At 35.9% G+C, this 287654-nt stretch overlaps 24 protein-coding genes, 4 long non-coding RNA genes and 7 pseudogenes across 55 annotated transcripts in view; 18 read left to right on the top strand and 17 right to left on the bottom strand.

Annotated features, from left to right (window-relative positions):
* Nucleotides 1–1083, bottom strand: part of LOC125217826 (transcription factor MYB30-like) — a 1090-nt gene extending 7 nt beyond the window's left edge. The window contains exons 1-2 of the mRNA XM_048119375.2: nt 825–1083; nt 1–738 (exon numbers count right to left, since the gene is read on the bottom strand). The exon at nt 1–738 is cut by the window's left edge and continues 7 nt beyond it. Coding sequence (XP_047975332.1) covers nt 65–738; nt 825–957 — 807 coding nt within the window. The 5' untranslated portion in view covers nt 958–1083 and the 3' untranslated portion in view covers nt 1–64. The remainder of the gene's footprint in view (nt 739–824) is intronic.
* A 57377-nt stretch (nt 1084–58460) lies between these two features.
* LOC125220052 (dof zinc finger protein DOF1.7-like) lies at nt 58461–59919 on the top strand. 3 transcript variants are annotated; one of them, XM_048122170.2, is made up of 3 exons: nt 58461–58600; nt 58666–59153; nt 59791–59919. In XM_048122170.2, the coding sequence occupies exons 1-3, from the start codon at nt 58565–58567 to the stop codon at nt 59798–59800; spliced, it is 534 nt and encodes a 177-aa protein (XP_047978127.1). In that variant the 5' UTR covers nt 58461–58564; the 3' UTR covers nt 59801–59919. The 3 variants fall into 3 exon arrangements, with proteins under 3 accessions (XP_047978127.1, XP_047978126.1, XP_047978128.1); XM_048122169.2 differs by lacking the exon at nt 59791–59919 and adding an exon at nt 59422–59660; XM_048122171.2 differs by lacking the exon at nt 59791–59919 and adding an exon at nt 59410–59660.
* A 2661-nt stretch (nt 59920–62580) lies between these two features.
* LOC125218391 (ORMDL family protein) lies at nt 62581–66582 on the bottom strand. The gene is made up of 3 exons (XM_048120048.2): nt 66243–66582; nt 64950–65098; nt 62581–63107 (listed from the first exon to the last, which is right to left on the bottom strand). Exons 1-3 carry the CDS (start codon nt 66426–66428, stop codon nt 62969–62971), a joined length of 474 nt encoding a protein of 157 aa, XP_047976005.1. The 5' UTR covers nt 66429–66582; the 3' UTR covers nt 62581–62968.
* A 713-nt stretch (nt 66583–67295) lies between these two features.
* LOC125217585 (uncharacterized) lies at nt 67296–69515 on the top strand. 3 transcript variants are annotated; one of them, XM_048119105.2, is made up of 3 exons: nt 67296–67504; nt 68081–68432; nt 68635–69273. In XM_048119105.2, the coding sequence occupies exons 2-3, from the start codon at nt 68163–68165 to the stop codon at nt 69139–69141; spliced, it is 777 nt and encodes a 258-aa protein (XP_047975062.2). In that variant the 5' UTR covers nt 67296–67504; nt 68081–68162; the 3' UTR covers nt 69142–69273. The 3 variants fall into 3 exon arrangements, with proteins under 3 accessions (XP_047975062.2, XP_088918494.1, XP_088918495.1); XM_089062368.1 differs by having other exon boundaries at nt 67504–67631; XM_089062369.1 differs by lacking the exon at nt 67296–67504 and having other exon boundaries at nt 68088–68432; nt 68635–68911; nt 68988–69515.
* A 950-nt stretch (nt 69516–70465) lies between these two features.
* Nucleotides 70466–71214, top strand: LOC148934392 (uncharacterized; annotated as a pseudogene).
* A 426-nt stretch (nt 71215–71640) lies between these two features.
* On the bottom strand, nt 71641–72604 carry LOC148934391 (uncharacterized). The gene is given in 3 exon segments (XM_089062288.1): nt 71641–72213; nt 72409–72565; nt 72567–72604. Coding segments are annotated over 3 exon segments (768 nt in total).
* A 7381-nt stretch (nt 72605–79985) lies between these two features.
* On the bottom strand, nt 79986–81279 carry LOC125224062 (uncharacterized). Its single transcript, XR_007176819.2, has 3 exons — nt 81140–81279; nt 80570–81064; nt 79986–80169 (listed from the first exon to the last, which is right to left on the bottom strand). It is a non-coding gene; the product is annotated as an uncharacterized LOC125224062 (long non-coding RNA).
* A 168-nt stretch (nt 81280–81447) lies between these two features.
* On the top strand, nt 81448–84860 carry LOC125224063 (uncharacterized). The gene is made up of 3 exons (XR_007176821.2): nt 81448–81586; nt 83046–83107; nt 84608–84860. It is a non-coding gene; the product is annotated as an uncharacterized LOC125224063 (long non-coding RNA).
* Nucleotides 84861–96745: 11885 nt separating this feature from the next.
* LOC125219651 (transcription factor bHLH157-like) lies at nt 96746–100661 on the top strand. Its single transcript, XM_048121682.2, has 10 exons — nt 96746–97304; nt 97784–97873; nt 97957–98065; nt 98154–98195; nt 98290–98349; nt 98431–99444; nt 99517–99618; nt 99723–99860; nt 99945–100079; nt 100166–100661. Exons 1-10 carry the CDS (start codon nt 97222–97224, stop codon nt 100352–100354), a joined length of 1962 nt encoding a protein of 653 aa, XP_047977639.1. The 5' UTR covers nt 96746–97221; the 3' UTR covers nt 100355–100661.
* A 6501-nt stretch (nt 100662–107162) lies between these two features.
* LOC125223821 (oligopeptide transporter 7-like) lies at nt 107163–111706 on the top strand. Its single transcript, XM_048127116.2, has 5 exons — nt 107163–107353; nt 107432–107916; nt 108010–108107; nt 109766–110591; nt 110804–111706. Exons 1-5 carry the CDS (start codon nt 107326–107328, stop codon nt 111593–111595), a joined length of 2229 nt encoding a protein of 742 aa, XP_047983073.1. The 5' UTR covers nt 107163–107325; the 3' UTR covers nt 111596–111706.
* Nucleotides 111707–116155: 4449 nt separating this feature from the next.
* Nucleotides 116156–117189, bottom strand: LOC125224514 (early nodulin-like protein 8). Its single transcript, XM_048127923.2, has 2 exons — nt 116751–117189; nt 116156–116682 (listed from the first exon to the last, which is right to left on the bottom strand). Exons 1-2 carry the CDS (start codon nt 116938–116940, stop codon nt 116327–116329), a joined length of 546 nt encoding a protein of 181 aa, XP_047983880.1. The 5' UTR covers nt 116941–117189; the 3' UTR covers nt 116156–116326.
* A 6814-nt stretch (nt 117190–124003) lies between these two features.
* Nucleotides 124004–126365, bottom strand: LOC125219339 (zinc finger matrin-type protein). Of its 2 annotated transcripts, none has more exons than XM_048121288.2 (6): nt 126094–126365; nt 125797–126003; nt 125634–125713; nt 124635–124710; nt 124449–124557; nt 124004–124369 (listed from the first exon to the last, which is right to left on the bottom strand). In XM_048121288.2, exons 1-6 carry the CDS (start codon nt 126208–126210, stop codon nt 124353–124355), a joined length of 606 nt encoding a protein of 201 aa, XP_047977245.1. In that variant the 5' UTR covers nt 126211–126365; the 3' UTR covers nt 124004–124352. The 2 variants fall into 2 exon arrangements, with proteins under 2 accessions (XP_047977245.1, XP_047977244.1); XM_048121287.2 differs by having other exon boundaries at nt 124453–124557; nt 126094–126362.
* A 1539-nt stretch (nt 126366–127904) lies between these two features.
* LOC125222807 (uncharacterized) lies at nt 127905–137654 on the bottom strand. 2 transcript variants are annotated; one of them, XR_016137620.1, is made up of 23 exons: nt 137285–137653; nt 134955–135209; nt 134718–134842; nt 134498–134542; nt 133892–133973; nt 133741–133809; nt 133468–133638; nt 133318–133383; nt 132448–132516; nt 132285–132356; nt 132093–132139; nt 131647–131931; nt 130703–130836; nt 130522–130616; nt 130394–130432; nt 130251–130310; nt 130051–130152; nt 129858–129909; nt 129728–129783; nt 128892–128956; nt 128597–128648; nt 128354–128477; nt 127905–128274 (listed from the first exon to the last, which is right to left on the bottom strand). XR_016137620.1 is itself a non-coding variant. In XM_089069739.1 (22 exons), the coding sequence occupies exons 1-22, from the start codon at nt 137438–137440 to the stop codon at nt 128409–128411; spliced, it is 2166 nt and encodes a 721-aa protein (XP_088925865.1). In that variant the 5' UTR covers nt 137441–137654; the 3' UTR covers nt 128353–128408. The 2 variants fall into 2 exon arrangements, 1 of the variants encoding a protein (XP_088925865.1); XM_089069739.1 differs by lacking the exon at nt 127905–128274 and having other exon boundaries at nt 128353–128477; nt 137285–137654.
* A 2839-nt stretch (nt 137655–140493) lies between these two features.
* On the bottom strand, nt 140494–141375 carry LOC148934390 (uncharacterized; annotated as a pseudogene).
* Nucleotides 141376–141783: 408 nt separating this feature from the next.
* LOC148934389 (secreted RxLR effector protein 161 pseudogene) lies at nt 141784–142500 on the bottom strand (annotated as a pseudogene).
* A 7832-nt stretch (nt 142501–150332) lies between these two features.
* LOC148934388 (putative late blight resistance protein homolog R1A-10) lies at nt 150333–153088 on the top strand (annotated as a pseudogene).
* Nucleotides 153089–154154: 1066 nt separating this feature from the next.
* LOC125220208 (Tetratricopeptide repeat (TPR)-like superfamily protein) lies at nt 154155–161516 on the bottom strand. Its single transcript, XM_089069732.1, has 14 exons — nt 160993–161516; nt 159931–160053; nt 159457–159526; nt 159047–159160; nt 158416–158499; nt 157588–157638; nt 157338–157367; nt 157127–157189; nt 156959–157024; nt 156686–156814; nt 155881–155916; nt 155193–155312; nt 154578–154763; nt 154155–154476 (listed from the first exon to the last, which is right to left on the bottom strand). The coding sequence occupies exons 1-14, from the start codon at nt 161379–161381 to the stop codon at nt 154366–154368; spliced, it is 1572 nt and encodes a 523-aa protein (XP_088925858.1). The 5' UTR covers nt 161382–161516; the 3' UTR covers nt 154155–154365.
* A 2432-nt stretch (nt 161517–163948) lies between these two features.
* On the bottom strand, nt 163949–168147 carry LOC125220210 (rab GTPase-activating protein 22-like). Its single transcript, XM_089063250.1, has 5 exons — nt 167648–168147; nt 166744–166879; nt 166572–166621; nt 165864–165917; nt 163949–165303 (listed from the first exon to the last, which is right to left on the bottom strand). The coding sequence occupies exons 1-5, from the start codon at nt 167842–167844 to the stop codon at nt 164112–164114; spliced, it is 1629 nt and encodes a 542-aa protein (XP_088919376.1). The 5' UTR covers nt 167845–168147; the 3' UTR covers nt 163949–164111.
* Nucleotides 168148–169950: 1803 nt separating this feature from the next.
* Nucleotides 169951–174326, top strand: LOC125218671 (esterase/lipase/thioesterase family protein). 3 transcript variants are annotated; one of them, XM_048120389.2, is made up of 9 exons: nt 169951–170404; nt 170759–170887; nt 171155–171286; nt 172216–172358; nt 172478–172575; nt 172651–172745; nt 173143–173196; nt 173473–173667; nt 174205–174326. In XM_048120389.2, exons 1-9 carry the CDS (start codon nt 170003–170005, stop codon nt 174313–174315), a joined length of 1359 nt encoding a protein of 452 aa, XP_047976346.2. In that variant the 5' UTR covers nt 169951–170002; the 3' UTR covers nt 174316–174326. The 3 variants fall into 3 exon arrangements, with proteins under 3 accessions (XP_047976346.2, XP_047976347.1, XP_088925854.1); XM_048120390.2 differs by having other exon boundaries at nt 174200–174326; XM_089069728.1 differs by lacking the exon at nt 174205–174326 and having other exon boundaries at nt 169952–170404; nt 173473–173914.
* A 3607-nt stretch (nt 174327–177933) lies between these two features.
* LOC125218158 (uncharacterized) lies at nt 177934–180660 on the top strand. Of its 12 annotated transcripts, none has more exons than XM_048119773.2 (8): nt 177934–178124; nt 178210–178271; nt 178780–178883; nt 179119–179240; nt 179665–179803; nt 179889–179965; nt 180044–180236; nt 180391–180660. In XM_048119773.2, exons 3-8 carry the CDS (start codon nt 178823–178825, stop codon nt 180498–180500), a joined length of 702 nt encoding a protein of 233 aa, XP_047975730.1. In that variant the 5' UTR covers nt 177934–178124; nt 178210–178271; nt 178780–178822; the 3' UTR covers nt 180501–180660. The 12 variants fall into 12 exon arrangements, with proteins under 12 accessions (XP_047975730.1, XP_047975727.1, XP_088925848.1 ...); XM_048119770.2 differs by having other exon boundaries at nt 178729–178883; XM_089069722.1 differs by having other exon boundaries at nt 177934–178132; nt 178786–178883.
* Nucleotides 180661–190159: 9499 nt separating this feature from the next.
* MGL (methionine gamma-lyase) lies at nt 190160–192217 on the top strand. The gene is made up of 2 exons (XM_048126291.2): nt 190160–190956; nt 191562–192217. Exons 1-2 carry the CDS (start codon nt 190224–190226, stop codon nt 192131–192133), a joined length of 1305 nt encoding a protein of 434 aa, XP_047982248.1. The 5' UTR covers nt 190160–190223; the 3' UTR covers nt 192134–192217.
* A 1241-nt stretch (nt 192218–193458) lies between these two features.
* Nucleotides 193459–198127, top strand: LOC125222385 (uncharacterized). 5 transcript variants are annotated; one of them, XR_016137600.1, is made up of 5 exons: nt 193459–193712; nt 193911–194338; nt 194800–194852; nt 196951–197320; nt 197674–198127. It is a non-coding gene; the product is annotated as an uncharacterized LOC125222385 (long non-coding RNA). The 5 variants fall into 5 exon arrangements; XR_016137599.1 differs by having other exon boundaries at nt 196945–197320; XR_016137598.1 differs by having other exon boundaries at nt 193911–194852; nt 196945–197086; nt 197260–197320.
* On the bottom strand, nt 196961–197928 carry LOC125222384 (homeobox-leucine zipper protein ATHB-12-like). The gene is made up of 2 exons (XM_048124951.2): nt 197626–197928; nt 196961–197482 (listed from the first exon to the last, which is right to left on the bottom strand). The coding sequence occupies exons 1-2, from the start codon at nt 197926–197928 to the stop codon at nt 197183–197185; spliced, it is 603 nt and encodes a 200-aa protein (XP_047980908.1). The 3' UTR covers nt 196961–197182.
* A 15252-nt stretch (nt 198128–213379) lies between the features above and the next one.
* LOC125219475 (uncharacterized) lies at nt 213380–214778 on the top strand. Its single transcript, XR_007176133.2, has 2 exons — nt 213380–213760; nt 213862–214778. It is a non-coding gene; the product is annotated as an uncharacterized LOC125219475 (long non-coding RNA).
* A 6938-nt stretch (nt 214779–221716) lies between these two features.
* Nucleotides 221717–224882, bottom strand: LOC125220212 (uncharacterized; annotated as a pseudogene).
* Nucleotides 224883–229253: 4371 nt separating this feature from the next.
* Nucleotides 229254–232784, bottom strand: LOC125224071 (putative lysophospholipase BODYGUARD 1). Its single transcript, XM_048127418.2, has 4 exons — nt 232041–232784; nt 231520–231848; nt 230252–230451; nt 229254–229788 (listed from the first exon to the last, which is right to left on the bottom strand). The coding sequence occupies exons 1-4, from the start codon at nt 232711–232713 to the stop codon at nt 229455–229457; spliced, it is 1536 nt and encodes a 511-aa protein (XP_047983375.1). The 5' UTR covers nt 232714–232784; the 3' UTR covers nt 229254–229454.
* Nucleotides 232785–235265: 2481 nt separating this feature from the next.
* On the top strand, nt 235266–237945 carry LOC148934387 (uncharacterized). Its single transcript, XM_089057841.1, has 2 exons — nt 235266–235445; nt 237580–237945. Exons 1-2 carry the CDS (start codon nt 235323–235325, stop codon nt 237679–237681), a joined length of 225 nt encoding a protein of 74 aa, XP_088913967.1. The 5' UTR covers nt 235266–235322; the 3' UTR covers nt 237682–237945.
* Nucleotides 237946–241028: 3083 nt separating this feature from the next.
* LOC125218538 (uncharacterized) lies at nt 241029–243183 on the top strand. Of its 3 annotated transcripts, none has more exons than XM_048120225.2 (3): nt 241029–241225; nt 242724–242834; nt 243048–243183. In XM_048120225.2, exons 1-2 carry the CDS (start codon nt 241103–241105, stop codon nt 242823–242825), a joined length of 225 nt encoding a protein of 74 aa, XP_047976182.2. In that variant the 5' UTR covers nt 241029–241102; the 3' UTR covers nt 242826–242834; nt 243048–243183. The 3 variants fall into 3 exon arrangements, with proteins under 3 accessions (XP_047976182.2, XP_088925811.1, XP_047976181.2); XM_089069685.1 differs by lacking the exon at nt 243048–243183 and adding an exon at nt 242960–243032; XM_048120224.2 differs by lacking the exon at nt 243048–243183 and having other exon boundaries at nt 241031–241225; nt 242724–242921.
* A 24-nt stretch (nt 243184–243207) lies between these two features.
* Nucleotides 243208–244931, top strand: LOC125218537 (beta-carotene isomerase D27). Of its 2 annotated transcripts, XM_048120223.2 has the most exons (6): nt 243208–243732; nt 243860–243952; nt 244041–244102; nt 244360–244466; nt 244549–244644; nt 244720–244931. In XM_048120223.2, the coding sequence occupies exons 1-6, from the start codon at nt 243208–243210 to the stop codon at nt 244767–244769; spliced, it is 933 nt and encodes a 310-aa protein (XP_047976180.2). In that variant the 3' UTR covers nt 244770–244931. The 2 variants fall into 2 exon arrangements, with proteins under 2 accessions (XP_047976180.2, XP_088925802.1); XM_089069676.1 differs by having other exon boundaries at nt 244549–244931.
* A 5525-nt stretch (nt 244932–250456) lies between these two features.
* LOC125223590 (protein CANDIDATE G PROTEIN-COUPLED RECEPTOR 7 pseudogene) lies at nt 250457–252114 on the top strand (annotated as a pseudogene).
* An 803-nt stretch (nt 252115–252917) lies between these two features.
* Nucleotides 252918–254261, top strand: LOC125220213 (phenylalanine ammonia-lyase-like; annotated as a pseudogene).
* A 6653-nt stretch (nt 254262–260914) lies between these two features.
* On the top strand, nt 260915–262228 carry LOC148934386 (protein BRANCHLESS TRICHOME-like). Its single transcript, XM_089062358.1, has one exon. It carries the CDS (start codon nt 261036–261038, stop codon nt 261891–261893), a length of 858 nt encoding a protein of 285 aa, XP_088918484.1. The 5' UTR covers nt 260915–261035; the 3' UTR covers nt 261894–262228.
* A 2645-nt stretch (nt 262229–264873) lies between these two features.
* On the bottom strand, nt 264874–267213 carry LOC148934385 (protein IQ-DOMAIN 18-like). Of its 2 annotated transcripts, none has more exons than XM_089069664.1 (5): nt 266876–267213; nt 266529–266783; nt 266196–266441; nt 265975–266124; nt 264874–265890 (listed from the first exon to the last, which is right to left on the bottom strand). In XM_089069664.1, exons 1-5 carry the CDS (start codon nt 267008–267010, stop codon nt 265141–265143), a joined length of 1536 nt encoding a protein of 511 aa, XP_088925790.1. In that variant the 5' UTR covers nt 267011–267213; the 3' UTR covers nt 264874–265140. The 2 variants fall into 2 exon arrangements, with proteins under 2 accessions (XP_088925790.1, XP_088925788.1); XM_089069662.1 differs by having other exon boundaries at nt 266529–266786; nt 266876–267207.
* Nucleotides 267214–272420: 5207 nt separating this feature from the next.
* Nucleotides 272421–277121, bottom strand: LOC148934384 (snurportin-1 protein). Its single transcript, XM_089069661.1, has 7 exons — nt 276621–277121; nt 275911–276097; nt 275580–275830; nt 274906–275020; nt 274462–274554; nt 272864–273007; nt 272421–272703 (listed from the first exon to the last, which is right to left on the bottom strand). Exons 1-7 carry the CDS (start codon nt 276959–276961, stop codon nt 272590–272592), a joined length of 1245 nt encoding a protein of 414 aa, XP_088925787.1. The 5' UTR covers nt 276962–277121; the 3' UTR covers nt 272421–272589.
* A 7826-nt stretch (nt 277122–284947) lies between these two features.
* Nucleotides 284948–286559, bottom strand: LOC148934383 (NAC domain-containing protein 43-like). The gene is made up of 3 exons (XM_089057793.1): nt 286292–286559; nt 285934–286208; nt 284948–285718 (listed from the first exon to the last, which is right to left on the bottom strand). The coding sequence occupies exons 1-3, from the start codon at nt 286461–286463 to the stop codon at nt 285194–285196; spliced, it is 972 nt and encodes a 323-aa protein (XP_088913919.1). The 5' UTR covers nt 286464–286559; the 3' UTR covers nt 284948–285193.
* Nucleotides 286560–287654: the final 1095 nt, after the last annotated feature.

The raw sequence follows: 287654 nt of genomic DNA, 5'->3' as shown, positions 1-287654 counted from the left end.
CAACAATATTGTTTTTTATTTATTTATTTATCATTTTGTTTTTTGAATTTTTAAAATAGAAGTTCTACAGAAGCTGGAGATATTCATCGTAGACTTTGTCCAACATGTTCACATCGCTAGAGATTGAATCGGAGTGATTAAGCACCGGCAGAATATACCCTCCGTTGAGGAAATAATCGTCGGCGCCGCACACCCCGTAGTCCCCCTCATCCAGCTCGAATATCGACGGCCACGCCACCGGCATGAATGCCGCCTTCTCCGGCGCGCAGTCGCTGTCGCTGTTGGATGCGCCGCTGGCCAGGCTGTCGTAGCTGCTGCTCCGCGAGAACGCCGGTGTCACCCTTATCGCCTTCGGCACACAAACTTTTATCTTAGGCGCAGAAGCAGCCTCGGCTTCCTTGGCCGGCGGCGGCGGCGGAGGAGGAGGGGGAGAGAGGGTGGCATTACTATTCTTGGTCTTCTTACTTCTCTTGGGGTTTGGGGCGAGGTTGGGGAGGTCCTTGTGGGGGGTAGCGGCGGCGTTGAGCTTCTTCTGAAGGTGCGTGTTCCAGTAGTTTTTGATCTCATTGTCGGTTCGACCCGGCAATCTACCGGCTATTAAGGACCAGCGGTTGCCAAGGAGCCCGTGCAGGCGTACTATCAAATCCTCCTCGTCCTCGCTTATGTTTCCCCGCTTTATCCCCGGCCTCAGGTAGTTCATCCACCTTAGCCTGCAGCTCTTTCCGCATCTCAATAATCCTGAATATAACCATAATCATATTAATATAACTGAAAAAGAAACTAGTGACAAGTAATGACAGATAATAAAGTAAAGTAATTATTACCAGCTTTCTTGGGGAGAGATCTCCATTGGCCTTCGCCGTTTTGCTGAATGAAATTGGCGAGAAGAGTGTCTTCTTTAGTGGACCAAGGGCCTCTTCGGAGGCCAACCTTGGAGCAGCAAGGAGATCTTCCCATTGCTATAATTATTTATTTATTTAATTAATAATATTACTATCTCTCTCAATGAGTAGCAGCCAAGAGAGAGAGATAGCTAGAGAGAGAAGGGAAGGGACCAAATAAGGTTTTGGCACAGCAGCATGATACCGTGGTGGGATTGCCTTTATAGGCTGCTAGAAATGAGGCACGTTGTCGTTTTCAGAAACGAAAAAAATATGGGGAAAAGTCTGTAGTTGTAGTGTGAGATTTTTATATTATTATAATGGAAAATAATTTGTAAATACGTGCGGGGTGATTTCCCAACGGCCCATATTGTTTCGCCACGCTGGCTCTTTCTCATTTGCTGGATCCGATCTACGCAATTCATCGCTCATTGGTCAACCTCATTATTTTTTCCATTTATTATTATATTATTACTTTTTACCTATAGCGTTTACATCATATCAATTATATAACTATACACCCTGCTTTCTCCATTTCATCATTTCATGATATTATAAATTTCAACGTGAAACCGAGTGTTTGCACACAAGATCACAATTATTGATTTTCTGCTATTTAATTAATTAAATTGTGGTATTCTTGGTCTTTACGTATGAAATGACTGTGTATGTTTGCATCCCTTGGAACAAATTCTAGTTTCAAACTACTGATGACGTTTCTCCAATTTCAAACTACTTTTTCCACTTTTTTTATTTTTTATATTTTCAATACTCAACTGCTCCTTTTCTTCTTCTTCTTCAATAATTAGCTACTAATAAAAAAAGGAAAAATGATTTTTCAACAAGATCGGAGTATAAGAGTTGGCCGTCTTCCCGTACCTATATTTAAATTAGTGATATATTCATAATTACTACTATTAGTCTATTAGACGTTGAGACTGTTTTCGCTTTTTGCACTGATAAAAGTATGAGTACACACACCGGAATAATTACAGAAGTTAAATAACTTATCCAAATAAGATAATTAAATTGTAAACGGTGAGTAAGGTTTATATTTTCAAGCTACATAATTAAATTTTAAAAATAAAGATGTTGTTTAACCATCTCTTTAGGTAATAAAGTTCAATGTAGAGTCGCGGCTTCTTTTACCGCATGCTATTCCACTTCTATCCACCACCTTTTTCAATTCTAAGTAATTCTCTTTTTCTTCGTTTCAATTATTTTGAAATTGTTGTTTTCATTGAGTTTTGGTTGTGCTTATGAGTGTAATGATTTAGTGGAATATCTAAATATGAGAAGTCCACTTATTCAAAATAAGAAAAGATAAATAAAGCTTTCAATAGTGGACGTCCCAAAATGACAATATGAACATTATTTAATGGACATAAAAAAAATACAAATTTTGCACTTGGTTTTTTAGTTTTGAATTTTAATTCGTACGTTTACAATATGAGCCTACGTACACACCTTATAAGGGTGCCCCCCCTACCAAGTTACTAGTTCTTTTGTTGTTTTTATTAATATATTATTGTCAATTTTTTGATATTTAGTGTGAATCATTTTACACAGTCTCTAATAAAAATGCGTTAACATTTTTTTTTTTTGCAATTTTAGAATTTTTAGCTCTTACTAAAACAAATTTCTATTTCGCATCTGCATGTCTTAATGTAGCTCTGTAACAATGGCAGATTCAATAATATATTGGGATTAGGTTTAAGATTTATGCTTCATTCAACTAGTTGCGACCCAAAGCTCAAACCTAGACCACAAAATTATAATCTTTTATCTCATTCTTTTCAGTTACTTTTCTTATTTTTCCTACTACTTTTCACATATAATAATTAATTTCAATTATTTTATTCCTGTATATATATGTATAGATAAGAGTTCCAAATATTTTTTCTTTTTATCTTTTGTGATGGTACTATAATAATTGTATTTATATTATTATATATATAACAAGGCAGTCACATTATATTTTAAAATTAACACAAACTTTTCTCAGATAATTTATGCTAATTTTTATTCCTATTTATATAAGACTTCCAAATTTTTTTGTCTTTTATATAGTTATTAGTACTATATTTTTATTTTCTAATTTAAAATAATTGAAACATATACTTAAATCATCTATGTTTTCTTCCAAAGAATATAATTTATTTTATGATTGCAACATTCATACTTGATATTTATACAAGACATTTACAACTAACAAACAACCCATATTTATATTCATAAATATTGCACCCCCATATCAAAAATTCTAGATCCACCACTATTTGGGAATTATATACACCAACCATTGCATCTCATTAATTTTTTCAGTTATACATTTAATATTAGAATATCATTTCGTATATTTGCTTCTTCTCTAGCTAACTTATTAATTATTATCGTCCGTCGTTTTAGTAGTCCTTTCCTTCCCTTTTGGGTTTATGTCATGTGAAACTTTTTCTGCAGGTAGTTCAAGAAATTAATGGACCATTGTTTTCTGCCTTGCAGGCCTGAAGGACAACAAAAATTAACTGGGTGTATATATGTGATTGTGATGGAGCATAATATTACATTTCAATAGTATTAAAGAATAAAAATTTCTACATATAGTTTGTAAGAATGATCGAATTCATTTGCATATATGTTGTCAGGTTTTAAGCACATTCGCCTCAGAACAAAAAACGAATCCCGTGTATCACGCTATTGAAAAGTTCCAATCTCGGAAGATATGCATTTGTTTTTCGATACCAAATTTTAATTAGTGTTAATTTTAATAATTAAGTTGAGAGAGAATAAAGTAGGAGAAATAAAATAAATAGAGATGATATTGTTTTTATTAAAGAAAATATTTCACCTTTAATAGAACATCCCAAAAAGAAAAATTTATAAAACTGAGTCAATTTTAATCTTGATATACAAGTATTCGCGGAAGGGTCTTGACAATACGAGGTTGTGACGAGATGCAGAGTGGGGCTAGCGTCGCCCTGTGAAGAGAAAGAAGAAGAGAAGGTCCACCACACAGCCTCCTCCTCTGTCGCGGGTTCAGTCACTTGGTGTGTGAGTGAACTTTGATTTACCATTTCTAAAAAAAAAAAGAGATAAATTTCACTTGGCGTGTGAGTGAACTTTGGAAGACACCCCTAATGTGATATCCTCACACGACATGCGATTGCAAAACACAACTGAGTAAACAAAACTAATTGCAAAATTCATATTTTTAAATAAATTGTACGAAATAAGTATAGGAAATACAAAATTAGATGCAAAACGTTGACGCTCATATATAGTGAAAGAGATTGGATAGACAAGTGATAAAGTTAGAAATGATAAGAGATAGAGCAAAATAAAATAAAAAGTGGTATGTAATTGAGCTAAGGGATAGGGAGTTTAAGACAATCTCACAATCAAAATGCCGATAAAATGAATTCAATTTAGACCCCAATTAGATGAACACTAAATTTGCAAGGAGCCCACTTTGTATAAATTCTATTCGAGCCTATATACTGCTAATTAAACCATTATTAAAACGCCTAATTCATAAATTTGCAGAACCCACATTTTCTTTGTTCCGGTATATACCCTTTTTATGTGGAAAATCAATTTACATTTTCATAAAAAAAGGAGCACAAAATTTTGGAATTGGAAAAGAATCCTAGATTCATGTTTTGAAATTCTTAAGAGACTTAAGTTTTACTGCATCGTCAAAGTTTCTCTAATTCAATCTCTGGTAGAGCCTTCGTCCGAATACTAGTGATAGTAAAAATTAAAAAAAATTAAAAAAAAAAAGAGAGAAAAGAGAAGGAAATATATGGTCTTCAAAAAAATCATATTTACAATTCAAAATAAAATGAAATAAAAGTACTAAATCACATGGGATTTGATGTGGCTGTAATTGAAAGACAAAGAATATCAGTCCTTCAAATTATTTTGGCTCCTAGTGTCAATTGAATTTAATAAACTCTCTACCTCTCAAATAGATATCATACTTTACAACATTTTAGAAAATGTTGTTTTTGATGTGTTAAATAATAAGAGCAAATATATTTTTAAATATTGATGTAAGAGAAAAAAAATTTAAGAAAAAGGAAATGTGATAGTATAATTTATAGGGTAAATTAAAAAGGAAAGTTTGACATCTATTATTGTACATAGAGAATACTATAATCTTGTCCAATGGAAAAATTGATGTTTTTATACTAATGTTTCTAAAATATTTACAAATTTGAGTTTGTAAAAATGGAAATTTTAAAAAATGCTACAGCAGTTTTAATGATACGGAAGATTTGAAAAAATGCGGATGCACAACTTTAATATTAGCGCGACTATCATTATTCACTTAATTGCTTTCTGATAAATTTTGTATTTGTGTATCGTTGTAAACACTAAACACCAACACATAAAGATCAGAAATTTAAGTGAGCCTAAACAAGCTCTCTACATCTAGAATTCAATTTAAATACGATATTTTTTGAAAGAAAAAAAAACGGTATACTCTTTGCAATCCATTATTTCTCAAAAGAAATTAAAGTTTGGATTAGAAACAAAATACATGTGAAAGTAAATGGAATAACAGAAACAAAAAAAGGAAAATGGGGGTTACGCTGTCTAGGACTTTTTTTGTATACCTCCAAAAATAAAATCTTAATATCAATTCGTAGACCCTAAATTATGTACGGAGAATATATGAGTCATCGCAAAAAATTAGCAATGGTTTACTTCACAATCGATTTTAGTAAATAAAATTAAAAACAAAAGTGAATTTGAAAAAAGATACGAATCCGCCGATAAAATGCTCGGTCACTTACATTCCAGCGAGTGTCGGCATTGCATGTGGCCACATGGGCGCGTAGCGAGTGATCCGCCAGTGGCTCGTGACAATCTCGTTCCAACGAAACATGACTACGAGCTTGTAATGTGGCTCGCAACAATCTTGATCACTATATGCTCGCATTGCTAATTAATATCCTAAATAATCCTTGACAAAATCTTTTTGTGACATAAGAGTATCAGTGTATCACAATTTCTCTCATGCACACGTACACAATTTTATTGTATTATTTTTATGAATAATAAAATTAAATTTTCCAATAAATAACTAAAGATTGATTGCATAAATATATAATTATATTTTATTATGCAAAAAATTGAAAAATAGTTTTACATATCACAAAATGGTATACATCCTCAAATATCTATAAATGTATGAATGAATAAATGTAATGGCACGTTGTTACTTTTGTTAGCCACATGACAATAAGTTGTAATTTTATGTACTATCATTTACAAATATCATATTTCAAAAGTTACGATACTAGTCGATTATTTTGTCGTAGTGGTTTGCCATGTTGGTAGCGGGTTTAATTTTTGCAATAATTGTTGAATTTATATTTTACTCGAACTTTGGTAATTTTAACTAGGTCTTGGATCAAATTAAAAAATGAAGGCTCCAATTTCTTTTATAAAAACACATATGATCATATATTTTTTTGATTTCATTAATAGGTGGCACAATTTAAAAAATTCGCATTCAATTTTTGGCTCACTTTGAAGAGGCCAAATAAATTTAGTTCAATCTCTCAAATTAGCCATTTTAGTTCGTCCTTCAAAGTTAGCCCCTCCCTTTTCATTTTTATATTTATTTTTAAAGTGAGATTCGTTTTTTATTAATAGTACTTCATTCAAATTTTCTTTCTATTATTTTTTTATTTTATAAATTTCACATTAAAACCCGATCTATTTCTAAATTCTTTAGTTTGTAAGACGTAGGAAGTAATTTTACAGTATGAAATCTTCAACAACTTAATCCTAACTCATAAGTTGGGTAAGAGAGACATCTAAGAGCATTGTCAAAATTTCGCCAAACATAATTAGGCATAGGTCCAAATTCTATACTAAAACCTAAAAAAGGAGAGACACAAGGAGAAAGAAACATAGATTAAAAATGGAACATCAGTCGGTCTTAAATGGTCCCCAAAATATAATACTGTTAGTGAATTTTAGGAATTTTAATTCGTACGACGTTTACAATATGAGCTTACGTACACACCTTAGGATTTTTTGTTGTTTTATTAGTAATGGAGTATATTATTGTCAATTTTACAGTGTCTCTACTAAAAATGTATTAATAGTATTTTTTTTTTTTTTTTCCAATTTTAGAATTTTTAGCTCTTACTAAAACAAATTCTACTATTTAATGTAGGTCTTGAACAATGGCACATTCAATATATGATGTGTCAGTTTAGTACTAATATATTGGGATAAATCTTGAGTGACGGAGTGGCAGAATGCTTCATTCAACTTGTGGCGACCCAAGCTCAAACCTAGACAACAACATTTTAATCTTTTATTATTTTCAGTTACTTCTTATTTTCCTATTTTCCTACTACTTTTCACATATAATAATTAATTCCAAATATTTTTTCTTTATATCTTTTGTGATGGTACTAGCGGACACAGCCCACAGGTAGAGCTGGGGAGGGGCTTCAGCACATGCCAACATTTTTTTTTCTTATTTTCTACAGTTAAACATTTTGAAAATTTCAATATGCAATCTTCAGCCCTTCCTATATCAGTGTTATTAAAGACTAAATTATTGGAGATTGAATGATTGAAGGGGTTGAAATGAATTTCTGCTTAAAAAATATGGAGGCAAATGAAGAAATAAAAATAGCTGTCATGGTTTTAGGAAAGAAGATGACCCAATTCCCAAGAAATAAATAGTACAAATATTTATGCAAAAATTTGTTTTTTAACAAATTTTAATATTTACTGTATGGTATATTAAGCATGAAAATATAAAAGAAATTATGGTGGATTGAATGTTAGAAGTTTGTGATATAAGTTTAATATGTTTGACTTAGAGTTCGTAATGCTAGGATTACAGTTTGACTGTGTCCAGGTTGGATAATTTCTTCCATAAAAGATGTCATACTTATGGGACGATACAAGATTTTAGGAAGTTTTGTTTTATGTGTTAAGAAGAGAAAGAAATTATATAATATTTATATTAATGGGAGAAATAATTTTTTTTATAAAATGAAAATGTAATATCTTTAGTGGGACAAACTAAAATGTAAAGTGAAACATTTTTTATGAGACGAGATAGTATCTTTTACAACGTTATTATAAAATAATTTTATTTAATTAATTGAAATTTTAATATTATGTCTACTATGTATGTTTCTAAAAAATCATTCCCCCCATTCATGATTTGTTATTTTACGTATCTTACTTTAACTCTTTGGGTTTGAAAAAACTGTTAGAAAAAAGTTAGTGAAAAAGTTTAATAAAATTTAAGTCATATTTTATATATTAATTTTAATAAATGTAATAAAGGTCTTTAGTGGAATATGGAGTCCAATTATTAAAATTAATAAAAGAAGGTAAATGATATAGTTTTCCTTAGATGAGTGGAAAAGGCTATACGGAGTACGAAACAATTATATGAAAATGGAAGAAGAATAAAATGCAGCCCTTATCATAATTTTTTTCTGCGTCCGCCATTGGAGACATCCAAAAATATTAAAACAAGTTTATTTTTTTAGGACGGAGAAAATATTATTAGTAGAGTATAATATTATGTACATAATTTTTATATAACATAAAAGACTCAATTTCTTTAAAGTTGTACTAACAAATTATAATTTAAAAATCATTTATAATATTATTTTCATGGACTAAAAATTAATTTATTTATTAGTTACTCCCTCTGTCCACGAATAAGAGTCACGGTCCATAATTACCATAAATAGTAAAGAGACCTCACATTCCACTAACTCATTTCACTCTCATATCATTTAAAACTAATATATACAAGTGAGACCTCTATTCCACTAACTTTCTTCCACCCACTTTTCTTAACATTTCTTAAAACCCGTGCCAGTTAAAAATGAGACTCTTAATATTGGACGGAGGGAGTAAAATATATAAAAAAAACTACATATAATACGGATTATTATGGAGTACTATTTTATGTATATGTTCAAATAATAATAACAAAAAAATTACATTTATATGTAGTAAAAATATTACATAATACGGCAGAACGAAGGAAGTAATACTAACAATACTAATAAAGATAATTTATAATTATTACTCCCTCCGTTTAAAAAAAAATGGGATGTTTGAAACGGTACGGGTTTTAATGCACAATTTGGTAAAGTAAGAGAGGGGGAGAAAAATTGGTAAAGTAAAAGAAAACGAGAGAAAAATTGGTAAAGTAAAAGAAAGGGAGAGAAAAAAGATAATGAAATTAATGTTAGTGGATCATGAGGTCCACTTTAAGTTGTTAATTGTAGTGGTATAAGTGGTAAATAAATTAATATATAGGAGTGTAAAGCTTTCTTAAAATAGAAAGTTTGAGAGTTGATATTTTTAAATAACGGACTAAAATGGAAAGGGTTGCTATTTTCAAAAAATGGAGGGAGTAATAGTTAATTTCTTGTGTATACATCTAAAACTATGTAATATTTATAGTAATAATTTCTAAAAATACAACGTGTATTTTTAATTATTATATATATCTATTATATTTTTGTATAAATTAAAAATACAAAAATATATGTAATTTGATACTAGAATTTTTAAAATATCAATAAATAGTTAGATTAAGAGGGAATTTTTTTTTCGTCCGTGAATTTTGTCAAGGTATCAATTTGGGTTTGTAACATTTGAAAACATTTTCTGAGGGCATCCACAGTGAGACGGACTAAGCGACGCCCTATGCACCGACATGTCAGCATTTTATCCTCCGCCACTTCCACCTGCAATGGGGCGGACTATAGCCTGCGCTAAGCCCCGCCCTAAGCATTTTACTTCTATTTTGTATTTATATAATTTATGCAAATATTTCAAGCAAAATAAATAAATAAAAACAACACAATTAAGACAAATCCTACATTTACTTAATTAAAAAAAATTTACAAAATAAGAAATTAATAAAAAAGTTACAAACTAAGAAATTTTAAAAAAAGTTACAAACTAAGAAATAAATAAAAAATGCACTACATATAAAAAAACCCCGGCTTGTCTAGAGTAGTCCCAACCTGCGGCTGAGGCCATCGATCATCCGTTGGATGCCTTCGATTTGAGTCAGGTTGGTCGCCTGCATCAGGGCGTTGTGCGCGTCCAACAACGTCCTGTAGTCGGAGGAGGCCACCAAATCCGTGTAGACATGTGATGCAACCGAAGTCTCGCTCGCGGTCACGTTCGCGGTCGGGCTTGGGGCATGGTCAGGCGGCGCCGCGGCGGATGAGGTCGCCTTGCCCTTGGCCTTGGCAGCCTTGATGCCAGGGGGACGCCGGGGCATCGGTGTGCCGGAACTCTCATCCTCGAACACCGGATTGTTGAGGTCCATTGGAGACGCGCCGCTCTCGCTGCTTGTATAATCAGCGAAGGTGCGCTTCGACGCCCTCTTCTTCGCCGCCGTCGATTGGGGAATCATACCACCAACGAACTTCTGCTTCTCCTTCAAGAGCACCCAGGACTGGTAGTGCTTGAAGTCGTCGTACAATGACATGTACGATTGAATCGCTTTGTCGCGCATATCTGACAGACTCTCGCCGCTGGCCTGCTCCCTCTCGCACTTGTCGTACTCCCCGCGAATAGATTGACCTGCTTCTTTATTTGATCCTAGTGCTTGTGGAGCTGCTCCCTATGGCCTCGTTGTATTTTTCGGCGATGAGCTCCCAATACGCAGTCACCTTCTGGTTGTTGGCGAACACCGGATCCTCTGAAACATCAATCCAACATCTCGTCAAGACGAAGGATTCTTCCGGGGCGTAGTTCGTCCTTCTCGGGACGAACTCTTCACACACCGCCATTTGCGGCAACTTCTGGGCTCGTGCCTTGGTCCGCTTCTTCTTGGTGGCGGAGCTCGACTCGGCGGCGGCGGATCGGCCGCGAGGTGCGATAGCGGTGGGTGTACGGTTGGGAGAAGGCTCCATGTCTGACAGCCCGTACGAGTCCGTGCTGAACTCGGGATCGTACTGGGTGTTGGTGTCGAATGGCTGGTATTCGTCGGATTCTGTACCCGGCCATCGTGCACCACAGAACATCGGACTATTCGGACTTGGGTAATATCCGGATTCATTTTGTTTGAAGTGTAGAAAATGTATTGTGAATTTGAGAGTGAGAGGAGTGGAAAATGAAGTGAAAAGTGAGAGGTATATATAGGTTTTGAAAATTAAATAAAATTAAATTAAAAAACAAAAATGTGTCGCATCGTCCGCGATGCCACAGTGGTGGACGATACGACGGACGATGAGCATCGTCCGCGCTTCGTCCGCGGATGATCGATCGGGCGCGGACGATGGTTTAACCATCGTCCGCGATGCCACAGCGGCGGACGATGCATCGTCCGTCCCACTATGGATGGCCTGAAGTCCATGAACTTTGATTTAATATCATGCTACTTTTTTCATAGTTTTAAATTTTTTTTTTGGCGAAAATACCATCTCTTTAGCCCGCAAATATCATATTTTACCAAAGTTCGCAGAAAAAAAAAATACTACACTATGTATTTCACTAGAATCTAATGAGATTCTACTCACTTACTTTTCGCTTGAATCTGAACAAAGTGGGATGTTCCACTTTTGATCACAAAATGACTTTACCAAGATGTTGTGAGATCATATGAGTCAAAATTTCTTTTGATATCGGCTTTTCAAAATTGACTTTCTTTTAAGACGTTAACAATATGAACTTTAATTCGTACATTTTCAAAATGAAAACCTCGATTTATCCAATTTTTAGAATTTACATCCTTCTCATGAACAAGTGTCTCGCTTTCAGACTTTCATATTAAATGTAGTAGCTTTTGTTTTTTGGCATGTAAGTTGATTTGCTCCTTAATTTTGTTCATTTGTTTTTCAATATGTATACTAATATATCAGTGATAATGCTACAACACTTTCTTGCTCACTTGTATGAACTCTCAACCCACCAAAATTGAATCTGGGCTGAAGAAATTCAAAAGTTGTATAAAAATTCATAAATATCATAAAATATTAGTATTCCTTGTAAATACTTCAATTTCATAAATATCTGAACAATTCAATTATTTTATTGCACCACTTACAATACAAGGTTCTTCGTTTGGCTACTCATCTATAAGGTTCTATTAGCACGTGAATAACGCTTTTGATAATTTTATTTCTACTTGCTTTGCGTTTAAAATGGAAAAAAGATGAAGAATTTGAAAACTCATATTTATAAATTTATTGCTTTAAAAAAATACACTCCATTTGACCATATTTTAAAATATCATCTTCATTTGCTATAAATTTGAGAAATTTGAAAGGAAGTTGATGAAAAAGTTAGTGGAATATAATTCATATTCACTTTTCTATTTTTATTTTTCCATCAAAATTAGTCTCATACTCCATTTAGTACTAAAAATGAAAAAATTACTTTAAATTTAGTACCCATATTTACTTTTCAATCTTCTACTTTATTTATATTTTCTCCATCTCTCTTACTAAACCTTTTTTATCTCTTTATATGTCAAAGTTTACCAATTTCAAATTTAAATTCATCAGAAGCAATTTATATAAGATTTTTACTCGTCAAGCAATTTATATAAGATTTTTACTCGTCAAGATCTCTGAAACGTGATTCTTCCTACTTCATAGACCTAAAAGGTGAAACCTCATTTTTCATAAACTAATTATGAAGTTCACTCTGAATTTTATAATGGGGTGTGAGGTTGCCTACCCAAAATAGGAAAAAAGAAATAATACTCTCTCATTCCCAAAAATATAGTCTTCTTCTATCATTTTATTCCTTCTCACAAAATTATTTCGCTTTATATTTTTGGAAACTTTTTGTCTACATCCTTCATTAGTATCTCCAAGGGAAAGGATAAATAGAGAGGTAAATGGACATAACTATCATATTTACCTTTTCTACATAAAAATTTATTCGCCAAGGAAAGGGATATTTGAGGAGGTATTATACCTTCTTTCATTTTGATAAGGTATCTTTATCTCTTCTTGAGAGAAAATGTTAAAAAAATAGTTATTTTTGTTTGTCTTTTCAATTTACCTTCTTCCCTTGAAGTTAGGGGCGGAGGGAGGGTGGGGCCAGGGGAGCCCATGGTCCCCCCACTAATTTTTAAAAAATCTAGGGTATTTTAGTAATTTCACATTAATTATAATTTATAATATATATATAATATTAAATATAGATTTCAGCAAAATTATACTCCATAAATCGTTTTCTCTTAATTAGTTTTCTCCTTCTGCCGCAGTTGTACCCCTTCTGCAGCGTAATCTGGAATTTGGTTATCTAAAACTAGGTACTTCCTCCGTCCCACTGAAGATGACTCACTTTCCTTTTTGGTTTGTCCCAATCATGATGACTCATTACTTAAAATGAAAACACATTTATCTCTATTTTATTCTCTCTCTCTCTCTTACTTTACTCTCTCCTCTTACCACACAAAATATAACTGCATAAAATCCCGTGCCGCCAAGGAAGGGGTCATCTTCCTTGGGACGGAGGGAGTACTATATTTTAAAACTCAAATAGAGTTCAATTGATTATATGTTGTTTTTTTGTTTGGCTGCAATAGTTATGTAAATCGAGACCTAAATAATCATATTCACGCTCTAAATTGGTACATATAAAATTCAAATAGAGAGAAAGAAGATAGCTTATGTAATTCAATGGCTACGGCGGTTCTGTGTTGGAATTCTTTAACCCCTATTCTTAATTTGATGTGTATATATTAATACTTTTACACTATTTGATTTGTGGCAGCAACATTTTAGGTTTGAGCATATTGTATATTTTGTTTACTCTTTATTCTTTTAGTTGTGAAGCATAAGATGAACTTTATCCTTTTTTGTATATGATTTATATTTTGCAAACTTAATCAGTGTTGACTATTTTTGTAGGTATATGAATCGTTATTTCAAGAAACTTTCTTCCATTGATTCTTCATCAGTTCAATGATTGCTTAGTTCCTTATATGGAAAATGATGTGTTTGTTAAAGTTACCAATGAAACTATTATGCAGCGATTTCAGAAGATGAAGAATAGAAGACAAATGTTATGATGTGATTGTATTTAACTTTTACATTTTGAACCTTATAATTTAATTTATGTACTCCCTCTGTCCCTGATTAAGAGTCACACTTTTCCATTTCGGTCCGTCCCCAATTAAGAGTCACACTTTATTTTTACCATAAAAGTAAGTAGGTCCCACATTTCACTAACTCAATTCACTCACATTTTATTATAAAACCAATATAAAAAATGGGTCCCACATTCCACTAACTTTTTCAACCAACTTTTCTTTACATTTTTTAAAACTCGTGCCCGGTCAAAGTGTGACTCTTAATGGACGGAGGGAGTAATTTTTTTTAAGTTTAAATTTGGATCTCCCATGATAAAATTTCTGGCTCCGCCACTGCTTGAAGTCCATTACTACTTTTTAAGAAGGTATAATAGTCTTTTAGAGAAAATAAATGAGAAATATACTTTCTCAATATACCTTTTTCCTCCAGAGGTGCTCTAATAAAGTAAGTCTCACTATCCAATAATGTTACTTCAACTAATTTTTCTCTCTTTTTTCATATTTTACCAATATCCCAATAAAATTTGAGCAGCTTCAAAAGTCTCTCTTTAAATAGGACAGAGTCACAGAGATACTTCAAAAAAAAAATTCCCCATAAACTATAATGCATGCGTTAACAATATGAGCTTACGGTGCATATTTCAGTGTAGCTCTGAAAATGGCATATACCACCAACCATTCCTTAAATAATACTATTAGAAAATCATTTCATTTATTTTTTCACATACATATTTAGTATTGAAATAATGAATCTGACTGCTTCTGCTCCTTTTTTGTATAACTAGTTTTGCTTCTTCTTGGTTATCTTGCTTATCGTCCGTTCATTTAGTGGTCCTTTTTTTTTGGATTTATGTCACGCGCACCCTTTTATGCGGTTTGTATAGTTATGTCAATTTAGTACCCATTTGTAGTCTTGAATTCCCACAAACGACAACAAAAATTTATGGGTGTGTTTAGTAAGTTCAAACAATACATTTCAATTAAGTTAAAGAATAAAGATTATTTTGTAAATAGCTTGTTTTTTGGGACGAAGCTAAAAATTCAACATGAGCTGGAAATTTGGAAGTGGAGGGGTCCAATTTTAGTAGTGGAGGAGTATATTCTTGAAGTTAAAATATCAAAGTCAGAATCTAATCAGCACCTGTATGTAATATGTTCATTGTTCTTTTTCTATGCTTATTATCATTGGAAAAGATCGAACGAAAGCAAAATTATCATTTCTCCCTCTCAATCAAATTCATTATAATGTCGTCATGTTTTAATCGCGCTATTGAATTGTTCCAATTTCCGAAAATAATTTGTAGTACTAAAATTTCATTAAAAGGAACATTTTTTATTAAGTTTGTCTCAAATAAAATGACACATTTCTATTTTTGAAAAATTTCTCACTCTAATTAATATATTCAACTACTTATTCTCTCTCCAATTAAAATATTCATCTCCAATTAAAATATACCCTCACCTACATTTTCTCTTTCCAATTAAACACATAAATCAACAATCGACGACTCTTAAAATCTCGTGTCCACTGAGAAATGTATCATCTTAGTCGGGACAGAAGGTGCAGTTGAAAACATCAAAAAATATTACTCCATCTGTCCCACAAAATTTGTCACATTTTACCATTTTCGCTCGTCCCACAAAATTTTTCCCAATTGGAATCTTTTCAAAAATAGATATGGACACTCCAAGGCCAAGCCACAATTTTTTGTCCATAGCCAAATAAAAAGTTTTCTACCCCAATAGTGGACAAGCCACATGCATAAATTATATTATTTTATCAATTGTTGGCACAAATCACATTATTTTATCACAAAAAAAACCGAAAAAGAAAAGTTTTCCGGCGCCGGAGCCCCACAATAGGGATCCGCGGGCAGAGCCGCAGTCCTACCCTCCCGCCGTGTCCACGCCCACACCCGTCCAAACACCAACCCCCCTCCCCCCCCCCCCCCCGCCCCCCGCGCGGCAATCGGTTTCCACCCATATAGGGACCCGTGACTCCCTATTGTTGACACTTTTATCCACTACACACCTCCATTTAATATAAAATGAAATAATTTCTTAAAATTTGCGTCTGGTTAAACTGGGACAAACATTGTAGGACGAAGGTAGTAGAATTCTTAAGAGATGATTTCAGAAGACCTAGTATCACATCAACATATCTCTCTCACACATTTTTGTTAGTTTTTTTTTATATTAATTAAAAATCTCCAATAACTATTTACAAATTGTTTGTCACAAAATAGTTATATATTTCTCATGCCAAAAATATAACACTTTTTATCACAAAATTAACTACACCCTCAAATATTGCAAAATATAATAACATGTTTTTATTTTTGTTATACACAAATAACTATTGTTTCATCTTAGGCAATGTGAAGTCTCACTTTCAATTGGCGCATGTTTTAAAAATATATGAAATAAATTCGGTAAACAAAATTGTAAACTGTGAGTCTAACTTTTATATGCTCTTTTATCGTGGACAGATAGTATATTACCTTCATGGGTCATATTCTAATGCTTATAGCACTTTAATCCAAAATCAAGATCAAATCTCCACCACTAGATTTTAAAATGAGTGGATGAGATTAAATCTTACGAATCTAAATAAATAATAGACAAATATCAACAAAAGGGTAATATCGTCATTAAGTTATCATATGATAATTTTCGTGAATGTTTTTTTATTTCAACATAGTGTATTACAAATATCAACAATATGACATAAGAATATCAACACTAGTACAAGAAAATATCACACCTATTTATTGAGATTTTTACATGGTTTTGTTGAGATTTTTTGATGTATTTGTTGATAAAAATATTATCAACATTTACGAAAATTGAAATAAAAAATATCAAATTTCATCATCCGAACGTCGTCGGAACGTATGCAATTGAGATCTCGTTGGAAACCTTCTAAATTATCTTTAATTTGATATGTTTTTTTTAAAAAATAATTTAAATTGAGAGAGTTACGTAAATTTAAAATTTTAAGATGATTTTAATGAGAGAGAATTGATATTAATACCCTTTAATTTTATTTATTAATTTTTTTAATTAAAAATATAATCCATGTGACATTATTTCAACCACTAGATCTAGTGGTTAAGATTTAGTCCTAATTTTAATGAGAGAGAATTGATATTAATACCCTTCATAGTTGAGTCATTTTTCCATTTCGGGAAGTTCCCTCATAGTTGAGTCATTTCCATTTATAGTAATTTTTTCCTCTTTCTTACTTTACTCTTTCTTACTTTATTCTCTCTACTTTATTCACTTTTTACTTTATTCTCTCTACCTTTTTCTCTTTCTTACTCTTTTATCTATTTATTTAACACACTCAACATTCATTTCTTAAATTCCATGCTGAAAAATTTCGCCTCAACTATGAAGAAATAGAGGGAATAGTTAATAATTGATCACTCCCTTGCCTTCATAATTATATGTAAATAAAATAACAGTATAATAGATATCTCAATGGCCAAAATAGAAATAGTGAAATGAACTTTAATTGCGAACGTTCGTTTGTGGTTGCATTGTTTTACCCATGTTAGTGGTTGCATTGTTTTTAGTTTACCCATGTTGGTTGCGGGTTTAATTTTTACACGTAGCACCTTTTGCAATATTTTGTAGATTTTAATTTTTGGCCAAACATTGGTAGCTTGAAGTCGATCTCGGTTCAAATTTATATTTATAAACTCAAGACTCCATTTAGAAAAACACCCATGATATTCTTTTTTGAAATAATTAATAGATTGCATAAGTATTAAGAATTAGCACTTTATTTTTATTCACATTCAAAAAGCCTAACAAAATTGAATTTACCATGATATACTTTTTTGAAATAATGACTAGATGAACACTAAATTTGCCACATTTATATATTTGTACAGAGCCCATATAGTGCTTAACTAAACCATTATTATAACGCATAATTTCATAAATTGAAGAACCCACATTTTCTTAGTTCAGCTATATACCCTCACGTAGAAAATCAATTTATATTTTTTTTAAAAGACCAAAAAAAATCAGAAATTAGAAATGAATCCTAGATTCATGTTTTGAAAATCTAAAACCGACTAATCCTTGATGCATCGTCAAAGTTTGTCCGAATCAATCTCTAATAATTAGAGTTTTAGTCCGAATTTTATTGGTCATGACCAAAAGTAGAAAGGCATATCTATATCAAAAACAAACAAACTATTAAGAAACAAAAACAAGAAGAAAGAGTAGGGAATATGTAGGATGTAGTTTGGGAAAATTCAGATTTGTGGCTCAAGATAAAAATGAAATGAAGAAAAGATAAATACTAAATAAATTTTCACATGGGAATCGATGTGGCTGTAATTGCAAGAATGAAACATCACTCTGGCCTCGATTACAGTAAAATGCCACCAAATGTCACAACTTAACGTTAGTTTCAATCTGTGCAATATATAAATTAAAAAATATTAAAATATTGATTTTAGATTGTGTAAATTATTGAATGAAATTAGAGTATAATATTTTAACTATATAAACATTATAAACAAAAAAAAATGTATATAAGAACTACAAATTATACAACTAAAACATACTCCTTCCGTTTCAAGAAAGATGATTCATTTTTTGGACAGCTAAGATTTTATACAGTTTTATTTTGTGTATTAGGTGGAGAGAATAAAGCATGAGAGAGTGAATAATATAGAGATAAATGGATTTCCATTTTAAGTGATGAGTCATCTTAGATGAGATAAACTAAAAAAAAAGTAAATCATATTCAATAGGACGGAGGGTGTATTAAACTTAAAATAATTAAAAGTAACAAATTATAAAAATTTAAAGCGCTTTGATTCACGATACATGAATAAGGATCATCTGAATCAACATCATCTCAAATCAGCCATGGAAACAACATCATTTTAAACAAAATTTTTGTTATATTTTTCTTTTATTTTTATTCTTTCTCCTTTTTAAATGTATGATTTTTTTAAAAAAATGAGTGCAAAGAGTGAAGGGAAAAGGGTAGAAGTAATAAAAGACAAAAAATGCCTCTCTCATTGGCTTAGCATATGCCACGTGCACCATTTCTGAGTGTAGCGAGTGGTTCCCCAAATCTCGCTACAATATCTTCATGTCATAATATTTTTGTGATGTATATGTAGCGGTTCCCCAAATCTCGCTACAATATCTTCATGTCATAATATTTTTGTGATGTATCGACTCAACTTATTTTAATATAAATAATATTCGCAAGTGTACGAGGCTAGTGCAGCAATTACTCTCTCCGTCCCGAATAATTCGGATCACTTTGACCCGATACGGGTTTTAAGAAATCTAATGGAAAGTGAGTTGAAAAAGTTGGTGGGATGTGGATCCTACTTTTAAAGTATTAGTTTTATAATAAAATATGAGTAGGAATGAGTTAGTGGAATATGAGGTCCACTACCAAAAATGGTAAAAGTGAAGTGGGACAAATTATATGGGACGGTCCAAAATGGAATACTGGGTCGAATTATCTGGGACGGAGGGAGTAGTAAGCAAGAGTATCGTATCCCACAGAGACAAGATTGTATCAACTCAAGTACCACGAACAAATTTCGATTACTATCTAGACAATCCAAGAGAAATGGTTTTGTTCTAACACTACTATAAGCATATAACAATGAAAAATGAATTAAAAGTAACAAGAGGAAATAAACACAAGTGAAAAGATACCACAAAGAGGAGAGTAGAGTTTTGGATCCAACTACAATGGAATTGTCGTGCAATTGATTCAACAACTTCGATTACCCATTTTATGTCTCTAGGATTACTAGGAAAGTCGCTAGTCTAGGTTGAGCCCCCTCGCGAGTGTACTCACCCCGTTGATTAACCCTTAATATTGAAGTCTCCTTCTAATATGTTTAGATTAACTCCATAGAACAAATGACCCAGCCCTCACTAAGGTTCCCCTCTCTCGAGTGTAGATTATCAAAGTGATGTTCACTCTTTTATCAAACCTAGATAGGTATCTCTCGATTACAACTATAAAGGTAAATAAACTCAATTGGTAGCTAAGCAATTGAATTGAAAAGGCACAAGAATGAACAAAGGAATCACAAAGAGCTAAGCAATCAAAGAAGTCCTTGAATTAATCACAAACATCCATTGTAGTCTTCACCAAAACTCCACAATAAAATTAGCTACTCATGTTCTTCATGAAAATCAAAACAATGGATTCAATCAAATACATCAAAGAAAGCAAATAAATACTCCTGTGGAACGATTCTATAGATTAGAAACTCCAATCTCTCGATTTGTAGTCTTCAATCTTCAAATCTCTCTTCAAAGTATTCTTGGGGAAGTGTGGAATGTGTGGTAGGCGGTGGAATGTTGAATCTCAAAAACCTAGATCCCCTCTTCTTTTTGTTTCTTTTTTAAAATATCGTAACTGCAGAAACACTTGTTGCGTTTACGGACCCGGCCGGGTGTAATTTCTGCAAAGGAAATACACCCGGCCGGGTGACTGGTTTTGGCAACTCTCTGATGCAAGGTCCTACCCGGCCGGGTGGAGTTTTTGAGCTATAAATCCACCCGGCCGGGTATCACTTTTTGGCACCTTACTGACGCTCCAACCGCTGCAGGGTTCTACCCGGCCGGGTGTAGTTTTTGAGCTATAAATCCACCCGGCCGGGTGGTGCTTTTAGAGGCTCCGCTGCCCTATCAACCTTCGAAACTGGATTTTCACCTTCTTTCCGCCTATTTTGCCTGAAACACTCAACAAACCATAAAACTCCAAGTAATGGAATAATTGGCTGGAAATAAACAATTCAAGCAATAAACTCGACATTAAGCACCTCAACAGACCAATTAAAACGATGAAAACATGAGTTTGTCACCGATTGGGTGGATGATGAAGCCATATCTAGCTCCAGGACGGCGACCTCGCCTGTTACTCGAGGATAACCGATGGGCTTCGGTGAGGTTCTACAGCGACATGCCTCAATACGCAACCAACAAGACCATACTCAGCTCATGACCGACATGATTGAAGAAGTTTGGAACCGCACCCGCCGCCGTTGAGAATTTGTAGTTTTTTTTATTTCGTATTGTAATGTTTTAATTTTAATGAAATGAAGTTTTTTTTTTCTCCAAATTTTGAAGTATATAAATATTCAAATGATAGATAAAATGCTTAGGGCGGGCTATAGTCCGCCCCACTGCAGGTGGAATGGGAGGAAGATAAAATGCTGACGCGGTGCATAGGGCGTCGCTTAGGGCGTCGCTTAAGGCATCCCACTGTGGATGCCCTTATAGATAGATTTTCATAAATATAATTATAGGTTTGTGTTAAGATGACAACACTTCTTAAAGTGACACCGTGACACCACATATACAACAATATCATAAACGCTACACAGCAATCTATAAATTGCTTGTATAGCGTGTTGGATATTGCTGGCCGAGAAAAATTGTTGTATAAAGTGTACCATATTGCTGGCCGTGTTTTTTAGGGTTTTTTTTATACCACGTGACAGCTTATTATTCGTCCACATGTATAAATAATTGGCTAGAATGGTAGTATGGTATTATTTTAAGAGGTGGTGGCACCCTAACACTCTCCTATAATTATATTTAATTTTGTTATGTCAAAAATATAAAAGGATTTTCACACATCAAATATTAGATACATCCTGAAATATCACTAAATGACACATCTTTATTTTCGTTAGCTACTAATTCACGAACATTTATAAATATCAGAATTCTTCAAAAAGTTACACAGTTATAAACATACGAATAGAACTTATTGCAATATTTGTTCAATTTTGAATTTTACTCAAACGTTGATTATTTTAAGTTTAACTTAATCTTGGCTCAAATTTAAAAATTCAAGGCTCCAATTTTATTTTATAAAAACGCATATGAGTATATATTTTTTTAAATCATTTATAGATAGCATAATTTTAAGAATTCGCACTCGATTTTGGTTCACATTCAAGAAGAAAAAAAGAAAAAGGATGAGTTCAGTCTAGGCTCCCAAACTAGAGGAACAAATATACGATATAATATTTTTCAATATACGTGGAAAATCAATTTACAGTATTTTTAAGAACACAATAATTTCGGAATTAGAAAGAATCCTAAATCTTGTGTTTAAGGTGATAGACATCGCCCAAATATCTCCAAACATATCTCTAAATAGAGCTTTAGTCCAAATTCATTACTAAAACATAAAAAAAGGAGAACCATATATATATATGAAAAAAAACAGAAATAAATTTGTGGCATGAGAAAGTAATATTTGGGCCCCAAAACAAAATAGCATCACAAAACTGAAAATCCGGCCTTAGTGGAAGTAAAATGGCCCCCCCCCCCCACTGAAAATTTGAACGATACAGTTCAATCAAATTTTATGCTCCATTAATTTTATGCTATTTTAAAAAAATAAAGTAAATGCTTAATCAGTAGAAATGTGGATGACATTTAACCAGAACATATCAAGTCAATTCAATTTACCTTGGGTTCGAGTTCATTATAATGCAGTTTTTAAATTTGTCATTTAGTAAGTATTTACCGATAAAAAATAATATGACACACAATCTATTTTTGTTTGACTTTGATACCGATCAATAATATCTTCTTTCTTGATTGATAATAAAATTTTTGAAATCATTGAGATGGCATAATTTTAAGAACTCGCACTCAATTTTGGCCCACATTCAAGAAACCAAAAAAACAAGAGTTCAGTCTGGGTCCAAATTAGATGATTTGATAATATTTTTCAATATAAATTTTAAAAAAAAGAACACAATAATTTCGAAACCAGAAAAGAATCCTAGATCCTTTTTTAGATAATCTTTAACGACTTAATCCTAACTCCTAATTTGGTTGATAGACATCCAACAAATGCTGCATCTTCGGAGTTCGGAGTTTCTCCATATACTACATATCTAGTTAGTGCTTTAGTCAATTTTCTTTTTTAATAAAACCTAAAAAAGGGAAGGCTATCGAAAAACAAATAGATAGAAACAAAGATAAAAAAAGAAAAGAAAAACGTGATTTTTGGAAATGATATTTACAGCTAATAAAACAGATCAGAAAATTGAAAGATGAAAACATTGCTTATCTTATCACTCCAGTGTCAATGGGCCCCAAATGGACCACTGAAAAGTTGAAAGATGCATGACACATAAAATAATCTATATTTCTAAATATCTTATATTCATAGAAATGAATATTTCATGCGATGTACAAAAAAATAAAAATAAAATAAAATGCTCCATCAGCCTTAAACATATGGAACTTATGGAATACTTAAATTAATGTGTATGACATTATCCCCAACTTTGACATTGGTCATATGGAAATATGGAATACTACTGTCTCGTTTCTTGATTATATATGTTGTTAGCTTCGATGAATTTCAAATCGTTATATTATACTTCATTCATTTCGTGTTAACAGAGACGTTTCTTTTTAGCATAGAAATTAAGAAAGAGATGTTTTGTGAGTTAGGTGAGCTTGTTAATAAAGTAGATAGAGTCTATTAACACAGATCATAGGGATTATTGGAAAATAAAGTTAAATACACAATAATAACTAAAATTAACCTAAGTCGCATGTTTTGGTACAATTTGGCAGCTTTTACATCATCAAACTTATAAATTGGTAAACAAAAATCCCAGTTGCACGAATTACTTAAACTTAATTTGCTTTTAAAAAGATTTTATATATGTGTCACCCAATCACTGCAACGAGGTGAACCAAATATATTCAAACTCGAGCTTAAATTCTATTTACCAACAATTTAATGTCATGAGTTTCTTTGAGCCTAAATAAGCTCTCTGTGTCTAGAATTCAATGAAAATACGACAATTCGTTTGCAATCCATTATTTTCATAGAAAAGTTTGACCAATGTTAACTAATGGATTTTGCTCTAGAAGGGCTTCACTAAGTTTGAATGAATATTGTTAGACTACGATTCAACTAATAATTAGTTGGTGAAAGTCCCAAATAGGCTTTGCTTTTGAGGGTCAAGCGAACCTACCATTATATTGGTATATTTCACCTAATTAATAAGTTAGAGGTTCGAATTACAATCAGTTTATAGTATTACATAAAACTTATCTTATCAGTACATAAAAATTGAGACGCGCGATATTACAAGCGTTTGAAATTTTTTAAAAATAATCATATTTAAGGATGCAAAAGAAAGCGTCCCTAAATTGAGGACAAATTATTACAATTTTTTACTTTTTTAAGGACGCTTCTATTTATGTCCTTTAATTTTAGTTGGAACACCAACAAAAATGATACTCCCTCCGTCACACAAAGATTGTCCGACTTTGATCAGGCACAAATTTTAAGAAATGTAATGAAAAAGGAGTTGAAAAAGTTAGTACAATGTGAGTTCTACTTTTATATATTAGTTTTATAATAAAATGTGAGTAGAATGAGTTAGTGGAATATGGGGCCACTATCAAAAATAGTAAAAAGTGAAATGAGACAAACTTTGTGGGATGGACCATAATAGAAAAATGAGACAATCTTTATGGGACAGAGGGAGTACTTTCTAAAGCGTTAGTGGTATATTTAGACATAAATTAGCACCCCTAGCCATTTTTTTGTTGTAGTATAGTATATGAGATTATATGTTAGATGTTCGAATTACATCATACGCAAATATATATAATTGTACGACAAATTAAGGTGTGATCCGTTGCTAACTTTCTTAAGTTGCTAACTCATCAATGCAATGTATTAATAATGTCAACACGATACATTGAAATGTCAGAATAAACTTAATATTTTAATACAATGTGTTGACATTGAAATTTAAAATATCAATATAAATCTGTACTAACATTTTAATGCGATCATGTTGAAATTTTTAATACAATATGTTAATGAGTTAGCAAGTTATCAAGTTAGACAAAGTTACATTATAAGGCATTATCAATTTAAAAAAAATTAGCATAATAACACACTCATGTATGACATCCCTAACTAAGTCACAAAGCCCACCCTTTATAATTAAATAAATTCGTAACCCAACTGACCAAGCCCACCCACAATAAAATAAAAGTCCCCACCCCTCACTCCAGTTTCAATTATACAAAGCCCAAATGTAGTACTATGTGAGATCAAATGTAGCAACCTCAAAGCCAGTTATCTTTTTTTACTCAACTTATTTTTAATATAAGTATACCTGTGATAAGGCTAATTTCATGAATCGGTAATGTGCAAAAAAATGTTATAAATTGCTGGGTCTAACACGTTTCCTAAGCCAGGTGTGTGAAGAAAATCGCTAGATCAAGGAAGTAATGAAGGAGATGGTCTAGCGAGAGAAAAGGACGAAATGAGCAGGATTTACAAGGAAAAATTGGCGTGACGGGGGAGTCTACAGCTGAGGGCAACAAAGTCATTATCAATACCTCGCTGGATCCACTAAAGCGCCTATAAATAGAGAGGAGCATGCAGCGTAATGGAGATAGTTTTTCACTCTTCTTAGCTCATACATTTTACACACACTTGAGAAACATTGTGAGGGGTAATCGTGATAGGGGGGGGGGGGGGTACTTTCTAAAGATCTCGAGTTTGGTAACAACGTCCCAGTGAGGGCGAAGATACATTTGTTTTAATTTCAGCTGTTTTTGCTAGTTTCCACCGTCGAACTTCACTTTTGGGAGTCGACTTTGATGTTGATGATGTTTAACTGCTTATCGCTCATGGATCTGAGTTTAGCTGTTTAATTTCAAGTTACTTTTGCTTAGATCTCTCTACTGTTAGCGTAATTCTTAAATTGCTATGTCGATCTCTGTTTATTTCGTTATTGAGGTGTTTGATGTGGAATTGAGTGACAGATCTGTGGTTGATTGAGTGTTCGGAGCTTAAATTTGTAAATCTGACGTGATGGAGAATTTCTTCTGTTTGGAGTCCGTGTCGGACGCTTGGATCCGGAGTGGATTTAGCGTCTGAAGTTGGTTTTGGCGTGTGAAAGAAACAGTAGTGGATAGACTTGTTTTATTTCTTTTGTTTTCTATTTCCCTTCGTCTAGGTATGCAGATCTGTAAGTTCTTCGTTATTTATGCATAGATTTGATTCCAAGTTAGTAGCTCTGTTTTTGATTTGCTTATGTGTTTTCTCAAGAAGTTTTATGCGAATTTGGTTGTAGAAGACGATGTCACTGTCAGTTAGTACTAGAGTTAGTTATTCTGCCACTTTCCAGTCGTACTCTGCTTTTTCTTAGATGTGGTCCCATCGTAGAATTATTTCCTAGGTCTAGCTGTTAGGTTAAGTTTCTTTCTAATATTCCCAAGTCAAGTTAATTTTAATTTTTCCTCAACCCAAGAAAATGCGTGGCAGCAGCCAACACCAAAAATACTCCCAAATCCTTGATTACGATTCTTACGCATCCTTCTCTGTGGGATCGATCCCTACTTCCCTATACTAGGTTTAGTAAAGTGGTTGAGGGTTTTTGAAGCGGGGAAGTACTTGTGTGTCCGACGACCGGGATTCCGCACAACCTACGAGTTTCTAGACCAAGTGATCTAGTGGACTTGCTGGATTTGGGGAACCTGCCTTATTTGAATATCGCAACACTGCACACACACCACACTTGTACTGTCACATCCACACCGTAGCTCCAAGTGGCGCCGTTGCCGGGGATGGATGGCGTTTGCTGTTATTAAGGATTTGTTGTAAATATTCTAATTTTTGTTATTTTCTTTCTCCCTGACAGTTTATGAAAGCGGGCTTTCAATCTGGAAGTTGGGCAAGTTCATCTGGAGCAGGGAGTGGCCAGTACGAGTGGCGAATCAAGCAATCTACATTTAACATCACTACTAGATCAGGATTGAGAACGGAAGATCCATTCCCGTTCGAGTCAGAAAGCGAAAAAGGAGCTGAAAACACTTCCACCAGGCCTTAAGTACGCTTACTTGGAGAAGGACGAGACATTTCTAGTAATAGTCAACAGCAACTTGACCAAGGAACAGGAGAAGGAGTTGCTAGAGGTCATTAAAAGGAACAAGAAGGCAATAGGATGGACTCTCTCAGATTTGGTGGGAATAAGTCCAGATCTTTGCATGCACCACATCCGTCTGGAAGAAAGTGCAAAGGCTCATCGAGATGCACAACGGAAGCTGAACCCAAACATGCGAGAGGAAGTCTTGAAGGAGGTATTGAAGTTGTTTGCTCTAGGAATCATTTATTCCATTCCTGACAGTGAGTGGGTCAGTCCTGTCCATATGGTGCCAAAGAAGTCTGGGATACAAGTCGTCAAAAATGAGAAGAATGAAATGGTACCCACTAGGTTAGTGATAGGGTGGAGGATGTGCATCGACTACAGGAAGTTGAATGAAGCCACAAAGAAGGATCATTTTCCTTTGCCTTTCATTGATCAGATGCTAAAAAGATTGGCAGGCAAACAGTATTTTTGTTTCCTTGATGGATACAGCGGATATTTCCAAATCTACGTTAATCCGGAGGATCAAGAGAAGACCACTTTTACGTGCCCTTTTGGTACATATGCATACCGAAGAATGCCGTTTGGATTGTGTAATGCACCGGGGACTTTTCAACGATGTATGATGAGCATTTTTTCGGATCTGTTGGAAGTATGCATTGAGATATTCATGGACGATTTCACTGTCTATGGGAACTCATTTGATGCTTGTTTAGCCAGCCTAGATCTAGTGTTGCAGAGATGTCAGGAAAAGCATTTAGTGTTGAACTTCGAGAAGTGCCACTTCATGGTGACTGAAGGCATTGTCCTAGGTCACGTGGTTTCTGAGAGGGGTATCCAGGTAGACAAGGCGAAGGTGGATGTGATATCAAAATTACCATACCCTACGAATCAAAAAGAGGTGAGAGGTTTCCTAGGCCATGCAGGGTTCTATAGAAGGTTCATAAGGGATTTTGCAAAAATCGCGCAACCACTCACTCGGTTGTTACAAAATGATGTTGAATTCGTCTTTGACGAAGGATGTGAGAGGGCATTCCAGCTGTTTAAGGACAGGTTAGTATCAGCACCAATAATCAGGGCACCAGACTGGAATCATCCTTTCGAGATAATGTGTGATGCGAGCGATTTCGCTGTGGGAGCTGTCTTAGGACAAAAAATTGATGGAAAAAGCTATGTGATCTTCTATGCTTCCAAAACACTAAATCAAGCTCAGAAGAATTATGACACCACGGAGAAGGAAATGTTAGCCATCGTGTATGCCTTTGAAAAATTCTGACCCTACCTTCTTGGGTCAAGGGTTATAGTCTTCACGGATCACGCAGCAATAAAATACTTACTGGCTAAGAAGGAGTCGAAGCCAAGGTTAATCCGTTGGGTGTTACTTCTACAAGAATTCGATTGGGAAGTACGAGATAAAAGAGGAACGGAGAATAGGGTAGCAGATCATTTGAGCAGAATCTTCCAAGGAGAGACAGAAGAGGCTATACTCGATGCCTTTCCCGAGGAACATTTGTACCTTTTGGAGAAATTTCCTAGACCACCTAACTGGGAAGCAGTTTTGGCTCTGACCGGTCTAGGGGAATCAGATAAAGGGAAGCGCACGCTGAATGCAGAACCATGGTTTGCTGATCTAGCAAATTACTTGGTCACAGGAGAGATGCCGGTTTCAGAAGAAGTTTCCCGGGCCCAGAGGATGAAGATCAGAAGCGAATCCAAATTTTATTTTTGGGATGATCCTTACCTGTGGAAGATGTGCTCAGATCAAGTGATTAGGCGCTGCATTCCCGAATGGGAACAAAGGGATGTATTAAATCATTGCCACGCGTTAGCATGTGGAGGCCACTTTGGGCCAAGGAAAACAGCGAGGAAGGTTCTAGACAGCGGATTTTATTGGCCAACATTGAATAAGGATGCTTTCGAATTCTGCCAGTGTTGTGAGAGATGCCAACAGACAGGGGGAATTTCAAGGAGAGATGAGATGCCTCTGATCCCAGTGATCGTGTGCGAAATTTTTGATGTATGGGGAATGGACTTTATGGGACCGTTTCCGTCATCATGTGGGAATACCTACATATTGGTTGCAGTGGATTATGTATCTAAGTGGATAGAAGCCAAGGCCACCACAACTTGCGAATCAAAGGAGGTGGCGAAATTTCTCAAGGACAACATTTTCAACAGATACGGGGTTCCTAGAGCAATCATCTCAGACCAAGGAACACATTTCTGTAATCGCACAATCGAGGCTTTGATGAAGAAATATGATGTACACCATCGAGTGTCAACTCTTTACCATCCTCAGTCTAATGGCCAGGCAGAGATTTCTAATCGCGAGATCAAGGCGATATTGGAGAAAACAGTTAATCCGTCAAGGAATGACTGGAGCAAAAGACTCGGGGACGCATTGTGGGCCTACAGAACTGCCTTTAAAACACCTATTGGAATGTCACCCTACAGACTTGTGTTTGGCAAGATGTGTCACTTGCCTGTAGGAATTGAACACAAGGCATACTGGGTAGTGAAGGAAATGAACATGAAGCCGATAGCATGCGAAGAAGAGAGGAAGTTGCAATTGCAAGAGTTGGAGGAACTTCGGCTGGAGTCGTTTGAATCTGCCATGTGGTACAAAGAAAGAACGAAATTATGGCACGATAAAAACCTTCGGGTCAAGGAACTTCATGTGGGACAGAAAGTGCTCCTTTTTCAGTCTCGGCTTAAGCTCATGCCAGGGAAACTGAAGTCTAAATGGATTGGCCCATACACCATCGTTGGCATCCGAGCAAATGGAGCAGTAGAGATCCAGGGAAGTGCTCCAAACTCTGTTCCTTTCCTTGTAAATGGTCATAGAGTGAAAGTCTATAGGGATAATTCCGAGTTGTGTGTTGTGGACGAGATTCCACTACACACACTCCCTATTATTGCCTAAAAAGGACGAGGGTAATTTCCGATGATATTCCTGGGTCAAGGGGTAAGTTAATAATTTTGGAAATTCACAACTGACCCAGGGAATCTCGGAAATACAACATGTAAATAGTTTAATCATTCTCTAAAAAAAAAAAAAAAAAAAAGTGAAAAAAAAAATGTGTATTTATGTGTACATAGACCCAGGGGTCTGAAATCTTCAAATTTTATTTTGTAGGGCATGGTCGAGGGGATTCGCCAGGAGAGACCCTGAAGGAAGGAGTCAAGGAGGGAAAGGATATTTTGAATTTCAAATTCTGGCCGATAATTATGGGAGATGTACGGTTGCTTAATCACGCCTGCAACCGCACCATCTTTTCACCAGAAAAGGCAACCGTCGTCCTTCTCTCTCCATCATTCCTCATTAGACAAAAAAATTGAGTTTGCTCTTCCTTCTCTCTTCATTCACTTCTCTCTCTAAAAGACGGACGAAACCCTAACAACAAAATTGCCCAGTTCTTTTCGTTTTCTTCTTCAGATCTAAACCGATGGATTCTACCAAGGGAACTGAGTATGACCCCACTTTGTTGGCCGAATTGACACAGAAGGTGGGAAGCATAGAGAAAGCGAAGGAGGTGTACGCCCTATTCGCCGCCAGTCTGATGTCGTCTGCGCCGACTGTACCGTCACTGCCAATTCCGGCGGATTCGGCCGCGACACCGGCAAGTCTCTCTGAAACAAAATCGCAAGTCGCGGAACCGCCGCATGCAAAGGCCGTTTCGCAAGTAGCGGAGAAAGAGGAGGTTTTACACAGGCAATCGGAGGACGGTGAATAGATGCATGACGAGACCTTGAAGGAGACAGAAGGTAAGGTACCGGAGAACCCTAATTTTGAGGGTGGGGAAATGTATGAGGGGGAAACCCCTGTTGCTGATGAAATTCTTGAGGGGGAAACCCCTATTGCTGTTGAAATATATGAGGGGGAAGCCCCTATTGTGTTTGAAGTTCGTGAGGGGGAAACCCCGGTTTCTGTTGATATTGCTGAGGGGGAGACCCCTGTGTTTGAGAAGGCTGCTGAGGGGGAGACCCCTATTTTGGAGAGAATCGCTGAGGGGGAAACCCCTATTCCAAGAGATGTCAGGGGGGAGAACCCCATCTATATCGAGGGGGCAACCCCAATGTTGATTGGAGAGGGGGAAACCCCAGAAAACCTGTTGGCGGAGTCGGATCTACATTCGACGGAGGTACTGGAGCCCTAGGAAGGGCTGAAATTGATCGTGGACCTGGTTGATGACCAGGAAACAAGTGAGCCCAAGATTGATGAAAGGGCCGAAAGGAGGCGCACCAGGAGAAGCCTCCTTGACGAAGTTGATGACTTCATACCTAAAGCGACAGAGACAGAGGCGCGCTTGGCCAAGGAGAGAGCAAGAAAAGGAAAGACGCCGGCGACTGCATCTACCCGGTCAAGGAAAGCTCCCTCCGTCCAGGAGGTCGAGGAGACCCTTTCCCCTGAGACCGAGGAAACCCTTGTCGACGAGCACGAGGAGCCCGTCCCTGAGCCAAGCTATAACTCTGAGGAGGTTGAGGAAGAGCCAATTCCCGGACGCCCCGTGATTTGGCTGACCAAGAGCTTGCTGGAGGAAATGAGACAGTTTGACGACCAGAAAAGAATCGCAGTGTACAAGGAACGATGCAGCGCAGGAAAAATGGCCAAGTCAGGAAAACAGTATAGCAAGAGGGAGCTCAAGATGATTGCATGTGACAAAGAATTTCGCGCCTATATCCAGGCAATATGGTTTGAGTGGCTGTTGCAGCACAGCCAAGAGAGGGTAACAGTGGATCTGGCAAGGGAGTTTTTCTCTTCTTTTCGTTTGAAGAATACCTCAGACCTGGACGCGGATTCCATCACATTCAGACTCTTCAATCAGGAACACGAGTTGAGCATTAGGGAGTGGTCCCTACGGATGGGGTTATTCACTAAGGAAGAAGATGAAGAGGGGGCTTGGAACGACAGGATGGTGGGGATGCCAAAGAACACACCTGGGTTCAAAGTCCAGACAGCATGGGAACTGGTCACGCACTCTAAATCAGGGGCGTTCAAATCCAGCTACTCCAAGGCCTCCCACATCGAAGATCGGATCCTCCGTTTTGTTCAAACATTTATCAGTTACAATTTGATGGGCAGTGCGAATTCAGACCTCACTACTACCGATCTCTACTTCACTTGGTGCATGGCAGAGGGTGTTAAGGTGCACCTCGGATATTGGATGGCTCAGGCGTGCCACCAGATGACGAGCAACCCAGGACGTCATATGTACACCTGCCACCTCATCGACGCTTACCTCCAGAGGAATATAGAAATGAGAATTGCCAAGGCTGCTCCACTTGTAGTCATGTGCGACCCCCCAGAGGTGTTCAGTGTTGATTATTTCTTCAACAAGGGGTTGCTGCAGACTCAAGGCACAAAAACTCTCTTCTATTCTTTAGGAGACAAGGTGAAGGCGGAGCCGGAGGAAGCAGAAGAGGCCATACCAAGTGAAGAGATCGAGGAGCTGCGGAAGGAAGTCCAGGACATGAAAAAGGAGATGCAGATAATGCGGAAGGATATGATGAAGGAACTCGGTGGGATAAGGAACGAATTGATGGGGAATCGGGAGGCAGTGCAGACCCTGAGGGGAAATATTGCTGATTTGGCAGTGAAATGTGCCAAACAGAATGATAGGATGACGGAAGCGGTGGAGCTTTCAATGAAAATGTTGAAGTGGATGCAGCAGACGCTCCCCTTGACCCAGTTGAGGACAACTCCTGGGTCCAGCAGTGAAGTCAGGCAGACCACCCATAGCAGTCCCTCCGTCAAGCGACCACAGCAGTCGCTTCAGATGATCTCCCCGACCATTCCCGTGCAAATTCCAGCCCCACCAAAATCAAAATCGATCGTGAGAAAGTCAGTACCGGAAATCCCAGAGCAGAAGGAAGAAGAGCTGGAGCAGCCAGCTAGGAAGAAGGTGAAAGTAACCCGCCCCGGAGTCCCACCCCAGTTTGACTCCCGAGGGAGCCAGCCCCACAAATGATCGAACATCTCTTGACCAAGTAACTTTTATTTTTCGTTCTTTTCGTTTTTTTTTATTGTCCACCTGTTATATATGTGTTTAACATTTATTATATCTTCTCCCACTTAGTCCACTGCGTGGTCTAAGTGTGAGAAGTTCGTGTTTTCTGTTGTTTTATTTGTTTTTTTTATGTTTTTCTGTGTCTTTCTCCCACTTAGCCCATTGCTTGGTCTAAGTGTGAGAAGTTTTATGATTTTAGTTTTGCATTGATCTCTCTGTTCCCCCCTTCACGACGATGGCTTAGGGACAGGCTTGAGTGAAGTGGGAGGGGGAGAGGAGTCAATGCATTACCCGTTTTACATGTTAAGAGTTTGTTAGTTTTAAGTTTTGTCACATGAGCCAGTGGATTTAATACGGCATGATTCCCTTAGTGAAAGTAATTGAAGATAGGAGGCATTTCAACTTAGAAGCTTTTTCCTTAAATGAGCCTAGTTAATTTGAATGAAGCAAGAATGACGGAGAATGCCTCTACTTACTTAGTTGTGAAGCCCTACTATATAGTGAGTTATAAACCTCAGATAACTTTGAGCTAACAAATGTTTAAGGGCCACCACTGAATGCTTAGGGAAGAAGAGCTATGAAGGAGAAAGAAAAAAAGGGGGAATTGGGTTATGAAGGCATAAGCTGGACGAAGTACAGGGTAAGGCGGTATAAGCTGGACGAAGTCCAGGAGAAAAAAATGGAGGAACAAGCTGGACAAAGTCCAGATAAAAAAAAAAAAAAAGAGAGAGAAGAAAAGAAAAAAAAAAAAGAGGAGGAATAAGCTGGACGAAGTCCAGAGGTGGGAATGGTCTAAAACGGGAATAATGATAGCCTGCGCCAGAAAGGAGATAACTCTCATAACCCAACGCTTCAGTGGTGTAGCATTAACTTAAGAGAGAATCGATCCTAACATCCCTGGTGAGGAATGAGTGATCGAGTGAACCTAACAATTGGCTAAGTAGAGAGCTATCTTGACAAACTGACAGATTGGCTAGGCAAAGGAAGGGAAAGGGCCTATTTGGAGGAGTGCAAACTATTGGAATGACCTTAATCTTGTGGGGACAGATGCCTAAAATTGAAACTAGCTCATGTATATATGTGTTTTGCGTGTTTGTGTGATTTTCTTATATTTCTTAGTTTTTCTTGAGTCTAGGTCTAGGAGTCGGTCAAGAGATAACCTCGCTTGAAATTTGCCTTATTCTTTTTCTTTTCTTGTCTTTATACTTGAGGACAAGTATGGTTTAAGTGTGAGCAGTTTGATAAGGCTAATTTCATGCATCGGTAATGTGCAAAAAAATGTTATAAATTGCTGGGTCTAACACGTTTCCTAAGCCAGGTGTGTGAAGAAAATCGCTAGATCAAGGAAGTAATGAAGGAGATGGTCTAGCGAGAGAAAAGGACGAAATGAGCAGGATTTACAAGGAAAAATTGGCGTGACGGGGGAGTCTACAGCTGAGGGCAACAAAGTCATTATCAATACCTCGCTGGACCCACTAAAGCGCCTATAAATAGAGAGGAGCATGCAGCGTAATGGAGATAGTTTTTCACTCTTCTTAGCTCATACATTTTACACACACTTGGGAAACATTCTGAGGGATAATCGTGATAGGGGGGGGGGTACTTTCTAAAGATCTCGAGTTTGGTAACAACGTCCCAGTGAGGGCGAAGATACATTTGTTTTAATTTCAGCTGTTTTTGCTAGTTTCCACCGTCGAACTTCACTTTTGGGAGTCGACTTTGATGTTGATGATGTTTAACTGCTTATCGCTCATGGATCTGAGTTTAGCTGTTTAATTTCAAGTTACTTTTGCTTAGATCTCTCTACTGTTAGCGTAATTCTTAAATTGCTATGTCGATCTCTATTTATTTCGTTATTGAGGTGTTTGATGTGGAATTGGGTGACAGATCTGTGGTTGATTGAGTGTTCGGAGCTTAAATTTGTAAATCTGACGTGATGGAGAATTTCTTCTGTTTGGAGTCCGTGTCGGACGCTTGGATCCGGAGTGGATTTAGCGTCTGAAGTTGGTTTTGGCGTGTGAAAGAAACAGTAGTGGATAGACTTGTTTTATTTCTTTTGTTTTCTATTTCCCTTCGTCTAGGTATGCAGATCTGTAAGTTCTTCGTTATTTATGCATAGATTTGATTCCAAGTTAGTAGCTCTGTTTTTGATTTGCTTATGTGTTTTCTCAAGAAGTTTTATGCGAATTTGGTTGTAGAAGACGATGTCACTGTCAGTTAGTACTAGAGTTAGTTATTCTGCCACTTTCCAGTCGTACTCTGCTTTTTCTTAGATGTGGTCCCATCGTAGAATTATTTCCTAGGTCTAGCTGTTAGGTTAAGTTTCTTTCTAATATTCCCAAGTCAAGTTAATTTTAATTTTTCCTCAACCCAAGAAAATGCGTGGCAGCAGCCAACACCAAAAATACTCCCAAATCCTTGATTACGATTCTTACGCATCCTTCTCTGTGGGATCGATCCCTACTTCCCTATACTAGGTTTAGTAAAGTGGTTGAGGGTTTTTGAAGCGGGGAAGTACTTGTGTGTCCGACGACCGGGATTCCGCACAACCTACGAGTTCCTAGACCAAGTGATCTAGTGGACTTGCTGGATCTGGGGAACCTGCCTTATTTGAATATCGCAACACTGCACACACACCACACTTGTACTGTCACATCCACACCGTAGCTTCAACCCGCAAGTGTATAGGGCTAATGTAGTAAATAGTAAGCAAAGAGTATCGTATCCACACAGACAATCAATGTCAACCTAATTACCATGAACCAACCTCAACTATTATCTAAATGAATCATAAAGTTTTGATTTTCTAAATCTACTTAAAAAAACAAGATAAAAGCAATTAAAAACAAATAGAGAACTAAAAGCAAATAAGAGAAAACGGATGTAGATCAAGGATGAGAAGGGTAGAATCCTACGGGATCGATAACAACTATCCTATGCTCAATTAACTTCCAAAGGCTCAAATCTCTCGATTATATTGGCAAAGACGTCAATTTCTTCTCTTTCAAATTAAACTACTCAGTTCTTAGTTCTTGTAGTAAAATCCACATGCATTTATAAGGTGATCAGTTAAACAAATGTATAAGCACAGAAGAAATCAAAATAACCACATGAGCCAAGGCATAGAAAAATGAAATCAATTAAACATAAGAATTGTTGTATCTCCCACGTAGAACTCTACAAAGGATTTAGCTACTCATGTTCAACACAAAAATCAAAGAAATATTCAAAGAAATATTCAAAAACATTGTTTGAGAAGGAATAAAACTAAAAGATGAACTCCTAGAATAGGATTGGGCGGATTGGAGGCCTCGTCTTCAATCTTGCGATGAATACTCGTCCTCTGCTCATTCTTCTCTTCTTTCTAGGTGAAAAAGTTGTATTTCTGGGGTAGGAGGCGTGTAAGTTGTGTTTGGAAGCATTTCCTAGGCATAGATATACTTAGGGTTGACTTTGGGCCCGAAATTAACTGTCGGACGAAGCTGGCGGATCGCCAGGTTGGGTGTGCGTCGAAGCTGGCGAGTCGCCCGCTGCCTACGGCGTTTTTCTCGAGTTTTTCTGGCGTGTCGCCGGGTTCGTTTGCATGCGAACCCGGCGGGTCGCCAGCTATGTCACTGCTTCGCGCAGTCTTGGTAAAACGGCCATAACTTCTTCTATTGAACTCTGATTGAAACGTTTAAGATATCCACGCGAAGCGCTTTCAAAGACGAAGAGAATGATATGCATTATGTGCAAATCAGACTTCAAAATCTCTAGTAAAACTGTCTCGAACTAAAGCTTCTACACATCCACATATTTTGTACATTTTTCTATACAATCTTCACAAAATGGTCAAAATACCAACATAATAGAGAAGTAGTTATAACCATGTCTCAAAGTACACAATATATGATCAAAACCTAGTAAAACTACCCTCTAAAATCATGTAAAATCCAAGTGAATCAACTCCCCCAAACTTAAACAATTGCTAGTCCTCGAGCAATGAAGAAAAAGAACTAGAAGAAACTTGGATTCAAAAGAGTTTTAGATATCATCATCGTCTCAAATAATACGGAATAAATGAACATATCACAATACAAATTCCATCAAGTTAAGCCGTTGAATGCACTTTTACTACTAACTCGTATATCACCTTGGATTCATGCTTCACTCGGTATGTATATGTGTGTATATTCACCTCACTCAAAGTGTATAGGATATCAAGTAACACTCAAATCAATAAAAAATGCTTGGTTTACCATATGCTTGCTCAATGTCTAACCTCTCCTCTACTTCGTGTGACAATAAATCTAGAGTCCGAAAGGTCTTTTATTTAGGTTATAATGTTGGCTCTTTGGTAAGGTGGGAAATATTTGGCTAAAGTGACTAAATTCCCATAAAATGTGAAATCCCAAGACATTACACAATCAACTTTTAACTTCAACCATTCTCAAAACACTTCTCGATAATAACTAGACTTTGTCCAATTTCTTCCCAACTTCCAAAGACCTCAACTTATTCTCCATATATCTTTTCTTTTCTTTTTTTTTTCGTCACGCTTTCTTTTCTTCTTTTTTTTTAAAGTACAACCAATTTCCAACTTGATAAGCTAAACACGACCAATTTCGTTCAATAACTAAAATCTCCTACATCTTCTTTTCATATCTCAACAATTCTAGAGTCTAGATTCCCATCGCACTTGATTAGCTTGACAAAAGAAAAGGCAATAGGCTCAAACTTGCTATCAAAGGTATTATATAATAAGGTTAGTGTTTAGGTAAAAAATGAGGCTAACAACGATGGCCTAACATCTTCCCTTATCTTTAAGGTCAGGTCACTACGTAGACTCAAGAAGACAAGGAGCAAGTTCTAGAAACATATATATAATTGATGATAAATCACACATGAAAGAATTAAAAGCTCAAGTCTCACTGGGCAAATAGCATGAATCAAGACAAACAAGCAATTCGTTACTTATGCATCCTATTACTCAAACTCTCAAGTCAATGATCAAGTGATAGCTCAAAGTGGAAGGTTCTTTTAACATAGACGACTAATCTTCACCCAAATTACTACCAAGATTTTCAATTCAATTTCATTTTTTTTTTCTTTTTCAATCAATCCCAACCAATCAAAGCAAGCATTCAAGGAGTTCTAACAAAATAATTCTATCCTAAAACAAAATAAAGCAACAAAAACAATAAGATACGTACCTCGTTAGTGTCCCTATCCATAATATCATCCCCCCAAACTTATTCAAAGCTAAGCAAATAATAAGTTTGAAAATTTGGTGGAGAAGGGAGACCTACATGGTAAGCAAACAACAAAAAACACACCAAAAACAAAATGAAACGATAAAATTAAAAGTTACCTACTAGGGGTTACCTCCCCTATAGTGCCTTTGGTTATCGTCGTTGGCTCGACGTCGTCCATGAGCTACATCATGTCACGCCATTGGTGTTGGATTTTCTATCAATCTTGGAAGCATATGATCTAGCCAATCTCTTCTGATATCTCATGGAAGCCGTGCGTCATGGATCTCAACTACAGCTGGATTCGACCGGCAACCGCCCTATCGATATGATATCCGAAAGCAATGAAACTGCCATCATCGTCTTCGTCTTGGAAACAGCTTCACGTGGGTATCTTGCACATATCAATCGGAGTCCGAATGAGGGAGTAATGAAGGTTTTACAGAATTCGCGCAAAACTGGCGTAGAGTTCTAGAAGGAACACCCGGCCGGGTGTTTTCACTCTGAAAATCACCCGACCGGGTGAAATGCCGAAATAACGAGGGAGTCCAGCGAGAACACCCGGGCGGGTGTTTTGCACCCTGCAATTCACCCCAGACTTTTTCCACATTTTGGACCCTTAGTATAAATGCCTTTTGATGTCATTTTTTTCATCCTAGATAAGATTGTGATTGAATTAAAGTTATCTCCCTAGTGAGTTTTCCTCTTTGAGGAATGTATCTAATTCCTTCCTGATAAGGCTCGTTTCATGCATTGGTTTTGGGTTAAAATTATATGCTTTTGGGGGAGATAATGCACAAATTTTGAGCTTAAGTGTGCAGAAATCTGTTGGATCCGGGAGTTTGTGTAAATTGACCAGGCAGATGCAAAATAGCTGATTTTGAAGTAAAATACCAGAAGTCGTCGCTCGAACCTAGGAGAATAAGGAAGTTGACGACAGGAGTAGAAATGGAGCAAAAGCGCAGAAAATGTCATCTACCTGGTCAAGGAGACATAATGGCGTAAAGGAGGTGAAGCGCAGAAAAAGTCATCTACCTGGTCAAGGAGATAGAATGGCGTGCTGACATGAAGATTCTCAATTATTGCAAGGGTAAAATGGTCAAATACCGACAAGAAGTTGCCTTAGGGTTGAAGTTAAAGCCACTCTGTTTTATTTCGTCAATGGTGTTGAAGCTCTGTTCTATGCTCTGTTTTTACTTGGTTGTTTGGAGAAGATGATGTAGGAGTTAGTTAGAGAATCAGATCTGCTTTTTGCTTTTGCTTTTTGGTTTTCCAGCTTTTCTGTCAGCCCAACTAGTTTGAGAAAAATGGTCCCCACTTTACTTTTACACTTTGTCTGCCTATTTTAGGAAAGCCTTTAGCTTGGTTAGTAAGTTTCAATTGTTTTCTTTAGTTGCTTTCATGATTTATTAAAATGATGAAAAATATTTTCGTGTTTTATTTTCCTTCCGTACTTCTCCCGTCTCCTAGGTCAGGTAAATAGAGTCCAGTTTAATTCCGCCAGGTCAAGTAGATTAGAGTTTTAACCCACTCAATGAATACGTGGCAGCAGCCGACCCCTTTTCCGCTTGTGTCGTAGAAACAATCTCGAGTAGGTCCATGGTCTCTGTGGTTCGACCCCGCTCTTGCCGCTATACTTCGTAATATTAGTTGCAAAAGTGGGAAAATTATAAATCTTGTTGAAAGGAGGGACACGTGCACACGACACACTTGCTAAAACCCGACCCTCTCAAATGGGAGGGAGTTAGTGCAAGTCAGTTGTGCGTCTGTTTTCTAGGTCTAGTAGTTAGTAGTGTGTCGCTTAGTAGATAATTCTGTGTTTATGCATAACTGGTGAATAGAAAGCAAAGCCCCTTAGTGAGAGTGATTGAAGAGAGAATGCATGTCAACTTTGATGCCTTTTTCCTTAATAAATCAAAGTCGGTTTGGATGAAGTAAGGACGATAGAATATGCCTCGACTAATCTAGCTGTGAAGCCCTTCATAAAAGTGAGTTATAAGCCTTCAACACTTCTTACTAACACAAAATGAGAGGGCTACCACTTGATGCTTAGGGAAAGAACTTAGAAGAAGAAAATTTTTGGTGATAGAAGTAACCTCTCGGGCCTAGGGGAAGGGTACTGGATATAAGCTGGACGAAGTCCAGGGTCAAAAAAAAATAATAAAAATAAAAATAATAATAATAATAATAATAATTTGGAGTTATAAGCTGGACGAAGTCCAGGGTGGAAGGAGAAAATTATAATAAGAGCTAAGGCAGGAGAACTATATGACCCGAGGCATCAGTGGTATAGCATATAAAGAGCGAACGATCCTAACATCCCTGGTAAGGAATGAGTGATCGAGCGAATCCAACAATTGGTGAAGTTAGGGGCTATCTTGACAAACTGACAAGCCGATTAGATAGAACAAGGGAAGGGGAAGATTCGGAGACTGTAGGTTCTTGAATTGACCTTAATCTTGTGGGGATGGCTGCTAGAAAGTAAACCAGTTTATGCATTTATGTGTTTATGTGTTTTAGAATGTGTGTTTGTGTCTGTTTTCTTTGTCTAAGTCCTTTAGAGTCTAGGTCTAGTGTTTGTTTCATTTCTTAAAGTCGGTCAAGTGAAAACCATGCATTGAAACTTGCCTTATTTCTTTTATCTTGTCTTTCATACTTGAGGACAAGTATGGTTTAAGTGTGAGCAGTTTGATAAGGCTCGTTTCATGCATTGGTTTTGGGTTAAAATTATATGCTTTTGGGGGAGATAATGCACAAATTTTGAGCATAAGTGTGTAGAAATCTGTTGGATCCGGGAGTTTGTGTAAATTGAACTGGCATATGCAAAATAGCTGATTTTGAAGTAAAATACCAGAAGTCGTCGCTCGAACCTAGGAGAATCAGGAAGTTGACGACAGGAGTAGAAATGGAGCAAAAGCGCAGAAAAAGTCATCTACCTGGTCAAGGAGACATAATGGCGTAATGGAGGTGAAGATCCTCAATTATTGCAAGGGTAAAATGGTCAAATACCGACAAGAAGTTGCCTTAGGGTTGAAGTTAAAGCCACTCTATAAATAGAAGCTTTCCACAATGAAGAGGGAGCGCTTAACGCTATCGTAGTTTAGGTAGGAAGCTCTCATAGGCGCTTAACGCCACCGCTCTCTTAGTTTAGTTAGTTAGTTTGTTGCTTTCTTGGCTTAAATATGTAGTTTCATCGGAGGAATTGACGACTTCACCTTTGGATCTCAACTTATTTTCAGTTTTATGAAGCTTTGGTGTTTATTTTCATGTTGATGATGCTATTTACTTATGTTTCTTGGATGCTTTTCGCAATTTGTGGCTTAGATGTTTAGATCCACACTGTTTACATGATTTCCAGTAGTTTTAGAGGTTTAAATCTAGTTGTTCACGTGCTCGATTTCTGAGATCCGATAGTTTAGGTGATGCATGCAAGGTAATCTGTGTTCATTTCGTTTTCTGCTTGACCCAGTAGCGTAGATCTGGTAGTTCTAGCTTGAATTTCGTGTTTACGTCTCGTTTTGAAGCATGCTCTGTTTTATTTCGTCAATGGTGTTGAAGCTCTGTTCTATGCTCTATTTTTACTTGGTTGTTTGGAGAAGATGAAGTAGGAGTTAGTTAGAGAATCAGATCTGCTTTTTGCTTTTGCTTTTTGGTTTTCCAGCTTTTCTGTCAGCCCAACTAGTTTGAGAAAAATGGTCCCCACTTTACTTTTACACTTTGTCTGCCTATTTTAGGAAAGCCTTTAGCTTGGTTAGTAAGTTTCAATTGTTTTCTTTAGTTGATTTCATGATTTATTAAAATGATGAAAAATATTTTCGTATTTTATTTTCCTTCCGTACTTCTCCCGTCTCCTAGGTCAGGTAAATAGAGTCCAGTTTAATTCCGCCAGGTCAAGTAGATTAGAGTTTTAACCCACTCAATAAATGCGTGGCAGCAGCCGACCCCTTTTCCGCTTGTGTCGTAGAAACAATCTCGAGTAGGTCCATGGTCTCTGTGGTTCGACCCCGCTCTTGCCGCTATACTTCGTAATATTAGTTGCAAAAATGGGAAAATTATAAATCTTGTTGAAAGGAGGGACACGTGCATACGACACACATGCTAAAACCCGACTCTCTCACTTCCTTAAAGGTTGCTTGTTTCAATTTCATAGATTGATTCAAGTAGAGGTATGCATCAATGGGTTGTATCCATTGAGTAGTGGAGCCAAGGGGTGATAGAGCTAATGAAAGTTGTCTAGGGTTGTTTCCATTGTTTTGGTCAAGGTCGTATGGTTTTAGCTCTTTTATCTCATCATTATACACATGCTTTTCATTCCTATTCTACCATCCTCTCTTGTTTAGATTCAATTTTTGTTGGTTGGATCTTTTATTATCTTTTGCTTTGTGTTGAGAAATTGAAAACCTACCTCACAAAAATATCTAGATCAAGCATCTTAAATGGGTAAATTCTTGGGAAATAGACCATAAAATACATGGATCCTTATCATTTGGTATCTAGAGCCTAGTACCCACTAGGTGTTTGATCTATTGTTGCTTTGAGTTGGGTTATTTTTCCTTTTGTTCTTTGTTTTCCTTTGTTTTGTTGGGATGATCGGATTGATTAATTGTGCATAGATTAATCTGAAATTTGGTGTGTATGATCTATGTTATGTATCCTAGAGACCTGCAAAACTTCATCGAAAAATTCCTTCGTTTGCCTAGTTAACTGTGGAGATTAACATCATTGCTCTGTTTTGGCATAGTTGGGGAAAACCATACAAAACCTATCCAATTATCAAATCTGACTATATATGGCTATTTTTCCCTTGATTTAGACTTGTTTGTGAATCTATCCACTAAAATTCATCCAAATTGGGCATGGGAAACAATACCAAAAAAATTCATAAAGATCAGCCAAATTTCAGCAAAAAGCTTCATCCCATGTCTTGTGTTCTTTAGTGTGTGTGTTTGCTCTAGGCCTAGTTTTCCTTGCTTTCATATGTTTAATCATTATTACTTTGGTATTTACTACTTGGTGTCCATATGTTCTTGAGGTGTATACCTTGATTGAATTGTTCGGGCGCCAACGAGTGGGAATTGGATCGAGAGTGTGTGATACTAGCCCAACTATATTCTAAACCTACCGAGTGACGTTGGTGAGTGACTGGGGGGGGGGGGGGGGAGGGGTTGGGATACTACATTGGGGTGAGTTAGCTTCTTAAATCTTTCTTTTTTATTTTTTTACTAATCTCTAACACTAGTCTCTAGTCTTTGTTTTTTCATGTTTGTAGGAAACTTTGGTGCTTCCTATTACTCGATCCAACAAGATGGGAGACATCCACGAGGAGGAGGAAAGGAAGGGAGCGGGCTCAAGTAGTCCCAAACCCGAAGGTGATCTAGTGAGCATGATATCCCGAATGATGAAGGAATTAGAACAAAAGGTGATGACCCAAATGGATGTTCGGGCAAGAGAGTCCGATGCTCGGGCAAAAGAATCCGAAGCTCGCATGTTTGCCGCTCAAAACACCTTGGTTGGAGATTTAAAGGAGGTTCGTGCATCAAGATCCGCCACTCCTAAAAGTGACCATATACATCTCAAAGCTTCCGGCATAGAACATGTAGTGTCGAGGGGTAATAGAGCCAATATGCAGGTTGGAGGAGGAAATGAAGGGTATGGTCGTTTTGGGGTAGGAAACCAACATGGAGGGGTGGAGTCTTGTGGGGAGGTTGAAGGAGGGAATACGAGAAATCAGGATGAGAATGAAGGCTATGGGAGATTCGGGATGGAGAATATTGGTCGAGGGCCTTTTGGAGGAGGATATGGAGGGAATGATAGATTTAAGATGGGCAATCAACGAGGAAGAGTTGGGCTTTATGGTGATGATAGAGGTGACTATGAATCAAGGTACCATGAAGATGGGCTTGGTAGGGGAAGTCGTGGGGAACGAGCTCCAAAGTCTCATGGAGAATGGAATTCTATGAGGGTGAGAAATCATGATAGCTATAAGGAGTGTGAAAGACTAATTGAAGAAGAAGTTTCATGTAGAGCTCAATTGAGGCCTACCTACCCACGTGGTGGTGTAGACACAAACCAAAGAGGTAACTACTCAAGTCATTTGACTATATCTTCTTCTTCCATTTCTCACATAAACCTCTTGGTGTATATGGAAATGTCTCCTCTTCGATGAGCTTAAACTAAATTAGTAGAGAAAAAGAACGAGAGAGAGAGAGAGAAAAAGCTTGAGAGTGAAAGTGAGTCTAAAAAGCCAAGAGAGCGTGAAAAAAGACAAGAGTGTGAGGTGCAAAAGTCAAGAGAAAGTGGTGTGGGTTAGAGAAAAGAAAAATATCAAATGAGAGAAAAACCACAAGCACAAGTGAGTAAATGGTGCTTGTTAGATGCCAAGGCCAACCTTGGGTGGGCACCAAATGACCCTTTACGTCTTGCTCTTGGTGAGGAAAATAAGCCCTTACCCACTAATACTTCTTCTATGTCTTTTTGTGTTGATGAGTTTGTAGGAAATTTAATTGAAGGTATGGAAGTGAAGCAGCAAATTGCACATGGCTTGGAAACTATGCACCCGAAGAAGGAACAAGCGGAACGAGGGCAAGTGGATGAACTCCTTGCCCAAGGTTCAAGTGCACTATCCTTGTCACCTTGTGATGCTCCCTTGCATATAATTACACTAGAGAAGTCCCTTTGTGTTAATAGATTTGTTATTGATGACTTGTGTAGAAAGTGGTCTCATGAGTTTGAATATTTGAATGTTAAATCTATCTTTGCATCATATGTTGATCCTATCTTGATAAATCCAAGCATTGATAGATGCCTAAGCTTTCATTTGTTGGTAATTTTGAGCTTCATGAGTCTGCGGATGAGAATAGTAGGACCAAGAGGAGTGACATGGATAGTGACTTTAGAACTTGGTGTTTGCTATGTTTTCATTGCAAGGTGGTTAAACCCTTCAATGGGATTGGAGTGTTCTATAACCGTTTTGTGAAGGATTTTTCCACTCATATGTCTCTTGCGGATGATGTTGTGAATATGAGCATAAAATTGCATTGTTCCCATAATTGTGGTCTTATTTTTATATTGTTGGAGGAATTGTGTAAGACCTATTTTGATAAAAATCTTATGATGCTTACTATGACTTTACACAAGTTATAATGTTGTTCTTATTATACATGTGGAGCATAAAGATTTATGGATACATTGTGCATATGCTTTTGACCACTTTTTGAAATTGTTGAAGCAAGTGAGTAAAATCCATTGTGATGAACTTTGCTTGTTGAATGATAATCCTTCTTGCAAACTTGATGTGTGTTGTGATGAACCTCCTCTATATTTTGACCAAGAGTTTGTCAATTTTTGGAAGAGAACTTCTTATTTGAGCAAGAGTGGTGTGTTAATGATTGAAAATGATTGTTCGTTGTATGAGCGTGAGAATAAAATTTTTGTGCTTAGACCTCTCTTGATAACTTTCCATTTTGCACCATATGAGGACCCTTTCTTGTATATGCCTAGTCTTGATGAGAATGCCAAATCTTTTGTCAAGATGTTCAATAATTTGGGCATCATTTGTATAGGAATGATCGAGCCAAATAGAAACAAGGTGCTTGGGGCATGTGTGTTTTGGTATGTTGCTTGATTTTATTGCATGTCCATCAAACCATTCAATGGAGTTGGGATATTTTATGGTCTATTTGTGAAGAACTTTATATCTAATGGCTTTGTTTGGGACTACATTGTGAAGGAATGCCTATGTTTATTTGCACCCACATCTTGTACCAATATTGTGAAGTTGTTTGAGTTTTGGTATGAAGGGTATCTTGATGAGTTTGTCTTGATTCCTTATAGGTGGGATTTGGATATGAAAGGATTTTAATTTGTATTCTCATCTTTATTGTGACTTGGCCTTGAGCTTAAGGGAACATGAATTTGGAGGTCCATAAAACATCTTTGGTTTAGTATTGTCTCTTAGAGCCGTTAGTGGTCTTAATCCTTTTCATCATACTTTGATATTTGATCGACTCTTTTTCCATTTCATAGGTGTGCAGAATCTGTATTTGAGGGCAAATCCTTTCCAAGAAGGGGAGAATGATATGACCATGAGTGCTAGACGTCAAGTGTCTTCACCTCGACGTGAGCCATGGATTGATTGGGGTCCAAGGAAGAGAGTGAAGACGTGCCAAGGATTCAATAAAGCTAGAGGGTTTCCCGAAGATGCGAGGAATAGAGAAGATTTGGATTCGAGGAGAAATCCTTTCCAGGAAGGGGACGATGATACGATCATGGAAGCCGTGCGTCAAGGATCTCAACTATAGCTGGATTGAACCGGAAACCGCCCTATCGAGATAATATCCGAAAGCTATGAAACTTCCACCATCATCTTCGTCTTGGAAACAGCTTCGCATGGGTATCTTGTACATCTCAATCGGAGTCCGAATGAGGGAGTTATGGTGGTTTTACTTTGAAAATCACCCGACCGGGTGAAATGGCGAAATGACGAGGGAGTCCAGAGAGAACACCCGGGCGGGTGTTTTGCACCCTGCAATTTACCCAACCGGGTGAATCACCTGAGACTTAGATTTTGTGGGCCTTTTTCCATATTTTGGACCCTTAGTATAAATACCTTTTGATGTCATTTTTTTATCCTAGATAAGATTGTGATTGAAAGTTATCTCCTTAGTGAGTTTTACTCTTTAAGGAATGTATCCAATTCGTTACTTGAAGGTTGCTTGTCTCAATTTCATAGATTGATTCAAGTAGAGGTATGCATCAATGGGGTGTATCCATTTAGTAGTGGAGCCAAGGGGTGATAGAGCTAATGAAAGTTGCCTAGGGTTGTCTCCATCATTTTGGTTAAGGTCCTATGGTTGTAGCTCTTTTACCTCATCATTATACACATGCTTTTCATTCCTAATCTACCATCCTTTCTTGGTTAGATTCAATTTTTGTTGGTTGGATCATCTATTATCTTTTGCCTTGTATTGATATATTGAAAATAGCCTCACAAAAATACTTTAGATCAAACATCAAAGGGTAAATTATTGGGAAATGATTCATAAAATACATGGATCCTTATCATCTTCTTCCACCAAGTAGTTTTCAAATCTCCATCACAAATTTTGGTTTCCACTTTGGGTGAATTTGTAGCTTTTGTTTTCTTCTCCTTCACTTTAAAATTTGATGCAGTCTCTTCTTTAGAAAGTGATCCACCACATGAACCAAACATTTACCGTGGCAATGAAAAATCCCCCAATGTGGACTCAATTGCTTGTGTCTTTTGGATCTCTACAACATGCATAGCTATGCATTCCATGTTCATAACCAGTTCATCGTCTTCACGACTCTTCATAGCATTGTAAATAGATAAGATGTGTCGTCTGTTGCCCATACGAAGGGTGAGCTCTCCCTTTGCTATATCTATCAATGCTTTTCCTGTTGCTAGGAATGGGCGCCCCAGGATAAGCGGTACATTCATGTCTTCATCCATATCCAACACTACAAAATCGACGGGAAATATAAAGTCATGTACATTCACCAGAACATCCTCAACAATTCCTTTAGGATAGGTAACTGATCTATCTGCGATCTGCAGTGTGATTGTAGTCGGCTTGAGAGTGCCGATCTTCATTTTTCTGAAAAACGATAATGGCATCAAATTTATGCTCGCCCCCAAATCACACAGTGCCTTTGTCTGTCTGTCATTTCCAATGACGCATGAGGTATTTGAAACTCCCAGGATCTTTAAGCTTAGCAGATAGCTTCTTTTGAATTATCGCACTACAGTTTCAAATATGTTCACCGTCTCATAATCAATCCACTTCTTCTTCTTGGAGAGCATATCTTTTAGGAACTTTGCATATGTAGGCATCTCTTGCAGAGTTTCCACCAATAGTATATTAATGCACCTTCCTAAAAATATTGAGAAATTTGGAGAATTGTTCATCTAACTTATTCTTCTTTACCGCAAATGGAAAGGTCACTCTAACTGTCGTAGGAATGGATGGAGGGGGAAACTTTTCTGGCACTGCGTCGTTCTTGATATGAATGTCCACCTTATTCTTTCCCTTGGAATTCTCTTTTGCTCTGACGTCTTCCTTTTGAGTACTTTTCTTTTCCTCTACATGCATGTGAGGTCCTTCATACCACCTCTCAAGTGTATGGCCTTACAGTCTTTGGGATTGTTTAGGGTTTGTGCTGGGAATTGGCCCGGTTGATGTTGGACTCCCACAGCTTGAGGGATCTGACTTATCTAGTTGTCAATGCTCTTCATGTGCACGTTCAAGCTTTGCACATCATTCTTAACTTTTCATAGCCTTTGATTAGTAATCTCCATGTACTTGTCAGTTTTCTCCATGTACTTGGTAGTCTGAATCATGAATGCTGCCAAGATATCTTCTGTAGTAGGCTTCTTCTGCTCATCGACCATTCCATTAGCTACTGTGAATCCTGGTGGTGGTTGCAAAGCATTGTTAGGATTCCCATAGGAGAGATTGAGATACACCTTGTTACATAGTTGTTATAGTTACCACCCCCTTGGTTGGAGCGATAGTTGTTGAAGTTCATGTTATTCCCTCCTTGGTGCACATAGTTGACACCTTCAACTCCCCCTTGAATCTTTGGCCCTGACTGTCTCATCTCCATAATTTCCAATTGTGTGGTCAAGAGATCAAGCTGCTTTGACATTCTGTCTATTCTATCATCTTCTGATGCAGAGGCCACCCTATAAGACTTATTTCTATCATTATTTCATCCTTCATCAGTGGAAGCTACTCGCTCAATCACTTGCATGGCATCATTCTCTCCTAATTGAAGGAGTGCTCCTCCTGCTCAAATTCAGCTCATGCATTGCATCTGGAATGCACCCCATGTAAAAAGCTATGACTTGATGTCCCGGACTTAGACCATGCTTAGGGCATCTCTTCAACAGTGTCTTAAATCTGGCCCATGCTTCTCGGATTGTCTCATGAGGCTTCATCTGGAACTGAATTATCTCTGCTTGCCTCTTTAGAACTTTGTTGGGTGGGAAGTACTTCTCCAAAAATAAGTCTACCATGGCATCCCACGTTTTAACAGATCCATGTTGTTGTACCAATCTCTAGCATCATCTCTCAAGGAAAATGGGAATAGCCTTAGTCTGATCTGTTCATTTGTCACCCCATTAAGCTTCACCGTGTTGCTGATCTGAATTAACTTGAGATGCTTGTTGGGATCTTCATTGACCTTTCCCCCAAAAGCATTAGCCTCAGCCAATTAAGCAATCCTGGCTTGAGCTCAAATTGATTGGCATCGATCTCATCGTTGCCAATTGGTGGGTTCTCTACCTCTCTGTAAGCGTACATGTTTTGAACTGACACTATGACTTGTTGTTCATCTTTTTCCTTTAGTTGTTTCACCAGATCTGCAAGTTCTATTTGAAGTTGTTGGACTACCGGATCTGAATGTTGTGCATTGTTCTCTTCGTTGTCCGCCATTGTTATTGCAACAGGAGTAGGCGGTTCTCTCTTAAGTGGCGAAAGTGATCGCCCTTGGTTGAGCCTTCTCTGAGCGTTCCTCCTTCGGTTGGATGCTTCGATCTCAGGATTGAATAACTCTAATGGTTGCCCCTTAGAGCGAGTGAACATACAACCTGAAAAGAAAAACACAAAAGTGAGAATAACTCAAAAAGAAAGAAAAAAAATAAAAAAAATAAAGCAAGTAAAATCTAGATTAGTAATCTTAATTTTTATCACGATATTAGGCTATAGTAACACAAAATTGTGACTCAACTTATTTTTATCACAAGTATACCTACAAGTGTACGGGGCTAATGTAGCAAATAGTAAGCAAAGAGTATCGTATCCACAGAGACAATCAGTGTCAACCTAATTACCACGAACCAACCCCAACTACTATCTAGATGAATAAGAAAGTTTTGGTTTTTTATATCTACTTAAAGCAAGGTAAAAACAATTAAAAACAAATAGAGCACTAAAAGCAAATAAGAGAAAACAGATGTAGATCAAGGATGAGAAGGGTAGAATCCTACGGGATCAATAACAACTATCATATACTCAATTAACTTCCAAACTATGCCAACCAAGGGTCTCAAGGGTTATTAAGCTATCACTAAAGTAAAACTATATCTTCTCTCGAAGCATATAATTTGTAGATTGCTACCTAGAACCGAAGTCTCCTTCCTAGAACTAAGGCAACAACTCCTAATAGCTCCTAAGATACTTAGCTTCATTCAAAGGCTCAAATCTCTCAATTATATTGGCAAAGACGTCAATTTCTTCTCTTTCAAATTAAACTATTCACTTCTCAGTTCTTGTAGTAAAATCCACATGCATTTATAAGGTGATCAGTCAAATAAATGTATAAGCACAGAAGAAATCAAAATAACCACATGAGCTAAGGCATAGAAAAAGGAAATCAATTGAACATAAGAATCACTGTATCTCCCCCGTAGAACTCTACGAAGGATTTAGCTACTCATGTTCAACATAAAAGTCAAAGAAATATTCAAAGAAAATATTCAAAAACATTGTTTGAGCAAGAATAAAACTAAAAGATGAACTCCTAGAATAGGATTGGGCGGATTGGAGGCCTCGTCTTCAATCATGCGATGAATACTCGTCCTCTGCTCGTTCTTCTCTTCTTTCTAGGTGAAAAAGTTGTATTTCTGGGGTAGGAGGCGTTTAAGTTGTGTTTGGAGGCATTTCCTAGGCATATATATACCTAGGGTGACTTTGGGCCCAAAATAAACTGTCGGACGAAGCTGGCGGATCGCCAGGTTGGGTGTGCGTCGAAGCTGGCAGTCGCCCGATGCGTACGACGTTTTTCTCGAGTTTTTCTGGCGGGTCGCCGGGTTCGTTTGCATGCGAACCCGGCGGGTCGCCAGCTATGTCACTGCTTCGCGCAGTCTTGGTAAAATGGCCATAACTTCTTCTATCGAACTCTGATTGAGACGTTTAAGATATCCACGCGAAGCGCTTTCAAAGACTAAGAGAATGGTATGCATTATGTGCAAATCGGACTTCAAAATCTCTAGAAAAACTGTCTCGGACTAAAGCTTCTGCACATCCACATATTTTATACATTTTTCTATACAATCTTCACAAAATGGTCAAAATACCAACATAATAGAGAAGTAGCTATAATCATGTCTCAAAGTACACAATATATGATCAAAATCAAGTAAAACTACCCTCTAAAACCATATAAAATAAAAGTGAATCACTTTTTCACATTTAACTTTGTCTTCCCCCAAGAATGGTTTACAGTTTACATGTTTATTCATGAAAAATTCTAAATCTTCCATGAAACCTTCTACTTATAAATCTAAATGGTTGATCAATTTCACGGTCTGATTTTCTATTTCTTTTGTGAGATCATATATTGCATAAGTAGTCTAAAAGCATATTAGCACATCGATAAATAGACAAGTAATAATTGTACTCTCAATAAATAAACGGCCTAACCAGACTGGTTACTATAACGTGAAACAAAAATATGAGAAATAAAATTCAATTACATTGAGAAATTAATGGTATTTGACAATGATTATAGAATAGTACCTAATTCGTTTAGGCGTTGGATTTTATGAGTGGTCCAACCACCTATCTTAGATGACTTGAAAATGATGTAACGTTAGCTTTATTTATTTACTTACCCATATCTGAATACAGCAGAGCTTTCTTTTACATAATTCTTCTGCAGCATGGAAAGATGATTAATAGCACATGTACCTAAGATAGGCTTCAATATAGATTGAAAATAAAATGCCGCTATTATAAGTTTGGTCTATCAGGGCATCCACGTCGTCGTGCTCTTGGGTGCGGGCACAACATTGTTAGAAGGAGAGCACACGGGCATTGCATGCACAAGTTCCGTCGTCCAAGTTGTTGGTGACACGTGCCATGTTTTTAAAATTAATATTTTTATTATAAATTTGTACATTGAATTTTTCAAATACTATAGTGCTCAAATGCACGTAAATAGTGTGGTGCTCGATGGTTGTGGATAGCCTTACAATCTCGTTTTTAAAGCATTGCTTAATGCTTATTTCTTCTGGGTTGTTTGCAGTAAATTGCACTACAACTAAGATTTATCTACACAGTAGTTCTGTGCTTTCAAGGGCATAATATATTTTCGACATTTTTCCATCACCATTTGCATTCTAAATTAACTAATTCTTTTATTCCCTAGATCTTGGAAAATAGCCAAATGGGGCCTTTTTTTTTATGGACCAAGTCATGTCCAGTCCATATATTGAACTTGATTAAATAAGAGGTCCAACACAATTGAAGTAACACAAAGGTTAAAGATGTTGAAAATTTGAAAAAACGTATAATTACGATACGGAGTAATTTAATATGTACGAACTATGATAGAGTTCGAAATTGAAACATTTATTTATGAAAAGAATGCATGGTTCTTCCGAATTATCATTATTTTTCCCTTATACATTAAGGTGGTGTTGTTTTAATGCTAACTCATTTCTCGTTATTTTTGTGTTAATCTTTCCTGCCAATAAATGTGGGATATGTTGGTGGACCTATCTCTATTTTGATCTGGGCTAAGCTTAATTGTATTAAGCACCTGGTCCTAATGTGTGTGATGACCCAACTGCTTTTCAACCCGTTACTTACCCTAGGCACACCGGTGGCCGCCACATAGCACTCTACGAGGATCCTGATTGTGAGCTGTTCGATTAGAGGTGTGTTTCTTATGCGAGACATTTAGTCTCATTGACTCTTGGGCTCTATTCATTTGGTCTGCTAAGTCGGAGGATATTCAATGGTTTCTAAAGAGTTTCTAAGTGTTCCAGTGTTATGAGAGTGAATCCTGTGAGTCTGGTGTGTTCTTCGTGTTGAGTAAGCTGTGGTGCGTGGTAATCGGTGAAACCCTAGGATTTTTGGTTCAGGCCGTCCTATAGTGTTCATCTTGTGATTGTTGATTGAGAAAGAGGAGATCCTTGGCCGGTGTAGTTGTTGTAATCTTCTCGTTTTTTGTTACTTACTGTTCGTTCTAAGATCCGTAAGGATCTATTGTCCGGTGTTACAAATGGTGCTATTGAGCGTGCAGGTGATATTCAGTGAACGGCTAAGGCTTGAATAAGTGGAGAATCAAGTAGTGCCAGGGTTCTTTAGATATCTTGTATTATATTATACTTGTGATTAGCTTGTGTAACTGGTGTGTGCTTGAAAGATTGACAATCTATCGAACTTAAATGCAGAAAGAGGATTCGGTAATTAACCAATCACCATTGGTCTGACCCTACAATAAAAAATTAAATTTAAGGACATTTTTATATAAATATGTTGAAACCAGTGTTTTAAAAAACGGACCGGACCGACCGGTTCGACCGGTTGGACCGCGAACCAGCAGCTGATCCAGTCCGGTTCGGCCCCTAAAACCGTTGGCATGTTGAGCCGCCCTGAACCGTCGGAACCGGCCGGTCGGACCGGTTGAACCGAAAATCGGAAACCAGTTTTATTTAAAAGCTTGTTTAAAATATGAGACTAGAAGGAATTGAACCCTAAACCTCTAGGTAAGAAACTAACACCTCTACCACTTCACCACATGGTCTTGAATGAAATATTGTGAACATTAATTATTGTTATACATTAACTCCATTATTGTGAACATTAATTATTGTTATACATTAACACCCTAGGGTTTTGTCCACACAAATTAATAATTTGTGTTTAGTTTTATACTTTAAAATAATTTTTAGTTATGATATGTTTAATTTTAATTATAAGCCACTAAATGTTATTTTTATTGATGTAATATGGAGTATATATTATTAATATAGTTTATTACTCCATATTTACTAATAATTCAAGTTTAATTTTATGTAATAACTAATAATACTATTATAGTATATATTTATTCAAATTAACTAAAAATTGATATTTAGTTTTATATATTGTCTATAATATTATTTCACCATATAAATGTTTGAGATAATATGAATTTTATCTATTTATTATATGTAAAATATGTACTTTTTTTGGCTACATTATGTAAAAATTTATATATTTAATAAATATATAAATTTTACCATTCACTTACTTTAAATACTCTTAATATTTAATTTACTTAAAATATTTAATATATGTTTTTGTTATATGTTAATATTAATTGTAATATATTACTCATTAAATTTAATATATTTTGTAAGAGCATATTTAATTTTATATTTGCAGGTAAAACGGTTCGACCAGTGATTGAACCGGTCGGACCGGTTGAACCGTGAACCAGTAGCCTCACCGGTTCACCGGTCGATCCGATTTTTAAAACATTGGTTGAAACCTTAAACTGTATACAAACGATACTCTATCTATTACTCCTTCTGTTTTTTAAAAATAGCAAATATTTCCATTTTTGGTCATTTCTTAAAAATAGAATCTTTAAAATCTTTCTATTTTAGGACATGGATCCTACAATCCACTAACTCTACTTTCACTATTTTTTTCTATTCATCTCTCTTGCTTTATTCATTTTTCTCTCTCTCTCTCTTACTTTACCTATTTTTCTCACTTACTTTACCAATTGTGCATTAAAACATGTGTCGTTTCAAATGTTTCTATTTTTTGAATACGGAGGAAGTATTTGAAGAAATGAACAAAACAGAATGGAACTGAAAAAAATTACACCAAAAATAATAAAACAACTAATTACATATTGAGGTGTCGAAAACACTCTTTCTGCAAAATAAATTACGTTCACACTAATAATCTCATATTAATGTATTGTCCCTAAAAATAAAACGATTCAATCCTAGCATATAAAAGCAGGGGCGTAGCCACCTTATGGGATATGGGGCATTTGCCCCTCCTCATCCAATCATTTCTTTGTATATTTATACATAATTTTTTGATTTCATACTTCAACCACACTAAATGCCCTTCTCAAATACTCTCTCTGTCCCACTAGAAATGAAACGTTTTCCTTTTTGGGTTGTCCCATTAAAAATAAAACGTTTCTTAAAATAGAAATAATTTTATCTCTACTTTTTCCTCTCTCTTACTTTACTCTCTCTTCTTTAACTCACAAAACAACACTAAATAAAATCTTGTGCCGAAAAGCAAACGTTTCATATTTATTGGGACGGAGGGAGTACATAAATTTTTCCTATGTATTATATTTTGAGTAAAGGCCATAACTGGTCCTGAACATATGATCATTTTATTATTTTGGTCCTAAACTTTATCTTTTGGACTTTTGGTCCTGCACATTTCAAATCGGATCACAATTGGTCCTCCGTCAATAGTTCCGTTACTTTTATAACTGTCAATGGGTTTGACAAATTTTGACCAAATTAGACTTTAAGTTTTAATTTTTAACACACTAATTAATTCCCTAATTCTGATTCCTCGTCGCCCTCTCCTTCTCCTTCACAAATCAGCGAACCACTCCAATTCGTCGCCCTCTCCTTCTCCTTTCCTTCACTCTCGGAGACAAAGTCGCCGCTGACTACAAATACTCCATCAGCATCGTCGACATTGGCCTTCCTGGTCAGATAACCCCTTACCCAACTTTTTCTCGGCGATTTGGTCGCCATCGCTCCAGCACCCGTCGTCTCCTGCTCGAAATCGGGCTGCTGGTGCCTCGCGATTCGCTGCTGCTGGTGCATCGAGACCAGCCCCAGCCCCGAATGAAAGCAGAGAGTCCTGTGAGTCGAAAATCAGCAATGAGGATTCTCAATTCGGGGCTGGACGGCGATGGCTCCTACTTCGATCAGCAGCCTCGCAACTGGCGGACAGCAGTGGCGGCGATGCCTGTAGTGGCGACGATATGTCGGCAACAGCAGCGAGAGAGAGTGATAGAGGTGTGACAGAGAAGGGGAGAATCGGAGGGGGAAGAGTGAAAGATGGGCTGAAGGTGGCCGACCGCAACTGCTCTAACTGGACTCGCGGCGACAAAGAAGCAGCGGCGGGCCGGCGGCGGCAATTGCAGACGGTGGCGGCGAACATGATGTGAGAGAGAAGAGAGGGAGGAGATGAAATTAGGGAGTAATTTGTCATATTTAACAATTTAATTTGGTCAAAATTGGATTTAATACCCCATTTTATACTGGCGATTGTTAGCGATGAAGTTGATGGCCGGCGCTTTACCATTCAGAACTTCAGCGAAGAGGTCGGAGTTGTTGAGCACGTTGACGTCGTTGTTCGAGCCGGGGACCCGAAATACGCATGCCAAATCCATAGCCGATAGTCGGCGACGGCCTCGAGTATAACGGTGGGGTGGGTGCCTTTGTGGCCGCTCGTGTATGACCCTTTCAACGCCACAGGGCAATTCTTCCATTGCCAATGCATGCAATCGACACTCCCGAGCATCCCAGGGAATCCGTGCACTTGTTCGTGAAGTCGGAGCAGAAACTGACAATCTGCGGTGGTTGGCTTCTTCAGAAATTCGTTGGTGAAGGCTGCCCGGACGCCTTTGCATAAGTTCAACAAACAAAGTCTCCCAGTGGATTCTTCGACGTGCAGGTATTCGTCGAACGAATCCGCCGTTTGTCCAGTAGCAAGCTGACGGATCGCCGCAGTACATTTCTGGAGCGTCGTGTGGCTAGGACGGCCAACAACGTCGAACCCTTCTCTGAAGTACTCTTCCCGTCCCGCCAACGTATTCGCGATATGCAAAAATAGCGCGCGTGACATACGGAAACGACGACGGAAGTAGATATCTCTCCATACCGGGTTCAGATTGAAGTAATCACGTTCCAACCTTGCGGCGGCTTCCTCCTCCCTACGTCGATCTTCTTTTAGCGATTCTTCCATTATTCGACGCATTTGCTCAAATGGATCCATAATGGATTAAATTTGGGAGAAGAAAAAAAATAAAAGAATGATTTTATAGAAGTGATTGGAGAGGAAAGAAAGACAGATGAGTGAATAGATGTGTGTTTGTGTGTAAAATGGAGATTTGAGAAGAGTATTTATAGAATAAAAAAAAAATTTAAAATATGACCGTTGAACGATTATATTACCGTTTTTTTTTTTTCAAAAAATTGATTTAAAGAAAAAATGAATTATGACGTCATAATTCCGACGCCCACTCGCGGGTCAGCGAGTGGGCGTCACGCCAGCCGCCCGCGCGCGCCACGTGGCGCCGGGCGCGTGTCTCGCGAGCTCGAGGTCGACCTCGCCGGGACGTGTCACGCGTCGAGACAGCCCATCTCGTCGGGACGAGACAGAACCTGCATCGCTGTCTCGATGCCGTCTCGTCTCGTCTCGACGAGATCGAAACTGAATGCCCTGTTTTATGTTATCTCAGAGTCATTAAAAACGAAATAACTCTCAAATTAATATAAAGAGGTAAAATCACTTATAATAGAAAGAAGTATTACCGAACCAATTGAAACATAAAGTGATTGAATTGAGCATTAGCAAATGAAAACGCATAATTTCAAACAGGACAACCTGACAATCATAAAGAAAAATACACAGAGATGACTCATGTTGTTGATCAGTGTTTGAATTTACAAGGTCGTGGGATTAATGGAAATTTTTTCAATAAAGCTTTGCAACCAAATTTTGTACAATAAAAAATTAGTTTATTTAAAAAAAATATAATTTATTTATGTATTTAATTAAAAAGTGTAGATACATATATATAGTATAGGGAACGTGCATAATATTATGGTATTTGTGTATATTTTTTTAAAAAATTTGAATCATAAAATATAATTAATGCATACTTTAATTCAAATTTAAAAAATAATAGAGAAATAATTCAAATATACAAATAAAAAATTGAAAATGATGCCAAAAACTAATAAAGTGTTTTTAATTTATTAACTAACTATATTTATTAGTTTAATATTTAATTAACACATCAAAATGACCAATATAATCTTATTTTTGATTGTACAAAATTTGATCATTTATCATTACTCTTTTGAGGTCTTATTAGAAAAGGCCCAAATCTTGGAATACGTACCATGGATATATAGATTAGTCAATGAACTGGAAAGCATATATAATAATGTCTGTCAACTATTAATACTTTACAAAATTGTTACCTTAATTATGGCATAGTGAACAAAGCACTACCTTTATACTTATAATAATATAACGAGTCGAATCTTTTCCATCACACAACTTTTTTTCATAAAAAAAGAAGCCCAAAGTATGAAAATATGCAACATTAGTAAATACATTCCGACATAATGAACGAACATACGTCATAAGAAACTGTTCTTTTTACAAGATGATCAATTATGAGTTTCAATTAGTATAATTACTTAATTATGAAGCTACGCAAAAGACCACTAAACAAAGCTAAGGATGACATAGTAGAGAGAGAAAGAGGAATGAATGCATACATTATAGATACACAATTGGGAGGTGGGCCCTTCTCAAACCATTTCAAAACATTCCTTTTCCTGCTTTTAAACACACTTTCAAGAAAGCAACTGCTTTATTACTTCTTCAAACACCTCTCTCTCTCTCTCTCCATGGATTCAACCGCTGCTCAATGGCCTCCTCCACAGGTATAATAATAAACACAAACTTATTTTTTGAAAATTCATGTTTTGATAAAAGATTAATATGATAGGTGAATGAGAAGGTGAGGTGGTCAGGATCAAATGAGAGGAAAATGAGGCCTCAGAAAGAGAGAGCTCTCAACTGCCCTCGCTGCAACTCCACCAACACCAAATTCTGCTACTACAACAACTACAGCCTCTCTCAGCCCAGATACTTCTGCAAAACATGCCGCCGCTACTGGACTGAAGGCGGCTCCCTCCGCAACATCCCTGTCGGCGGTGGCTCCCGCAAGAACAAGCCTTCTTCCATTTCCACTAATTTGGTGCCTTCGCCACAAAACCCTAAATCCCACCATTTCAAAGCCCTAAGCGAGATCATCTCATCTTCACTGCCGCAGCAGCAGCAGCATCTCTCCTTGCTGGCGGATCCGTACTCGTCGTCGCTGGAAGGGCTTGTGAGCGGCTATGGAAGCTTCCAGGGGCTTCCGGAAACGAGCGGGAAGCTTCTGTTTCCCAACAATGGAGGAGATCATGGATATTGGAATGGTGGTGGATCATGGTAAATTTATCCATTAATTTTCTATATTTTTTAATTACTGATGGGAGATAGCTTGGGAAAAAAACTGACCTAAATATTGTGTTCCAGCGTTAGGTAATTATATCTATGTGGAGTAGTATCTTTGGTTGTTATATAATAATAATAATAATAATAATAATAATAATAATAATAATAATAATAATAATAATAATAATAATAATAATAATAATAATAATTACTATTATTAAGGATGTTGGTGTTAGAAGCTTGTTTTTAGATATGGCTTCAGGTTGCAGTAGCAAGTGAATAGAAGAAGAGATTGCAATTGGCCTTGATTTTTGAATGGAATTAACCAGCTGCACTACTAGTTTATTCTTCTATCAACACAAGGAGAGAGAGCTACTATGGAAGTAGAATTAAGTCTCATTTTCTTTGTCTCTATAATTGTGTAATAGGAGTAACTTAATTATAACTCAACTTTTTAATTATTCAGCTTAGTAATGGAATTGCTATATCTTTGTTTGGAAACACTTACTTTTTTGTTAATGTCTTCAATTCTCTGATTTTGGTATATCATGCATGCTATTGATTTGGAATCAGAAATATTTACAAATATGTGGGCACTTTTTTCATGAAGATATTTGATTATTGTGGTTAGGTCTAGCTAGTTAGAGGAGATAGTTTGTACACACCTGCTGCATCTTCAGAAAAAAGAGGAAAGGAGATTTACCTAATAATGGTATTGATATCCAAACAGGCATCAACTGTGATACAGACTCATTCAATTCATTCACACATATAAATAGATATATGTAGTGGCAATAAATAGATAAATTTCCCAAGTTGCTTTTAAAGAGTTCCCCATGCCATGTTCACCTTTCCTATCACTTGTTGAAAGATCTGAAAAACCCTACTCACTTTTGTCATTCAATGGGACCCACAAACATTCCCCTAGACAATTGTGCTGCTGAGGAATAATCTCCTCTCCCACACTTATATCTATTCCACAGTACACCCTAATATATTTAATATAATATATTGTTAGGAACGTAACCCAACGCAAACTTCAAACTAGATTTAGACAGTTAGATTTCAAGATTTGACAACGTCATTATTGTGACATTGTCAATCGATTGACATTGGATTGATATGTTCTATTGACGTTATTTGTCATCAGTTAAGATCAAATTTTGAAATTTAACAGTCCAAATCACAGTTTAAAACTTTTGAGTTTGCATAAGAGATGCAATTTATATTTTATCACTATCCTATTATATACTATTATATACCATTGGGTGTATGGATTTTCATATATTGTTATTTGCTGTAATCCACTGTGTGGTGTGGGCATAATCACGACCCAAAAATGTGTAGCACCACAACCCATGAAGAAGTTTATTTTGGCATCGTTTCCATATTTATTTTCCCATTCAAAAATTTACTTTTCATTTTCTTTTTCTTTTAAAAGGAGATCAATATTGATTCTGCTTTAACATCAACATCCATGATTACTTCAACCCCATTTTATTAGATGGAAGACTCAACTCAAGTCAATTATAAATTATTCATTTATTTTCGGGTAAAACACATTTAAAGATCCTTTTACTAATAGTACTTCCTCCGTTCCACTGAAAATGACTCACTTTCCTTTTTAGTTTGTCTCAACCAAGATGACTCATTACTAAAAATGAAAACACCTTTCTCTCTACTTTATTCTCTTTCACTTACTTTACTCTCTCCACTTCACCACAAAATAAAGTTATACAAATTTCCATACCGCCCAAGAAAGCGGTCATCTTTCTTAGGACGGAGGGAGTACATTTTATTTCATTAGATCCTTCTATAAATGTTTTGGTTCATTAGGTTCATGTACCAATGCATTTTTTGATTTAAGAGGGTTTTTGGTTAAATGTTTATTTAACGGACTTCATAATTAATTAAATCTTTCTTGTGATAATTACATTGAATTTTTTCTCTTATTTATTTTGAAATTAATCCAATTGCAACGACATGAAATATTAATAAATTTTTGTTTCCCAATGCTTCTTGAATCAATATTGCAGCTGAATTCGTTCCAAAATAAATAATTTGAAAAAAATCAACTAACATAAGAAAAGTTAATTAAATTTTGAAGTATGTTAAATAAATATAACCAAATTAAGTACAAAATCTCTTAAAACATCTTGCATTAGTAATAGTATAAGGATCTAAGGGGAAAAAAATGTAGAAAGACCTAATGAAACAATATGTATTTATTGGTACAAGTATCTAATGAATCAAAGAATTTGTAGAAGAACCTAATGAAATAGTAATATACTCCCTCCGTCCCTGATTAAGAGTCACACTTTTCCATTTCAATCCGTTCCCAATTAAAAGTCACACTTCATTTTTACCATAAATAATAAGTAGGTCTCACATTCCACTAACTCAATTCACTCACATTTTATTATAAAATCAATATAAAAAATGGATCCCACATTCTACAACTTTTTCAATCAACTTTTCTTTACATTTCTTAAAACCCATGCCCGGTCAAAGTGTGACTCCTAATCGGGGACGGAGGGAGTACTTAGTACAAAAGCCTCTAGTTATGTTTTGCCTTTATTTTCGTATGTATTAATTACAAAAATACATAACCATATAAACAATTTTAGCATTTTCACGCTTAATTTTCGTGAATAAAAAGTGTATTTATAATGCCAACAGTAGAATTTAGTAATCAGATTCACATATATAGAGAGAGAAGGAGAGAGAGTAGCGTCCGTACTATTTTATCGTTTCGCGAGTTGGAATGCATGTTCCTTGTTTCTGCTATATAACGGCCACTACTAGACATATCACATTCACAACAATGCAACTACCCTCCATGTGCACTATCATCGCTGTCACTAACACAGCATATGCCTCCTTCCATAAAATTCCTCAATCAAAACATAACATCCTATTTTCAATACGAATCAAATTTCTTGTCTTCACTTTCAACTTACTCTCTCTTCTCCAGACTCCAACAAATTGTCTCTTTTGGCTCCAACCACATTATCAAATGAAATCACAATATTCTACTCAACAAGCACATCACATAATAACGTGCATTGGAAAAGTTTCAACCCCATTTTCAGTACAACATGGTAGACACGGAATCGATGGAAAACGCATATGAAACGTATCTCAGTCACAAGACCAGTCACTATTGGCAGGACTATTATGTCAAAAAAGAAAGGAAAAACGGAGAGAAGCTACTGGTTGAGGGACGTACCTACACGTCCACAATCAACCAGTAGCGTCCACAAATCCTGAATCACCAAAAAAGCACATAATTATGTGCAAAGTATTGTCTTTCCCTAATCAATAATCCATGATTATTCTAAAAATATATATGTATATCATGCCTCCAATACAGAGCCCAATTTCAAAACGACTAATGTTGTATGAGACAAGTAGGACCCCATAAAACTCAAGTGGAAACCAAAGTCTCCACAACCACAATTACTAAATACTATTTGTCCCCTACGACTAAATACCAACCCATAAATTAATGGAAACATCAATCAACTCAACAACGCACTAGTCATCCTTTTGTCTCCACAGAACATAGTACTCAAGCATCTGCATCTATGATATAAAAGTTAAAAAAAAATGTGTGACAAAATGCAAACAGTACTTAATAAAAGAGTTCCATAGAGAGAGTATCCAGCTTCTGAGGGGTTTACCAATAGCTAAACAACCGACATCTTTTCAGTTCCCAAGCTGCACAACTTCAGCAATCTCTAAACCCGAATCATAAAGATGTAGGACTTGAAGCTGAACCTTCACATGGATGCTTAATAGACACAAGTTCATTGATCAGCGTTTATTCCAAAGATGCGAACTTTATGCATGTTTGGGAACTTGGCAACAACCAGAACAAAAACAGCTAGAGTGTTGAAGAAGAGCATAGGATGTTGATAGTCAGTTGTATGGGAGGCTATCAAGTACCTGATAAAAGAAAGGATGCATCCATCAAATACACGAAAAAAAAACTTCCATATGTAGACATATGTTTGGACTTCGAGTCAACCCAAAAATGCACCATAATATACTACATGATGATTCTTTGTCTAGCTAAAAAGGAAATCATTCATGTAATAAGTTTTCCCATTTTAAGTCCCATCATGCGCACAAGCATAGAATCCCCTGAAGAAAGTATATATAGAGCACGGTAGCATTCTTGTAAATGAGGATAAGTAAAGACGATAACAGAAAAAGAAAATGCACTCTTCCGAGTCAAACAAATCCTAAAACATAAAGTACCGCCAGAAAGATAAGACGAAAATGTCGCGCAAAGGGGTCGGATCCAATGTAGGAGCTAAAAGGCCGAATGCAAGACGCCAAAAAGAAAATGAAAATCATATAAATACATAAGAATGTAGTATCTCCTGACTTCAGCAGAAATTGCATGCTTTCAATATTCCTATTACGGAATTGGAAATGTACCAGGTATGCTGCCAGGTTAAATTGTGATTTGTGATACTTTTCCAACAATCACAAGCCAATCTTTCAACAGAATGATAGATAAAACTGTCTTTTACCATATCATGGGACATTGCTTACAGCTCAATTTAAAGTATAACTCACTTTTACAGCTTTAACTTCAGAAACTTTCCAGGCATTGGAGGCTAAGTTCAGTGGTTAGTTATCTGATTGTGAATATTGATTTGAAAGTACTAAACTGCTGTGAGGACTTCTATTACCAAACGTGCTTTAAAATAATGCAAAGAAAACGAATAAAAAGCCAAGATAACGCAGCTGCATACTATTAATGTTCCATGTTAATCTTAGAAAAAAGGATGGAAAACAATCTTTCCACATGTTGTGTAGGGTAGATAATTTTCCATAGCTAGGATGGGGAAAAATAATTTGGGCAACCCCATTTCCCTCCTTTTCACTCCAATTCATTATAATAATATCATGGGCACTGCTGTCTGCTTATATATATTCAGCTTGAAAAGGAGAAATTTGTTATGCAAACAGCAATGAAAAATATGATATTTGAATAATAGATTTACTATGAGATTAATTAATGACTGGCCAGCCACTCTATTCATACAATAATTCTCATAAACAAATATCTTATAATGTATACTTTAATTCTCAGTGACTCAGCCTCTTTTAACCTTAAAGGCCACTGCAAAGAAAATCTTAAAATTAACATCACATGGCTAATGAAAGCACTTTGACTGCATGACATACAATACATTTGGAAACTCTCAAGGAATGCTTTACATGTACATTAGCTTCACAAATGAAGAGGGCAGGAGGATGGATTTAATCTTTCCCAAGGGAAACATACAACTGAACATCTCTTTTATGGCTAATGTAGAGAAGAGGAGAATCGAACAACCTTTCTAAGAATGAGGTGTTATCAAAATGTTATTTAGAAAAAGGAAAATATAGCAATCGTATCTTCAGAAAAAAAGTTATCATTGTTAATTACTCTTATCTAATCATAACCCTTCTTACACTGTATCAGAAGATAAAGGATATTGTGCTTTAGCAGGGTTCAGATCCCCTGCCAATTCTTAACCTAGTAACCTCAAACTTCAATTCTATCCCTCAGGTGACAGAAATGGTTTAGCTTAAAGGACACCAACATACAGTAAAGTACCAGTATTGTTGCTTGAGAGAAGATGTGCTTAGAGGATTCACATATTCACATTAATCGAAACAAAGCAAAAAGTATAAATAAAGCCTATATAACTAAAAATGCAGTATGAACTATAGCAAGTAACAAAAGACCAAAATGTAAGGGGAAGAATAGAAAGTGATATGAAAACTTACAAAACTACAGGAACGACTGTTAAGAACTTCCTATTACGAGTAAGTTGTTTGCCACTGTCTATTTGCTCCCACCAAGTCAACCTATTGTAGATACCCTGATCTTCTGCAAATGGAGTCCCCTTCTTCCAGTGAAAAAAGTGATATGTGACCTGAAAAAGATCTCAGAAGATAAGAATATGAAAATTTGTGACATCAAATAAATGCAAATATCCTTTCCATGGTAAAGTTGTAGCAGCTAAACAAACAGCATCAACAAGGCTCAATCGTGGAATGATGGAATACTCAACCAATTAATGGTACATTTCCCATCAGAAACTGATACAATAAGCTATCCAGATACTTCATGCATACAATTAGCACATCTGCCTTTAACAGAAAATGGACATCACTACAAAGCTCTTTAACAGTCAGAAACAACATTGGATTGACTTTATTTCAACTTTTAGCCGACAAACAATAAAAAATATCCCTGGAAGTTATAACATTACAAATTAAAGAATGAAATGCGTGAACGCCTCAGTACCTAGAAGAATTTAGATAGGTATATGTTGATTATTGAACTCTTATATTAATGCAAATGAGATTTCAGTACCAAATGTAAAGTTTTGATTTGGTTTCCACGCAAAAATGAAGGGGTTGGGGGAGTTTTTGTAAGCAAAGAGAAGTTGAGCATGTATATAAGAAGTATTACTCAAGTTGGAAAACTTTAGTGGAGAATCACTAAACGTGGCATTATTGTTGACACTGAGAGAGCTACCAAGAGTTGGTGATCGATTCAACATAGTATCTTCTATTAAAACGACATGTAACTATAATTAAATAGGCATATGAACAATCAGAATATCAATTCCCCCATACTCAAGATAAGGAATTCCTCATAATGCACTCTTCCAATGGCTTTCCAAAGACTATCAAATCCTCCTTGTTTTAACATGACAAAGATTAACAACAAGTCAATCAAAAACAGAACTCCACATCATCCTGTGTGAAGATAATTATTGGATCCGCAGCATAAATCAAATCACTGCAATGCTTTCAGGATCTTAGAATTCTCCAATTTATCATAAAAGAGAGAAAATCTAATTGCGTAGCTTAATCCGCGTAATAAATCAAAATTCGGAATCAGTATCTAAGCTTATTCAACAGAAATTTCCTAGAAAATATTAAACAGAAACAAAATTCAAATTCCATGAGGAAGCGGTAACACTCAGAATCGATGATCAGAAAATCCTAGCAATAAATCTAGTAAAAAAACGGAATCACGACATATGCATGAGGAGGAAGGAGGCATACGAGGAAATGAGAGAGATGAACGACGGTCCACGCCATGCCGGGAGAGCAAGCGAAGACAGAGAGGACCATGAGCCATGAGAAGAAGAGTATAAGGATGTAGGTGCTCCAGACGCCGGGGTAGGTAAACCATTCCGTGTTCCGGTTCAGATCCGTCGTCGGCGCAGCCCGAACGTACAAATTCGCCATATCCCCTTCCCAATTTCTTCCAATTCAGCTCAACTCAACACTTTTCTTTTTCTAATAATAAAAATTGATGTTTGGATTTACAAATTACGGTGAGACTTGTATTCCCCTCAATTTCTTTTTCTTTTGATTTTTCTTTTTGGGGAAGTGTTTAGGCTTTTCCGAGAAGCCGATTGCAAATTTGAATACGCATAAGTGGGCCCCGATCAAGGAGCTGGACACTCTAATTTAAATACTATTTAATTATTTTACTCGTATCAAAATACGCTCAACTATAAATTTATCGTTCATTCATTAGTCATTTTGAGTTTTTTATAATCATAAAATTGGTGTCTAAATAAATAAATTTTTATTTATTCAAAATTTTCTCATAAATTCCAAAATTGAGGCGCATATAGTAAGGAATGAGTTTTGACTTATGGCTTGTGAGAGAATCTGAGTATTTCCTAATTATATTGAAAAGTAGGATGGAAATAGATTGATTTTCTTTTTGTAATTTTGTTGTTTAATAATAACCAATAAAATCTATGCATCATGTATGCATAAGTGTGCTGCCTTTTGCATAACTGAAAGTAGAAATTGTAGTTCTAACAATCGAAATCAAAATGTTAGAGAGAAATATGACATTGATTAAACTGGAAGGAAGTACACAAATTATGTTTCTACAAAAGTTGGAATGGAAACTCGAAATTATGTAATTAGGCCCCTTTTGATTGCCTTGATGCTAACTGTGATAAGGTTGTTGTATATGGATTTCCTTGATATTGTGGATATAGACATATATCACATTGAGCTTTGGCTACCATAATAACGTTGTTAATTTGAGTTATATGATTTTTGTTTGGCTCACATAAACTACAGATAGCAAGGTGCAATGTTAGTTTTGTCCTCATCAATTTTTTGTACTGCCAACTTTATCCCTGGAAACCCCAAGTTATTTTGGGGCGAAATTTAGAGTGTGGCGCCCAAACATAAAACGCGCGCCTAAACTAATTCTTTTCGTTGGTGATGCCCATGGAATTTAAATAGTGTGATTGAAGACTTTATCACGAATTCGCGTTGACATATCGCGACAGGAGGTAAGTTTTCTGAAATTGTTATTGTGTTTTTGGTGATTGGAAGATGTATTTGTTCAGAACGGATGTTGGGTTAGTTTTCGAAGATTTATTCACATGGTTCCGAAGTATCCTTGCCCGATTTATTGAGGTTAGAAGTTCAGCCGTTGTGCGTCGCATCTGTGATATGTTTTGCTCCATAAATTATGTTTATTCCGATGGGTGCTTGTAATTATGCTTTTTGTTTATTTGAAAAAAAGGATTTACGGTATTGTTTGTTATATTTTGCATACGCACATTTCATAGCATACTTTAACATCAACGGACATTTTCCACATCTTTTAGGGCTGTCAGAACTTGAATATGTGGTGATAAGTGTCTAATTAACATGTTTATGTGGTGTGATTAATGATTCAAATGTGTATTCTGAGTTGTAAAATTGTTTGGTACCATTGCAGTAGACATATCTCACATATCTTGCTTGTTATGGCATCCCCACATATGGATATCACATGTGTATCGATTCCCAAATTTTGAAGCTGCAGCTACTTACTTTCAATCTCATTTGATATTGCAATGTTTGGATTGTCCCCTTGATAGGTAGTAGCGACTTGGCATCGAAAAAAATGTGAAATGGGATAGGTCAAGGCGCGTCTGGTCCGTTCGTGAGGAAGAGATCCTTATGGCCACGTTGAAGAATTTGACGGCGAATGGGTGGAAAGCCGACAATGGTTTCCGTACTGATTACCTAATGCGGGCGAGGGAGGCGATCAAGCGTGAATTTCCTAATACGGACATCATGCCACACCTGCACATATATTCGAAGATAACAACTTGGAAGAGGCAATACAATTCCCTCAAGATGATGCTGAATCTTAGCGGTATTGGATTCAATTCGGATGACACTTATAAAATAGAGTGTGATGATGAGCAGTGGCATCAGTTTGTGAAGGTTCGTTATTGCACACATATCATTACGCTTTAGTAGATGTATACATTCATCCTACTGATTAAAATAGTCCCTATATCGTCATTACTACACTATATTCTTTGAAATTAATCACTGCCTCATTGAAGTATACATAATTACAACATGCACAGTGCTTCTTCCTACATACATTATAACAAACATACTTGAGGATTTTGTTGTGCAGAAATACAGGCATGCGAAATATATGCGTAACAAATCTTGGCCTCAATTTGAAGACTGGATGGAGGTTTTTGGAAAGGATAGGGCTGATGGAGAAAGGAGAGTTGATGTTGGGGCTGCTGTCGGACAAATATATAGACATAGAGAGGAGGTACCTGCCGACGATAGTCAATCACACCCCATGACTTGGAGGAGCTGTTTTGATGAAGTTTTCCCAGAAGGAGTTTTACCCGAGATGATCGATGAGAGTCAGTCTGTTACCGATGGGGGGTTTAGCGGGCGCAGGTATTGGTGCAGGAGTCGGGCCAGAGGGGAGCATAGGAGGTACAACAGGTACTGGATCCGGTACTGGTTCAGGTGCTGCTACGAAATTGCCCAAAAAGGATGCGAAGAAGCGCAAAATAGAAGACAAGATGGACGGAGTCATATCTCTAATGGGTCAGATACACACCGACACAAACGAGCGCCTAAAAGAGATATCTTCAAGGATTGGGTACGAGTTCGATCTTAGTACCAAAAGAACAGAGGTGTTTGAGCAGCTAAAAGGAATTCCAGGCCTATCTTTGAAGCTACAGTTTTATGTATCGAAGAAGCTTGTGAAGGAACCTGAACTCTTGGACCTCTTCCGTGGATTGCCGGAGACTGCTCGGGCGGCTTTTGTGTTTGATCTCCTTGAGACTGATGGGAAGCTTTAAATTATCTAAGGCATAATAGTACTACTATATGAATGTTTGTTAGACTTTTAATGGCATAGCTCTGTATTTGTTGGTGAATTGGGACACCTTAATTCTCATGTTGAAACTCCCCAAGTTGTGGTTGTTAGTACATCCGACTATAGTATATGATTCGCCGCAAATTGTGTTTTTTGTAGATTCCATGAACAATTGTATGCTCATCAGATCCGAGTATGAATTTCTTCCAAAAAATGTTGCTGGATTTGACCCGTCGATAACATATAGATAATACTTACGTCGTAGGCTCAATTGACACCCCAAATTATACAACATTTTTACTAAATGAGACCACAGAACCCCATTACATTAACTGATGCTTACATCAACAACACACGACTTAAAAATTTAAGGATACACTAGTCCACAAACAAATTATCTCAGTACCAACATACCACCATGCACATAAGAAACCATAATAAAACGACTACAAGTGTCCATAAAGGTCAACTCTCCGAGAATCTTTATTGCGCGTTTGGAACGGGACTCCAAGAAGCACAAGAGGAGCCTTTAGGCGATGATAAAATCACCGTCCCCCAACCGTTAGCCTGAGAGGCAGAACTCGGCTTGGATATGTCGGGAAAGCATGTAAGGTCAACATCAAAAAGCTTCCGACGAACCCTAGCTGATGGGCCGAGCATCGGCGACGTTACTTCCTCAGAGTCAGCCGGTGACTCATACTCCCTCCGTCCCATAAAAGTTGAGTCACTTTCCTCTTTGAGTTGTCCCAAGAAAGTTGATACATTTCCATTTTGGGTAAAAATTAGGGATTTTAAACACCTTAATTAATGATGCCCTTATTACAATTAAAATCTAATTAGTCTTAAAATTTTCAGATAAAAATAAAAATAAAAATTCACCCACCCCGGGTCCCCAACTAGCAAATTCATTCCATCCGTCCCTCTCTCTCTCATCTCAACAACTCTCTCTCTATTTTGAAAAACCCTAGATTCACAATTAACTTCTTCTCTTCGCCGACCCTTCCTTCTCTTCCCCTAAATCTTTCTCTTCATCCCCTTAATTGCTTCGTCGTCATTGTGGGAACGTTGGCGGCGTTAGCCCATCATCTCTAGCCGCCCTATCTCTCTCGATTTCAATTGTACCATGGACGATTGTAACCCAAATGCAGAGGGTTGGGTGAATCCTCGCCGCCCCCTCACGGTGCAACACCCTCGTCGCGGTGAGCTCGCTGGCAATGTTGGCCCATCATCCCCAACCTCAGTTTCTCTCCACCCTCTCTGCGCCACGGACGATTGCAACCCAAATGCAGAGGGTTGGGTGAATCCTCGCCGCCCCCTCACGGTGCAACGCCCTCGTCTCGGTGAGCTCGTTGGAAACATTGGCCCATCGTCTCCAGCCTCAATTTCTCGAAATTCCCCCTGTACCGCAAGCGATTGTAACCCAAATGCAGAGGGTTGGGTGAATCCTCGCCGCCCCCTCACGGTGCAACGCCCATCGTCTCCAGCTGCCTTAGTTTCTCTCGATCATCTCTGTATTGTGACAGAGAACAATCGAAATGATGATAGCTGGGTTCAACCTCGCTGCCCCCCCCCCCCCCCCACCCCACCGCGACACCACCCCCACCTGAATTTGAGCTTTTCGGTGGCTGGATCGACAAATGTCACATGGATTTGGGCACTTACGATGATTCAGCCAACAAAAAGAGAGAGCGCAGATCAGAGAGCATAAGCATGGATGATTCTTACTTCGATGAACTCCCTCCTCACCCATGGCCTATGGAAGGTGAAAGTTGGGATAGGGCAGTAGCAGAGGCTGAGGAACATTGTGCAGCTTTGTTTGGTAGTGACTATACAAGATACCATCCAGGAAATCCACCATCTAACGAGCCTTGACAATCTTCCTTGGTGAGGTAGATTTTTCATTAATTTGTTCTTGTGGTGTGTTGAAGAATTAATACGCTGTTGGAGTTGAATAGATTAGTTTGTTGCTGTTGTTGTGGTGTGTTGGATGAATTATTATGTTGTGGTTGTTGGGGCTGCACAGATTAATGTGTTCTTGTTTGTTGTGGTTATTTGGCTTGTGTGTGCATTGGTTTATATGGTGTGTGTGCAACAATGAATTCATTTACAAAAACACATCATGCATCAACTTCTGCCCTACAAAATCATTGACAAAAACTGATTATGCATTATCCTATTCATTAGAAAATCCATTTACAAAAACACATTCTACTTAAGCTTTAGCACTACCAAACCATTGACAAAAAACTGTTAATGCAGTATCTTATGCATTATAAAATCCATTGACAAAAACAACATTTATACCAAAACATAGATGCACCAATCTTCACAGTCAGCAACCTTTGTCTTCACATACCTATAGCCCTGATACTCCAATCCTTCAATGCTATCCTCTGCTCGGAGATAAGAAATGCATTCATTGAACAACTCTAGTGGAACTTGTAAGTTCTCAGGAAGTTGTCCACTTCTCCTTAATGATGCTTTCCCCATGTGTGGAATTTTGTAGCAATTCTGGCCCTTCAGCCTCATTATCTCTAGCATACAACTTTGCAATGATAGGAATACATTGTCTAGAGTCACAGGGCATAAGTCATGGAAAGACTTCTCCACTGCCTTAACTAAATCATCTATGGTGTTGCATGCAGTCTGCAATTGCAATGATTGTATTGCTCTAAACCAACCCAAATCATTAACGTCAGTATCGGGCGAGTTTGGGGGTTGCTGCACTAGTTGTATATTGAAACCATTTTGAGTGGCAGCAGCCCTAAAATCTGGGTCATGATTTGCTATGTGTGGTTTTGCATTGTCTTGTTGAATAGTGATAAACTTACTTTTGCCTTCAGGCCATTTCTCCATTATAGTTGGGATGACCTGAATCCATAAACAATGAACGCATGCATCAAAACATTTATTCCACAATTATATGAAATGCATATATGTATGTCTTTATTGCACAAATATGCAAAGATTTTCATTGTATCATCAAATAATTGATGCACTGAAATGCAACAGATTGTGCATGTATAAAATGCGTATATAGAAAGAGATATAGAATTCATACATTACCTTATTTATTATGCATTGCTTAGTGACCTCTTTGGTGATGCTTGCAATAGGCTTAGTCTCTAAAGTACCTGCACATCTGTTTTTGTTGTTTCTTTTTGCTGGAACTTGTTCCGTGAATGGGAAAATGCCTATTTTTCCATCAAATAGAACCTCTCCATTGTCTGAACAGTGATCAGGTAACAGCGCACATAAACATGATCTTCGAGATGTAATTTTTGTTTCTACAAGTGCGATGTGGTTCATCCTCTTCCGGTGCCAAATAGTATCGTTGGGATCCTTTAGTGATGTAGAACCACTTCTCGTCTATGTGGACAGTATTGTGCATGTTCCTAAACAAGATCTTGTTTAACATTCTGTCAAGTTCTATGGCTTCTAGTGTAAATGTCAATCTTAAAAGCTTGTTTGGGGCTGTTAAGTCAGGACATATTGCTGAAGTATGTGACCTAATCAGCCCAGCGCCCACTCACCTCCATACTGTCGATTTACTGCATCCTAATCCAATCGCTAAACTTCTAATGTTGGATTTTTTCGAATAATGCAGACTTTTCATCAAGGTTATATCAAAGTGAATTCTTTTTGCATGTGTGGTCTTCTTCCTATTCACTAATTGTATTGCTTTACCTTTGTCTTGTTGTTGTTTTGCAGCATTCCAATATCTTGAGATAGTTTGTCTTGACATACCGAACTTTTGCTGAGCTTCCTTGATGGTGCCACGAGGGGGTTTTCCGTTCACGCACTTTCCGAGGATGAATTGGACGACCAAGTTCTTCGTTTATGTGGAATACTCCGTGTGACCCATTCTGCAAATTCTGTAATGAAGTGACGAATGTTGAAATGAAATTGCAGAAATGAAGTTGTGAAGATATATATTGAAGTCTGTGAAAAACTTATTGAAGTCTGTGAAAAACTTGTAGGCGCCATATTTCTGAATTTTTGTTTTCTCCGTTGGCGGCAGTTTAAATTTTTGAAATGCTATGTTAAATGTATTCGCAGGTTACATACAGTAATGAATGAAATGTTTGTTTATTCTATTCAAGGAAATGTTTGTTTATTCTGTTCAATAAAATGTTTGTTTATTTGGGAATTTTGTTTTGAATTCCAGGACACGTATATAAACTGGACTAAATTAGGAGTATAAAATTAAATTAAAATATTTTTGAAATTATAAAGTGAAATTCAATTCATAAACTAATTAAAATAAAAACAAATTTAGATTTGAATTTCATATAGAAATAAAAAGTAATCCTACTACTCCACTTCAGAATAATATTACAATATTACTACTAGTCAAATCACTTCATCCACTATCCACTTAATTAGCAACCCACTTAAAACACTAATCTCTTCTTTCTTAACCTCTGTGCCCAAAAGTTGTGACTCAACTTTTATGGGACGGAGGGAGTACGATTTTCCAGGTAAGGGCGCGGCTGAGATTACGGAGTCGGATATGACGATGACCTCTGTGTCGTCAGAGATAGTAATCACTTCATTAGGGCTCTCAACCTTAACGTCATTTAAGCCAAAGTAGCACGCAAGAAGGTTGAATTTCGGCTCGTCACTATAGAAATATGCGGCGGCAGATGCGTCCCTCTTAGATTTTGCATACATAGAACATCATTATGTGAGTACTTCCATATTTAAATGAGTTTTGCCATAAAAATAGAACAATGGAAAGGTACACACCTTGAAAATAAGCTTCCAAGTCGACGGTTCGGCAGTCACCACCCGGGCTTCCATATTCCACTGCACTCATTTAGTTTGAATAAGTTTCTTAAACCGTTTGTGTCGGGCCCGCAGTAGTTGAACACAGATCGAAATTTCTTCGGAAGTGAGGTCGGCACCAAAAGGTGGTTTCATGATCGAACATAAGCTGCGCAGCACATCATCGGGAACATTTCCATTCTCCCGTGTACGATCCCTCCTCAGAGATATCAACGTTGAAAGAAGCATGACATCCATTTCTCGCGTCCACTTACCTCGGTAGAAGAACATATCTTGTTGAGGAACTTCAAAATCCATCTCCACAACAGGTTAATTGTTTTGCATAATGCCTTTGTTGGGGGTTGTGTGCACTTATACAATGCGTTTGGACTACACCGGTACATCTAGTTTCATTTATGGGGTATGGTTGTGCAATTAATATGTTTTAGCTCTATCTCTAGTCTACTTCCTAAACGGCGCCTACCTCGTTCTGTACTATGAATTATCAACGAGGTAGGGAGGATTTACTCAGCAATTAATTATCAGAAAAACAAAACACACACAAAGTACTCCTTTAGTTTTGTTAGATATGAATGTGTCCATCTTCTAAAAATCACACATTTCTAATATGAGAGGCACGTGTTGCATACTAACTTTGGTGCTTCATCGGTGGCATTTTTCCAGTCAATCATACACCGACATGCATATAGGCAAAGCATATTGCCGTAAAATAATACATGCTATATAAGTTAGCAGAATCTTGAAAATAAATGCAGACAATTTACAATTGTGATCATCATAATTCCTCCCTCTGTGGAAAATTAATTATTTGTATATATGACATGTTAACTTGCCTCCAATAATCAGCGATAGTTTTGTAGAAAGAGTCGGTTTTTAATAAATATATGATACTCCTTGACGTATACTTATTTGTTATTAGTTTAGTTTTAGGTGTGATTTTTAATAATGTAACTAATTACCCACATGAGCAATTTTTATTACTTTATATGAAAGCATCCATCTATTTTATGAATCTATGTGACTTTATGTTAATCTACCTGATATTTAAATTAATTCTTTGCAAACCCTCATAACATTAATTCAGTAGCCAATCCATATTGTTCTAAGTTTTAAAAAAAGGAATCCTATGTGCATAGTGTTTGACTATAATCAATGAACCAATCCATATTGATTCTTTGATTCAGTGAATACCACAGACTCATTTTTTACTCTGCTAAAGTAGCTGACAATCTTTTAATTCATGGGCCATTTGATTCTGCGGAAATGCAGGCGGTAGGCGTATGAATTTACAATTCCACAGCCTCATTCACACGCATAAACCAACCCTCTGTTCTCTTTATGAAATTGCAGTGAATTGGTACTTCAAATCTAATCGTTGATACAGAGCTTATTCGTGCGTTGTTTATGTTAAATACCCAATTCTCCCAACTCATCAGCCCACCACAAATCAACTATCAAAACACGAAGCATTTGTAGGATTGGCTACAACAGAGCTATGGACTGTTTTAGACTCCCTTCTTTCATGAAGAAGTTCAACGTGGATGAGAGTTCGAACTAGTTGGTAAGGATTAGATTAAAGTTCAGATTGGTTTGGGATGTATATATAACACATATTCAATCTTGCAGAGACTACCACCGAAGTTTGTTGCGCTACATGGGGCGGATCTCCCCTTCGACTGCCGACTCGTGAGAGAACGGAGAAGGAGTTGGCCTGTGCGCCTACTCAAGATTGTGAGTGGCTGCCATTTCCATGCCGGTTGGCCCGAATTCCGAATCATTAACAACATCGTCCACGATGATATTCTAACATTCACTTTGGTCGACGTTGGTACGTTCCATGTGAAGCGGTATAACCCCCGGCTGAGTGATGTACAATGTATGCATATCGGTTCAACGTCGAAGGGGTATGTTGTAATTCAAATTCATCGCAGGCGTGTAGCCTTTTTGATTAATAAAGACTTTATTTTCATATGTAACAAATGAGCAGATGTCCTAGAGTGTGACTCCGACCACAGCAGCGTGCCGGATGTTGATACGTCAGACGATTACGAGCCTTCAGAGGCCGAAGTGGAGTCCTCGGATGAAGATGGCTATGCTCCCGAACACGGTGGTGTGGGTGACGATGGCTGCCCAACTTTCGTGGTCACCCTTGACCGCTCGAATATAAATCGTTCATTGGGGATACCACTTGCTTTTTGGCGTCGCCACCGGATGAATGCACTACAGGACCCCGTGTACTTCAATGTGAACGGAGACACATGGTACATCGTCCTCGATTACAACGATCACAAGATTTGGGTGAAGAGAGGATGGTATCTGTTCAAGTATGGCAACAATCTGGTGGCCGGTGTTCGATGCCATTTCAAGCTCATAGACCGTAACGAAGTCCAATTCTTTGTATGGTTTGATCGTCCGTAGGAGGTACAAGGGTCAGCGACACGTAGGCAGCAGCTAGTAGTAGTAATTTGCGTTTCTTTTTCGGAGCTCGGTAATAGGTGACATTAATTCACCCAATTTTCCCTTTCATCTTGGTTTTAGATGTTTGATAGTAGTACTCGATCGGTTGTATGGCTAGTGATCGTTTTGCTCCATGTATCACCGGCCTTTAATGGAAATCAGTATCGCTGTGTTTGCCAATATTGTTGCCATTAGTATATTGGATCAGTAGTAATTATGTTTGTTGCATATCGTGACGAATTTGGTGCTAATGCGAAAATCCACTATTGGAAAACTAGAATAAAGCAGTCATCTTTTATATCCAAACATGTCAATTTCATGAAAATTAGTCTACAATCAACTGAATAATGTCTGATTTTACTGAAAATTAGAATAGGTTCGAAAGGAAACGTCTGCACAATCTAAGTTACTTATGGTGTCGTTCTGCCCACATTGCCCTGGCCAAATCATCGCGTTTCTTCGTCCACGATGCAGATGGTTCGACGCTGCTAATATGCCCCCCCGGCTGCTGGCTCAATGTCGCTTTCATCGTCATGTCAGCCTCATTATCCAACTCCGCCTTGACCGAATCATTAGCCATTTGACTCCTTATGTAGTTATGTAGCATGAAACAAGTGATAATTAGTCCAGTTTGCACATCTATTGGATAGAAACTTGCCGATCTGAGTATTCCCCATCGCATCTTCAACTCAGCAAATGATCGTTCGATCACATTCCTTGCTTTCGTGTGTCTTAAGTTAAACAACTCTTCTGGATTTTGTGGGGCCCGTCTCCCGACGCCCCATTCTTTTAGATGGTAGCGCACGCCTTTGTATGGTGTCAAACGGCCCCTTAGAGTTACAACTGAAAAACATGCACACGTCACTCATACCATATTTAATTTGAAGGTAAAAATTAGATAAGTAAAATCCTTTGCAAAGAGAGTTTACAAATTGCAAATTGCAGTCACCAAATAATTTCACTAGGAAATTAGTTACTTAAGTTAAATTGAGTGTCACAATTTTATGCAGTGGATTTTTGTTGTACTTATGGGAAATTGTTTTTACTATGTCGAAACCAATTTTAGGTTTTTGGGTCAACTTTCTCTGTTGTCTCTCTTGTCAAATATGGATTACAATTCACCTCAAAATTCTCCTTAAAATCATGGTTTGATCTAAATTCATGATTTTTTTACTGTAAGATGATTGTCATGACAATCACTACAATACTAGGGTAGTTTTGATAATTTGAGTAGTTTTGAAATTTGACGTGTGTGGGAATTATAATGTCTTACCCATACGAAAATAGAATGTAGGTTGTAAATAAAGTATATGTTGTGCTGTAAAAAATCACTAAAATAAATGGTAGAAAAATAATGATAAATGAGATAATTTAGCTATTGGGTCATAGAGCGTTTTTGTTGTGCTAAAATTAAATTTGTGGTCTTATTTGGGCTTATATTTCATGGACTTTTTTCTCTTTAATATAGCTATTGGGTCATACCTCAATCGCTCATAAAATCTTAGGTTGATAAAACATATGCCATCCATCCCATCAAAATATGCGTTATATTCATTTTAGTCTGTCCTAGCAAAATATGAACTTTCCTTAATCACCGGGACAAGTGATTAAAAATTTTAAAAACACCAACTATTGAACATACATGTGGGCTCCACATTAATAATATTTAAATGTTTAAAATTATTCATATTTAGAAATTGGTCTTATTTTGGTGGAGTGCCCAAAATAGTAAACTTGTCTGTTTTTTTTGACGGAGGGAGTAAGTTTTTTAAAAATTAAATGACTCCAAACAAAATGACCCGTGATCTTACAATTTGCAAAAAAATTAATTTTTTTTAAGTAACTTAGTTGTTTATTTAATTTTGTGGGATGTACTAGTAGGGATATCAATTAGGCTAACTTGATCGAGTTCAGGCCAACCCACTCGATTTGCCGGGCTATTTGGATGGTGGCTATTCACGTTATGAAGTTTTCGTGTCATAAATTTTCAATCCTAACCCTAACCCATTGGGCCACTCAGGCCTAAAAACTTTCGAAAATAATTTCATGTATCAAAATTTTTCTCTAATTGATTTTAAATTTCAAATATTTTTCTTCTTCTTAGTTTTAGAATCATATAAAATCTTCAAATTTTCATAATTTTCTTTAATAATAGTTGGGAGAAGACTTTCATCTCGATTAACATAAACAAAGATAATTCAAAATTAAATCAATCAATTTGAATTAAAGCTTGTGTCCGTGAATTATTTTGGATTGTTCATAATTAATTCTCCGTGGAAATTAAAAATCATATCTTACATGAATCATTATTAAAATGATAAATATATTGAGATTTTTAATGGATTAATTCTTAACTTTATCTTGATTGGCGTTGGTGGTGGTAGGACAGATAATGAGACGATGGAATAATGAGTCGAGGTGGAACTTGAAAGTTAATAGTGTGGGGTCAAGTGGAAAAGTGTAGAATGTAATAATTGTGAGTATGTGACACTTGAAATTCAAAAATACAAAAAACCCCTAAAACTTACTCCTCCGTCCCTGAAAATTTGCCACTTATTTCCATTTCCCATGTCCCTAAAAATTTGCCACATTTCACTTTTACCATTTTTTATAGTAGATCTCACATTCCACTAACTCATTCTCACTCACATTTTATTATTAAACTAATACTCCCTCCGTCCCAAGGTATTAGACCAACTTTCCTTTTTGGACCCAACATATTAGACTCATTTCCTTTTTTAGCAAAAAGCATCTATCTTATTCTATTCTCCACCTACTTTTTTCTCTCTTCTCTCCCCTACTTTTTCCCTCTCTCATACTTTACTCTCTCCACTCTAACTATTTAAATATCAATTCCTTAAATCATGTGCCCAAAAGAAGTGAGTCTAATACTCCGGGACGGAGGGAGTATATAAATGTAGGACCCACGTGCCATCAACTTCTTAAACTCACTTTCTATTAGTACATTTTTTAAAAACCGTGTCAGATCAAATGGTGACAAATTATAAGGGACAGATGGAGTAATATTTTTTAATTTAAAAGTTGCAATCTGTTTGGACCAACCCGTTTAACCCGTTTTGTATTCGGGTTACAAAATTACAGCCCTAATGTGACACCCCGAATTTTTGTTCGCTTTTATCGAGATAAATCAGATTTAGTAGCATAATTAATTTCTTTTAGAAGCCGCGTGGATTGGTAATTTTTGGAATATCGTGTGATCTCAACCTTTAAATACTAAGTATTTTATTTTGGGAATGAAGTGCAAGAATAAATTACAAGTGGTGCTCTTATTAAGTTAGCATTAAAGTACTTGTGAAGAGCAAGAATATTGGATGCAAAAGAAAAATATTAGAGAATGGCTTGCTTGGAGAAAATAGGATTCAAGGAGTATTATTTCAAGAATGATGGAGATACAAATAGAACATGCTATACAAGTTGTAATATGTGAATGGAAGGGACAACACATCCCAAGCTACTCTACCCTTCCTAACTACACAAAAGATTACATCCTTCTTTTCCTCTCTCCGCCTCGTTTCCACCCCCACAAAGCTCCAAAGGGACAACCAGGTTACACCAAGGATCCTGCAAAGGTGATACACCAAAAGGGTATTAGAAATGGATCAACAAAAAGTAGAGCCTTGGAGCTTCATCAAAATGGTAAAATGCCAAGTTGTATTAGATTATGCATTGCATCATCATCCTGCCAGAGTGGAGGAGAAAAACAAAGTAACAAGGGCCATGATCTCATCAAAGATACCTTGACTTTCACAAATTAAGTAAAGAAACATTATACCAAGGCCGAAAAAGAGATAGAGCTGGCAGCCCCAAAATAGGAGTCTCTTTGCCCCCAAGACGTGCACAATTAAGTAAAGAAGCATGATGCCAAGAAAGAGATGGAGCTGGCAGCCAAAAATAGGAGGCTTTGCCCCAAAGTTTCCAACACAAGAGACCAAGTTGAGGCCTATATAAACTGCCTTCTCACCTCCCTTTTCCTCTACCACTTTGACACTCCAAATTTCACAAACATAAGCATTTCAGCGAGGAGTAGAGAGGAGGGCGAGGAGAGGCAGCGGCAACGCGGAGGAACAGCCGCATAAACCGAGGATTCACCAAGTGAGGATAAATTGCTCAAGGCAAGTGATGTCAAAGCGAATAATTGATGTAACACCCCGACTTTTGGACATCTTTTAAGCTCTTCTAAAAGGAACGCCGAATGGCTAGACAAAATTTTTTTTAACAAGATGATCGTTAAGACGATCAAAGGAGAATTTGGACATTTAAGATCGATCAAGAGAAATTTTCGAATTTCGTTTAAGTACAAAAGAATTGAAGTCCAAATAAACAATCAAGTCCACAATGATATAAAATACAAGTATTGGGCTATGTCTATTTTTTCTCTTGAGCCCAAATTCTTTTATGCTTGGCCCAATAGCTAGAGAATCAGCCACTTGATGCCCACCTATCCCCTTCCCACTTCCTGCAGTGAACAAACAAAGACATTTAATACCAAGGAGGACCAGCAAAAATAAAACAAATATGACAAACCTCCTACCTGTGAAATATTTTTAGCTCCAACCTCAGCCCCTCTTGCACCGACAGCTTCAGTGTGTCCTACACATCAAACAAAATCAGTTAGGGGACAGCCCCTTAATGTTATGCAGTACTTACCCAAAATGAGCTTGATATGCCTAAAGAAGGCTTGAAAAGGGGAGTCAACTCCTAGCTCAAAATAGTTGATCCCCACCTGCACAAAATCTGCTCCCAACAGACTTAGCAAGAAGCCAATAGAGCAGATTTGCTCTCTGCACACACCCCTTGACCAAATCCCAACCAACTCCAGAATTTAGTATATATATATAGGTGCACAGCTCTAATCGTTTCCTTAGTGATACAAAATCCTTTTCACCACCATAACCAAGAGAGAGTGTTAGGTAAAATGAGCTGCCTTGCAACTCCAGCTTCAACCAAATCCAACAGCCACCCCAAGAAAGGAAATCAGGTATCCACACTCTCGTCCTTCTATCTTCATGCATCTCAAAGTTAGAATAGGAAAGCATGAATCATCTTAGAGAAAACATTTCAGTATGCTAAGATTTAGTTGAACAGTAATAGACTAGCACCCTCTCTGCATTATTACGGACATCATAGTCGGCTCAAGAACATAGAAGCATGGCTATAGGAACCTCATAACAGTAGCAACTATGGGACATATACCATATAGATTAAAACACCTTTGAAACCAAGCTTGATCAAAACATAGGTGTGCATAACAAGTAGATGCTTTAAAAATCACATAGCCACTGCCCAAGTCCCAACAAAATGCTTAGTAATGAAGGGGGTTAAAAGAACTTAGCTTTAGAGAGAGAAGCTGTCCGGCGGTGGTCGAGCAACGACGGAGGCAGCCGACGCGGGTCGCCGGCATCGGTGTGACTGCCTCGCGAAGAGGGCAGCGGCGAGCGGCGAATGACGGCGATGGAGAACTCGTCGGAGGGAGCCGAGAGAGGGCTGGAGCCCCGACGGGCGTGAGTCACCAGAGAACGCCGGAGGAAGAGAGAAAGGCGACGCCTTTCCCCTGTCGGCGATTTCGCCGGCAAAGAACGAAACGAGAGGAGGGAGTAAGCGGTGCTCGCTTCTTCAATTTAGGGATTTTTGAAACTGGACGAATTTGGGGAATGTGTACGAATTGGAGAAGGGAGGCGAAGCGGGCGACACTCCGGTGACGCAGAGAGACGGCGATTTCGCCGGAGAAGAGTGGGGCGTGAGGGAGAGACGCCGCTGTGTTGCCTCCAAATTGGGGATTTTCTAATTTTGAGTTGTTGTAGAAGAGAGAAAGAGACCGATAGATGAAGGAGTATAATTTGGGCCTTCTATTAAATTAATTAGATTTGGGCCTAGAGGCTATAATGTTGGGCCCAAGTATTATTTAAGGAGTGGGTTATGGTTCTGGGCCAGTTAAATAACAAGGAATGGGTTGCCTAATTTAATTAGTTGGGTTTATAGATGAATTAATTAAGAGGGCCGATTAATTGTGAAGAAAAATACACCAATTATATGTCTAAATAGTTTGAGTCGAGAATTATTTATGAGAAGTTGGAATTTATTTAAGGATTGAGTTGGAGCTTAATTAATTAAATTCCGAATAATTTATTTAGATTCCGGGAAAATAAAGTAGTAAAGTGGGAGACGCGAAAGTCGACCGGCGTCGCCCCGCGACGCCTTGGGCGGCCACTAAGGAAATGGGAGGAAAGAGAGACGACGTTCTCGAGCCACGTAAATAATTAAGTTTAATAAAGAAGTGCCATTAATTAAATTTCCAAATTTAATTAATATGCAAGTTCTAAAATTTTCCAAGTAGTAAGCAAAGAATAAAAGAAATTAATTAGGGCATGCATTCCTATAAATATGAGATTTTGTCTCGAGTCTAATTAGTATGTTGTTATGTTATGTTTTTCACAAAGGACTATCTCCGCAAGTTAAGATCAGAGCAAGAAATTCAAGTAAAGGAAATTAAGCGAACAAGGTGGGCTTTTCTAACCTACACTATGATTGTGGGCTTTCTATTTAAGATACGAATGATGCCTTTAAGTTTAAAGTACAACTTTTATGAAAAGTGTTATTGTGAAATGATACTACGTGAGCTTTGTATGATATGCTTTGAGTTGTTTACGTTCCCAGTATGTTTTGCAGTTCAGTTATTTACATTCTCATTATGAATGCGCTTTCTGTTATTCAAGTTATCAGCGTGTTTTGTCTTGCCAAGTTTTGTTTTGAACTTTGTCTATCTGTTTGTCTAGCAAGGGCCCTAATAGACCAGTTCAGTTTAAGCGAATCTGGGTCTGTAAGTGGGGTAAGCTCATACATACCCAGTTCACACAGTTTCAGATATGGCCTTAGTTCCAGGAAAAATAGACTGCAGTCACAGATTTTACTTAGAAAATGCTTATAGTGTCCTCGGGCCTTTAAGATAAAAACCCCGAGCAGTAGTGGCTTGACAAAACTAGTTCCTTTTCAGTAAAAAAATATTTCGGCACGTGTCCACTGAGTACACCAAGTACTCAGCCCTGCATATGTTTTAAAAATGTGCAGGTTGGGCAGCGATGACGGCGGGCGGTGTTGAGCATAGACAAATGAAGATCCTTCGATAGAATAGTACTTGGATGCGTCGTGTCTCCATACACGATGTCATCTGCTCTTTACTCTTCCGCTGCAATGTAAAAGTCGAGTTTACACTCCTTGTATTATGCACTCTGATTTATACATATATTCCAAGTTATTTCAGTTCATGTTCAGTCGTGCCACAGTTTCCCCCTTTCTTCCCCGCTTCTTTCATCCTCCCCTAGTCGCGATCAACCGGGCTTTCTATCCTTAGAAAGTGCGGTCGTGACAATTGAATTGAAGAATAAGCATATCAGGTGGGCTTTCTTTTAATATCCAGCACATTAGTGTGGGTATAAATCAAATACTTGCGAAATTATGAAAAATCATCTTTTCTCAAAATGGAGCTATGATTCTTTTCAAATTGTTGTCATGACATAAATGTTTGTTTTGATGAATTGAATTGAATAGAATGGAATGGAATGGACGGAATGATGGGTGACTGTGGGAGACTACCATCTCCCGAGCACTTGACTGCAATGGAATGATGGGTGACTGTGGGAGACTACCATCTCCCCGGCACTTGACTGGAATGGAATGATGGGTGACTGTGGGAGACTATCATCTCCCCGGCACTTGACTCGAATGGAATGATGGGTGACTGTGGGAGACTACCATCTCCCCGGCACTTGACTAGAATGGAATGGAATGGAATGCTGAATGAATGGGATGATAAATGATGAATGAACTTAGTCTGCAGTCGAACTTTAGCTCACAAAAGAACTTAGTAAGCTCGGGCCTTTTAAGAAAAACCCCCGTGTGTTACTGTGATGGCTTGACAATTATATATTGTATGTTTTGCTTTTCGGCCCGTGTCCACTGAGTACTCCTGTACTCAGCCCTGCATGTATTTATAAATGTGCAGGTTGAACGTCAAGAGGATGGAATGATGATCGGAGTCGATGCAATTAAATAATCAAGTGGATCTTCCAACGATTCGTGTCTTCGTACACGAAGTCGTTTAGTAAGGACTTATTCCGCTGTGCTTTTGTGAAGTGAGAATTGTAGAATCTCACCATCAACTCGGATTTATTTGAGAATATGTTTATTCTATTTTCAAGACCATGTAATGAAATACTTGACTTCTATGATATCAATTGACTTGGCCTTTGTGCAAATTCTCAAGTTCTAGCCCTTTTCTTTCCCCGCTTCTTAAATCCCTCTCATTAGTCGCGGTTTACCCGCTTTCGCTATCCTTAGCAAAATACGGTCGTGACACCTAACCCGCTAATTTACCGGATTATTCGGGCCAACCAACGAATTTCGGAATCCCTATATACTAGTCTCCATCAGCAGATTTCACACGCGTCTACGGAGTCGATCGCTTTACTATACATGAAAAAAATATTTTTAAAATTATATGGTCAAATATGGGCCACCAGATCCTAAAATTAGGTTATTCATATTTTAAGTTATCAATTGATTATATCTTATTTATAATGTTGTTTTTTAGTATCCTTGCCTATAGGAAACTAATTTTCGATGGATATTATGTTTTGAAAGTAATTGAGTTATTTGTTATTTTATGTTGAGTATTTGTTTGTTCTAAGTTTTATTTCAGTTATTGCGATCCTTGTTTCTGGTGGACTGAGGCTTTGGATTATTTAATAATTGCTTCATCCATAAATCTCTTTCAAGCAATTTTTTCAACCGAACTTTTTATTTTCATTCAATCCTTCTTTTATTAGAGCATCTCCAATCATTTACACTAAACTCAAACTCATTTTAATGTAAATGGCACACCAAATATGATTTTATTCTAACCATTTACACTAAACTCAAACTTAAAAGAATATTCTCTATATTATGCCTTTTTTACTCACAAAATTTGAAAAACTTTTAAGTTTTGGTTTAGTCTAAACCAAAAGATAGGTATTTTTTTCTCAAAAATAAAAAATGTGATTGTTTTTGAGTACTATTGGGACTAAATATCTATCTCATTTTAGGCTTTAGAGTATCCTTGGAGATGGTCTTACAATGTATATATATGTATATGGGTGTGATCAATTGCTAGCTTTCTTAAATTGCTAACTATGTTAACTCATCAACGCAGTGTATAAAAATATAAACACAATAATATTAAAATGTCAAAATATAATTTTGATGACATTTTTAATATAATGCGTTAATGAGTTAGCAAAGTAAGCAATTTAAAAAGGTAGCAATATAATATACCCTAAGTTGTATGCATATACGTGTGTTTTATATAAATTTGAGGACTACATGCACTTCAACTGAAAAAAAGAACATTGTCGAGAGCAAGAATTGCCAACTACTAAAACAATTAGGAGTACATTTTATATGCTGTTCAAGATTGAATATGAAATAAACATATACTGGTACTAATCATATGATTTGTACTCCCTCCCTTCCGTCCCTGAAAATTTATCATTTATTTCCTTTTTTGCCCTTCTCTAAAAATTTATCACCTTTTACTTTTATTATTTTTTATAGTGGATCTCATATTCCACTAACTCATTCTCACTCACATTTTATTATAAAATTAATATATAAAAGTAGGACTCACATGCCACCAACCTTTTCAACTCATTTTCTATTACATTTTTTAAAACTCGTGCCGGATCAAATGGTGACAAATCATGGGGGACGGAGGGAGTACTATATTTTTAAGATAAAAGAAAGTTTAGCCGATAAATTCAAAAAGAGAAATTAAAGCAAAAGTGATTTAATTGGCATTGCAAATTACAAATGTACCTTTGTCTTCAACCCCAACAACCACAGGACTGAATAATTTGCTTATGTCAGTATCTTAATTGTTTGTTTTATTTTGTTGGTGGGTAGGTGCGTGTCTAGATTACAATGGTGATATTGAGATTTTGATATGTTCATATTTGTGAAGGCATTGATTGGACTCGTAATTATTTTTGCCGTTATAAAAGAAGCATATCACGTTAAGATAAAGAAAATTATATTACAAAAGAAAGTGTGGAATCCAAGAATATTAATGGGACAAAACATAATACAGTAGAAAGAACCTTAAGAAATTAAGATTCACAAGAATTAATTGGTAAAACGCATAGGTGAATGATTTTTGGTGGTCCTTGGACCCAATATGAATACAACAAAAATGTTGTTGGACAAGGGTTTAAAACCGTTATTGTAACCTGCAAATTGAATTAATATCATGTAAACAGTACTGACCATGATAAATCGCGTAAATATATAGGAGAAAATAAAAATATCCATGATTTGAAGTAAAAAGCGGGACAGGGAATAAGTAACGAGATTTGGGTTGTGAAAAAGAGTAGCTAAGCTAGTTAGTGGATGCTAACTAATTAGCAAAGAATTATTAAAGATGGATCAAAAACGCAAAAAGTTTCCTTTTTAGATTCAATTTGAAGAAGTAAAATCAAAGTAGATAATGTTGATGTGTAGTAGTATGAGGTTGACTTGGTTAATGATGAAGCGTGTGGTACTTAAAGGCGACAGAATTATCAACTATGTTATGTGTGGGCATACCACCTCAACCTCTATATGTGGATATCTAACTAGCTTTGCGTCTCCACTCTCTATCTCTATCTCTATCTCTATCTCCATCTGTATTTCTCATAGTATAGTATAGTATAGTATAGTAAAGTATAGTAGTGTAGTGTAGTGTAGTGTAGCGTAGTGTAGTCATGGACCAAAAATGGTGCTCACAAGGGGCTAAAGTTATTACTAAAACTAATTTTTAGTGTTTTTCTTCTATAAGATCTTACATTTTGTCCAAATTTTTATATAAATTATCAATAATATGAATAATCCAGAAATACTTTTAAACAAAATTAAAATCATATCTTCCATCAATATTATTTTCTTCGTCCAACCCTAATTGTAGTGTAGTATAGTACTATAGTATAGTACTAGTATACTCCCACCGTCCTACAAGAATATACACATGCGTTTTAATGCACAATTAATAAAGAGAGAAATAAAGAGGAAAAGTAATTAAAGTATTGTTAGTGGGGAATGAGACTCACCTTATTAGAGAGAAAAGAGTTTTCAGATTTAAAAAGTGAATTTTTTTGCGGGATGAGCTAAAAAGGAAAGAGTGTATATTATTGTGAGACGAATGGAGTATTATAGTATAGTACAATATAGTTTCTCATGTAGAGAACTACCATTATTTAATGAAGTGAAGACCTAAAAAATCAAACCCTAGAAAAGTTCAAGTTATTGATCGAGATGGGAATTGATTTACAAATATTGAGTTTCTAATCATTCGTACATTAGGGTATACTATACCTATTCCAATTATTAAATTAAAGAATTGAACATTTAATCTCGGATGCCATGCATAATCAAGCACAAGTTTGTTTAGACAAATCTTGATTTTCACTTATCATCATCTAGCATATAAAGATATCAAAATGATTAAGCAACCAATTAAATTGCTACACCACATTATGTAGCTACACAAGGAGTGGGCCTTGCTTAATTAAGCATGCATCATTTGACAAAAGTGATGTGCTGAATGATTACGAAGGAGAGAAAGGTAAAAGGAAAAATTGAAACAAAAGTCAATCAATGGTGTTGCGTTTATGATGTTGGGTTGGAAAGGGGAAACACAATATTGGTGTATATTAACTAATTAAATTAATTATTAATTAATGTGGTAAGTAAAAAGAGTAGATTTTGAGGCAGGCAAGAACCTTAATAGAGTGGGAGAGTCAATATTGTCATGCTAGATTTAGGTGCATCCCATCTCCATAAAAATATGTATATGTAAATATCATGACAAATAATTGATGTTCCTCACCAATCTAGACAATGGACCTCGGATTCCCTACACCATCAAATTTGCACAAAATTGGCAGCTTTTAAATTTCACTTTTACTATGTATGTTGCTTGGCGACTTATTCTATTTCATTTTTCTATAATTATATGTAAATATAAGTGAGGTATAGCTAGGCACAATTTTTCCCAAAAAATAATTCTCAGTGTAAAAACCTTTGGTGATTAATAAGTAAATTCTCTATGGTATCCTTAATCCTGACTTTAGCAGACAAAAATAGTCACTCTTATAAGATGATTAATTAAGTACTAGTAATCTTTTGATTAACCAAAACCCATCAATTTTATAATTGTAATTAGATCTTAAATTTTGCAATGAATCCATTATTTGTGCTTTTTTTCTTGAAATTTAATTATATATAATTATATATTTCATTTCTAACTTCTCTATTTACAATGAAAGTTCCGGTGCTAAGTTCTCCAATTATAACAAAATGTCGCGAATAGTTGTTGTTGCTTTTGGTGTTTTCTTTTGTCTGGATATTGATTCTGAATTCTGATGTCGTAAAATGTGTAATAAAGTTACCATTATATTTGTAGACACTAGATACAATAGCATTTCCTGATCCCAAGTTTATCAATACTAGGAATTTTATTGTACTAATTTAAAAAATACTCCACAATAGTGAGTATGTTATTGTCTATTATGTATAGTGGGAGAGGTTTTTCATATGTGAAAAACTGAAAATTAATAACGCTCGCTTGTATCCCACAAATTAAGAGTCGTTATATGAATCTATTATTTAAATTGGGACAATGTAACAACACGAATAAAGGATGTTTCAATTATGTGCCGATTTAAAATTTATCATAAATCAAATCATTGGTCATTTAGTCCAATGTTCCCATGACAAAAAAACATAACCTGATTTGTGTTAATAACTTTCGGATCTACACTAAAGGTTGCAAGAAAATTTATTGACTATTGAAGCTTGATCTCCATTGAAAAACGGGCCAATAAAATTGCCCTATGATTTGAAATAGCTAAAATTCTGAAGATATAACTAGATGCTCTTGATGATTAGGTCAAAAAGTAATTTGCATATATAGATAGTAGTATCATTAGACACTAGGAATCTTTATGATAGTAATATATATTCTAAAATTTAATTAATTTTTTGGTGGGAAAACCGTTATGATTAATATATATATATATATATATAGGGGAGCACTAGGGTGCCCCCTTAATTAGAGTCACAACGTACATCCAATCTGGTGCTGCCATGTGGCACAAAACATGCAATATTTTAAACACAAAAATGCAATCTAGTTGTACATGCATTTTCGCAGATTGCATTTTTGTTGTATGTAAATTGCATTTTATAGTGTTGAGTTTTGCATTTTCACATAAATTGCATTTTTTATTGTTAAGTTTTGCATTTTCACATATAAAAATGCAATCCGTCTATATATAAAATGCAATTTAAACAGTCAATATCTAAAATGCAAAACTTAACAATAAAAAATGCAATCTGCATATAACAAAAATGCAATCTGCCGAAATTCATTTATAGCTTCTACAAATGCGTATTGCATTTTTCTGTGTACAATATTGCATTTTTCGTGCCATGTGGCAGCACGTGGTTGGATGTACGTTGTAACTTTAAAATTAGTTGTTATACTAGTACACCCCTATATATATATATATATATATATATATATATATATATATATATATATATATAGGGGTGCGTTAGAATGATAATCATATTTATGGTGATAACCTAATAACCTATTATTTTATGGGTCAAAAATATCATTTTTACTAAAAATGATTTTATACTATAAAATGATACTTTTAATCCATAAAATGATATTCTGTTCTATAAAATGATATATTTCGTCGATAGAATAATAGGTTATCACCATAAATATGAGTTATCATATGATCACATTATCATATGATCACATCCTATATATAGCAATATTGCTTGATAATTGTTGTCCATTACACACAGCCAGTGATGTAGTTCAAACTAATAACGCCGAAAAAAGTCACAGTTTCGTTCTTTCGACATCCAAGCTCGAGAAACATGTTTTACATGTGACTTTAATTAGCTAGTGAGATATATTGCCAAACTTTTGGACGCATGACAAAACGAACAAATTTATAAAGTTCAGTATTTTCAAAATATATTAAAAATTAAGATCATAAATTAGAAGAATGAGGTTGTATTTATTCCCCATAATGTTATCTTCTTGCATGTAATTAATTTGCTTTTTCGCGCTTAATTTCTTCATGTACAAGTAGTGTTCCTTTCTCGAAAAAAAATGCAACGAAAGTGCATGAGTGATTTACTCGTTTAAAATCAGTTAATGATATTGGGAGTATTATAGTATTAGTAACTAAAAAAAGAAAAGAATAATGAAAATGGGTAGAATGATCCATTAAAACCCCACCAAATTCAGAGACGACAGTAATAACAGTAAGCATTGCTGTCAAAAGTATTCTCACCACCCAAGGCCAAGGGGGGCCACTGCCCAATGTGCATCGTGCTCCACCGCCGCCGGAATATTCCCCCATTTCTTCACTTGCTTTTTCAAAACAAATTTGTATCCTATGGGGCTCATTTTATCTTTTCAGCCTAGTTTAATTCATGTCGTCTTTCTATAATGTTCGTGTTGACAAGGTTATGTTTTTCTTCGGATACAAATAGGTGTTTTTGTTGTCCAATCAGTGGTGGATCTAGAATATTATTTTGGTCAAGAAATAATCAATATAGAATGGTACTCCCTCCGTCCCACAAAAAATGTCACACTTGTGGGACGACACGGGATTTTAGAAGGTTTTGTTTTGTGTGTTAAATGAAGAGGAAAAATATAATTATAATATTTATGTGAGAGAATATTTTTTCCAAAAAAGGAAATGTGACATATTTTGTAAGACAAACTAAAAAGGAAAGTGTGACATCTTTTGTGGGACAGAGGATATGAGTTAACGAACTAGGAGAATGAGATTTCTCTTTTATATCAATTTGGGGTAAATTTGTACTTTTATAAATCAAACTTTAAAAATCTCAAAAATGACTTCATGTGACGTTTTGTTTATTATTCGAAACAAATTTCTGCAGACCAAGCGGTGATTATATCGTTTCCTGCAACTAGACCCTAAGAGCATCCATAATACAGATAGGCCAGCCACTCTCTCTCCCTACCACATCAGCAGTATTAAAATTACACTTGCCACATCAGATTTAGGCCAGCCATAGGCCAGCCGCAATAAAAATAATTCCAAAAAATGCCACATTTACAGAATTAAAATTACGATTAAATTACGGAATTAATTGCACGAGACATATACGGGAAAATTAATTCATTTCATTAAAAAAAAAGTACAAAGATTAAAAAAAAATACATGATTTGGATTTTAAAAAAAAGGGCTTCCACACGAGCCCGGCCACTCCCTACTCCTCGTCGCCGCCGCCGTCCTCGCCGTTGCCGCCGCCGCTGCCACCCGGGGTATCTGAGCCCACGTCGGAACCCCCCACCAATGCCTTCGATGCATTCAAATCCACTTGCATGTTCTCGAGCATCGTGTGGAGAAACATCTTCTCTTTGGTGTCAGTCGCGGTCTTCCAGTCTTGGAAGACCTGGTACATCCGTTCCTCCGTTTTTGCGCGCGATAATAACATGTACGCGCGTGGGGGTGCGTATACATAGGTTTTCAAAAAAAAACGAAAATAGGCGCTGGCCGATCGGAACGCCACAATTGCGGCCAGCGCATCGGCCAGCGCCACTGAATCGGCTAGCCCAGGCTGATTTTCTAGCCGATTCGCCGCTGGCCGATCGCAATGGTTCGGCTAGCCGATCGGCCAGTGCCGCGAATCGGCTAGCCGGTCGGCTGGCCGGCACTGTGGATGCTGTAAGAAAAAAATTAGGTCTATCATTGTGATTTAGAGCGACTACATCTATAGATTATACTTACGTTTCATAAAAATTGCATGAATTTAAGAATTTTTAGGCTCCAAATTAAGGTTGGTTTTACTCAAGAACATGCGCACCAAAATTTCTCTGTCATTATCTAATAAAAACAGAATTTAACTATTATTCGTATATGAGTATTTTACTATTATTTTCTAAGATATTGTTACCACATAAACATATTATACTATATGCACTATTAAGATATCATTAAAAATTTTAAATATATAATCTTACAAATATATTTATTAATGTAAATAATTACATATTTTATGATAAATGTAAAATATAAACTATTAAAAATATAATATTATCAAAAAAATAAAATTACAAAAATAGTAAAACTGACGTAGTAAAACTTTAATTCTAATAAAATAAATTAAAAAATTATGATATGTATGAAATAAGATGTATTATGAATATAAAATGTAAACAAAATAAAAAAGTCTTAATTGAGAATTGAATAAAAAATCTCAAATTTTAAGGATTAACAAAATTTACATTAGCCATTAGGAATTTAGGATACTCCCCTTAATAACATGGATTGAATAACAATATATTTCTACAAATGAAAGGGTAATTAAGCTTTTCGGGCGGGCGGGTCAACCACCCCCTTAGAGCCATTATGCTTTGATTATAAAAAATAAAACGAAACCCTGTACTCCTTTTGTCCGATCGAAGATGACGCACTTTCCTTTTTGGAGTGCCCACACCCAAAATGATTTATTATTAAGAGTAAAAATTTCTTTATCTCTATTTTATTACATCTCTCTTAAACTCTTATTTTATTCTTTCCACCTGACACTCAAAATAAAATTTCATATCGTCCAAGGAAGGATCATCTTCTTTAGGACGGAGGGCACGTAATCTTTAATAATGGATATCCATCAAATTAAATTCCTGAAATAGAAAGAAGATATCTCTTTTAATGATAGTTATTGAAGATAATAATTTTTAATAATCCGAAGAATCGAAAGATCACAAAAACATTTATTTAGCAATTGTATTATATTTTATTATAAATAAAAGATTGTCATAATTTATCTGGTCTATCAGCGGTCAATAATACTCCACTTAGTTTGTATATTTCCTTTTCTAGTTGTCATAATTGATGAAATGGACATTTGCCATAATATTTTGGCCTCAACTAAAAATTAAAAGATCGTTTGCTATAACTGTTGAAAGGGACATAATAGCGTTGGTGCACAGATGTTGTGAATTTGCTGTAAAATTTACCAAAAACATTTATAAATTTCATCATTCACCCCTTCTTTTCATAACCATTCAAATTCTTGAAGTCAACCTTAAATTCACAACTATGAATATGAGAACTTTAACACAATATTAAAAGAATACAAAAAAAGTTATTTTATAATAAAAATTACTCCTGTATATATTAAATCACTAAACTATTCTTAAAACAACATTAGAATATTATAGGCCGGGTTAATCAAAATCTGTATGAATACAACACTTTCATCATAATGATAATATCAAATTACATATATTTATTTAAATTAAATATAAATAATAATAATATAATAAGGAAATCAACTTTTGAAAATAAAATTCCATTTATATGGTATAGATTTAGAAACTTTAGGGGTTTTTTCATATATGCTTAAAATATTTAACATAATGTAGTGTCAATGTAATCTATCAACTAGGTATCTATCACAATAAATGATAATGCTAAATCACTTGGTTCAAAATAAAATACTTTTATAACTAAAAATTAAAGCTAAAATAACGACATCTTTCACTATCGTGTGGAATCGCAACGAATTATAAGTAAAGTTTTTCGTAACAAGGGTATTATTGTCTAAAATATATTCGGTCATTTGAGTAACCAAATTTTATGAATGACACTATACATATAACATATTAACATCTATATTACTGTTAACATTGTGATAAAAAATCGTATTGACTTTATGAAGAAAAAAAACATATCATATGTAGTCATTTTCAATTCATATAATTTATGAATGATCGAAATCACAGAATGGAAGACATTATACATGCATGATGCATGCGAAGAAAAAAATATTAGCATTTTGATGAGAAATTATCTTAATTGTAATTTATTTACACTTGGTAAATTTATACTATCCATTAGATCTTCAATAGTACAGTATTAATTTAACTACATCCGTTCTACCTCAAAGTGATTAGTTATTTTCTAGTACAATATTTAAGAAATGATATTTTTGTTGAGTTATGTATTTAAAAATTAAGTAAAATTATTTAATACTATGCACTAAAATTTAATTAGTACTAGTTATTATTACAATGGTATTGGTAGCCATCCATAATTGTAAAACTAATGTATATTATAGTAGTACACTATATTATAGTTCCTTTTTTAAAAATATAAATTTTAGAAACGACACAGGTAATTTTAATGCAACATTAGTAAAGTAAGAGAGAGAAAGAGAAATAATGGGTAAAGTAAGAAAGGAAAAGAGAAAAAAAAAATAGTGGAATTAGTGTTAATTAGTGGATTGTGAGATTTTTTTTTAAAAATAAAAGGTTTCTATTTTTAAGAATTAAATTAAAAAGAAAAGAATTTTCATATTTAGAAAACAGATGGATGGAGCAGTTTTTTTTTTTTTTTTTTTAAATTTATCATATACCCCATTAAACTGCAGTGAACTACTACTATTGTAGTAAGATTAATATCTCGTGCCATTTTCTTGTGCTGAAGACTTGCAATTTCCATGATGTTATAAGAGACTACTGGCATGCTTTATATATTTATCCACCACCCCATATTTTAATTGGCACTTTAACTTTTTTATATTTTAGCTCTAACACGCACTTGTAATATATTCAGCCCATTTCGGCTTAGTATAATTTACCATTTAAAAGTAAGAAAAACTACTTCTTATTAATAAAAAATGGAGTAGAATATTACAACAATTTAAATCTAAAAATTACAATTTAAAATGCTTCATAATTTAAACTTACAATTATAAAGAGAAAGTAAAATGTGAAAATAGATTCTCTCTCCGCCCACCAAGTGTTATTCTCATTTGACATGGTGCGAGTCTAAGAAATGTGAAGAAATTAGTGTCAAAAAATTAATGGAATCTAATATTACTTTTATATATTAATTTTATAATAGAATATGGGTATAATAATTAGTAGAAAGTGGAGTCTATGTATCAAAAATGAAAAAAAAAAAAAAAAAAGACAAAGTGGTATATATTTTACAGACGGACCAAAAAATAACAAATAAAGACAACATTTGATGAAAAGAGGGATTATATAATATGTATATTTATAGAAAAAATTTGGCTATTACAATAAATAAAAAAAATTATAAAGGCAACTTTCGGTGGCTGGTGTGACTGTTGAAAATTTGCAATGTGCAATGCAGCCACGCCAAGGGCAAACCGTCTGGGACTGCTACATTGCGTCGCAGATACTCTAAAACATATTGTGAATCATTTATTTTAATTTCTTTACTATACTATGATATTACTACTCCAAATATTCTCCCACCTACCTCAAGTACTAGGAGCCTGGGATATCTCTCATCATTATATCTTATCTCAGCTCCCCGTAAAAAACAGATACTACATTCGTCCATCAAAATTTATCTCACTTTGATCCGATATGAATTTTAAAAAATGTAATAGAAAGTGAGTTGAAAAAGTTAGTGGATTATGAGTCCTACTTTTATATATTAATTTTATAATAAAATGTGAATAGGAATGAGTTGGTGGAATATGGAGTCCACTACTAAAAATGGTAAAAAGTGAAATGAGACAAACTTTATGGGACGGATCAAATTGAAAAATGGGACAATCTTTGTGGGAGTAGTATAAAAAATGAAAATTACATCAAAAATAAAATTCTCTTCTTTTCTAAAAATAAAAACTTTTTAAACTACACATATTTTAATATAAATTTGATAAAATAAGAAAGATAAAAAGAAAAGTGCAAATTTTTAAAATAATTGGAAAGTTTTGAATTCTTGCAGAAGGTAGTTTCTATTCTTAGGGGATACATCACACAAAATTTGCAAAATGGATCCATTCCCATCTAAAGATCTTCCAAAAACATATTCTCCGCATTAAAGACAGATATAAAGAATCCATAAATGCATTTACATAAATGAGGAAATCTTTGTTCCCTTGAAAAATAATATTTTATCTGATTTTGCTTTTTTCTTGATATTTTCTCATCCTCCCAAGTCCCTACCCAACCCAACCCAACACACACACATATATATATGAATATATATCTATAGGCCTTTGTATTAAAAGTTTTTAGCAAATCTGCAATTGCTGTTTTTATGTTTTTTTTTGCTCTAATTATGATGGCCTCTTTTTAAGCTTTAGACATTTGGTTCAGAGCTTGTGACAGACATCCAGCCTTCATCTTCCTACTACTATTCCACTTGCTGTTTCTCTACTCTTCAAAAACCACCACTTTCACTCACAACCATTCATTCTTTGCTCTAAAACTCAGTGTTTGTGTTTGCTTTTTCTACCCTAATCTGAACCCCCAGCCAAAACCACTTTCACTTCCACCAAAGCCTGCTTTATCATTTTCACCTGTGCAGGCTGTGCTTTTATCAATCATCCCTTGAAAAAGACTGCATTTTGTTTATGTTTCTTGATTGTGCTGTGATCTCAGCTGCTGGGTTTTCGACACCATATATAAAAGAGAGATCTTTGGAGGTCCGCAACTGATTGACAGCGATTTACTTGGAGTTCTTGCATCTCCTTTCTTCGACAAAGTTTGATTCAATCATGAAGGAAACCCTCAAGAATCTTTGCTATAGTTTTGGATGGAGTTATGGAATTTTCTGGGGTTTTGATCAGACAAATTCATTGTAATCCCTCTATCTCTCTCTTTGCATGTGTTTCAGATGTTATAACATGATTTCCATTGGAATCAAAGTTGTGTTCAAAAAGATATTTTGGCTTCTCTAATTCAACTTTAAACTAAGTGTTTTCCGACTTTCAAGTTTATAACTTTATTTTACCATGAATTCTTTAAATGAAGCAAGTCTTTTCCTTTTTCTGTTTCTTGTCTAGAAAAGTAACTACCTTTACTGAATACTTACCTTTCTCCGCAAACAAAAAAATTGTCGAAATGGATACTGCTACTAGATTGATGATTAGCTGTATTCCACTATAATGTTTTTGGCTATACTTTCAATCACTACATAACATTGGTTGCATACTTGCTAAAGACATCCTAATTCTATCTTGATTTCAAGTTTTGAACTTCTAATTTTGTTCTCATTTCTTTTCATAAATTTTTTTGACTAATTTAGCAATTATTGGAACTTTTTTGTTCGTGATTTAGACTATTGACATTGAAAGATTGCTACTATGAAGAACAAGTGGAAACGCTGATTGATTCTATGCTTCTGCAAGCACATGTTGTGGGAGGAGGGTAAGCTATTTATGGATATTAATTATTTTAATCGCTCCATATATGTTTCTTGAATAGGAAAATAATGAAAAATCACTGTGCAGGATAATTGGCCAAACTGCAATTGGAAAAAACCATCTATGGTTGGATTCAGATGCTTTTCATGAAAGAAGAAATAGTGTAGTATCGTTTGATAGTCATGACAATTCCCAGGTATCTATTAATACTTTGAAAAGTTCTTATTTTATATTAGGTGTGAGTGTGACATCTCTTCTAACTTGAAGAATGCCTTTTTTGGCAGGATGATTCTGAGTTCTTTTGCCAATTCTCTACTGGGATAAAGGTGTGAGCTTTGGACAAATTAAAATGTTTTCAGTTTTTAAAGTTGGATATCATCATCTGCTCCAAATAGAAATTGATCCAATTTTGTGTTACAGACTATTGCTGTTATCTCAGTAGAACCGTGGGGAGTTGTGGAGCTTGGATCCACTCACAAGGTTAGTAGTGTCTCTATATGTGAAACGAAGTCTATTTCTGGATACTCTTTTAACCAATCTTTAATTTTTTTTTTGTTTCAGAATCCTGAGATGAAAAGTTTTGTAGAACAAGTGCAGCAAGTTTTCAGAGAAATGGATGGGATTGAGGGTGTAGGAAATGAGACTCAGTTAGATAGCCATTTCTTTGATTCTAGTAATATGCTGTTTGATTCATCGCTGTCGAGTGGCATTTTCCATTCTGAGAATTTGATGGGAGCAGATCTGCTCTTAGAGTCTGCCAATTTCCTTGATTTCTCTGATTATGGTGATTGTTCAACTCTGACCTCTTCTTGGCCTCATCCCACATCCTTGCCCGAGCCAATAGACGAAGAATCTTGCAAAGATTCAATCTCCAATGATCCTCTTATCCTCTCAAGAGATATGTCTAACACCCAAGATTCATCTATCATAACTCCAACTGAGAAACTCTCTGGCTTACTAACTCTGGAGGAGTACTTCGGCTTGTATTCTCCACATTCTAATGCATTAATGAAGGGGTCACGTTTGAGTGGAAAAACTTCAACTTCTGTACCTACCAATTCATTACAAAGTTCAGTGACTAATGCATTGAGATCAAGTGATGATGCTAAGTGTTCAATGGGAGTCGAAGGTGTTAGCAAAAACCCGGTGGTTTGGAGTGGATCTGATTGCATCTCCCAGAAAAATGTTGGGAGCAACTCCAACAGTTTGTTCTCCAAGTTAGGCCTTGACCAGCTTTTGGATACTAGCAGCCCTTGTTCGTTTGAGGATCAGTCTTCGTCTGCTGCTAAGAGAAGGAGAATTGGCAACTTCTCATGGAGCCAAAGCCAAGTTAAACATGTTGGGGAAATGAAATCATACAACCCTGAGGCAACGAATAGTCTAGTTAGTAAGGAGCTGCGTTCATGTGTAGATGATAGTTGTTCATTGGATGCTAGTACGTCTCGGAGGCATGAGGAACAGGTGAAAACCAAGAAAAAGAAAGCTAAACCGGGGAGCAAACCAAGGCCAAAAGATCGACAGATGATCCAAGACCGGCTTGGAGAGTTGAGGGAGCTCATTCCCAATGGAGAGAAGGTGAGGATTTATCTATCTATCTATCAATCTATCTGATAAACTTCTTGACATAGTTTGTTGTTGATATGACAGATGAGCATTGATCGTTTGTTGGAACGAACCATTAGACACTTGAACTTCATGCAGAGTCTCAGTGGATATGCTGAAAGTCTAAAACAAATTGCCAAGCCAAAGGTAAAAAAATATTCTTTAGTTATATGTGACACTGAACCTTGCATCATTGCTTTTTGACAAGCCCTTAGCATACTCATAGATATAAATTTCTATTGACATTACAGTGTAGGGAGGTCTGTCAAAATGAATCCATCAATGGTGGTGATAGTGGAGTGACATGGGCATATGAAGTTGGCAACGATGCTATGGTTTGTCCACTGAAAATAGAGGACCTTAGCACTCCCGGCCAGATGCTTATAGAGGTAATAAATTGATCTATAGCTGAAGATTGAAAAACTTAGTAAATCTTCATTAGAAGCTTAAGTAACTTTCAACTTTGTATGCAGATCCTCTGCGAAGAACAGGGCTTCTTCTTGGAGATTGTACAGATTATTCGAGGTTTTGGCTTGACCATCTTGAAGGGGGAGATGGAGGCTCTTGAGCAGAAGAAGATATGGGCTCATTTCATGGTGAAGGCTGAGGTAAAAACCTAAACAGTAGTGAAAAAGACAAGGCTTTTGCCATTTTCTTGATCTTTCTTGTTGCTGACACGAGTAGTTGTTTGCAGGGTGCACGTTTTGTTACACGTCATGAGATCTTTTCGTCGCTCATTCATCTCTTTCAGATGACGGGACAGGGTGCAGCCTACATGGACGAGGGGTATGGCAATGTTGGCATCTCGGCCTTCAACAGTTTTCAACCTTATGCTTCATTTCCCCTCAGCTTTGGTGATGCCCTTCAATGTGCTAACTTGTGACATGTCTCATTGAGAGATTAGTTTAGAGTTTGACGAGTAAAATTAATAGAAAGGTTTGTAGTCTTAGATGAAGTGAGAAATTGACTGTTGGAGTATATACAAATTGATACTATAGTGAATTTGTTTTCTTTCTAGGAGAGGTGTGTGTATGAAGGGGAATTTGTTAACAGAGAACAATGCTTAAGTTCTCCATATAAAGTTTCTGTTTTAGATCTTTCTTTGAGAGTAGGCTCATTCAATGAAGCTGACAAATTTAGTTCTTGTAATTTGTAGCCTAACTTCTCTGTTGTGAAGTTGCATTTCTGTATTTGTGTATAAATTAATCAATTAGCTGTGTGGCTTCATCTGATCAAGAGAAAATACCAGTGATGTTATCAATATTGCTTGGTAATTTGGGATCATGTATTTTGATTAATCTATCTTACCTTTTTGGTGTATTTTGAGTCTAAATGTTTAGAGTCTTAATGTTTTAAATGGGCGTGAATGAGTTGTGAATGAGCCCAAAGGCTCAAATTAAATCACATTGGGCTCAACAACAATTTTTTTGTTACAGTATTTAATTCCTTGAGCCCAAATTAATTCTCATTAAGATTCATGAAATCAAATGCATATTGCATACAAATGAAGAAACAAATGTAAGAATTTTATAATATAGGTGTTTGAGAAAAAATATAATCTTATATATTGATGCGAGAGTGATTTTTTTAAAAATAAATTTTTTTGTGAGACAAAAAAAAAGTGTAATATTTATTTGGGACAGTTTCCTGTTAAGTTTGGAACGCACTAACGCTTTATAAATTGAGTCTGTAGGTGATTAAATTTTACTACCAATATGTAATGCATTTAATGTTTGAGCCCATATATTATACTATCAATTATATTTTCTACTACCCAAAGAATGAGTCAATCTAAATTTGAAAGCAAAATCAATTTGATAATTGTTGTATTTGTATGTACGTAATTACTAAAAGCTTGGACATTTATGAAACAATAGATTATATATAGTAGTATATGGTATCAATGTATATCACATTGACGGAAGTCAGGTATCCCGTAACTCGTGAGCTGGCCCGAATAGCGCCAAATTTATATTAGGGCTGGAAATTTCTAACCCGATAAAATCAAAACCCAATTAGCCTTCATCCGATTAACCCGCAAACCGTTAGGGACAGGCCCGAAAACCCGATAAAATTTCTATCATTCTATTTTTTTTACTCCTAATTCGACACTTTATTGATGCACTATTTATTAGTGCTAAAAATACCTGCAAGTTTACATGGTAGATCTAGTATAACTAAAGATCAGTACCGGATATCGAACACAGAGAATAAGAGAGACACAAAGTATTTTTGGATTTGAATTTATAAACTAGACAAAAATATAAACAAATAAAAGAAAACAAAATAATACAAAATAGGCTAAAGAAGTAGAGTTTTAGGATCCAACTACTACGACCTAGTGATGATTAATCTCATAGAACCTTTACCTTTATGTGTCTCCAGGATTATTAGGAAAATCACGATTATCAAATAAGCCCTCTCTCGAGTGTACCTATCCAGTAGATTAGACTCTAACTATCAAAGTCTCATTCCAATGGAATAGATTCTAACTCTAAGTTCCTAAGACTCAAGCCCTCACAAAGGATCCCCTCTCTCGAGTGCAGATAAACCTATGTGTTGTACTCGTTCCTTTCACCACGTAAAACTAGCTATCTCTCGATTAATCTAGTTAAACGGACGTAGTTCTAAAGTTGGCCAAACAAAAGAACAATAAAAGCACAAGAACAAGCAAAACAATCTCAAGAACTAGGAAAAAGTTCAATTCAATAAATCAAAACATGTTCATAATAGTCTTCACCAAAAAATCTAAAAAGTATGTTTAACTACTCATAGACAAGTAGTAAAAACAATAATAAAAGCAATGGCGGATCCAGAAAATGAAATTCGTGGGGTCGAATATAGTAAAAAATATTTTTATTATTTTTCGACTCTGATGGTATCTACTTTTCTCGACTTTGATCCTTTTTGTTGCTTCCTCCTCCGTCGTCATCTTCATAAATCTTACCCCACTAAAGTAATCCTATCTACAAATACATGGATTAGAAATAGCACCTCGCTTTACGTAACATTTGTATTCTTTTTTTACTTCATTGTTAATGTGAAATCATAAACTTTATAAGAAGACTTTTGAATAAAGAGTAGTCTGTTGTCTTTCGTAACTAATTAAAATTTTATGAAATTATTAAACATAACCTTTAAATATAATGAAATCTAGTATTTTATTGTTTTTAATAAATGAGATACATATGTATAAATAATTATTAATCAATTATATGAAAAATAGTAGCAGTAATTAAATTTCGTGGTATTAGTTTGATTCTAGAGGCCATCACAGTTAATTAATTAGTAATAAAACGTTAATTAGAGTGAATTATTTGAATTATTAAAACTATTTTGTTAATTTTGAATACGTTAATTCACATTTAACAAAAGAGATAAAAGTGCCTTATTAACAAGTCTGGTCCCACAATGAGTATTTTCCTTTTCATCGTCTTCTTTCCCAATTCTCACCATTTCCCTCTTCTCACTCTGCAACTCAATTTTTAAAAATTCTTCTTCTCAAATTATTCAAATAACTCCTCAATGTCTATGAGTATCTCGTCTCACACACATATGACCACCAAGAATCGTGACTGCTCTATTTCCCGTTCCGGCGCACCGCGGGGTTGGCGGAGACTTCAAATGCCGGAACTAATGGAGTTCCCCATGCCTTCGTTGGCCGGCGGTGGGGTCGGCCGACCCCGCCCGACCCCACCTGGATCCGCCGCTGAATAAAAGTACGACATGAAAGAAATTGATAAAACCCAAGTTGAATCTTCAATCTTCAATTGCTTGGATAAGTAGAGCTTGTGTAGAAGGGGAAGGATTGGAGGCTCTAAGATGAGAATATGAATTAGGTTAAAATGTATTTATAGAATGGGAAAAAGTTTAGCTTTGATAATTTTCGTGCCCTACAATAAATGGGAGAGATTGAGCTTCACAATATAATGTGTCATCTTAGTTGGGACAAACTAAAAAGGAAAACGTGTCATCTTAAGCGGGACGGAGGGAGTAATTTATTTTCTTCCGTGAATTTCCGCCTAAATTTCCGTCAGCTTTGACTGTACTGCGCAACGTTCGTAGAATAAACATAACTTTCTCCACAAAACTCCGATTGAGACGTGCAAGATATCCACGCGAAGCTCTTTCTAAGACGAAGATAATGGTATGAATTATGCACTGATTGAACTTCAAACTCGTTGGCAGAATGGGTTCGAACAGAGGCTGCTGCACCTTGGCCTTTTTGCACCTTTTTTCTATCTTTTTCTAACATTTATCAACAAACACATCAAAAATACCAAGTGTATAACATATACTCCCTCCATTCCATAGTAACAGGGGCGTTTTTCCATTTCCGTTCGTTCCATAGTAATAGAGTCATTTCCCTTTTTAGTAAAAGTCAACACATTTTCCACACCTACTTTACTCTCTCTTACTTTTTTCTCTCTTCATCTCTCTATCTTTTTCATTTTCCACTTGATTCTCTGTTTACTTAACTCACCTAACACAATTTTTCTTAATCTCCGTGCCAAAAAGTTTTGTCTCCGTTACTATGGAATGGAGGGAGTACAATTTAAGAACATAATTTGCATGATAGACATTTAAAACGAGTCAAATCTAACCTTAAAAACATGCAAAATCCGTGTTTGTCATTTATTGATTAATTTTATAATATAGATAACTAAAAAAGTAACTTTCAATTTTATATTAAATATACAAACTATATATTAAATTTTTATTAATATAATAATTGATAAATAAATTAAAAACTTCAAATTCACTAAAAAAAATATTTAAATTTCTAAAAGATGCACTAAAATTCCTTGAAATATCTCAAATATTTGTATTTGATCATGTTTATGATTGAGTTTAAGCATATAACTCAAATTTATCATAGTTAAATATTTTACATTGCATGAATATAAATAATTTTAATCATTATTTATTGGATTGATCGCATGTTAATATTATCGGTAGCAACCCGATTAACCCGCTGGGCTAGCCCGAAACCTGAGTTATTAGGGTTAGGATTGAACTTTTATAACGCGAAAGACATCACAACCCGATTAGCCCCCACCCGATTGACCCGCAACCTGAATAGGGTTTGCCCGAAACCCGATGGGCCGGCCTGATTGACATCCCTAATCGCATTCGTACTTATACTAAACTTTGATAGTCGGTTGAGATTTATCATTAGTTAACAAATAAGATAAATATTTAGTTTTATATGGATAAATAAACATGAGTTAGTTTTGGTAAATTAGATAAATAAAATATTTATTTAAATTTTATGTTTGATATATTGGTTTGGGGGAGTGATCAATTGCTAACTCATCGTTTAGTTGCTAATTACAACTAATTTAAGACCATAGGATTTTAGAAATCTTGTGGTCTACTCATATGTAATTATGTTTTTTATTTTTTAATATTAAAAAGATAATAGCAACTATCAAATTTAGGGTTTAGATACACAATGTCAATACAGTATATGAAATACATCAACACAAAGATTGTACAAGCATCATATTGACATATTATATGTCGTGTATTGATATAAAGTTGTTAACGAAATTTATGTAATTTTTTTTTTAATTTTGACATCGGAACATATGCAAGTGAGATCTCATTAGAATCCTTATCAAATTATCTTTAAAGTTATGAGATATTTTTCAAAAAGTTAGTTACGACTAATTTGTTTTAAATTGACATTAATACCCCTATTGACATTTTTTTATCGTATTGGCATTTCGGGGCTGATAATCTAGGCCCTTGATTTGAATATCTAATGACTATTATTTAATTGTAGTTAGCAATTAAGTATTGAGTTAGCAATATAACACTCCTCTATTGGGTTGTATATATTTAGTTTGAAGTGTAACGGAGTGTGATCAATTGCTAACTCTATCTTTAATTGTTAACTACAACTAATTTAAGACCATAAGATTTTTAGAGATCTAGTGATCTATAAATTGTCATGTTTAATTTTGTTTTGTTATTATTTAACTTTAAAAAGATAAGAAAACTATTAAAATTAGAGTTTTGAATCAAATTGTCAATTTAGTATACTAAACATATCAATACCCTTAAATATGTCAACATAATTTAACATTGACATTGTATATGCATCTAATTGACATATTATGGTAGTTATGTTGACATTCAACTCTTATTTGAAAAATATGAAAATTCAAAAAAAAAATTCAAATTTTGACATTGGAACATATGCAAGTGAGATATCGTTAGAATCCTTATAAAATTATCTTTAATCTATATATGTTGTGTAAAAAATAATTTAAATTGAGATAGTTATAATCATTTGAAATTTTGAGATATTTTAAAAAAGTTAGTTGTAACTAACTTTTTGTCAATTAATATTAATACCATTAATTGACATTTTTTGTACACGGTATTGATATTCGTGGCTTAATGGTCTTGTACCTTGATTTTTTAATCCGATGCATATCATTTAGTTATAGTTAGCAATTTAGTGATTAGTTAGCAATATAACGCACCCCGAAGTATAATCGTAAAAAAATACTTTTTAATATTTCAATAAAAAAAGATAGGTGAAAAATTTAAGGGTAAAAAGAAAAATTTAAGTTAATTATCATCGTTGAATTTTAATGTAGATTAATTAACCCACATGATTGTTTTTTCTTGTACATTAATTAACGCACCGACTTATTGGGTTAATTTAACACATTAAAACATAAAAATATGAGGCGGGCGGAAAACTAATTAAATTTACACACTACCTCCGTCGATGATTAAACGTCTAATTAATATATGATGGTTATAAAGAAAAGTGAGTACATAAAGCTAGTATATGTTAGGATTTTATTTTTATATATTAATTTTATAATAAAATATAAGTGAAATGTAAGATTCATTTATTAAATATAATCTAAATGAAATAAGATATTTACTGAAGGACGACGAAAATGAAAAAATGAAACATGTAATAGTGGAAGGATAGTACTAATTAAATAAAGCTAAAATAAATATTGTTATCATAGTGAAACATAGCTACCAAATGGACATGAAACAAGATATTACTTCCTCAGTTCCATAAGAGCATGTGCTCTTTTTCCTTAGTCCGTTCTACAGGATTATGCACTTTCTAAATTAAATTTTTTTTTCTATAATGAGATGTAATCCATTTTCCACTAATAATACTTTGATTATTTTTTCTTTCTATTTCTATTTTACTTTATTAAAATTTATTTCCAACCAAAAGTGCATAGGAGGATTACTAGCAATGGTAGTACTCCTATATGTTATCATCACATTCGTACCTATACCAAAGTTATACTCCCTCCGTTTGGCATTTGGCGACAATGGAGATATTTTTTTTTGGCATACAATTTAAAAATAATTATATTAAGTAAAAGAAGAATAAAATAATAAATGAAAAAGATTGACAAAAGAAGAAAGAATAAAGTAAGAATAAAATAAAAGGAGTAAAATAAACTAGTGGAAATGTGATGAACTAAAAAAAATGACTAAAATACTGTGAAACCTACAATGAATTTCTACTATGGAACACTTGTTTGTGCGAAGGAAAAAAAAGAACAGTGTCACAAATTGACAACTCATACATCGAAGTTAGTAAAAACAAGGAGTAATTATTAAGGCATGTAGCACATGAACATTTATTTATACAATAAACAACCACGTACAATAAGTCAATAGTACAAATTTCTCATTCTAATATCTACCCCCACACCAAACCAAATCAACTCAAACCAAACCTTCAACATCAATTTTTAATGGAGAGTAAGTAAGATAGGACAACAGCCAGCTGCTCATTGATTCCTTCCATATTCTCCAAGATTCTTCCTACACTTTTTTTCACTATTCTAGGCAACAACCATGGAAGCGGAAATCACATCCCCTCTCTGTAAGTCCACCTCCCCACCAAACTCAATCTGAATCTGCATAATCTTGTCATTGTGTAATTGCTACTATGTGTTATCAGTGCCGCCATCGACACAGAGTGATGAATCAAGCAGTAGTAGCAACGAGGTCGAGGTGGAGAACTCTCCGATCAAGCAGGTGGCCCTCACGGTGTCCACCTCCGACGACCCGACCCTACCCGTCCTCACCTTCAGAATGTGGTTCCTGGGGACTCTCTCGTGCGTCCTCCTCTCCTTCCTGAACCAGTTCTTCTGGTACAGGACGGAGCCCCTCTCCATCACCGCCATCTCCGCCCAGATCGCGGTGGTGCCGCTCGGCCAGCTCATGGCCGCCAAGATCACCGACCGCGTCTTCTTCACAGGGACCCGCTGGGAGTTCACTCTCAACCCGGGCCCCTTCAACGTCAAGGAGCATGTCCTCATCACCATCTTCGCCAACTCCGGCGCCGGCACCGTTTACGCCATCCACATCGTCACCGCTGTTAAGGTCTTTTACCAGAAACACATCAGTTTCTCCGTCTCCCTCATCGTCGTCATCACCACTCAGGTACGTATAAGTAAAGTTGCAAGCAATATATGATTTTACCCTAAAGCGGACAGTATCATACTAACGTGAATTTGACTGTGGTTTGAATGGTAGGTGTTGGGGTTTGGATGGGCTGGAATATACAGAAGGTATCTGGTGGAGCCAGCGGCTATGTGGTGGCCCGCTAACTTGGTGCAAGTCTCATTGTTCAGGCAAGTTTTTCTCTTTCCAATTCTGTTTTTTTTTTTTTTTTCTTTTTTCTAATTTTAGGTCGGACATACAACGTGACAATATGTGTATACAACTGAATTTTTACTTCTAGTGGTATTATGTTTTGGATTTAGAGGAAAATTATAGATAATTTAGTCAATTTTTGGGGGTTGCTAATTTTTAGAAGCAACATCCATTTGCATAACCAATTCTTTTCGTTCATTGCCAAAACGTCTTGTTTGGATATTTTGATGGTTTTTATTTATCGTCATTTTAAGTGTGACGGAATAGATAGATAGCTACTAGACGCAAGTTGCGTTCAAATTATTGAATGCTCATATTTAGACCACATAAATATAAATGCGGATAGTTGGGCAGGGATTCTTATCTAGCAGTACGTGACATGTCCTCTTCCACACATACATATAGAAATATCAAATATCCCCAGATTAGCTTTTGTTGCCAAGCTATAAAGACCTTACTTTTTGTTTTTGAGTGTTTTTTTTCCAATAAATATAAGGGTTTTTGGCTTTTTAAACCAAAACCTTTTCCCGAATTCCGGTTTTTCCCATAAACTATGAGATTTGTTTTTAAAACCATGAACTTTCATTTCGTTAGGATTTTTCCAACCCAACCCAAATAGCACATTTCTGACCCAAATAGCATAATTCAAAATGTTAAAGTTGTGTTTTGTTTATTCAAAAGTTGTCATTTGTTATGTAATAATTGTGACTGTACGTATTATTGTGCCAAATAGTATCCAAGTAATCAATTTAGTGACAAATATGATTAAAATTGACATGTAGACAACCCGGGTTACGTCGTTGACCCGCCAGGGGAAAATCCTAACCAAATGAAAGTTCGTGGTTTTAGAAACAAATCTCATAGTTCATGGGAAAAACCGAAATTCGAGGAAAGGTTTTAGTTTAAAAAGCCAAAAACCCTAAATATAACAATAAGCATTCTAGAATAGTTAGCCCAAAATAATTTTAAATCAGTTAAATTTTTGTTTACTAGTACAATTTAGTTTAAAACAAATATATATGCCGGTCTGTATAGCCCAGGAAAAAACTGAAGTTTAGGGAGAAAATGTTGCAAATTAAACGATTCCAATTAGACCAATCCCAAAATAGTCGTAGGCGCTGGCTCAAAATAGTGTACATTGCTATTTTGGAATATTTCATAAAATAGTATGCACCTCTATCTTTCTCTTTTAAATGGAGTAGTTCTTTTTTTATATATTTTAACCTCATTCTGCATACCTATTTACAAAAAGAATAAAACATGACTCGTTATGATCTCACCAATACCTACCTTAACTAACATAGAGAAATAACAAAGTGAGATCATTTTTCAGTAACACAAAGCACAGTACCTAACTTGTTTGAAAACTATGCCACACCATTACGTGCACTATTTTATGGGAAACAACCAATATCCCTTATTCTATGGTAAAAATTACACTATAATAAAATTGTCATGCACTGATATGATTTTGGTAGTACTATCAAGAATGAAGTCATATATAAACTTTATACATTCGTAGTGTAAGAATTAGTTACGTTCTCATATACATGTATATGTATATTGTGATTAATTGCTAACTACAACTAATTTAACTACCATAGCATTTCATTAATGTATCATGAATGTACAACAGGGCACTGCATGAGAAAGACGAACGTGAAAAAGGCGGCGTGAGCCGCACCCAGTTCTTCGTGATCGCCTTCATCTGCAGCTTCGCTTACTACATATTCCCAGGCTACCTCTTCCAAATGCTCACCTCCATCTCCTGGATCTGCTGGCTCTTCCCTCAAAATGTCCTCGTCCAGCAGCTTGGCTCCGGCCTCCACGGCCTCGGCATTGCCGCCGTCGGCCTCGACTGGTCCAGCATCTCCTCCTACCTCGGCAGCCCCCTCGCCAGCCCCTGGTTCGCCACCGCCAACGTTGCCGTCGGCTTCTTCATCGTCATGTACGTCGTCACCCCCATCAGCTACTGGTTCAACATCTACGACGCAAAGGTCTTCCCCATCTTCTCCGAAGACCTCTTCACCTCCTCCGGCCAGATCTACAACATCTCCTCCATCATCGACGACTCCTTCCACTTCGACGACGCCGCCTACCAGCAGCAAGGCCACCTCCACCTCAGCACCTTCTTCGTCATGACTTACGGCGTTGGCTTCGCCGCCCTCACTGCCACCGTCGTCCACGTCGTCCTCTTCCACGGAAGGGAAATTTGGGAGCAGAGCAAATCGAGCTTCAACGAGAAGGAAAAGGACATCCACACCAAGCTCATGAGCAAATACAGGCAGGTTCCGGAGTGGTGGTTTTGGTGCATTCTCGTCGGAAATGTCACGCTTACTATCTTCGCCTGCGAGTACTACAACGAGCAGCTTCAGCTCCCGTGGTGGGGCGTTGTACTCGCTTGTGTCATCGCCATCTTCTTCACTCTCCCCATCGGCATCATCACCGCCATCACTAACCAGGTTCTGTTAAAAATCTCTTAAATCTGGTCTCACATCGTTTCGTTAATGATTTTGTCTCATCTATATAAATATGAATAACCCTCCTTTATAAGGCCTTTGACCTGTTAGTGATTTTGTCACTCTAACAGGTTCTGTTAAAAATGTCTTAAATCTTATCCTACATTGTCTTGTTTATGATTTTGTCTCATTCATATAAATATGAATAATTACAGACGCCGGGGTTGAACATCATCACGGAGTACATAATCGGGTACATCTACCCGGGGTATCCGGTGGCGAACATGTGCTTCAAGGTGTACGGCTACATCAGCATGACGCAGGCCATCACTTTCCTCCAAGACTTCAAGCTCGGACACTACATGAAGATCCCACCAAGAACAATGTTCATGGCGCAGGTGGTGGGGACGCTCATCGCCGCCGTCGTCTACCTCTCAACCGCCTGGTGGTTAATGGAGACCATCCCAGACATCTGCGACCAATCCTCGGACAGCCTGTGGACGTGCCCGGGCGACCACGTCTTCTACGACGCATCAGTCGTGTGGGGCTTGATCGGGCCGAGGAAGATGTTCGGGGATCAAGGGCTGTACGGGGCGGTGAACTGGTTCTTCCTGGGCGGGGCCATAGCGCCGGTGCTGGTGTGGGCGGCGGCCAAGGCATTTCCGGAGCAGGAGTGGATTAGGCTGGTGAACATGCCGATATTGATCGGGGCGTGCGGGCAGATGCCGCCAGCGACGGCCGTGAACTACACGTCGTGGATCATACTAGGATTTCTGTCGGGTTTCGTGGTGTTCAGGTACAGGCCGGTGTTGTGGCAGAGGTACAACTACGTGCTGTCGGGGGCGCTGGATGCGGGGCTGGCGTTCATGGGGGTGTTGCTCTACATGTGTTTGGGGTTGGAGGATATTGGGATAGATTGGTGGGGGAATAATCTCGACGGCTGCCCCTATGCCTCCTGCCCTTCGGCTTCCGGTGTTGTGGTGCAAGGTTGTCCGGTTGTGTCCTAGCTCTCTATAGCCTTGCTCGGTTGTCTATGTTCTTTTCAATTTGTAGATTTGGTTGTGGTTGCTCATATTGCTTGATTCGTTCAGCTATATTATTACTACTTCCAAGGTCAATTATGGTAGTACTATTACCCCTTATATCCTATTTTTTTCATTAAGACCATCTCAAACTGTACTGCAAAACCTAAAATGCAGTAGAATAATATCTCCAATAGTATTGCAAAACCAATCCTATTATAGATTTTTAAAGAAAAAATACCTATCTTTAGGTTTACACTAAAAGTATACCAAAAACATTTTTCATAGTTTGAGTTATTGCATTCAAGTCTAAATATTTCATATTTATTAAAATAGAAAAAGAGAATGAAGAGAGATTAAAATACAGTGAAATAAAAAACTTACGGGAGAAGAAGGAAACGACTTACAGGGGAAGAAGGAAACGGCGGAGAAGAAGATATGAATTAACCTGGGTCCTATTCTAATGCTTATAGCACCCTAATCCAAAATCAAGACTAAATCTCCACCCTTGGATTTTAAAATGAGTGGATGAGATTAAAGCTCACAAATCTCAATAAATAGTAGACAAAATATCGACAAAAGGGTAATATCGTCATTATGTTATCATATGATAATTTTCGTGGGTGTTTTTTTATATCAACATTGTGTATTACAAATATCAACAATATGACATTAGAATATCAATACAAGGACAAGAAAATATCAACACATTTTTATTGAGATTGGACATGCATAATATTGAGATTTTGCCTACAATATATTGAGATTTTTTGTTGCATTTGTTGAAAAAAGCTACTTATCAACATGTACGAAAATTGAAATATAATTTATCAAATTTCATCACCCGAACATCGTCGGAACATATGCAATTGAGATCTCGTTGGAATCCTTATTAAATTATCTTTAATTTGATATATTTTTTGCGAAAAAATAATTTAAATTGAGAGAGTTACGTAAATTTAAAGATTTGAGATGATTTTGAGGAGAGAGAAAATAGTTAGTTATAATTACTACATTTAACATTAATACCCTTTTAATTTAATTAATAATTATTTAAATTTAAAATATATTACACTTGACATTATATTAACCACAAGATCTTCTAATCTAATAGTTGAAAATCGGTCTCAATTTGGGATTGGTAATTAGTTAGCAATTGATTACGTCCCGAATTAACCTAATCTAATTTTTTTATATTTAATTTAGCTATTAAATAATGGGCTGGCCCATATTAATATTATACTCCATTATTCAATATAATTGAATCTATTATTTACTAAGAATGAGCCGTTAATTTATTCCACCACAAACCCAATTTTATTATATAGATCAATAACGGTACAAATAAAATCTATAGAAACAATTATTTTATTAGTTAGTAATTAAACACTATACCGTACATTAATATTTTCAATCAAATATGCTATCATAAACAAAATAGTATTTTTATTATATTTAAATTTTCTAAATTTTATAATTTATTATTCAATGAATAATAGATTTCATATTTAGTTATATTAATTAATAAATCTTATATTATATTATTTTATTTTATTTAAGATCTTTACGAAGTGTGATGGGGTTAGTGTGTAATTTAGATAAAATATATAGGTATGATTGAAAAGTATAAAAAGTTAGTGAGCGAAGAATATTCTTTTGGGTTTGAGTTTAGTGTAAATGGTTGGAATAAAATCAATATTTAGTGTGAGATTTACACTAAACTGAGTTTGAGTTTAGTGGAATGATTGGAGATGCTCTAATGAACCGATTATACTGTAGGTGCCAATTGGTTGCTCACGAACTTAAGACAGAAGTCAGATTTATTTTTTCTAGAAATAAAATTAGTTTTTAAAATCATGAACATTAACAGATTTTGTCAATTTTCTAACTCGGTCAGCCCCTTCTTTCTACGGTAAACACATTTTGCAGCTCATCGTTCTTGATTTCAGCTTCTGCAATTCTGCTATTTAACTCAAATTTTTGAGCTATTGAAGAAGGAAAAGCGTTTTACCAATTAATTTGTGCTTCATTATCAACTTAACTATTAATGGAATATCCGAAGAAGCTTCCATAAGCCGATTCAAGTGTTGAAGGTATTCCATCTCTAGAAAATCATCCATTATTCCTTATATACCGTAGGTATGCAGCTAGCCATGCATAAAAGTTCTACTCCAAATAGATGAGTATACCATCACCTAGGTTTGAATCATGGTCGAAAACACTGAATTTAGAAATTGCACAATTCATTATAGTTCACTATTTTCATGATTAATTTTATAATTTATAAACCATAAGTTCATGGTTTAGGGAGCAATAGACCCTGATTAAATTAGTGAAACCTTGCGATTTGTAACATTACATGCACCAAATCTCAAAATATCGTAATAGCAACCACAATAGCGGCTAGCCCACCGGCTAGCCGATTCGCGTCGCTAGCCGGTCGGTTAGCCGAACTATTGGAATCGGCCAGCCGTGAATCGGCGAAAAAATCGGCGTGGGCTAGCCGATTTGAGGGCGCTGGCCGCCATTGTGGCGTGCCGATCGGCCAGCGCCCAATTTTCATTTTTTTTTAAATTTTTTTTTGAAAACCTATATATACGCGATTTTAGTTTCATTTTCATTTGCACCACTTGTTTTAACGAGTTTTCTCTCTCTCTAAATTTCTGTACAAGAGCAATATCGAGCAATGGACAACAACAACGAGTCCAGTCCGGCGACCAGCAGATCTCAGACTCCCATGGTACCCGTGGGATCTGGATGGGGCCAGATGCGCCCAGGGTTTAACGTCCCTTGGCAACAGTTGATGGGGATGATGGCGGGAGCGCAGGGGGGGGGGAACCAGGGGGATGCCGGGCGAGGTGCAGGCCAGCGGCGGGCAGGCAACGCCGGAGTGGGGAGGTATGCCCTAGATGCAGCAGCAGATGATGCAACAGATGATGAGGATGATGCCGGTATGGCAGGGAGGGGTGCAGCCCGGTATGCAGGGGTCACCGGGGGGGGGGGGGGGGACACGGTCTATCGTCCCTCTCTTGATTTTTTGACGGCTTCGTCTCACACGTCGACCCAAGTGGAGACGCAGTTCACTGGCGATGACCTTTTGTCATTGCATGAGATGGGGATCGATCCCGGGGAGCCGAACACTCCCGTTCCTTAGGGTCGGGCCGCGCCGAAGAAGAAGAAGACCAAGGGGAAGGGAAAGGTGGTCGGCGAGTCGTCGCAGCCCATTGTTCACGACACCCCCACGCGGAGGAAGTGGACGGAGGATGAGTACGCCGACGTGGCCAAGGCGTGGTTGTCAGTTTGCGACGATCCGCTAGTTGCGAACAACCTACGGGTGCCGGAAGGGGTGGGAATGCATCAGGTCCGCGGTCGGCCGATTTTTGGGGTTGTACGCCAATGCCCTCGGCATGCTGACTAGTGGGCAGAATGAGGAGGACGCACGGAGAATAGCGGAGAGTCAGTTCCCCTTGCCGGGGAAGTATAAGGAGTTCACCTTCTGGGAATGCTATGTGTTGCTGAAGGACTGTGAGAAGTTCCGGGCGGGGTGCGACGTTGGGTGGCCGAAGAAGCAGAGGCTGAATTATTCCGGCGACTACAGCGGCAGCAGCGGCGGATCCCACGACCTCCCCCGGATGCTGAGGAGTTTTCGTCCCCTCCATCCTTTACTCGTCGCCCTCGCCCGGTTGGCCAAAAGCGGGCGCAACGGGCAGCGAGGGGAGGATCCCCCCTATCGCCCCAGGAGGTCATCTCGGCAACCCCCCCCCCCCCCACCCACACGCAGTACACCTTATTCTCGCGTGCAAAAATGGAGGAACGGATGTACAAGGTCTTCCAAGAGTGGAAGGCCGCAACTGACCAACGGAGAAGAGGTTTCTCCACTCGATGCTCGAGAACATGCAGGTGGATTTGGATGCCACGAGGGCACTGGTGGGGGGTTCAGACGTGGGCTCAGATAACCCGGGTGGCGGCGGCGAGGACGGCGACGAGTAGAGAGTGGCGGGGCTCGTGTGTGGAAGCCCGTTTTTTTTAAAAAGAATCATGTATTTTTTTTTTATCTATGTACCCTTTTTTTAATGAAATGAATGAATTTTCTCGTATATGTCTTGTAAATTTAATTCCGTAATTTAATCGTAAATTTAATTTCGTAAATGTAGTTGTTTTTGAATTATTTTATTGCGGCTGGCCTAAGGCTAGCCTATTTGAGTAAAATGCTGATGTGGCAGGTGGATTTTTATTGCTGATGACGTGACAGAGAGAGAGTGGCTGACCTATGACTGGCCTATTCTTATTGTGGATGGTCTAATAGAAAAAAATGATAGGAAATGATATATACTCCATAATGGAACAAAAATGAAACGTTGAAGATGGGATAGTACAAATTTTGGCAGAAAACAATCTTAATTCAAATTTATTGGCATACATTTTCATATGGAGTAGTAATAAGAGAGTAGTAAATTGAGGAAAAAAAATTAAAATATCAGGTCCTCCAAATCCTAGTCCTATTCCAATGGTAAAAGTTTTTTTTCATAAAAAGAGCACAACAAATTAAACCGACACATCTTTTTCATTGAGAATTATAAGCTTCCTTTACATTTAACCAATAAAGAATTTCTCTTTACACAAAAATGTGTGCCGACAGATCTCTCAACTCTTTTCAAAGATTTGGTCCGTTTTCCGAAGAGTAAAATTGAATTATCAACAAACAAAATGGATGAATCAATACATAACAAGCGCAAGGGCAGCCAACAAAACTGAAGCCATGAAAGCCGGGATCTGAAGCGACGGCGATGCAGAGGCGGCCTGGACCGGAATGGCGCCGAAAACCGTGGGATAGGAGGGCGCAGAAGCCGGGTCGTCGTCTTCAACGAAGGATCCATTCCCAGAAACGAAAATGTGAAGCTTCTGAGATTTGGCACATCGGCCGCTGGTGAAGTAGAAATTGCCCACTTCTGTGATGTTGAAAAGGGAGTTGCCATTGTTCATGTACAAGATCGGATCTTTGAGGTTGCACCTCTCGTAGGATTCCTTTGTCACCTGGATCACTGAATCTTGGCTTGGAGGGTACAAGAAAACTGCACATTCACATTTAATTTAGGATTGAGACTGAGAGGGAGAGAGAGTTATATGATTGTGTACTTACATAGAGAATCTCCTATGTTGAGGCCATCGTATTTGGTGGCCCAATTTGTGTAGACTTTTGGGTTGGAAGAGGATGGAATGCCCCAAGCAGCTAAGCCTCCAACTTGGTAAGTGCTGCACAATACTTTGAATTGGATTGAGAGGAAGAATACAATTACGGTGTGAAAAAGATTTGATTTTGGAAAGGCCATGGTGTGAGTTGAGCTTTTTCCTCTATCAAATCTTGAGTTTGACAATCTAAGGAGGGAGGCGATATTAATGCAAGTGGGCAGATGGAATTTGGATTGAAGTGATTGGGATATGAAGTTAGGTAACCTTAAAGGCTCAATGTGGACTTGTTCAGTTGAGCCCAAATCGGATTTGGATCCCCCGCTTGTTCATTCAGTTACTAGTTATTGCTCCCTCCGTCTCGTAAAATTATGTGCATTTTTTATTTTCGTCCGTCCCACAAAATATATGCATTCCACTTTTGGAAAATTATATCAATTTAATAATATAGTTCCACTATCCACTAACACCACTTTAACTATTATCTCCTTCTGTCTCTTACTTTACCATTTTTAACTTAATTCTCGTGTCACATCCATTATTTATATTTTTATGGGACAAAGGAGTACTCCCTCTGTCCCACTTAAAATGAAACATTTGGAAATTGGCACGAAATTTTATGTAGTGTTGTTTTGTGAGTTGATGAGGAGAGAGTAAAGTCAGAAAGATGAAAAAGTAGAGATAGAGTTGTTTCCATTTTAGGAAACGTTTCATTTTTAATGGGACAAACAAAAAAAGGAAAACGTTTCAATTTTAATAGGACAGAGGGAGTATAATTTATGAATATATATATATTGTGCTAATAGCATCCTTGCTATAGCTGAATACAGAGCAGCAGGGTATCCAAATCCACCCAATATAGTTCATCGCCGGTGTAAGAAGCTTTTTTTATTGTTATTGATCAAAATGAATGGATCAAATTTTAATAATATGCTTCGCTTAGAGCATCCACATCGATGTGGACTAGCAATAGCCTAAACCCAGTCTAAAACTCCTTCTGCCACATCATCATGGACTAGCAACAGCCTAGCTAATGCCCGAGCCTAGCAACCGCCGAGCCAATGTCCTAGCCTAGCAAATATAAAAATGACAAATACGAAATAAAACATTCAAAAAAAACATAGAGTTGAAATAATAAATAAAATTTAAAAAAAAACAATTATATCGGCTAGCGACCGGTTAGCCGATGTCGTCCATGTCCTAGCTCTAGGGATTTTTTTTCGTCCTTGCTGTTAGCCGCACGCAATGGTGGACTAGGCGAACGCCTAGCTGCTCGCCAGTGGCTAGGGGGTTGGCTAGTCCACCGTTGGGGATGCTCTTAAAGTTTGTATAGTTTGATATGTGGTTTGAATGTTCTCAAAATAAAACGTGAAATTTAGTGGTAATTTAAGGCATAATGTGAACTTGTACAATTGTGCACTCGGGTCAATGTGTTAAATTCTTTTACGAGAAACAAATTTACTGAAAGTGCATCTCCCTTGTCAATTTCCTTTGTAATTGTAGGGCATTTCCGAAAAACAAAAGGATTTTTTTCCATGAGGTTTTTCATTAGTTTTTATTTTGTTTTGGAGGAGAATATTTATGTTCCAAATGGAGGAGGGTAAATAATTCAATAGATAGCACATGTTGGAGACACTGGATGCATCTCAACATCCCCAGCCACATTCTAAACAAGAATTGATCATTATATGCTATATAACATGGATTCATAAATTTGTGTGATAAGCTGAACATCAATCTATAACTACATGTGACAATCTAATCTCTGCTTGTGATGTAGTAGTAAACTTTCCTGATCAATGCAAGTAAATTTTAGTGATCAATGTATGTAAATTTTTAACTTGGGTTATCTTAGCAACGCTACTAGCCAACAATGTAACCAACAAGAATTTGTGTCATCGCATAGAAATGTTAAGCATTACCATCATCAGCCCTTAATCTCTATAGCAAGTTCCATTGAAGAGCATTACAAAATCAAATCAAGCATCTGACGAGATGAAGAAATCAAACACACAGTGATTGATCATTTACCATTCACTCACTCCAGTACTTTTCCTCAGCAACTACAACACTCTCCTTGCCAGCATCATCATCATCCACCAAGCTGGCCTTAAACCTCCTCACATCCTCCACCGCCGCACTCCTGAACAGCCCCACGTCCGCCGCCCCCGACACCATATGGTACCCCCTCCGCCGCAGCTCCGTCGCCGGATCGTGCGGCATCACGAACCCGGACAGATACGCCGCTTTCCCCTTGAGCACCGCCTTCTCCGCCCCTCGCAGCGCCTCCTTCACCTTCTTGTGCCCCGGGTCCCACAGGTACCCCATGCTGGCGCTCAAGTCCAGCGGCCCCATCTGCACGCAGTCCACTCCCTCCACCGCCGCGATCTCGTCGATCTTCTTCACCCCCTCCTCCGACTCCACCTGGCACATCACCAGCAGCTCCTCCTCGAAATTACTCAAATACCCCTCGTCGATCCCGTAGTCCGACGCCCGCACGATCGTGTGCGCCGACCCGCGCACGCCGTTGGGCGGGAACCGGCAGTACGACACGGCCTTCCGGGCCGATTTCGGGCTGTCGATCATCGGGAACATGATGCCCTGCGGGCCTAGATCTAGGGCTTTTTTCGCCCACGCGGCGGTGGATTCCGGGATGCGGAGCACGGCGGCGGTGTTGGTGGCGGCGAGGGCGTGGAGGCAGGGGAGGGCGTCGGAGATTCCGCCGTGGCCGTGCTCCATGTCCACCACGGCGAAGTCGTAGCCGGCGAGACCTGCGATTTCGGCGAGAGTAGGGGAGAAGGTGAGGAGGAAGATGCCATACAGAGTCTCGCCGTTCTTGAGGCGGGATTTGAGGGATCGCGGGGGAGATACGGCGGGGACGGCGGTGGAGTTGGTGGAGGAGTGCGTCAGGTGTTGGTGTTTGCGATTAGTGGTTAGGGTTTGTGGTAGGGTTTTTTGCTGAGAATTTGGGAGTGAAATTGAAGGAAAGTTGGAATTGGGGGTGGAATTAGCGAGGGATTTTCGGAGAGTGGAGAGTGAGGATGAGGAGAGAGAGGAAGACGCCATTACTGGAAAGTGGAAACAGTGACGAACTGAAATGAAAAGGGAATAAGTTTTAGCTCAACAGATACGCACTGGGAATACGGGTATCGGGTATTGGTTTACCCGTACCCAACCCGATACCCGACGGGTATTGAATACCCAATATCCAATTCTATAAAATTGGATATGAGATTGAATATTGAAATTTAAGATAAATCGGATATTGGGTATTACCCGAATATCCAATTTATTATTTAAATTTTTTTTTTAATTAAGTTTAGTCATTTTGGGCTTCAAGAGCTAGGCTAATTTATTTACTAATTACAACTTACTTGGTTAACTTTCTCTAAACTTATATAAATAAGTCAATCTCTCTTACTCTAGGCCACAGCTTCTCCAAACTCTCACCTCGTATTCATCCTTTGAAATAATTATTTTGACTTTTGAATTATATTATCGGTTGTTTCTACAATTTAATTAAATGCGTAACTTTTATTACTTTATTTACATATTGCATTACCAATTCTCATAAATGTAATCTTATACTTTAAAATAAAAGTGATCAATTTTTTTTAATTTTATACTACCAAATAAATGCAACATTAAACATATTAGTCAATTTAGATATTCTATATTTATATTAATATATAAAATTTGAATTTTTTTTTATTAGTTATTAACGCACGTAAAGAGTCGGGTATTTGGGTACCCGATAGGTCGGGTATGAATACCCGGGGCGGGTATTGGAGTACCCAAAAATATATCAGGTCGGGTTTTGGATAGACATTTAGATGATTTTCGGGTTTGGGTACCCGATTTTTTCAGGTCGGGTATCCACGGATACCCAAATTCCCACCCCTAGGCACAAATCCTCACTTTTTTTGTTTTTTTTTTTCCGAGTAAAGGCCAAAATTGGTATTTTTTGGATTTTGTAGTCTTGAACATATGGAAATTTGATCATTTTGGTCCTCCGTCAATATTTCCGTTAAAAACTAACGGTCAACAGGATTTAATACTGATTTGATGCTTAATATCAACAGGATTTACGTATTCTTAATTTGCTTAATATCAAGTATCAACAGTTCGAGATGTATATCCTTGTTCCCAGAGAGACTTTGATGCTTGCTCGATATGTTTCAGATAAAGCATAGCAGTGATAATCCTTCCTTTTTAAGCATAAGCAAAGACTTTTCCTACCTGTTGAAGCCCTTCATGATTTAGCACAAATTGAGTATTTTTCCAATCACTGTGAGGTGCAACTGGGTTCTCAACAGGCGGTGCTGTCAGATATCCAACCTTTAGATATGGCAACGGAAGGTGAGAAAATACAAATTTGTTCAGATGTAGTATTAATTGGACAAAGGATCTCCCAAATATAACTAGCTCCAAGAAGAAAAAATGAAGTGCAAAGGTAGACTAGCCAGCGCCCTAGCCGCCGGATGCTCTTAAAATTTGTATAGTTTGATATGTGGTTTGAATGTTCTGAAAATATAACGGGAAATTCAGGTGGTAATTTAAGGCACAATGTGGACTTGTACAGTTGTGCACTCGGGTCAATGTGTTAAATTCTTTTACGAGAAACAAATTTACTGAAAGTGCAACTTTCTCTTGTCAATTTCCTCTGAAATTGGTAGGGCATTTCCGAAAAACAAAAGGATTTTTTTCCATGAGATTTTTCATTAGTTTTTATTTTGTTTTGGAGGAGAATATTAATGTTCCAAATAGAGGAGGGTAAATAATTCAATTATTTAAATAAAAGATAGCACGTGGTACAGATGGACATGAATCTATAACTATAAGTGACAACCTGATCTCTGCTTGTGATGTAGTAGTAAATTTTACTGATGAATGTATGTAATTTCTTAACTTGGGTTATCTTATGATGTAGTAGTAAATTTTACTGATGAATGTATGTAATTTCTTAACTTGGGTTATCTTAGCAATATCTTAGCAACACTACTAGCCAACAAGTGTGTGTTTGTGTCATCGCATAAAATGTCAAGCATTACCATCAGCCTTAATCTCTATAACCAGTTTCATTGAAGAGCATTACAAAATCGAGCAAAACTAAATCAGATTGATGAAGAAACCAAACAAACAGTAATATCATTTACCATTTCACTCACTCACTCTAGTACTTCTCCTCAGCAACTACAACACTCTCCTTGCCAGCATCATCATCATCCACCAAGCTGGCCTTGAACCTCCTCACATCCTTCACCGCCGCACTCCTGAAAAGCCCCACGTCCGCCCCCGCCAACACCATATGGTACCCCCTCCGCCGCAGCTCCGTCGCCGGATCGTGCGGGGCCACGACCCCCGACAGATACGCCGCTTTCCCCTTGAGCACCGCCTTCTCCTCCCCTCGCAGCGCCTCCTTCACCTTCTTGTGCCCGGGGTCCGACAAATACCCCATGCTCGCGCTCAAATCCCGCGGCCCCATCTGCACGCAGTCCATTCCCTCCACCGCCGCGATCTCGTCAATATTCTTCACCCCCTCCTCCGACTCCACCTGGCACATCAACAGCAGCTCCTCCTCGACATTACTCAAATACCCCTCGTCGATCCCGTAGCCCGACGCCCGCACGATCGTGTGCGCCGACCCGCGCACGCCGTTGGGCGGGAACCGGCAGTACGACACGGCCTTCCGGGCTGATTTCGGGTTGTCGATCATCGGGAACATGATACCCTGCGGGCCTAGATCTAGGGCTTTTTTCGCCCACGCGGCGGTGGATTCCGGGATGCGGAGCACGGCGGCGGTGTTGGCGGCGGCGAGGGCGTGGAGGCAGGGGAGGGCGTCGGAGATTCCGCCGTGGCCGTGCTCCATGTCCACCACGGCGAAGTCGTAGCCGGCGAGGCCTGCGATTTCGGCCAGCGTAGGGGAGAAGGTGAGGAGGAAGATGCCGTATAGAGTCTCGCCGTTCTTGAGGCGGGATTTGAGGGATCGCGGTGGAGATACGGCGGGGACGGCGGTGGAGTTGGTGGAGGAGTGCGTCAGGTGTTGGTGTTTGCTATTAGCAATGGGGAGGGATTTTCGGAGAGTGGAGAGTAAGGATGAGGGGATAGAGGAAGGCGCCATTAGAACAACTCCAAGGGTAGAAGCTCCAAGGGGAGAAGGTAAATGGAAAAGGTATATTAGATTTATAGAAAGGTATATAGAAATGCAATATACCTTTTTAAAAATCAATCAACTCTAAAGATAAAAAGTATATAAAAAGGTATATCATTTAAAAAAAATGAAATAATAGTATAAAAGCATTAAAATAACATAAATGTAATATCTTCTCAAATATTTTCCCCTTAGAGAATAATTTTTTATGAAAAGAAGTAAATATGGTGGTTATATGATTTATCTCTCCATTGATGGAGAGGTAAAGATACCTCTTCAAAATGGAAAAAGGTATAATACCTTCTCAAATACCTCTTCCCTTGGAGAATGATTTTTCATAAAGAACATGTAAATATGGTAGTTATATTAGTTTGCCTCTCTATTTACCTCTCCCCTTGGAGATGCTCTTACTGGAAAGTGGAAACAGTGACGAAGTGAAATGAAAAGGGGATAAGTTTTTGCTCGACGGATAATTATACCCCTCTGTCTCCGATTAATTGTCATTCTTTGACCGACACGAGTTTTAAGAAATGTAAAGAAAAGTTGGTTGAAAAAGTTAATGTGAGGCTCACTTTTTTATATTGGTTTTATAATAAAATGTGAGGAAAATGTAGAATATATTTATCATTTATAGTAAAAACGAAAGGTGGCAATTATCGAGGGACTGATCGACGTGTAAAAGAGTTGTCTATCAAACCATTTCATGTGCAGTTTTGACTTAACGTTGGCTCAATTCGGATTCATTTACTTGTTTTTTTTTCGGGTTTTTTTTCTTCTTCTTTTACTTGTTTTGGTAATACTGTATCATTTCGATCATAAGAAATTTCATTGAAAGAGAGTCATGTATAAAAAAATCTTAAATCAAATGTTACTATGATAGTATGCCCTAAACTTAAATTTGCATATGCTACATGGTCGAAAAAAATTTAATGGAGAGCAATTCTTTGAAATGGCTTGATTATGAAATACAGTAATTTTGGTTAATTAACAATTCGACATGAATGACTAATATGATCTTGGCAGCATATGATAAAATTGTTATATAGACCCAAAACTAAAACCGAATTCCATAACCCGAACTAGATAGTGCAACTTGTCTGAAACCAGAACCCAAGCTCACTAATCGCCATTAGTTATTTTTCATACGAGAACAATTTCATGTATATTCAAATTCACAAATCAATGCAAAACACTGTTAGATACCCTGCTTGTAATCCATAACATTGATGTAAATGCACATATCGAGATTTAAAACAAAGGCAACCACGGATTGCAGTTAACCATCAAGCATTGCCCTCTTCATCTTCACTCAATAATTCATGATCGCTGTGGTGTTTCTGGGGATTGGACCAATCACCTAATTCATTTCTATAGTGTTCACGTGCAGAGGGAAGATTGTGGAAATCATTTCTCTCCTCCCTCTGTCAAGCAACATTGATCAAACTAAATGAAAACTCGTAAGCATTATACATATTCCAATCTTTGTTTTGGATAGCATACCTACCTCTTTGGATTTTTTGCCTTTCTTCCTTATTGATGAAAGATGGTTTGCAGCCTCATTAAATATTTTGAAGCCCTGAATATCTCCATTTTTAATGCTTGCTTCTAGCTGCCAACAACAAAAGGTTGATTTAATCTAGAGTTAAGAGCTCATATACCACCTTGAAGAATCTGAGATTCTCCCACCTGAATGTGAAATATGCAAAGGAGAATGCTAGCAATTGGCAGCCAGCTCTCCTCGGGAGATATTGATAGATTCGACCTGAAAAACAAGACTACTCAGTCTAAATGATATTTTGCAATTTGCATTACAGGAGGCAGATGCTGGCAAATTGAAGTAAGAGTACATGATTTTAGAGTTTACACCTGAAAAAATCCACTGACAATAACCACCTATCTGCAAAAACATGCAGCAAGTGCAAATTTACCAACTACTATTATTGAACACATATTCCAAACATTTAGAAGATTGTGCCAATAGAGTGAAGTTTTTTAACTTTCTATCAAAGCAGTCTCCATTGTGCAATATGATATAAGAATAGGATAATAAGACCAGTGTTACTTATGCATCAGGAGTCTATTGAAGATAAGTTCGTCTGTATAAGCTTAGAAACGTATTGGATAGGCAATACAAAGCTACTTAAACAACTTCAAAACATTTTGATAATCTTCAACTCATATGAGAGAGGCCAGCTGATGGCATTTCTCCCTTTGAATACCATCAAATAATAACTTGTGAGTTGATTCACTCTTTTATGAATTTCAAATCTCCTCCATCTGCCAAAATGTGGTACATTTTTGCTATGCCATGGAATATTGTTTTACTAACTTCACCTGCTAAGACTATATTCATGAATTTGAGCATCCAAAATGCAATTAAAAGCTTAGGATGGAAAAGGACTGAAATGTTTATGTTTCAGCAACAATGTGCCATTACCCCTTAAACCAATGAGAGACTCAGTTGGCAAGACATTGTTCCCCTCCAATCAACAGGTTAGGGTTCAAGTCATCCAGTGTGCTTGAGTGTGGAGTATGTGAGTTGGTGCTAAAAAGAAAATGAGAAACCTTCTTCTCTGACTAAGTTTTATTATGTAAATTCCATTCTAAACTTAAACGTTAGCTACCTAAGGAAGCAAAACTAATCACATTTACTAAAACAAAGAAAAATGAAAGAGTGATTCAAACCTCAAGTAAGGGGCTAAATAGACGATAGCATAAACAGCGTAACGCCGCTTTCCGGTATCCATCCAAGCGAACACCCAGCTCTACACCAATAAAGCACCATATCTCAAATCATTGACTAAAAATCAAATTATCAAACCAGATCCCCAAAATGGAGACGAATTACCATCCAATTGAAATAAGGAATGAAGCTAATGATCCCCATAACGGCGAATCTCGCGTCGGCGGAGTCAATCAATGATTCAGCCTCCATATCCTCCGGCGAGGGAGCCGCCGGAAAAATCAGCGAGTTGAGAATGCACGCGCCGATAGCCATAGCGACCGGCGCGTCGGTAGAGAGCTCCGCCCTGACCTTTCCATTACCCGACCTCCTCTAAATCAAACCAATACTAACTTCAAAAAAATCACATCGGCAAAAGAAAATCAAACCAACAACGCTAAGTATAGATGTTAATATGAATACCTGTTTGAGTTTTTTGAGTTGGTTGTATCGTGTGTATATAGGCCTGGTGGAGGAAAAGTAAGAGGGCTTAAGCGAGAGAGAAGCTGACGGCGACGAAGTGAGGCAGAGAGAGATCATTGAAAGAGGTTGGACGGCGGTCGCAGCTAACGTGCGCCTTGTGCGATATGATCGGAAATGTATTAGCTAAACTTTAATTATTTGTGTTTCTATTAGTACTAATTTTATTTTATAATTACTACAATTAGTCTTAATTAATTTTAATCCTCGGGCAATGGAAATTTGAAATCTGTGCCATTTTAGAGGTTTGGCATCTTTTATTGGGTATGTGCGCCTGCATAAGGTTTTGTTTGGTTTGGGGAGAGAGGAAAATTTTAGAAATTTTAGAAAATGTTGTCATATGAAATAAAGTAATTTTAGAAAATGTTGTCGTATGAAATAAAGTAGAGAGAAAAAAGATAGTTAAATATTTTAATGATTAGAGATAAAGTTATTTTTTAAATTGAAAAGTTATTATCTTGATTGGAAAAAAAAAAAAAAGAAAGATGGTCTTCATTTAATCCTCAATAATTTCAAGTTTTGTTGCTAAGGCTTTTTTTCGCTATTCAATAAATTTAGTATTCGAATTATTACAATTATGGGATAAATAGGAAATTATAATTTAATTGCTAAAATTAATAAATAAATTTGATTTTCAAATTATTACAAATAGAAATTTATACTCAATTTTTTTGCTCTCTTATTAAATAATCTCTCTTGAATGATTCAACAAAAATCATAACAAAAAAAATCGCAATCATGCTTATTAGGTTAGTTTTAAAAAAGAAGACATCCATTGTGACGTATGCCCAAGTTTGTCATTAACAATTACGTTAAAAACATTAAGCAGTAGTCATACATTTTTAATGGTTAATACTACAATATATAGAGCCCAAGTTTGTCCCTATTTAACAAACGCAGAAAGGCAAATTGCAAAATAGAAGAGTGAAAATGTGCCTATTTTACATTTTATTTAGGCCTAAAGTTTCATCCCATCAAATATAATCAACCCATTTTCTCTTAATTTAATTACTACTATTATTATAAAGAAAATATAATACTTCATTTGTCTCAAGTTAGTACTTTTATACAAAAACTTTATTCTATTTTATTTACTTTTTATATCTCTTTTCTATTTTGTTTTCTCTCTTATTTTAAGGAGTAATATAATATTAAATAAAAAAAAGGAGTAATATAATATTTATTTACAATTTTTGGAAGGAGTAATATAATGCTCCATCCGTTCCTCCCTTATAATTTGTCACCATTTGATCCGGTATAATTTGTCGCCATTTGATCCGGCATAGATTTTAAGAAATGTAATGAAAAGTGAGTTAAAAAAGTTATAGGCATTTAGATCCTACTTTTATATATTAATTTTATAATAAAATATGAGTGAGAATAAGTTAGTGGAATATAAAGTCTACTATAAAAATGAAAGATGATAAATTTTTAGGAACATACAAAAATAGAAATAAGTGACAAATTTTCAGGGACAGAAGAAATATTTATTTACAATTTTCTTTATTTTGATTTAAAATTAAAAATCCTTAAGAATCATGTTAAATATATATATAATATATAGAATAAATTTTACTCCGTATCAATGTTATCATTTAGCTGGTACAATAAAGAAGACAGAAAAATAACCACCCGAGAGATAGAATTTGAACATAAAACCAGCACATAATATTACAGATTATTTACACTCAGTAACTTGAAACCAAAATACACTGAAAAGTGATTATTTTTTTGTTAAAAAGTACTATTAGTGGTGCATGAAAAACAAAGTATTTATATTCATCTATATCAAGAAATGGCTCTGTATATACCAGCACATAATATTACAGATTATATATTCACAGAATTACAGTTACCATTCGGCATTACATTGAATGCGACTCTGGTTTTTTCATCTAATCTCAAATAATACACATTGGCTTGAGGGGTTACCAACACAACACAACACCACCTACTTTCCATTCCCACCAACCAAATGAATCAACTCAACTCATTACCTTTTCATTATTCTCTTTTAATCCTCAAACAAGGTGCTGGAATGTTTTTTAACCCTCTTATTCAACATACAACCCATCATTCCAGCTATAACCAACAACATCTTGCATTTGTTTCTACATTTTCACCCTGAGAATCAAACCAATGCTAATTAATATTAGAGCAGCAGTTATGCGGCCCAATACATCATTATAATCTCGAGTTTTACCTGAACTCTCAAGGTGTGATGGATGAACAAAAACATTTGACATATATACCCGAAATCATGAATCTCCTCCCCTTCTATCTTCATCCTCTTCAGGTGTTGGCACTGCATTTAGTCTTTGTTGTAACTGCCAGGAGTGAAAAAGAGTGGGTCATCAAACTAAATGCCGTGGTGAGTACTTTGAACCCCTAAACTCGCAAGTGTTGCAACACATAAACACTATCTATATGTGCAAGAAGAACTCACTTGCATGTATTTGAGCTTTTCCGAAGTTAATTCATCCGTCAAGCTATTCATCCTGCAGGCGACCAGATAGAGAGTTTGAGTGTCTTGAAATGTAAGGGGTGATTGGATAGGAAATTTGATGACAAAGACGATAGAAAGATATGAAAGTTGTGCTTGATAGGAGGAACGATTCAGTTTCTTTAGGGTGACAGTGATTCCCCCATTCCAATTCACAAGCCAGGTAACCCCCCACCCGAAAGATGGATATTAGAGCTCTTAGAGAATTTGTTTCTCTTTCAGTCAAATTACAACACACCTAGCTTGGAGTTCAGATATCGTCATAAGCAGCATCCTTTCCCTTTCAGAAACAATAGATTCAACCTGCAAAAATTGCAACAAGCATCAGCATATGCACCAGTGCAAACTCATATCACCATGCTGTAGAGATTTATCTATCATAATATTCTGCGCCACAACAAGCAAAGATATTATTTCATCACAAGCCACAGTTGATATGGAAAAAATATCTCAGGTTGGAGTCTTAGATGAAATAATTGAAAACAAAGAATAGGATGGCGCCTTTTTAAACTTTGAAACTTTAGATTGAGATACATAAGACGTTATGGGTGTTTTTTTTCTTACTGTGATTTTGGACTTATAAGTAAGGTAAGGAATGCTAGGCTATGTTGCGGTGGAAGACAAATGATGGTAAATATTAAATCAATTCCTTTTTGCAGTTTAACGGTTGAATGTACTATGATTAATCTACAATATTCACATTAATCACACACAAAGAATGCTAATTAAAATCAAATAAATTGGTTTGGTAATATTGAGAAAACAGAGCAAGAAAGTCTTCTAGATGTCAAACCTATGCACTGTATGCGTAAATACTGAATAGATTAGCAAGAATTTTTATAATGCAATTTTCTACTAATTGTTATAGAGGTTAAAAAACATGACATATTGGCATATAGTTCTATCGTACAGATGTAGGTAGTTCCCTAGACAATAATTTCACACGTGTTCACTCTAGAAAAGTTAAAATTTTATGTTGAACCATAAAAACCTGATGTTTTTCCACACAAAATCCCTTTGATTTAAACAAAAAAAAAATACCAAAATGAACAAATTATCAGCAAGTGTACTTACACTGCCATTAGTGTCTGAACCACGAGGTAAAGGAGGCAGTTTCCCATTTTGAGGAGCTGGAAAGGGGAACAGGTTCAGCCAAATAAACACGTGATCATTCAGTCATATGCTAACTATAGAAAAAACGCACCATTTTCAACCTCAGCTATTTGCAAGCTACTTAATAAATTCACGATAAGATCCTGGAATTAAGACGGAGAAATGAGATCCAAGGTTTAATAGAATTTGAGACATAAAGGAAATTGCGATTTGGCCGAAGCCATGCATACTGAGAGAAAAGCTGTAAACCTGACAAGACAAATGAATTTTGAAAACTATCTTACCTGCTGAATTGATGTTTGTTGGAAGAGATTTTGAAGGTGAGGCATCAGAACTGAGGCAAATCCATTACTATTGCCGATTTCTTTGGGTGGCTGGCTTTGGGGCTGAATAGCAAGAGCATCAGAAAGACCGGTAATTTGGAATCAAATATCCAGTTAGCGGCAGTAATTTAAATATCAATAGATACAAGAAGCATACACACCATTTGTTTGGAATCAAATATCCAGTTGCCTACGCTAGCAGACTTCCTCAGTGGTGACCCCTGAGAACCACATGAACATCCAGTTATATGATAAAAAAATCTGTCACCATCTTTTAAAAGAATAAAGGTGGCTCCTTTCTTACCTGAGAACTTCGCCGAGAGACTGTGGATAGTGGAATATCCTAGTCATTGTGTTAGGTTAGGAACAATCATGAGAAACAATCAAGTAAAAGTCATAAAAAAAGAATCTAGTACTTAAAATGAGCTATACCTTTACAAGATCTACATTTTCGGACGTCACGGAGAACCGCCCTTTTATTTGTACCAAATTCGTTTTTGATTTGTCCTCCAATGTGTCTTTGAAACCTGGAAACAAAAAAGATGATATAATATGCTTCCAAGAATTTATCCAAAAATAGCTATACGCAAGTATGCATGCTAATTAAATTTACCTCCTGAAGATTTGATTGGAGCTGATAAACTGTTTGCTGAAGCTCGGTTCGGAAGGTTTAGAGGACCGCTAAAACTGGGTGCTCTTCGCACTTGCTGGGACTTATCAGCCACTAAGTGGTTATCAATTTCATACCTAATGAACAAATTTTGTACACCAGTGAAATTAGATTAGGGGAATTATCCTGTTGAATTGAAAAAGCCAAGAAATGACCCTATAGATCTAACAAAGATTTCATAATTTGCGCAGGGAAAATATAGCAAGTTAAATTTGCTCAGTTTTAAAATTCATGAGAAAACAACCGATGCATTCCACATCTCCACAATATAGAATCAGTTTAAAAATTGATGACTAAATAAACCCATGCACTCCACGAAGGTGAGCCTCCCTTCTTCATGCTCTTCACAGCATGAAACATAGCATCACACTAGAAAATGCATGTATATCAGAGCATATACTGAACTGCGTGCAATGAATACCCTACCTAATAATGTATTTTATCCCAAGATCAGGAAGTAAGAAGTCTTTTGTCAAGTTAAAGTAGTTGAAACTAACTCTTCAGATAAGAAATTCAAATAGAAAATGGTCCAATAAAGTTCTCCAGAGACAGCACACAAACAAGTTTACTTGAAGAGCATTTCCAATTAGCATGAAAGGAGATATTCTGGATGTAAGACAAATTAAGCGTTCATTTTAGAGTCATAGTAAAACTGATGGAAGAAACATCAAGACAGTAGATTCCAGGTGTATAAAGATCAAACTATCAAGTTCACAGCGACAACTAGAATGGTAAGCCACATTAAAGAATGAGAATAGCGATAAAATTCATGTTATTAGCAGTTAAGTAGTTCCCCTATCATGCTACCCATTATCTCGAGAGATTTAGATAACCCACCATTGCTGCAGAGTGCAGAAACATAACAAGAGTAAGATGAGGCAGAAAACCTTTCAAATTTTCGAGCTCTTTCTGACTGTGAATTACTTAGCACCATACCAGGCACAAGTGGTCCACTTTGAGTTTGACGGGCTCTGCCTGTCTGATTTTTATTCTTGGCTTGAGCTCCTTCATTCTCTACGAGTGATGCTGGCAGCTCAGATTTTGAATTGCTCTTCTTCATATCAATTTTTGCCTTATTGTTATTGTCAAACTCTTTGATGCCACTTTCATATGTCTGTCCCTTATTTGTAAGGTTCTCAACTACAAGCAGCTCATCACCATTTATCTTTTCACTGGAGATGAAAGGAGACACAGCAGAAAAATTATTTAGGTATTAATAGGGACAAAACAGAAACAAAAACTAAAACTAAATTAAGAACTGTAGACAAAAAACCTTTACAAAGCAACAATATAATAACGTAGCATAAAGATGGAATGAATATTTTCAAGTTACCTGTCAATATTGTGGACTGCTGGTTTTGGTACAGAATCAGATGCACTCTACAAACAAGAAAAAGGTACTTTGTTATCGACTTTCTTAACTTTTTATAAGCATCAAGTATAGCAAGATGTATACAACAAAAAAAAACAAAAGAAATGACAAAAAACTGACAGTTCTTAAGAAGTAAATAATTGTGAAAACAACCTTTTGGCTCAAATTAGATCTTATATTGTCTGCTTCTTCTTGGATTTCTTGTATTTCATCCTCGTCTAGCAACTGCAGAATAAAACAGCCCATAGTATCACTTCCAATGTTCACAATTATTCCATACTGATGATGGGCATAAATAAGACTTCTCTCAACATACCAATGATGCTTGAAACTTCAAATCCTCAACATCAAAATTCCAAGCACTTACTCCTCGCTGGTACTCACTCTGAAATAGAACAGAAGCTATGCAATCAAGAAAGATAATTACAACAAATGCACAAACCACAAATTACAATGTAGTATTATTTTTTCTAAATCCTGAGCAAAGTGTTTAAATGGCAGATTCTACATTTCCTCACATCATTACTTCTTCAAAATAGTAATAAAATAAATAAATAGAGACAGGCCCCATAATTATCAACTTTTAATGAGATAAGACAATTCCAGCTGTTGTTTGATCATACACCAGCAGTTTAGCTCAACTGTCTACTCAATAGAAAATAAGGTCTGTTGGTAGCGGTTGGCTAATGAGCAAGAAAGGAATAAGGAGAAAACGAGGGTTTACAAACTTCCTTCGCTCCAATCAAATATAAAAACACTCATAAACGGATACAAACTCTTTTTCATTCTACTTTTTGTGAACACCAGGGGTGGAGAAGTTATCTACTCCCTCCGTCCCATTGAAGATGACCCACTTTCCTTTTTAGTTTGTCCCAACTAAGATGACCCATTACTTAAAATGGAAACACCTTTATCTCTACTTTATTCCCTCTCTCTTACTTTACTCTCTCCTCTCAACACACAAAATAAATTTGCATAAAATCCCGTGCCGCCCAAGAAAGGGGTCATCTTCCTTGGGACGGAGGGAGTATAATCTTTCACATGTAGGTCATGTAAAATGAAAATAGCATTAGAAGCATTAGACCAACAGGAGAAGAGGGATATGTGTCCCATTGCAGTAAATCTTTGCTTAGCATAAAATAGGAAACAAAACAGAAGAAATACTGGGATCTGAGGCATTTCAAACCTGAGATATAGCCTCCTCTTCAGCTGAAGGCAATTTTTTCAAAGCAAGTTGTGCAGCATCTTTGATCTGCGTGCAATTCACTACAATATCAGCATAAATTCTAGAAAAAATTACTTCTGAACCCTGCTTGTTTCCATGAACGGGATATACCTGTAGATCTTTCACGCGCTTCCATAGTGGTGGCAGGTCAACAAACAACTTTTTAACAATGAGTTCAGGAGGCTTTGCATTCTTGAAAAATGAGTGCTTCAACAACTTTTCTGCAGTTGGTCTCTTTGTTTGATCTTTTACCAAGCACATAGCAACCATTTCTTTAAAGGACTGTCAAAAACCAAACGCGACTAATCATGGACACTGGTAATAATAATTAGAGGCCATAAAAGTGTTCAGTGAACATGGTGCACCTGGAAATATCATGAATACCTTAGAGAACCTCTTATCACGGTCATAATCAAGTCCAGGGGGAGCATTTTGTATGGTCATTAACAAAACCTATTGGAGAGTAGAGGCATATATAAGAAAGTGTTTAGGAAAGTATCATCCACAAAAAGATCTCTTATGTAGAGATGTATACCTTCATTGGAGGATATTTGGAAAATGGTGCGTGTCCATGGGCTAACTCCAGTGCAGTTATTCCAAATGACCAAATGTCAGCCCTGTACATTTAACAAAAAGAACTATAAATAATGCACAAAAGGAATAGGTATCTATAACTGCTTACAATCATGATGGGAGACCAACAAATAGGAGTACAAGGAGAGCATGGGTCCAATATGATAAAGTTACTTGGTGTGATAATTTAAAGAGAGAAATGTTCTTTCCAGAATAGATCAGCTAGAGTTTGAATTTGACTTTAGTCTTTCAAATAGACATGTTCAGACTTCAGATGTCATATCAAAGTCACACAGTTAGGATCGTGCCAAAGTAGCTTATGGAATGGAAACAAATTTCTAGGTAAACATTGCACCACTCATCTTACACATACCTCAGATTTGAAATTAATTTTCCAGTACAGATTCTAGGAGATATCATTAATAATATCCAAATCGCAATCTACGAGAGTAGATTACACTTAAATGATACATACACAAACACTTTTTTTGTGCTCGTCAAATTGTGCATGCATAAAACACAGTTTATGTAGAACCACAAGACAATACAAGAATATGGAGTAACCCACTTGAAATCATATCCAGTTCCTGGCTGCAACACTTCTGGAGCCATCCTGCATAATGAATTAAAAAGGACAGATTATAGCAGCAGGTATCAAAAGAGTGAGTGAGACTGGGAGATATGTATAGTAGAAAGTAAATGGGTATTGGATAACTACTGGTGTTAGTGTGGTATTTTTGCCTCAATGTGTGTGTATGGGTGTGCATGTAAGAGAGAGAGACACACACCAGCATGGTGTGCCTACAAAGGTATTCCTCGAACGCTGTCTATCACCTCTGTCAAACATGCAGGCTGAAACACCAAAATCAGCAAGCTTCACCTCACCATTACTATCCATCAATATATTTCCAGCCTGTAAAGAGATGTTAAACAAAATATAAAGTAATTTACTTAATGCATACTGTCCACTGAACAAGTCCAGTGTCTGTGATCTGCCTAGATGCAAGCTTGCACAATTAATTAACCTTAACGTCACGATGAATATGGCCATGATGATGAAGGTAGTCCAAAGCCTTCAAAGTTTCTTTCAGGATAGATCCAATGGCAGATTCTTCGAACCCTTCTTGATATGCTATCTTCATGAGATGTAGGCAAGACCCCTCAGCCATAAAAGGCATTACCACCCAAAGGTTGCGGTCAACAACAAATGAACAAAAAGATTTTATGACATTAGGATGGTCTATTAAACTCATCGTTTGAGCTTCCCGGCGAATATCATCCTGCAGAAAAGACAATATCATAAACTCCAGCCTAACCACATCTACTCATCCTAACAGAATAAACAAGCTACATTAACTTGTGAAAATATTCTTATATTTTGAAATTAGTATCCAAGGGAGAACAAGAACTTTCCATCAAAGAGATCTAAACTTAACAGGAATACTACAATATACCTACATTAAGAATTCCGAGCCAACTGAGATAGTTAGATTACATTTCTCTGCATACAATTCATTACTGGTAGTAAACGCCCATAAGGAAACATATCTCAAAAGCAGCAAGTCATTGGCAAAAGCTAATTATACAGATTCCCTTCATACGATTCGAGAAACAGCCATTAATAATTCTTACATTGTGCCATAAGGTAGTCAAAGCCTAACTGCATGTTCACCGGTAGCAGATGACAAGCAGTAGATACAGAAATTTTAAAAGTTTGGTTGTGATATTTTCTCAAGTTCTATCACATTCAGAGGGGGGGGGGGGGAGGGGGGTTAAGATAACTAAGCTATTCCATAGTGGGTAATTACTAGTCAGAGATGGTGAGAAAATGTCAGGATTAATTTGATATTGTATAGTGAAAATCCATATTTTGATTACATGAACCTCAAAATTTTGTGAAAATTAATATCAAGAAATACAGTTTGATATACACCCACTTATATAGATGTCAGAGCTTCAGGATAGATCCGATGTCAGACTTCACACCATATGATCGCATATGTGGAACTCATAACATGCAATATTGCTCTTGGCATCTTAAAAGTGTTAATTTATATGCTCACATTTATCTCATAATTTATGTGTTAACATGATTAAAAAAACTGGCTATTGTCAGCATATTTGACTTTTTACGACTTCATTAGCCCATTCTACGTCTAACTTAATCTGGAGTAACTCCAGTTCAAATTTCATTGACCTTCATTTAGATTCTAATTAGCACAAACTGCCAGTAAATAATAGGAGTACTCCATAAATAACATCGAAAGAATTTACATTTTTGACCAAAAAAGACATAATGGAATAACTAATACGTAGGATATAAGATGTACTCCCTCCATCCCTCGCTAAGTGAGGCACTTCTTTTTTACATGTGTTTTGGTAAAATAATACTCCTAATAAACAGTTAAAGTGGAGAGAGAGTAAAGTAAGAGAGAGAATAGTGTAGATGAGACCCTCCTCTACATTATTCTCTTTCTTACTTTACTCTATCTCCACTTTAATTATTTATTATCATTTTCCTAAAACACATTAAAAGCGCCTCACTTGGCGAAGGACTGAGGGAGTATGTTATAACTAACAGGGACGCAATCAACAGCTGTAGCATTTATGTCAACCTTATATCACAGTGACACGAGAAAAATGAGGCTTAATTCTGAACAAGGTAGCTTTAACAGAAAAGGCAAAAGATTTGCATTGATGCTAATAAACCAATACTGAACATTAGCTTTATGGTCGTATATTAATGAAATAGGACAACATTCTTGGGGAAATGAAAATCGATTGATAATTCTTTTGGTTGTACGGAAACAATTCCATTAAATATAGCCGATAACCAACAGAGAGCCAGGTTAGATGAAATCTTTCTCAATCAGCCCTTCCTCGAGATTTTCAATGGCATTCTTCTAACTTCTAAGTTAGCTCAACAACAGTATTTCTCAAATGAAAGAGTGATCTTAGCTGATAATGGCTGGACTTCATTACACAAAATTTCCTTAAGAATAAATAAATGTGGTTCAAGCCTTGAAATCACATATTGATGATAAGCCGTTAGGCCCGCTACCTCACTTAACCTATAATCATATAGAAACCAAATTCCACAACAGATTTCAAATTGAACCATTTCAAAGCTTCATCCAGGATTCGCCCTCAACACCCTATCTAGCTAATTGAGCACATCAATGCACTGAGATCTCAAACTGCGGATGCATTGAAATTCTCCAAGCAACAACAAAAATGCACCCCCAACTAGATCAAAAGTCACCTCAAATGAAATTAAATCCCCAAAACACGCGGAATCAAAGCAAATTAACAGAAGCTAAACACAAATAGAGGGAAAGGAATAGATTGAACGAACCAGATTGCTATGGCATCGATCGAGATCCAAGCACTTAACCGCCACCACTTCATTGTAAGGCAAATAGATCGCTCTGTAAACAGTTGCGCTGGCGCCGTATCCCACCTCTTCTAGAAGCTTGTAATCATTCGGATTCGCCGAGTAAGTCTTCCCCATTTCTATCTCACGCAGCCATGAAATATTCCGCTTCGATTCCACCAAAAGTTTTGCTTTAAATTACTATGAATTTTCTTCTTGTTTTAGCTATCTTTGTTACTGAATCATGAGAGAATCCAGAAATGGACAGTGAGAGTCTATAGATATGGACTGTGTTGAAGTCTGCGGAAAATTTCTTACTTTTCCTATTTTTCTCTCTCTTTTTGTTACGATACTCCTAATTCTATCGATATTTTTTCGATTTTAGGATTGTTTTTCTGACCAAGTGTCTTAATTTTATTATTGGCCTTTTAATTTTACTGATTAATATTTTTAATGTTTGGTAATAATACTAATTATAAATCCTATCCTATGTTAGAAGTATAATTATGCAGCCGTTGACTGCAAATGGCCATACATTTGCCAGCAAACAATAAATTTCCAGCGTTGTTCAAAAGCATTAACATGGTTTTAGAGTTATTCATAAACTTATCCAATTAATTTATTTATGTAAATAAAGTATCACTTCTTCACGTAAAGCTCATGCGGACTCACCTAATTGGAGATTGATAAATTTTAATCAGATGTAGTCTTTCGACATTCTTGTAGCATAAAGGTGATGCGGTCACCCTGGCCGCCCCCACACCCCACCCCGACAGTTTGTGAGGGGGTTCAATCAGGGTACACAGCGGCCCGTTAGAGAGGAGGCCTTCAACCCACTGTCCTGACAGGAGCCCATCTTCCAAGGCCTCACACTTGTGCCTGAGAGATGGAAGCTCTCACATGCCAGTAGTGGAATTCGAACACAGCTCCTTGTAGTCTTTCGACATTCTTATGTATGAAGGTTCTCACAAAATCTCACTTCATTTATATTTATCAAAATCTGCGTTGTCGCATCTCCAATTCCGGTGTTTGGTACCATAAAAATATTTGAATTTGAAATTAAATTGCAATTCCAAATCTTTCAATTCTACGATTTATATTCTATATCAGAAGTAGAAAATTAGAATTTCAAATAGTCATAAAATTAGATAGCTTCATTATATATCCACATCACACACTATACACATTTCACACATACTTCACACACTTGTATATAGTGTGTAGTGTGTGTATTTGTGAACAGTATATGTATTTTGTGTAAAGTGTGTTAGTGTATTTTGTGTATAGTGTGCGTACATTGCATGCACAGATTCTTCAAATTCAATTTCATATCAATTACTTCATTTTACCAAACATAGGATATGGTATGTAATTAGAATTTCAATTCAATTCCATAGAACTGCAATTCCAATTCCATGTAACAAATGGAGCCTTATTACTTTTGATATGCAATTCAAATTATAAAACTGCGAGAAATTAAAATTGTAATTCAATTCATAATCCAAATATTTTGTAATACCAAATATTGGATTTGGGATTAAAAAGTCAACTTCCCGTTCCGCAAGCCTAATTTTCTATAATACAGAACGGAAATAGATGGTACAAATATGGACCAACAGGTATTGTTTATCTAATGGTTGATGTAAATTTTTAATGCTTTTTAGGTAAGAATGACACAATTATAATATCGCGTACCAATTTCAAAATATACGAGAAAAATTAGATTAGACACAAAATTGATGATATTCTCGATCAAAAATTTAGCCGTCTATCAACATAGTTTGGATCACCTGATCCTTACTCTACTCTATCCCCTACTCCATCCCTCACAAACATAAAATATGATGGTGGGCCTCTCACTTATGCTTGTGAGGGATGGAGTAGGGGATGAAGTAGGATAAGGATTAGGTGATCCCAGCTGCAATCTACAAAACAACTGTCATTCAGGAAAAAAAAAAAAAAAAAAACAAACAACACAATAATTTTGAAACCCTTCCAAATGGAATTAGAGAATTAGTAATCGCGCTATCCGTGGAGAGTCGGCCATTAACTATTCATAGGTCTCACACCACTCTTAATTAACCATTTTTTATTCTATCCATTAACTAAGGACAACACTTGCAACAATTCATTTCATCCCTTAACTATTCATGGTTCATAATTCTTTAAAAATACAATTAATATAAAAATATTTCATTACTTAAACTTCATTAAAATTTCAGAAAATAATATCACAAAATCCAATAAATTAAAACTTACATAATTTAAACCCTAAAAATTAAAAATTGACATAATTTAAATACTAAAAATCAAAAATTAAAACTACTCATGTGGCGGCGGCATGATCGTTAGGTCCAATTGACGTTGGAGGGATTCAATCATCTTGCCATGCGCCCATTCTTGTTGCGGATTCATCCAGCTAATGTCAGCCGCAATTGTCTGGGTAAAATATCTTAATAAAATAGTCAGATTAGAAGGCGGTTGAGGGGGTGGAGCTTGGGGGATGCTTGGCTTGGGTTTGTCCTCACCTGTGGCTAGCTTTTGCCTTCTTTGTCCTAATTGGACCATGTTGAGAACCGGCTCCGGACCCACTCGCACTGGAGTCAGAACCACCCAAATTAGGTCCAATGAGCTGGCTTGCGGCCTTGTCCTTGTCGGGGTCGGCTCGCGACCTTGACCGTTTGGAAGTGGAACCTGAGGAGGATTTCTTGTCATCTGCCCACTGATCCAGATTTCGAACCTTCTTCCAAGAAGTGATATGCTTGAAAGCTTTGTGGTTGTCTTTTTGGAAGATAAGCATGGCCGAAGCCATAACATCGACTTCGCTCGATTCACTGTCGTTCCGCCTCATTTCATTGACGTAGATGTCGCTGAACTTTTTCATATCTTCGTTTGCTCGTCTAAAATGATTGTGAAGCATGTTTGGATGCGGACATATTTGCACAATTGTTAAAGAACATTGTGGAGAGAAATTTAGAGAGAGTGAAAATATTGAGAGTTTGGTGTGATTTTTTAATGAATAGGGTATTCATAGATGATTTGTGGATGAAATGACTCGAGGATAAAAAAAATTAAAAATGAAAAAAGGGTAACAATCGGTAATATTTGGGGGCGACGCCGTTCTTTTTTCAAGGATTGAAAATAAATTGGAAAAAAAAATAATTCGCTGATATTTAAAAAAGGAAAAAATATCAAATTTGAACGGTTATAACAACGCCCATTTGCAGGGGCGAGTTGGTGTCACGCCCAGGTTGCGCCACATTCGACGAACCACATGCAACGGTGACCCATCCCGTCGGACAGGCCAGCCCTCCCAATCGGGCACCATTACAGATGCTCTTAGCGTAGCTGAAATTTGAAAAGAAATGAAACTTAGGTAAAACTAGCTTTAGCAAATTAATTACATCAAAATGATTCACATTTATAATATCCAAACATCCAAAAGACCACAATACTGAGCAAACTAAAGAAATCTGTTTTTTCTAAAGAAGAAGCTGAAAGCATGCAACCAAGTCCAACCCCCAAACAGATCACCCAATGACCCAAAATTCACCGCCTCCACATCTACCTTAACCCCCATTCCATCTCCCCATCTCCGCCGCCGCATTCGCTACAGCAGCAGCCACCCAATCCCGCCTCCCCTCCATCACCTCCAGCTCGCAACACCTCCTCTTATTCCTCCTCTGCACCACCGCCGCCATCTCCACCTTCTGAGTCATGACCCCGGACAGCCCCTCCCCCTCCACGGCCACCTCCATGACGCCAGCCGACAACAGGCAGTTGCATTCCATTCTATCTTCCAGTCATCGCCCTCATCCAATTTCCTTAAAACGCCCTTCAACACCTTCGCATATCTAGCGTACGTAGATCTCGAATCTGGCGCCCTCGCAAACCGTCACCCTCTCTCTGCTCCTATAGTTGAGCGCCCTCTCGGAAACGACGCGGTGGAGCGTGACGATGGCGGGCGAGTCAGGTCGGATGGTCGACCCGTTGATCTCGAGGCGGCCGCCGCTGATGCGTGGGAGGAAATGCAATGTCAGGAAAGGATATATTCTATTTCTAGACAATGTAATTGTGTATCAATCACTCCACTAATTACATATTTTCTCCCTTTTATCTCATTCTTGTTTTGGTAAGTCTTCGTGACACTCCTCCTCAAGTTGAGCAACGGCATCTCCGATGCTTAACTTGCTTAAGACCTCCTTGAACACCTTTGGTTTTACAGCCTTTGTAAGTATGTCTGCTAGTTGATCCTCTGATCTAATGAATGGTAATTCTATAACTCCTCCTTCGATCTTCTCTTTTATAAAGTGACGATCTACTTCAACGTGTTTCGTTCTGTCATGTTGGACCGGATTTTCAGAGATGATGATAGTTGCCTTGTTGTCACAGAATAACTGACTCTTCTATTTAGGTGGAACACCGATCTCAGTGAGTAACCGCCTCAACCACATGATCTCCGTTAGGCCACTCTTGATTCCTCAGAATTCAGCCTCAGCACTTGATAATGCTACCACCTTCTGTTTTTTGCTTTTCCAAGTGACCAAATTTCCTCCAACGAAGGTAAAGTATCCGCCAGTAGACTTCTGGTCTATCGGGTTGCTTGCCCAGTCAGCGTCGGTGTATCCATCCACTTCGAGGTCATCATTCTTTCTTAGCAGCACTCCATAACCTGCAGTCCCCTTCAAATAGCGAACTATCCTCAATGTTGCATCCATGTGATTTTCTTGTGGTTTGTGCACGAATTGGCTTATGACTCCTACTACATAGGCTATGTTTGGCCTTGTGTGTGCGAGGTATATTAGCTTGCCTACAAGACGTTGATACTCATCTCTGTTGGCTAGCTTTTCTCCATCTTCAAACTTTAGTCCATGATTCACCATAAGTGGTATGTCTACTGGTTTGCAGTCTAGGAGCCCGGTTTCTGCTAGGAGATCCAACACATACTTTTTCTGTCGCAAGAATATTCCTTCTTTGGATCAAAGTACTTCAATTCCCAAGAAATATTTGAGAGTTCCCAAATCTTTCATCTCGAACTCCTGGAACAAGTTTCTCTTTAGGTTCTCTATTTCATCTTCATCATCCCCTGTTATGATCATATCATCCACATAGATGATTAAACAGGCCATCTGGTCACCTCTTCTTTTTATGAATAAAGTGTGGTCTGACTGACTTTGAGTGTATCCATACTTGGCCATGGCTTGCGAGAACCTCCCGAACCATACTCTCAGGGACTGTTTTAGTCCATAGAGACCTCTTCATTCTTCTTCAGTTCTCCATGTAGAAAGGCATTTGTTACGTCAAATTGGTGCAGTTTCCAATCTTTGTAAGCAGCTACTGAAAGCAGGGTTCTGATTGTGCTCATCTTTGCAACTGGGGAGAAGGTTTCCTCATAGTCAATCACATAGGTTTGAGTGTACCCTTTTGCCACCAACCGTGCTTTGTATCTCTCGATAGACCCGTCTGCCCGTCGGTTGATGGTGAACACCCATCGACACCCTACTGGTTTCTTTCCATCTGGTAAGCTGCATTTTTCCCAGGTATTGTTCCTGAGAAGTGCATCCATCTCTTTTTTCATCGCCTTTCGCCAGTGTTTATGTTTCATTGCCTCTTCTACCGATCGTGGAAGATCCTCTTCATACAAGGCTACTTCAAAAGCTCGAGCCATCTTAGTGAGGTGTCCGACTGAGAGGTTTGCTATAGAGTACCTTTCTTTGTGCCCCTTCCAATCAGGTGAGTATCTCTTTGGTGGTACACCCCTTGTGCTCCATGATGGTAGCTCAAAATTCCTACCACTCACACTTGGCTCCTCAGTGGGCTCAGTTGTCTTATTTTCCTGTCTCACATGGTCAGTATTAAGCTAAGTGGTGCAACTATTCTTAGGATTACTAACGTCCGGAATCGTAGGCGGGTCTGACGGTGAGGCCATGTCACTGGATTCACAAGGTTGATCATGGGACGATGACGGCCCGGTAGTGCTGCAGCTCGCATCGTCTGTTGGACCATCTTCTGTCACAGAACTTGGTGGCAGTGGCAAAAGGCTAGGAAGTGGATGGTCTAGAGTTGGGCTAGGGGACCAACTTAGCAGGTCACTAACTGGTTCAGATCCCTTTTCCTCCCCCTGACTACTTAATTGGCTATAAAATATTCATTTTCAACGAAATCACAATTCATAGTAATGTAAAGTCGTTTGGTTTTTGGATCGTAGCACCGATATCCTTTTTGATCCCTCCCATATCCTACGAATACACATTTTACTGCAAAAGGAGATAATTTAGTTCGGTCTTGTTTTGTTATGTGTACAAAAACAGAGCATCCAAAAACTTTTGGGTCGAGTGTAAGTGGTGGTGGAATTTGGTTTTGTGTAGAGAATATATCGAAGGGAGTTTTAAAGTTTAGGATATGGGTAGGCAGACGATTAAGTAGGTAGACTGAGGTAGCTACGGCTTCTGGCCAAAAGGTTTTCGGTACTTGTGAATCGATCAGAAGAGCTCGAGTCATCTCTAGGATTTTTCTATTTTTCCGTTCTGCAACTCCATTTTGCCAGGAGTATGTGGTCATGTAGTTTGATGTACTAAACCCTTTTCAGAAAAAAATTTGTTGCATTTTTGAGTTAACAAACTCTCCCCCGTTGTCTGACCTAAGGATTTTGATTTTCTTGTTATACTGTGTGTGCACAAGATTGTAGAACAGAGTAAACTTCTCAAAAACATCCGATTTAGATTTTAAAAAGTATACCCATGTTAAACGCGTGCAATCATCGATAAATAACAAAAAATACTTAAATCCAAGGCTACCCAAAACTGGTGCTGGACCCCAAACATCAGAATGAATCAAAGAGAAAGTAGCTTCCATACAAGAATTATTGAGCTTATACGAGTGTCTATGGCTCTTAGCAAAAAAACAAGTATCACAATTGAAAGAAAACTGAGTACTGGCTAATTTAGGGAAAACATACGTAGATATCCTATGGAGGGATGTCCTAACCGGCGATGCCAAAGCCAACCCTGTGATTTTGTTGGTCCGTGAGTCAGCATCACAACACCGGGTTGGGCCATCTTGTCCACATAATACAATCCTCGTTGTTTAATGCCATGCCCAACTGTCGTCCCCGTCTTGATATCCTATAGAACACAAAAATTTGGTTCCATTAGAAGTTTGCACTTTAATTCGCTAGTTACATGACTAACTGAGAGTAATTTGTGTGCAATAAAGGCACATATAGGCAATTCGAGATCTGCAGTGTTGGAGAGATCTTGATCGTGCCTGCCCCCTGGACTGGAATTATATTTCCATTTGCTGTCTGAACATACTTCTTATGTGGAGCAGAAATATTAGTAAAATCAGAGGATTCATAAGACATAGTATCAGTAGCACCACAGTCAAATATCCATTCATAGTCTTTGGGTCGATTTTTGGATATTGATGAGTGTGCAAGGGCTTGGAATTTATTGTGGCAAGGGATATTGGGGTCAATTTCCAATTCTGGGGTATTTGGGGCTATTTTCGCAAAAGCACAAAAACTGGTGGACTCATCTAAGCATTTTTCGGAAGTGTGGGGTTGGTTTTTAGAGAGGACGGTTTTTCCGAGGTCAAATTGAGAATACTGAGAGCTATGGGGTTCATCTTGTAGGTGGACCCTTTTCCGGGGTTCATTATGGATTTTACTGAAACTTTGGGGTCGTTTTTTAATTCCAGTAAAGTCAGGGTATAAAAGAGGGAAATTGATACCTCCTTCCCACACCCTAGCCGCCGATGCCCTGGCTATGTCTGTTGGGGTTTGTATACTAAAAGATGCTTCGAGCGTACATGCCTTTGTACAGTCAGCTTGTGCATGTATACGAGAAACGCCATGTCCACTTGTTTACCTAATTATGAGAATAAATAATATAATATAATGGTTTATTATTGAAATATGATAAACAAGTCTAAGGCTTTTTACTAAGAAGGTCAAGTAGGGAAATTCGATGAATCTCCTCATGAGTTTTCCAGTAGGGGACTTGGCCAGATCTAGTAAGAAGAAAAACGTATTCACAACCTAGATAGGCTTTGGCTACCTATTGGTACGGTTGCGGTGTTTGTGATAATTCTCTTTTACCTAAGACAAGATTAGTAACACCGGTGTGGTAAAGCACTGAAAGGATCTAATATGAAATGTATTCTTTATTGCTATCTACTGTAAGAAATATATTTCAGAAATTTTAGTATTTTCTAGTCTATGGAATTAATATCAATATTGTTTATTCAGTCATACGCCACTTTGACTTATCAATATGTGAGAGTTTGTTTGTAACTCAAGTTCATGATATCTTGAGTGGTAGTAATTGAATAACATGAAGGTATTGGAATATTATTTCATAGAATTCGCGTGCCTAGTGTGGTATGATTAAATCCCTAAGGGATGATCCCCAAGAGGTGTTTGAAAAAGGAATTTATTAATCCAAAAACTGCGCAGTTGGAATTTATTCCACGAATAATAAATAAAGTTTCAAACTAGAAAAACTCTTTGGAGAATTAATTTAATTCTAGTCACATAGCAGACAAAAGAATTAAATTGATGGATCCAGATAATCTTAAACGCGGGAAATATTATAAAATAAAATGGACCCAAGTTACTTGTAATTTGGTGATTTAGGTGGGAGTGCAATATTATTCTTTAGTGGAACAAAATAATATTTCATTGATAATATATTGTCATTTGATTTAATTAGTTAATTATCTAATGGGTGAGCCCAACACCTAAATCATTCCATGGATCCCCTTACTAGCCCATTAAGTCTATTTTATAAATAGTGAGGAGTATGGGAAACCCTAGCACACCACACAATACACAACACACACTAAACCCTAACCCTAGCCGCCATTCTTGGCGTCTCTCTCTCTCTCTCCCTCTTGGCTCGATTTTCATGCCTAGCACGTGGGAGATTTAGGGTTCTTGTTTTGTTCTTGACCTATCCTAATTCATAGGATTAGATCGAGGCAATCTCGTGTTTTGTGTTTGGTTTTCCTAGATCTCTTCAAAGCTATTTGTTGATTATCCAAGATCCGCCCACACGGATGGATGATCAAGGACAAGGGAATAGTACGGAAGATACATGGTCGGTAAACCAGGGATCGCCCGGAGGTGCAGCAAACAACGTCAATCCGATGTCGGATTATGAGGTAACATTTAATTCACGTCGAATATGCATGTTTAGGTGAATATTTGATGTGTGATCTATAGATCTATGGTTATTGCATGAAATTGGAATCGAATGCATAATTACCTAAATAGATTTGTTAAGGACCTGTTTGTTTTCTGTGTCTTCCGCTGCGGTAGTCCAACAATGTCTTCTCCGGCGTGCGTTGTTCCTCCGTTGGCTACCTCCCGCCGTGCCGTGCCGGTGCTACCCGCCGGAGTTCCGATGTCGGCAGCCGGTCAGTTATCGCAAGTGTTGCTCTTCCTCCGCCGTTTCTGTTCAGTGCACGCGTCGCCCTTGCCTTCTTCATATCATCCCACCAATCGGGAAATCCAATGAGGTGAAAGCACCCATCCTTGGTGTGTTTCTTCCCGCCGCAGTGGGAACACGTTATTCGACTTTTATCATCGTCGGAGCGTCGATCCACGGTCGATTAGCGGTGTTGGGCGGCTGATTGGAGCGTCCACGGTCGACAACAGCAAGGCCGGAGCCGATTCCATCCTTCACGGTTCCTCCAGTTCCAACACCAAGGATGGCGTCGTTGTTCGATGACGAACAATTCCGTAAGCCTCGCGCACCGTTGGTAAAGGGTCGCGCCTAACTATCTCATTCTTTACTGCATCATATTTGTCATCCAATGCGGTGAGAAACTGGTACAACCGTAGTGTCTGTTTGGTCATTGGCTTCACAATTGATATTCACAGCCCTTGGAACTTATTCCATAGGGCTTCAAGTGACATCCCTTCTTGTCTGACTATGTTGGTTTGCCGATGTAGATCGTAGACCTGGAGCGGGTCAGCCCCACTGCCGTATATAACAGCGAGACCTTCCCATAGGTCGTATGCTGTTTCATATTGCGATACCTCATTGATCAGATCCGTCTCGATGTTGTTGATGATCCAGTTAAATACGCAGTGGTCGCGCTGTTGCCATTTTGGGAACGAAGGATCAGATCGGGCGGGGGGCTTGAAACTCCATCTATGTGAGACGTCAGCCCCTTTCCCCCGATTCCTCGATCCATCAGATTGGAGCAGAGAGGATAGTTCTCCCTGTTCAGTTTCGGGTTGACGGTGATTTCGCCCAATGATTCTGGGTGATGAGGGTGATGATTTGTTGGTGGTGTTTTTGGTTTTGGTGAGGCAGAGGCAGAGTTGCTCTGTCTTAAGAATTCTGCGAATTGTGTGGCTAATTCGGGTGGAAACTCTATCAGATTTGGGTGTGATGTTCTGGTGGTTTAGATTTTGGTGTCGTCGGAGGTGAATTCCTCCGTGTCTGACATGATTTCTGGCTGGTTTTGCAGGTACAATATAGAGGGTAGGGAAAGGTTATGGACGATGATGATAATTCTATGAGTCCTCACCCGCTCGTGATACCATATTGAAAATTGATATGATTGTAATATGTTTCTGTGTATTGATTCATCACTAAGACTCCCTTAATATAGGGCATATTACAATGTGTTTATGGTAGGATATATTCTATTTCTAGACAATGTAATTGTGTATCAATCACTCCACTAATTACATATGTTCTTCCTTTTGTTTCATGTTTGTTTTGGTAAGTCTTCGTGACAAGGAAATCCGGCAGGATGGAGATGTTTTTGGGGTGAGAGGCTAATAGGTAGAGCGACGTCAGGATTTTCATATTGGGGGGTCAAATTACGTAAACAATAATGGCATTTTTGGTAGGGGTGATAACTCATCTAGAGATGGAATTTTATGAACAAAAATGTTTTGTTCATAAAATTCCATCCCTAGATGAGTTTTAGGATTTTTAGTATCATCATCGTTAAAAGCATTTGCAGCATAAGCAACAAGGACTATAAGAAAAATGGATGATGAGGAAGACAACATTTAGAAAACGAATAATAAAATATAGAGATATGTGGGAAAAATCCAACTTTTTGAAAGTTCTATGATATTAAAGGCTAATATTCCTTTTTTTTATATTAAGTTCTCCTCGTATAATCTATACAATATATAAAAGGGAAGTTTAGGAAAAATTTACAAGATTACCATTTAATTTAAAAATTATATTAAATTGAAAATGTATAATTAAATGCCATTTAAATGTTTGATTAAAAGCTAAAAATGTGTGATTAAGTGGAGTGAGTGGGAGCTTATGTGTGATTAAGTGGAGTGAGTGAGAGGTTTTACTATGCCATTTAAATTTGGAGAAATTTACAAGATTAATTATATAGATATTTTTGTTTGTCGACGTGCACTGTGACCCGAATGCAATGCTTGAGATACTAGTAGTATATTACAGAGCACGGGTCAAAGAGATACGAAAACACGAAGAATCTATCATGAAAGATACTCCCTCTGTCCGGCATTAGGAGTCTTAGTCACTTTTTTTGCACTCGTTTTGCAAAAATCTCACTTTCTATTATATTTCTTAAAACCCGTGCCGGATCAAATGGTGACAAATTATGGGGGACGGAGGGAGTAATAAATAGTTAAAGTGGAGAAATGACAAAATAAGAGAGAGAATAATATTGAGAAGAGTCTTGTCAATATTATTCTCTCTCTTACTTTTTCATTTCTCCACTTTATCTATTTATTATCATTTTTATAAAACGAGTGCGCAAAAGTGACCGGGACTCCTAATGGAGGATGAAGGGAGTACAAAGTTTTATTTTTATTTTTTAACTTTTGGCAACATTGTGTCGTCAATATTTATGTACTAATTCTAAGAATGTATTTTTATAATTTTTACTTTTAATGCATAATAATTTGTTATTATACACATTTTTAAAGGAAATATAATATGATGTGCATAGTATAGGTGTGATACTAGTTTAATTAAAGTTAACATTGAGAAGAAAAGACCCTCCAACACGACAACGTATTAAAAAGAAAATAAAATAAAATAAAATAATTTTTTTTAAAAAAAAAATCAATACATTAAAAGCATCTAATGTCTAACGTGAGACCACCTATAAATGCCCTTTTCCCATATTAAAAATTAAAGTCGTTGGGCATTTTCTCTCTTTTTGGAGGAGGAAGTTGTTGAGAGTGCAAAATATAAAAGGAAACCTTCGAACTACACATCTCCTTTAAATACGTCTTCAGAAATATAATGGTGTATTCATAAAAAAAAATCTCGTAGATTGAGTAACTGTTAAGCAAGAGGTTGAACGTTCCATGCATGACCTAAATAATTAATTATTATTGCTGTAATTTTATAATTATAAGACTATTAATATCTAATATGTTTTTATTGGTCAAAATATTTAAATAATTAGTTTTATGCTAATTGGATAAATTTAATTAGCATTAAACTTCGTCTTATAGCCTACAAACTTTGAATTCAAATTTGTCAGAGTTGATTTGACAAAACCTACAAATTGTCTTGAATCTACTCTGAAATTTCCATACCGACTGATAAATTCTCTGAATTCTATCCCACATCGACTTGGTGATGATCTTAGCTTCTCTATATAAGTGTGGATAACCCTCCTCTTTATGAGGCTTTTTAAGGGGTGAGTGCTCATTTCTAATATGGTATTAGAGCCAAGTCGACGATGGATTATATCTCTTTATCTCTTCTCTTGCCTACCCACGTGATGGAAGTCCGATGTGTCATTCCGGCCCACACGTGAGGAGGCGTGTTAAACTCTCTAAATTCTAGCCCACATCGACTTGGTGATGATCCTAGCTTCTCTATATAAGTGTGGATAACCCTCCCCCTTATGAGGTCTTTTAAGGGATGAGTGGCCCATTTCCAATACCAACTAACTTTATCATCATTAATCAGCACCATTCACCTATGCTATAATTCATCAGCTATATAAATTTTTTATCAAATTCTCAACATAATCAGAAAACACTGGGTTTTTTGGTTAGATCATGGCAGCCTATGCAGCCTTGGTTTCTCTAATGAATATCATAGATGCCATAGAACACCATCATTCCCCACCCATCTCTCTCAAAAAACTCCAAATTCAATCTCTCACTAAAAGTGTGACCTTCCTGCTAGAATTTCTCAAAAGTTACAAATCCCCTTATTCTGACAGCGATGAAGCAGATCCACTGGAGATGCGTATCGTGGATGCAGCTTATGCGGCTGAAGATGTTATCGAGTCTCGTATTGCAGACAAGATTCAGCTCCGAAGATACGAAGCAACCAAAATCAGACGCTTCTTCAATTTCTTTCGATGTCACAAGGATCCAATCAAGTTGTATCAAGATCTACAAAATGTAATAAAAGAAATGGATCGGATCAAGATAGTGGCGATGGAAACCAACACTGAGAAGGTGGTGGTGCTCCGTGATGAACAACGTACATTTAATGTCTCTTCTACCACGGGGAAGAACAGTTGTGGCAAGATTGTGATATCTAATCATGTCTTATATGGGATCATGGAAAAGCTCGTTGCAGATGAACCCAGTCGCCAAGTCATCCCCATAGTAGAAATGGGAGGGATAGGTAAGACCGCTCTCGCTCAAACTATTTATTCAGAACAAGTTATTATTTATTAAGGAGCGCTTTGATATTTGTGCTTGGGTTACTATTTCTGAACATTACAACACAAGAGAAATTCTATATGAAATTGTTTGTCAAGCCACTAACAAAGACAAGGAAACAATAAGTGAAAGGAGCGAAGAAGAATTAGGCTTAGAACTCTACCAATATTTGTCGGGTAGAAGGTTTCTAATTGTAATGGATGATATGTGGGATATTGAGTCTTGGAATGAAATACAACATTTCTTTCCTAACAATGGAAATTGTAGTCGAATAATGGTGACGACAAGACAATCACGATTGAGTTTCCAATTAAACAATCGTTATAGTCATTCAATGGAATTTCTTGACGAGGCTAATAGTTGGATCCTATTCTCCAAAACTGTGTTTGGAGAGGAACCTTTTCCACTTGAACTGGAGAAGGTTGGAAAAGAAATTTTAAATAATTGTAGAGGACTTCCTCTATCAATTGTTGTAGTAGGAGGTATTTTGAAAAATATGAAACACACAAAAAAATGTTGGGGATCAATAAGGAATAACTTAACTTCAATAGTAAATTTAGACAATAATAAGCATTGTCTAAGATTGTTGAAAATAAGTTACAATCATTTGCCCGTCTACTTAAAGCCCTCTTATATATGGGTGTGTTTGAGGAAGATGATGCAACTAGAGTCTCAACGCTCATCAAGCTATGGGTTTCTGAAGGATTTCTTAACCAATAGATGACAAAAGTGTGGAAACAATTGGGAAAGAGTTCATAAAGGACTTAGACGATAGAAATCTTGTTCTAGTTGATGAATTGGGGTCTACAGAAACATAAAACAAGTCAAAGTTCATGATTTGTTAAGAGACTTATGCCTTAACCAAGGCAAGAAAGAAGGGTTTTATCACGTGATAGGAGAATCTAGTCCTCAAGGAATAAACAGCCGACGACGCGTTATTATACGCAAGAACACATCAAAGAAGAAAGTCGTTGATGACTTGCGATCCATGTCACACGCTCGTTCCATTATTTTTGAGGATGGGAAAGTTCCATGGTGCCGGAATTTTGGATTCTTGAGGACAATACACGCTTACAAATTTCGTACTTTTGAATATGAAAGATATGTGAACTCTGTTGTGTATCGGAATGTTAACTTGCGACACCTCGCTGTAAATGTTGATAGTATGTCCTCAATTTTTTCTTCTTTCAATCACCTTTGGAATTTGCATACATTGATCATTTATTGTCCAAATAAGACTACTGCGCCTATTGAAATTTGGAAAATGCCTCAACTGAGGCATATTGAGATGACTCCGAGAAGATTGCTTATCCCAAATCCTTCGAGTAATGCTTTTGTCATGAGAAATTTAGGAGTACTTGATGGAGCACATAATTTCAAGTGTCATGAAAAGGTGGTTAAGAGAATTCCCAATATCAAGAAATTGGGGATGACTTATTCAGGGAGCAAGAGAATGGGTCGTGATGATTATTATTATCCGAGCAATATTAAATGTCTAAGTAAATTAGAATCCCTCCATATCTCATGTTTGTATGATTTTAGAGGGAATTTGTCTTTATATAAGCTCACATTTCCCCAAATAGGTTCGTTGCCCCTTCTTGAGAAGTTCAACTTATCACTTGGTTGCTTTGGAACAGGCAAGTGGGAAATATTTGAATGCCAATTCCGTTGTCTCAAATACTTGGGAATTAATTCGTGTCCTAGCTTGAAACACTGGACTACAGAAGCGAGTTCCATCTTTCCACGTCTTGAGAAGCTTATCTTTTTGTAGAAGGGTTGGAGAATATCCTGTCAGAAATTGGATACATACCGACACTACAAAAAATATTGATGGTTCATTGCTGCGAATCAGTGGTGATAAGTGCAAAACAGATAGTAGAGGAACAAATGGATTTACAAGGGGACGATCTTCCCTTTCAAGTTCAGGTTCGACTTTCACTTGATAAGAATGAAGCAATGCAGAGCTTGGCAGACCCCAACTTTGAAGTTGTATAATATATAGAGGGGAGACAATGAAAAAGTCCTTAATCAGGGTTATTTTTCTAAATCATGTGGTTCCAAGGTTTGTCCCTCTTGTCGTCAATGGCTTTGTTGCAATGCGATTGCAGAAGTTTCAAACCGAGTTCACAGCTTCTCAAGACAAGAGGTTGAGATCACTTGTGCCATCTTTTTAGTACTTTTCCAAATAACTGAAATTATTTTTTTATCTATATATGTTTTATGATAGTTATTTAGGCCCTATTATTTTGTTGCAGGTCTTGTAGCAAATAACAGACCTCCATTAGGCCTTTACTCTAATGTTGAGAAATGGAAGGTAAATTCTATCATTAATTTCAATGCATGCACCTCATGCTTTTGTTTAATCTGATTGATCATTGGTTTATAGGAATTTGGAAAATGCCAACTTAAATCAGCCATCAAGGAATTGCCAAACTTGCTTGAATTCTTTCCCCATTATATTCCGCTTCGGAAGAGTTTACTAACAGTAGAAATAATGAGAACTATGGCGCGTTGTCTTGTGTATTTGGTGCTTGAGTCTAATAAAATTCTTTTCTTGGGTATTGTTTGTTGATTCTAGAGTATACAATAATGACCACGTAGACAAGTGGTACTTATAGCCTAGAGAAAGCAAGTCCCTTCAACGAGTCTTAAAAAGGCAATAAATTTAAGATCTCATCCATTTGTTCATTTGGCCTAAACACAAATTTCGAACATCTTCATTGGTACTATATACCAAGACTATCCAAATGTATAAATTCATGTCCTAGCTAATTCATTCCTGCGCAAGTATTAGTATTACATATTATTGAGATACATAAGCTTGTTGGGGAATCTCATTTACATGTGAAATTATTAAAATATTAATTAAGCCGTATTCCTTTCTAAATTGTCCCATCTAGATTTTACTGTAACAAAAAACAAATCATCAAATCATTCGTAATTTATTTGCTCTCCTACTAAACTCTTTTATCTCTCCTATTTTATTTAATCTCAATTTAACCCATGTAACGTAGTAAGTTTAAATCTCCATATCCAAAACAAATGAATCAACTTAATTAGGCCAGAAAGAGTACTGCTTTCTGGTCAAATTCAATTGGATATTTAGAATAACTTGTCTCAATGACTAGAATTGTAACGCTGCAAAACCCTATATATCCTCTTGTATTTCTTGCAAACGAGCAATACTTTTGAAGAAGTAAAATGTGACAATCCAATTTGCAGTATCTTTATAAGTTTCGGTAATAATCTTTGTAAAAAGTCCCTATAATATAGTAAACTCTACCTCATTTTTATAGGAATAATTGGCTAATATACAAAAGCCTACACGAACAAACAACCTTTAGTGTTCTTAAACTAACAGTAGGCATCCTCAAGAAAATACTTTGCAATATCATCACAATATACAGGTTCAAAATTAGGCAATTATTATACCAGCCAAAACATCGCTCTTACCCCGCGCAAAAATGGTATAAACTAATCGAATGGCATCGAGCCACCCATCCAAAGATTCCCAAGATTCAGCAACCTGCAGCAGCCAACAAAATGACGTCAAAAAGCAGAAGAAGGGAGCAGCAGGTTAATTTGTAAATAAAATGAAGAAATGCTTGGTTAGCATAAGTATCTTACCAGGTAAACAGGTCCGTGGGTTGTGTCAATGCACAGGCCAGCGCCAGGTGGTAGCGTAAGATCAGCACACGCCGACACAGAAACAATATCTGCAACATAGATTCTGATGACTGGTTTACTGGTGGGTGAATCCACTGATCTTGATGAAAGGCTTAGAGATGAATATCTATCTTCAGGTTTGCTAAGCTGCAAGAAAATGCTTTTTAGGTTTCATTTGAAAAAGTAGAATTGTGATGCTGACAAGGATAGCATTAAGAGAAAGATAGATAGTGTGACTGAAGAACCTCATGGCAATTTTTAGCAGACAAGTAACACTGGTAAGAGGTCGATAAGTAAATTTTCAAATTTTGGGACATTTTTTAAGTAAATGGTCATGAAAGTTGAAGAGACCACCAGAAAAAGAAGGTTATCTGAAATTTGAACATAGTAAGCTATCAGATGATTCGATTACTGCTTCATAAGGGCACTTTGTATTCCTAATTTGCTTAATATCAATGGTTCGAGATGAATATTCTTGTTCCTAAAGAGAGAATTTGATGCTTGCTGGATATGTTTCAGACAAAGCATAACAGTGATAATCCTTCTTTTTTAAGCATAAGCAAAGACTTTTCCTACCTGTTGAAGCCCTTCATGATTTAGCACAAATTGAGTATTTTTCCAATCACTGTGAGGTGCAACTGGGTTCCCAACAGGCGGTGCTGTCAGATATCCAACCTTTAGATATGGCAACGGAAGCTGAGAAAATACAAATTTGTTCAGATGTATTAATTGGACAAAGGATGTCTCAAAGTACAACTAGCTCCAGCTCCAAGAAGATAAACTGAAGTGCAAAGTATCTCCTGCTGCCAGAACAAGGAGAAGGTTCGGCAAATATGCACAGATGAATAGGACATTACAAAGAAAAAATGGGGAAGATAAAATGCTATCCAAACTAGAATTCCTTTAAACTTTGCAGATTGACTCTTTCTACAATATGCGAGAAGTTCAATAGCTTCACTGGTAACTTGTAAATATTATTGCTCTTTAATGCCTTGCATTCATGATAAGTGGAATGGGTGAGGGGTTTCTAGTCTAGAGAATGTTCTCCAATCTCTGAACAAACATAAGTGTGATTTATCATACAACAATCAATTCGGCCAAATTAAATACATAAATTACGTTAGAGATCAGTCATCTTCATGAGTATGGGGGTGCAAGATAAACAAACTGTTGGTATAGCATTTTTAGAGAACCTTCATGTAAGTTCACATTCTCTAGATAAGGCATGAAGGACAAGTATAATGTCAAAGAAATGAATACTCACCATAGACCGCACAAGCTTTAAAGCACTAGTGTAAACCTGAAGCACAACAATAAAACAAATGAGGTTGCCTCTCAACATTTTGATTTCAGATAACACTAGAAGAATTTTTAGCTAAAACAGAGAATGGAAGATTTAACAAGTCGGGGAAGGAAAATATCCAAAAACCAAATATTGAACTGATCCAAATTCCAAACCAAAATTTGAAAATTGGTTCATTTTTCAGGGTTCGGATTTTTAAAACCCGAACAAAACCGAATCACATATATATAATTGATTTTTTTGGTTCAAATGACCTAACAGAAAACCGAATACTAACCCCCTATTATAAGAATGTAATATATGATAACATGACACAAAATAAGAGCAGAGAGCAACCTAATTGCAAAATCAGGATTTTACTTCAAGTGATAATAAGTTATACAATCGCAGATGTCGAAGTGGCCTATGATCTACCCATTCATTCCACAAAGGCAGAGACCATATTTACCTCACCCATATAACAGAAGACTTTGCCTATAAAAAACATTAATTATCATTTACTGAAATAACCTCGTTAATGAATGTTGGCTTCAATTGTTATAGAGTTTCTGTCATTTATTGCAAGGGAAATAATAGGAAGAATGGGAATTTTATTAACAATACCAGGTGAAAAAAAAAATTAAGCAGTGCAAAACTTTCAGGTTGTCTGTCTCAGTGATGTAGGAGAAGTCACTCTAGAGTAATTCATAAAATATGAAAAACAAGAGTATGATGTAAGAGGATGATATAAAGAATAATAGATAATGATCAAACACAGTGTGCTTACTGAGTAATTAGGCTTCAGTGCATGTGCAGCTGCAATATATATTGCAGCTTGGCTGTATAATTCTTCAGGTGAAACCTCCTTTGCAGTCGCATGTCCCCCAGTTCTCGATATGTCCTCTGCTAAGCCATACTGCAAATTTTGGCTCATTAAGACTAATGCATGGCATCCTTTTTTTCAAATTCCCAGTTCTTATTTATGATAGAGTGCCAAAATTCATCTTCTACAGTTACATAACAATAAATTATCAAAGAGCAAGACAAGTGTCAAACTAACCAGTACAGTTCCAAGATTGTAAATTGCCCTATGGAAATCAAACTGCAACTGTATTGCCGCACGGAACTGCAGACACATAAGGTGTTAGATGATCAGAGTATAAATAATTTATAAACATGGGCTCAGTTAAATGTCCAGGGCCTTTAATGAGAACTATGACTCTCATACCTTGCCTATAGCAGTTTTGACTATTGTCTGTTTCTCACGAGCAGGAACAATTGCACTGAGCTCCTGAAACATAAAATTTGAGCACAAGAACAAAGAACGTAAGTCTCTACATGGTACAAGGATAAAGGGAAGTGCTAAACTTATCATCTTATTACAAGATTAATTCGAAAGGAAACAATGGCTTCTATAGATGAGATACTATTTAACACACCTGTAGAGCAAGTCCCCAATTGTTAAGCGCCTGCAAATTCATGTTAACATTAGTAAATATCAAGAAAAGAACAAGATAGCAGTAGGGATCTTAAGACAAGGAAGAAATTGAAAACTATTTGCAAGAAAACATCGATGACCATTGCTCTGATCAGCAGCTGATGCACAATTGTGATACAGAATCAGCAGCTGATGCACAATTGGGATACAAAGGGGGCTATTCACTTTTTTCAGAGATAGCAAATATCTACCTGAGGACTGTTCCAGTTGAGTTGGACAGCCTTTTCATAATTCTTTGTAGCCTGCAAATAACAGAACAGTAAGGAACAAAGTTATTATACAATACATTAACAATATCATGGAAGTCATGGCATGTGCTTAAGGTTACAGGAATTACACAGGAAATCTAAATATTACTAAAGTCATGTGCCAAAGCCAAACATATTAAATCCGGGAACATTTGACTAGATAGGATTAGTCATCTTTCAGAAAAAGAGTAAGCTACATAAAGATGAACAAATACCACATCAACAAATAAGAAATCAGAATTTTCTTCAAAAAAGTTCAATTCGATTATTCGATATTTAACTTCACACCTTCCACTGGGCAACATACAGTAACATACACTGTAAAGTGTGCTACCTGTATCTGTCATTCTAGATTAAGAATGAGAGTGACTGCTGATGTTGACATAGTTAATACACTTGTGGATCAACAGAGCACCACCACTTATAAATTTGAATGTCCATGTGCAATACTATGAGAAAGCTGTTAAAAGATCAATAGCTCCTTACCAAACTAATATAAACAGAGTCTAAAATGGGACAAAATAATGTTTCTTCCTCTTCCTCTTTCACTTCTACATTTTTTCTTAAGTTTGCCAACTGGATTCAATTAAATTAATGCTTCAACTGATAGATTTATAGGTCCAAAGGGGTTTGATGTCACCAGCTCTAGTTCACAAAAAATAAAAGGTTGCTAGAAGTGAACCAAAAGAATGGACAAAGCAATTGACCAAGATACTACAGTAAACACAAGGATTCATCTCATAAAATAGAAGGAATGCCAATAGAACAAACCTGTTTCCAGAACTCCTCAGCTTCCTTTGTCCGACCACGCATTTTAGCCCGGTCAGATATTGCTATAGCCCAATTATAGTAAGCCTGGCAAAGGAAGAAAAATCTCACATATCTCCATTTAAATAATACTAGAAACTATTCAATTGTTAAAAAGTGGAAAAATGTAAAAGCAATAATTTGTGTCACTATTTACAATCTAGTAAAGAAACTATTAATCAGTCTTCATTGAATTAATATATCTTCAAGAGCATCATGCATTAATGAGTTTTTTCTAACTACTTGTAATCTCAATCTCATAAAGAAACTATAAATCAGTTTTCATTGAACTAATATATCTTCAAGAGCCAAGAGGATAATTGCATTAATGAATTTTTCTAATTAAATACACATATTATTCATGTAAAAGTGAAAAACAAGCAAGCATTCATATATTACTGCAAGATACTCGGACACTCACTCACGATGAAACATATACATGCATGCATAATAAGGGATTTGGGCAGTAATAAGGCAATTTTTTTCTTGAACATCAAAAGCATCAGGGTACTGTTTCCCAATTCCCATTATATTTAGATATTACAAATTAGAGTATACTTATACCAAAAAATAACAGTGTAGCAGTGACACATACATCGTTAAGTGTGGGACAAAGGCGTGTAGCCTCTTCATACTTTCTACACGCTTCTTCAAGCAAAGCATCCTTGGAAGGAGAACTGGATTCTGGACTTACATTATCTGCACTTTCCTGCATCCACAGTGCAAATTTCAGAGAACTTTACAGCGTTAAAAAATGCAACTTCAAGGCAGTAATTTCTACATAAACCCGTTGAAATACATCCATTACTGATAACAGTAACTTGAGTATTCAGAATCCATGTAAAGCACAACAAGTTCACCCTTAACTTTTAAAATCATCCAAAACTTTCACAGCTCACTAACTAGCTTCAGGAGAAAACCTCAAGTTACCAAAGTAAAGTTCAAAATGTAAGGAAAATAGTGAAATACATTTATAAAATCTAATTCACATTCTACCACACAGACCTGAAGAACCAGGGCCCAATTGTACAATGCATCATAATCATCCGGATTCCTTTCTAAAGCAGTGGCATATCTGCAAATCAATGCAAGAAGATGTGATTAACCTACGCAATGTTCATATAGGAAGCTTCGGAAAGGTAGAAAGCATATGAAAACAGCAGTTAAAACTATTATGAGTTCAGTCTGATTAATGTTTTAATGCATAAGAATGAGTCTAAACTGCTTTTAGTCATTACCACTCAAAAAGTTTCCACCAGGATTTAATATTCATATGCATGTCAGTGAAGTAACACAACCAGAGGAAAGAAGAGGCACAATAAAGCCCTTTGTTGGATAGCAAAAATGGCACTTAAACTAGAAAACGCACATGGTGAACTGTGGCATGATAAATTACTATAACCCTAACAAAAACAGAAATAAAATGTACAAATATATGTTGCAGTTTCATCATATATACGCTGAAGATAAGATTTCTACCTCTTGGCAGCAAATGTAAGAATCCTTTGTCGAGATCTACCTTCCTCATCAAGACCTGTGACGCTATTAATCAACTCCATAGCAGCATTGTTCTGCTCGATATGCAGTTCTGAGTTTTGTTGGCTGTAATAACATCAACAATTCAACCAAAAGTTTTAATCTATCAGAATAGAGTTGAAATAATAAAAAAATGTCAGAGTAATTACGTTCCTTCGCCTTAAACATAACTGGATACTTAACAAAGCCTAATGAGCCGCACTGTCAATGCTTTAACAAATTAAATTATTCATAACTTGAAAAGCTTGCACAGTTGTAGCCAACTCTAGTATGATTGGATTTTATTTGTAATGAAGATTTAGATATTTAAAAAAAGAGATTGTATTCCAAATCGTGTTACTTAACACTGCTTCCAATGATTATTCTTGCACAAGTGTCAGTATTACACTATCCATACCATTGAACATCAGTTGCCCACATATTATTTGGGTTTCGGAACTTAATCATGTCCGTGTTGCTCAACGTTGACCTGTCTATGAACAGATATAAGCATTTCACTAGTTGTGAGGGATTCTAACTTTTATGTCTGGACACTTGAGCACTACGCTTGTGCGAGTTTCCACTAATTTCAAATTCAAATCATCACTTAAAAATACACCAAAAGATTTCAGAACTTAATCGTGTCCGTGGTGCTCAACTTTGACCTCTCTAAGAAAACAAATACTAAGTATTGCACTAGTTGTGAAGGATTCTAACTTTTATGTTCGGACACTTGTGCACTAATACATGGTTCGAGTTTCCACATATTTAAATCACTTCAAAATACACCACAAGATTTCAGAATATGACTGCCTACAACATCAGTTCAAAGAGATCTAAGCCACAGACAAATGCACACTTATCAGATTCCCACTAAACAAGCATCAACTATCATTGCATCATAAATTTATGAAACTGGCCTAGATCCAATATCTGACCACATTACAATCAGTTGCACATAATTAAGATTTAAAAAAACAAGAAAAATATATCATTCCTAGAGCATTAACAGTGCAATTGACTAACCTGTGAGGAGTACCAGACTCTCTGCCATCGCTGCCACTCGCATCTCCATTTTTCAATTCATTGAGCAGCTCTCTCATAGTAAATGTCCGATTCCCTTCCGCCTTGGAATCGGTCTCCACGTCTTGGTTTGAGTGCACTACGCGTGAATCCGCATCACTTAATTCGCTGGAGATTTCTCCTTCCGGCGCAGAATTCGAAACCTCGGGATTCTCCGGCTGCAATTCTCTCGATCTCTCAGCATCAGGTGGCTGTCCATCAGTGTCGCTGGGATCAGGCTTCTGGAGATCTGGAGCGTCGGTCGGCGGCGCGGCAGCTGTTGCAGCTGGAGGTTCGGGTTCGGGTTCGGGTGATCCGTTTTGTAATTCGGAGTGGTCGGGATTGGTAGACATAGTGATGGCAGTAAAGATTGGGATTTGATAGTGAACGGAGATCTCTCTCCGTCTCTGTCTCTCTCTATCTCTAAATACTGCAATGCTACTATGCAAATGCAACGACTAATTTTAGTGAAATTCACTTCTTCACTCTAAGATTGCAAAGTTAATCATTTCTTTCTTTTAAAGTTAAATTACCAAATATTATGGGCCCAGTCCTTAGACATGGCCTGTTAACGGCCCATTTCTTGTATTTTACCCCTCGCCAACGTTTTTTTTAACGTAACTCATTAACGGTTTTTTACATCATAAAAATTTCTCAATCTGAAGATAATTACTATAGTAGTACTATAATATTTACTCATTTTCTAAATATCTTGTTTGTGCCCCAAAAATTATTCAAATTCTTTATGTCTGATTCCCATGTTATTTTGTGTATCTACATTTTTTTGGATACAAATTTTGAAAAGTACATTTCTGTGATTATATTACTCATTACCTATTTTTTTTGACTAAAGCAGAAAAAATTGGAGAAAAACTGGTATTCACTTTCCTATATGAAACATGAAAATGCATGTTGTTTACAAAGTTAATTTTACTTATTTATTACCTCCGTCCGTCAATAGGAATTCCGGTCACTTTTACACACTCAGTTTTGTAAAAATGGTAAGTAATAAATAGTTAAAGTGAAGAAATAGTAAAGTAAGATGTTTTTATCATTTTTACAAAACGAGTGTGCAAAAGTGACCGGGACTTCTAATGGCTTACGGAGGGAGTATGACTTTTTTATGTATGAATTTATAATTATGGAATAGTTAAACAATACATTATCTCCACACATCATTTTATTTATAACTTATATTATTACACTACACGATGTGGAGCTCACTCTCCATTAACACTGCTTACACTAAAACTCGTGTAGAATCAAATGTTCATACTTTTCAGGGATTACCGTGAATATAATTTATGTACTATTACACGAAACATCTGATCATCACAAAAAATAGTGACTGCAATCTGAACTCAAACAAAATGCATTACGTGTCGGGCAACCAAATTCTCCCGCCCTATGATCTCATTTGTTATGTTTTTTAAGATGTGGACATAACAGGACAATCGACTCTACACCAAAAAAAGAGTAATGATAAACAACCAAATTTTGTACGACCAAAACAAGATTATATTAGCTATTTTGATGTGTTAATTAAATATTAAAATAATAAATATAGTTAGTTAACAAATTAAAAACAATTTATTAGTCTTTGGCCTCATTTTCAATTTTTTATTTTTATATTTGAATTATTTTTCTATTATTTTTCAAATTTGAATTAAAGTATGCATTAATTACATTTTATGGTTAAAAAAAATTTAAAAATTATACACAAATACCGTAATATTATGCACGTTCCCTATACTATATGTATGTTTATACTTTTTAATTAAATGTATATATAAATTACTTTTTCTCTCAAATAAACCAATTTTTGATTGTACAAAATTTGGTTGCATAGACTTATTGCCAAAGGATAGCATAACCTCCAAATTAGGTAGATCTTAATCGATGCAAAAAAAATGGTCTCAAGAAAATAATACATCGACTCTAGTAATCTGATGCGAAATTAAAAATAATTGCTTACTTTGATTCCCCCAAATAATAATATCAAAATAATTGCATGTCGATTCCAGTAATCAAAGTAAGCAATTGTTTTTAATTGCGCATCCGATTACTAGAATCGATGTACGATTTCCCGAGACCATCCCCAAATAATAATACTTCCATTGTCCGCCACTAAGAGTCCAATTTGAGTTAAGCACGGATTTTAAGAAAAATAAAGAAAAGTTGGTAAAAAAATAGTGGAACGTGAGACACATTTTTTTACTCCGTATATTAGTTTTATACTCCTTCGTCCCATAAGAATATGCAATTTGAGTTGGGCACGAGTTTTATTGCACAATTAGTAATTAAAGTAAGGGTTTAGGGTTTAGTGGAAAAGTAGGTAAAGTATTGTTAGTGGAAAATGGGTCTCATCTCATTAGAGAGAAAAGAATTTCCAAAATTAGAAAGTGCATATTTTTATGGGACGGACTAAAAGGAAATAGTGCATATTCTTATGGGACGGAAGGAGTAATAAAATATGAGTAAAATGAGTGTGGAATGTGAGGTCTACCTAGAACCTACTACCATTTATAGTAAAAGTGAACCGGGACTCCTAATGGCGGACGAACTAAAATGGTAAACTGAGATTCTTAATGGCAGACGGAGGGAGTACCAAGTAAGTCACAACTCCATAAATTGTGTTAACCTAAATCATACTACCTCCGTCCGCGATTAGGAGTCCCAGTCAATTTTGCGCACCCATTTTATAAAAATTATAAAAAATAGTCAAAGTGGAGAAATGGTAATGTAATAGAGAGAATAATGTTGACAAGAGTCTTCTCAACATTATTCTATTTTTTACTTTACTATTTCTCCACTTTAACTATTTTTTATCATTTTTATGAAATAGGTGCGCAAAAGTGACCGGGACTCCTAATCGCGGACGGAGGGAGTACTACATTATAGTTGAATAGTTAGGGCTACTATGAATATTCTTAAATAATAATGTTACATCTTAAAAACTTCGCTGCCACTTCACTAGGGGGTCCTCAGCACGGGCAGGTGAAATTGACATATACAAGCTGTGGTTTTTTCTGTGTGGATGAAAAAAAATTTGAGGAAAAATAGGAAAACAAAAGGTTTTGTGGCTAAATCTTGTTGTGGAAGGTGGCTACCAAATCATGAGCGTCGTCCAAGAGTTTCCAGACGTCGAGATGACCAGCCATGCTATTGCACTCCTTCATGATTTCTTCCATGCTGCTATAGTTGTCGATTATCAACCTCCTCTTTTGCAGTACACAAGCAGCTATTGCATACAACAGCAGATCCTCCGTTGGTGGAGCCCTTAGCCTGAGCCATCGCCATGTGCGCTTGATGATTCCTGCTCGAATTGCTACTTGATCTGCCCACATCACTTCCCACAGGCAAAGCGTCTGCTCAAATGTCAGCTCCTTTCTAAACAACACTACCACCATTCGATACACAAAAAAACAGTCTTCCGCTTGAAGATCCTCCAAGTGCCTGTACAGGTGTGAGTCTTTGCATTTTATGATTTTCGATACAATGTTCAGTTGTCTCCTGATTCCAATCTCGTCAAGACGGAAGTTATGCCTAGCTTTCCGCATGAAACCAACAAAACACCAAAAGGCCACGTGGTCTTCCTCTATCACGGATATGATTGGAGACAGCAAGTCGCTCATACCCTGACAATAACCAATCTCGGAATCGTACACAGAATAAGCTTCAAGGATAGCAACGAGATGAGCTGCGTGATAAATTCTAGATGGCTCAAGATGTTCATAGTCCTTCAATCCAATACTCTTTGCCAGTTGGTGTGCTTTCTCTTCTGATACCGAAACTTTACAAGGGGAATAAATGACCCATTCAGAATTCGCACGTATAGCATCAAGGCGTATGATCCTCTGCCAAGTCACAAAATCTTCAACTTTCCTTGTGGTCATATTTCCAAGAGCTGAATATACAGGTTTATAAACTTTATCATCTTCGATATCCCTTGATGCGAGAAGAGGTTTGATGTCCTCTAGATCGCCAAAGGAATCAAGATCCAACGTGTCTGTTTCAGTAGTAATTTCTCCATCGTTTTCTTTTTGCTCCACTAACTCCTTACGTCCATGCAACTCAATAGATGAACTAGCACCATCTGATGATAGAGAAGGTCTAACGCTAGTGGCTTCATCCAAGCTTGAAGAATCAGAAACTTGACTAATGTCTTCCCCATCCTTGTTGCTATTATTTCCAGATGCCAAATTTAATTTAAAACTCTTTTCACCACGTTTTGAAATTTGTCTACACTGTTTTCGTAGCTCTGCATATTCTCTCCTGTGGTAACACAAAATAAGAATACAAATAAGTTACAAGCGAAAATAACAATACCTTGTACGAAACAAATCAAGATAATATAGACTGTCAACACTTATATGAAGTTTTAAATGCTCTATAATGGAAGGTTTTTGAGTGAATGTACATGTGTTTGACATAGTGAGGAAAAGACATAAGTTTCCAGGCAACTTCACCATTTAATTATTTATGCAGATGTTTTAAATCAATGATTTCTACAGAATGCAGATCTTAAGAAGACGTGTAAAAATTATGAAAAAAATAAAAGAAGGCCATGTATTAATCAATATTGTGTCTCAAATGCTTAGATAATATTATTATAAGATAATATTATTATAGCTTTAGCTATCTTATTTTAAATATACCTAGTCTTGGTGATAGAGTTGCTGCAGAAAGACGTGTACTTATAAAAGAGGAATAGCGTCCCAGAAAATGATACAGCAATATTGGTTCCCTTGGATTTAGTTGGGGTGGTTTGCATAGGTTTTCCTCGTTCCAGGTCCAACCAACACTAATTAAGGCCATGCGAGAGTGAAAAATACCTCTTTTTAGCTTTAATGCCATCTCTCTCACTCTTTGAGCTGTTCACATCATACCTATAATAATGACAAACAGCCTAGTTAAACAATAACATTATCTTGCAAAAGGATGATGAGAAAAACAGAAAAAATACAAGAATATACCACCATAAGATGCAACCATAATATACGTTTTCTTTGGGAATGTATGGTTCTTTCATAATAAGGTATGTAAAAGTTCGTTACTTATAAGTTAGACAGTTCATTCTTAGAAATAAGCATGCTCACCACCTTCTTCAGTATCGCCAAGTATAGACCTACAAGGTATTCTTCTTTTTTGCGTTGTGGTGGGATTTCTTAATAAGTTACGCTTTCAAAATGATATAGAAATTGAGGTGTTAGCTAGGGAAGACTTATCTTTTCATTACAAAGGAAGTGTGGACTCCAAACCAAATAGACTCGTAAGCTTTAAGAGTGGAAACTGTAGACTGAATATTAAAATAATGTCATGGCCAAAGAAGATCCAAAACCTTTTAATAGAAAATTGTGTTATTATGGCATCGAACAATTATAGCCATAAGCTATTTATACTAAAATTTATCACATCAATCATGTTGAGAGCGAGATTAAAAGCCTATATAACTACTAGTGCAAGGAGTTCAGAGCAATTCAGATTTCTCAAATTGAATGACAATTTCACTAGAATTAAAAACAACTAACTAGAAATATTACATTCCAAGAAGGAAGGGCCAAACCTCCATCCGTATGCTAGGCTCAACACCCTGCAACAAATAAAAAAAAAATAGGTGAAGTTAGTACATAATGATATGTAGAAATTGGACTAATCTAAGAAAATTGCATTGAGGTTGTAACACAATTTTGGTCTAAACTGAGTAATACATACCCCAGTACGGATTTTCTTCAGAAATTTGACTCCTCCATCAGAAAGTCTCCCATCAGCATCAAACAAACCCTTCCACTGTTTAGCCAAGAGAGCATGTTTCCTTCTCCTTCTAGACCCAGGAGATGTATGGCTTCTACTGTAATGAGTTGATCGAAAAATATAATATTCCATCGCCAGAAATATACGACAGTAATTAGAATGCAGACGAATAAAAGGTGAAGATGAACTACATATTCTTCACACTAAAAATGTATTCTCCCGACTTTTCCCTAGAAGATAAATTTGATGACTTCTTAACTCAGTATAAGAAATTATACCCCTAAAAATCGAAGGGTATAGTAAAAGCTACGTTGTTTGATTCTTAACTAAATTCTAAATACTCCCTCCGTTCTATAGAAAACTAGCATATTCATTTATGGAAATCTTTTTTCATTCCCTCTTACTTCATCTTTTACGGCCCCACCATCCACTACATTAATTCAAATAATTTTTCGTTCTTCTATCTTATTTTATCAATTGTGCATGAAAGGAGTACTTATTTTTCCTCTTAACCCTAGAATTTGATCAGCTTCTAGGTATAGATATTAATAAGAAAGTCTCAAATCTCACAACTTTCTGATCACCACACTAGTACCTTTTCACCGAATATCTTTTAATTCCCTATATCAGTACATGTAACATACAAATACCTAAATGTTAGAAGAATTGTTGGGATTTGATTATTCTATAATACTGGAGTAATAATCAAGAGCCTTCGAAATTGAGAAATAGGGAATGGAATGCTAGGAGAGAGAATGGAATGGGAATGGGAAAAAAATCTTTAGACGACGAATTAAAAAACAAAGGATCAAAATCCTAAGTTTGAAGAAGAAATGTGTAAAATGAGAAAAAAAAAAAAACTAACCGATTGGAAGAAACAAGTGAAGAAGGCGAAGAGGATGATGATGAAGCATCGATTAACAAAACCGATCTCAAATGAATCCACAAACAAGAAGATGGCGACGATGGCTTGGAAGCGGACGACGTTGTATTAATCGACCCCAGAAACATGTGGCTCTTCCGCCTCAGCGTTCTCATCAATGGTTGTTTTTGTACCAACATTATGTTTACCTAATTATTTATGTCTACTTTGTCTAATTCAAATCTATACACAAAAGAGAAAAACTCTCCGAAATCCGTCTGTGAGAAAGATCAATTTGGTGTTTGTCTTTACCTACGGGAGGAGTAGACGAGGGTGGCAGCGAGCGCGATTCCGGCCAAGGTCGTGACAACAGCGGCTATTCCGACATTGGATGAGGAGGGAATGAGGGCGTTTCCCCATCCGTCGGAGCCTCCGTAGGCCTCAGAAGATCCGGCTCCGACCATCATTGCCGAGAAAGATCTCAGCCTTAGGCATCAATAAGAAGGCGGCGGCAGCAGACGTCACCACTACGAGCACTTGCGTAATATCCGTATGCTGTGGCGTCTTCTCATTACCGAGCTCCTCAACACCATCACCAAACTAAGAAACGTGCCCCTTTTCTCTCATCACCGCATCTTGCTTTTTGAGGGGCGCTAGCATGGAATTTAATACTCCATCCACTTGTTTATTATTTTGAGATAGTTATTCCACTTTTTATTTTTTATGAACTCTACTATTTTCCCTCCAACTATATATAGTATTAAAAAATAAATATGCACACTAAAACCATGATCGTGTTTAATAACTCAAACATATAAATATATAATATATTCAAACCTATAAACTAAAATCAAATGTAATACTCCTTCCATGTTCTAAAAATAATTTTTTTTAAATGACACAAAGTTTTAATGTAAAATTAGTAAAATAAAATAGAGATAAAAAGAAAAAGTGTGTTAGTGAAAAATGAGTCATAGCTCATAGAAAAAAATAACTTTCCTAAAATGGAGTACTTCTATTTTTAGGAAACTACCCCCAAAAAATATATAATTTTAGAAAATAGATACAGTATATTCAAATATAAATATTATTCTCTTCATTTTCACTGCAAGTGATCAACTTCTTTTTGATATTGGACTTAAGTAAATGATGTACTACATTAGTAATTAGTTCATCCGTATATATGTTTCTTATCCTATATTTTGGTATAAAACTATGTGCTGATATGTGTTAATGGACATGCATATATATGTAGAGGGGGATAGAGGAGAAATGAGTGCGAGGAAAAGATAATTTGAGATGGATGCTCTTGGAGTATAAAATAAATATAAAATTTATTAGTGATTAATATCACACAACTTTTTATAAAATTTAGCTACTGTAATAAATAATTAAATAAAAGAGTTATAGTCTCATAATTTAGGTTTAAGGGAATGTAAAAGCGTAAAGCAATTAAGATTTTCAGTCCATTAGATTTTGATTTAGTTGAGAATGAATTACAAAATAATTTTGAATTCTTATTTAAATTGTGTTCTTGTTTCTTGTTTGTTCCTTATATTGGTCGTTGAACAACTATGTTGAAACAACGCATCATTTTTCAAGCTTCGTTTTTTTTGTTGTAACAAAAACATAAAAGAGTAAATAGTTTTTGCATATTTCAGATCAATTTTCATGATTGACATAAAAGAGAAAATATTTTCTGCATATTTCTAATCAATTTACTTGGTGTCTTCTCTTGATGATGGAAGTTTTCAAACGCAATATCTACTTGATTAAAACTTTAAAATAACTGAATAAAAAAGTTTCCGGCCAAACCTATATGTACCTCAGTTATTTATTTATTTTTCTATGAGGTGATTGTATTTTACTATCCGTATTTTGCTAACGTTGCAATGTTAAAAAGCTTTATTTCATCTCTAAATTCTAGCCATGGAACGTTGTTTCATACTAATTACATCATCACTCATATGTTACTTATGCAAGTCTGCATCTATAAGTAATCATTACTATTCCTAAACTGATTTAATACTCCCGTTTTCCTTAAATTTCACACTTTGATCCGCACAAGTTTTAAAAAATATGCTAATACAAAGTGAATTGAAAAAATTAGTAAAATACGAGTTCTATTTTTATAAATTAATTTTATAATAAAATTAAGTATAAATAAGTTAGTGGAATATATGATTCACTATAAAAAAAAATTACTATAAAAAATGAAATATGATAAATTTTGTGCGATCAAAATAATAAATGTGACAGGAAAAAAAATTTAATGAGCAGGAACAAAAAGCATTTAAAATTTGGAAATTGTATAACCCCCAATTGGAAGGCAGCCACACATTCCTCTGCTGCCGACCAATGGCCAGGGCCACCTTCGGCTTCGCCGTCCCTCTCCGCCACCTCACTCATCTCCCCTTCGCCAAACCATCTCATTTCTCTACTCTCCGCGCTGCCACCACCGCCGCCGCCGGAATGCCCGACAGCTCCAGCAAGCTCCACCCCTCTCTCGTAGTCGTAGGCGGAGGCGTCGACACATTCACCCCCGCATTCAAAGCCCCTCATCTGCCCTACCTCCCATACCCCTTGATTACTTCCAATCGACACGTCGAGACTATATTCGCCGCCTTTTTCCGCTCACTTCCCAGCGTCAGGTTCCGCCGCGAGTGCCTTCGCACTAGCGACGACGGCTCTGTTGCTCTCGATTGGGTCTCCGGCGATGACCGTAGCTTGCCTTCGGACTCTCCCGTTCTCATTTTACTGGTATACAAACACTTATTGACTCCGAATTACTCAAAATTGCCGTAATACTACTTTCATTTGGATATGGCTTTTCATGTTGATTTACTGTTTGTTACCAAATTATTATGTATGGTGGTTGTGGCGATCTCCAGCTATCAATATTTTTTGAATAAATCATGAGGAGGAGTCCATTTCAGTTGTTATTTTCGTAAATGTGTGAAAACTTGGCTCGGTAGATAAGAACTACATGGAATATGATAACTTGAGCTGAACTTAAAAAGTGTCGAACAAAAAGGTTAAGAAGCACACAAAATTACTATGTTTGGAAGTCAAGGAAGTAAGGTATTATTGATCATTGCCAATGGATGATTTCAGCCAGGTCTCACTGGTGGTAGCCAGGACACATATGTGAGGCATATGCTATTGCGAGCTAGGAGTGAAGGATGGCGAGTGGTGGTATTTAATAGCAGAGGTTGTGGTAGCAGCCCTGTCACCACAGCTCAGGTACTGCATTTCTTTGATCTTTTCAACTTTTGTGTGAAACTCTTTCTTCTGTTACGAATAAAGTTGCCATCTTTATCCTTGATCTACCTCTGTTGTGTCCTTGTCATGCATCATAGACCATCAAAACCTTAAGTACTGCTCTTTGAAAGTTCGTAAATGTCAATGATGTGAAAACAAACCAATAATATCACCAGAGTTTGGCAGCTGAATATGTGAATAAGAATACTCTTCATTTGATAGCCTTTCATTTATGCTAAATTGCTGCAGTTCTATTCAGCTTCATTTCTAGGAGATATATCCGAGGTAGTGGAGCATGTTGGCAGCCGCTATCCAAGAGCTAATTTATATGCTGTTGGCTGGTCTCTTGGAGCTAATATTCTGGTTCGCTATGTGGGCCAGGTAATTGAACTATGTTCAAGCTTTTCCATTATTGTACATATATAATCAAACTCATGCTTCGTTCTTTTTAGGAACCTTTCACGAAAAATGTTCTAGTTTGTATAGCAGAGCCATCAATGAGAGCACATACCCAATGCATCACATTGTTTTGGGGGTTTCTTATAAGTGAGCAAAAGCTTTTATATGTTTTTTGCAATGAAAACGTTAATGCAAAGTACGACGAGAGATTCAGGTTTTAGGCTAAGGGGTACACACTGATAGGATAGGGTTCAAGGTTAGGTTACATGATCTAAAATTTTCTAGTGTGAGCCATTTTTCTGAATGGGATGTTGAGATGCACTTTGGATAGGGTGCTGAGTACTTGACATCACTCTTTTCCATATCTTGACAAGCTAATGTTCTAGACATGTAATTTCTCACATGCAATATGTGTCTCTGATCAGGGTGTCAGAGTTTGTGTTTAGTTAGGTTTCTTAGAGCATCCACTATAGGGCGGCCTATTGCGGTGGACGCGTCCGCCCCGGAGGCGGACGGATTTGCTGGGGCGGAAGGGAAATCGCCCCGAATGCGGCGAGGACGAGCCGGAGGAGAGAGAAGCGCGGCGGCCGCCGCGCCTATCTATTGCATGGCGAAACCGCCGCGGCGGTCGCCGGTTTCACCTTTTTTTTTTTTTTTTTTTTAATTTCGAATTTGGCTAAAAAAAGTGTCCACTATTGCTGCGGACACTTTTTTTTTTGGCCGTGGACAAATAAAAAGTGGTTATGGACAAAAAACGTGAAAGTGTCCGGCCAAAGTGTCCACTCTATAGTGGATGCTCTTATATCTACAAAACAATCTGTCTCTGTGCTTGCTAATCTGGAGATTCTGTACCTCACGTTTTAATCTACACTATTCGAGCTCCTATTCTTATGCATATTCTCTTATTGCAGGAATCTTTCTCTTGCCCTCTTGCTGGTGCCGTGTCCTTATGCAATCCATTTAATTTAGTAATTGCAGATGAAGATTTCCGTAAAGGATTTAACATCATTTATGACAAAGCTCTAGCAAATTCACTCTGCAAAATTTTCAGCAGGTACAATGGAGTTATATCTTTTCAATGTTTCTACACATATATGAAGTCCTACAATTAAATTTTTTTCTTTCTCATTCATTTTCTTATATAAGATCTAAATGGAATGACTTACTTTTCAGGCATGCACTCTTATTTGAGGATATCGGAGGTGAATTTAATATCCCATTGGCTGCTAATGCTAAATCTGTTAGAGAATTTGATGAGGGACTGACTCGAGGTTTGTATATGTTTATAGACGCTTGAATCCCTGGGACCACCTACCACTAACTGTTGCTCTTCTTGACCCCCTCAGTATCATTTGGATTTAAATCTGTGGATGACTACTACTCCAACTCAAGCAGTTCAGATTCTATAAAGAATGTGACAATACCTCTATTATGCATCCAGGCAAGTATTGTTTTGCAGTTTGTGGGTTTTATGGAAAATTGGAAATAGTAAAACTTATGCTCTATTGAAACTAAACCAGGAATTGGTTGGTCCAATTCTAGATTTCCTTATTCCTGTACTTGAAGTTGAAATGATGTGAACTTGTGCAGAATCACACAACTTCTTTATTTTATCCGTCCATATTTTCATCTCTCAATTGTTCTTGCAATCTGTTCTGTTTCCGCCTCCTTTGTTGGTGCATCTGTTCACCACTTATGGTTTTCTCCCTGTTTTGCTAGTATTTTTTAAATTGATCTATCCAAATAGAGATAGTTTTGGCACGAAAAATCACCTTTTGTGGATATAATTATCTGTTAGATCATCCAGCCCTGATGCTAAACCTACGAATGACTTTCAGGCTGAGAATGATCCAATTGCACCATCTCGAGGAATTCCTCGTGAGGATATACAGGTTCAACTTCTTGTTTGCTACGGATTTCTATTTCACTATCCCCATTTCTGTAGTATTTCTGTACTCATGATTTGAAAACATTTACTTTACTGTGATTAAGTGTGTATTGTTAAAATCATTTTAAGAAAATATTGCCTTTCAGTTCATGTTGTGACAATAAGTTTCCAATTTATGTATAAGGTGCTTTTCTCCTTGGAGTACCTCATCCAGAAGTGTCCAATCATCTGACTCTTTTCCTTTTTCCGTGTCTTCCTTCTTTGGAACTTTGTACCCCAGAATAATCCCAACTGTATGCTGATAGTTACTCCGAAAGGTGGCCATTTGGGTTGGGTGGCAGGTGCAGGAGCTCCAAGGGGAGCTCCGTGGACTGACGCCGTTGTTATGGATTTTCTTCAACACTTGGATCAGGCAACTGCTGTATCTTCGGCAAGTGTCAATGATTTCAAGCCAGAGAGACTTCAGCAGCTTGAGGTATAAATTCACTACTTATTTACCCCCTTTAGTGTGATTGCGTTTGAAATATACATACCTCATCCCCACGGAATTATAGCCCAGATAGAATCATAGGATAATGGTGAAGCCATATGATTTTTTTGGGGATACCATGATAAAATCAAACGTTTCTCTTGGCCAATATTTATGTGTTGTGAAGGGTTTAGGCAGCTAGAATAAAATCTTACTCATCTGATTCTATATATATCCTTTGTTTTTTTGTTCATTTTTTTGGTCATGCGATCGAATAATGTGAGTATATTACTACCTCGTCAGTGATCTGAAATGAAAAGCCATTCAATACTTTCATCCAAGTAAATGGTCTCAAACTCTGTAAAAAAAATTGGCCAATTGTTTATTCACTATGAGTAAGATGTGGCTTGATTATTTTTTTCTGTGTGAGAAAGAAAGTGACACTATCATTCTCAAATCTTATTTCCTTTTGCTTTATTGTTGATAAAAAGATTCTTCTTTTGTATTGCAATTAAACTTTTCTTTTTTCTATTTCAAGAGCAGCAACAGCCAACACTAGTACAAAGAAAGATTGGGTGTAAGTCGTCATGCATATGTAGGTTATCATATGTCACCGAGATCTTAAATGAGATATCTATGTCATTTTTTAATTAGGGAGTGATCAATTGCTGACTAATTAATAATCTCAAATTAAGATAAAATCTTAGTCATTAGATTAGGTGATCTGGTTGAAATAATGCTATGTGGATTATATTTTTAATTAAGAAAATTATTAAATAAAAATAAGGGGTATTAATGTCAATTCTCTCTCGTTAAAATTCATCTTAAAACTTTAAATTTACGTAACTCTTTCGATTTAAATTATTTTTTCGCAAAAATTATATCAAATTAAAGATAATTTTATAAGGATTACAACGAGATCTCAATTGCATATGTTCCGACGACGTTCGGATGATGAAATTTGATATTTTTTATTTTAGTTTTCGGAAATGTTGATAACCAGATTTTTATTATGAAATACATCAAAAAATTTCAATATAATTCATATAAAATCCCAATAAAACCATGTAAAAATCTCAATAAATATGTGTTAGTGTTGATATTCTTATGTCATATTGTTGATATTTGTAATACACTATGTTGATATAAAAAAATACTCACGAAAATTATCATATGATAACATAATGACGATATTACCTTTTTGTTGATATTTTGTCTATTATTATTGAAATTAGTAAGGTTCAATCTCATCCACTCGTTTTAAAATTTAAGGATGTAGATTTGACCTTAATTTTGGATCATGATGCTATAAGCAATGGAAGATGACACATTTAATCAATAATGGTATCTTAAGCTAAAAGATCGAGTCACATGTTTTATGGAGTACCAACTTAATAATAAAGGTGTCACCACCAAGTTTGAATATATATAAAATATTAAAGTTTAATCGAAAATCATATTGCCATTAATTTTATAAAAAAATAAAATCGAATTGTATATTATTTTTTAAATTCAATTAAGTTAGATTTAGTAGTATATTATTTTATAAAAAAATAAAATTGAATTATAATTCGGTTCTCAGTTAGAAAACGGTCGTTTCGGTCAGAATTGGAACCAGTTTTATTTAAAAAGTTGGAACCGGTATCTGAATCGGAACCGGTTCTCTTGTTCCCGGTTCTTCAATTAATAGACTAGTTCCGGTTCTAGTTCTGGTTAACCGAAAACTGGAGAACCATTTAAGCACCCCTAAAACAAATTAAATATTAACATTGTTTTGAATCTTACAAAATTCTGGTTTTCTTTTGAGAAATACTGTTGAGGGAAAATATATTATAGTGACCATCAAAACAGAAAAAATAACATCTGGTAAATTGCACAAATTTGTTGTATCCAATCAAGCATTACTTTCATAGAAGGGATCACCTAAAACAAATCCTAAAACACACTCATAAAGATGTGTAATGGACTCCATCATCACTTATTAAAATTGCTCATATTTATAAAATTATTTTATTTTGTCGTGAGTGTGTTTTAGGATTTTGTTTTAGGTGATCCCTTCCGTTTCTTTTGACATACCTCCCGATATATCCAATGCATATATAGAAGGGAGTTAGAGAATGCGTTTATTCTCATTTCTCCGGTTCAATTCCATCTTATAAAATATTGCCTCCTCCGTCTATAAAAAATAGTTTCATTGTAAACAACACAAGTTTTAATGAGAAATTGGTAAAGTAAGAAAGATGAGAAAAATTGGTTAAATATGAGAAAGAAACTTTCTTATTTTAGAAATGAGACTATTTTTTGTGAAAATCTCAAAATGGTAAAATGAGACTATTTTTCGTGGATGAAGGGAGTACTACTTTGTTTCTAAGCCTCTAGATAAATCATGAGATCATATAAAATAAATAACTCCATTTTCAAGCCAAATTTCACTAATTTTTAGCCTAATTAGCATATCGGACTAGTCCAAAACTCAAATATTTAGGATTATAATTAAAATTTTCCACTCCAATGAATTATAATCACTCAATCCCACAAGAATACCCACTAGTTCGTCCCACAAGCACTTTCTAATTTTGAAAATTCTTTTCTCTTCAATGAGGTGAACCCATTCTCCACTAATACTTTAATTGCTTTTTCTTTTTATCTCTCTTATTTTACTAAACGGAGCATTTTATTATACAAATAATATCATTACAACGGTAGGGATATATGAAAACAAAAAATATCACCAATATAGTTACAAATGCGATTAATAGTTTTATTGTACAAATAATTATATCAATACATATGCATTACAACAATTTAATTTTACCACAATAGATTTGATTTACAAACCAATAAAATGAAAAACAAAAACATGAATATAAATAAATAGAAACATAACTTAAAATGATAACAACCCAGTATTTCATAAGTTTCTTAAAAATAATTTATAACCAACATTAAAAATGGAATCACTATCAACATTATCTTTACGTACTAAAATCTTCAAAAGTGGCCATAAGAGTGAAGTTGCTACACCGAATTTATGCATAATTATAGATAAAATTATTAAAACAATTATAACAAATATCCACCAAGCAATCTTTTGTGGCAACTGCCTTATAAAAAGATATTCCCTCATGTCCTCATTCATAGTCTTTCATTCATAGTCTTATTGAATGATGTGTATTTTAAAATATTATTTGACTTTTGTTGAAAATAATTAGTACTAAAGTTCCTTTTATACTTCCTTCATCCTTAAATAAGTGAATTTTGAATGAATGTATAATTGATAAAATAAGAGAGAAATTAAAAAAAAATGATTGAGATTTTAGTATTTTAAAATATTTTTATTTTTTTATAAGGTGAGAATGGAGTGAAGGGAGTGTAATTTAATTAGTTAGTGCGTATTAAGATTTTAGTGTTTTAAAATATTTTTATTTTAAATTAGTTATACATAAAGAACTTTTGTATTATTCTATTTTTTTATCATGCTTTTATCAATCTTCTTAATATATTGGGAGTGTAATTTACTATTTTATAAGTATTGTTGTAGCTAATTTTTTTTTCTTTAAACATAATAAAACATTAAAAAATAAATTAATTTCATTAAATTATACACTAATCAACAATTTTTTAAAATATTTTATTCAAATAAACAATTAAGTGAATGTAATTTAAACATAAGAATAAATTAGATCGTAGAAATTTAAAACTTATTTGAGAAGCCAAATATAAAATTTGAATCATCTAATAATCATATTTTAGTGAATTATTTTTTTTTTAAGTTTAATTTGAGATCACATCATATACATTGCAAAAACTAAATGAATATAATATTTATTTAATAGAAAAAAGATAGATTTTTATTTCTGGTCGTATGTATATATATAAAAGGTAAATTATACACTTAAAATAATGATAAAATTTTATGCATTTAGTTTATTTTGAATAATACAATAAGGGTTGTGATCAATTGAGATTTTATAGCCTAATTGAGAATTGAGATATATTATCACCCACTCATTTTTATTATAAAAATGAGCAGTCTAGAATTTGCCAAATGGAAAAAATATTTTTAGATTAATTAATTATGAAAGGGCATAATGGTAATTTTATGGTATATTTTATTTAATAAATACTTTTTAAAAAAAAAATTATATTTTTTAAAATTTTATTTTTAATTTTTTTTTTTTTTTTTTTTTTTAAGTTTCATTTTTTTGAAAAGTTTATTTTTTTTTTCAACTACGTATTAAAATACTGTTAAATATTTTGATCAAGTAAATACACGTTGAAAATTGAAAAGATTAAAACTCTTTCAATCGGCGGGATCCTCGTCACCACGCCGCCACGCCCACCTGCCTGCCTCGCCGCCGTTACTTCCGTCCTGCCGCGTCACTCCTCCACGGCTCCTTCATCGTCGCTCCTTCCTCGCCGCTGCAGGCTCGTTGCTCCACGGCTCCTTCCATTGATTTTTGGTATTCTTGTAAGGTGTATATGGTTATAGAAATTCAATAGATATTCTTGAGCTTCTCCAATTCACAAATGAATGTCGATTTCTAGAGTTTTGATTCTCCATATTTTCTTCTCAAATCAATCGGAGCATCTCCTAAGATTTTGAACAGGTAATTTTTAAGGTTTTTATGCCTAGGAAAATTACATATCATCACTTGCACTGGAATTTGTGGATATATTCTTTTCTAGCTTCGCGCTGAATATTTCGTGTATTGATTAATTTTAAGAAATCGAAATAAAATATCAATTTATTCTACATATTTAAAAACTGGAAACGTTCAAACTGATGAAAATTCTAGAGTTTATGTATCAATTCAGTTTATTTTTCAATTTTTGAATCATAAATACCTGGTTATTGTTGTTTGCAATTGAGAATGCAATGAGCTGGTAGGGTTAGTGTTGAGGAACTGTTGAGTATAATCAACTGATCATGGCAACTACAAAATGTTTTTTTTTTCTACATTATTGTGTTCAAAATATTAGCTACTCGTATTACTCCACATTTTTAACTGATATTTTGCGGAAGCTGGTTGAAAATTTGCTGCTCATGTAATATTTTATAAACAGATTGTTGTAAAATGGTGCTATGGAACTGCTCATAACTGAGTTTCGATACAGTAATAGATTTTTGTCTCGCTGGTGAGTTACTCACGGGATAAAGATGCTTGGCATTTCATACGGGGAGTTGTTCCTCATTGTTGGAGCTGCAGCCGCCCTTATCGGTACTCTCTCGTTATCTCTCTACATGTACGTAATTCTGTATGAATATGTCCGATCAGCATCACTTCACATGTCGTTCCCTGATTCTTTCCATGGTTGCATTTTGAGGCTGGAATTTCTAATGCATGATTTTACTTTTAGGCTCAGTTTCCTGCATTTTAGAATCCTTATAAACTTTGTGGTTGTTTAAATATAGGGAAAAACAAATAACATTGGTTGAGTTTGTGATTGAATTAGGTCCAAAGGATCTTCCAGTGATAGCTAGAACGGCTGGGAGGTTAGCTGGGCGCGCAATTGGATATGTTCAAGTGGCACGGGGACAATTTGAAAGCGTTATGCATCAATCTCAAGCTCGTCAGGTAGTGGTTCTCGCATGGGGATTCAGTGTCTTCTGATGCAATTCGTGTAAATATGTTGCAACTTGTTAGAAAATTGCTCTGCTTAGCAATGGTGTTATCAATGTTATCTTCTGTTTAGTGCTAGAGGGATTAGCCACAGATACTTTGAAATGGAAAAGCCATTCTTGGTTTGTTAGTTGTTTGCTATGCCATTGAGTGGTATTGCACCAGTGCCATCTCTTAATTCAGATATTAAGGTGATGGTTATATTCCTGGCAGAGCTGTGTATGTGATGACCTTCTCAGTGGGAATAGTATGATAGTCTCCATTTCCATTTCGATGGTCATATATGCCTGCAAGATTACCCTCATTGTCTGAAAGTAATTTCTGTTTCGTTCTACAGTTTGATTGTTTTAACATGAGAAAATCTGTTAAATTCTGTCAGGTGCATAAAGAACTACAAGATACAATGGCACAGCTAGAAGCAATACGCCATGAAGTTCGGTCCATTTCTTTCATGAACCCTGGTCCCTTGACAACAAGACTTGTTGATAATATTGCTAGTCAACCACCTGTTACAAACGGTAGCAATTTAGTTACAACTTTTTGTTGTTGTATGCACATAGCTTTCTATTGTCATTCTCATTTAGTTTTGTTACTCGATTACAGTGGAAAAGGAATCTTCAAAACCTCCTCAAGAGAGCAATGTGAGAGTTGAGACCCCAGTTGCCAGTAGAAAGACCAAGGTAACTTCGGAACTGTAACACTAGTTCTAGGCTTCTAGTCTAAATTCAAGTCCTTATTGAACTTTCAACTTTCTTAAGGATCACAGTCCGTCGACCTTTTCGCTGTCTGATGTGCATAGCCAAGCAAGCGCATATGCAAGATTGGCTGAATCTGCACCCTTGACTGCAAATTCCATGGACGATGTTCTTAATGAGTTAAAGGATGATTCTGGTCAGTTCGTTGTTCTACCTATATCAGCTGAAACTGCTAAACTGTTGCCCTGTCAAAAAGGTGACCATATCAGCAGAAAGCTCATTTTCCGTTTGGGGCTCTTTCATCACCAAGCTCCTACGTTATCAGCAGATAGCTCAATTTCCTATTTTTCTGCACAAATTGTGTCACGTATTTCATGGACTAAGAAACTCACTAGTAAATTTGGGTTCAGGTGATTTGAGTGGCTCCGACTTATTGTTAGAGGCAGTACTCGAGGAAGAGGTGGCCCGCAATGCAAAGAGTTTCTTCTCTCAAGCCCAAATCCAAACAAAGAGTGAATGAGTAAGTAATATTGTACCTAAAGTATGTTAGATTGTCTTGAGATTTTGCCTTCCCCACCCCCCCAAAAAAAGTCTCGAAACCCGTAATATCAATTGAATACTACTCTTGATAACCTTTATGCTGCATATTACATTGCATTAGTCTATTTAGTTGTGGCTGAGTTTTGATAGTATCACGCAACAAAGCCCGTAATATCAATTGAATACTACTCTTGATAACCTTTATGCTGCATATTACATTGCATTAGTCTATTTAGTTGTGGCTGAGTTTTGATAGTATCACGCAACAAAGCGCAATCAGGGACGCATCAAGCTCGCTGTTTTACTTAAAATGACCCGAGCACTGCCCAGCTCAAAAACATGAAAAGATTTATTTAACTTCGAGGATCATCTTCACTCTTCTGTAATTTGCTTCTGCCCCTACTTTTCTTCGTTTCCCTTAATCGCCTTGTATCAATCTTATTGCAGTAACATATGGTGGCTCTTGATTGATTTATCTATAACATTAATGATTGATTTATAAATTTGTCTAATGATCTAATCTTTAGTATGCATATTACGTATGTTGGAGGAAAAAAGTAAAAATAAATTTGGCCAATGGTTATTCTCTATGACCAGGACGTGGCTTGATTTTTCTCTTTTCTTTGAGAAAAATCTTTTTATTTTTGTTTTATTGTTGATTGTTGATTAAAAAAATCTTTTTATTGCAATTTTCGTTTTCTATTTTCGATTACAAGATCAGCAGCAGCCAACACTTGTATGAGAAAAGATTGGGTGTGAATCGTCATGCATATGTAGGTTATCATATGTCACTGGAGTTGATGTTAAAATGAGATATCTATGTCATTATTTAATCAATAATGGTATCTTATGCTAAAAAACCGAGCCACATGTTTTATACTGACTCAATAATAAAGGTGTCACTACCGAATTTGATTACGTTAAACATTATAGGTTAATCGAAAATCATATCGTCTTTAATTTTTTTACCATTTTTTTCCCTTTTAGATTTGGGAAACATAATTTATAGGATTAGTAGTTTTTGTCTCTGACTTTGTGATATTTGAAAAAATACTCAATTATTTTTTTTTTCAAAAACAAATTATGGAAAAAAAAGATCATCGCAAAATTAAGAATCTGACGAAGATAGATACTCCCTCCGTCTATGAATAGGAGTCCCATTTCTATTCGGCACGGGTTTTAAGAAATGTTAAGAAAAGTGAGCGGAAGAAAGTTAGTGGAATAGGGGTCCCACTTGTATATATTAGTTTTAAATGATATGTGGGTGGAATGAGTTAGTAGAATGTTGGGTCTCTTTACCATTTATACTCCCTCCGTCTCATTTTAGGAGTCCCGGTTGAGTTCGGCACGGGTATTAAGAAATGTAAAGGAAAGTTGGTGAAAAAATATAGTGGAATGTGGGTCCTACCTTTTTATATTAGTTTTATAATAAAATGTGAGTGAAAAAAGGTTAGTGGAATGTGGGGCCTATTACCAATTATGGAATATTCCAACCGGGACTCCTAAAGTGGGACATCCAAAAGTAGTAAACCGGGACTCCTAAAGTGGGACGGAGGGAGTAGTAATTATGAACCGGGACTCATATTCGTGGACGGACCAAAATGGAAAAACAGGACTCCTATTCGTGGACGGAGGGAATATATAATACTAGTATTACTATTACTGCTACTCTTTTATGCCTATTGACATGAAATGAAGACAAATTTACATTCAACAACTACTTTCAAATAAATCCACAACAGATATAGATTGTTAACTCTTTTTATCCTTATTATTTGAAAATTTCGAATCTCATTCTCTCAATGATATGTGAATCAAATAAGTAGGCCTGTCAAATTGGGTACCCGCGGATACCTGATCCGAAATTTTCGGGTACCCGATCCCGAAATTCCCAAAATTCAATACCCGATACCCGACCCGAATTTGATTTCGGGTACCCAAATACCCGACTCGGGTATCCAGTACCGAAAAATCGGGTATCCAGTCTCAATTGTGATTTTGATTTTTTTTTTTTTTTTGAAAATTAACTACAAACTTTTAGAATTTATTTAATATTATTTAATTCAAATTTAATACGAAGTTGAAGTACTAATATCCAAGTAAAAATAACTACAAACTTTTAGAAGTACAAAATTCTTATAGTAGCTCGAATTAAAGAGAAAATAACTACAAACTTTTAGGAATACAAAATTCTTGTAGTAGTTCGAATTTAAAAGAAAATAACTACAAACTTTGAAAAATACAAAATTCATAAGTTATAGTACATATTAAATTTTTTTTATCCATACACAATAAGTCAATAACCATCAAAATTCATAAGTTCAAACATTCATCCTTTATAAATATCACAATTCAATAACTCATAAGAATCAAGATCTAACAATAATATCATCAAAAAAATCAAAATTATAAATATCACAAGTCAATGAAATTAAAATTTAATTAAAAAATTAAATTACATATCTTATATGCTAACTATTAAGTACTCCCTCCGTCCCATAGAAGTTGGCATACTTTGAAAATGGCACAAGATTTTAGGAGGTTTTGTTTTGTGTGTTAAATGGAGAGAGAAAATATAATTTTTATATTCATGTGAGAGAGAACTTTTTCCAAAAATGGAAATGTGACATCTTTTGTGGGACAAACTAAAAAGGAAAGTGTGTCAACTTCTCTGGGACGGAGGGAGTATTAATTAAATTATAGTTAAGAAGTTAAATTACATTTAGTTATAATAAAAATATAATTTATTAATTTTAGAAAATAAATCGGATAAATCGGATAATTCGGGTATACCCGATCGGATATCGGATAACCCGATACCCGATAATCCAAAATTCTCACTACCCGATCCCGATCCAATACCCGAAAAATCGGGTTTCGGATATCCAATTATCCGACTTTTTCGGGTTTGGATATCGGGTATTGGATACCCGATATCCATTTTGACAGGCCTACAAATAAGATTAGTTTGTACTATCAAGATCTTGGATATTCCAAAATTCCGGTCTAAGTGCTTAGACACACATATTAATGCATAAATGTTTACCCAAATGAATCTTAATCCAGTGATACTTTGGTAATCAATAAAGGATCGAACATGTAAGGACAATTTTAGTTTGATAAGCCAAAACGACGATTAAAATGAAACTAATTAATTGAAAATCCAAAATTCAAAACTCAATTGTAGAATTCACATAATGGAAAGTAATAACAATACTGTCATCCTATACGAATCTTATTTAGTTAGAATATATTCTAATTGATCCGACTCACAAAAACAATTTAAATTCTAGCATTTTTTTTAATATTATAAATTCTGTATTACTTTTGACAAATAATGTCAAGTGAAAAAATATTATTGTGACCATCAAAGCAGAAAAAAAACATCTGGTAAATTGCACTAATTTGTTTCTCCAATCAAAATTAAATCAAAAATTACTTTGGACACACATGTATTAATTATTTATGCTCTATTCACCTCACTTAGGAAAGTGGAGGTTCTCTTGTGTGGCTTCACGAACACAATTAATTTAAATACAAATAGCCATAGCTAATATCTAGAAAATTGTAATGAATTTATTTTTATTTGCCATTACTTATTGCCATATATATGGAGCTAAATAAAATAAGCATACGACAATAGTTCACCTCTCTTATGCCTCGCAATATTCCCTATGCGCATTTTTCTGTTCAATAAAAAAAAAAAATCATCTGTGACCAAATTACATAAACAGGCCTGGTTCTCATGCGGTTTTGGTTACTTTTGCAATGGTTTTGTTGGCTTTTCCCAAAGTGATTCTTTGAATGTTGCAGTTAAGTTTACAATGTTTTTGGTGACTTTTGACCAAAAGTCGTAACTATGAATTCCAAAGACCATATTATGCAATCCGCATAGATAATTAAATCATTTAATGCAATAAAATATTAGGGAAAGTAAATATTCATATATCTATCAAGTGACCTGAGCCGATACAACTTAGTTGATCCCATGCCTGACCCACCAGAGGAACGAAGCAGGGCTCAAACCGCTCTAATGCCGATGGACATAGGAAACAACGTTCAAAAAAAAAAGTCAAACAAGGATAAAGAAACAAAGCATCTTAAGCCAAAATAAACAAACTAATCAAGAGACGATAGAAAGACGATAGAAAGAAGATCAAGATGTGCTCCCTCCAAACAAAACAAGAAAACAAAAGTAAAACACTCGTCAACAAAAACCACCATGCAATAACTCACCAAGAAGTAAGGCGAGCTACATGCACCTTTGTGTTCACCAATAGGAAGATAATCGCTTCTTCGATTATGTTCCGCCCATCTCCTAACTTTAAGCAAGCCTTCAAACATTTGTCCCGGTGAAAAGGAAAATTTTGCACACCATCCTTTAGTTCATAATCCTAACCTTCAGCAAAAGAGTTTCTTCTCAATTTTCTAATTTAATTCCATCTTTTAAAAACTTACTTTGTTTCTGAACTACTAGTAACTAGATATAGGACCATGGGATCACATATAATTAAAAACTTCAAATTTCAAACCAAATCTCGTTAATTTTTAACCTAATTAGCATGTTGGACTAATCCAAAACTCAAACATTTAAAATTATAATTTAAAATTTCTAATCCAATAAAGTATACTAGTAGCAAATAAAACTGCTCAATGAACCTATCCGATTAAACATGCCTAATTTTTTCTACAACTACTCGTTTCGCCATTATGATAAGGACGTGACTTGATCATTCTTAATTCTTGTTTATATAGCAAAATTTGTTTTGTCTACTTAAAAAATATCGTTGCCTCAACATAAGGTCAGAAATAATTGAGCATAGAAAGATGGGTTTTTGCGCGTCATTCATACATATGGATAGCGGATCTCATTTAAGTTATAAACCTCTCATCCTCCACGTCTAAATTAGTCGACGAAATACTTTGTTATAATCTTATCATGTTACAATTTCTTTTCTTTATTATTTCAAATTGAAACGCATTTTGTTAGGTAGTAAGCGTGAGCTAATACAATAATCGCTTCGTACTCCGTAAATATAAAAATTGGTTGCTAAAAAAGTAGAAAAAGTCACTGATCATTGTATGATTTTACTTTTACTATTTCAAGTGTGAATTAAGTTTAATTAACGAATTTGAGGCTATTTACTCATGCATTCGAGGCTATTTAATCTAAATCAATAAATAATTTTGTAATACTATTTTTTGCATATTTATAATTTATTTTTGAATTAATTCAAAAGAAACGAATAAATGAAATTTAAATAACATAAAATTACTTTGTGCTCGATAATGTGTGTTCGGTAAAGTCTATTTTTCGTAGTGTCTTAAGCAGTTACTTTCATACTTTATTTAAACTATATTGCATCTGATCAAACAAATTTGGAATTATATATGTATGTGGAAAAATGGATAAAACGTGAGACATCTGGTCCTATGGTGTAGGAACTAAGAACTAAGAACTCATCTCAACCACTGAACCATGATATTTTGATTTTTGATGATTTAATTTAAATAATTTTATCCAAAAAAGTGGTGGTAGTATTTTTATTATATTATCTCCAATCTATCTATGCCGAGTGTTTTTGTCGTTATGAGATTTTAAGTTTTTGGAAAATGAACGATATTAATTGATTTTATATTTCCAATTGATATGTTTGCCGACAAGTAATTAATATTTAAAAGTTTCTAGCTAATAATGCATACTGAAGTTTTATGATAAATTACTTTTATTTTCTACGAACTTATGGTCGATTTATTTTGATATCTACCTAGGAGCTTATAGTTAAGCTAATAGCACTATGTTATTTTTTTACTCCTTCCTTCCGTATATAAAAATAGTATTTTTTTCATTTTAGTCTATTCCATTATAATATTCAATTTCTATTTTTGCCAAGTATTTTCTCTCTTATAAAGTGGATTATATTTCTAATTAACAATATTTCAATCACTTTTCATTTTTAGATCTCTCATACTTTACCAATTTCGCATTATAACATGTGTCATTCCCAAAGTCTCTATTTTATAGACGGAGGGAGTATTATATATCACTAAATATGTTAATCCCTTTTTCATCTGTGGTCTTATAAGGGATACTTGATGTGCCCCTATGGCTGAAAAATTATTTACTGATCGGCATATAGTAATATTTTGCATATGAAAAACATCACATATGAATTATTGATCACAGTCAGTTTAACTTTCGAAATTATAAATGGGGGCGATGAAAACTCTATTTTGATTTTCAGGGCCATATGCCTTTGAGAAATTATTAATGAGACCGATGAAATATACTCCTTATAAGGATCTGAGAAAGTTTAAGGAGTAATACGGAAAAATACATTCTTAGGTCCTTATACTTTAGTCAAAATGTTCATTAGGTCCATGTATAATTTTTTCGTTTTAATAGGTCCTTATACTTTTCACAGTATTTTTATCAGGTCCTCATACAATTTTTCGTTTTAATAGGTCCTTATACTTTTATCATAACTTACATTAGGTTCTTGTTCAATCTTTTATTTTAGAGACTTTTTTACATTTATCTTGGATAATAATCTAAATTTAATTAAATTTAATGAACTTTTTAATATTCCATTATTTAACTTAGCATAGTCTATAAAGATAATATCATCTTGTTATCCAATAATCTCAATAAGTTGTAGAGAATAATAAAAAGATTAACCGTGATGATTGAAGATTAAAATCGAAGTTTTTTTTTAGAATAACTATCCGAATTTTCAATTGATTATTTATAGTTATATTGAAAGATGTGTTTCCCTGAATATTTATAATCATAAGATAAGTTATATAATAAAATTAAAAGGTTCATTAAATTTAATTAAATATAAATTATTATTTAAGATAAAAGTAGAAGATTATTTAAAATAAAAAATTGTATAAGGACCTAATAAAAGTTATAATTAAAGTATAAGTACCTACCAAAACGAAAAAATTGTACAAGGATGTGATGAAATTTATGAGAAAGGTATAAGGACCTATTAAAATGAAAAAATTGTACGAAGATCTAATGAACATTTTGATTAAAGTATAAGGACCTAAGAATGTGTTTTGCCCATATAATACTATAACGAACAATTTTTTACTCAACGTGTAAAGGGAAATTGTAATATAGAATTACGATGAATTCCGCTTGATAAAGTTTCCGTTTAATATATGAGATAATGTGATTGAATTGAAAATTTGAAAATTATAAATAATTTATAAAATTAAATTAATTGTGCATCTCGCATTGGGCATTGATTAAATATACTACCCCTACTTTTTTTTACAAGACACCTGATTTTTCTCGTTGCTATTAAAACTAGTTTGGATAAGCAAATTTTTGCACTTAATAATAACAGAGGGATCGACGTGGAACATGATCCAATATGCACAAATATTAATACTATTTTATTGTTTCATCGAAAGTTCCTGACAATATTTTTTTAGAAGATAATAGTGAACATGCAAATTTGTTTCCTATACGTCATTTTGTTGAAGAAAACGTTTGCAAGGACGACAAGTCCAAACCTATATATTACCCTGCTTTGAAAAATGCTATACTAACAAACTACATATCTCAACACTATTCATTTTGTCAGCTTCCATCAAATTTTTTGAATTGATCATTTGTGGATGTGGATATATGTGCGTGTGTACTGAATATAAGCTATACTAGCTAATTTTAAGTTTGTTTGATTCCGAACGCTGTAATATAAATGGGCATTAACTGTATTAGTTTCCTTTCTTAATCGCACTATAATGCCCACTAAATCCTCCATCCTAATCTAATTTCAAACCAATGAGAAAGGCAAATTTTGGCCAACCTAGTATATGTAATTTGGTTTAGAGTAGTTTGACAAATATACTCCATAAAAGATGGATTGCACGTAATAATCTTTGAACATTTAAGAGTTCGATCAACAATTATTAATTTCTCGTCAAATTGAAATTCATGAGCTTTAGTCATGAACTCAGAAGTAGAAAAATCATCCATTCTTAGTTAAATGGTAAAATGTTTGATTTCTATTTTATGTATAAAAGAACCTTAAATTTTTGCATCAGTTATTCTATTTTTTGAGGTGTTTATGAATCAGCAGAATGAAAAGCCTCGAATCCGTATCTAGATATACTTTATTATAACCATAAAAAAAAAAATTAAAAGGCCTTTTTTCCTTTGTCCGCCCATAACCTACATCTCACCCATTGGCCATTACAATTTACACACTACCTAAATCTCTGAATTTATGTTTGTGGATATAAGGATATTCGATAAGAGGGTGTTGAACTGTTAGTTTGGCAAACGGATAGAGATGACAATCTTTATTCACGTCTGCTTATCCTTAGTGGGCCCAGAGATGTAAGCAGCCGTACAAATAGTGTAGCACATTTTTATTTTGATTGCAAGTGTGATGTGTCCTACTAAATCATGCATTCCTTTCAATTCATTCATTCTATTAACACATTTTTTGGGTTGCATTTCAATTCTTACAATCATTTGATGCCAAGTTCGAAATTGCCAACTAATATCAAACAAAACTTGGGTATTTTCGTTATAAATACATCACGTGTTACAATATTGATTTTCTTAAATTAAGAAACTGTTTATCTATTTATAAAGAAAAAGAAGTCACGTAACATCAATTGGATTTAAATCTGGTGTCCTTCTCATCTGGAATTTTCCATGTTATGAACGTTCAACGCATCCTAAATCTCCAACTTCACAATTTTACAACTTTTCCATAAAACGAGCCGATTATTCTTTTATATCAAAATCAAATATAAAATCAATCTTTGACGGTGTGATGATATTTTCTAATGATTTAATTTTATTATTTGTTGACATTTTGTAACAGTTTAGATTATAATTTGAAGTTTCTATAAAATTTAGAGTTTGCATTTATTACATCCCAATAAATTATTAAGTAATAAAATTTTAAAAAGTGTAGGAGAATATAAATTTCTTTATAAAATCAAGTAATGGATAATAATTTTAAAACCTAACTCCAAATGTTCGAGTCAGCCCGACGGATCAATCGACTAAAAGTTGATGATGAAAACAAACATGTGTAGGATCATATATATAAGCATTTAAAAATTTAAAAATATATAAATTCTACTGCATAAAATTCAAATTTTAAAATACTACAAAATTTTTAGTACTATCATAGTATAAATTTAATGCAAATATAGATATACAATTACGGCCTTTTTTTTTTTAATATTTATTTATTTTACTTTAAATTTTAATGAAGTGTCAAATTAATTGCTAAACAAGTGAAAAGAATAGTCAATATTCCCTTCATCCACCAAACGTTATCCATTTTTGTCATTTTGATCCGTCAACAAAATATTGTCTATTTTTTTTTTTTTTTTTTTTTGGGATGTGAACCCTACTTTACATTAACTCATTATACTCACATTCCATTATAAAACTAATACTCTATATATAAAAATGGAACAAACGATTCCACTAATTTTTTTCAGAATTTTGAGCTGAATTTGCTTCCCTTATTAAGTAGTTATACTATTCTATACAATCTGAATAAATAAAATCTTAAGAAATAGGAGTGCTACAAAATTTATCGAAAATGAATGAATCTGGACGCTCCTCCCTCTCGATAAATAGAGACACCATTCCACAACTCTCTCACCAAACCCCAAAGCCTTCACATTCCAATCTCTCCCCAAAATCAATATTCCCAAAATGGCCACCCTCATGCCTACCAAGAAACGCCCCATCTCCTCCTCCTCCTCCGCCTCCAAGAAGCACCACCCCCACGCCGAGGACCCCGCCGCGGCCCTGGCCAACGCCCGCCACGAGTTCGGCGAGCACGGAGGCGTGAACATGTCGATCGAGGCCTCCGCCACCTTCACCGTGATGGAGCCCGAGACCATGCGCCGCATGTTCTCCGGCGAGCTCGGCCCCGACCGCGACTTCTTCATCTACAGCCGCCACTTCAACCCCACGGTCCTCGGCCTCGGCCGCCTCATGGCCGCCATGGAGGGCACCGAGGCCGCCTACTGCACCGCCTCCGGCATGTCCGCCGTCTCCTCCGTCCTCCTCCAGCTCTGCAGCGCCGGCGGCCACGTCGTCGCCTCCCGCACCCTCTACGGCGGCACCCACACCCTCCTCGCCCACTTCCTCCCCCGCACCTCCAACATTACCACCTCCTTCGTCGACATCCGCGACCACCACGCCGTCGACCGGGCCATGCTCCGCGGCACCACTAATGTCCTCTACTTCGAGACCATGTCTAATCCTACGCTCACTGTCGCTAACGTGCCCGAGCTCTGCAGGATGGCGCACGATAAGGGCATCACCGTCGTCGTCGACAACACCTTCTCGCCCATGGTCGTCTCCCCGGCCCGCCTCGGCGCCGACGTCGTTTTGCATAGTATGTCCAAGTTCATTAGCGGTGGCGCCGATTTAATCGCGGGTACATTTCTTCCCCTTAATTAATTGCGTATATTATTTCGTTTTCTCCTCATTAATTAATATAAGTATGTCAATTCAAATACTTAATTGTCGATATACTATTACATTTTCTGGTATGTGCGAACCAAGGCTAAATTAGGCGAGGCATGTTAGGTGTTTGTAACACTCACTCCACCCTAATTAGATCGTATTTGATGTGACAGCTAACGTTTTATATATATGGATACGATATAATATGATTCTTTATAACTTGCTTCCATCATCACTCGTGATCCTTGTATTTTTTTGGCTTTGTGGGGCTCATCTCTGCTTTCTTGATAAGCTTACATGCTATGTGTGGAATTTTTATTTGATTTTGGGAAAGCGTTTGTCCTAAAGTTGATGGCACTGATTCATGGGCACCTTGTGACATGATGATGAATAAACGACAAAATAAAATAAGCAACTTAAAAGAAGAAAAAAAGAAGGCACTGCACCACTTTTGTCCATGAATTGTGTGTTTGTGTCGAATCATAATGCTATCCATCCATTTAGCTAGTGATATTGAATTATTGAGGGCCGTGGCATAATTTGAGCTAATAAAAATAAAACACTGGATTGGAACAGGGGCAGTGTGTGGGCCAGCCAGCTTAGTGAACTCAATGATGGACACTCTCCAAGGGAGCCTGATGCTGCTGGGGCCCACGATGAACCCGAAAGTGGCGTCCGAGCTGGCGGGGAGGCTCCCTCACCTAGGGCTAAGGATGAAGGAGCACTCCAACCGCGCCCTCGTGTATGCCACGAGGATGCGGAAGGCGGGACTAAAGGTCATCTACCCGGGGCTGGAGGACCACCCGGACCATGCCACGCTTAAGTCCATGGCAATTAAGGAGTATGGGTACGGAGGGCTCCTATGCGTGGACATGGAGACGGAGGAGAGGGCAAACCGGTTAATGAACCTGCTACAAAATTGCAGCCAGTTCGGGCTAATGGCGGTGAGCTTGGGATACTACGAGACTCTCATGTCCTGCTCGGGGAGCAGCACGAGCAGCGAGCTGAGCCAGGAGGAGAAGGAGTTGGCCGGGATCTCGCCCGGGCTTGTTAGGATGTCGATTGGGTTCAATGGCACGTTGGAACAGAAGTGGAGCCAATTCGAGAAGGCTTTGTCTAGAATGCAGGATCCAAAATTTGTTCAATAAGGTGTAGGCCATGGGGGTGTGGGTATTATGTAATGTAATCTAATGGGAGTAATATCTTTTCTATTGTTTATTGTTTTTCTTTAATCATTGTGCCTATTTTTAGTTTGTTTGCACTTCACATGTAATTACTAACAAATAAAGCAAAATGGTTGGCCTAATTAATCCGATCTCACTGGAGAAATAGTAACAAAGCACAAGAATCAGATGGTAATATAGGCTTGACAGCTTATGAAAGTACTCCATATCTGTATAAAACACTTTGTTAAACTAATTAAATGTGTAGCGGTAGTAAATCTGTACCTCTATTAATATACATATCTCAAGATAAAAATAAAACAGTTGGCCATTATTTCTGAATTGAGGTTACTCTATCTTTCTTATGAACAGTTAAAACAATTATAATTGACCTCCTACTTGCCCTTATCAGATTCTATTCTAAAATTAAATGTTTGAAAGTGTTAAAACTATTTTCTCCTCCATTCATTTTTTTGTTTTCAGGAAAAGTTTGCATCAGCCATCATGTATTTAGGCCATGTAGTGAAGCCCAAATTAGAACAGTGGACCTGTTTTGTAAGAAACAAACAAATTAGAAATTATGTACTACAAAAATAGATTACCTTACTCCACCATCAATAGTCATATTTTTATCATTCAGAAGTTTACTAAAATTAGGTATCTTCTATTTTTAGTACAGTAAATTATTGCAATCTCTTTCATAATTTTATGACCTTTCAATACTTCAATTGGAACATTGCTTTTCAATTGTATGCAATTCTAACACCCTATATTTTTTCCAACAAAATTTATTTGCTAGATGATGTAGTAGTAGAGAAAATTCGAAAAAAGATTAATTTTGCCGACCTTTCAAAATTAGGGATTAATTTCGTTGATCTTTCAAAATATGGGTCCGAGGCATGCGAATTTTTCGGAATAAGGGATTTTTGATTTTTTATGCATTTTCTCTTTTTTTAATGATTATTTGGTTCCTAACATTTATTAATTAACCAAATTACCCTCCATATTTTAACACAATTTATAAAAAACAATCCAACAGCCCAAAAATCGAGGGATAATTTGGTTAATTAATAAATGTTAGGAACCAAATAATCATTAAAAAGAAGAGAAAATGCATAAAAAATCGAAAATCCCTTATTCCGAAAAATTCGCATACCTCGGACCCATATTTTGAAAGGTTAGCGAAATTAATCCCTCATTTCGAAAGGTTAGCGAAATTAATCATTTTTTTCCGAATTTTCTCGTAGTAGTAGTACTAGTTTTTTTTTTAAGATAATAGTAATTCTATAGATAACTTGAATTTGCAATTTTGGAATAAAAGTACTCCACCATCTAAGCTGAATTTCAATTTTCAGTTGTATGATTAAATGTGCCGAGAATCCTTTTATGATAGGTAGTCACCAGATCGGACTGAAATTCATACTATTAAGGCCGTCGTCAAACCAGCGACGCCTCGCCGGAGGAACTCCTCACCCATCAGCGCCGACAATACCGTCGATCCTAACCACCACTTAGCTCAAGCGATTATCTCGATCAATAGAACCCTAGGACTTATGCAGTACATGTACCTCACCGTTTCATCTTTCTTATTCATAATTGTCAATTTTCACTTTCTGGTTTATGTTCCTGTTTCTAGAATTGAAGCCTCATATATTCAACTTATAGGTCCTTTATGGATGTCTCATGGATTCTGATTTTACAAATTTGCTGTTTAGTTTGTTTCGCTAGTGATTATACTTAATTGAATAGTAATTTGGTATAGGAGCTGGACAATATAAGGAAACTGGTGACCTAGGCAAGGTTCAGGTGTCAATGGACTGATGGAGCTCCTAGAGTAAGTTTAGAAAAAAAGGCTTATGTCTTGAATGGATTCATTGTGAACTGCCACTAATGTATTTAAGCCCATTTATTTTGACTACTGAGATTTCACTAATGCCATACAAACTTGGTACTTATGTTTGATTTATCAAACTGTTACCACATCAATTCAGAATTTGTTCCAGAAAGGGAACACCTAGTTTGATCAGAGTTGATGAATGCAGGTGAATATACATTTCCAGTAGTAGTCACCAGCTGATGCAAATAGCTTACTATCAGAGCTTTCAAGTTTATCTGCCAATAACCAAAGTGACTTTGGTCCATATTTTTGTTTATGAATCCATTAGCACAACTGCCTCGCCTTTCCTTTTGGTTGGTTGGTTAACTTTACGTCTCTGACTTTGGAGCATATAATGGATTTCAGATTGTTGCCTTTCCACTTTCCAGTATATGTGAATCTAAGGTTTTAGATTATGCTAGCCCCTTTAATTCTAAACTTTTCTTATAGACTTGGACTGATGATGAAAAGTAGAACTGGATGTTTTTGAAATTTTTTAAAGTAACAATGATAGAAGTTGTTTTCTACTACTCCATTTCTTACTTTCTTCTGAATAACAAGGATAAAGTTGATATTTCATTATTTCTGTTTTATAATATTTCAGCATTTCTCTCCTCTGCATCTTTAACTTTCTTAGATTACCAATATATTCCGCATTAAATGGAGAAGGTTTTTCCATCTTGCTGTCTTATATCTGAACTAATTAGTTCCATCACTTTTGTTCTCTTTTTTCAATCGGAGTTTATAAATGGACCTGACTGAGGAACTGGATTAGGTATTTCATGATGAGGATGAAGCTTACAGGGTGATACTTCTGCATCTGCAGCAGTGAGTTATTTAGTCATATTTCTTGATTTCTTCTCATGTCTCCTCATTATTTGTTCAGTAGTTTAATGTTCTAAGAACATCTCTTTCTTTTATTAGTGGAGTAATATGTTAAATAATACGTACTAGCTTTTAGAATTTCTGAATGTTGAAGATCTTGCAATATTTGCATTGAAACTTTTGAAAAAGTTAGGCAGAACTATGATACATAGATAGAACAACTATTTAAATGATGTTTTAGTAAGAATGCTATTGGCAGCTCATCACTGATGGGATTTTGATATTCAAGATTGCCAAGTAAAATGCCAAAGCTTCTACACATAAATATATTTTCTGTGTTCTACATGTAAATATAAAAGTCTTCTATGCTTTCATTTCTATTGAAACAAGTTTGAATCCTTTGGATACCTTATTTCCATAAAAGTCTTGTCTGTTGAGTGCTATATATGAATAGTAATCTTTTTATGATAAGAAAATGATAATTTTTTGTCTAAAGTTGGTAAGCTTCAGGCTAGATCCAATCCACTGTAAGATACCGAACACAAGGTGGATAAAATTTATGAAACAATTTAGAGTTTCTGGATTCTTTCAAATTTTGGAAAGCTTTCAGTCATTTATGTTTTATAAGTTCTGTATAGTTTGAAATACAGAAGCCAAAACTTGTAACTAGACGTTGCTTCCTAGTACTCGTGCAAGCTCATTTTATTTTCCCCAAACCTCTGACAAAAATATGTAGTTTTAGTACTTTAGAAAATCTTTTCAATAAACAAATTGCACCCTGTTATATAAATTTTAGTAGATGTTTGGTGTTTCATGTTTGAGTTCTCACCACGCTATGTTCGATATCCTACAAGGTAAATGGTTTGATAATGTTTCAGTCCATTTTCTGTTTTATTTTTTATTTATTGCTACAATATTGGTATAAAAACCATGTGATGAAGTACATGGACAATACTTTGAGCGAATATGAATCTAAAACCAATAAACCCTATGAGGATTAGATAGCATATAGTAATACTTTTGCTGGAGTTTTCACTCCACAGATAAATGACTATGTAGTATGTCACACAATTTTATTTTGGGGACTAAACATGTTAAGTTAAAGGTATAGCCCTATTTTACCATATTGCGACCTTATAAACGTTTAATATCCATTTTTTTTCTTCCGAGCAAAATGAAGTAATGAGCTAGTATAAAGTTTAAAGTTTAATATCCATTTTTTTTTTCTTCTGAGCAAAATGAAGTAATGAGCTAGCTTCATCACCAACTTCTAGACATGCCTGGATCCCTGACTCCATATTTCTCTAAGTAGAATTTAAGTCAAATTAATGATCTCTGCATGGGGTTGGGGGACTGTAGGAGATGTGGTGCAAAGACATTCACAATTATTTTACCGAGCATATCATTGAGGTTCCTTATGTTTACCTCTTCCAACTAAAGAGCTATGGTCATCTTGGCAGCACTTCAATGTTACCAGAACCTCTCTTTACCATATACAGCAAAAGGTGGTTTGCAATATTTTGCGTTAAAAATGTGTGCGCTATATAATTTTGTATATGACATGCTTAAGTAATGCATGCTGGTAGAAATTATACAGAGTTCTGAGTGGACTTGTGAATTCTATAGTATACCAAAGACGTAAGCATACTTATTTCGATGGAGGACTTGCCTTTGCCATTTTCTGAGGAATGATCTCTTATCAATGTATTAGGTTGATTCTCTAGTTTGTTAGACCAGATTCACCATCCCTGGCGGCTTACTTATATAGAGGAGGTCCTGATAGATGGTTAATTCTATCTAACATTAAAAACATCTTTATCATGACCCACACGAAGGCAAACTATTTAGTATATGTTGTAATAACTATATTCAGACGTGCGTCTATTGCAGTGAATGATATAGATTAGTGAAACGAATCACATGTTTTAATGCAAACAATCGTTTTGCTGCCTTTGTTTCACTAGATTTTGTTTCTGTGTGTAATTAAGCCCCATTTATGGTTGTCCTATACTTTCCAATGTTATATAGCAGCTTGTATTTCTACCTGCTGCATATGTTTCTTTTTCTGTTGGACTTACTGCTTTTTTTACTTAAGGAACAGAATGTCATGCTTTAAAAGCAACACGTGGCTAAGTCTGGATTCTGCCTTATGATCACGAACATCCATCTCAAGAATTTGAGATGGCTTTCACAGGGTTCATACAGCAAACATAAATCAAAATTGGAAGAAGTATACAGTATGGTTTATGTAACCTAGTTCTAAATACTCTGCTCTCTAATCTATCACACGTATCTTCACTCTATATCGTAATCACTCTATATCGTAAATCACTCTAGAAGTCCCACCACTGTGCATTACCGCCAGTATTATCAAGAAAATTACAAGACTCAAAGCTACATCCATTTTCAGGTGATGCTAAGGAACTTTCAGCAATCTGAGCTATATTCAGAACGTCTGCCTCCTCCTCCAGGTAATCTACTCTCCCGTTCAGTTCCTCGCAGGATGGCATGCATAGCTCATTTCCTTTAATGTCTAGTAGCAATCTCGGGATCTCAGTAGCTCCTAATTTGATTTGATTCTTTTCATTCTCCTCGCAATCTTTGTTATCCGCCATCTTTCTGAGTTTCTGCACCTGTGAATTGAGAAAAGCTTAGTGCTTGCTTAAACTAATATTTGAAGGACTAGACGATCGGAAACGCCTGAAACTGATCAATCTATCTAAGCTATCACTAATGTCTAACAGTAAACTGACTAGTAACTAGAACACCGTCAGACCTGGGTAAGCAATGCTTGATTCTCTTTCCTCAATGCGTCAAACTGTAGAGCTAAGTCGTCGTAGTTGGACTTGAGCACGCTGTATTCCTGCTCGATTTGCTTGGACTTTGATCTAGCCCTCTTGTTCTGGAACCATATGGCAATTTGTCGCGGCTGCAGGCCAAGCTGGCTAGCTAGGTGTTGCTTGAGGTGTAGCTCCGGTCTAGCCTCGGTCTCGAAGGTGGTCTCCAGTGACTTGATTTGGTCATCGCTAAATCTTTTTCTCCTGGAGTTTTTGGAGGTCTTCTTAATATTGATAGACATTCTTTTTAAGACGTTGGGAAAGCTTTGATTGTTGTCGCTTATTTATTTGGCTCGTAGAGCCACTGTGGATGCATCTTTAACGTCAAATAAAACTAAACGTGTATGTCTTGATATATAGTGGGCCTGGAGTCACTAGCACTTATTCTTTTAGGATACCAGGTGTCGGCTTTCTCTATTTTAAACTTATTTTTTTGCTATACTTATTCATATTGTCACACCCCATTCAATTATTTTTCCTCTTACAAAGAAAATTACTTGAACTAGAGGATTTACACTTAAAAAAATTAGAATAGAGTTGTGGCTGAAATAATAAATGTTAAAGCCGAAATTTGGGAGTAAAGTTGAGTTGATAATTGAAAGGGCGATGATGAAAATAGGATTTGCAGCATAAACATTAGGAGATAGAGTAGGATATGTGAAATGAGAGTGGGGGAATTTGTGGGGTGAAAGCGATGGGGATTTAGTTTGAAGATAAGGGTCATCTTTGGTAGAGATGGAAAAAAAATAGGAGTCGAGGAAAATAAAGAAAAGTAGTTTTCACACTCTGCGGTTGACACGTCGTATTGCGTCATTAGCGATAAGACAAAATTAGCCCTTTGCTGTCTTTAATAATCCAATTGGATTGTGCCACTGTGGCTCCCAGGTTTTTAAAAATGTGGCTACTTACGTGCCCCCTTTTCCTTTTCATATTCCAAGCTTCACTTGCCATTTGGCAATTGCTTCCTCCTGATTATTGGGATATCCAAGATATAATCCACACAATTAGAGAATTCAATTAATTTAATTTACTCGAGCCCCAAATATGTGACCATGCAATTTTTTTAAATGCTATATTTATTATTTACTGTTCAGGATTGAAGATATGTATGCCAAATAGTATTTAATCTTTATTACAAGATTTAGGTGTCTCCGGTGGCGCCCCTCCCACTAGGACCTCCACTAGCCCTTCCCACAAAAACTGCTTGCCACGTCAGCACTCGCCCTTCCCATTCCACTGCCACATCACTAGCCCTTCCCACTGCACTAGGACTTCCACTAGCCCTTCCCACAATTAAATTAATTCACAATTAAAATTAAAATTTATGGAATTAAAATTCGACACGAATACGAATGGGAAATACGAATATTTCATTAAAGAAAACATACATCATTCGAAAAAAAAAATTTAAAATATAGTAGTAGAAAAAATTTTATAGAGTTTTTTTTTTTTTTTTTTTTTTTTTTTTTTAAAATAAAAATTGCGGACATCCGACCTTCGCCACAGTGGCGGACGTCCAGTCGGACGTCGATGCGAGGGGCGAGGCCATCCGACGGGCACTCGGGACGGGCGTGGGCGTCCTTCCCACCCACTACGGCGGACGTCCGGTCGTACGTCGGCGACATCCTACCGGGACGTCCGCCGTTGGAGACACCCTTATGCAATCCTCATTCCACTCTTAAAATATTATTGAATTGTGGCCAAGTATTAAGACAATTATTGAACCATACTTTAAAAATACTCATGAAATATCAAATGAATTTTTTTTATAAGAAAAAGGAAGTTCGAATACGGAAATATAGTCGAACCCAAATTTATAACCTCTCCAATTCATACGTAATGTAAGAGTCTAAGGCTAAGTGTTGGGGACGATAAGTATAGAAGAGAATACTAGTACTAATATTTTAGAGCGTGTGGGGACTGGGTATATATAAGAAAGTCTAGATGTTCACACACTTGGAGTCCGATAGATAACAATATTAGGAGAAGCAATTGTAGTACGTGGGTGATGAGTAAGCCATATGTACGATAATTATGGAAGTCTTCTTCCAAGGTCGACTTGACCCTAACGACAAACTAGCAATAATTTTCAAGACAGATAGAGACTTTGAATAATCAATGGAATATGACTTCATATTTCTAAATAATATTTCTTCTGAAAGAATATATATAATAGTATAAGTTTATATATTAAAGTATTGCATTTTCAAAATCTTCTTCTAGTATTTTGTAGTTTGGAGGAATAAGATTTTTTTTTGATAAAATGAAACACTCTTGAACAAAACGGCGAGTAAGAGTTTATGATGTATGATAAAAGTCTAGACAACAAAGTAAGGAGAAAACTCTATTCAATAGCGTAAAACAAGAGAACAACGATATAAGAAATCAAAATTGTGGGAACACAGTAAACCTAAAACAACATCAAAACAACTACTACAAAAAAGCTAAGATGCAAGGTCAAAGGAAACTCAAGAGCAAAGAGGATTTAGTGAATTTTCCAAAGCAATGCATGAGACCGATCGATATCTCTGTCATATTTGAGGAGGACGCGGACTGACTTAATGATTTAATATTACGACTATTGTTGGGGTCAAACACTAGTAGCATAGAAAAAAAAACAAGCATGAAAGGTTAATTAATCACAACTAGAAAGAGAGAGAAATCCTAAGACGAACTAAGTCGTTAATATAAGGTGACGAGGCCCACATCGTCCATGCTTGACCTCCTTGGTTGGAACTGTGATAATCGGCTTGCAGAATCAACTCCTGCAGCACTGGCACACTAACCATAGACGCCATAATCTCGTCGTTAGGTCTTGCAAAATCAACTTGTTAGGGTAGATACGATAAGTATATTGTTTGTATGTATGTAATTTTATTTCATAATTGTATGAGAAATTATATTTTAGATATATTATTTAGTAATTTTATTTAAGTTGAACAAAAAAGTTCAAACATTCTGCGTTGTATGATGATCACATCACCACTAAAAGTTCTCTTACTTAGTGTTGCAAAAATAAGTATTTCACTACCTATATAGAATGGGAAGTATCTATCGCAAATGGTTGCGTTTTCAAGCCAAAAGTTTCCTAACCTTGGGATGATGAATTACACTGGTGTGGTATATAGCAGTATAACACTAAAAAGATCACAGTAAAATAATCATTCCTATTGATTATTTCTTAATCGTTATGTTTAACCTCGATCATATATCATTAACTTTTTGTTACTTTGAGTTGTCAATATGTGATATTTTTCCTCTCCTTCAACTGCAAGGTGGTTTTGATAAACTAAACAATGTACTCCCTCTAGTTGAGTCATTTTCTTTTTGGCAAAAAGTCTCGTACTTTACTCTCTCTTCATATCTCTTACTTTACACTCTCTACTTTAACTTTTATCATATCAATTTCTTAAATCTCGTGTCCAAAAGAAATGCATCAACTACCTTAGGACGGATGAAGTAGGATGAAGTATGTGATTTTTGTTTGGACTTTCTAGTATAATCTCGTTCCCACTTCTCAAAATACTAGTATTAGTTAGTATGCGGTAGGTAAAGTTGATTCAATTAGAAACTTTGTAACTTCCCAAATAACCTATAATTTCAGTATTTGATTTAGCCACCATACCGTGACTCTTGGTGTTTCTAGAAAAACTATTTGATTTAAAACTTTAATGAAAGATGTGAGTGAAAAAACTTTCTACTTGGACATCGAACTACTAAGTAAATGAGATTTGCAATTTTAAACGAAGAATGACCCAAGGTAGATCTGAATTGTGAGTACATCAAACCAAAACACGTGGAAATTTAGATCTAAGTCTATTGGAAATTTAAAAGTAAATTACCATATACACTCAATTCGGGAACATTTTGGAATTTAAACCGAAGGAATTGGTAATCATATGTGAGACAGAAATTAGAGATACAAGAGACATAGAAAGTACCAACTAAATTTCGGAACATTGTTTAATGAATGTAGGTTCCGAGTATTGAATTATATATAATTCACATTGACAAAAATTCCGATGTTACTAATTCATCTTGTTTCACGTTTCGTATAATTCTTTCCAATATATTAATTGGTTTACCCAAAATCCAAACCTTCTAGATAATACTCTACAGAACAAGGTTTCGAATTCCATAAGTGGAAAAAATTACTCCCTCCGTTCCGCTTTAGCAGTTTCATTGACTTTTCTGCCATCTTTTTGTAAAAATGATAAAAAATAGTTAAAGGGGAGAAATGGTAAATTAATAGAGAGAATAATATAGAGAATCTGCTAAAGCGGGACGGAGGGAGTAATAAGTACTCCCTCCGTTATTTAAATTTTGTCACATCACATGTAAGACTTCGATTTCATCGAATTCTCATTAATACACCTATGATCACAACATTTGGTCTAGTCCCTCTTTAACACTTGTATTTTTGGTCCAGTTCATTCCATCTCCCATTTCTAATGTTATGGGTTAGTGGTTACTTGGTGATCATCTCCTTGACATTAGTGTTTGAGAAGCAAGATAAAGCGATTGTGTTGCTTTTGGGAAAGAAATAATTATATAGTCGTACGATTAGTCAATTTCTTTTTGACAAACGAGACACAATAATTCATCATCTTTTTGACTCTTTGAGTTTTAGAATATTGAATTCGATCAATTGATAAATCGACCAGACTAAGCTTAGTTCTGTAGCATTGATCAAGTTTGTATCTTGAGGTTTCAAATCAGTCTTAACATAAATGACAACACCACTTTTAATTCCTTGTAATCTAAATAGAATTTTATGGAATATTGGATTTTGAGATTTATTAGGCAAATTAGTTATAATTAGATTAATATGGATTAAATAATTATAGTTGGGCTATAATTATATTAATTCATGAGCTCAACAATCATAGAGCCCAAGTAAATTTACAATTGCTTGACTCTTCATCTACTTAATAGGAGTAGTAGTTATTAATTTTTCATTGTGGAGAATGGATATAAGCGTAGCGTAGTAACATGGAGAGAACAGAAGAGACACAAGATAGAAAATGCGTAAAGCTTTGTAGAGAGATTTCCTAGCTTTCTTTTATAGAGCAATTGTACCGGGATAGTTCATGCATCAGATTAGATTGCACGTGGATCCGATAGTAGTGGATTCAACAAGCAGGATTCAATCAATCGAAGAAAACAACACAACAAGTAAGATTTTATTCCATTGTGTTTTATATGCTCAAGTTGCAATATGATTATGAAACTAGATCTATTATTTTTATATGCTATTTTGGTTCGATTTTTTGCCCAAACTGAACCAAAACTGAAAAATCGAATTTAGTTCAAAATCCAAACCGAACCGAACCTGAAAACCGAAAACCGAACTAAATCGAAAAAACCGAAATAATATGAAAAAAACCAAAAAATAGGAAAAAAAAAAAAAAACTTATACTCCCTCCGTCCCACTTTAGGAGTCCCGGTTGAGTTCGGCACGAGTTTTAAGAAATGTAAAGGAAAGTTGGTGAAAAAAGATAGTGGAATGTAGGTCCTACTTCTTTATATTACTCCCTCCGTCCCGGCTAAGATGACACATTGCTTAGCCGGCACGGGATTTTAGGAGTTATTAGTTAAAGTGTTTAATTGGAGAGAGAGAAGGTGGGTGGAAGTATTAAAGTAGAGAGATAAAGAAAGATGAATATTTTAATAGGAGTGAGAAAAAGTGGTTGAGTGTATTAATTGGAGAGAGAAAGTTACCAAAAAAAGAAATGTGTCATCTTAATTGGGACAGACTAAAAAGGAAAACGTGTCATCTTAAGCGGGACGGGGGGAGTAGTTTTATAATAAAATATGAGTGGAAAAAGGTTAGCGGATGTGGGGCCTCATACCATTTATGGAATATTCCAACCGGGACTCCTAAAGTGGGACGGAGGGAGTATAAAATGTAAATATGGAGTACTATAATATATTTTATAATAGAATATATATCTATAAAATGTAAAATATAAAATTAATAGAATATAGGGAATGTTCGGTTTGCAAGATTGTATCCGGGATTAAATTTATAGTGTGTTTGGTTCATTATATTCAACCTCACAACTCAATGCTAGATAAATAATCATAAGATAATTAATCATAGCTAACCCCCTATGACTAAAATAATATCACAACTCATTCCTAGATTGTATCTTGTTATTATTTTATCTTGAAAACCGAACACTACATATTATATAAAACATATTAAAAGAATATATATACTCCCTCCCTCCCATATAAATATGGCAATGGGTATGGCACGAGAAATAAAACAAAATTGGTAAAGTAAGAGAGAGAGGGAAAATGGTATGGCAAAGTAAGAGATAGGAGGAAAATGGTAGTTAAAGTAGTGTGAGTAGATAGTGAGACATACATTATTAAATTGATATAACTTTCCAAAAATGGAATGCACAAAAAACATATTTTTGTGGGACGAAAAGAAAATGGAAAGTGCAAATATTTTTATGGGATGGATGAAGTATTATATAATACTATAATATATAATATAATACTCCCTCCGTCCCTTATTAGATGTCACAATTGGGGACTGACACGGGATTTTAGGAGGTGTTGTTTGTGTGTTAAGTGAAAAGAGAAAATAATATATTTATATTAATGTGATAGAGAATTTTTTTCTAAAAAGCAAATGTTACATCTTTTGTGGGACAAACTAAAAAGGAAAGTGTGACATCTATTATGGGCCGGAGGGAGTATTATATTTAAAATATAATTCGGTTATTTGGTTTTTCGATTTTTTCGCCCGAACCGAACTGAAAAACCGAAAAAACCAAATCGAATTTTAAGATTTCGGTTTGATTCGATTTTCGGTTTTTTTGCTCACTCCAGATGAATACAAGAAGTACTAACAATTTTTCGATATGAGAAAAAAAAATTTGCGATATGAGAAATTTTTTTTTGCGATATGAGAAAAAAAATTTTGCCCTCGCCATTGAATTGTTATACAATATTATACAAGGATTGGTTTGTCATAATTTTTTTCAAAATTGCAAGTCAATTTTTTTTGAGAGATCAAATAACGGTTGTATGTGAATACTATACCTTACAGACTCATGATCTCACAGTTTGGTATTCCCAAAGGCCCAATTGCATAAGCTAGTTTGGAATTATGAGGCTATACAAGAAAAAGTTAAATGTTCACATTTTTGGCAACACTTGGGAGTTATGTATTAGGACTTTAATTGGGGGTACAAGGATACAATAGTACTCGTTCCATATTAATTAATGAGCGAGATATTTCTTTTCGGCAAGTAGATTAAGAAATACTTCCTCTTTCTGCTATTTATAGTCTCATTTTAACTCAGGCACAAGACAAGACCATAACTATTACTGTAACTAATTAAAAGTGGTGCACAATTTAAATGAAATTAATGCATAATGGGTACAATTAAAATTTTCAAGTTGTGTTTTACATTTAAATTCGAGTATATAAGTTAATACTAAAACTATTATCTAAATCGATTTTCACATCATCGAATTAACAGTACGCACAAATAAAAGCATCTAAGATAAGTTCATCCGTTCATATGGAAAAAAGAAAAAATCTTAAGTTGGTTTTGAAAAAACTTTAGGTTAGAGCTGTCAGTTTCTCGATCTATCTATTTGTTTATTTGTATTTATAATATAGTTATGTTTTCACACGTAAAAAATTAAAGCTAACAAAATACGTGTCTTGATATGTTGATAATGAGTGAAGAGCGAAGGGGGAGCTTAGTGTGTGTATTGCTGTGTAAATTGGAATTTCCCAGATCCAGAGAATCCACTAGACACTGAGATCCTAGGAACTCGGAGAATCCTCGGGTTACCTGTCGTTGGGCACACAATCACTTCCTTCTCTTTTCAAAACCCTCAATCCGCTATGCTAAAAAGATTAGTATAGGGAAGCAGAGATCGAATCCACAGAGACAGATGCGTAAGTAAACATGCTAAAAGATCTGGAAACTATTTTTGGCTGCTGCTACGCAATTTTCTCGGGGTTAAGATTTAATTCTTAGACTCGAGGAAATGAAATGCTCTATCTTAACAGCTAGATCTAGGCAGAGATAACAGAACATGCATAGTAATGACCAAACGCGCTTGAAATTACTGCTAGACCGGTTAAACGGCTTCCTAAACTAACCTAGACACAGGAACGAACAACATGTGGGGACCATTTCCCTAAACAGCATAGTACGACGGAAAAGCTGCAAATTAACCTACTAAAGGACTAACTAACAGCGACATCATATTCTCTAACTTTTATCACGAAATTTCAGAAGAAAATCAGAGCAAAGCAAGGATCGAAACAGAGCAAACGAAATTAAACCGATTAACGCAATTAACTCCCGAAACCAAAGCAGATCTACGATCACTAGACGAGGTAAACAAGTAAACAGAATTTAAATATCACAAACATGCAAACATGAACAGATCTAAACGCTGGATGCTTCATCCACTCCGGATCCAAGCCATCCACAACAAACCAACACAATTTCCATCTCCGATCTTCACAGATTCAACCAGATTCAACCGATCAACTACAAATCTCCATGCAATTTAAACTCCACCTCAGATCAATCAACAACATCCACCAAAAGCAAATAGAAAATGCAACAATAACATAACCGAAACCAAAGTAGCAAATTCCATAGTTAAATAGTGCAATATCCAACGAGAATGTAACAGAATACGACCGAGCTTCGAACAGCGAAGACTCGAGAAATCCAAAACGTAAACAGAAAGCAAATAAAAGGATTGTATCTTCGCCTCCCGTGGAGACGGTGTTACACAGCGATGGATTTGAAACGTAAACCCCTAAAATGATTCCCCTAAAGCGTGTGTAGAGAATGAGAAAAGCCGAGCTAAGAGCTGATGATGCAAAAGGAGAACTCTCTTCATGTTGGATGCGTGCTCTTATTTATAAGGGGCGGAGCTTTTAGACTCTTCCTAGTGTTTTCCATTTTGTCCTCCTTGTGGATGCTCATTCGTCTAGTAAACTCTTCCTTTTTTCTGCTCACTTTTCCCGCCAGCTTCTTCCTTCAGGCAATCCTCTCTTTCTTCCTGGGGCTCGCAGTTTCTCTACACACCTGACTTATAAAACTTTGTTGGACCCAGGAAGTCACATAATTTATCCTATAACTAATGCATGAAATTAGCCTTATCAATGAGCTAATATTTAAGCAAATAAACTGAAACATATAATTAGGATATTCTAAGTTGGATTTGCACACGTTAATCATACCCTCCTTTTTCTCTCATTAAACATTAATCGACATGTATTTGTGGTTGATATTTTTTTAGTTGAGATCGAAAAGTGTATTCTAATGTTTGTTTGGTGTGCATAGTTTCAAAACTTATTTTATTATATGAATTTTTGTTAGTATAATAAATTGTTATGTTATACATTTGTGAGTTTAAAAATTAATACTCCATCCGTCCCAATAAATATGAAATCGTTTGCTTTTCGACATAAGATTTTATACAGTGTTGTTTTGTGAGTTAAAGAAGAGATAGTAAAGTAAGAGAGAGGGAAAAGTAGAGATAAAGTTATTTCTATTTTAAGAAACGTTTCATTTTTAATGGGACAACCTAAAATGAAAAACGTTTCATTTCTAGTGGGACGGAGAGAGTATAATACTATTATTTCTCATTTCGTAAATGTGAATTAACAATTTCGAATTAATGCAAATATTGGGTCATGTATTGCGGATATATATTGACCTAAGTTGTAAACTGAGATTAGGGCCTTCGATTATGATTTATAGGCTAAAAATTGAAGCTGTAAGCCTTCAATAATGATATTCCTAATACTCACAATATTTGGGCCTTAAAGGCTGGGCCTTCACCAAAATTAGGTTGAAAATTGTCATTTGCGGCTTACGAAATAACGAGACTTTTTAATATTGTTCATTCAAATCAAAGATATTTATGATTTTACTCACAAAAACCACCTTAGTAAATTAAAGAGTTTATAGCTTGTAAGTTGTAAACTATAGTACTTCAGCCAATTTTTTGTTGTCTCCGTCACAAATCAAATTTGCATGTAATGTCTTTTCTTAATCTATTCTTATATTGCTACAAAGATGTGTTTAAAACTTTAAGCCAAATTTTAGTCATCTCAAATTTTCAAATTTTTGTTGTCTACGTCACAAACCAAATTTGCGTGTAATGTATTTTCTTAATGTAATATATTGCTACAAATATGTGTTTATAACTTTATACTACCAAATTTTAGTCATGTCAGATATTCAGGCGTACCTAACCCCCACCTTTTATTAAATTAAAACAATACATAATTAATGTTGTATGTTTAATGTAATACATAAAGATTAAGAAATAGGAGTAATAATCATTGAGATCTCATCTTTCAGTCAATAGTCTCCTATGGCAAGGAAACTTTTAGGCGGACACTGCAACTTTACTGATTGGTAGCCAAAGTCGATCTAGATGGTGAAATTATGTTTTAGTACTTCTGTAAAGTACTGACCGAGTCACTTACGTACTGTGATGACTTGTTCCACTACCCAGTCTATAATAAAAAAGACTCGACTCGTTTGCTTTTTGACATTATAAATACTTAAAAGCTTATATTAAATGAATAAGTAACACGATATAATAAAATTGCTTTTTTCATAACGGGTACAAGTGAGCTTGAAGTTTAACGTATACATAAAACCGTTAGATTTGAAACATTACAACTCAAATAAGAAAGGCATCTATAAAATATTAATACTCCGTGTATAACAAAAGGCAATGTTATTATCAATGCAAATGAATAAACAAAACTATTCACGAATTTTAAAGTATAGCTCAAGGGAGATTGTGCGCATGCTTGATTCAATTAGAATGCAACAAATTGCAAAACGTTTTGCATAATGCAACAAATAAAACGAAAATTGAGGTGGGTTTGTTAGGCTTTATATGTTGTTCGTTTGCACATATTTTACAGCAACAAGTGAGAAGTGTATGACATTTCATATTTCTTAGTTTTGTGATTTGGTTTATTGTGTGCAAAGAATCTTACTTTACTCGAGAAAAAAATTAGTCTTAGTGTACATGCGACTTTGGGTTGTGAAAAAGCTTCCACAAAAAAGACATTCCAGCTTTTCTACTTTTCAACTACTCCATCCAACTTTTCCAAATTATATAGAAGTAATCCAAGATCGAATTAAATTAGTTTATTAACCTTTCGTGTTAATAATTTAAGGAAAAGCAAAATGCGTCATGTTAATTAATGCCGATAGAGATATGCAAAGGTCAGACAATAGTGATAAGATCATTTTATTAGGTATTGTTACATAGATAAGTCTTTTTTTTATATACGGACAAACTTAATTATATCTCAATAACGATTTATTAAAATAAGGATTAGCCAGTTGTCGACAACCCAGAATTCACAAATTGTAAATATTGTAGGATGAATAAAAGAAATACTCTAGATATTATGATTGTATATTTGTACTGATTAGATGAATATGCAACTAAAGCTGGCGAGGTTTACTAAAGTTTTAATGACTTGAATATTCATGAATAAATTCCGAATATACCAACAATTAACCATCCATCACATACTTTTATGGAATCTAGAGTTTACACTTTAGTCAATAATATAGCCTAATATTACTATACAACCAAATTAATGTGTTTCATTCAATCTATATATGAATAATGAATGCCATGTTTGTCATTTTACTAGACATTAAAAATATGCAATAACAATGCAACTGATGGTTAAAGAAAGAGAGTACTTAAATATTGATAAATAATAATATTAAAAATTTTATTTAACATTCAATTATATATCTTTATATAGTACTCCTCTTTCTACTTATTCTAGATAAAAATTGTGATTTAATTTCAACGAAAAATATATTACCATCAGAACTTAACAATTAACGTTATGACCACTAGCGTTGATTTCAACTAAAAAGAGTAGACTTTATGGCGAAATGAGTGTGTTTTGCATTGATCAAATAGAGCACACAGAGAGTACAGCCTTAATAATTGAGAGCTTTTAGCAATATATATTAAAATATTTAGTACTACTACGCATCTTTAAATAATGGGACAATTTAATTAACAATCAGGACCAAAATTCAAGGTTAATTATAAGGTCAAAAAGTTTTTGTAAGAGCTACTGTTTTCGATGCATTAGGTCAAAAACTTTTCATGATAGGGAAGTGAAATATTCCTATTCATTAATTATTGATTTTGTTTCCTTCCATTGAAATCTTCAATTCCAAATTAACATTTAGTATAATAATATGATGTCGAAGATTGATGTTTTCGTTTACAATGTTCGTTACAAAAATCAGTTGTAAGATAACTCAGCGTATTAATCAATAATCATATAGTAATATGTACTCCCTCCGTCCCAAGGAAGATGACCCCTTCCTTGGGCGGCACGGGATTTTATGCAGTTAATTTTTGTGTGTTAAGAGGAGAGAGTAAAGTAAGAGAGAGAGAATAAAATAGAGATAAATGTGTTTCCATTTTGAGTAATGAGTCATCTTGGTTGGGATAAACCAAAAAGAAAAGTGGGTCATTTTCAATGGGACGGAGAGAGTAATATGTAATAGTAGTAATACAGTATATAATTAATGTAAAGAAAGAAAAGGCTAAGATTGAAAAGAGAAATCTTCAATAATTTACAACCACCTAAACTAAATTTTGATTGGTTTTTCTTCTCACTGTTATTTGTTAATAGCTTAACTTTTGCATAGAAAGTCAAACTATCTTTGTCAAAATCTCAAGTGATCAATTCTTGTTGGGAAAATTGTTCCCTTCTTTTGGAAAAAAGACATTGCAAAAATGAAGATAATTAATGTTGATCACGGATTGTTATAGTAATGTGAATTAAGAAAGTAATTCATCACAATATATCTTTTTATAATTCAACAAGATATACATGGCCCCATATAGTTACTGCAGTCGACCCCTCTGTGTAGCCTTTTGTTTTGCATGAAACAAGCTTTTATCAAAAAGCTTCAACCCACCCCTAAATTATTTGTTTTCTTTTTTAAAAGTTGATTGATATAAAATTGTTTAGATTGAGAAAAAGGGGCAAAAAGGAATTCATACTAATAAGTTGCCTTCATGTATTATGCTCGTGGTTGGTTGGTAAAACTCTTTATATCTTGCTCAGAAATTTAATCTAACATTTATACCGAAAGTAAGATAGTATACATAGTAGTAGGAATGTGATCAAATGCAAACTCTAAACTATGATCTGAACTGTTAAAAAATGTTAATAGATGACAAAATAACATCAACAGAAAATATCAACATAGTGTTAACGGCTGACACCGTGTTGACATTATGTTAACCTTGTATTGACACCAAAATATTGAAATTTTACACTGTGTTGACATTGTGTTAGCACTAGGGGTGGCTAATCGTGTGTGTTCTGTCGTTATCGTATCGACACGATAACGCCATGACACGATAACAACAAACACGAACACGGCCCATTAAGAAAACTCCAAACACGAACACGAACACGACCCGCTACCCTCAGACACGAACACGACACGAACCCATTAACGACACGAACCACTTCGGGTCAACACGACACGATAACAACACATATATGACACGACACGATAACAACATATATATGATACGACACGACACTATAATAATATTATAATATATACATATTATTTCTAATATTAAATATTAAATTTTAATTTTAAAATTTTAAAATAAATGAAATAATAATATTATAATATATTAATATTATTTCTTAACGTGTAATACGAACGCTTTGACACATACCCATTAATTTCGTGCAGGTTCGTGCCGTGTTATCGTGTCGCGCCAAAAATTGCCAGCCTTAGTTGACACTATGTTGAAAGTTTGGAGTTTGTACATTATATGAGTTTGCATTTTTTGCACTACCATAAAGTACTCCCTCCGTTCCATAGTAATGGAGGCAAAACTTTTCGGCACATAGATTAAGAAATATTGTGTTAGGTGAGTTAAGTAAAGAGAGAATAAAGTGGAAAATGAAAAAGGTAGAGAGATGAAGATAGAAAAAAGTAAGAGAGAGTAAAGTAGGTGTGGAAAAATGTGTTGACTTTTACTAAAAAGTGAAATGACTCTATTACTATGGAACAGACGGAAATGGAAAAACGCCCCTATTACTTTGGAACGAAGGGAGTAGTATTTACGATGTGCGTTATAAACTACTCCGCCTAAGTGTTAATTTGTTATTCAACATATATAAACTTCATGATATACTATAACTTTACAAATCCAATTCGAGCATAATAGATTAGTTGATATTTTTCTTTATTTTTAATTAAAGGAGAGTTGATTAATTAGGAACGACAGAAACCACTAATCATGCACATTAATTCTATGGACATTAGTTGACTGAAGGTGAATTTTTAATGAGTCACATAAATATACAAGAAAAGTAAGGATATATATGTATATCATTCATACAATAACACTACATTTGATGATCAATAGTTTCTAAAAGTTGGTTGATTGGGCGATTGCATGTTGTCATGGATGATGCATCATTAGTTTTGTATGATATATGAGCTTTACGTTTTATGAGCAAGACCTCGAACATTAATACTACAGTAATATATATACGCTTTTGAGTGTGGAGTAATAATGCCTCAAAATAGATTAATTGAGTTTATTTAAATGGTTAATTTCAAATTTAAGAAAGAGTTTATTTTTAACAGATTACCTAAATAATACTAGTAATCAATTGTATAAGAATTTTCAAATATTCGTTTCTGTTAAATGCCTAGTATGTCTAGACAAGAATTAGGTCGAGTCCCACATCTACATTATCATTAGCTATAGTAGTAAATCACTACCTTATTTTGTATGAATATATGAATCTACCCGTATCACTCTTATATTAATGTTCTCACTTGAAATGTTTAAATTTTGAAAATATTCCAGAATCATCATTTATATTAATTATATATTCACTTTTTCTATAGATTAGGTGAAGATTCTTCAAAATAAAGTCAAGATATAGTTATGTTAATTTGCATTTCCATTCCGTTATAATTCAATATTTAATTTAATAACTTTCTACATACGGAGTATAAGATTTTTCAGTAAAAAACAAAATTAAACTAGCAGACTGGGTCTAGCTTTTTTGAAGGGCTATATTTTGTAAGTGCTTGATTATATAATTGCTTGCATTAATAAATTGTTGATTTTAGATAAAATTTTTGTTTTAAACTTGTTAGTTGTGAGGCACTACTAAAGCATACTCCACAGCAGTTACCGAAATTTAGATAATAAAAAAATAATACACTATCTATATATGTAATAAAATACATGTTCAAATAATTTATTTTAAAAAAATTGAAACAGACAGTACATCTAATAGAATCTGCATACAGAATATAAAATCTTGTTTATTTTTGCATTGCCCTCAACACAAATATGAACACAAAATTTTTGATACGTATATGGAGTATTTATCAAGTTAATTAATACATATACGACACCAAATATTTTTCCAGGAAAAAAAAAAAAAGAATTACACCCTAAATTTTTATCGAAGCCAGTAAAAAAAGAAAGGAAAAAAGGTATTCGGAACTGTATTTCATATCCCAACCCATGCTCTATTTGTTACAGTATTTGAATACTATAAGATTTACGGATTGAAGTGCAAATTGGTGTAAATTATGTTTGTGTAAGTTGTAAGTGTATGGTGAAGGGTCAAGCTGTCCACTGCTTAGCTTTTATGACTTTGTTTGTCCTTTTTTACTCACCTCTCTCTCTCTCTCCTTCTCCATCCCTTTATTTATCACTCCATTCTTTCTCCTCAAACACCATCCTCTCTCTCTCTCTCTCATTCACACATCTCCCTCTGCAAAGTGAAAACCCTAATTCTCATCCATGGAAGTTGAGTTTCAACCAAAGATGGGAAGCTAACTTTTTGAGGGGAATGTTGTTTGGCTCGAGGCCCATAACAAGATAAATTTGTATCGATGTAATAATATATCGGTATGATGGATCATATGTTAGGCGTCGGACCAGGCTTCATTCCCCCCAATTTCTTGCTTCCTTCCAATTCTAATCCACCCCTTTATACTGGTATTGTTTTATTTAATTTTAATTTAAATTTGTGTGTGTATGTGTGTGTGTGTGTTTATTTAATTTTTTGGTGATTTTGATAATTGGTTTGAGGTTGTTAGGCATGCAATGCAAGAGCAGATTGGTGCAATGATTATGAAAGTTGACTTGTGGTTTTAAAGAAGAAAGGTGCATATTAGTACCCTGCACCCCTAGTCCTAGTAATGGATCATTTCTTCATCATTACTTCCTTCTTCATTTCTAACTCTTGTAAAATGGGTTTTTTGTTTTGTTTCTTAACTTTTTCTTTGTCCCTTTACCACTTTGTCTCAACTCCATCATCATATTCATGATTATCAAATCTGCTCTGTCTATTTATGCTTTCCTCAGATCTCCATTTTCCCCATGTTTTTCTCCCCCTCCCTTTCTGTTACCTCATTCTCTCTCAATATAATATTGGCAACTCCCAAATATTTCTAGATCTATTTAATTAGGTCATGTCTACATGAATCTTTTTTTTTCTTTATTGAGGATAATTTTACACAATAATTGTTTGGGTTTTGGCTAATACTCAAATCTTGTCACATCTTTCCATAAATTAAAACAATTACAATAGTCTTATTTCTGGTCCATCATGTGAGTGTGTGTGTGTGTGTGAAGGTGATGAAATGATTTATGAAAAACATGTAGCTGATTGAGAAGCAAACAGTTTTGGTGCATGATTCTTAGCGTGTTGATATGATATAGTAATTTCTTATATTGATGTGATGACCTCTCCATCTCAAATCACTGTCAGTCAAGTGTAGGATGAATTTTTTCTCATCTTTTTCAAATTAGGAACAAAAAAATTGTTATGATTTGAATGATAAGAATTGATGGGATTTTTCAATAAAGTTGGTCTGGTCTGGAGGGCATAGTTTACTTGAATAATTGTCCAGTGGGAGATAGAAATCAAGAACAATAATGTGATTGTACATATGTGTAAATTTCCATGATATGTACTGTATATTTATACTGTGTCAGTAAATTGCTTTTTACATGAGCCATTATTAATTATTTTAACTCAGAAGAATGACAATGAGTTAATGTCTAGCACGTGCTTTCCAAACTGAATATAAGTTCAAGGACAGTTGCAAATCTGAAATCATATTTACTCAAAATATATTATGGATTTACAAATACACAAACTAAGCACTGGTTTATATGGAGTAATTAATTAGAGGACAAAGGAGAATAAAGGTATTAAGCGCATGCTGCTGTTGTGTCAATGACAAACAGACTAACGGTAGGGTGATAATGCATGAGGCTAAAGGTCTGGGTTTGAGTCCAACAATGTGCGATCTTTAAATTTATACAGTATTCATTGCCTGTAAAAAATGAAATACAGACAAAATGGTTGAAATGTATGTGGTGATGTTTTTTAGAATTTGTATCTTTAAGCACATCATATCATAATTTAGAACAATATAATGAATAGAACAATAGATTTGATGCACTAATCCAAGTTACATTTAAATTTAATAAATTCTCATGAATTTACAAATAAATATTTTATGATAAGCAGATGACCTTACTATGGTACATATGAGATGGCCAAACAACATCAAGCCAAAAATGGCTGAAGTCATTCTTATAATGAAATATGAAATCATAGTGAAAGACACATCAAATATAACGTAGATGCAAAAGGTTGCGCATGAAATTTAATACGAGAAGATGATGAAAAAAATAGAAGACCAAGGAAAATAGCCATTGTATTTGTAGATATGTTAAAAATAGAGTTATAAAACATGAAATCCGTATTTGGGGTTTTATTAATTATAATGGATGTAAGTTGAGGGTTTTTCAAAATTGTGTTTTTCGCAAATATATGACACATAGGTGACAAATCCTTTTTTGTTGGTATGCCATTATATAACCTACTCATATAATTTTGATTCAAATAAAGTACGATTCATTAACTATATATTAATGGTTTAATTAAAGAAATTAAATATGTAATTCAATTAAAACCATATTTCTCTTATTATTTTTAATATACTCTCATTATAGTCGAGTCAATATTTCTTTCTAGAATAAGAGAGAAGTAATAATGTAAAAAAAAAAGTTGAGAATAGGCTATTAATTAATTTTGATTAAATTTCTCATAACTACCCTTTTGTGACAAGCTATATGGGTGTGTATAGCTTTATTTTTAAAAAAATTGAGTGGATGCCCGAAAGAGGTAGAAGAGCAGAAAATGATAAGAAAGAAATGATGTGGAAAGGTGAAATAGAAGGCATCCGAGTTTGATTCAGACAACAAAGGCTGACATATAAAACTGGCCTTCTCATTTGTCATCAATTGCTGAAGCTGATGCTTCACCCCTATCATTTAATGCATTTCATTCTTTACTCCTCATTTTTATTTCTTATTCAACTATGTAGTAAAATATTGAAGCCTCGGATTTTGTCTTTATTAGTGAAAACAGTGTGTTACACAGTTGAATTTCCTAGAGCTGTGTCGGCGTAACTTATGTAGAACTTCCTTTCTTTCTACTCCCACAATTTCAGCGTCGCCACAGACTATTTTTCTGATTACATTAAACTGAATTTCACCACCAAATTAATTCCTTTTTCAAACTGCCACGTTAATTTTGAGATCGAATTGCCACACCAAAACATGCCTTATTTGTTCACCAAATATATTTGTGATTAAGACTTTATATTGGAATACAACATTATAGTAGGATATTTTCCCCTTACTATTCTTATTTTACGGGTCATGGTCATGTTATGAACAAACTATACTAACCTTTTGAAAGCGTCTTTATTATTAAGGTCACAACTAAAATTAGGCGATGCAAATAAAAACATTATTTAAAAGAAAAATATTATGATAATTATTTATTCTTTAACTTAGGGATGCTTTTTTTATTATCTTAAATTTTATGTCATTTTTGAATATTTTCTAACACAATTAATTGTATCTCTATTTTTGTTCCCTTGAAAGATAAGTTTTTTTTTTGTATATTCAAATTTATAAGATCTCTAGATTAAGTATATTTGTAATAATAGTTCGATAACAGACAATTGCAATTTGAATTCAAAAACTTTAGATCATGCTGAAAATATACCTTTTAGAAATAAAGTGGTGGACATGTTGTATGAGCTTTGAAGCCCAAAATCTATAATTTGCAATTGCCTTTTCACATGTTGAATGGGCTTCGTAGCCCAAATTATATTATTTCATTTGAAGTGGTACAACTCATTTTAGCTCTACAAATACCTTAAATTTTGTTCCTTTGGAGCCATTTCATTGATATTATTTTTTAAATTTGAATAATTTTGTTATTATTGAAAAATATTCATCTTTTAGATGTAATATTTTCTGTGTTACGTGGGTTATCTTGCGAATGTTGTGTCCCATATTTTATTTGTTTGCTTTTTTTTTTTTTTAATTTATTTTTCTCTCGAAGAAAACTAGGAAATATGCAGCAGTAAGATACCACATTATGGTTTGAAATAGACTAGATTAACGTTTGTTAACATGTACTCCCTCTGTCCCACTAAATATGCAATGTTTGTTTTTGGGCACAGGATTTTATGTAGTGTTGTTTTGTGAGTTAATGAAGAGAGAGTAAAGTAAGAGAGAAGAAAAAGTAGAAAGAGTATTATTTCCATTTTTAGAAACGTTTCATTTTTAATGGGACAAACCAAAAAGGAAAACGTTTCATTTCTAATGGGGTAGATGGAGTATTAGATACCAAATAACAACGTAGTTGCAGAATAAATATAATGTGATTATTAGGTATTCACTTTGAAGGATTAGTGCAAATTGTTGAAAATTCAAGTGCATACAGTGGCTCCGCCACTCTTGGCCCAGGGAAGCCCTTGGGCCCCTCATCCATTTCGAATATTCATATATATAGTATATTTATACACCATATTGTAAATGTATTTCAACTCACCTGGTTTTATACTCAGCCTTTCTCATTAAAGATCCTGAGTTTGAATACCCTTGAGCACAGGATTCATTACTTTCATTTTCTGTAAAGGTTTTTATATTCCTCTTTTGTGTTTAATACCCTATTATGTTATAATAATATTATGGAATATTTATATTTATTCTTTATCATTACAAAATTTAAAATAATACATATATCTAAGAATAAAAAATTATTCCTTAACCTCAAAAAATATGTGGTTATCAAAAAAATATGTGAATTAACATAACGTATCATTATTTTCTTCATTTTGTAATTTTAATCTATGAATAAAAAATATTTTAGCATCTCATATGTAAATACATACTACTAGCATCTTTAATTTTTATTTAAAGATTTTGTTGATTTTCTCACTAACTAGTAATCACTCTTATCTATATTATTCTCTTTTTTATTTATTATTTCTCCACTTTAACTATTTATTATCATTTTTACAAAACGAGTGCAGAAAAGTCAATGGGACTGCTAAAGCGGGACGGAGGGAGTAATTTTATGTAATGAATTTCATTCACTAATATATTCATAATTTAAGAAAATAATTTATATTGACTTTGTCTTCAAATATGTTTATACTAGTTTTTAATGTCCATGTTTTAATTATTTTCACTATCTATATGTTCCTCTCAAAGATCCTCTACTGCTTATGCGGCTATTCTTTATCGGCGGTGGACATTTATCAATTAGAAATTTGGACCCCTCCATCAAAAAATTTCTGGCTTCGCCACTGAGTGCATAGTAAACTTTTGAAAGACCTTATGTGGGCTCTACTAATTAATTGCTTTGTAATAACTAAAGGCCCACTGGATCATTCTTAACAACCACATTGTTTCGCCTCCAAAGTTGATAGGATGATTTGGATCTATACATATTAATTTGGTAAGACGATAAAAATCATGTATGAAGCAAGCTAAGTCAACTCAACAATAGAATCATTTCGGTTAATATTTGTCTCAAACACTTCAATATTTGGTGAAAATTCTACACTGTTTAATTCAATTTAACTTCTACTGAAATATATTTATGCTAAATTCAGTTTATTGAAAACTAAAATTATAAATATATTTCCAATAGAAAATTCTCCAAATATAGTGTGATCACAACACTACAAAAAATCTTGTGATTTAGCAACGGACATTTCCGCTACTAAATAAGTAAATTCCGTTGCTAAATCACGTTAGCAACGGATTAGTAGCAGATAGTGTCCGCCGCTAAAAACCTTGCTGCCAAATGGCTTGCAGCATACACCATCCGCTGCTAAGTTTTAGCAACGGATTTCCGACAGACAGTATCCGCTACTAAATGGTGATCAAATCAAAAACAAAAATGAATCAGGTTTAGCAACAGATATATCCGTTGTTAGTACTAGCGGATCAGTAGCGGAGTTAGATTAGCAACGGATATAGCCGCTCCTGGATTATTTTTATTTTTATTTTTATATTTCTATTCTGTTGCTATTCCGTTGCTAATTTTAATATTATATTACAGAAAAATTATTTTATTTCTTATCCAGTTACGACAACCTATTTACTACAATCCAACATTTCAACAAATAAATCACAATAATTCTTTGTAGCAAAAGATAATAATAATAGATAACTAATAAGTATTTTGAAAATTACATAAAGTTCAATGTTGTCATAACTCTAAAATATAGATGATAGTGAATCTCAAAAGAGTCAAACTCATAATTCTTCAGAATCATGACTACGAGATTGAAGCACAAAATAACTCGAGTTGTGTGACTGATGGGACATGAACTGGTCCATCTTCTCATATAGAATCTTCATATCTTCTTCTAATTTCATTCTCTTCTCGCGTTCTTCATTGAATTTTTCTTCCATCTCTTCAAGTTTGCGGTCCACTTGATGACTTGTCCCTCCAACAGTGTGGGTAGAGGAATTATCTACAAGGCATGGTCCGAGATCTCCGGTTCCAACCATCTTCCTCTTTTTGTCGAGACGGCCTCCCATAACTTGATTTACAAAAATATCATTCAAGTTGACATTCTCGCCTTGAGTAGCAGCAAGCTCTTTGACCTTCGCCTAGTTAATATGAATGAAAATAAATGTTATATGAATAATCGATTGAATATATCTAAATACATATATACATATTTATAACTTACAATTATATCGGCAGTCCTCTTATATGTGAATTCCCCATTCTTGCAATGTAGTGTCAAGAATGATTCATACGAAACTTCAGCAATGGGAACACCTTTTTCTTTTGCCTATTTATTAAAAATATAATAAAACAAACATTATTGCAAAATGAATTTCATATATATATATATAGGTGTATATATATAACACTTACCAACTTTTGAGCTTTTGCTGCAACTGAAGCTGAGCCCCCGTAATTCTAACTGTATCCGGTTCCGGGACCATCTGGCTCGGAAAGTCTGGCCTTTTTTGCAAGTATCGATTTATGCATCACGTCGGGATCCTTCCAATGCTCTAGTAATCCTTTCCACATCACTTCTGACACGTAACCCGGTCTTGCTTTATTAGGAGCGTTAAACTTTTTTAAGCTGGTAATAAAGGACGAGAATCTGATTGCAGCTTTCTTTTTCCAAAGGACCCACACCTCCTGCTCCCATGAATCGGGCCAGAAATATGATTTCTGTAGAAAAATCAAAAGTTAAATATATTTGTAGACAATATCCAAAAGTCAATAAAGCAATTCAAAATCAGAACACAAGTGAGAAAATACATAGATGTGTAAAATGCTATGCAAATGAAATTTAAAAACAAGAATGTAATCAAACTGTACAAATCAGAAACAAATCAATTAAAATACTCCAACCATCCAAAAATAGTACGTGAAAGTCAAATCTAAGGTCTAAACAAACTGCACATATATGCACATTCTATGATTGCAAATGCTGTAAAAATTGTACTCCATATTCTCACACACCACACATTATATCAAATGCAAATAATCACCAAATTATGAATCCGCTAAATTAATTTTGAATCACATTTGTTTCATGGGTTTAAACTATAGTATAACAATCTGAGCTATATGAATATGAATAAAAGAATCGGAGAATTTGGGAAGGTGAACCGCACTATTTTTGTACTAACTTTTTTTCCTAACGTATGCAATTGATGAACTGTATGAAATAAACTAGGTAATCTATCATATCAAAATATTTCTTTAAATGGAAAATAAATTTTAAAATACTATATAAGCAAAACAATCTCTGCAATTCTATAAACAATAATCTCAAACCAATAAATTTTATGGCAAAAAGAAAACGGAAAAAAAGTGAAAACCAAATTTTATGCTATATAGGGAGTATAAAAGTTTGGTAAAGAATCTTTATGGCGTAAGAAAAAGAAAGATGCCTTCTGAAGACTTATAAAGAGAATCACAATTAATCAAATTAATACTTGATCCTCCTATCAGGCACTACATGGTCATCATCTTTCATGACATTAACATTCTCATGGATGTTTTATTCGGTTGATCACATTTGAGAGGACTCGCCGACGATATTGTGATGACCACGACGATGATATATACATATCTAAATCACTGTAAAAAACATAAGTGAACATTAGTAAATATTCATGTGTTTCTGGTCAAGCCACTCTACCCAAGAAAAGAAAGAATAAACTAAAGAGAGAAGAATGCACAACTTGATCTTTGTATAATAATATAAGACAATTTCATGTGGACATAGTTTGAACTTTGGCATGCACCGGAAAAAATAGGAAATAGATATATCAAGTACGAGATCAAAGGGATATATATTTGACATATACTACTGTTATCAAAATTTATGCTGATAAAAAAAAAATCAAGTACAAAATCAATGGATTATGTGGAAGTTTAAACTATAAATTTCATTCATTTAGCAAAATCCATAATGAATGCTAGTAAAATAAAAAAGAGAGAAAAAAATGATCCATATAGTGAAAAAAATAAAAACTGACAGCAGCAGCTCCTGCTCTAGAATCATCATCTATATCTCATACATTATGATATTACTCATCATCTATATCAATATTTTCATCATCAGAAAATACTATATCTTCATCCGAAGGGTATTCATCAACATCATTGATATCTATAATCCCACCATTTGGATGAAGTATTGGAGTATCATCACCAATTGCTAGATTCATATCTAACAAAGGCACAAGCATTTCATCCTCTTGGAACGGTGGCTCTATTGTTGATGTTGTCGGGTTCGAAAGTTCAACCTTAGACCTTGCTTTCACCTTACACACTTCCCACCAATCCTTTTTTGCCTGATTCGTGCTAGGATACGAGCAATAATACACTTGGGTGGATTGATTTGCTAAGACAAATGGCTCATACTTATTATACTTACGCGTGTGGTTTATAGAAACCAATCTGAAATCCTTATGAACCACTGTCCCAGAAGTTGATGGATCAAACCATTCACATTTAAATAATGTGGTCCTTTTGATTGGCATACTAGGATAATCTAACACACAAACCTCAATCAATCGACCATAAAAATCCATCTCATCAGTGCCAAATATTTCACCCTTTATACAAACTCCACTATTCATAGTAGCTCGACGTGACTGATATGATAGTGTATGAAATCTATACCCATTAATAACATATCCATGATATGTTTTAACCTCTAACAAAGGTCCTTTCGAAAGATCCTGGATATTTTTGTTCGCATCATTCGGTGCTGACATCTTACAAATCTTTTGAACCAATTAGCAAATTGTGTGTCAACAAGATTTCCTAACTCAGAATGTGATAGCCTTGGATTTGATCATATCATTTCATCTTCAAACAATCTTTCAAAAAAAGTAAAAAGAATACGAGTTAGATATTTACTACTGTGCATTTGAAGATAAAATTAGGAAGATACGATATTACTCACTTCAGATATGTAGTTGTGACCTCAGGACAATTGAGTAGAATGTATGTATGCGCAACATTGTATTCTCTAGTATCCATGTATCTAACTGACATTTTCCCAAGTGGGCGTCCCGCATGTTTGAAAACCGAAATAACATCGGGCCCCTCAAGAACACTATTACTTTCTCCGCAATAATTACGAGGCTCGTTCCTTATCTTTGTTTTCACATGATCCTCGAAATAATATGAACAAAATGTAGAAACTTCTTCTACCAAATAAGCATTGCATATGGATCCTTCAACTCGTGCTTTGTTCTTGACATTGTTTTTTAACCTCCTAAGGTACCTATAGGACAAAATATATAAAAATATTTTAAGATATTATATTTGTATGTTTATATAAATATCAATTTATACATTTCAAATGGATACATCCATCGAAACTGAGCTGGCCCAGCAAGACGAGTTTCATCGGCTAAATGAACTGGAAGATGCTCCATTGAGTCAAAGACACTAGGTGGGAAAATACGTTCAAGATTGCACAAATTTATTGGAATGCTATCACTTAGCCTACCCATATCTTCAATTCTTATTGTTCTAGACGTCAAGTCCTTGAAAAATAGACATAACTCTGTGATAGCCTTCCAAACATTTTGAGGAAGAAGTTCACGAAACGCAACAGGTAGTATGCGTTGCATGAACACATGACAATCATGACTTTTCATTCCAAACATCTTTAGCTTCCTCAAATCAACACATCTACCCATATTAGACACATATCCATCTGGAAATCGAAGACCTCTGACCCATTCACACAAGACTTTCTTTTCACGATTGTCAAGGGTGTATGAAGCTTTTGGAAACTTCCCAGTCTCCTCATTACGCTTTAATTCAGGTCTGGCACAATATTTATCGAGCTCTTATCTCGACTTTGATGTGTCCTTAGTCTTCCCTTAGACGTTAAGCACGGTATTAAATACATTATCAAAGACATTTTTTTCAACGTGCATTACATCCAAATTATGTCGAATCAATAGTTCCTTCCAGGAAGGGAGATCCCAGAAGATGCTTCTTTTCTTCCATCCAGGTCTAGCACGACTTGAGACAATCTTGTTCATGTCATTGAAGTCATCCGTCACTCTTACCAAACCTAATGTCTCTATCTCGTTCAAGATTTCTTCTCCTGACTTTGGTTCTGGTGGGCCATCTAGGATCATCGTGTTTTTACGGAATGCTTTTATTCTTTCGAAATGGATGATTAGTAGGTAAGAATTTTCGATGATTGTCAAACCATGATTTTTTACCACTTCTCTCTAAAGTAAACGCATCAGTGTTTTCCATGCAATGAGGACAAGCTAATCTTCCAGCTGTAATCCATCCAGACAACATAGAATATGCTGGAAAATCGCTTATGGTCCACATCAACATTGCTCGCATTTGAATATTTTGCTTCAATGAAATATTATAGGTAGGCACACCCACTTCCCACAACTGTTTCAGTTCATCTATTAATGGTTGTAGAAAAACATCTAACTTATCTTTAGGATTACGCGGCCTGGGGACTAACACTGTGAGGAACATGAAATGTTCCTTCATACATAGCCAAGGAGGAAGATTGTAAGGTGTTAAGATAACTGGCCACGAGGAGTACTGCTTCCCTGATTGGCCAAATGGTTGAAAACCATCCGTTGAAAGTCCTAATCGCACATTACGACAATCTGAAGCAAATTCGGGGAATGTATTGTTAATGTGCTTCCACGCAGGAGAGTCTGCCGGATGTCGCATAACTCCATCATCAGTAGATGAAGAATGCCAACGCATTTCTTCAGCTGTGGCTTTGGATGCATATATAGTCTTTGCAATCGAGGAGTCAGAGGAAAATAATACATCTTTGCTTTAGCCACCTTTTTTGTTTTTATCCGCTATAGAACCAACATTTTGGTCTTGAAAGCGTGATTCGCCACAATGTCTGCATGTGTGTAACAAACTGTCGTCTCGCCAAAAAATCATACAATTATTTGGACAACAGTCAATTTTTTCAATTGGTAATCCTATGCCACGCAATAATTTTTTGGTGCTATAAAAGCTATTTGGCAATAAGTCATCATCACTTGGAAACCCTTCTTTGATCAGTTCTGTGACTCGATCATAACACTTCTTAGGCCAATGAAACTCTGCTTTCAAACTCATTAGCCGAACCACATATGACAACTGTGAATGTTTCTTTCAACCAGGCCACAACTCATTATCATCAGCATTTAGCATATCATAAAGTTTCTGCGCATCAGGATGCGGTGGCTCATCCATGTTCTCATTGTTAAACTGAGGACCGGCAGCATCTAAAACCATCGTATGATATGTGCTTGGTGCTTCATCATTTATTTCCGTACAAGAATTTCTAGTTGATTGGTTTGATGTTTCACCTTGGAACCTCCATATGTGGTAATTCTTTACAAAACCAAACTTAGAAATGTGAAATCGAACATCATCTGTCGATCTATATAGCTTATTATCGCACTTTCTACACGGGCACTTAATTTTGTCATTATCCATATACGCTGGTTTACTCCTTGCAAATGTAATGAAACTTTCAAGCCCTTCTAAAAAATAAGGATTAAAACCAAAGTCGGGATGATACCGCCTATACATCCACTCTCGATTTGAAGTCATTATTATATTTCCTGATCAGTAATTCAGAGCATCATATTAATTCCTAGTCGATAAGGTAGGCATGTTGTACAAACTCTTAACTAATTAGCATTCAAACACATAATTTATCAAACTTAAAATAGAAATGATCAACAGTCAAACACATTAAATCAGAATGTAACATCAAGGCCACAAAATCACCTCACTTCAAAGGCACAAAATCACCTCACTTCACAGCAAATTAGGTCGGTGAAGCCGACAAGGCTTCACCCCAAGCCTAACCACCATCTACACCCTAAAGCATGCTTCTATAAACAATTTACTCAGTACCATTACCACTATTTTCATCATGGTACAAAAAAGCATAAACAAAAAAGATAAAGATGCTAACCTTTGTGATAAACTCTTCTCTCAATCTGGTGCAGTTCTAAAATGTCCCAAAACAACTTAGAAGATTGAAGAGGCAGATTGCACTGCAGCAGTTTAGAATTCAACTATCTCATAATGTACTCAAGTTTTAATCCATAATGTACTCTTCGGATGACTTTCTAAATATTACCAAAAACATCATTCTAGTAACCAAAAACTGAAATCAGTAACAAACAATAATCCTAATTAAGCAAAAGTGCCAACTAAACATAAATTCCATAATAGAATTGATCGAACATAACTTATAACCCTTTTGCCATACATTCTAAAATTGGTGCTTCTCTTTGGCCTTATTCAAAACATGAGGAAACACCACAATCACAAGCAAGTAATTGAATATGCAAAATTTAGATGAGCACTGTGGGTAGATAGAGATAGAGAGTGGGGGAGAAAAAAACCGTGAGAGGAGAAGCAGGGATGGGCGGAATACGACGAGGAGGAGGCGGCGGCGGCTTTGAGGACGCTGCAGTTGCGTCGTGAGAAGCAGTGGAGTCGACGCAGCGTAGGAGGAAGGGTTAGAGTCGTTCTATGTGGTGTGTGATGAGTGAATTATATTAGTATTAATTAATACTCTTTCCATTAAAACAATTGATTTATATCAATCTTCTATATATCACGTTGGAGATATAAAATATAATTTTATTTTTAGCTTAAGCAAAAAATATCAGATAATTAAATGACATAAAACTAATTAAAATATTATTTTAATTAAAAATTTTATATTTGTTTTGGATTTGATCGTGGGAAAATTTGTTATAAATTTCCTTATGTCACTTCTTTCTATTGCTATTCTATTAACAAAACTAATATTATAAATAATTCAATTAAATTTAAAATTTAAGGGTATTATTCACATATAAAGTTTATGGAAAATATTAGTAAATTTTGTCTTAAATATCTACAAATTTAAGATTATTTTATTTAAAAATAGTACTCCCTCCGCTCCATGATAGTTGAGTTATCTTTCTATTTTAATAGCTCATATGTTCTACCATAGTAAAATCGTTTCCCTTTTTAATAAAAAGCAACATCTTTTCCTCTCCTACTCAATACATTCTCTTACTTTATTAATGTTCTCTTTATTTCTCTCTCTTTACTACTCCACTTTATTATCTCTTCATTTAATATATTTTGATATCTCTTTCTTAATATCGATGACAAAAAGAAATGACTTTACTACCGCAGAACGAAGGGAAAATATTTATTTTAGATCAAACTCAAAATCATGTGAAAATTTGTTATGAATTTCCTATGTCACTTCTTTTGTATTACTAATATTAACTAATAACAAAAATAATTCATATATAATTCAATAAATTTAAAACTTAGGGGTATTATGTACGTGTACATTTTATGACATTTATCTTTATTTGGATAACAATTTACTTACACAAATTGTACATCCATAATCAAATTTTTTCAACATTCTCCATTGAAAATAAATTTATAAATACGAATTAACTTTAAATAAATTATGCTGATCATTCTGTAATAATTTAAGAAAATATTAAATTTTAAATTAAATATCTTTAAATTCAAGAAAAAAATAATTATTTTGACAAAAAATTGTATATTTATTTTGGATCAAACTCTAAATCGTGAAATTTTGTTATAAATTTCTGAAGTCACTACTTTTGGATTGCTTTTAATTAATAATCCCTCCATCCGTGAAATGTTGTCCAGTTTTGCTATTTCGGTCCGTCCGTGAAAAATTGTCCATTTTGCTTTGTTTTTTTTTTTTTTCATTTTTGTACATGGACTCCACTTTCCACTAACTCTTTGCACTCACATTCTATTATAAAATTAATATATAAGTACGAGACCCACATTCTGCTAACCCATTTCAACTCACTTTTCTACATATTTCTTAAAACCCGTGCTGATTCAAACTTTGACAATATTTCATGGACGGAGCGAGTAACAAAACTAATTCATAAATAATTCAATTAAATTTAAAATTAAGGGGTATTATTCTAGCAGCGGAATAGTAGCGGATATTTTCCCTGCTGTAACCTACTAACGGAGAGGAATCCGTTGCTAAATTTATTTATTTTCAAAATTTTGATTTTTTTAATACAAAATAATAATAGCAGCGGATATGTCTGCTACTCTTTTCTAGCGGATGCAAATCTGTTGCTATATTCATTAAATTTCGTAACTTAGTTTTTTATTAATAAATAAATAATTATTAGTAACGGATTTATCTGCTACTAATTACTAGCAGACACTGATCCGCCACTAAATCCGTTACTAAATGTGGCACGCTGTTATGCCGCCAAATATTGATGAAAATCCGCTACTAACGATGGCGACGGACGTTCCGTTACGAATTCCGCTACTAGTAGTGTCAGATCAGAGTCCGCTGCTAAATTCCGTTGCTAAATCGCGAAATTTTTGTAGTGAAATAAGGGGCAGGTGTTCGGAGATAAATTTTCCCTTTATTTCCAAATAATTGTACTTGCTTTAAAACCAAAATTAATTTAGCACAGGTAGAATCCTTTTTTTTCTCAGAAAGAAAATCGCAAATATTATAGATCAAATTAAAAAAAAAGACGTCTCAAAGGACTAGTCTATCAATATTTAGAGATATAGCTCATTGAATATATATAAGTACATCATACTTGTTGAGAAGTCTCATTTTTAGTGTAGAAAACTTTACAATTATATACTGTAAAATTAAATCTATTTTTGCGTTTTTCTACGGAACAATGTCAAATATTAAGCTATATACTCCAAAAATTTTGGAGACATACTCATAAATGATGTAAAATTTGAGTTTGAAGCAAATAATTGAGATAAATCACATATATATATATGATATTTATATAGTCAAAAATGGATTTGAATTTAATGTAAATGGTTGGAAATTCCCTTTGCACGACATACGTTGGACAATCTTGAAGTCCATAAATCTACCGAGTTCAGCTAAATAGACAAATAAAATTTTGGACGACTCAAGAAAATACTATGGCAATATGGCATGATTCTTCAAGATGTATGTCTAGTCCTTGTAAAAGTTATGCTGTCATTTTCTTTGTAAATCAAAACGTGATGTCATTAATTATTGAAACGTTTCATAAATGGTCTAAAGACATATATTGTGGATGTTTTTGCAAATATATTTATTGCAAATCATTGATAAAAGTTAATGATCAAGCAAATTTTGAAACTAAACAAGACAAGTACTATAGGAACAATGGGAACTTTGTAGAAATTAAGAAGGCATTAAATTGAAGAAAAAGAAGTTTGAATTAGAAACTTGATTAATGGTTAATTGAAAGACATTGTCCAACAAAAACTCCATACATTTTTTCTTTCCGAATGGATATTTCAACAACATATATCACGTCACCGAATATATCTCATTGGATTTTCTATCACAATTATAGTTTCCCTGTACTATGGCTTTTATAATTTTGTTATTCAATTTCAATATGAATTTAATTTTGTTATTCAATTTCAATATGAATTTAATTTTGTTATTAAACTGTTCTGTTGCTAAATACTCCAGGATTCATTTAGAATTTATAAATATTTTTTACATGTAATTTGCATTTTTTATGTAAAAAGTAATAACGAGACATGCCTGATTACATAGATAGTCGGAATGCGTTGTTTTCTTATTTAACGACATTTCCAATATAGTAACAATTGTCCATAAGTATGACTGATCAATGTTACAGATAATTAAACTATAACCTGAAACTGAGAATTTCATAGAAATAGACAATAGATATTTTTAAATGTAGCCCTCATCTAGATCAGACCAATTTATTGATACATTTCTCATTTTTCAATTTATATTTTTGATTTCGAGCTTGCATTCCTCCAAATTGCCTCGAGCTCCCTGGCGAAGGCCTTCTGCCTTCCGACAACGATGGTGATGTGATCTTCATTTTCGACAACCTTGACATGCGCTCGGGGGATTCTAGACTGCAGATTGTAGCTACACTCGAGGGGGATGAGTTCGTCGTTTCTACCATGAAATATGGTTATGTTGCATTTGATTCTCTTCACTTGGTCCAAGTAGGTTTCGATGTTGGCAGCGGTGCCACAGATAACGTTGTGTAGCGTATGCCATGCCGCGTTGTGTGTGTGCAGGAAGAAACCCTCCATCAAGTATGTCCTCATCCTGGATCATATCATATCAAATACTTATACATCTTTGAATCTTGTTCTCACATATTTTTCCCTATGCTACATACTACTTAGTATCCATGTGTTGTGATATTAAATGAATGGTTATATTAGGTAATATGGTACTAGGGCGGCCATGAGCTAGTTAGGGTATGTTGTTGGTCCCCCCACCTGATACATTCTATATTAGAGCAACACAAATCTTACCAACTAGATATGTTTGATCATTCCAAATTAAATGAATTGTGCATCTAATTAGAGATTAAAAAACCCTAATTAGAAATTGATGAGCCCTAATTGGGATGGATGCATCCAATATTCGACATAAATGAATGAGTCATATATGACATAGTACAACTTTTCTAGCAAAAAAAAATATAAAAAGTGGTAGTTTTGACTTGTTAATTAGGTGTGGTTTTGAGTGACGAATGCAGCAATTAATAAAGAGAGTAGCGCACCTATTTCTGGTGAGGAGTTTGGTGAGAAATTCCCAAATGCGGTGGTTCTTGCAAATGACTAGGCAGATGGTGCGGCTAATGTGCTCGTACCAGCACGCCATCGACGCCCCAAACGCGATCACCGGCCACACCCTCCGCGGAGCCACCCTCCTCATCATGTGCTGCGTCGCCGCCTCCCCTTTCGGCGTTGGGAAATATGGCTGTTGTTGTTTTCGACCCCATCATATATCAACTCATAAACGTCACATACTTACGTACATTATTAATACTCCCTTAACTAGATGTGATATACATGTTTTCCTTGCGATTTTAATCCTAACTAACTATGTGCGGTGCAATTAACATTTCATTCATGCTTCTAGTGGGACCTTACTGATCACTAATAGTCCAAGATAAATGTGGAATGATTAATTACTTGTGTGAGGAGATGACATTATGCTACTACAAGTACCCGATGAAGAATTAATAATTGAGAAGAAAGGAGAGTTACAATCGAACGATTACCAGGGCATGCATGCTTCATGATGTCGGAAAATAGTTGGAAATATCATGATTATGTCAGAGTTAGGCCCATTGAGGAGCTTCATACATTTAGATTTGTTCACGATTATCACATAATAATGAATAAATTGGTAAATTCTGCTTCACCAAACATTTTACCTAGCACGAAAACTCATCAAGTTTAGATTTATTTCTAATTATTCCATAAAGAAAAATATAGTTGCATGTCGATAATTTTCAATCAAACAATGCAAAGATTTGGGGGATAACCAAACAATGTCATTTTTATTATAAATATTCCCTCCGTCCCCCATTAAATTTCTCATTTTTCCTTTTTCATCCGTCCGCCAATAAATGTCTCATTTCACTTTTACTATATTTGGTAAGTAGACCCTACATTCCACTAACTCATTTCACTCGCATTTTTTTATTATTATAAAATCAATATGTAGGCCCCACATTCCACTAACTTTTCTACCCACTTTACTACATAAAATCAAAAATTTCTACGACATTCAATCACGGATTGGGAGAGTATACGACATCGTGTAATTCATCAGGGTATAGATGTCTACACATGATTTTTGGGGTGTCATATCAGATACAATTTCATCAATATAATAATGAGTAAATCCAAATATTATGTTTTTCTAGTTAAATTTTAAAATTGCATAATAAACCAAAATTCGACTATAATTCATGGTCTTTTTAGAAATTTGGCGGTAAAATAACATAAAAAGGGGGTGGTTGAGAGAAAAGGTACGTACGGGTGCGAGCAAGGTTAGGGACTTAATAGCAGAAGGGTGGCTGACTGCAAGAGCCAGAGCGAGAATGCAACCAAGCGAATGCGCCACAATGTGGAAGGACTTCACATTGTATGGCTCAAGTACGGAGCGTTGGATCATCTCCAAATGCTCCCTCAATGTGTATAGCGAATCCGTAGGCTTCGGACTCCTCCCAAAACCCAACAGATCCACAGCAAACAATCTGTACTTTGATTTCGCCGACTTGGAAAAATTTGGGTAGAGCGTCTCACTCCAAAACGCGGACGACGATATAAACCCATGAATGAAGATTACATCTTCCCCCGCATTTTCTGCTCCCAAAAGTTAAGGCCAATGTTACGGTAACCTCTCATTTTTTTTATTGATAAATTAACAGAAATTTAAAGTACGGTGAGACTTTTTGCCTCGGTCATTAATCACTCTACGCAACAAACCTAACATTTATTATTGCGCACCTGCATGTTTGACTCTAAACAAAAATCCAATTTATTTATTTTTGTTACCTCGAGCTCCGTCAACTTTGACGAAGAGAGTGTCCCTGCATGAAGAAGCCGTCCACGATGTGCAAGTTTTGCAGTTACAATCGGACCACCTCGGAATCGGAAGAGTCCGTTGCCCGCCGATCCTCCCCTGCAGCATGTCGATGATAGTCGAGTTCACGGTCAACGAAGAAGACCGGATGGCCGCGGTGGACTTGGAGACGAGCGAGGGGCGCGTGTAGAGCGTGTCGGAGATCTCCTCCAGCTGCAGCTTGGTGCACGTCAGCCGCACGATCTTCGACTCCCCGGCCTCGGACATCGTGATCTCCTTGACCGGGGAGGAGCAGTAGCACGCCTTCCATTCGGCCTCGATTAAGAAATCCAACACTTTGTAAACGTAGCAGAGAATCATATCCACCACGTCCAACACACTAAACACTAGGAAACTCAAGATCTCATTCACCAATCTCCCTCCCATTCTCGCACCAGATTGCACCGCCATTTTCATCTTGTTTAGAGAATAAAGCAAAATAATGCCATGATTAGAGAAAGTGGCTCTCTTGTGCAAGAATATGAGGAGCATAAACGAAATGCATAAGAGGGAAATGTAATGCACTAAATTATAGGCCTCAAATGCGATTGTGGAGAGACAGAGGGAGGAGAATAAGAACAAAGGTTGTAAATGAGATGAATTCATTAAAATTGGCAAGTGAAAAAAGTTGGTGGTGGTTGAACCTCTAGCTAAGAAGATACTGCAAGTTTTTCAATAAACTATATGTATCTCTCTTTCTTTGCTTGCATATTCTTCTATATATAAATAAATGACAAGTAACCATCTGTCTTCAAATTTATGACAATGTACTTTCCAAATCGAAACTATGGCAATTCATTTTTTTGTTTTTTTTCAAATGAGAGATTTAGTTACAGGTTGGTTGTTGGATTAGTACTGGACATTGATTATATATAGTATTGTAAGTCTTGTGTTTCACATTTCTAATTAAGTTTACCGATATTTATAAATGAGGTTAATCATAATGTATAGTGTGATAGCAGTTGTGGAGGCGGTAGAGAAATGGTAATTAATGAATGGAGAATTTTTCAAAGGGAAGAGGGCCCAAAAGGAGTGTAAGCCACATGACTAGTGTCGACAAACTCAGCTTCAGTGGATCATACATATATATAAGATTCATCTTTTCCTTCCTACGTTAAATTGGGGAATGACACAACTTGGTATATATTCATTAAGACAATTACACTAATAATGATATTAAGAAGAAAATAAAGTTTAATCGTGTAATAATTACAGTACTAAAAGAAACGAGAGTTAATGGATGCGAGTTGGGGAGGGGGAGATGGATGGGAGTTTTGAGGCACTCGATCGGTGGGGGCTGCTTTGTGGAGGAGACTTAGTCACATTGGGTGGGTCTAAAAGGCACCAACTAAAAAGAAAATGAAAATGAAATGCATAGCGACGTGGGTCTAAAAGGCACCAACTAAAACGAAAATCTAAAAAGAAAATGAAATGCGTAGGGATACTGTCTAATTAGTGTTTTTATTTTTGTCATGTCATTGTTGAATGGTACAGTGGAGTGGAAGAGTTACTTAGATTATTGTATGTTATGATACATCGTTCTCTCATATAGAATTCTTTTACATCAATGATATTACTCCATACAAGTTGATTTCTTTCTATTTTAACATTTCTCCTCGAGTTAAATAATGGAATTATCTTAATTCAACTTGTCAACAACATTTGTGCAATTTCAGAAGCTTACAACTTAGTTAAAATATCAGTCAATTGATCTTCTAATAGAACAAAAAGATAGTTCAACATATTTACCTTCAATCTTATTTTTGATAAAATGTCAATCCACCTCTATATGCTTTAGTTTTATCATGATATCCTCAAATACTTACTCCTATCTTATCACAAGATAATTAGCATGTTGTGATAGAGGAATGTTGATCTAAGTTACCTTCTATTAAACGCTTTTTTGTATGCCTCACAACTCAGTTTCAACACCGGAAAGAGCAACAACCTTTTGTGTCTTACTTCACCAATAAACAAGATTTTCCACAACAAATTATTAATCAGATGCCAACCTTCAATCTATTGGATTACCTGCCCAATTTGCAAAAGTATATCCGTAAAATTCAAGATGTCCATGCTTCTTAAACAAGACCATTGTTCAACTATCCTTTTTAGGTATCGTATGATTCCTAAGATTGTTTCCATATGATCTGTATGTAGTTAGTGCATGAATTGACTTATTACAATGTCAGATCTCTTACGGAAAAGATAGATTAATTTTCATTCTAAACAATGATATCTTCATATATATACAAATTCAACTCCTCGAACAATCTACAACCCATGATTTTATCATAATGGATGTATCAACTGGCTTACAATATAATAATACGGTCTCAGCAAATAGGTCCAGAACGTAAGCGCTTCTTTTGCCGCAGAAAAATGTATCCTATAATCTCAAAACTTCTATACAAAGAAAATGTTTTAAAAGTCCAAAGTCTTTCATTCGAATTATTATGAGGGGTTATACTTTAGATTCACAATTTCTTTAGTACCGCCTCTCGGAAATATCATACTATCATCTACATAGATGATCAAACAAATTACTTTATCATACATTTTCTTCATAAACAAAGTATGATCAAAGTTGCTCTACTTAACCCATATGTCATCATGGCCTCCGTAATAATGAAATATAAAGAATTCCAATTATTATAATATATTACTCCATCCGGACCCTATTAAATGTCGCATATTTTCTTATTTGGACAGCCTCTAATAAATGTCTCATTTCACTTTTACTATTTTGTAGTAAATGGATCATATTCCACTAATCCATTTTATTCACAATTCTTATAAAACTAATATGTAAAAGTGATGTTCATATTGCATTATTTTTTTCCACTTACTTTCTTTCACAAAGTCAAACAATTTTTAAAAATCCACACCGGTCAAATATGAAATATTTAATAGGGACAAAATGGGGTGGAGTATTTTTTTTTTTATGGATATTAAGTAAGTGGGTTAAAATTGAGTATATTTTTTATCGATTGACAATCTTCATTGAGAAGTTTTGGACAATGCACTTGATTATAGGTTAGTCGGCATTTTTACATGGTATGAAAAAATTACTATCAATAATAATAATTACTACAAATTATTAATTTGTATACATTTATCCAAATTTTATAAATAATGTTTTAAGCAACAAATATACGTCTCTAGAGAAATTGGGCGGTTGAAGTTGAGATCTGTGAAATCGAAAGGGGAGAGAAATGGGTTATGTGCTGCGGGTTAGATTGGCTTCATTCTTTACCGGCGCGGCGCTGGCATCCGCCGCCGGTCTCTATTATCTCCAGAAGGATTACGCAATCGCCCACCACGCCATCTCTCAACAGGTTTCTCTTTCTGCCCCTTCTGCTTTTCTGTTCAAATTTATTGTTTTAATTATTTCTCTTATTACTTCTTGTTCAATATTGGTTGGTGGCTCTCCAATTGTTATACGGAATATCTTCCAGCGCGAATTCAATAATGTCAAAATTCGTCTAGATTAATTAAGTTTCTGATTATGGAAACTAAGATGTTCAGTCGAATCCGGTGAGAGAAGAATTCCATACTTGGTGGTTATAGGAAAAATATTACTACCAATTAGTAATAAAGTCCTAAACTAAATCCTAATTGCATTTTTATTTTGAATTCTAATAGATGAATATTGTAGATGTCAACAATGATTGAGAAATGATACTGGTTAGAATCATGGTTTGCATTTTGCTTTTGTGAAATCTTGAGAGTGATTTTTACATTATTTAGTGAAGATGCTTCTTTAACATTTTGCCATGAACTTGACAACCACTAGGAGTTGAGGTAAAACATATAGTTCATCCTTGATGCAGTGAAAACTAGGTCAACAGTCTACATTGAGCAATGATTTAGTTGTTTGAGTGTTACCTTGATGTTGCCACTCACTCACTTGAATTTAATCTAGGCCTGTTTATGATGCTTGTGCTAATTGCATTCAGTCTCTGCATCTTTGTGCAAAAAAGGTTTGAATGATAGCGCTATAGTTTTGTTACATTAAAATATTAGGTAGATTAGCCTATTAACTTTTCATATCTAGACTAATCACCTAAAGTAAACGAAGCCTAGATGCATAACACTGTCAATAATGATTGTGTCTCCATTTTAGCCTGCTCTCATGTTGTCTCCATAGAGACGAGATGAAATCAACCACTGACATCAATAATCAGTGTTTCCATTCACTTAAATTGTCTCCATTTTACCTGGTACGCATTATGCATTTGTTGGTTATACTATAACTGATTCTGATAAGAGGACACTGTCATGGGCCTTTCTGTGAGCCACAACCCTTGCTTCCTTTTCAACCCTAAGGTACAGCCACAGGTGCTAGTAAATGCCCACAGCCTTGGCTGTTCTTGTGCCTTGTTTTAATGTAAACTAGAAAGATGATTTATAATTTTTATTACAAGAAAGAGCCTATGACATTTTGTTCCTTAGGAAGCTTTAAACAAAAACAAACTGAACAGAGCTCTATCCTTTGATGCTGCCTATTTTTCCGCTTTCCCCGCGTCTTCTTGCTCATTCTCCTCCTTTCAAGTATGACAACCTAAGACCTAACTTGAACATGGCAGACTCAGTATTTAGTAAATTCGATCAACATGAGTTCATCATGCTGCTTCTTTCTTGCTCGGTAAGGTGAGAAACACTACGAAGCATAATTTGGAAAAATAATTATTTTAGGTCATTTGTTGTCCAATTATCTAGCTTAAAATTTGGTATACGTAGAAAAGAGGTGGCTATGGTTCACAAATTGTTAGGGTAAATGAGCAATGGCTATTATTTATGAGCTTGAAACTGAAACATCTTTTTAGATTTATGTTTACATAGTCAAGGATACCTTCGTGTGGATTGAGAAGAACCTAATTTATGCCAATTAATACCTTTGTATAGAATTGGTTTTATATGGTGCGACAACAAGTCATAATAACTAGTACTCCCTCCATCCTCAAAAAATAGACTAGTTTTACCATTTTGGGCCGTCCTCCAAAATTAGACCAAATCTAAATATCAAAAGTTCATAACCAATTACACACCACTAATAATGTGGACCCCATAATCCACTAACACTACCACTACCTCTACCTTTTCCCCAGGCTCTTACTTTTTCTCATCTCTCTCTTAGCAGTCGTGTTGCTCAATCAGTTTCCCATATAACGTGTCAATACAACTCTCCTAGTCATTATAATGAAACCCATTTGTTGGATCTCTTTATTTCTCATGTCTAAATCCAACACAAGGATTTGTAACTTGGATTTACAATGCTGATGAAATATATTAGGGTCAACTGAGAGGTGGTTCTGGATACATGGATCTAAATGGAGTGGAAATGAACTAGTTGATATAATACTGATTTTGATTAAAGTTTTGAGTATGGTGCAGTTTATTTGTTTTGAAATAGATACACTGATTTGTTTTGAAATAGACCTGGTGTAACTGATTTGTGTTTTGAATTAGATGGATAACATTTACAAGTCACTGGACGAACGTGTATCAACATTAGAAAAGTTGAAAACAAGTGAAGCACCAAAGGCCGTGGAAGCTGCTGACTCTGCCTGATTGAATGATATGTTTGGTTTAGAAGCGATATACTGTAGCAGTTCCATCAAGATCCCGAGGATTGCGGAATAAATCTTTGCAACTCCACCTTATTCTGCTGCTCCTTTGTTCATTTACTTGATCCTGCTGCTCCTTTGTTCATTTTACTTGATCCAGGCAGAATGTTGGAATTTAAAAATGTTCATTTCAGCCTCTGGAAATTAAAGAAATGGTGGATGATTGATAAACATTTGAGAAAGGGGTTCCCATGTGTCAACTCATAAATTGTGATTTGTCAAAAGAAACATAACGTCCATCAATAACTGAGAAACAAGATATGATATTTGAAAAAGGTTTATATATTCATAAAAAGTAGCACCAAATTTTGGCTAAAGTTTGTGGTAGTTATTATTTTAAATTGGAGATTTGGAAAAGTTAATTGATTCCTAAAATAAGTAACTTTAGTCAAATTTTGTACTCCTACGAACTATAATGAACTTGATCTCTTTTGGTAAATTTCCCATGAGTTGGAACAAAAAAATGATTTTGTGATAGGTTCATGTAAGAGCATCCACAGTGCCGGCTAGCTGATTCGCGGCGCTGGCTGGTCGGCTAGCCGAACCATTGCAATCGGCCAGCGGCGAATCGGCCAGAAAATCGGCGTGGGCTAGCCGATTCAGGGGCGATGGCCGCCATTGTGGCGTGCCGATCGGCCAGCGCCTATTTTCGGTTTTTTTTTTGAAAACCTATATATACGCGATTTTAGTTTCATTTTCATTTGCACCACTTGTTTTAACGAGTTTTCTCTCTCTCTAACTTTATGTACAAGAGCATCATCGAGCGATGGACAACAACAACGAGTCCAGTCCGGCGACGAGCGGCTCTCATACGCCCACGGTACCTGTGGGATCTGGATGGGGCCAGATGGGCCCAGGGTTTAACGTCCCTTGGGGGCAGTTGATGGGGATGATGGCCGGAGCGCCGGGGGGATGCGGGGGGGGGGAACCAGGGGGGGTATGTCGTGGGGGATGCCGGGCGGGGGGCAGGGAAGCCAGGGGAGCGGCGGGCAGTCAGCGCCAGGGTGGGGAGGTATGCCCCAGATGCAGCAGCAGATGATACGGATGATGTGGCATGGAGGCATGCAACACGATATGCATCCCGGGATGCAGGGGCCACCGGAGGGGGGCGGGGACACGGTCTATCGTCCCTCTCTTGATTTTTTGACGGCTTTGTCTCACACGTCGACCCCAGTGGAGACGCAGTTCACTGGCGATGACCTTCTATCATTGCATGATATGGGGATCGATCTCGGGGATCCGGACACTCTCGTTCCAGCGGGTCGGGCCGCGCCGAAGAAAAAGAAGGGCAAGGGGAATGGCAAGGCAGTCGGCGAGTCCTCGCAGCCTGGTGTTGACGACACTCCCACGCGAAGGAAGTGGACGGAGGATGAGTACGCCGGGGTGGCCAAGGCGTGGTTGACGGTGTGCGACGATCCACTGGTTGCGAACAACCAGCGGGTCGTCAACATGTGGGCGAAGATTAGAGCTGCCTACAAGAGGAACTGCCCGCACGGGAAGGATTTCAGCGGGGAGGAGTGCCGGAAGGGGTGGGAGCGCATTAGGGCCGCGGTCGACCGTTTTTCGGGGTTGTAAGCCAACGCCCTCCGCCAGCTAACTAGTGGGCAGAATGAGGAGGACGCCCGGAGGATAGCGGAGAGTCAGTTCCCCTTGCCGGGGAAGTATAAGGAGTTCCTCTTCTGGGAATGCTATGTGTTGCTGAAGGACTCCGAGAATTTCCGGGTGGGGTGCGACACTGGGTGGCCGAAGAAGCAGAGGCTGAACTATTTCGGCGACTACAGCGGCGGATCCCACGACCTCCCCCCGGATGCTGAGGAGTTTTCGTCCCCTCCATCCGTTGCTCGTCGCCCTCGCCCGGTTGGCCAAAAGCGGACGCAACGGGCAGCGAGGGGAGGATCCCCCCTATCGCCCCATGAGGTCATCTCGGCCCCCCCACCCCCACGCGCGTACACGTTATTCTCGCGTGCAAAGACGGAGGAACGTATGTTCGAGGTCTTCCAAGAGTGGAAGGCCGCAACCGACCCCACGGAGAAGATGTTCCTCTACTCGATGCTCGAGAACATGCGGGTGGATTTGGATGCCTCGAGGGCACTGGTGGAGGGTTCAGACGCGGGCTCAGATACCTCGGGTGGCGGCGGCGACGACAAGGAGTAGAGAGTGGCGGGGCTCGTGTGTGGAAGTCCTTTTTTTTTAAAAAAAATCATGTATTTTTTTTAAACTATGTACCTTTTTTTTTAATGAAATGAATGAATTTTCCCGTATATGTCTCGTAAATTTAATTCCATAATTTAATCGTAAATTTTATTCCGTAATTTAATCGTAAATTTTATTCCGTAAAATATAGTTGTTTTTGAATTATTTTTATTGCGGCTGGCCTATGGCTGACCTAAATCTGATGTGGCAGGTGGATTTTTAGTGCTGCTGACGTGGCAGAGAGACAGAGTGGCTGGCCTATGGCTGACCTATTACCATTGTGGATGCTCTAAAGCTTAAGTTCGTGCTTTACCAATATTCTTAGTGGCCGTTCAGTTTGTTGAACTAAATAGTCATAAGATATAGTCTAGGATAGGCTAAGATGGGCTTTGTCCGAGATTAAATTAGTATTGCATTTTATGTTAATGTTTGGTTGCTTAGATTATGTTTAAGATAATTTTGGTAGTGTTTATTTAATTTCATTTATTGTCTGCCTATAATGTTTATTTTAAGATAATTAGGTGGGCATTCAGTTTTTTTATTACACTTATCTCATTTTAGCAGAAATATCAAATAATTGAATTTGATTAATTATAATATAAAATTATTTATTTAAATAAAATCAAATGTTAATGTTTGATTTTCTATTACGTAACTGTGCGTATACCACCCTCCATAGAAAAAAACAAGAGAAATAAAATCAAATATTAATATTTGGTTTTCTACGACGTGACTGTACGTATACCACCTTCAATTAAAAAAAAATAGAGAAAAAGAGGTGTTAATAATAGAAAGAAAAGGGGTAAAAGGCGGCGGACAAAATAGTCGGAGGGTATGGGGTGAGATGATTTGTCTGGGATTAAAGCTAGTAATTCTACATGGATGCGGGCCTTTTCGGGCCTAGACTATCTGTTGCGGGCCTGAACAACATAGAATTGAACCAACCGAACATCAGATTGCATTCAATCTGCGCATGAATCTGGCTATCCGAACGGGGCCTTAGTTTTTTTTAAATATGACCGTATAGCGCAGGGATATTATTAAGGCCCAAGGCCCAAGTACTTTTGGGTCATCGCCATCTTCATTTTGATTTTTAAGAAACAATTAAATAATTACGACTGCAAAGAATTTGGCGATTGAAGTTGAGATCGGTGAAATCGGAAGGGGCAGAAATGGGTTATGTGCTGCGGGTTAGGCTGGCTTCATTCTTCACCGGCGCGGCGCTGGCATCCGCCGCCGGTCTCTATTATCTCCAGAAGGATTACGCAATTGCCCACCACGCCATCTCTCAACAGGTTTTTCTTTTTGCCCCTTCTTCTGCTGTTTTGTTGAAATTGATTGTTACTATTATTCTTATTGCTGCTTGCTCATGAGATTGGTTAGTGGCTCTCCAATTGTTATACGGAATATGTTCCACCGCGAATTGAATGTATCAAAAATCGTCTAAATTAATTAAGGTTCTGATGATGGAAAATTAAATGATGTTCAGTCGAAGCCGGTGAGAGAAGAGTTCCATACATAGTGGATGAATATTTTAGAGGTTAACAATGGTTGAGAAATGATAGACTTACAGTGGAAATGTGGTGTAGAATCATATTTTGCATTTTGCTTTTGTGAAATGTTGAGATTGATTTTTAAATTCTTTAGTCAAGATAGTTCTGTTTATAACTGATGCCAAGGAAGGTGGATGTGGAAGTGCCATAGTTGGTTTGCATGTTTTGTGTTTATCATTTTCCATGCTCAACACTTGACAGCCACTAGAAGTTGAGGTAAAAAATATAGTTCTATCATCCTTGATGCAGTGAGCAACGATTTAGGTGTTTAAGTGTTCCGGTCGCTACCTTAATGTTGACGCTCAATCTACTTGAATCTAGGCCTAAGCTTGCGACGCTTGTGCGAATAGCATTCAGTCTATGCATCTATGTACAAACAACACTAGAATCATAACACTAAATCACCCAAAAGTAAATGAAGTTTAGATGCATAACACTATCAATAATGATCTTGTATCCATTTTTGCCTGCTTCATGTTGTCTCTATAGGATAGGAAGAGATGAAATCAACCCCGTTAACTTTATTCACGTCTTCAATTGTCAACTCTAATCATCAATAAGCAGTGATTCCATCCATGTCTTCACTTGTCAACTCTAATCTTGTCACTTTACTTGATATCCATTATGCAGTTATTGGTTAGTATATAACTGATTCTCATAACCCTAAATGCCCAGCCTTGCTGTTCTTTTGCCTTGTTTTAATAGCACAAATTGCCTACTTTGTCATTACAACCTGATGCAAACTAAAAATGCTGGACAAGCCATAATAACTAGTATAGTTATTGCATTCCTTCCTGGTCAAGTTTTTCTTAAGCAATCACATTCCCTCAATCAGTTGCCATGTAACATGTGTTGAAGAGATAGCGTCTTTCAGAATAGCTCATTTATACAACTCTACAAGTCATTCAGATGAGACCCATTTGTTGGATCCCCTTCATTTCTCATTACTAAATCTGATAGTAGTACATTGACCTTATCAAATCCATGGTAAGCAAACTCAAGGATCTGCAACTCAGACTTCATCGTAGAGATTTCTGCATCTGTTTATCAGCTAAATGCATCAAATTTAAAATGCTGATGAAATTTAAGGTCAAAACTGAGAGGTGGTTCTAGATAAATGGATCTGGATGGAGTAATAGCTAGAGAGATTAGTGAGAGTGGAAATGAACTAGTTGATAACATGAATATTGGCACTGATTCGAATTTTGTGTATTGGTGTAATTGATTTGTTTTGAAACAGATAGATAACACTTACAAGTCACTGGACGAACGTGTGTCGGCATTGGAGCAGTTGAAAACAGATGATGCACCAAAGGCTGTGGAAGCTGCTGACTCTGCCTAATTGAATGAGGTTTTTTTTGTAGTAGCAATATATTTGTAACAGTTCCATCCAGATCATGCGGATTTCCAAATAAATGTTGTGCAATTTCACCTGTTATTCTGTTTTTTTTTTTTTTTTCATTTTACTTGATTCAGGCTCTGCCTCACACTTGCTGGAATATGGAAATGTTTTATTTCAGCCTCTGGAATAAATTTGTAACATTAACCATATTGTTTCCTGCAGAATGCATTTGAGAAAGGTTGGAATACTGTACATAATCAACAAAATAAAAGGAAAGACATAATCTTGGGCCTTCATCTGGCCTAGTCATATTTGTAGTATTCACAAAAGATATTCATGTAAAAATAATTAAAAAGAAATAATATAAGGTTGTTAGTTGGTGATGCGGCACATGTATGGCCACCATTCTTCCGATAACACACCACCACCACACGCCCATACCATTCATTTTTCCTTCAACTCAATTAAACCCCATATTTTTTTAAAAATTTGTGAATCTTACGATAAGCCAAAACCGGAATTAAAGATGGTGTTAAGTTTGCCGGCAACCAAGTCGTTATTCTCGTCGCCATGTTGGGCGGAGAGACGGAGGAAATTCCATTTACGCAGCAGCACAGTGCGGTGCGGAATAGCAGAGGCTTCGGGACAGCCGGCACCGATGGGGCAGAAGACCAAGTACAAGGACGGGGTGTTGGAGAGAGTGTTCATGAGCCTCTTCTCGCGGAAGATGGACAAGTTCGGGCGCGGAGGAAAAGCGGGGATGGAGGAGAAGGGGCTGTTCGACTGTGATTACGAGTCGTTTGTGGATGTGTCGAGAGGCGTGATGGAGGGAAGGACGCGTCTGCAGCAGCAGCAAGTTGTTAGAGAGGTGCTCCTCTCCATGCTCCCTCCCGGCGCCCCTGCTCAAGTACCCTTCTCTCCCTCTCTCTCAACAAAAACATGGAATAGTTACATTTATTTTTATAGAATGACTCATAAGTTAAAGGAAAATAAATATATGGGTTGATTAATATGGATTGTATTTTGTATGGCAGTTTAGAAAATTGTTTCCACCAACAAAATGGGCAGCAGAGTTCAATGCGGCATTAACGGTGCCTTTCTTCCACTGGTTGGTTGGCCCTTCTGAGGTTTGTATTTATATTTTCTTCTCTCTCTTTATAAGTATTAATTATATTTAAAATTGTTTATCTGAAATTAATAATGGCAATTCAGTAGGTGGTGGAGGTAGAAATAAACGGAGTGAAGCAAAAGAGCGGAGTCCACATCAAGAAATGCAGGTATGTAGTATATATGATACTCTGCGTCTTCCATTTATAGTCTCATTTTGACTCTTCGCGAGTTTTAAGAAATTGTTTGACTTTGTGAAATAAAAAATAGGGAAATGAGTTAGTGGAAAGTGGACCTCACTTTTATATATTGGTTTTATAATAAAATGGAAATAGCAAAATAAGACATTAATTCATAGGGAGTACATTAATTGGATAATGTTATGGAATGGTATTTTGATGGGTTATGATGGAATTGAAATTGGAAGGTACTTGGAGAATAGTGGTTGCGTAGGAATGTGCGTTAACATGTGCAAAATACCAACACAAGATTTTTTCACCAACGAGTTTGGCCTTCCATTGACGATGAATCCAAGTATGTCACCTCACCTCCCTACAGTACTATTCTTGTCTCATTGCATCATCACAACATAATCTACATGTGTAATTAATTGCAGATTTTGAAGACATGAGTTGTGAGATGATATATGGACAAGTTCCACCCTCCTTTGAGGAGGATCCGGTTTCAAAACAATCTTGTCTACCAAATTTTTGTAAGTCTCTCATACATTTATATACCTATATATATACAATCTCTCTTGTTGCTAATCAAATAATTCTTCCTTCAGGCTCCATTGCAAGCCCAAATTCAAGTCTCTGTCCCAAACTAAAAGCATGATATATTTTGGTGGTTGCAACTATCATATTCTCTGTCTGGATTACACCATTTTTTCATCACATATTGTATAAATTCCATCTCGTATATATACAATAATACACACTGTATTTTGTAGTAGCATATGGCTCTTGATATAGTACGAGATAAGGTGGTATTACTGTATTTTTACAGACCTCTTTTAGTAAATATGTCAGCAATATATGTGTATCCCCTACTACTACTACTGAGACACTATGTAAGGTAAAATTTGTCATCTAATTCAATCGATGGAAAGTTGACACCAAAACTTAAATTAATGATACTAACTTTAAAAATTAGTAGAAAAATTTAAAAATTTAAATTACTTGTGAATAACCATTTAAAATAATGTGACCTCTTTCAAACGGCATGGAATGAAATCAAATAATCAATGTTTCTGACCATATCCCTTTAATTTATTCTTTAAAGTTGAATAATTGATTTTATAACAGAAAAGAAGGAAAATATGTTTAATTGATCTACTATAAACTGAATTTAAAGTTTGTATAATTGTATCTGCATATGTGATGTTGGCTTTGCAAAATAAAATAATATCAAGATACAATTTAAGATTAAGTTGTGAGATTATTTTAATCAGGTTAACTTTGACTAATTATCCCATGATTATCTATTTAGTCATAGGGGGTTAAATATGAACCAAACACACAACAAATTAATCCTGAATACAAATTTTGCAAACCGAACGTCTTAATAGTTGACCTACTATTGTGGAAAATAGAATCCATTATTCCCCTACCAGCGTCATTAATCCGCTGAGTAAAGACTTTTAGTTTTACTCAACTGTAGTTGACGATATAAATTAAGGTGTTTATTCTAATAGCTTAGAGAAGTGAATGAGATTATGTATATTTTCCAATTAAATTAATTTACATCTCCTTAAGAGCATCCGCAGCGGTTGAAAAAAAGCTGTTCGTCTGTCCGTACCAGCAGCAAGGACGAGCTCGTCCACCGCTGCAAGCCGTCCGTCCGTGCCAACGGCACTGCGCTGCTCTTAGCTAAGAGCACGTCTGTGCCGCTGTCTGATTGGCCAACGGCTTAGTCGTTGGCATATTCAAATTTTTATTTTTTTATAAAAATTTGAAATTAATTTAAAAAAATATTTTTAAATAAAAAAAAAAAATTTCCCACTTCCCAAAAAATTATATCCGTTTTCTACCCATTTTTAATTTATTTTTCAATTTATTTTCCCCAAAATTGACATTTTCATGTATAAATAACCCCACTTCAACACAAAAAAATCACATTTTAATTATGTATTTTTTTTATTTTCTAGAATTTTGATTATGTATTTTTATTTTTTAGTTTTTAGGATTTTAATTATGTAATTTTTATTTTTTAATGTAGAAATGGTTTTAGTAATTGAAGTATTTAAATTGAATAATAGAATGATGGGATCCTTAGAGCATCCCCATCCGTGCTCTTAGCTAAGAGCACGGAAGTGGGCCCGGACCCACTTTTACTCCTTGTCCTTAGCTAAGAGCACAACACCCACATCCGTGCTCTTAGCTAAGGACACGCTCAAAGATCCTACCATTCTATTATTCAATTTAAATACTCCAATTATTAAAAATATTTCTACATTATAAAAATACATTCAAAAATAAAAATTACATAATTAAAATCCTAAAAAATAAAAATTACATAATTAAAATCTTTAAAAATAAAAATACATAATTAAAATCCTAGAAAATAAAAAATACATAATTAAAATCTTACAAAGATGAGAATATGAGAAAAAAGATGAGAGAATGTAGATGATAAAAAAAAGATGAGAGAATGTGATTTTTTTTGTGTTGAAGTGGAGGTATTTATAGATGAAAATGTGAATTTTGGGGAAAAAAAATTAAAAAATAAATTAAAAGTGGGTAGAAAACGAATATAAATTTTTGGGAAGTGGAAAAATATTTTTTTTTATTTAAAAACATTTTTTTAAATAAATTTTGAATTTAAAAAAAATAAAAATAAAAAATCGAATTAGCCGTTGGCCAATCAGACGTTGCCACGTATGAGTGCTCAGCGGCACGGACGTGCTCTTAGCTAAGAGCATGTCCGTGCCGCTGGCACGGACGGACGAGCTGCAGCGGCGGACGGACGACGGGTGCTCAGCGGCACGGACGGACGGACGGTGCTAAGAGCACCGCTGCGGATGCTCTTAAGCTTGTCCTTGCGGAGAGCACGAATGTGGGTGTTGTGCTTTTAGCTAAAGACAAAGAATAAAAGTGGATCCGGACCCACCCCCGTACTCTTATTTAAGAGCACGGGATGCTTTTAGACTCGTTCGTTAGTCCTATTGTTTGTAATTACCACCATAATGAAATAGACTTTTCAACTCAATAAATGAGTAATTAACCCCACCACAAGCTCGTGGTTTCGCCATTATACTCACCTATAACCCTCCTTTTCCTATCCAGCGGACCGAGTCCAACTTCTAATCCCATTTGTCATGCCAAAAAGGCAAAAACTACATTTTAAGTCATATTTATTATATAATTCTAAAATAAGATGAATCATCTACTTTATCAAACTACTATCTTTTACCTTGCCAAATTCCTGTGAAAAAATCATACTCCCTCCGTCCATGAAAATTCATCCCGGTTTGACCGGGCATGGATTTTAAGAAATATAATAGAAAGTGAGTTGAAAAAGTTAGTGGATTTGTGGGTCCTACTTTTAAAGTATTAGTATCTATATATATATAAAAGGCGAGTTTTGGCCTTCTTTTGTAATATTTATAATGTTTGGGTATAATTTTAAATATTTATGAGTTTTGAATAGTATTTCTAACAATTTAAATATTTTAACTGCAATAATTTGTCCATAAACCATGATTCATAAACGTGGCCCATAATTCAAATAAACAATTGACTATAATCAATATAGCTAATACGGTAATACCTATGAACTGAAAACGTATTTACCCATTAATTGCATAATTTAATCCAATAAAACGTAGTATATCCCAATTAATTGCAAATTTAATCCAATAAAACCAACTTAGCATCAATACTTTCCCTATTCTAGGTATTCATGTTCAGATGTCCCTCCCACCTTTTGGACTTTGGTTCCAATACAAAAGTAATTAATAGTCCGTTAAAAATTTGTGAGCCATTAATTTATTATTGAGTAATTTATAGTAAATGAAATTGACCAAGACAATAAAGATAGATGAATGCGAAAAGGATCGTTTGAAAAAAATACCAAAAGCTACTAGATATTCTATAAATACCAATTCTACTAATCAAAATTTTCATGAGCATGGTAAAAAAAAGTGCATTGTTTGCGGTGATTCTCATGTGGTGGTGTTGCCTCTAACGTGCTATTGTTGTCATGGATCGAACTAATAAGATTTCACCTGTTATTGTCCATCTTCTTCAAGCGATATAACATAACGCTACACCGAGAAGATTGAAGAGTTACCAAAATCGCAAAAGAAGAATGAAGAAGAAGATCGAGGAGTTGCCAGAAAATTGCTGAAGATCATGAAGAATGGAGAAGAGGAAGACGGAGGCGTTGAGTGTACAGAAGAGGGAGGCTATCATTTTTTTTAACCAAATTAACTCTATTGCGTAAAAATATGTCAATTTGATAGTTAGATTTATTTAATTAGTGGGCTTCCATTTATTTAATTAAATTTATATTTGTGTAATTTAATTTAGTTTAATTATTTAGTGTTAAAGAAATTGTTGGGTTTCCATAATTTTTTACTGATTTACGTTCCGTGTTTCAATTTCAGCCATCTCAGGTTTTAGGTTTCCATTTATAATAAATCGGCTTGGTTATGAAATTTGATTGGTTTAATTATATAATTGAGCTATTTTGAAAAAAAATGGATAATATTTTTAAATATATCATTATACACTAAAATTGCATGAACAAAATAAATAAAATTATATTTTTACTTAACATCTTATTCTATATTTCTATGTATATTAAAAAGATTATAATTTTTTATGGATATCTTACTTATACTGTATAAGAAATACTCCCTCCATCCACCAATACAAGACTAATTTTGACTATTATGTAAGAGTACAAAATAAATATAGAGGGACTATTTATATATGTGAATGTAACTAATGAGAAATCAATTAAGAATAAATGAGAATTGTATAAATAGAATTATAGATATAACATGTGAAAAATAGAATAAAATTTCTTATTCTGATTATACAATGAATTACGACATTTTCTAACCTATAGAGTAGAATTATCAATCTGATAATCTCAGTGTACAAGCAAAAATGTACTCTCTCCATTCTTTATTAATAGAGATATTCTTTTACTTTTTACTAAAAATAGAAATGAGTTAATTAACTTAGAACTTCCAAAAAATAAAAAAATGACTCTATTAACAAATAACAGATGGAATATATCATACTCCCTCCGTACACGATTAAAAGACCACATTTGACATGACAAAGATTTTGAAAAATATGGATCCTACTTTGATATTAGTTTTATAATGAAATTTGAGTGAGACAAAATTAGTGAAACGTGGGTTTCATTATCAAAAGGTAATTATAAACGGAAGAAAATATTAGTGAAAGGACTATTGAGACTTTCTTTAAAGTCATAGTAGTATTTAATTATAATTTTAGGTGAGACGAATGATTTTAAACAATGAAAACGAGTTATTTAAACTCTGAGTTTTGTTGGAGAGTGACAAGTAGTTAAGAATGAAATGTTTTAGTTTGTAATGATGGGCTTGATGGTTCTTTTAATTTTATTCTTTGTTATGATAGATTTTTATCTTCTATTCCATAATTTATGTTTGAACATTATATTAATATTGATTTGTACTATATATATTCAATTCTTATATACCTAAAATTTGTTACTCATTTTGTTCATTATTAATATTGATTTTAACTTTTTCTTCAATTAGTTTATAATAAAAATTAAGGTTTTAAAAGTCTGTGCATAGCACAGGTGTGATACTAGTTATAATAAAATGTGAGTATGAATGAGTTAGTGGAATATGAGGTCCATTACCAAAAATAGTAAAAGTGAAATGGGACAAATTTTGAGGGACGGACGGAATGGAAAACTGAAACAAATTTCCGTAAAAGGGGGGAGTAATTTCTTAGGCTTGAGATTGAGACTATTTCACTTGTTACTATATAGTATAATTTTTCTTAATATAAAATTTTGAATACGCCACTTTCTTCATATTCTCTTACTTTTTCATTTTGAAACGTTCCTGAGTAAATAGATCATATTTAATTTTATTATTTTAAAAAATATATTTCCTATATAACTAACTATTTTTTCCTTAAATAATTTTAAAATTAATATGTTAAAATAAGATTCAATTTGCTCACTTTTTATTCACTTTCATTTATATTTTATAAATTAGCGACGACTCAAATAGAACTTGAGGAAGAATATAATATATTAAATACAAATTTAAATCTCCCCAATAGTTAACTACAAATAAGCATGCTTTTTTTTTCTATATATATTTAAAACACACAAATAATGGATCTTTATACCAAAAAAAGGATTTCTCATCTTGATCTAATTATCTTCCAAACATGAAATATTGTTTGAAAAGCATACAAAATTAAAAATATCATTGATGAAACATAAAATAGAAGATAAGACAAGAAAGGAAGACTTATATTTTCCTTATTAGAAGACGACAGTAGGATTACTCGGAAGCATCGGAATAAAACTCCAACCAACAAATATCAAACCATTTCCCCCTTTTTCCTGACCCGAGAGAGACTCGGATCCGACCCGAATCTGAAATGTCTCTCCTTCTCCTCCTCATCCTCTCCTCCGCCGCCCTCTCCGCCGCCGAGATCCGCTCCACCGACACCCGATCCGACTCCCGCCCCTTAATCCTCCTCGACGAGTTCGGCTTCACCCACCGCGGCCAGCTCGAGCTCAACGTCACCAACCTCTCCCTCTCCGGCTCCGCACCCGACCCGCCCGAGCTCTCCAAGCTCGGATTCTTCCTCTGCACCATCGACGCCTGGGCGCACGTCCTCCAGCAAATCGACGATGCGCAGATCAATTGCGTCCTCCAATCCGACGCCATCAAGCGCGTCTTCTCCTTCGATCAACTCCCCCACCCCTCCGCCTCCGCCTTCAATTTCTCCTACGCCGAGTCCTCCGCCGATCAGTACACTCTCATCTTCGCCAATTGCCTCCCGCAGCTCAAGGTCTCCATGAACGTCCGCTCCGCGATGTACAACCTGGAAGGCGGAAGGTCCAACCGCCGCGATTATCTCTCCGCTGGTAAAACAATTCTACCTAGGGTTTACTTCCTGCTCTCCATCATCTATTTCATTATGGCCGCCTTTTGGATCAATGTCTTGTACAAGAAGAGACCGACTGTTTTTGGAATCCATTTCTTTATGTTGGCTGTGGTATTGCTCAAAGCACTGAATCTTTTGTGTGAGGCCGAAGACAAATCGTATATTAAGCGCACTGGATCTGCACACGGTTGGGATGTGCTGTTTTACATATTCAGTTTCTTGAAGGGCATCACTTTGTTCACCTTGATCGTCTTGATCGGGACGGGATGGTCGTTTCTGAAGCCGTATTTGCACGATAAGGAGAAGAAGGTTTTGATGATTGTGATTCCTCTTCAGGTTATTGCGAATATAGCTCAGGTTGTGATTGATGAGACAGGGCCCTTTGGGCAGGATTGGATCGCTTGGAAGCAGGTGTTCTTGCTCGTGGATGTCGTCTGCTGCTGTGCCGTGCTTTTCCCCATTGTTTGGTCGATTAAGAACTTGCGCGAGGCGGCCAAGACTGATGGCAAGGCTGCGGTCAATTTGATGAAGCTCACTCTGTTTAGGCAGTATTACATTGTGGTCATATGCTACATTTACTTCACTCGGGTTGTGGTCTATGGTCTCGAAACTATTACTTCGTATAAGTACTTCTGGACTAGCGTGGTTGCCGCAGAGTTGGCTACCTTGGCATTCTATGTGTTCACAGGGTACAAGTTCAGGCCCGAGGTCCACAATCCTTACTTTGTGATTGATGATGAAGAGGAAGAGGCTGCTGCTGAGCAATTGAAGCTTGAAGATGAGTTTGAATTATGAGAGGATGTAGCATTTGGCATCCTCCTAGTGAACAGTGCTCCCCCCTTATACAGGTCTTCTAGTTATACCTCTGTGTATCTTTTTTCTTCTCTTTTACTTGGATTTTGTTTTTCGCCATGGCTTATATATACGCGAATTAGATTTTAAATTCACAGAGTTGAAATGTCCTGTCAATTTTGTTGAAGAAAATGCTTAGTTGAGAACTCTAGAGAATAACGTTTGTTGTTATAAATCTCGTTGGTCAGCCATCTCTTAGTCTTTCTATGATTGATCATGACTTGGGTTCTATCAATTGTAGAGTACAACTAGGTTCTTTTTAGTGTATCCAATATTGCTTATCAAAGTAGATTTCGAATCCTTGGGTTTCTTGTATGAGCTGTGATTCCAGGTTTTGTGTTGGATTGAAAACTATTAAGATATGGAACCATTTAGATTGGACTTGTGTTCCATACAGTTTTTGAGTCTTTACAGATTTCCCCTCAAGCAAAATCCAACTTCTTTATACCCAATGCAGCATTGAGGAGTTTAGAAGTTGGATGGTGAGTTGGATTTGGATTTCACTGTAGTCTAGTATCCTTTATCTCTTCTGTGTTGATAGTTGAGGGTGATGGTGAATTTCTAGTTGATCTACAGCATAGTAGTGATGAAGTTTCACATTGTTTTGGGAGAAGATTTTTACTCATCCTTATGTTATAGTACTCCTTAGTATATGCTACATCAAAACTTTCTTGGTAATGTTAGAGTTTTGAAATTTATTTTCTCAATCCAACACTGTTTACAGCAAGGAATTCTGATACCATGTTGATTGTTGGGTTATTTATTAGTACATGATTCTGGTCCAGAAAATGGTAGTATTTGCTTATTTTATGACAGACAGCTCTTTCCCTTTTGTACTGTGTCGGTGCCTAATACCAAAGTATTTTTCAGAATGTGGCCTGCTGTACAAATTACTCATTTCAATTATGACACCATTTCATTGCATACAAATCGAGAAGTCTTTATGAAAAATACTTGCGATGTCAATGGCTACAATATCAATGAGAGAGTGTCAATGGGATCGAAGTTAACTTATGACTATGCCTTGCACCACGGCCATCATGATGTTAGGGAGAAGCTAGTGTGAGTGTCATTGGTTATATAGCGAGAACGAGTTTACCTGGATGGTACCTGTCGATGACTCCGAAGCCAAAGGCGTGTGCAGATAACATAGTGCTAATAATGACTTTTTTTATAAATAACAGAAAATTAATTAAAGCATTGAGAGTGTTTAGTAGGATGTATTAAGGATCTAAGATTAATTTTGTAGTCGAACAAAGTGATCATGATGTTTGGTAGTAGAGTTTAGAGAATGACTAGGTCCACGCTTAACAATATGGGCGCGCGTTAAACCCATCTAAATAATGTCTACAATACCCATTTTCAAAAGGCAAAACACATCCTCTAAGTCTTTGTACTTTGATTGTTTATTTTAATAGATCTTTATACAATTTTTCCTTTTTAATAAGTCCTTTACTTTTATATTCGATATATTCAAATCCTTATTTAACAAAATCGTTAACTTTTCCGTTATAAAATAACACATCATATATTAATTATTTAAATCTATTCCACCTAATATTCTATTCGGAAAATATCAACTTTTTGAAACTGCCTCTTCCCACATTGTGTTGCACAGCCTTGTATCGATAACATCAAGATAGCTATAATCACACCCAATAAATTCAAGAACCAATTTTTGTGAAGTGGTCTTCTGCTTGAAGTTGCTGTTCTTTTCGATTAGAAATTAATGAGAGCAAAATGCCAACAGGTTCTTAAACGTCGGAATATTTGGAAACGGAACGGAATCAAACCGCACGCTGCCGAACACGGAAACGAGAGCGATGATGCTGGTCCGGATCAACACCCTCCTCGAAAGCTACTCCGGCATCCGATTCGAAATCCTTGAAGCCATTACCAAATTCCTGAACCAGAACATCACCCCATGCCTCCCTCTCTGCGGCACAATCACAGCCTCCGGCGATCTCGTGCCCCTCTCCTACATCGCTGGGCTCCTGACCGGACGCCCCAATTCCAAGGCCGTGGGCCCCACCGGTGAGCTCCTCAGCGCTGAGGAAACCTTAAAGCTCGCCGGCGTCAAGGGCGGCTTCTTCGAGCTCCAGCCCAATTAGGAAGGCCTCGCCCTCGTGAACGGCACTGTCGTGGGCTCGGGGATCGCCTCCATCGCCCTCTTCAACGCCAACATCCTTGCTCTTCTCTCCAAGGTCATGTCCGGCCGTGTTCGCAAACCCAACATCCTGCCTCTTCTCTCCGAGATCTTTTTTCTTGTTTTATCTCTTTTCTTCATGTTAGGTTGATATTTTCCAACTAAGATATTAGTTGGAATAGATTTAAATAATTAACATATGATGTGTTATTTTATAACGGAAAAGTTAAGGGTTCCGTTAAATAAGAGCATCCACAGTGGGACGGACTATAGCCCGCCCTAAGCGACGCCCTATGCACTGCCACGCCAGCATTTTATCCTCTGCCACTTCCACATGCAATGGGGCGGACTATAGCCCGCCCTAAGCATTTTACTTCTATTTTGTATTTATACAATTTATGCAAATATATCAAGCAAAATAAATAAATAAAAACAACACAATTAAGGCAAATCCTACATTTAATTAAAAAAACGTTACAAAATAAGAAATAAAAAAAAGTTACAAACTAAGAAATAAAAAAAAAAGTTATAAAAGAAATTAAAAAAAAGTGCACTAAATCCGGTCTAGAGTAGTCCCAATCTGCGGCCGAGGCCATCGATCATCCGTTGGATGCCTTCGATTTGAGCCGGGTTGGTCGCCTGCATCAGGACGTTGTGCGCGTCCAACAACGTCCTGTAGTCGGAGGAGGCCACCAAATCGGTGTAGGCATGGGACGCAGCCGAAGTCTCGGTCGGGGCCGTGCTCGGGGCCGGGCTTACGGCATGGTCAGGCGGCACCGCGGCGGATGTGGTCGCCTTGCCCTTGCCCTTGGCAGCCTTGATGCCAAGGGACGCCGGAATATCGGAGTGCTGGAACTCTCATCCTCGAACACCGGATTGTTGAGGTCCATTGGAGACGCGTCGCTCTCGCTGCTTGTATAATCAGCGAAGGTGCGCTTCGACGCCCTCTTCTTCGCCGCCGTCGATTGTGGAATCATACCACCAACGAACTTATGCTTCTCCTTCAAGATCGCCCAGGACTGGTAGTGCTTGAACTCGTCGTACAATGATGTGTACGATCTCACCGCTTTGTCGCGCACATCCGACAAACTCTCGCCACTGGCCTGCTCCCTCTCGCACTTGTCGTACTCCCCAGCGAACAGATTGACCTACTTCTTGATTTGATCCCAGTGCTTGTGTAGCTGCTCCCTATGGTGCTTGTAGGCGTGGGGCGGCTTGGCCTCGTTGTACTTTTCGGTGACGCGCTCCCAATATGCCGTAACCTTCTGGTTGTTGGCGAACACCGGATCTTCTGACACATCAATCCAACATCTTGTCAAGACGAAGGATTCGTCTGCGGCGTAGTTCGTCCTTCCCGGGGCGAACTCTTCACACACCGCCATTTGCGGCAACTTCTGGGCTCGTGCCTTGGGCCGCCTCTTCTTCGTGGCGGGGCCCGACGCGGCGGCGGATCTGCCGCGAGGAGCAGCGGCGGGGGCGGCAGGTGTGCGGTTCGAAGAAGGCTCCATGTCTGACAGCCCGTACGAGTCTGTGCTGAAGTCGGGATCGTACTGGGCATTGGTGTTGAATGGCCGGTAGTCGTCGGGTTCTGTACCCGACCATCGTGCACCACCGAACATCGGACTATTCGGACTTGGGTAATCTCCGGGATTCATTTTGTTTGAAGTATAGAATATGTAGTGTGAATTTGAGAGTGAAATAAGTGAAAAGTGAGTGAAAAAAGTGAGTGAAAAAAGTGAGAATATATATATAGGTTTTGAAAATTAAATAAAATTAAATTCAAAATAAAAAACGCGTCGCATCGTCCGCGATGCCACAGTGGTGGACGATGCGACGGACGATGAGCATCGTCCGCGCTTCGTCCGCGGACGATGGTTAAGCCATCGTTCGCGACGCCACAGTGGCGGACGATGCGACGGACGATGCATCGTCCGTCGCATCGTCCGCATCATTGTGGATGCTCTAAGGATTGGAATATATCAAATATAAAAGTACAAGGACTTATTAAAACGGAAAATTGTATAAGGACTTATTGAAATAAACATTCAAATTATAAGGACCTAAGGATATGTTTTACCTTTTCAAAGTATATACTAATTCCTATGGGAATTGAAGGTGAAAAGAAATCGGCTTTCAAAAAAAATTTGACGCGCTATTGAGAACAACTATAAAAAGATTGTTAAAGTCAGGGAGGTCTTGTGTGTGTTTGTTGATAATGATTCCCATGTAAAGAATTGTTTCGAGCTAAGAATTTGGATATGTGTTTCTAATAGCTTTGATGTGGCTGGGATTGTTGAAAGTGTTAGAAAATAAATCATTCCCTCAAATAACGAATGAGGTGGAAAGAAGACTACAACAAATGGAGCCCTAGAAAATCAATCTCAAATATAGGGGGCACCATGAGTAAAATTTTGGTGACAGTGAGAAATAAAAGAATGGCTAAGATGATGGGCACCTATGGCAACTAGATTTACTTCTCACCACAATTCACCCACTCTAGGAAGCTTGCCACTAGCTACAAATATCTTTGGGTGTATTTCGTAATTGAAGGATAATTTGGAATAGACAGATGTGGAGCTTTTTCCTCATCTAAATGAATTATCTCGCGCTTTTAAGTAGTGTTATTTATATGCCAAGAGGCTTATAGAAAAGTGGATGGCTCTAGAAATTAAACGGAGATAGTACTTCAACAAGTCGACACGGTGTTTTTTGTTATATGACTATGAGAAAATTAAGTTATGACTGGAGTGAGCAGATAAAATTGTGTAAAATGCATAATATATTGTACTCACATGATTTTGCTTAGTTTCTTAGGACGAATAGTGGTAGAGTGTGGAGACTGCTGAAGTTAAAAAGAGAAGTTTCTGAGTTTGTGATCCTCTTTTACTTTCTCAGGACTTAATATACCTTTGCTTATTCTCGGGAAAAAAGGATAATCAACTAATCTATGTGGCTGTGTTACATGTGTTGTGTGGATGTTTGGTCCTCACAAGAAATGAAAAAGTTGATTCACCATGAGATGGTCGAAACTAAATGGTTCTAAACTGTCCAAGGAAGATTTTGAAATCATTGTAGGCTTCATGTCTTGCAAACTCTTTTGTTAGCATGATATTGTCTTGGTGAATTTTGTAATTTGGTCGACTTGAGACAAAGTAGCATTGAAAAGTTAAAAGAATTACCATAGAATGTTTTGTTTGAACTGCAAACTTCTATGTTAGCATGTTGCTCATTTGAAGAGATTCTGAGTGAAAATGGGAAATTAGTTCACTTGTGACGTCTCCATTTACCGCCAATCATTCACACCAAACTCACTAATTTTTAAATATATATCACACTAAAAAATAATTTTACTCAACCATTTACACCAAACTTATATGTTACACCATTTTTTAGTATGTCTCACAAAATATTTACAGTAACTCCATATTTGGTGTTATTCGTTCCATAGAAAAATGCAAAAAATGAGGTTGAATGTGCAGTATGATTGGAGAAGTTTTCTATACAAAAAATGAGATTTTTGGTGTATAGTTGAAGATGATCTTAGGTAGTTAAAAGAGTTGTAGTGAGCATGCGTAGCTTGCTTTCTCTATTTTACTCTTCTATTATATTACTCCTTTCTCTCTTATTTTATTCACCATCCTAATTTATTTTATTTTTATTTAAACCCATTTAAGACAATATTTTAATATTCATGCTTAACCAAAATGTCTCAAGATGACTTCTTGTTCATCTAATCTTTCTTCACGCGTCTTTATATCACTCTACCCCCACTTTGTCCCTAGTTTCTTGTCTCTGCTACCTTCCTTTAATTAAAACTCCAAACATCTACCTTTTTTTTCTTCACGACACACTGTGGCCTGATCTACATTTGATCTTGCCCTTCCCAATTCCAGTTATTTACCAACTCATCAGATATTAAAAGATAATAGTAATTTGATTCTACAAAAAAAATAATAATAATTTGATTCTACCCCAAAAAAAAGATAATAATTTGAGAATTAAGATGAAATCCTATGGACAATATTTCTTATCTTCTATTAAGAATCTAAGATAGAGTTCATATAATGCAAGTGACAATTCTTTTGTGTATAACACGAATTATTAAAATAGTGGATTTAACCCCAATTTTTAATTTAAAAAAGTTGAAAAAAATCGATTTTATACTTAATTTCCCATTTATCTAACAAATGAAAAGGTGAAGGCAACACAGTGGCCCATTGGACAGGCGTAAAGTAGGCCCACCCATTTCATGTGGGTTGGGTTTAGGCTGAGGCTTGCTTTTTATCCACTCTTTAAGTTTGGTATGGTCCATGCCAACTTCTTATTATTAGGAGTATTTATTTTATTTACAATTTGTTCATTATTTATTTTCTACAAATTTGAACTTATAAGTCTACTGCCTATTCCAAGTCTATCCCAAAATTAAATTGAGAATTTTCCCTTTCTTTTGATTGTTATACTCTAGACATTTCACACGATTTGATGTTATTAATGATATACTTTAGCTTTGAAGATTAAAATTTTAAAGTCATTGTCGATTGAATTCTAAAGTTATCAATATCACTGACTTCTTCTCTATTAATTTATTTGTTGCATTATTGGTAAACCCATTGGGGACACCCTAGCCTTCCACTATCTATGTTGCCTTTTAGGCTTTCAGCAATTACTAATATGCATGCATAATTAGAAAATTCGTTTACATAAGATTTATTAAAATCTATTATCTATTATAAAAGTTAAATTAATAGATTTATTATGTGCAAAACACTTGCAAGTCTCACTGTGCTAGATAATGTTAATTTTAGTGAAAGAATTAATAATAATTAAAAAGGATCAATAATGGTAGTATTATATATATACTCCCTCTGTAAAAGTGTAGAACAATTTCAAGGCAGGATACCTTATTCAATTTTATCATAATACAGTCGAATTGGTTTTCAATATTAGTTAGGTACATTTTGATGTTGGTTATCAATAATTTCATATTTCAACACATGTGGGAGTTTTTTTTTCCGACCCCACATTATAGGTATCATTATGAAACATTCTATACTAATCTATCAAAAGTTCAAAACACGCAAACAGTGATTTACCCTAATTTGGACATGGCATGTGCGTATCTTGCAAGAATACTTTGAGGAATTTTCAATGATTTTTCTACTTTAATTCTTGAGCTCATAAATTAGAATAGATTGATGTAGTATGATTAGAGTGAAAGGTGATACGAGCATTTGATATTTAAAGTATTATTCATAATTCCATATGTGTATGTAGAGTTCATATATGGTTGAGAATTTTGAGAGATTGCTCTAAAGTTGAGGAATATTGTTAAACATTAGTGAGATTGTAAGAAAAAAAGAGCATTGACTTGAGGGACCCTGCAAGGGAACACATCCAGTTGGTGTAACGCTACATTAATGATTAAAAGTATTGGATCCATTTCCACCTCAAGTACCCCACTTTCTACTTAGATAACTCTTTTTGTTACTAAACCAATATTAAAGGAATATGGGCTTATTTGTCACGAAGTTAAAATATAGTCTAAAATATTATAAATATTTCATGGTTGTTTACGTAGATTAAGTTTTTGCCAAAAATATATTAGAGTCGATTAAGGAAATAAAAAATGAAATAAATTTTTTTTCATATTTTAAATCAATTTTAATTAAATATTAGAGTAAGCCTTTGCTACCGAAAGTAATAAAAAAAATAGAAATAGAGACCAAAGTCACATACTCCAGTATCAAACATGATTGTGTAGTGCAAATAAGGTATATTTATAGATCAAATGAACTATCTCACTTGATATGTTAGTGTTTTCAGATAAATTCTCATATTAGAATCAGAATATGGATATTTTTATTGAAAAATTAACATCTTAAAGCGATAGTCTGCTAAAGAAACCAGCTGTGTGGTGGCTTCCTAACAAAAGAATCAATCGTGACTCACAGGATTTGGTAGACAAGTCGAAATAGACTAGTGTTTGAGATGCTAAGAAAAATGCATGATATGTAGTATATCAAATTATAAGCTAGCAATTTGTATTTAGTGGTGTAGTGAAGTGAAGCTTGTGCAGTACATGTTGATCAGATATTCGACAGCGCATTTAATATATTGGACTCTATACTTTTAACTCCGTCAGAAATGGACCCTCTACTTGCTTCTTCATTCACGCATATTTATAGTCGGTTAGTAGTATGTCTCAATTGGAATTTACCATCAATTAAAGATTATTAATTATCACTTTCAGTTTCATAGTAGTAATTAATTAGAGTGTGCCTCAAATATACACGTACTTTGTGATTGCACCTCAAAACTACGTACATTCACCTTTACCACGTGAAGTAATTCGTTTTCTCATGTGATTGAGACCAACATGACCATACCATTTAAGAGGCACTACTAATTAACCCACATTTACATGCTAAACGGTCATTAAAAGACTATACTAATATAGTATGCTCATAAGTACCAAACATTTACGTTTGTTAATTAGTGTATGTATGTCCCATACAATTATACAGTTTCCTATTATTCAGAGATTATGTTTGAAAAGTAGTAGTATCTCTTAAAAATATTCTCAACTCCGGATTCTTGTGATACTCCATATCTTTAATTTGATGAGATTTATTGAAGGGGTGAAGAGTTTCATCAAGACGATATCTATCTCTTCAAGTTTCTCTCCAATGCAAGTAGAATTAGAATTTTCAAGACATCTACATATAAAGGAGATCATAACACCCCATATTGCATATTCTTGGTCCAAGTTGAAAATCCACCTCCATCCATAGATGCTCATTAAATTCCAACAAGCGGTGCATGTGAAAGTCTCCAACTTTTCCCTTCTTTTATCTCCCAAAAAACGAATTCACATCATCTTAACTATACTAATGGCCCTACCCCCTTTACACCAAAAGCAAAAGAAGGAAAAAAAACACCACAACACTTATTAAGTAACTAAGTGCAATGAAGGAGATATTGATGACAAACACAATGGTGATGATGAAAAAAACCAATACCACATTCTCCCAAGACCCAAATCCAAAACCCCCCATGAATATGAATATGAATATGAATATGAATATGAATATGAATATGATGAGCACCACCCCCATTTCCCCAACCTGGAAACTCTACGAGAATCCCTTTTACATCTTCCACCACCAAAACCAACCACCACACTCCACCACCACCGATCACATTCACAACCAAATCCACAAACTCCACCTCCCCATCTCATCCCGCAAGCTCGCAGCCTCTTTTATCGACCTAGCCTTCATCAAGCCGCCGAGCACGGACGACTCCAACCTCGAGAGCGAGCGGAGAGCTCTCAAGAAGATGGAGTCTCTGAACCGGCGGCTGGAGAGGGAGGTGGCCGAGGAGAGGCGCGGACGGGAGGCGCTGGAGCGCGCCTGCCACGACCTCGCGGATCAGGTGTGGGCCCACAAGGCCGAGATCGCGAGATTGAAAAGAGAGATGGAGGAGGAGAGGAAGATGCTGCGCACGGCCGAGGTCATCCGCGAGGAGCGCGTGCAGATGAAGCTCTCGGAGGCGAAGATCTTCCTCGAGGAGAAGCTCTCCCGCCTCCAAACCAATGGATCTTCTTCGTCATCTACAAATGATCATCACAAGGCTATGACGGAGAATCCACATATAAAGAGAGGGATTAAAGGGTTTGTTGAGTTTCCGAAGGTGGTGAGAGCGATCGGTTGCAGAAGCGGTAAGCATTTGGGGAGCAAGTTGGAGTGTCAGAAGGCGCAGCTCAAGATACTGCTCAAGCAGAAGGGGCCGGTTAGATTCAGTGCTGGCCTTATTACAAGATGAGATCTCCTCTTCTTCTTTTTTATGTAATTATTATCCTTTTTTATTTTTGTTTATGTTTCTTGATTTGTTGCTGATTTTGATTTTTTATGCATTTTATGAATGGAGAGAAATAATATTTCCATTGGGAGTTAGGAGTATATAGTGATTAATTAGTTTAATTACAGCTAATTCTTGAGGAGCAAGTTGAAATCAATTTGATGTAGAAAGTTTTTGAGTTTATATATGTGGTGTTGTTGCTGGAAATACAGATTGCTTTTGGCATTGATTGTAGCTACTTTGTTAGAAATTTGATACTTTGGTGTCAAATTAATAATATTGTGGGATACATTTGTTTTCGATGTAATCTACTACCCTCATAGATCCACATAATTAGTTGTTTATATGTATTATACTAGTAGTAATTACTAATATCTAAAGACATTCAGAGATTACTTCAACAAACATATATCTAAAGATATTCAGAGATTAGTTCAACAAACATATATTTGAAGGTGGAGCTATAGTGGGAGGTTGAAAATAGCTTGTTGGGCCACAAAGCACGCTAAACTGGCCCAGTCTTGATGCTCTATTAGAAATTGGGCTATGTTTATTTTATGCAATTGAGCAATTCAAGTCCTTTCTATGGTGCTGATTTATTTTATTGTTATTTGGGCATAAGGAATAATTCAATTATGTCTCTTGTTTTGTTTGATGTCTTTTTAATTCAGATATTAAGATAATTACATAGATAAAAATTTCTAGAACTAGAACTGTTCATGGGAAACAAGTTAGCGAGTAAAGATTTTGAGACGTATTTAACTTATCTTAGTTATACAATTCTATTAAAAGTAATCGGCATAATCAATTTAGGTTTAATATGGTGACATATGTCTAGCATTCTTCAAAGTTCAAACATAATATGAATAGTTCTCTTGTCATAAAATTTTCTCAGTTTTATTCCTACGTTTTTCTTCTCTTGTCTCTTCACGGATTCCGGCTCAATGTAGGTTGTGCCGTGTGCTTCTTTTTAGTCGTGTCGTGTGTTTATTGTCGGCTTTAGTGCGATGTTTCTGGCTCAACTGTACTATTTGTACTTGCTTGTTAGTCTTTGGCTTGAGCGTCTTTAAATTATAAAAAAAGAAAATCACGAATTTTAAATTTAAAAGTCATGATTTTTCAGTTCCATGTTCGGAGATGATCGCATCTGTAAGTGATTTGAAGAGATAGAGAAAATGATGTCTGAGAAATAGAAATTAATTAAAAAAGTCATGATTTTTCAATTCCATGTTCGGTTTGAAGAGAGAGAAAACAATGTTTGAGAAGCAGAAATTGCGTGGACCACTAATTTGACTTTATTTTTGTACATATTTTGGATAAAGTTTGAACCAAATTAAACAATTTATTATTAGTTGTGTGGGTCATTGAGATATATTCACTCTTTTTCGTTACAAACAATAAAAAGAATCATACTACTCCCAATAAGATAATTAAGTGTTGCAAATTGCAATGTGTATTATTAATATATTTTGATTTGATGTGGTCCACATGCATATTTCCCAAGAAGAATTTGTCTACTTAGTCATGTGATTTTATAGGGGCTTTGAGGAATAATTCTCCAGCTACCATCCTTAACATATTGACAACCCTCTCTTCAGCTACTGCATTGCTAGTATATTTCAACGGCTATTAGTGGTTTTTAGCTTGTATTTTAGCTGAAAGCAATAATATATGGGATTACACAAGAGAATTAAAACTACCTACTTCATGTTTATCTCGAGAGAGATGCTTAAGAGTTAAGACCGGTATTAACTTGATCTGGTGAGTAGCAAATAAGGAAATAGTTTTACATTACTATTATTATATATAGAGCTAAATGAAATTCTGTTGGACCCTCTAGCGGCCTAGTACAAAAATATGAATACACAAATGTTAGATTCATAATTACAAAAAATTGGAATTGAAATTGGAATTGAAATTCCAACATGGATAAAGCTTGTAATTTGTTTTTGATGGAATCATTTGTTATTCAAGTCTTTCATTCTTTATTTTGTGGGACATTGACCCTGGGTTATCCTTGTTATCATGTGCTGATCACAAGCTAAGGGCGCGAGACACATGTCAAAAACCACATTAAGCCTACTTTGGCAACCAATTAATACTATACATCCTCCAATTTATGGCTTTGAAGAGTGCTCAGTGTTTCTAATTTGCAACTCCTAATTAAACCTAACACATTCCAAAGCTATAAAGTCTCCAAATATTGGAAATTAATACACAAATGTTTTTATCGTGTCAACGTGATTTGGGAAAAAATGTGTGAGGAACAACAAAGATACATTATTTTTGGGCAGTCCATGTGCAATGTAAGCAGCAAAATGATGATTTAACCCTCCAACAACCCATAAAATGGCAAAAATTATCTTAGCCCATAGGGAGTGGAGCAGTATATATGCACATGTATGCATGTGATCGGTGCTATGCTGTACAGGCAAGAAATTCTCCCACTGGGCAGCACCAAATGCCAGATTATATTTTCGATAACCTTTGGTGCCAATATATAATCGGCACAAAACTAACTTTACAAAAGTAACATAATAATAATCATAAGTTTGATATGCTTTCAATTTTGAACTTTCATTGTAAATAAATAGGCCTTTACTTCATGCGTAGACTTACTTCTTACCTTCATGAAATTACAACAACTCCATGTCTCCATGCATGCAAGTCAATACTATAACTCACTATTTTCCAAATAATGATTGGAAACAATAGTAAAAATTTTCCATTTTGAGTCATCTAAAAGTATTAATCAGCTTTTATTCTATAAGTAATTTTTTTTCATCTCTCTTATTCTATTAACTTTCCATTTAAATACTAAGTATCAAGACTATTGATAAAGATGAAGAGATAACTTCAATTTAAATTTACTACTACCAAATATAAAAACGAAACTTTGCAAATTGAAGAAAGTTGAGACATGGGAATTTGTGGTGACCTAAAATCAGTGAAAATACAGGAAATGTAATTAATTTGGTGGATGAGTAGAATGATTGGGTGAATGGTAAGCTGAAAGTAAGATGAGTAGTGGCGGCAAATACAGTGTAACATCACTCGCTCCTATTTTAAGCATAAACAAAATAAAAAACAAAAAACAAACTAGAGTTGCCAACTAAATCAGTTATTGAATCATGCTGCTATCAACTCCTCATCCATCAATGTTGCTGCTTGCTTTTCTTCATCAAATTTTAGGAAACATGAAACTGTATCTTCACCTCAACCACCGCCGCAGATCGGTGGTCGAGCACGGCGATATCTCGCCGCCGATGCTCTCCGTATACCATGAATAATTGGACTGCTCCTCCATCCCCACGTACCCTGCCTGAACGCTCTTGAAGCTCGGACTCCTCAGATTCTGCCCCAAATTATTGCATCCGAATCCCACATTCACGCAATACGGCTCCGGTATCGGGTACGACAGCCGTTTCCTCGCCGCCGATCCGCCGCGCTCCCGCTCCGGCGTCGCCGCCCTCTGCCGCGGCGCGCTCTGCGATCGGATCCTCGCCTTGGCTGACTCCGTCGCCGCCATGTAGTTAGGTATCTGCACGGCGGCGGCGGCGTTGGTTCCCTCGCTGAAGCGCTGTGCGGATCGGAGCGACGGCGTGTTGGCGGTGGAGTAGCTCCTGTCTTCCGCGACGATGCGGCGAGGGCTGGGCGGGCGGACTTGCGGCGACGATCGCGTTCTGGATGGCGTGGACGGCGCGATGGATCTGTGGTGGGGAGAGGCGATGGAGTGGCGGTGGTTGATGGGGCTCTGGCAGCGGGATCGCCGCCCGTTGGTTGTTTTGAGGGAGTCGATCTCCACGGTTTTGATTGAGTCGCGGCGGTGGTCGGTGGAGGCTCTGCTGCTGGTCTCCCACTGCTTGGTGGCCATCCATTTATCCAGCCACTTTGTTCTGCTGTCCAGCTCGCTGCTTTCGTCTCCGTTGTAGGCGCTCCTGTCGCTTTCCACTAGGTTGCTCTGCACAATTAAAAAATCAATCCTATTTCCGTTAGATTAATTCCGAATTTAATCAGAGGCAGACACAGCAGATTGATTGATGACCTGCTGAGCAAAAGCAAATGCCAGGGAGGATTTCTCATGCGCCAATGCCGCTTCGTTTCTGGCTTTTAGGATAGCCTCCAGCTCCTCCAGCGTGCGCGGGCACTCCGGCGCCGGCCTCCACTCGTCCGTCACGCAGCTTCCCTCTCTCGACTGCGATATTAATCGAATTAGTATATCATAGATGTATCCAATTTAGGGAGCTATATATTGTATGGGCTTACTCTGGAGTTTCTGTCTCTGATATCTCTGAGGTACTTGGACTCCCATAAATTGGTGGTCTCAGCAAACATGGACCTTCTCCCGGCGTCGTGGGAGAGGCGGGCGCGCTGATCGCGCACCCGCGCCTGCACGCGCAGCAGCGACTGCATGCACTTCATGGTCATGTTGGCCTGCTTCCGAACATTCTGTCCCCGGATTAGTGCCTGCAGCTTCACTATCCCCTTCAGCGCCACCAATGCTCTTCTAGCCTGCAATTACTCAAAATAAGCTCATTCCTACACAACTAACTAAGTTGATTCAACTTGATCATATATATATAGATAGTAACTAACTACCAAGTAGCCTCTGAAGGCAGTTTGGATCACTCTCGCTGCCGCGGTCTCGTGTTTATACAACGCAGCAGCCTTGGGGCACGGCTGCGTCAGCCGGATCATCTCCACCGCAGCTTTTGCGGTCGCAACCGCTGCTTCCGCTGCGGCTGCGGTGGCCGCAGCCACCGCGATGGCATGCCTCTGCTCGGGGGCCATCACGGGAGCTTGTGCGGCATTGCTGTTGGATTGCTTTCTGAACAGCCATCTCCTCCTCTCACTCTTCTGCCGTCAAACCAGACCAGTCAGGGGCAGTTTGATAGGAAAGATAAATAAACAAAACATGATAAGAACGAGTCAAGATAGATATATACCTTGGCTTCGTCGTCTTGTTGTGGGTGGTCAACTTTCCTCCGGCAGCTTTTCTTATCGGAATCGGAGTCTTTGGTGGGAGAGCGGAAGGCACGTTTGACAGCGGTGAGCCAGGAAGAGGAGGTCTTCTTGCCCATTGTGAGAGTGAGAGAGAGAGGTTTGCAACATGTGCAAGAAGGGGAAATGTATAGTGATGTGATAAAATTCCACTGGTGAGGGAGCAGGATTGATATAAACAGATTAATAATTGGTGGGGGATTAAATAGTGTTATGCTTATAAAAGAGTAGTAGTCTTTTAATTGGTTTTGCAGTATCTATCTAAAACTGTAACGTAGGTGTTTTGTAGTGGCATGGGAAAATAAAAACAACTATTGGTGTTGGTGTGGGTGTGGGTGTGGGTGTGGGTGTGGGTGTGGGGGGCTGTCACATAACATAAGATTCCAAGGAAGGACCCCTTGAAAAATAGTAGCCCTTTCTGATTGATTTAATGTGCCTTTATGTTTCGCATAAATAATGGCTGACTCCTCCCTTCAGTCCTTCACGTGTTATGTCATACAATTGTTGATGAATTTTACAAATGGGGTGTCTCTATGTTTGTGTTTAATTTACTGACTATGGAACTTTTACCAGCTACTGCGTGTGTGTGTTTCCGATGGAATTTTTCGTTATTGATTAATTAAATGCGACTCACTGCACATAAAAGTTGAACCAATTTAGCTGGATTAAAAAATACAAGGACAAACCAATGAGAGAGGAGGATCTGGAGCATTGAAGTGGGTCGAGTATAAAAATGAATGGATTAAGAATCTGGTCATTGAAGTGCTATAAAAATGAAGATGATAATTGTTTAATTAGAAAAGGGGTTGGAAAATGTGTGTGTGTCAGTGTCTGCGTGGTGTGTGTGATATGCCGTCAGTGTATTATTGCCTTTCTCGATACTAGCTCGCTTGCAATGCACCCCTCAACGTGCTCATGCTTGTCACATAGCATTACAGACTTCTCTCCTTTTCAATTTTTGACATCATTCAATCTTTTTTGTAATCCCATATTGCCGAATGAATCTAGGCCTATAAAAGGAAATTCCGGAAATGGAGAAAAGGATAAACAAGATAGATATTGGCGATGGTAATCAAGAAAATCCGAATCGGAGATAGTTTATTTGATAGTGAATGTAATTGGTAACTGTAGAGCAGAAAATGGAAATAAAATGGCAGGAATCAAGATAAAAGAGACGTTTGATTGTTGTACCTTTTAAAAATGGACCGGTCAAACTTGTTTTTTTCTGCTATTTCAGTTTCCCAACTCCTTCTAATTAAACTATTCCAATTATTTACATTTTTTATTTTCTAAAACGGGAGGCATCTGAATCTGCAATACGCACATACACTAAACATATAATAATAGTAGATAATATAGTTGTATTCAATTGGTGTATGGATGTATAATGCATTAGGATTAGGATTAGGATTAGGATTAGGATTAGGATATCATGTGGATGAAGACATTATTAATGAATGGCACTACAACACAGGTCTAACAGATTTAAGATAATGCTAAACATAATATTCATAATTAAATACAATCTTAGGAATTACTTATATCTTACCAAAACCTAAAATAAATAAAAAAGACAAGAAACGAAACGAAAAGATATTAAATAATTAAATGATAAATTCATTTTATTAAATTTTGGATTTTTTTGTGAGAAAAATAGTGTCCTTTGGAGTCATGATTGACCTCGAAGAAAATATCCAACAATAATTCATCTTATCTGATAAAGGCTAAATATGTTCATATATAACTATAGTAAATTACTAATACAAACAAATGGTCACCTATTTTAACTTATTTTCATTTGACTGCTAAATTTTTGCACTCCGTATATGTATTCTAAGATGATGTCACTTATGCCATTTTAAAAATTTTTTTTTTTTATAAAGTCTTTAATGTTTGTAATTCAAATTTTATGTCATTAAGTATGTAAAGGCATTAACAGTAATCTAAATTACCTATAAAATACTGCTCCCTCCGACCCAAGGAAGATGACCCCTTCCTTGGGCGGCACATTCATACAACTTTATTTTATGTGTGAAGTGAAGAGAGTAAAGTAAGAGATAAGGAATAAAGTAGAGACAAGGGTATTTTCATTTTTAGTAATGGATCATCTTAGTTGGGACAAATAAAAAAGAAAAGTGGATTATATTTAATGAGACGAAGAGAATATATCATTATTCATTAAGAATGTAAAGGCCATAATAGTAATCTAAATTACCTATAAATATAATTTTAGATAGAGTTTTAAAAATATTGCCGCTGTCAATATCAAATTTGTCAAAATGGCCTGGATTTATTTTAAATTGTAAAAAAAGGATTGAATTTTCATGAAAATAATAAAAGTGTCCCCGATTTTAAAAATTACTGCCCTCCTTAATGAAAAATAGCCTAGTTGATGGACAATTTGTAAAGCAAGCGAGGAAAATGAGAAAAATGACTGAAATATGAGATAATATAGAAAAATTAACTGAATGGTGATTTTCAATGAGATGTATTTGTATTTTTGGTCCAAATATAAATATGCCTAGTAGAGCTCATGATATTTGGACATACATGTTGTTAAGGAAGAACTCCTCAACTTCAGATCGATTCCTCCTTGAAGTCGCGGGAACCTTTGCCTGACGATCAAACACAATAAGAACTAGGGTTTTGAGTTGAAATAAAATATTTTATTCCTTGTTGGGTGAAATAAAATACACGCATATTTATAGCTAAGGACCCTAGGGTTGATTCGACCTACGATCCAAGAAAGAATCAACCAAGAAAACCCGGAAAGGAGCTTATATTCCGCTCGACGCTAAAATAATGAAAATTAAAATAATAGTTCCCAAAAATACTAATGTCGAAAAATATAAATAAAGCTGACTAAATTAAATATTAAGTTCTTCTCTTCAATGCGTTGCGAAATCGGCAAAGTGATCTGGTCGACACCTCTGACGGCACGACCGGTCCTTGCCGATGGTTCTCTCCGGCTCCTTGCTACTTCGGACTTCGGACTTCGGTCTCTTGTATCAAATTCACTCTCCTCCATCAGCTGCTCCGTGACAGTCTCCTTCAAGCGAGCCGATTGGTTGTCCCGTAACACATGTTCGAACTTATTTTGCATTTCCTCCGTTATCAAGTTACTTGAGTCATTTCTCTATATATTCTTTTTATTACTTTATTTTATATCCATTTAACTCACTAGATAAAATTTTCTTAAATCTTCTGTCGAAAGTAATGTCTAAAGTAACATGGGAGGGAGGGGAGTATTTATTAAAAATTTGTGTCTTTTACATATGTTTTCTTGAAACTTTAGTGCATTTCTTCGTAATTTTTAAAGTTGGAACTATTATACTTCATTTGTTCCACAAAAGATGTCATACTTTCCTTTTTAGTTTGTCCCACAAAAGATGACACATGTCCTTTTAAAAAAAAAGTTCTCTCTCACATAAATATAAAAATTATATTTTCTCAATCCATTTAACACACAAAACAAAACCTCATAAAATTCCGTGATGTCCCACAAGTGTGACATCTTTTGTGGGACGGAGGGAGTACATATCTTTCAAGAAAGTTCAAAACATTTTTCCAATATTTTTGAACTTTGGATCATTTTGACAAATGAATCAAAAGTTCGAATTAGGGGTGGCAAAATGGGTAGCGAGTAATAGGTAATTCCCATCTCGTCCCACTATCCGTCAGGTATCGTGTACCCGCTATCCGACGATAACGGAAAACGGGGCATGATTGGGTAGTGTGTTTTAGAGTTTTGCGGGTAGCGGGTATACCCATTATCCGCTCGGGTTCACCCGTTAGTGCCGATAATACCTGTTATTATTAGTATTAGCAATATACCATTTTTTAATACTCCCTCCGTTCCACATTAATAAAGACGTTTCAAATATTTAAAGTGGAGAAAATAAGTAAATAGTTAAATAATACTCCATCCGTCCACAAATAGGAGTCTCATTTCTTATCGGTGCGGGTTTTAAGAAATGTTAAGAAAAGTGAGTGGAAGAAAGTTAATGGAATAGGGGTCCCACTTATATATATTAGTTTCAAATGATATGTGAGTGGAATGAATTGGTGGAATGTGGGGCCACTTTACCATTTATGGTAATTATGAACCGGGACTCCTATTCGCGGACGGACTAAAATGGAAAAACGGGACTCCTATTTGCGGACGGAGGGAGTAATAGTCATATACGCACTCATTTTGAAAAATTAAAAATAAATAGTTAGATTGGAGAAAATATAAAGTAAGAGAGATAATAATGTAGAGAATAGTGGGAGTACTTTATAATCTAAGAGTTCTTTTGAAACATTTGTATATTCCAACGAACATACAATAGAAAACTCATCGGAACTAGCTATAGAATGTCCATTTACTTTTATTCTCAATCTATTCAGAGTTTACCATCGATATTAATAAAGTAAATAAGGGAACATTGACAGTTATTATGATTTTCAAATTTTTTATTAGGATTTCGGGTCGGGTACGGATACCTGACACGGGTATCGGATAATCCCGGTATGTCGCAGGGCGGGTATTGAGACAACAATTCGGCTAACATCGGGTACGGGTACCCGACTTATCGGGTGCGGGTACCCACGGATAACCCATTTCGCCACACCCCTAGTTCGAATCATTTCAATTTCAGAATTTAGTTTTATTCCGTTTGCGTCAGAGCTTTATTGTTTCATGCAACATTGAAGATTCAAGCATTTTATTGGTTCACTGATTCACGGGTTTTAATTGGTCATTTATTCATTTCAATTATGGTTTCTTTATTTTTTATGTTCCGTTTAGCACGAGATGCTAAATATTACTCCATCCGTCCCCTATTAGGAGTCAATCTTTGACCGGGCACGGGTTTTAAGAAATGTAAAGAAAAGTTGGTTGAAAAAGTTAGTGGAATGTGAGACTCATTTTTTATATTGGTTTTATAATAAAATGTGAGTGAATTGAGTTAGTGGAATGTGGGACCCACTTACTATTTATGGTAAAAATGAAGTGTGACTCTTAATGGGGACGGAGGGAGTATCTGATTCAGTGAAGGGAATATTCCTAAATATTTTTATATTCATACTAATTTATTATTTATAGAATTATTCCTATTACTTGTTTCTTGTGTTTGACAGTACTAAGAACGTTATAATATGCTAAGCCTGGAGTACAGACGGATATAGGTGAGGCATAGGTAACTATTGTTAACGAACTATTGGAAATTAATTACTCCTAGTATAGTTTTTTAAGTCATTATGGGAATATAAATCATACCTAATCTACTATCATAGAACATAGATAGTTAATCTAATGATCTCGTCTGATTTGACTTAAAATTGATAACTTGATCAATAAGTTCATTCGCATATGTTTTAACTAATTATTAGAAATGTTTGTTTGCATTTAATTGTGAGTTTAATAATTGCACAAACTCAATTCTTAGCTTTGACAATTGAAAGGTATATGGAATTGTTACTTGCTCTATGTTTATTCTTAACAAAGTATACTACAATAGCACTGGTTAATTGCATCATTCATTGCTAGGAAATTAGCGATCGTTGCTTTTGAATTTTGATCACAATTCATGCATACACATGTGATTTATATTCAACACGTAGTATATTATCTGAATAATTAAAATGATGATCATTCATAAATATAGCAAAGTTTTGGTCAACCAAGCATATCTGCGTCAGTAGTAGTTTCTTGGTGATTGGAGGACTCAATTGATGCAAGTAGATGCTCTATTCTTAGAGGAGAATGCCTAGCTGCATACTGGAACATCACCTGAAACAAGTTTACCACACACCAATCACAATCTATATCCATTATCATTGACACAATGAAATGTTATTGGATTTAAGATAGAAATCCTTCTGCATATGATCATCTTTCATGGTATGAACTAAGCGAATACAAAGAGAACGAGTTTAAGTTGTGTGGTTACCTTGGAGTAGCTATCCGCAAATGCTCGTGCACGGTTAGGCTTTCCGAGATAGTTTAGATCAGCTCTTTCTAGTTGCCCATCTTTAAAATATAAAGCTCCTTCATTGATGGAAAATCTTAGGAGATCCCCAGTCTGACTTCCTGTCTGAAAAACCTTGAATTAGTAATGTTCTCGGTCTTCCATAACTTTCATGGTTGTTAATTGCTAAAACATACTCGAAAAATGCTCAATATGTGAACATTATCAATATTTGCTATCAGTAACAAAATAGCAAAAACTAGAACAAAATCCATTAGCATGAGCTAAAAATGGATCCACTTCTATAGGAGCATTAAAAAGTACAGATAACTCGGTTTTCTTTCTAGATTATACAGGTAACACAATGCACCAACATTACTTATCATCTTTGTACTATGACAGCATAGAGATGGGTCATGTATAGACATAGCCAGATTAATATTCTGTGTCAAATAAACTGCACCATCTAACATCTATTCAACTAGTAAAATTTACCAATTGCATTCAAACAAGCAAATAATACAAGCCATTATTTTTAGAAACTATCGAAAATTCGAAATGGCCTATTAACTCAACTTTGTAATCCTTCTGCAAAAGCCGCCTATTCTTATAAACCGTACACAAAGAAAGGGTCTCCCATATTATCTGATACTACCTTACACAAAGAAATGATCTTAAACGCTAGAATTTTGTTCATGGGATTTTCCATTTGGGGAAGAGAGAAATATTATCAAATGTTACATGGTCTTGTTCATGAAAAAAGTACTAGTTCATTGAGCGAACCTTTAATAACTGCCACAGTATTAAAGATCAACTGCTCATCCCTAGAAGTGCCTTCTGAAATTAAATAGGCATTACCACATGCCACACAATCAAATACTAATCTGACTTTTTTTTATAGTCATTTCAAACTAAAGTCAGTTTGTTTCTCAGTAAAAAGAGGAAGACGGTTTATACGCGATTATCGTGCAAATAAATAAAAATAAAAATTTAAGTTAGGGGAGTCTCTGAAAGCCAAAATGAAACAAGCTACTAGAAACAACTACTATGGCTTACAGAAACTCAAGGCTTGAGTTGCAGACCTTGTAACAACTTACTTAGGGAAGCAAATAACTATGACACATTAAGATCAAAGACCACCAAAAGAAAGGGATCATCAATATTACGAGCATATGTTTTTTCTCTTTCTATGAAGGTTTAGGTGACACGTCTTCCACATCTTGTATTTTGGCACATCACCCATCGAAAAACAAAAAGACGTAAAGAAAGCCCTACATATGAGTCATTTCTACCAAACTTTGATGTTTTGTTAATTGGGCTGCCATGCATATTGTGTTTACCCTTTACGTTTCTAGTTTATCCACAGAAAGCTAGAGTGTTTGTCAAATAGTGGTGTATACTAAGCTATTTTCGGTTTCAAAAACTTTGATGGTCTTTTACATTATAGTGTTATCAATCAACCTCTGGAAACAAATTTTATTTCTGAATGCAAAAAAAGAACAAGGACAGAAGCTTCTTTACTAAAACTAAAAGACTTAACAATCAGCAATTTTACATTTGAAAAATAAATGCAAACAAACCTTTTGGATGAAATCATTGTCCAAGCAACCAAATATAACAGGAGGATCATCTAAGGTGGCCAATCTCCCATCATCTAATAGCTCCAAGACTACCTGATGTTTAATAAACAGAAATATTCACCCATTTACTCATTATTAATTGACAAACATGTGTGGAAGTCTACTGTGCATGCAAAGTGTTAAGACATACTATCAGAATTAGTAATGCTAACTGAATTTTTCAGAAGCATTTGATATGCAAACAAAAGTGTATATGCAGCAACTTTGTTTTTAGTCCATCAACATGGAAGCTATAAAAAATACGCCCATCCGAGTAGGCTTGTCATCTATAGTTCAAATCACATACTATGAAGCAAATGACAAAGGAAAGAGGCCTTAAGGGGTGCAGCAAGAATCCCAGAGCCTATCCTACACATGGAAGTGATTTAAAGTGACTTAATATACCTGCTGCTGATCTGGAATCTGTCCCTTACTATCTGTATCAAGAACATATTGACTACAATTCTCATCCTTCCAGACTAATACCAAAGGTGTATTTCCTGATTCATAATGTGCATGCCTGAGAATCAGAATCAATAAGATCAGAGTGTGAGACGGAAGAGGAATATCATCCTAAGCATAATAGGAGGTGAAGAAAGCATGAAAAGTAGCATGCTTTAAGCACTTAACAGATCTCAGAATGTAATAAAGATCAAAAGTCCTTATAAAATGTGATGGCAGAGAAAAGGGACGTATCAAGTATGAGTACTGGCAATACACAAAAACTCGCCAGAGATCCTCCCAGGCATAAAATAGTCGCTACAAATAACTTATATAAATCCCTATATCCAAAACTTTATTCTTACCTTTATTGTTTAGAAAATTTAGTCTCCTTTTCTTTTTGCCTTCATCTCAAATTAGCTTTAAGAAAATTACACAAGCTTATTTCAAGTTGTTACAGGTACTCTTTATAGTTTAATTTCATTCTTCTATCTAATCTAATTGATTCACTCAGGTACGTAATATCGTTTAACACGTATGGATCCAGAGAAAAGAAGTTCACCAGGTGACAAAGCTATTAGCTGCTCATGCAACAATATGATTCTAACAGTAGTAAGAAAAAACGAAGGAAAGCTTACTTATTGTAGAACAAAAGCCCATCCTTCAGATATGAGACTGGACCAGCATAAGCTGCTTTTAGACCCTCCTGGTCGCAGTTGTATACGACAAGTGTCCTGAAGGCATATTTATGGTGAGGTGAAGGATCGGTGCAAGCCCCTGACTCAGCAAGCTTGCTGTTCAACCAGAAAAATCTGAACTCTGTGGTGCATTCATACATTGACATTCCCGCCCAGCAAACCATGTCAATTACATAGTAAGTTTGATCAGCCTGCAAATCACAGTATGTAACGCATCACATCATATGACACGTTCAACGAATAGGATCAAAAAGGACAAGAAACCAATTACCTCGTGAAATATACAATCGAGTATACAATAAGATTGGCCAGACCGATTGCTGTTATTTGTCCTGGAACCATTGGGTAAAGCAGACGGAAAGCGATGCAACAAACCACCATTGCGTAACCTACTAACCGTGACACCATTAGATGACACAACAAAACAACGTTTCCCAGCCGGTCTAGCACACACATACCTGCACAGAAAAATGAGAGCTCCATAAGCACTTTGAATTTGACATTCAAGCGATGAAGGAGATTATTAAGTAACGTTCAATCAGTCCACTTACTACTCCTAGAAATACTACAAACTAAGATACATGTAAAAGGAGGAGTATGATCAACAACGAGTTAACAGTAGAATAGTTATCAGCACTAAGTTATTTTAACTACCAAGCAGTTACACTAAGTTGTGAATCAATTAAGAAGTTAGCTGATTTAGTGTAAAGGAAGGCGTACGTTTAAATGATCTTCAAATACATTCTGTATTGACACATTATAATTAATGAATGAATTGAAATAGCATCTTCTTCTATCAAATATTATCCACTCTGTGACTCGAGCTCTCTAGCTTAATTATCTGGCTAGAATATCTACTAAATTCCCCCCTTTCAACCAAGGCTAACAATCCCTAATTCGACGAATTGAAGCAAGACTGAACTAAAAAAATCACAGAGCAAATAATAAAGAAAATAGTTTGTGGAAGTGGAAAGAGAATACCAGTCGGAATTTAAGCGGTCGGGAACATCAATCATCCATTCGGGCAGCATGAGCTGCTTTGCGAACCATCGCCGGGCTTCGCGCCCTCTTAGGCTGGCCGCTTCTCTAACGTCAAAATCTCTGGCCTTAACTGCAGCTTCTTCGGGCTCAATTTCAAAATCAGGCTCGGAGGCGGCGGCAGAATCGTTTTGAATGGACATAGTAGTGAGGGCCAAACAGCGGGCCTGGTGCTGGGCGTCGCGGCGGTTCTGGGCTTGGCGTTGCAAGGAGATATCCCGCCGCTTCTGTTGATCGGAGAAGGCAGGCCGTTTAAACGGGCGGCGGGGATCGGGCGGCGCCATGGTCTGGGGCAAAATGTGCAAAGGCCCTTCAATCGAAATTGAAAGCTAGTATTAGAGAAATCGAGAATCACAGTGGTGGTCTGGGACTGGAGGAGGAGGAAGAGTTGCAGAAGAATTGGAATGGCCAACGCAACATTCAAATTGCTGTTTTACCATGGAAGCACAGCCCAAAAAAGAAAGAAAATTACATAAATTAATGATAAAAACCACATTGAAATCAAATTACAAATATTAAATATATTAAAAATTCAAAATACATTAATTTAAATTCCTAAATTATAACTTCAAAAGTCATGTGCCCAAACTTCATTAAAGATCGGTGATCAGTTGAGTACATTGATATCATTGTTCGCTCTGGCCAAACCAAAGAATGCATGTCAAATCCCGAGTCAATGGTCAGCGACAACTTCGAGAATGATAGTCGGATGTTTTCCCTTGAACTCGCTAGTGTAAACGCATTTCCAGGAAAATCGTGAACTCTATCGTATGAATTCATAAACGACTAGCATCAATCAGTGACAGGGAATTAAAGCTGATGTCCAGTTGTTGATGAATTTACACGAAAGAGTTCACGGCTTTTTCGATATGCTAGGAAGTATTGACCGCATGCATAGAATGGAAGGACTGACTGAGTGCTTGAAATGCGCTTCCAGCCTTACACTAGCGAGTTTAAGGGACGACATCTTCTCATGTCTAATACTCCCTCTGTCCCTGAAAATTTGTCACTTATTTCCTTTTTCGTCCGTCCCTAAAAATTTATCACCTTTCACTTTTACCATTTTTGGTAGTGGATCTCATATTCCACTAACTCATTCTCACTCACATTTATAAAACTAATATATAAAAGTAGGACTCACATGCTAATAACTTTTTCAAACCCACTTTCTATTACATTTGTTAAAACCCGTGCCGGGTCAAATGGTGACAAATTATGGGGGGCGGAGGGAGTAGCTAGAAGGAATCCAATTCTTGTTCTACGATAATTTTATCATAAGAATGAAAACCATAATCAATTAATCATTTTGTTTGCTGCAAGTTAGTGGTTTCAGATTATCATATACTGACAGGACTTGAGATGGTGGTTTTGAGATGTACTATAATAATTGAAATCAGAATATATTGTACTCCCTCCGTCCCGCTTTAGGAGTCCCGGTTGAGTCGGGCACATGTTTTAAGAAAAAAGTGTTTAATGTGTAATAAATAAATATTGTAGTGGATGTTGGGACCCACTTTTAGTTGAGTGTCCAATAAATAAATGTTTTAGTGGATGTCGGGACCCACTTTTAACACTTTTTTATTAGTTGTAGTGGATGTTGGGACCCACTTTTAACACTTTGTAGACATTTTTTATTAATTTATTTCAACCGGGACTCCTAAAGCGGGACGCCCAAAAGTGATCAACCGGGATTCCTAAAGTGGGACGGAAGGACTACAACTCTGTAACTCTTTCTTGCAATTTATAGTGTCGGCCTATAGATTCTCTTCTAGTTTTTGTCGTTGAATCTACTCATCGAGAGAATTTTAACTTAAAACACTTTTGTCTTTGGGTTTCCCTCCCCCAAAATAATCACAACTTGCAGCGGTGCTTTTTTTTCATGGGAAATTAAGCTTCAAAATGGACTAAATTGTATACTAAAATGCAGCTGCCTTGTTTTCTATAATAAGAAGTTGGATTAAGCTGGAAATCTACTAGTACTATATATCTGCTTAAATTTGTCTCCAAACACTATAAATGTGCTAGTACATAATAATTTGTATGTAGAATTTAGAAAAATTCATTATGCCTGCAGCTGATGGAATGAAGCTATACCATGAAATGGGCTTTCAATAATGTGATGATGGCTTTAAGAATTTTATGCCTAGATTTGGTACTGCAACATGTGTTTCAAACATATTTTGTAGTGCCACTGTGGATAAATCAATTCTATTGTTTGGTTACAGAAGCATGCTTCCTCTCCTGCGTACATAAATTGGAGTACTAATATTTAGTACATACAAACATCTCTTTTTATGGTAGAGATGCCCAGGGTTTTCGGTTCCGGCGGTTAACCGCCGGAACCGTAACCGCCGGTTCCGAACCGGAACCGCCATATTTGGAACCGCGGGCCGGTTCCGGTTCAAGATTTTACGAACCGAAACCGTCACCGAACCGCCGGTTCCGAACGGTTCCGAACCGCTGGTTAACCGACGGTTTCACGGTTCCGGTGAGGCATTCGAGGCGTCAGCCGTTGCAACGCCGATTGGATGTTTCATGCAGGCGATTTGTTGACCAAAACTGGCGGTTTTGGGATAAACCGGCGGTTTAGCAGGTTTTACCCCAAAACCGCCGGTTTTGTCCGATTTTCAAATTTTTTTTTATTTTTTTTATTTTTAAATTCTCATTTTGAATTCAAATTGAGCTCAAGCCCTTTCCAATTTTTTCCTTTTTCCCCCATTTCATATTTTTATTTATTTATGTTCCGACTACACTTGTAAATTATATCACATTGTTGTATATATACTGAAAATTATAACGTATTGTTGTCCGTTACAACTCAAATTGAATAAAATTGATATGATTTTCACCTTATTCGTCTTATTTCAATTTAAATTATCCGTTGTCTTGTTCTCAATTTATTGTATAAGTCCAAAATTCCAAATTACATAGCAAAAATAATAAAAAATTTTAAAAAAAATAAAAACCGCCAAACCGAACCTGAACCGTGAGGAACCGTCCGAAAACCGACGGTTCAGAACCGGAACTCGAACCGCCGGTTTTCGAACTGAAACCGGAACCGTGAAATAGCCTCACGGTTCGGTTCGGTTCCACATTTTCCGAAACCGGAACCGCCGGTTTACGAACCGTGGGCATGTCTACTTTATGGTATTGGAGTTCTTTAGTGTCAAATATGAGAAAAAAAAAGTTGAAGATATGTGTTGATTCTTTATAAATAATAATTTGTGATTTAGTACTGTCACATTATACTTTTTGTGTAATAACTATATGACCAAACTATATATCCAAATTTGGAGAAAAAATTATGGTATAAACTTATGATTAGATTTTATTGTGAATGTGGGGGCCTGGGGGAAAGTTTTGTGTAAAAGTCTATAAGATTAGGATATATTTTGAGTCATGATTAGATCCAGACATTATATCAGTATATTTATGAACATGGCAACATATTTAGACTTAAATTTGGATATTTAACTCAACTGGTGCGCATGCGAATATTAGTAGAACAGAAGTCTATAATCATGGTCATGGACCATGCATGTTATGATTTGTAGGTGAGTTTGGCAATAGAGGGGTTATACACTGCATCCAATTGATTCAATAGAAAAGGTTAGGTGAAATAGGGAAATATGTGCGAAACTAATATTAAAGTTGATATTGTGGTTTTTGAATTAATGAACTACAAGCACGTGCAATAAGTAAATAAAACACAATACCACCAAGTCATAGTATTAATTTGGTGAGCCACATCATTTTTTCCAACATCAAAATTCGAACTCTAAAATATAAATTTCTTAGTATGAGGAAAGTTGATCAGGACGGTAAAGCGTATATTAGTGGTTAATACATTTTTTCCAATCAATAAATTAGAGATACGAGTTGTCAATAAATAATTATTAATTTCTCTTTAAAGAAAACTTCGACCGAACAATTGTATGATAATTGGTCCTTCAAACTTCAAACTATGAACTCAATGGTGCTATACGGATTCAAAGAGGTCTAAATGAGAATTTATATTCGAATTTCCAAAACATAAAGATAGATTATTGATGCATTGTTTAGTGAACACCAGGGTTCGAGTTCCCAAATTGTTTTAATTTTATTTTATTTTATCAGATTGTAATTAATTTTACCATGAATGCAATGACTTTATACAATTAGTATGATGTTTTAAATGTTTTTAGTACTACATAAAAAAATTTATACTATATTAGTAATGTTTTCTTCAATACACTGTCCGTGTTGGAAATTCAATATTTAGGTGAATGTATATTGGTGGACGATTTATTTACGTTTGCATGTAAATTTGTCCTCGAATCTAGAAACACACACACTGTATATATGTAATGGTGATAACGAAGTTTGATTTCATTCAATGGCGTGGAGTTAAAATTTTGCTATCAAGTGGGTGTGAGAAAGTGAAACATCATACACAACAATTTAATATAATATCAAGGTTAATGTGTACATGAGGAATAAGTGATTAAATAGATATTAGTCTACCTATTATGATTAGCATCCTTTGAAAAAAATAATTCATTAGTTCTTGGCCCACATCTTCATATTGAGCGATGATTTAAACAAAACTTTGCTGGTTGATTATTATTTTCTTAAGGTAGGCCCTTCGATTAAACCCCACATTTATTCTCCTCTCACATTCTTGCATGTTTTTTCTCTTTCACTGACATTTATTCTATTAATAGAGCAGAATGGGTTATTCACGGGAGCTTGAAAATGACCACGATTGGAAGGCGTGAAATTAATTAGAATCTTTAATTTTTTTAACATTTGTTCTTGGTACGTAAGATGAAATTATTATCATCTTCATTGCTAAAAATATGTAGTCTTGAAAATACAATGATTTGAAAGCTTCAATTTGCAACACAAAATGTTGAATTCCTTGGAAAATAAAAGGAAGTTTGAGACTTTATTAGACGTATGAAATAAGTACGAAGTAGAAAATATTGGAAAAGTGGATTTGAGTTTGAAGGGATTTCAATTTTCAATCAAAGTGTCGGTAATAACTCCATATATATGAATTAATTGGGGGTTATCAGGAGTATTTTTATAAAAATACATTATAATTTAAATAGCACTATATACGTTCGTGCGCAATAACTGACTTATACAAGTATTTCATATGTAGAAAATGGCTCAAATTTCTATTATTATAAATAGTTGCAATCAGTTTTGTATCCTTGAATACTACCAATAAGTCGTTCAACATGTATCTTGAATTTTATTTTGTAGTTATGACTTAGAAATGTTCTTTTAATAATAGATGTTATTGATACATGTAAAAGTAAGATCAATTTAACAAATTGATGAACCAATGAAAAATTATCATCTTTCATTAGTTACTTCAACCATCTTCTTTGAAATAATTTTCAAAGCTTCAATACTAGAGAAGCATATGGTCCTTCTTGCATCATTTGCCAAAAATTGATATTACTATTAAAGTAAAATCATAAGCTCAACTCAAAGCCCCGGATCTGTTGTGAGGAGTAAATTTTAAGGAAAAAATTGTTGTGGGCCTATTAGCATCGTTCTAGTTTAGTCCTTATTTGTATTAGTTCTTTCATTATATATACGTGAATATGACATTAAAGGGGTAAAATAATTCAAGTGATGTATTATACATGCATACACAATTCAATAATTCAAACGTTATTAGACATTGTATACACTAAATTATACTCAATATGTGTCCCACAATATGAGTCACTCTTATTGTGGGCATGAGTTTTAAGAAATATAAAAAATAGTTGCTGGAAAATTTAGCGGAATATGGGACCCACTTTTTTATATTGATTTATAATAAAATGTGAATGAAGTGAATTAGTGGAATGTGAGACCTACTTACCATTTATGATAAAAATGAAGTGCGACTCTTATTGTAGGACAGACCAAAATGACAAAGTGTGAATCTTATTTTGGGACGGAGGGAGTAGTATAAATTACATTTTATTGAAATAAACCTTTATCATTTTCTTCATTGCAAATTTGAAAACATACTTAAATACTACTCCCTCCATCCCTTATAATTTGTCACCATTTGATCTGGCACGAGTTTTAAGAAATGTAATAGAAAGTGGGTTGAAAAAGTTAGTGGCAAGTGAGTACTATTTTTATATATTAGTTTTATAATAAAATGTGAGTGAGAATGAGCTAGTTTTGGTCAACTACTGAAAATGGTAAAAATGAAAGATGACAAATTTTTAGGGACGAATTAAAATGGAAATAAGTGACAAATTTTCAAAGACGGACGGACGAAGTAATAATTTTCAACATTATATACATTAAACTTGTATCATTATGTACAATGAACTGTGACGTAATAACTCTGCAACGAAGTAATAATTTTCAACATTACATAGACATATAGATAACAAATTAAGTAGTAGTACGTTTTTATGATCCAAATTTCTTCGTCGAATGTATTATGTATACTGCAATTGATATATTGTTAGAATCCTTACAAAATTACTTTTAAATTGAAAGAGTTATATAAAAATATAAGTACTTTTAAGATCTTTAAAAATTGTCAAAATTATTGAAAGTGACGTGTGACATTAAATATTCCACAAATTTATAACATTACATCAGTGTATCAAAGTTCATAATATACATCGCATCTATGACATTATAAAAATGCATCTATAAATTAACGTATTCCATAACAACAACAAAATTTGATTCTTTAATCCATTCTTATTGGATAAAATAAATCTTATAGGTTTTAGGTTTACCACCTGGCATAATATAAATGGCTGATCATCTTAGGAGTTCAAAGTTAATTTTAATTTTGATAGTATAAAATATGGTTATATTTGGATACAAACTTTAAAACTTTTTATATTGGTTTAAAACTTGATGAAATATTTTGTGTTCATGTGTAATCACCCCACTCAATTATAAACATTAATTAGAGAGACAACTGAACTGTGTATCTGAGAAAATTAGAGCCAAAGTGGCCCTAACTTTGAAGACTTTTGTGCTTAATGTTTTCAACTTTCACTTAATTAATTTCTAATCACGAACTTTTTAAAATTTTTATTATTGGTCAGCGACTCAACATAACCGAATAAACCTGAAAGGTCTGGGTCACTTATAGAATGAATCAAAGTTGATTTTACATATAAAAATTTAACAAAGCAGAGGTCACGAACTACCATTAACACTAATGGAATAATGATACTATATATTAAAAGTTTGGGTTTAATCAACAACAATCCTAAATCAAAACTGCCAAATTGTTAATATAAAAACAGTAATTTTATAATCTAATTGGTATTATCGATCAACCTCTCATAATAATTAAAAAATTTCAAGTAAAATACAAAAAAAAACTGAAATGAGGAGACAAATGTAAAATAGTTAGGAAAAAATATAAGTAAAGTGGTACACAGTAACTAACAGCAAATGAGATAAATGATGTGAACATTGAAATTGGTCTTGACTTAGTGGACTATTAATGTTTGTTAGATTCTCTAGGATAACATGTACTATATGTAAGATCTCAATATATAACTAAGAAAATTAACAATGATTGTGTGCTGCATTATATTCGCATCTGTAATCATATATTGTTGAATTCTCTATAGATTTCATTTCTTATCTTCCATATTCCAATATCAATTTAGGCGCATTTTCCCCAAACTTCTATTTGATGGAGCTGAGTGCACATTAAAGGAGCATACAATTTAAGTGTTCGATAAGACCCGATAAATACGACAAAGATGTTTTCCGACCGAGTGAGTAAGGTTCAATCAATTTTGGTAAAAGAAAATGTCATTTATGATATATTAATACCGTCTAACATTGCGACTACAATTAAATTTAAAATTGACTTCAAAAGTTATATATTGAGATTGTTTATGGTGTGAGAAAACGGTTTATAAATATCTGTCACATTAAATCCATTCAGAATCAAACTTATAATCAAATTTATTTGTAAAAATCTGATTAGCAAACTTTTTAATCACTAAAATGTATATTACTATTATCTAATTCAAAGAAAATTATTTTCCCTGATTCTTAAACTATAGTTCATTATTAATCCCCCACATAAACGGGCAAGCAGTTTGAGAGAGATAGGATGCCTACGAACAAAATAGTAAGAATTGAATTACAAAAAATTATAGAACTTTCTCAAACAGAAAATCTGGGTGGCCATGTGTTTTTAGAAGACATGAAATTGATGAATAAGTAGCAATAAATAAAGAAATGGGAATATAGTAGGTAAAATATCACTAGCAGTTAAAGCAGTCTTCCCAAATCAATCAACTGTCCTTTTTCAATTTTCATGTATATATTCACGTATATAACTAGACAATGACGCCTCATCACAATTAATTATTGGGTACAAAGATACTGCAGTTTTATATATGTATGCAAGTAGTAGTATCTCATATACTATTCCATTCCCCTATAACTTACACATCAACAAACGTATAAGTTTTTTCAATTTCAATATGATTACCACCCAAACCCTAATTTCTCAGCATCATTATATATCATACGGACAAGTGGCACAGTGGGTCTGACGACGACGACAACGACGACGATGATCTGGCAAATGCCCACAGATCCGTCTCGTTACCCCTATCCGAGTTATTCATGTTCATCAGTTGCTGCACCTGGTCGTCCTGATCGAACGAGAAGGCGAATTCATCGCTTCCGCGAGGCTGCCCATTGAGCTGTGACGCCACTAGCCGGTCCAGCGTGGCCCAGTCATTTGAAGGAGGCTTGAAGTTGATGTCTTCGTTGATGTTCATGGCCGGACTCTGGAGCTCTGGGAGGTGGAGGAAGCCGGCGGTGGAGTGACCGGGGAAGTGCATAATGGGATCGGTTTCCTGCTTGCAGGAGGTGGATCTTCCCATGTACATGAGTAGTTGATCTAGAACGGCGTCGTTTTGTGGCATGATTGAGGCTGATGATGTCAGTGGGCTCTCTAGCGACTTGTGGTAGTTCTTCTTCTTGAAGACGCGGCACACCACCCACCCTTCCTCCGGCCCCATGTCACCGGCCAGGCTTGACACCTGACAAAATTTTTTAAAGGTCGCGTCACAGTGGATTCAAACACCAGACATGTGGTAATGTTAGTTTTTATTTGATGGTATAAGTTGGTGGTAGTAATGATGAAATGTGAAAGGACTATGCCCGATATCATAGGGAAGTGAAAAAGCCGTTAATGGCGGATGTAAGGTGAAAAATAGATGGATAGATGGATAGATAAGAGAGAGAATGTAAATACATTGGTGGAGTCGAGAGGTGAGATGTCGTCGAGGCGATACTCGTGCATGATCCAGTCGGATTTCTGGCCGTGGGGGGCTCTCCCGCGGTAGAAAACCAGAGTCTTCCGCATTCCAATCCGCCGGAGGTTGCTGTGGATGACCTTGTCCCGCCCAGTGGCCTTCCAGAATCCAGCAGCCGTGGCGCGGTTCGTCCTTGTCCCGGTCGGGTACTTCTTGTCCTTGTGGCTAAAGAAATACCAGTCATTCTGCGGTGTCGAACCTATCTTGCATTTCTCTGCAGTTTATCGTAACAAAAAAAATTATTGTACGTGTACAAAATTAATTATTAGTACTGATTGCCATATTTTATGTAATTACCTTGAATCTCCCATGGCTCGAGCTTATTGAGATCGACGTCACGGATGACGTCGAGGTCAATTTTCTCGGCGGCGACTTTCTTGCGGAGGTAGTAATGGAGGAGCTCCTCCTCGGTGGGGTGGAAGCGGAAGCCCGGGGGAACCTTGGAATTGCCATTCACGGATAGATTCATGTCTTTAGAGATCGAGGCAATAAGCTGAGAAATAGACGGGCTTTGAATTTGGTGTGTGGAGAGAGGGGATATAAAGGTGGGGGTGAGAGGTTGAGGTTGAGGTGTGTTGTGAGTGAAAAGGTTTGGCGGGGTGATGATTTATACCAAAGTGGTAGGGTTAAATTGCATGGAACTTTTGGTATCATGGTCTTCCTATGGGGTCCATCTTCAACATTACCAACCACCTAAAACAAGAGAGATGGGGTCACACTTCCTTCATTGTTTTGAATATCTAGACTCATTTAACATATTTAGCTTCATCAAGATTAAATAAAGTATGTATAATACTCAACCCAAAGATTCTACATGATATTTACATTCTAACAATTTTCTATAGTTATACTTATATTTGAGAAGACATTGGATTCAAAAGGTTAGAAATATATAAAAAAAAATTGTTTTTCGGATAAATCTGGTGACCTGTCGGGTTGACATTATGTGAACTCTGCTTGCCGCCGCATGTGACTTTCTACCTCTTTCCAGACAGTTGTCGAGTTGATATGGATGCGCATGCGAACCCGGCGAACCACCGGCGTTGTAAAGTTCATGGTTCCGACTCTAACTTTCGTATCTTATATTTTTTTTAAAGTCCTTTTTACTACTAAAACTCAACAAAATGATCATATAATCAACTAAATATGACCGCATTGAGATAAGTACTTCTTGCTAAGTACACCAAATACAAGATCTCAGATATTATTTATTTTAAATTTGTAGAAGTAGCATTGGGCATACACAATTGTTATACACTATTTTGAATTGTAAATATGCACGAGTTTTTTGTCACTCAATTATCATGGAATCTTCAATAGAGTGGTAACCAACAAATGAAAACAACTAATATTGTTACGTTATAGAATCGTATCTCAGTGGATACAAGAATGTTATCATCCTCAAGAGATATGAATAAAGTTTTATTGCATAGACACCTAGCTAGTTGGTCTAGTACAATAAATAAGGGCTTGTAGTACTGTTGACACTATTTGGATAAATAAATTAATATGTTTGTTCTAGTAACAAGCTCGATTACCTAATGAACATACTCCCTCGGTAGCCACTTTTGTTATTTTCTTTCATTCTCCATTAATTATCCACTTTCACTTTTTATCATAAATAGCAAGTAAGGTCACATATTCTACTAATTCATTACAC

This window comes from Salvia hispanica, chromosome 1, assembly GCF_029641045.1.
Source record: "Salvia hispanica isolate PSC_SH4W2 chromosome 1, Shi_PSC_v1, whole genome shotgun sequence".
NCBI classification, from domain to species: Eukaryota; Viridiplantae; Streptophyta; class Magnoliopsida; order Lamiales; family Lamiaceae; genus Salvia; species Salvia hispanica.
This window is presented reverse-complemented; position numbering and strand designations above follow the sequence as displayed.

Coding starts and splice junctions, on each gene's coding strand:
- LOC125224071 (XM_048127418.2), bottom strand. CDS start 232,713: ATGAATTCATCTCATTTACAACCTTTGTTCTTATTCTCCTCCCTCTGT. Junction 230,452..231,519: donor CCCTAACCTTGCTCGCACCC/GTACGTACCTTT, acceptor AAACAACAACAG/CCATATTTCCCAACGCCGAA. Junction 229,789..230,251: donor AAACTCCTCACCAGAAATAG/GTGCGCTACTCT, acceptor GATATGATCCAG/GATGAGGACATACTTGATGG.
- LOC125218158 (XM_048119773.2), top strand. CDS start 178,823: ATGCTTGGCATTTCATACGGGGAGTTGTTCCTCATTGTTGGAGCTGCA. Junction 179,241..179,664: donor ATCAATCTCAAGCTCGTCAG/GTAGTGGTTCTC, acceptor AAATTCTGTCAG/GTGCATAAAGAACTACAAGA. Junction 179,804..179,888: donor TCAACCACCTGTTACAAACG/GTAGCAATTTAG, acceptor ACTCGATTACAG/TGGAAAAGGAATCTTCAAAA.
- LOC125219339 (XM_048121287.2), bottom strand. CDS start 126,210: ATGATCTCTCTCTGCCTCACTTCGTCGCCGTCAGCTTCTCTCTCGCTT. Junction 124,711..125,633: donor TATTTAGCCCCTTACTTGAG/GTTTGAATCACT, acceptor CTTGTTTTTCAG/GTCGAATCTATCAATATCTC. Junction 124,370..124,452: donor AAGGCAAAAAATCCAAAGAG/GTAGGTATGCTA, acceptor GTTGCTTGACAG/AGGGAGGAGAGAAATGATTT.
- LOC125223821 (XM_048127116.2), top strand. CDS start 107,326: ATGGAAGCGGAAATCACATCCCCTCTCT. Junction 107,917..108,009: donor TCGTCGTCATCACCACTCAG/GTACGTATAAGT, acceptor TTTGAATGGTAG/GTGTTGGGGTTTGGATGGGC. Junction 108,108..109,765: donor GTGCAAGTCTCATTGTTCAG/GCAAGTTTTTCT, acceptor AATGTACAACAG/GGCACTGCATGAGAAAGACG.
- LOC125220210 (XM_089063250.1), bottom strand. CDS start 167,844: ATGTTGGTACAAAAACAACCATTGATGAGAACGCTGAGGCGGAAGAGC. Junction 166,880..167,647: donor TCACTTGTTTCTTCCAATCG/GTTAGTTTTTTT, acceptor AACTCATTACAG/TAGAAGCCATACATCTCCTG. Junction 165,304..165,863: donor GGCATTAAAGCTAAAAAGAG/GTATTTTTCACT, acceptor GTGTTACCACAG/GAGAGAATATGCAGAGCTAC.
- LOC125217585 (XM_089062369.1), top strand. CDS start 68,163: ATGGCCACGTTGAAGAATTTGACGGCGAATGGGTGGAAAGCCGACAAT. Junction 68,433..68,634: donor AGTGGCATCAGTTTGTGAAG/GTTCGTTATTGC, acceptor TTTGTTGTGCAG/AAATACAGGCATGCGAAATA. Junction 68,912..68,987: donor CGATGGGGGGTTTAGCGGGC/GCAGGTATTGGT, acceptor GTACTGGTTCAG/GTGCTGCTACGAAATTGCCC.
- LOC125220208 (XM_089069732.1), bottom strand. CDS start 161,381: ATGTCTACCAATCCCGACCACTCCGAATTACAAAACGGATCACCCGAA. Junction 155,917..156,685: donor CACTGAAGCCTAATTACTCA/GTAAGCACACTG, acceptor GTTGTGCTTCAG/GTTTACACTAGTGCTTTAAA. Junction 155,313..155,880: donor TAAAGCTTGTGCGGTCTATG/GTGAGTATTCAT, acceptor GTATTTTCTCAG/CTTCCGTTGCCATATCTAAA.
- LOC125224514 (XM_048127923.2), bottom strand. CDS start 116,940: ATGGCCTTTCCAAAATCAAATCTTTTTCACACCGTAATTGTATTCTTC. Junction 116,683..116,750: donor CAACATAGGAGATTCTCTAT/GTAAGTACACAA, acceptor GTGAATGTGCAG/TTTTCTTGTACCCTCCAAGC.
- LOC148934387 (XM_089057841.1), top strand. CDS start 235,323: ATGGGTTATGTGCTGCGGGTTAGATTGGCTTCATTCTTTACCGGCGCG. Junction 235,446..237,579: donor ACCACGCCATCTCTCAACAG/GTTTCTCTTTCT, acceptor GTTTTGAATTAG/ATGGATAACATTTACAAGTC.
- LOC125222807 (XM_089069739.1), bottom strand. CDS start 137,440: ATGGGGAAGACTTACTCGGCGAATCCGAATGATTACAAGCTTCTAGAA. Junction 132,357..132,447: donor TGAAGTTTCAAGCATCATTG/GTATGTTGAGAG, acceptor TTTATTCTGCAG/TTGCTAGACGAGGATGAAAT. Junction 132,140..132,284: donor GATCTAATTTGAGCCAAAAG/GTTGTTTTCACA, acceptor TCTTGTTTGTAG/AGTGCATCTGATTCTGTACC.
- LOC125220052 (XM_048122170.2), top strand. CDS start 58,565: ATGGATTCAACCGCTGCTCAATGGCCTCCTCCACAG. Junction 58,601..58,665: donor CTCAATGGCCTCCTCCACAG/GTATAATAATAA, acceptor TTAATATGATAG/GTGAATGAGAAGGTGAGGTG.
- MGL (XM_048126291.2), top strand. CDS start 190,224: ATGGCCACCCTCATGCCTACCAAGAAACGCCCCATCTCCTCCTCCTCC. Junction 190,957..191,561: donor TGGCGCCGATTTAATCGCGG/GTACATTTCTTC, acceptor GGATTGGAACAG/GGGCAGTGTGTGGGCCAGCC.
- LOC125219651 (XM_048121682.2), top strand. CDS start 97,222: ATGAAGGAAACCCTCAAGAATCTTTGCTATAGTTTTGGATGGAGTTAT. Junction 97,874..97,956: donor GCACATGTTGTGGGAGGAGG/GTAAGCTATTTA, acceptor ATCACTGTGCAG/GATAATTGGCCAAACTGCAA. Junction 98,350..98,430: donor AGCTTGGATCCACTCACAAG/GTTAGTAGTGTC, acceptor TTTTTGTTTCAG/AATCCTGAGATGAAAAGTTT.
- LOC125218391 (XM_048120048.2), bottom strand. CDS start 66,428: ATGGCGAATTTGTACGTTCGGGCTGCGCCGACGACGGATCTGAACCGG. Junction 65,099..66,242: donor TTCATCTCTCTCATTTCCTC/GTATGCCTCCTT, acceptor GATCTTTTTCAG/GTCACATATCACTTTTTTCA. Junction 63,108..64,949: donor ACAGTCGTTCCTGTAGTTTT/GTAAGTTTTCAT, acceptor TTCTTTTATCAG/GTACTTGATAGCCTCCCATA.
- LOC148934386 (XM_089062358.1), top strand. CDS start 261,036: ATGAAGGAGATATTGATGACAAACACAATGGTGATGATGAAAAAAACC.
- LOC148934384 (XM_089069661.1), bottom strand. CDS start 276,961: ATGGCGCCGCCCGATCCCCGCCGCCCGTTTAAACGGCCTGCCTTCTCC. Junction 275,831..275,910: donor TCGATTGTATATTTCACGAG/GTAATTGGTTTC, acceptor TGTGATTTGCAG/GCTGATCAAACTTACTATGT. Junction 273,008..274,461: donor ACAATGATTTCATCCAAAAG/GTTTGTTTGCAT, acceptor AAGGTTTTTCAG/ACAGGAAGTCAGACTGGGGA.
- LOC148934383 (XM_089057793.1), bottom strand. CDS start 286,463: ATGAATCTATCCGTGAATGGCAATTCCAAGGTTCCCCCGGGCTTCCGC. Junction 286,209..286,291: donor CGAGCCATGGGAGATTCAAG/GTAATTACATAA, acceptor GATAAACTGCAG/AGAAATGCAAGATAGGTTCG. Junction 285,719..285,933: donor CACCTCTCGACTCCACCAAT/GTATTTACATTC, acceptor AAATTTTGTCAG/GTGTCAAGCCTGGCCGGTGA.
- LOC125218538 (XM_048120225.2), top strand. CDS start 241,103: ATGGGTTATGTGCTGCGGGTTAGGCTGGCTTCATTCTTCACCGGCGCG. Junction 241,226..242,723: donor ACCACGCCATCTCTCAACAG/GTTTTTCTTTTT, acceptor GTTTTGAAACAG/ATAGATAACACTTACAAGTC.
- LOC148934385 (XM_089069662.1), bottom strand. CDS start 267,010: ATGGGCAAGAAGACCTCCTCTTCCTGGCTCACCGCTGTCAAACGTGCC. Junction 266,442..266,528: donor CTGCCTTCAGAGGCTACTTG/GTAGTTAGTTAC, acceptor GAGTAATTGCAG/GCTAGAAGAGCATTGGTGGC. Junction 265,891..265,974: donor CATTTGCTTTTGCTCAGCAG/GTCATCAATCAA, acceptor TTAATTGTGCAG/AGCAACCTAGTGGAAAGCGA.
- LOC125218671 (XM_048120389.2), top strand. CDS start 170,003: ATGGCCAGGGCCACCTTCGGCTTCGCCGTCCCTCTCCGCCACCTCACT. Junction 172,576..172,650: donor TGATGAGGGACTGACTCGAG/GTTTGTATATGT, acceptor TGACCCCCTCAG/TATCATTTGGATTTAAATCT. Junction 173,197..173,472: donor TTCCTCGTGAGGATATACAG/GTTCAACTTCTT, acceptor TTTGTACCCCAG/AATAATCCCAACTGTATGCT.
- LOC125222384 (XM_048124951.2), bottom strand. CDS start 197,928: ATGTCTATCAATATTAAGAAGACCTCCAAAAACTCCAGGAGAAAAAGA. Junction 197,483..197,625: donor ATCAAGCATTGCTTACCCAG/GTCTGACGGTGT, acceptor CTCAATTCACAG/GTGCAGAAACTCAGAAAGAT.
- LOC125218537 (XM_089069676.1), top strand. CDS start 243,208: ATGCGGCACATGTATGGCCACCATTCTTCCGATAACACACCACCACCA. Junction 244,103..244,359: donor GTCCACATCAAGAAATGCAG/GTATGTAGTATA, acceptor TGAAATTGGAAG/GTACTTGGAGAATAGTGGTT. Junction 244,467..244,548: donor TCCATTGACGATGAATCCAA/GTATGTCACCTC, acceptor AATTAATTGCAG/ATTTTGAAGACATGAGTTGT.